Source organism: Felis catus, chromosome B4 (genome assembly GCF_018350175.1).
Source record: "Felis catus isolate Fca126 chromosome B4, F.catus_Fca126_mat1.0, whole genome shotgun sequence".
Taxonomy (NCBI): domain Eukaryota; kingdom Metazoa; phylum Chordata; class Mammalia; order Carnivora; family Felidae; genus Felis; species Felis catus.
The window spans coordinates 79,614,587-79,899,907 of NC_058374.1; the positions used below are offsets into that span (position 1 = coordinate 79,614,587).

Here is a 285,321-nt window from a genome sequence, read left to right on the forward strand (position 1 = left end):
ACTCTCTAGGCAAAAGTAGTTCCCAGCGAAGAAGGGGTCCCACTCGAGAGGACAAGCATCCAGGGGCCAGAGCACCCCCTGCTGGCTGGCCCGAAGCCCCTGCCCCTCCCCCTCCAGCTGTGACCTCCAGCTGTGGTGGTTGGGAAGAGCTGGGCTCTTTGATCTAGGAGCGTGGCCACCCCCTCCAGGCGCCCCATTAACCTCCATTATCCCAATTAGGCAGCCCTCCCAGTCCTGGATCCAAGCTTCAAAGCCCCCTCAGAGGGGAGAAGAGGGGACTGAATCCTATGCCCCCCCCCCCCCCCCCCAGCTACACTACTTTCTGACAAGACCCAGGTGTCCTGATCCCCAGCTTGGATACATGCTAGCAGGGCCAGAAAAGGAACACAAGGGCCACCCAGATCCCAGTCCTCAAACTTCACCGGAAAGAGAACCAGATAAGAAAAGGAACCTTCTTTTGTTGGCTCTCAATTTTCCTGCATTAAATGATTTAGGTAGCAGCCTCCAGGTTCCTGGGTGACCTGAGCTTCCCATCAACTTATCCTGCTTTATCCCATGGAAAGGGGAGCCAAGAGCCACCCCCCTCCCTTAATCCTATCTCGACACTCCCTTCCCCCTCCCGCTGGAACAATTTCCGCTGGGGGAGCCGGAGCAGGGCCCGCACAGTGGCCGCTTCCTGGAACATTTTCCTGCATCCGAAACCGCGACTCTCTCCCCAGGGACCGGCTGATCAAGGCCAGATGGGAGCAGGGGTGGGGGAGGAGGAGAGGGAGGCAGGCTCTCACTATCATCCCCTCCCAACACATGCGCACCACAGGGAGCCCCTGCCCTGACACACAAAGGCACGCACCACATGCGACAGTCACATAGCCATGGGCATTCATGGTGACACTTCATGAACCACAGGGGCCAGGTGTTAGAGGACACACAAAGTCACATAAATACATTCAACAAACACCTAGGTGACCTCTCTCTCTATGTATATACATATAGTCCCTTACCCCTCTAAAGTCTCCTTGGGCACTGGATTTTCCTTGCCAGCTAAGGAGAACTTAGGAATCCCAGAATACCGGAGGAGGTAGGACAGCAGGGAGACTTTAGCTAATAGAGGGTAAGGGGACAGACAGACACACCTAAGGCAGCCCATGCCCTGCCAGACAACACCTACCATTCCATTCGACTTCTGGATGGTTCCTAGGCCTGACCCCTTTCTCCAGGATCCTGGGGACCAGGGTAGAGAAAATTTGTGATGCTCCCCCTTGGTGCTAGCCTCAGAGCACTTTCTAGTTGCTTCCAGATTCCTAGAGAAAAAGCATATGGCGTCCGTGGGCTCATTCATGGCAGTCAAAGGACAAAGAGGAGGCGAGAATATGCAGCTCCACGGAGCTCTGGGAACCTGGGACCTGTGGTCTCACTGGTGACCGCCCACCCTCCACTGCTCCCCCAGATCCCTTATCTCTTAGAAGGGTGATTGAAAAGAAGAGTGTGGGTATTGTGCCTCCTGCTCAACCCATTCTTTTTTTGTTTGTTTGTTTAATGATTATCTATTTTTGAAGGAGAGAGAAACAGAGTGTGAGCAGGGGAGGGGCAGAGAGAGAAGGAGACACAGAATCCAAGACAGGCTCCAGCCTCTGAGCTGTCAGCACAGAGCCCGATGCGGGGTTCGAATTCTCAAACTGTGATATCATGACCTGAGCCAAAGTTGGACAGACTAAGCCACCCAGGCACCCCCCTGCTCAGCCCATTCTTTGGCCTTATCCTCTTCTGCCCACTGCAGAAGAGGTGGCCTAATTCTTTTCTTTTCTTTTTCTTTTCTTTTTTTTTTTTCTTCAGGAATCTAATTCTTACATCTGGCATATTTGTCTTTTGCTGGGAAGGGTACAGATTTCAGCATGGATACAATACGGGACAGAGCACTGGAAAAGCTGAGGGTGGAGTAGTTGGCTCTTTTCTGGAACATCTTACCGGTTTGGGAGAAATATCTGGTTATTTTTATTTTTATTTACTTACTTATTTTTAAGTAGGCTCCATGCCCAACGTGGGGCTCAAACTCATAATGACCCCTATACTTTTTTTTCAATATTTATTTTATGTTTGAGAGAGAGAGACCCAGACAGAGTGTGAAGTGTGAGTGGGGGAGGGGCAGAGAGAAAGAGAGACTCCGAATCTGAAGTAGGCTCCAGGCTCTAAGCTGTCCCCACAGTGTCCAATGAGGGCTCGAACCCATGAACTGTGAGATCATGACCTGAGTCCAAGCCAGATACTTAACTAACTGAGCCACCCAGGTGCCCCATCAAACTCATGACCCCTAGATCAAGAGTCTCATGCTCTACCGACTGAGCCACCCAGGTGGCCCTAGAAATATTTGAAATTGTGGAGTTCTGGAAATTCTAGGATACAAGATCACCATAGAGGGATAAGGAAATATGATAATAATCATAAGAACCACAACTAATCATCCTGACCAAAAGTCATTGTGTTCTTTCCTTGGTCTTGTGGCCTAGTCGGAAGGCATAGCCTCCTCTTTCTCCTACCAAGCTTTCTTCTACCAAGCTTTCACCTGGTAAGGGAATGACTCAAGCCATCTTTACTCACTTACTTGATAATTTCCTTCTATAAATACATGGAAATCCTTTATCTAGTGCAACCATCATCTTCCTCCATCTAGCCTATGACTTCTTGCCATAGTTCCAGTGTAAAAGTCCTTTTTTTCATCTTTGTTTTTAATTTATTTGTCTTTTTAATGTTTATTTATTTTGAGAGAGAGAGAGCGAGTGGGGAGATGGTTAGAGAGAGAGGAGAGAGAGAATCCCAAGCAGGCTCCAAGCTGTCAGAGCACAGCCCAATGTGGGGCTTGATCTCATGATCCAGGAGATCATGACCTGAGCTGAAATCAAGAGCCTGCCACTTAACCGACTGAGCCACCCAGGTGCCCTGAAATCTTTTTTTTTTTTAATTTTTAAATTATTATTTTTTAAATCTTTTTAAAAAATATATTTGTTTAGTTTTGAGAGAGATCATGTGTGAGTGGGGGGGCGGAGCAGAGAGAGAAGGAGATAGAGGATCCCAAGCAGCTCTGCATTGACAGCAGAGAGCCCAATGTGGGGCTCGAACTCATGAACCGTGAGATCATGAAGTTGGATGCTTAGCTGACTGAGCCACCCAGGCATCCCTTAAAGATTTTATTTTAAAGCAATCTCTGTATCCAATGTGGGGCTTGAACTCACACCCCCAAGATCAAGAATCACATGCTCCACTAAGACAGCCAGGTGTCCCTCCAGTATTAAAGCCTATTAATCAATTCAGTGGTCAATTCCATTTATTTTCATTAGTTTTTGTAATTTTTTTTTTTAAGTAAGCTCTATGCTTCATGTGGGGCTTGAACTCACAACTGTGAGATCGAGTCACCTGCTCCTCCAACTGAGACAGCCCGGCACCCCGAAAGGCAAAATCTTATAAAAGACAACAACCCTTGCCCTCAGGTAGCTCACTAGGAAGATTCTGTCACCCAAAACAGGGTCCATGGTGTGCTACCCAGCATTACGTTAGTGCTTAGTGCATAGGACAGCAAAGCAGGGGCACTAAAACAAACAGAAATGTTGAGATAAATACTTTGTATTTTATATTTTAAAAAATAAAGGCATTCCAGTAGTCATCGTAAGAGAAATCAGAATTTTGTGGCACCTTACTTGTACTTATTTTTTACTTTTAGTGTCGCTTCTGTCTTGAAGCCCTTATGGTGGAGGTGTACAACACAATGTTTCCAGAATTTACGATCTTTAGGGGTCTTAACTTCATCCAGCTCAGTTCAGTGCATTAGAATAGCAGGAATGTTGATGTGTGCTGTGAATGGGAAGGGATTCCAGAGAAAGCAAAACTCCTGGACTGAAGAGCAGTGTGCAAAAGCTTCCAGACTTTTTCAGACAAGACCTTCCTTGGATCTGCAAGGAAGATTGAGCAAGGCTCCTCCGTACCACCAGGTGGCAGGAGTGAGCTGCTCAGTGACTCCACCTATCCCTCTCCCACCGGGGTCTGGTTAGGGGAAAGAGGTTGGCACATTTTTGCTGGGGGCAGTGGCAGAGCTATCAGCACTGAGGCAAGGGCTCGGGTGGGAAGAAGTCTCAGAGGCCTATGGTACTGATTCTGCCCCTTCCCCCGATCTTGGCTCAGAGAGGACAAGACACTTGCCAAAGGTCCAAAGGTGTCCTGTCTCCTAAGCCAGAATTCAGCAAGCAAGGGTCTATTTCCTGCCCCACCTACCTGCCTGCCCTCCTTTCACAGATATTTCCTGAGCATCTTTTGTGTTCCAGGTATATGCTAGAAGTGTCCAATACAGCATTTAACAAGGATCTAGTTGTGCAATCTAGTAGAAGAGAACCAGGTAAATAGCTATGTTCCTATGATACCAGGAGGCAGTTTGAGTAGTGGGTAAGTGCAGTATCTTTGAAGTCAGACTAGAGTGTGAATTCAAGCCCCACCACTTGCAATTTGTGCAAACTCCGTGAGCCTCAGTCTCCTTATCTGTCAATGGGAGTAAATGACCCTCACAGAAAACCAACAAGATACTTAATATTTTATTAAGTAAAATAAAGAAAATTCACTGCCTGCTGTGTAGCTGTTATGAGTGCTGAATGCTAGGGGAGCAGCACCCAGTTCAGACTTGAGGAGACTTCCTAGAGGAGGGTTCCACTGTTGTAGAAAATTGAAGGATGGATGGAAGATACATAGGACAGGGGTGTGGGGAGAGAAGCCATTAAGGTGGTGGGGAGGTGGACAGCGAGGAGTAGACAGACAACTCTGGGGAGCATGGAGGCGCACCCCCTGGTTCACCAGCAACAGGGACAAGGACAAGGCTAACTTCCCACATTTGAGCCTGGCATAGTCCGCATTCTCTCCACCAATCAACATACATTTAGTAAGCATCTACAATGAGCCTTTCTCGAAGGTTATAAGACATAACAAAGATAAATGAAAAATATGAAAGGCTGATCTTCATACTCAGATGCCTACAGAAACTGGGAAGGAGAAGGGGCAGGGACCCAAAACCCCTGCCCTAAGCCTCACTAGCCTGATCCCCTTGCCTCCAGCCTTCTCACAGTCCCTCTTCCCTCACTGTATTAACACCAGGCCTGGGTGCTGCCAGAGAATCCAATGAGTGAACCACCCACTCCCTACCACCCACATTTTTACATCACTCAAGTCCGGCTAAAATAAACATGAAGCCTACCTCTAAGGGGAAGAAACATATTAAAAGACAATCTATTAATAAAACCAACATTTCTATAGTTTTTTACAGGCTACAGTGGCACTTCCCCTACATCAACTGATTTGGACTTTACAAGTGCCTTATGGGGGCGCCTGGGTGCCTTGGTCGGTTAAGCATCTGACTTTGGCTCGGCTGTGATCTCAAAGTTCCTGGATTTGAGCCCTGTATTTTGAGCTGACAGTGTGGAGCCTACTGGGGATTCTCTCTCTCCTTCTTTCTCTCTGCCCCTCCCCAACTTGTGCTCTCATGGGTGTGTGCTCTCTCTCTCTCTCAAAAATAAATAAATAAACTTAAAAAAAGATCTGCACTGATAATTTAAAAAACAAAACAAAAACAAGTGTCTTATGGATTAGGCAGTATTGGTAGGTCATTTTAGGAAGGAAAGAAACATACAGAGTGGGGCGCCTGGGTGGCTCAGTCGGTTAAGCGGCCGACTTCAGCTCAGGTCAGGATTTCGCGGTCCGTGAGGGCTGTGAGTTCGAGCCCCGCGTCGGGCTCTGTGCTGACAGCTCAGAGCCTGGAGCCTGTTTCGCATTCTGTGTCTCCCTCTCTCTGACCCTCCCCTGTTCATGCTCTGTCTCTCTCTGTCTCAAAAATAAATAAATGTTAAAATTTTTTTTTTTTTTTTTTTTTTTTAATTAAAAAAAAGAAACATACATGCTTTCCTGGCAGCTGGGTGGCTCAGTCAGTTAAGTATCTGACTTCACCTCAGGTCAAGATCTCACGGTTCAGGAGTTCAAGCCTGGCCTCAGGCTCTGTGCTGACAGCTTGGAGCCTGGAGTCTGCTTTGGATTCTGTGTATCCTTCTCTATCTGCCTCTCCCCTGCTCTTGTGCTCTCTCTCTCTCTCTCTCAAAAATAAATAAACATTTGGGGCACCTGGATGGCTCAGGCGGTTAAGCGTCCGACTTCAGCTCAGGTCATGATCTTGCAGTTTGTGAGTTCAGGCCCCACATCAGGCTCTGACAGCTCAGAGCCTGGAACCTGCTTCAGATCCTGTGTCTCCCTCTCGCTCTCTGCCCCTCCCCCGCTTGCACTCTCTCATGCGCACTCTCTCTGAGATAAATATACATTAAAAAATTTTTAAAACAATAAACATCAAAAAAAAAGTTAGTGCTTTTTCCTAAGGAAATGAGAATTATTGAAGGGTGTGGAACAGGGGGGTGAAATGGCCAGATTTTTATTTTGGAATGATCACTATCATGGGGCACCTGGGTCACTCAGTTGGTTTAGTGTCTGACTCTTGATCTTGGCTCAGGTCATGATCTCATGGTTTGCAGGATCCAGCCCTGCGTCAGGCTCTGTGCTAAGAGCACAGAGCCTGCTTTGGGATTCTCTCTCTCCCTCGTTCTCTCTGCCTCTACCCTGCTCACACACACCCTCTTCTCAAAATAAATAAATAAAAACTTTAAAATTTTTTTTAATAAAAGAAAGAAAATACTGCATAGAACTGTAGGAGAACATGTATGAGGATATTTATGACAGCTTTGTGGTATAAGGAAGTTAATTCTCCATCATCAAGGGACTACTATGCAACAGAAATAACGAACTAGATATATCTATAAGAACATGGATAAGCCTTGTTTTTTTTTTTGTTTTTTTTTTTAATTTTTTTTCAACGTTTTTTATTTATTTTTGGGACAGAGAGAGACAGAGCATGAACGGGGGAGGGACAGAGAGAGAGAGAGGGAGACACAGAATCGGAAACAGGCTCCAGGCTCTGAGCCATCAGCCCAGAGCCTGACGCGGGGCTCGAACTCACGGACCGCGAGATCGTGACCTGGCTGAAGTCGGACGCTTAACCGACTGCGCCACCCAGGCGCCCCTATTTTTTTTTTTTTAAGTTTAATCATTGGGGTGCCTGGGTGGCTCAGTTGGTTAAACGTCTGACTCTTGGTTTTGGCTTAGGTCTTGATCTCATGGCTTCATGGGTTTGAGCCCCACATCGGGCTCAGTGTTGACAGGGTGCAGCCTGCTTGGGATGCTCCCTCTCTCGCTGTAGTAGCCTTCTTTCCTGACGAACTTATAATCTTTGGGGGGAAATAAAAGTTGAAGTAACTACAGGGTTATATGAGACCTAAGGCTCTTTTAGGAGTTGGGGGAGGAAGGGTTCCCCAAGGAGATGATTGTTAAACTGAGTCCAGAAAGATTCATGGAAGTTAGGTGGGGGTGGAAGATCGTGGCACATTGGAAGAACGTGTACAGACAGGGAGGAGGAGACCATAGCCAGACTTGAAGACCAGATGACTCAGAGCCTTGCAGGCCAACTTAAGGTTGGAGCACCTTGTCCCCAGGGTACTGGAAAGCCTTGAAAAGATTTAAGTGGGGGAGTGTAATACACACAGATGAGAGTTTTTAAGAAGGATCAAGTAGGTGCTCTGTGGAGCACAGATTGGATTTGGGTGTTTCCAAATCTCATCAGCCTCTCCTTTGCAGATAATACTTTGGGGTCTTTTACTGATGGTTAAATTTATCACCTGTGACCTGTTTGTGTTAGCCAAATGATCAGAATATGACCCTATTTACAAATTTCTAGGGATAGCAGAATTCCTCACTGTTGTTGAGTCATTCAATAAACACTTATTGGGGCTATTTTGTGCCCAGTACAGGTCCAGGTACTGGAGATACGAAAATAAATGAGACCCACCTCAATATGCAAAGAAGAGAAATGGATTTGATCCATAAAAAATAAGTTTTATTGCATAGATAACAACATCGAGATTAAAAGGCAACTGACAAGGAGACGGGTGCATGGGTGGCTCAGTGGGTTAAACGTCTAACTGAGGCTCAGGTCATGATCTCACAGTTCGTGAGTTTGAGCCCCACATCAGTCTCTGTGTAGACAGATCAGAGTCTGGAGCCTACTTCAGGTTCTGTGTCTCTCTGCCCTCCCCTGCTCATGCTCTGCCTCTCTCTCTCAAAAATAAATTAACATTAAGAAAAACATTTTTTAAAAAGGCAACTGACAAGGAGGAAATATTTCCAGTATTTTTTAAAGGATGAGTATCTAGTATTTATGCATATTTAAATTTTTTAAATGTTTATTTACTTATTTTGAGAGGGGGGAGTGCAGAGGGAGAGAGAAAATCCCAAGCAGGCCCTGCACTGTCAGCTCAGAGCCCCACGCAGGGCTTGAATCCGAACCGCAAGATCATGACCTGAGCCAAAACCAAGAGTTGGACGCTTAACCAACCGAGCCACCCAGGCACCCCAAGTATTTACGTATATTTAAAAATGTAAAATAGTATAGCAACTTTGGAAAACAATTTGACAGTTTCTTATAAAGTTAAACATACATTTACCATGAGACCCAGCCACTCCAATCCTAGGGATTTACCCCAAGAGAAATAAAAACGCAGAGACATATATGGGATTCATAGCAGTTTTTTTCATAAAATCATAATATTGGAAACACCTCAAACATCCATCAAAAGGTGAGTGGATGAGGAATGCCTGCTGGCTTACTCGCTGGCAGGTGTGTCTCTTGATCTCAGGGTTGTGAGTTCAAGTCCTGTGTGTAGAGATTACTTAAATAAAACTTAAAAAAAAATAGAATGAAATCTAATCAGAAGGCACATCAGTGGTTGTGTGTGGGCTGAAGGCTGGCAGGGATTGGAACAATGGGGCACGGGGAACCTTTTAGGGCAATGTTCTATATCCTGGTTGTTGTGATGGTTACACGGGTATATATTTGTCTAAACTGATCAAAATATACATTTAAAATGGGTGCATTTTATTGTGTAAAAATTATACCTCCCTGAAGTTGATTTTATCTCAAAAAAAAAAAAAGACAATTGCTAGGGAGAAAATATTTGACATATTTTAACAAATTTTGCGGGGCTTTTTAAGTTTTTAATTCCAGTTAGTTAATATACAGCGTTATATTAGGTTCAGGTGTGCAATATAGTGCGCGCGCGCGCGCGCGCGCGCGCGCGCGCACACACACACACACACACACACACACACACACACACACATCACCTTCCACACATCACCTGGTGCTTATCAGGACACTGCCCTCCTTAATCCCCATCATTCATTTCACCCATCCCCCCACCTCGCTGCCTTCTGGTAACCATCAGTTTGTTCTCTATAATTAAGAGTCTGTTTCTTGATTTGTCCCTCTCTCTTTTTTCTCCCTTTGACTCATTTATTTTGCTTCTTAAATTCCACATTTGAGTGAAATCATAGAGCATTTGTCTTTCTCTGACTTGTTTCACTTAGCATTATGCTCTCTGGCTCCATCCCTATCCTTGCAAATGGATTTTTTTTTTTTAAGATTTCATTTTTTTTTAAGCCATCTCTACACCCAACGTGTGGCTTGAAGTTACAACCCAGAGATCAAGAGTCACGTGCTTTACTGACTGAGCCAGCCAGGCGCCCCTCATTGCAAGTGGATTTTAACAAAGAATTAATATCTAATACACATAAAGAACTTCTTTAAGTCAAACATTTCAGTAGAAAAATGGACAAAGGAAATGAAAGGACAATTCACAGAGAACAAAATACAAGTGGACAAAAACAGAAAAGACATTTGTCCTTATAAATTTTGGTAAATCAGGAAAACGTCAAGTATGGAATTGCCAGATTGCCAACGATTTTGAATTTAGGGAAATGACCACTTTCACAGTGGGTATGAGTGTAACTGGGAGTGCTTGGGGAAGATAATTTGGCAGTGTATCAAAATTTTAAACGTGCGTAATCTTTACTCAGCCATTCTACTTCTGGGACTCTATACGGATACTATATATTGAGTGTTTACTATGTGCCAGGATTCTGACCATACCTCAACTATTCTATGGAGTAAATACTCTTAGTTCTGCATTTGACAGAGCAGATAAGTGAGGCAGATAGTTAAGTGACTTGCCCAAGGGTCACACAGCTAGTAAGTGACAGAGTCAGGATTCACAACTACGGTCTGTCTCCAGAATCTGTGCCCTTAACCACTCTGTTATACACAGCTCCCCACTCTGTCCTAACGGCCCCCCGTGAGCCCAAATGAAGATATTTGCTGTGGGAGAGTTTGAAATATTAAGAAAGAATGAAGTAAGTTAACATGAAAAGATCTTTAACAGATTTTGTTAAGTAGAAAAAAGCAAGTTATCAAATAATACCTATACCTACCTATTGGCACACACAAAAAACCAACAACAAAGGTATGTGTGAACATAGCAACTACACTCAAAAGAGTGCAGGACTTTTCTATTTTGTTCACTGTCGTGTGTCTTCATTACCATACCAAAACAGTACCTGGCACATAGTAGGCATTGAATAAATGCCTGTTGGATGTATATAAATATGTGTAAATGCATATAATTAACATATGCATAGAAAGGCTACAAACCAACTATTAACTGGTGAAGGTGGGAAAAGAGAAAGTTGTAAGATAGGTTAATTAAAGGGAGGTGTGCCTGTACTTTCCAAAACTACTGGCTGTTTGAATCTTTTTTTTTTTTTTTCTTAGAGAACACGCACAGAGCTGGACAAGAGGGGCAGAGGCAGAGAAAGGAGCTTAAGCAGTTTCCACACTTAGCACAGAGCCCAAAGTAGGGCTCCATCCCACAACCCTGGGATCATGACCTGAGCTGAAATCAAGAGTTGGCCGCTGAACTGTCTGAGCCACCCAGGTGCCCCTGGCTGTTTGAATCTTATACAAAGAGATACTTCTCTTTTGGTGTGTTACCAGAGTAATACAAACAAACACCAAACAGATTACCGTGGGTGGGGGGATGGGGGAAATAGGTGATGGGGATCAAGGAGTGCCCTTGTGATGAGCACCAGGTGTTTCACGGAAATGTTGAATCACTATATTGTACACCAGAAACTAATATTATACTGTATGCTAACTATTTTTAGGGTTTTTTTAAGATTGTATTTTATTTTTTTTATTTTTTTTAATTTTTTTTTAACTTTTTATTTATTTTTGAGACAAAGAGAGACAGAGCATGAATGGGGGAGGGGCAGAGAGAGAGGGAGACACAGAATCGGAAACAGGCTCCAGGCTCTGAGCCATCAGCCCAGAGCCCGACGCGGGGCTCGAACTCACGGACCGCGAGATCGTGACCTGAGCTGAAGTCGGACGCTTAACCGACTGAGCCACCCAGGCGCCCCCCCTAAGATTTTATTTTTAAGAAATCTCTACACCCAGTGTGGGGCTTGAACTCACAACCCTGAGATCAAGAGTCACAGGCTCCACTAAGCCAGCCAGGCACCCCAAGTTTTTAAATTCCAATTAGTTGTGGGGTCCCTGGGTGGCTTAGTCAGTTAAGCATCTGAGTCTTGATTTTGGCTCAGGTCATGATCTCACGGCTCCAGGTCAGGAGTCTGTGCTAACAGCACAGAGCCTGTTTGGGATTCTGTCTTCCTGTCTCCCTGTCTCTCTGTCCCTCCTCTGCCTGAGTTGGGCTCCATGCTGACAATGCAGAATCTCCCTGGGATTCTCTCTTTCCCCGCTCACTCTCTCTGCCCCTCCCCCACTCATGCTGCCCTCTCTTAAAATAAACTTTAAAAATATGAAGGGGCCCCTGGGTGGCTCAGTCTGTTGGGTGTCAGACTTTGGCTCAGGTCATGATCTCACTGTGGGTTCGAGCACCACATCGGGCTTTGTGCCCACAGCTCAGAGTCTGAAGCCTGCTTTGGATTCTGTGTGTGTGTGTGTGTGTCCCTCTCTGCCCCTCTCCAACTCGTGCTCTGTCTCTGAAAAATAAAATAAAAACATTTTGAAAATTAAATTTAAAAGTATGTACATAAGTAAATTTTAATTAGTTGGGACACCTGGTTGGCTCAGCTGGTGGAGCATGTGACTCTTGATTTCGGGGGTGTGAGTTTGAGCCCCACATTGGATGTAGAGATTATTTAAAAAATAAAACCTTTAAGGGGCGCTGGGCTGGCTCAGTCGGTTGAGCATTGGATTCCTGATTTCAGCTCAGGTCATGATCCCGGGATCATAGGATCAAGCCCTGAGTAGGGCTCCACGCTGGGCTTAGAGCCTGCTTAAGATTCTTTCTCTTTCCTCTGCCCCTTCTCTGCTCATGAACGCTTTCTCTCTAAATAAATAAATAAATAAATAAATAAAATAAAATCTTTTTTTGTTTTAATTTTTTTTTAACATTTATTTATTTTTGAGACAGAGAGAGACAGAGCATGAACGGGGGAGGGTCAGAGAGAGGGAGACACAGAATCTGAAACAGGCTCCGGGCTCTGAGCTGTCAGCACAGAGCCCGACGCGGGGCTCGAACTCACGGAGCGCGAGATCATGACCTGAGGTGAAGTAGGCAGCTTAACCGACTGAGCCACCCAGGTGTCCCAAAATAAAATCTTTAAAAATAAATACAAACTTAAAAAAAGATTTTTTTATTCTTTTTTTTTTTTTTTTACATGTATTCATTTTTTTGAGAGACAAAGAGCAAGAGGGGGTGTGGCAGAGAGAGGAATAAACAGAATCCGAAGCAGGCTCCAGGCTCTGAGCTGTCAGCACCGAACCCGATGTGGGGCTTGAACCCACAAACTGTGAGATCATGACCTGAGCTGAAGTTGGATGCTTAACCATCTGAGTCACCCAGGTGCCTCTAAAAAAAAAGATTTCTTTTTCACACACACACAAAATGAAACAGATTAACAGATTAAAAAACAAAACAAAACAAAAACAAACAAACAACACAACCTCACAATGAAAGCAAAAATGACTTGCCACTTTTTCATTTATTTCTCTACAACCCTTCCAGACAAGTAATACTATCCTCACTTTATAGATTAGGCAACTAAAGCTCAAACAGGTTAAGTAACTTGCCTCATGTTGCACAGCTATTAAGCCTGGATGTGAACTTTGACCTGTGGCTCCACAACCGAGGTTCACTTTACTCCACAATGTTTATAAATGTACAGACAATTAAATGCAATAAAGTGTGGAACCTGCAAAGGGGAAGAACAGCAGAGGTCGCCATGGGGGCACGTGGAGAAGTCTGGCCAATTCTAGGGACAGATGGGATATTTCTGGAAAGGATTGCAGAGATGAAGCTTGATCTAAGACTTGAAAGGTGAGTTCTTGAACTACTATGGGGGAAGGGCAGTCCAGGCACATACTTGTGTATGCATCAGAGGGATGTCACAGAGGAAATCACTTGGCCTATTTTGTGAAGGGTAAATAGTTGAATGGGCATGGCTGGAGCTTTATTTACATCTCTAGATGAAAGGTAGGGCCTGGAAAGATGTGATCCCACTTTGCATCAGATGATGAGATCTCTCTTGGGTAAGATAAGACGCCAAGGGGGCAGTGGAGCCTAGTTTGAGGAGGGTCAATCTATTCTTTATGGTAGCATCATCAAGTCGGTAGTGATGGGGATGCCTAAGAAGGCAGTGACTAGGGATATGAAGAGAGAGAGGTGGGGATAAATCTGACAGGTATTTGTGGAGTAGGACTGGTGGGGCTTGTGGCTGATTATTGCTGTGTGGGGAACGGCAGGAGTCTGAAGACAGAAGTTTGAGAGAAGAAAACTGGGCATCAGGCCCTTTAAAAAGGGATCACTCGTGTATGCATTTCCTTCATTGCACTAAGGCAGGATATTATAATTAGCTGTGTGTGAGTCGGGCCTCCGTGAGTTCCTTGAGGGAGGACCCTGTTCATCTCATCTGAAAAGTCTAACCGCTCTATCACATGGAGCATATTCAACACTGAATGAAAGGGGACAAGGGACAGATTGGCTTTGGTCTGGGATGGATGGGAGGAGATGGGAATGGTGGAAGATAAAAAAAAAAAAAAAAAAAAAATCACACACACAGATTTGGAGGCAGGAAGTTCCCCAGCCTACTGTCTCACTCCTGAGCCTTGGTCAGAAGCCTGCCCCAGGGGAGATTGCCCAATTTTCCCTGAGTTCTTTTCGGGCTGGCTGAGAAATGTATGGCTTCAGGTGGGGAGGGGGAAGTGTCTCCCCCCAGTTCTGCTATCACCACCCGGAAACTGATTCTAAAAAGGTGATATAAACGAAGCCTCAGACTTCTACTTCTGTCCTCTAAACCACCAAATCTTGAGCTGTGTGGCAAGAGGTGGCATGTCTTTGGCACTGGGCCCGAAGCTGATGTGGCAAGGGGAAACGAGGAGAGAACGGGGGAGAAGATGTGTACTCCAACAGAAAGAAAAGGAGGCCACGGGCCTGATACTGGGGATGCAAAGGAGAAAGAAGCCAATGGGTATTTTAGTTAGTATGAGTATTTAATTTAAAAGCGTTAACCATTTTATTATTTAAAAAATTATTTATTTATTTATTTATTTATACATACGTTTTACTCATTTTTGAGAGAGAGAGAGACAGACAGACCATGAGTGGGGGAGGGGCAGAGAGGGAGGGAGAGGGAGACACAGAATCTGACGCAGGCTCCAGGCTCTGAGCTGTCAGCACAGAGCCCGATGTGGGGCTCGAGCTTATGGGCAGTGAGATCATGACCTGAGCCAAAGCTGGTACACTCCACCGACTGAGCTACTCAGGTGCCCCTATTTTATGTATATTTTTAATGTTTGCCCTTTTTTTTTTGTTCTTGTTTTGTGTGTGTGTGTGTGTGTGTGTGTTTTATTTTTGAGAGAGAGCAACTGGGGGAGGGGAAGAGAGAGAAGACAGAGGATCCGAAGTGGGCTCTGCGCTAACAGCGATGAGCCAAATGTGGGGCTTAAACTCACAAAGCTCAAGATCATGTTCAACCGACTGTGCTATCCAGGCACCTCTTAAAAAAATCACTTAGAATAGGGGAGAAAATGAATTTGATGTAAGTATCATCTGGACTTAACAATTATCAATATTTGCCATATTTAGACAAATATTCAGTTATTCCTTTATTACTTTTTTCTTTTGCTTTCCTATCCCAAAACTGCTTCCTCCCTTACCCACCACCAGTTATTCTTTTTCTTTTCTTTTCTAAGTTTATTTATTTATTTCAAGAGAGCGAGTGAGCAAGTAAGCGACCAGGGGAGGGGCAGAGAGAGAGGGAGAGAGGGAATCCCAGGGAGGCTCAGTGCTAGTGGGGCTCGATCCCAGGAACCAAGAGATCATGACCTGGGCCAAAATCAAGAGTGGGAAGTTTAAGCAACTGAGCCACCCGGGTGCCCCTCAGTTATTCCTTTTTAAAAGTATTAAGATAATTTACAAACATGAGGGGTACCCCGGTGGCTCAGCTGGTAGAGCATGTGACTCTTAATCTCAGGGTCATTAAATTTGAGCCCCATGGTGGGAATAGAGTTTATTTAAATAAAAAAAAATTTTATTAATTTACTTTGTTTTTAACGTTTATTTATTATTAAGAGACAGAGAAAGACAGAGCATGAGCATGGGAGGGGCAGAGAGAGGGGGAGACACAGAATCGGAAGCAGGCTCCAGGCTCTGTCTGAGCTGTCAGCACAGAGCCTGATGCAGGGCTCGAACTCACAAACTATGAGATCATGACCTGAGCCAAAGTTGGATGCTTAACTGACTGAGCCACCCAGGTGCCCCATAAAAAAAAAATAAATAAATAAAAAAAATTATGTACAGACAGGACATTAAATCTTTAAATATTAAAAAAAACCTTAAATATTTCAATATGCATTGCTAATAAAAATGTCCTTATATAATCCCAATACTATTATCATGTCCACCAAATTAACAATCATTCCTTAATATGTAATACCCAGTCCTTATTCAATTTTTCCCAATTGTCCCCAGGACGTCTTTTTACAAGTCATTTGTTCAAAACAGGATCATGTTGCATGTGACTGTTTTGCCCCTTAACTCTCTTTTTTTAGCAAGAACAGCTCTTCTTCCTCTTTTTTCCAGGCCATTGACTTGTTGAATAAACAGTCAGTGCCCTGTAGAATGTCTTACCTTTGGGATTTTTCTGATTTGTTTCTTTCTGTTTCCACTTACTTTGTTCCCCCAGCCTTCCTATTTTCTGCAAACCACAGATTAGATCTAAACACTTCTTTAGGTTTAGGTTCAATATTGGAAAGAATACTGGTAGGTGATGCGGTGCTCTTCAAATTGCACTACATCAGGGACACATAATGTGCGTGGCTGGCGGCCTGACTCCGTGTTTTTGAAGCTGGGAGGAGGCGAAGCCTAAGGGGTCAACCCCCTATGGACCCAGGAGCTGAGCTCTGTCTGAACCCCAACCTCTGTGGCTGCTGGTATGTACCATCACAGAGTGGGTGGAGGTCAGGGAGGAGGCACAAAAAGGTTAGGAGACTAACCAGGCAAAATTCCCCAGGACTGGGGGTGGAACCAATCTAGGACCTGTTCACTGTGTCCTGCATTCTCCTCTGTGAAGAGCAAGAAGCCTTCCTTTTTAGCATTGAGCCCTTCCGTGGTGAGCCTGGTGATGGTGTGGCTCAGAGAAAGTTCCTGACTCTACTAGCTCAGTTTTTCTTTTTCCCTGGCTTCCAGATCCTGACTTATGATACTCTTTAATTGCTTTTAAACTTTAGAATGTCAGTGCTGGAAGGAGCCTTGTGCATCCTCTAAACTAGCCCCTCACCGAAGAATTTCCATTCTTCCTTAGAAACAGCTGCATACTAGATTGAAACCAGGATGTACAGTCTATTTCCCCAGACTTCAATCACTTATACTCCATCTCCATAATTTTTGACATTATCAGTTTCCCTTGTTCCATAGTATACCATTAATTTTTATTTTTTTCTTAAAAAAATTTTTTTTAATGTTTTTATTTATTTTTGAGACAGAGAGAGACAGAGCATGAGCAGGGGAGGAGCAGAGAGAGAGGGAGACACAGAATGGGAAGTAGGCTCCAGGCTCCGAGCTGTCAGCACAGAGCCCAACTCTGGGCTCGAACTCAGGGACTGTCAGATAATGACCTGAGCCGAAGTCGGACACTTAACCGACTGAGCCACCCAGGCGCCCCAATTTTTTCTTTATCATAACAATAACACTTGTGAAATGATAGGTTTGATACATAATTCAATTTCTTTGTCAAGTTCATTCCAAGAGCACATACAGAAAAGTTCACATTCCATCAGTAGTAGGTGCACCACACTTTGGGAAAATGCCAGAGAAGTAGAATTGGTGTCTGGGAGTTTCACTCCGCCTTGAGACCTTAGTTGGGCCCACTTCTGAAATCCTGAATGTATTTCCTAATCATTAAGAAGGAGATATACTATCTATAGGTGTTAGTCACTAGTCTTGTGAGTGACTGAGTAAGTTCTTCCTGAGAGACTCCCAGGGACCTTTGTCCGGGCAAGTCTGAGCACCTGCAGTGGTGGGGGAGGGGAGAGCAGAAAGAAGGCAGGCGTTGGTAAAGGTTACCTCTAAGCTGGGCATCAGCATCAGGACAGTGGTGGGAAAACCCCTCTTAGAGGCAAAAGTCTGTGAAGCTCCTGCCCTCTCCCACCTTTCCCTCTCCACCATCCTCCAGCCACCTCAGGAAGGAATGAACAGGGTGTTCTAGGGCCTTCCTCTCGCTCCCCCCCCCCCCCTTCCAGGAGCCACCCACTCGCCCTGGGGACAGTGCAAACTTCCGCAAGAAGAGAGAAGTGAGGTGTCAGGCCTCTGCGAACTTCAGCTGGCTTCTGGGCCCAAGGGAGGGAGGGCAAAGCAGGAAGGAGGGGTTTGCGGTTGGGGAGAGCCAGAGGGTCCACCCCTCTCCGGAAACTGGGGGTGGAGAGGCCCAGCCCGGCCCACACCAGACATCCAGCTCCAGGCTGGGCCCGAGAGGCCGGCAAACCCCACCCCATTCCTCTGGGCACCTCGTGGCCCAGGCGAGTTTGTTTATGAATCCGCCTCCCTCCTCCCCCAGCCCGGCCCTCCGCCCGCCCTCAGGGTGGCCCCAGTTCTGTGGGAGGGGGAAACCGGGCCAGCCCCCCTGCCTTCTCCTCCTCTTCCTTCCTCCAGCTTCTGTCCTGGGTGCCCGGGTAGGGCAGGCCTTTTTTTCCAGTCCTCTTGCGCCTGTCGGGGCCATTTTCCTTTCTGGGAATGGAAAGCCGGGGGTGGTATGACTTTCGAATCTGGACTCTGGAGGGGACTCAGGACGATTTGTCCCAGGAGAGGAAACTGCTTCATTTTTGCTGAAAGAGTACTTTTTCCTTTAATTCTCTTTTAGTGCTGAACTAACTGCCAGGCAGGACCCCAGCTACCCTTGGGGTGCAGAGGTCGGGGTGGGGGTGGGGGTGACTGGTGGGTGAATTGGCATTAAGCACTGGCACCCTTCCAGGTCTGGTGAGCTGAGGATCCCTGAGGAGCCTGAAGGGTTTGGACATTTTAGGAGAGGGAAGTGTTTTGATTATGTGTTTGTTTTAAGTCCAAGGAGTCCGTAGGGGTCAGATTTATATGCTCAGAAAAGCTCTCTGTTTGCTCAATTTGGGGTTTAAGCTCCTCTCTGAGCCTTCCTGGTACCTGAGCTTGCCTTCTCTAGCTTTCTAGAATGCAGATGGATTGTAGAATTTAGTCTCAGCCATTCCTCCTCCTCTTCCCCACCACCTCAAACCACCTCTGCTTTTATTTGCCAAACTGTCTTCAAGCTCCAGTGACCATCAGCTGGGTTTAAAGTCAGGCCTGTCATCTTGCAGCCCTCTTCAGAAAAGAGAATACTCAAGAAGTTTGGGCCAGAGCTTAGCTCCAACAATAACTAAATTCTTTTCTTGACCATGCCTCCCAACTCTCATTCCCTCCAAGCCTTTCTTCCTCCTCTAGGGCTTTCAAGACCACCAGAGCCACTGACAGGTTGCCAGACTGAACGGAGGCCTTCCTAGTACAAGCTACAGACTAGGCAGGGATGAACCACAATGCTTCTCAGACAAGGAAATAGACATAGCAAAGGCACAGAATGAATCCTTTTAAATAATGATAATAATAAATTTATGGATTTCTTATCAACAGGTTCTGGGCATCCCAAAGAAATCGCACTTGTTATAGTTCTTTTCTTAGGTGTTTTTTGTTTGTTTGTTTGTTTTTGTTTTTGTTTTTTGCCTTTCCAGGGCCTTGAAAAGACTGAGGGATGTGTGTGATGATCCACCAAGCTTCTCTAGTCACCATTGCACTTCAGATGACCTTAGATAGCATGATGCGAAAACTCTCGGCTTGTTTTCTTGCTCAGAGAGAAGCTTTCTTGCTCAGAAGACTGTTGATACTTTATTATCTTATCAGGGACTCTCTCTTACTTTTTCTTTCCTAAGCTCCTTTATCCTAGAGTAGGCACAACAGGTAAAAAAAAAATTGAGTCTGTTTTGTACTTAATAGCTGTAGTCGTAAGCTGACTTACGACTTGAGAGGGAAGCTTACAATGATGGTGTAAAAGGAAGGTTTTGAAATATCTGCGTATTTTCATTTGTAAAATGTTCCCAGTTTTGCTAAGTAGGAATTCTTTTTAAATTTGTTTAGTTTTTTTAGTAATCTCTACACCCAACGTGGGGCTCGAACTCATGACCTGGAGATTAAGAGTCCTACACTCCACTGACTGAGCCAGCCAGGCACTTGGAGTGGGAAATTGATGAAAACTAGAGTGACTTCAAAATCAGGAAGAATGATTTAGTTTGTAAAAGGCAAACAACTAAATGTGGAAGGTCAGTCCTTGGTATTGTATTATCTGGAGACCTATTCAGGATTTTGGGGACTAGGCTTCTTTCACTTAAGTGTTTTTTTCCTGGGTATCAATTCTATGCTAGGCCCTGAGGATACAAAGTGAAAAGGTATATGGCCTCCATGTTGGGGTGGAGCCTGCTTAAGATTGGCTCCCTCTCCCTTTGCCTCTCTCCCCCCAAATAATTTAAAAACAAACAAATCAATTAATTAAATAAAAGCAAACCTAGAGGGAAAAAATTCAATAGTAAAACAAACAAAATGGGTGCCTGGGTGGCTCAGTCAGTTAAGCATCCAAACTCTTAATTTTGGCTCAGGTTGGTGAGATCGAGCCCTGCATCAGGCTCTGCTCTGACAGCGACAGCGTGGAGCTTGCTTGGTGTTTTCTTTCTCTCTCTCTCTCTTTGCCCCTCCCCGTTCTTGTGCTTGCACGCACGCACACATGCTCTCCCAAAATAAATAAACATTTAAAACAAAACAGAAAAACAGACAAAACAAAGTGAAAAGGCATCATCCAGGCCCTCAGTCAGGATGCTTTATCTAGTTGGATAGATATCTAGTTGGAAGAGATTGGATATTTAGATACCTCTAATGGAGGTATGTAAAAAGATCATAGTGGACAGAGTATCCAATACCTGGGGGAAGTAGGAAAGACTTCATAGAAGTCGTTCTTATTGAAGAGAAGAGAAAAAGTTTGGTAGCCCAGGAGGGCAAGCTGAGTAAATTGTGTTTCTGGACATTGAAAACCCAAGAAAGAATGCTTTGTGGGAAGAGTCCAACAAAGAACAAAATGAAAGGTAAGACTGCAGTGGACAGTAATGGAGGATGAGCCTGAATAAGGGCAGGCGGACCACGAAGAGTCTTGACTGCCACCCTGGAGTGTTACCACTTAGTACATGTACTATTGTGATTGATTTTGAAGTAAAGCATCTCTCAAATGACCCATCCGTGTTGCTTTTCAAACGCGGTCATTAGGAGTTATTGGAATGATTTCACAAATGGTTATGTAGACTGACATTGGCATGCATGGGATTTGAGAAACCTTGAAATAAGTTATTCATTTGAAAAAATGTATTTTAGTTTTGGAAAAAATAGAAATTATTTTAGTTCTGTTTAAATAAATTTTGTTCAGGTTTTCAGAGATGAATTGGATGAGATGGATCATACCCCTTTGTTCTCTTTTTAAAAATTTTTAATTTTAGAGACCGAGCAGGGGAGAGGGGCAGAGGGGGAGAGAGAGAATCTTAAGCAGGCTCCATGCTCAGTGCAGAACCCAACACGGGGCTCAGTCCCAGGACCCTGCGATCATGACCTGAGCTGAAACCAAAAGTCCTATGTTCAACTGACTGAGCCACCCAGGTGCCCCCCATTTTTTCTCTCATCAGTAAACGAGCATATGTGTAAGACATCTCTCACTAGCCAGATTGGGAATTCTGTCTGGTCCTGAAGAAGCAAAAAGAGTGAAAAGGATGAAGGCCCTTGAATGTCTGAGTCTAAATCTAGACCTTTCTCTCAGTACCGCAGAATCAAACTCTAGTTCCCATTTCAGGCATAGACCAGATTTGAATCATGGGGAAAAACACAATCTTTGGAACTAAATAACCATCATAATTTAACTTAAGTACTGGAGCCTCAGTTTTCTCATTTGCAAAAGGGGATGGCAATTTAAATTAATTGAAAGGATTAAGTCAGAGAATACATACAGTATATACATGAAATGTTCTGAAGACTGCTCTCTAATGTTAGTTCCTCCCCCCACCCCTTCAGCAAGTTTAGGTGTGGTCTTTCGATGAATACACTAAACAGCTGTTAGAATCTCCAGAGCTTGGTTTACAAAGATGACTAATGCAGTTTCTAACCTCCAGGAAGTTTCTTCCCTTCTGGAAGTTTCTTCTCTTCCAGTTTTATCCCTTAGTGTTTCTTAAACTCTGGCTTAGGGACTAATCACTTGAAAGAACTAGTTTTTAGTTTAAAAGAATCACTTTTAAAGAACTTTAAAAATACATATTCTCAAGCCCATTCCAAAGAATCTGATTTGATCAGTCTGAGATGGAGACTAGGAATCTCTTAATTAAAAAGTTTGAGAGAACAAAAGAGAGCTCGCGCATGACTGTGTGTGCAAGGGAAGGGCACAGAGAAAGAGAAGGAGAGAGAGAGAGAGAGAGAGAGAAAATCCCAAGTAGGCTTCATGCTCAGCGAGGAGCCTGACACGAAGACCGTGACCTGAGCCAAAATCAAGAGTCCCATGTTCCCCCGACCCCTGACTGAGCCACCCAGGCATCCCCAAATCCACCTTTTTAAACAAAGCAGCCCAAAGGATTTGGATAGAGTCTGTCTGATATTATATTTTGAGAATTTTGATCTAGAGGTATGCTATTAATTGTAATGTAATGTGATGTTTTATATAAAGGTATGCAAGAGGATAATGCCATCTGAGCTGTCATGGAAATTAGGGCAGGAATTTTTTTCAGGAGCTAGAGGAGAATACAAAAGTGTTTTTGAAAAACTGTGTATATCCTCATACATGCATATGTAAGTGGTTAGAGCAGGCATGCTTTATTTGTTTTAAAATCTACAGTAGACTTTTTTGGGGGGGGGGCGCCTGGGTGGCTCAGTGGGTTAAGCATCCAACTTCGGTTCAGGTCATGATCTTGCCATCTGTGGGTTCGAGCCCCGCGTCGGGCTGTGTGCTGGCAGCTCAGAACCTGGAGCCTGCTTCAGATTCTGTCTCCCTCTCTCTCTGCCCCTCCCCTGCTTGCTCCCTGTCTCTTTCTCAAATAACAAACATTTAAAAAAAATAAATAAATAAATAAAAAGTCTTTGTGGGATTGTTCCGGGTTGGAACCTGGCGCTACAACTTACTAGCTTCGTGACCTTGGGCCAGTTATTTCCCAGCCCAACTTTCTTATAAAATACGTTAACATCCTACTACTATCATCTTCCTTGTGAGAAGGACAGGAGGAATGGGAAAGCCTAACTGACCTTAGGCCCCTAACACGGTAGGCATTCAACAACCGCTTCACCTTATTCAGGCCCTATCCAAAGCAGCAGAGGCCTGTTTTAGGGAGATCCAGACCTTAGAACATGACAACGTATCGCGAAGCGCTGGATTGTAGATAACGAAGTGACAACACGTAAGTGCTACAGAGAATGACCTCCGTGGCAATGACAAATCACCCAGGCCGCCTCCACCGAAACCAGGAAAAAGGAGGGGTGGGATGGAAGGCCAGAAACTCAGGTGCCTCGGGAAAAAATCTCCTTTAACTTTGTGGTTGCGAAAGCAGGAGCTCTTTATGCTTGGATGGTATTTGCAATGAAGGGGAGAAAAAGGAAGTGGTTTGCAGGGCATTCGCTCTAGGTGGTTCTCCAATGCGCTTCGCCTCAGACCAGCTCCTGGAGGGTTAACCCCACAGCAATCAAGCAGTTAGCACCTTTGGCTGGGAGAACTTAATAAAATGGCGTTAGTTGGGAGTCTCAAAGCCCTCGCGAATGGTCAGTTCAGTATTAACTGGGAGCGCGTCGCCAGATTTCGTCGCGCCCGCACCCACAGGGCTTACACCCACATTCAGAGGCATCCGCCCACCTCGGGAAGGAGTAGACTTGAGAGGCACTTTTAAGAGCGGTTAAGCTAAGACTCAAACGAGCCCTGGTGGCCAGGCAAAACCGAGCACCGAATGTCGTGGCCCTGACACTTGTGGAGCAGAAGGGCTCCACTGAAGCGTGCCACCTAATCACTACGAAGAAGTCCCCTGAGGAGGGCCAAAATGGCGACGGACTCCTCTTGGCACAGCCCTGCTCCCTCCCCCACGTCGGGAGGTTCCCGTAACGCCCATTGGCCAAGTTGGAGGCGGTGCCTGGTTTCCTTCGCCGCCTCATTGGACTGAGTGACTGAAGGAGACGCCAACGCTTCTCTGCCCACTCCAGAATCCCGCCCTCAGAGTTCATTCGGCGTTTAATTGGCTTTCCGTTCGCGTCAATTTGCGTCCTATCTTGTCTTTTTTTCAGTGTTAATCCAATCAGAACTTTCCTGGCTGCCCGCCTGATTTCTGATTGGTTTTGATCAGCTTCATCCTATCCCATTTCTGCCTACTTCTTACCACCTCCCACCAGGGACTTTGCCCAGGCATGTCCAGAGTTCTGGTTGGTCGTTATTCTGTCATTCCAATCAAAGCTCTTCCTATCCCTACCGCTCAGAGAGCCCGCCTGGCGGCTGACTGGTTTCTTTCCAAGCCTATCATCACCAGCTCCCGCCCACCCTCACTTCCTGCGTCTTTCATTGGCTTTTAAAACTGAGAGGGCGGCCTCCTTGGGCGGACACCCGGCACGCAACTTTGTCTTACACGCCTCAGAGAGCAAGCGAATCTTGCCATTGGACAGCCTGCCCGTCCTTCTTCTTCATGTCCCTCCTTTCTCCCTCCCTCATTGGGCGGGGCAGCAGTGAAGGGGCGGGGCCGAGGCCGGGCTTGTGGCGCGCTGCTCCCTCCTCCTTACCCCCCCCCTCCCTGTCCGGTCCGGGTTCGCTTGCCTCGTCAGCGTCCGCGTTTTTCCTGGCCCCCCCCAACCCCCCCGGACAGGACCCCCTTGAGCTCGTCCCTCAGCTGCCACCATGAGCGGTAAGGATGAGTCCACTCCACGCTTAGGGGTGGGAGGGGAGTGAGGGGGCGCGCGCGAGGGCCGACCGGGCGGTCCCCGCCGTGAGGGGGGGCGGGCGGGAGGCGGCGGCGGCGGCCTTGGTCCCGCCCGGGGCGGAGGGAAGGGAGGGAGAAGGGGCAGTGGCGGGGCCTGCGAGAAAGAGGGGGATGGGCCGCCCGCCCCGGGGGAGGGGGCAGCGTGGCCTCGCCCGCCCCCTGCCCGCCCCGGCCACGGGGGACGGGCCTTACCCCCCACTATTCGGCGGCCCGCCTGAGGCTCCTCCCGCCGGGGGCTGGAGCCGCGGGGGCGGCCCGAACAGTGCAGGCCCCGCCCGGGCCAACCGCCTCCCTGGTCCGCCCTCTGGTCGCCGCCTGCCCCAAGGCCCTCCCCTCCCCCCGTAGATTTCCCCTCCCCCCCCCACCGTCCCGCCCTTTCCACGCCCCTCACCCCGAAACCGCCCTTTCCCTCTAGGTCCCGCCCTCTGTCTTCCCCGAAAGCTCCAGATTCTTAACCCCTGGACCCCTTTAGCCCCTTTAGCAGTATTCACAAATGTTTCCTCACTCACACTTTTTGTTCTTTTTACCTTGCCCCTCTTCTATTGTTGCTTTTTACACTTGAATTTTCTTTCTCCATATCCTTTGACCCTAATTTTAGCAAGATTTCCATCCACCCACATGTTGTTTTTTGCCTTACCTATCTATCCTTCTCCTTTTTTTTCCCCCCGGGATACTTTTTTATATTTTGAAACTCTTTGAGCATGTCCACTGCTCCTCATATTTCCTATACCTAAAGCACATTTTCAATGTTTTAGGAGTTTAATTTTGTGCAAGGGGGAATTGAGGCCCAGTTTTAGCATTACCCAGCCTAGTTTATGTTCTGTATGTCCTACAGCTGTCCCTTTTCCAAGCCACTTTTTTTTTTGTTTTTTACGTTAGTGCTTTAAACCGTACTGATGTTTCTGTTTTATCATATCATTTTACCTTTTTTCTTTCTCCAACTTTAAGTTGTCTGTCTCTAATTTTTAGACCAAGATCACTCCATGGATGAAATGACAGCTGTGGTGAAGATTGAAAAAGGAGTTGGTGGAAATAATGGGGGCAATGGTAATGGTGGTGGTGCCTTTTCTCAGGCTCGAAGCAGCAGCACAGGCAGTAGCAGCAGTGGAGGAGGAGGAGGGCAGGTAAGTGATAATCAGGACAGACTGGGGGACATGTTAAGAGAATGTAAGTTTTCCTGGATGATTGCTGTTTCACAGAAACATTTTTAGGAAGGGGCTGAACCATTTTGTAGCTAGGGACACAGATGATTGGGAGATCCCCTCAGATGAGAATTTCAACAGTGTAGATGGGGCAACTTTTTGTTTCTGTTATTTTTCCCCATTCTTTGCACCTTTTGGCTGTTTATTTGTTTTATACTGCCCCCTGGGCTGGCAGCTGGGTGTCAGTGAACTAACTCCTTTCCTTTCCTATCCTTTCCTTTCCTTTCTTTTCTGGCCAGGAATCCCAGCCATCCCCTTTGGCTCTGCTGGCAGCAACTTGCAGCAGAATTGAGTCACCCAATGAAAACAGCAACAACTCCCAGGGCCCAAGCCAGTCAGGGGGCACAGGTGAGCTTGACCTCACAGCCACACAACTCTCACAGGGTGCCAATGGCTGGCAGATCATCTCTTCCTCCTCTGGGGCTACCCCTACCTCAAAGGAACAGAGTGGCAGCAGTACCAATGGCAGCAATGGCAGTGAGTCTTCCAAGAATCGCACAGTCTCTGGTGGGCAGTATGTTGTGGCTGCCACGTCCAACTTACAGAACCAGCAAGTCCTGACAGGATTACCTGGAGTGATGCCTAATATTCAGTATCAAGTAATCCCACAGTTCCAGACCGTTGATGGGCAACAGCTGCAATTCGCTGCCACTGGGGCCCAAGTGCAGCAGGATGGTTCTGGTCAAATACAGATCATACCAGGTGCAAACCAACAGATCATCACAAATCGAGGAAGTGGAGGCAACATCATTGCTGCTATGCCAAATCTACTCCAGCAGGCTGTCCCCCTTCAAGGCCTGGCTAATAATGTACTCTCAGGACAGACTCAGTATGTGACCAATGTACCAGTGGCCCTAAATGGGAATATCACCTTGCTACCTGTCAACAGCGTTTCTGCAGCTACCTTGACTCCTAGCTCTCAGGCAGTCACTATCAGCAGCTCTGGGTCCCAAGAGAGTGGTTCACAGCCCGCCACCTCAGGGACTGCCATCAGTTCTGCCAGTTTGGTATCATCACAAGCCAGTTCCAGCTCCTTTTTCACCAATGCCAATAGCTACTCAACAACTACTACCACCAGCAACATGGGAATTATGAACTTTACCACCAGCGGATCAGCAGGGACCAACTCTCAAGGGCAGACACCCCAGAGGGTCAGTGGGCTACAGGGGTCTGATGCTCTAAACATCCAACAGAACCAGACATCTGGAGGCTCTCTGCAAGCAAGTCAACAAAAAGAGGGAGAGCAGAACCAGCAGACACAGCAACAGCAGCAAATTCTTATCCAGCCTCAGCTTGTTCAAGGGGGACAGGCTCTCCAGGCCCTCCAAGCAGCACCATTGTCAGGGCAGACCTTTACAACTCAAGCTATCTCCCAGGAAACCCTCCAGAATCTCCAGCTTCAGGCTGTTCCAAACTCTGGCCCCATCATCATCCGGACACCAACAGTGGGGCCCAATGGACAGGTCAGTTGGCAGACTCTTCAGCTGCAGAATCTTCAAGTTCAGAACCCACAGGCCCAGACAATCACCTTGGCCCCAATGCAGGGCGTTTCCTTGGGGCAGACGAGCAGCAGCAATACCACCCTTACACCCATTGCCTCAGCTGCCTCCATCCCTACCGGCACAGTCACTGTGAATGCTGCTCAGCTCTCCTCCATGCCTGGCCTCCAGACCATTAACCTCAGTGCATTGGGTGCTTCAGGAATCCAGGTGCACCAGCTTCCAAGCCTGCCCTTGGCTATAGCAAATGCCCCAGGTAAGCCTCCAATCTTTTATATTAATTTCCAGAGCTAAATAGCATCTTAACTGCAACCGTTGGGTCTAAGGAAGGAAATAGACACTTTCGTGGGTAACAGTTTCTTGAGGGCAAGTTGATTAGAGAAATGGCAATGATTCTGTTTAAGTCATTTGGAACTGACTTAACGGAAACTTTTTTTCAGTTAATCTCATGAGAAAGGAGCACTTCTGGGCAGCGTCCCTGGGGTCACTGTACTTCCAGTGCCTTTGGTGCTACAGAACAAGGGTCGGCAACTTTTTCTGTAAAGGGCCAGATAGTAAATATTTTAGGGCTTGTGACACATGTAGTATTCTTTTTGTTTTGGTTTTTTTTTTTGCAACTTTTTAAAAACGTAAAACCATTCTTACCTCAAGGGCTTTATTTGGCGTACAAGCCCACCCCTTTGTAAGATAAGAATTGATTATAAACTTGACCTCTTTGTATGACAGTTACTAAATAATCAGATATTTCTTATGAGCTGTAAGTCTTAAGTGAGGGAAAAGTGATGTAGTGGATTCCGGAAGAATTTTTAATGAAATAAATTTCATGGTTAATTTTTAGTTAGCTAGAGTATCCTATTTTCTGAGCAAGCCGGTTAATTAAAGTTTAATTTTTTAAACTTCTGGTTACCTTAAAAGTGGAATCCGTCTGCCTCCCCTTACACTAATGTATATTTTCAGTAAGCTTGCTGGGTGGTTCTGGTACTTCCTAGATGAGAAAACCACTTCCTAGACTGCTTTGAAAGTAATGTATGGTTGAGAAGGGAGGGTAGAGAAAGGGAGCATGGCCTGGAATGGAGTGGGGAGGTGGAGTTGAGAGGAGTTAGGAATAAGGAGAGCATTGAAGGGAAAAAGTCCTTCGGGAAGAGGTATGTATTGGAATGTATGTTGAATCAGTTGACCACAATATTCAATTATTCATTTTGAACAGTGTTTCACTGTTGGTTAATTTGAAATTTGAAACGTGTCCCTTTAAAAAAGTGAAAGTCTGTTTAGAATTTTGTCATTTTAGATTCTGTGGCAATAGAGTTAATCTTTAATAAAGTACAAGAAGATGATTCTATAGATTTTTATATTCTGCCATGATATATAAAAATTATGATGGGAAATAGTTTAACGTCACCAAACTTCTAGTTCTGTTGGAATACATGTGGGTTTATGAATTGTTTACTTTTATGAGAGTTCTCAGTTCATTTTTTTTAAAAGTTTTATTTAAGTAATCTCTACACCCCACGTGGGGCTTGAACTCATGACTCTGAGACCAAGAGTTGAATGCTTTTCTGACTGATCAGCCAGGTGCCCCAAGTTCTCATTTCATTTATATTGGTTTTTACATTAAAGAGGATAATAAATAGACAGCCATATTTCCTGTCTCCTGCAGTTTTGGAAAATGGTGATTGGGGGGGGGGGATCTGTTCAAGTTCCCTAACTTTTTTACATTCTTGAGGTCATGTTTAGAATGATGACATTTTGAGCCTTAAGATAACAATTTTCTTAATAAATTGGAGATCTTGGAATAGAAAGTTAGAGCTGGAAGGAGCCTAAGAAATCATCTAGTACAACTGCCTTATTTTCTAGAAGAGGATGTTGAGGTATGAAGAAGCAGTTAAGTGGCCAGACTACAGCCAGAGCTAGGGCTTGTGGTTAGTTCTAGTCTAAGGCATTCCCTGTTAGTTTTAACTTAGGACATGAGAAATCTTTAGATTGTTAAAAATGTTTTAGAAAAGCTGTCTTTGCTTCTTTGAAATTTAATGTTCTAGAGGTGGCCAAGTGTTTTATAGGCTAAAAATTATGATAGTAGAAATGGGAAAAAGTTAATGAAAACGAAATTCAGCAGCCTGGAAAATTAGACACTTTGCTGGATAACCTTTACTAGCATGTTTGTTTTCTCTTTGCTCTTAGGTTGTTGTATCCAGCAGTTTTGCTCTTTGTCAAAGGAAGGCAAAACTGCGAGATTGTTCCAGTTAGTAATAATTTGGATCCTTGCAATTTTTAAAAGGTTTATAACTTAGGCTCTGGAGAACAGTTATGAGGTACTCTCATTGCTAAATCATGCTCTGGGGAAGCCTGCCATTTAATATGTCATAGGATAGGGCTACCTAGCTATTATTGATGGTCTCTGAGCTCAAGAAAATGCATGCCTTTCTGTAAAGTAGCAGCAGCTTGACATTCACTAATGAAAGAATGAGCCTCTGTAAGGCCATTTTGTGAGAGTTGGGATTGGTTGCTTCATTAATAGTGGTTTCTGAAGAGAAAAGTTTCCTTCTTTCTGGTTAGTCTTCTGCAACATTTTTTTCCCCTTCAGTTGATCTAACTTTATCCTTAATGAAAGCTAATAAAATCGTTTCCTAGAAGCCTTAATGCTGTTCAGCAGTTGCCTGGCTGCTAAAAATGGCTCGTTTTACCCCCTTACTGGTATATAGTGATTTTACTGGAAAAGCTCAATCTCTTGCCAGTATAATGTAGTAGAAAGAGCATTGAATGTGAAGTCCTGTTGTGAGGTATAGCTTGGTGGGTAGATACATAGCATTCTACAAAATGAGACTTTATTACATGGTTGTGGAAGCCTGCAGCCTCCTTGGTGTTCACTTTGTTTACTTTTATTATTTTTAAAAATCATCTTTTAGAAATCATTTAAGCTCCCCTGTTGACTTTCACTGTTTATTTTTGTTTGCTGAATACACAGGCAAAAGCACAAACTTAGAACCAAAGTAAGCCAGCCATCTCAATATCCTGTGTTTTTTATGGCTCAGCCCCTGGTGGGTGGTAGTGAGGAAGGGACCACCCAGTAAACTAAGTTTAATTTCTAGACAGTGAAATGATCTATGGGCTCCGAGGGGTTTTTGTTGTTGTTGTTTTGTTTTGTTTTAAGTTATCTGCAGCTTGTTTTGTTGTCTTTTAAATCAACACCCTTTCCTCTCATTTTGTAGTTACTCTCACAGATCTTGTTTTTTTTTCCAGTTTAAAGCTTCAGGTTTTTTCTCAGACACTGCCATGTCCTGAAAACTCTTCTACCAGGTTGGGGGGTGGGGGTGCAGCTTTGAAAGACAGTTTGTATGACTTCGTGGGAGTTCTGCCTAATAAAGAGTTCAGGGCTGGTCTTTGGCAGGAGAATAGAACATATTTCCTTGATGGCTATAATTCACTCAGGCAAATTTCAGGCACTAAAAATAAAAATTTCACATCTGCTTGGTTTTATCGGGGTCAGGAAAATGTCTTCTCTTAGAAGTTAAGTTAAATGTGATACCAGAGTTAGTTTGCCAACAGTGTCGCTAAACTTGCGGTCAGATTGCTGAGACCTAATTTGTTAAAAAGTTGCATTTTAGACTAGGGTACCTGAACAATGTAAATGGGTTTAGCTGATTTGAATGTGTTTAGAATTATTCTAGGGCAAAAGATTAAATGAGATAATTTTCTTTTTTAAAATAATATACTTTATCAAATATCACATGTTTCTGCATCGTTTGCCTTTTTTATCTAATGTTATATTTGTTTCTGAAGGTGATATTAGTGTTTTTAAGGGATTTCAATTTAAGTAGAAAAGGTCTCCTTTAAAATCTAGGTGCCTTCATTGATTTGAAAAGAATGAGAAGACAGTCCTCAGACCTTGTCAGTTGCTCCTATTTATTCATTCCAGTGGCTTTCTGTAAATGACGTCATTGTTAAATCACATTACATTGTGTAATGTGGCCATTTTAGTTCTTAATTAAATAACAAGAGCACAAGGGTGCCTAGTGTTTCAGAAAAGTTTAATATCTATTCTGTTCTCATATCTCCCTTTCCTTTTAACTGTTCCACTTTGTAAAGTAGCATTTAAATGTTGCCACTAATAATTTAGTTTTCCTCATTCCTTGCTTCTAATTGTTTTCTCTCCTTGAAAATGTTTTAAGATGTAAAATGAACATCTGTGGAAAAGCTCTATTACATAATGCTTTGTAAGTTACTTATCAGATGTCTAACCATTAATGGATAATATTAGTTGAACTTTTCTACTTTGATGTTTATTGTTCTTCATATTTCCTACAGAAGGTGTGTCATAATAGTGCTATTCCTTTCTCTAACATTTAGCATTATTATTCGGGCTTGTGTGCCTAACCATTATTTTAAAGTGTATATGCCCTCATTATGATTATATTATTAATACCATGCTAGGTTTTAAGAATTGTTTCCCTTAGAAGACCCTGAAAAAGTTTCTGTAGAAAGATTTATTTTTTTATTTTTTATTTTTTAGAGTTGGTTGCAAATTTGAGCTGGAAGTTGAATTGTACTTTTGCTTCAGTGTTTTTAAAACTCTGAATAGCTTATGGAAACTGGGCAGTATTACTTGTTTGACAACTTTGGATGTGCCTTTCTAATTTACTGTAAATCGCCCTACCTCCGTGTCTATGTACAAAATAAATAATGACTTAACAATTTTGAAGGAGTTAAAATATAAAATCCCTATGTGAAAATAGAGACTTGACCGTTAAATGATGAGAGAACTAAATTAAAAATCTATACATCTCTGAAAATGTAAAAAATATTATTTTTATAGGAAAGCAAATGTTTGCTGCAAATAATCTAAAAAAGGTTAAATGCTATTAAGGTGGATCTTTTCATATTATTCAGTATGTTCTTCGTTGAATTTGACCTTTTTTGATAGATTAAAAATTACAGCTCTTTGCAAACAATACAATTAAGCCAGACTATCAATGGTAGTAGCAACTAAACTGAAAACTGTTAGAGCTGAAAACCCTCACCCCTTCCAGTACCCCCATTTTGACAGAATGTGGAGTAGTTTCAACGACTTGCCAGAGGTCACTGTAACAGATCTTTTGAATTCAGATCAGTATCTTTTTCCACTATACTACACTAGTATTTTTTTGTTTTAAGATTTTTATTTTTTAAATGTTTATTTTTGAGAGGGAGAGAGAAGAGAAAAGAGGGATGGAGGGGCAGAAAGAAGGGGACAGAGGATCCAAAGTGGGCTCAGTGCCGACAGCAGAGAGCTGGATTGGGGGAAGGGTTCAATCTCACCATCTGGTGAGATCATGAGCTAAGCCAAAACCAAGAGTCTGACGCTTAATGGCCTGAGCCACCTAGGCACCCCAACAACAACTTCTTCATAAACTTTTTGTTATGAATCATGATTTGTTGTAATCAGATTAATTTGAATTTAATTAAGCAAAATATAAATAATTAGTGATGTGATCAAAACATTAAGAAAGAAGGAGCAAGATGGCAAAAGAAAAATCAAAGACATCTCGTTACTTTGAAAACATGAAGGTCAGCTATATCATATAGAGATATGTGTGTAGAATGGTATTATCCCCACCCCCTTTTTCCTTTTTACAGTTAGAGATGCGATGTGTTTTCCCTGTTACCTTTCTTATTTTTTTTCCTAATATGCTTGAGACACTTTCATAGCAAACTTTATCTCCTTATTGTTTGTCATCTATTGTTTTCCATGTTATCAGAAAATTCCCTTTCAGTGCCTGCCTTCTCTACCCACCACATTTCTGATTTAAAAAAAAAAAAAAACAAAACTATCCTGACATACTTGTTGGGGATATAGTTTAACAACTCTTCGAGAGACTATATAGGCCCCAATTTTGTCCAGGCCTTACATAGACAATGTATAATATCTCTTATGGTCACTGGTGGTATCTGAAAAGTACTATGCCTAGAATTCTTTGGCAATTTCTTGCACTCATGTTTATTTTGTTTTAAAGAAGGTAAAAAGCTCTTAACTCTGAAAACTGTATTTGGAAATTTTCCATATTATCAAGAAATTTCTTTGGTTTGGCATTCTCTTAACAGATTATCTTGTTGGTATTATCATGTTTTGAATGGCTTCCTTGTTTAGCATTAAAGGCTGTTAAGAAATTCACTAATACTCATGGTTAGGTTAACTTACATAGGCATTTACTGAACACCAGTATACTTAGTAATATAATTGCCCCCAGCAGACTTAAGAGTTAGATACAAAAAGTGTAGCAGTGAAAATGGATTCATGCTTTATTCATAGACAAATTTAGCAAAATTTATTGAATATTTACTGTGTGTCAAGTGTGCTAGGCTCTCAGAATTCACTGAAACAGATGATGGTCCTTGGCTTTCATGGAGCTCCAATTATTGTTGTGCTATAGTTATCTACTCTTAGTGCACTCCAGAGGGGACAAGTTTTCACACAACGAATACTGACAGTTGCAGAAAATATATGAAACCATAGGGCCACACTATTTTGGATTTATAGTTTTCTTTTACTGTGTTATATATTGTCAGGTATGTATGTATGTATGTATATATGTATGTATGTATGTATGTGTGTATTTATTTATTTATTTATAGTATTTATTCATCTTAGAACAGGGGAGGGGCAGAGAGAGAGGGAGACACAGAATCCGAAGCAGGTTCCAGGCTCTGAGGTGTCAGCACCTTCATGTTTTCAAAGTAACGAGATGTCTTTGATTTTCTTTTGCCATCTTGTTCCTCCTTTCTTAAATTTACCATCTTAATCATCTTTAAATGAACAGTTCAATAGTGTTAATTAAGTATATTCACATTGCAGAAGATTTCCAGATCTTTTTTACCATACAAAACTGAAACTGTACCCATTAAACTCATTTCCCCTCCCCCACCATTCCCTTGCAACCATTATTCTACTTTCTATAAATTTGACTACTTTAGACTACTAATTTGTCACATAAGTAGAATCATAGAGTACTTGTCTTTTTGTGGCTGGCTTATTTCACTTAGCACAGTATCATCGAAGTTCATCTATATTGTAGCATATGACAGGATTTCCTTTGTATGGCTGAATAATATTCATTGTATGCATATACCACATTGTCTTTATCTGTTCATCTATCATGGACATTTGGGTTGCTTCTGCCTCTTGGCTTTTGGGAATAGTACTGCTGTGAACTTGGGTGTATAAATAATCTCTTTGAGATCCTGCTTTCAACTCTTTTGCATATATACCCAGATGTAGGATTGATGGATCATATGGTAATTCTATTTTTCATTTTTTGAAAAAATATGCTTACTTTGGTAACTTTGCTTTTACCTTCTATAAAGAAACTTTATTTTCATTTATTTAAAAAAATTGTTTTAATGTTTGTTTATTTTTGAGAGAAAGAGTGTGATCAGGGGAGGAGCTGAGAGAGAGGGAGACACAGAATCTGAAGCAGGTTCCACGCTCTGAGCTATCGGCACAGAGCCTGATGTGGGGCTCGAACTCATGAGCCGTGAGATCATGACCTGAGCTGAAGTCGGGTGCTCAACTGACTGAGCCACCCAGGCGCCCCTCTATAAAGAAACTTTAAAAAAAAAAAGAAGGGGTGCCTGGGTGGCGCAGTCGGTTAAGCGTCTGACTTCAGCCAGGTCATGATCTCGCGGTCCGTGAGTTCGAGCCCCGCGTCAGGCTCTGGGCTGATGGCTCAGAGCCTGGAGCCTGTTTCCGACTCTGTGTCTCCCTCTCTCTCTGCCCCTCCCCCGTTCATGCTCTGTCTCTCTCCCCAAAATAAATAAAAAAGTTGAAAAAAAATTAAAAAAAAAAAAAAACCTCACATTTTTGTGGTATGTTTATAGTCAGAACTACATTTTTAACTTTTCTGAGTACTTTTCTCATAAGATTATTTCCAAATTTCCTAACCTAATGGAGCAAGATCATTAATATATACATAATAGTTATTATCCAGCTGCTTTTAGGTTACTTAAATCTCGGATGTTTGTAAAGTAAGATGCTTAAAATGGAACTCAAGGGCTGAGATTTGAGACAGGAATTATTGCTGGTTTGGATTGTATAAGAAAAATTGTCATGATATACAATGTGAGCATGCTTTTAATGATAAGTCATTCTTAGGTAACTGGTAATTGCTTACCTCCTTATTTTAATTACTTTCGCATAAAATGCCACAAAAAGTAAAGATGGCTTGTTGCTGGCAAACATTTCCCTTTATGGAAATAATTCTGTGATTCCCCCACCCCCCAGCCACAGAAAACTGTTGTCCCAGACAATTGGATATTCTCATCTCTAGCTTATATACTTACTTAGGAAACTGCAGCTTGGCCAGACATCTTGGTGTAATGGTAATTAATCTTTTAGTCAAATGCCTGGTGGGAGCTGTCTTAATAAAAGCTCTAACATATCATCAAATTGTATTACTTTTACCTGCAATATGAAGCAAACTCAGATGCATCCAGACTTAAATTACTCGTGGTTCTTTGATTTACTTCTGAAAACGTTCTGACAACTAATTGGTTTATTTTTTTTTAATGTTTTATTTATTTTTGAGACAGAGACAGAGTGTGAGCAGGGGAGGGGCAGAGAGAGGGGGAGACACAAAATCTGAAGCAGGCTCCAGGCTCTGAGCTGTCAGCACAGAGCCTGACACGGGGCTTGAACTCACAGACTGCAAGATCATGACCTGAGCTGAAGTTGGACCCTCAACCGACTGAGCCACCCAGGTGCTTCCAATTGGTTTGATTCTTTTTTTTTTTTTCCTTAACATTTATTTATTTTTGAGACAGAGAGAGACAGAGCATGAACAGGGGAGGGTCAGAGAGGGAGGGAGACACAGAATCCGAAACAGGCTCCAGGCTCTGAGCTGTCAGCACAGAGCCCGACGCAGGGCTCAAACTCACGGACTGGGAGATCATGACCTGAGCCGAAGTCGGACACTTAACCGACTGAGCCACCCAGGCGCCCCTTTGTTTAATTCTTTTTTTTTTTTTTTTTTTTTTTAATTTTTTTTTTTCAACGTTTATTTATTTTTGGGACAGAGAGAGACAGAGCATGAACGGGGGAGGGGCAGAGAGAGAGGGAGACACAGAGTCGGAAACAGGCTCCAGGCTCTGAGCCATCAGCCCAAAGCCTGACGCGGGGCTCGAACTCACGGACCGCGAGATCGTGACCTGGCTGAAGTCGGACGCTTAACCACCCAGGCGCCCCTTTGTTTAATTCTTAAAATGTTATTTCAGTAACTAAAATGGAGGTATTGAAAAATATTATATATATTATATTACCAAGGTGTGTCTTACCATAAAAATTTAAGAAATAAACATTTCAACTTAAATAGGCGCATGTTGAAAACATGGGTGGCTCAGTCGATCAAGCAGCCGACTCTTTTTTTTTCTCTGTAATGTTTGTTTATTTTTTAACTTGTTTATTTTTGAGAGAGTGCAAGTGGGGGAGGGGCAGAGAGGGGGATGGAAGATCTGAAGCAGGCTCTGTGCTGACTGCAGTGAGCCCAATGTGGAGTTGAACTCACAAATGGAACCATGAGATGACAACCTGAGCTGAAGTCAGACGCTCAACTGAGCTACCCAGCCCCCCCCCCATGGATGTTTATTTTTGAGAGAGAGAGAGAGAGAGAGAGAGAGAAGAGAGGGAAGGAGGGAGGAGGAGGGGCAGAGAGAGAGGGACAGGGAATCTGAAGTGAGCTTCATGTTGATAGAGAGCCGGATGTGGGGCATGGCCAACTCTTGATTCTTGCTCAGATCATGATTTCCAGTTCATGGGATCGAGCTCTGAGTTGGTCTCTGTGCTGACAGCATGGTGCCTGCTTGGGATTCTCCCTCTGTCTCTCTGCCCCTCCCCCGCTCATTTTCTCTCCCTCTCTCTCTCTCTCTCTCTCTCTCTCTCTCTCTCTCAAATATTAAAAAGTAAAAAACATAGGGATGGAAAATTGTGTAAAAAAATTTTATACTCCATGGACTATTCAGTTTTAAAGTTTATATGTTTATTTTGAGAGAGAGAGAACACGTGCACAGGAGGGGCAGAGAGAGAGGGAGAGAGAGAATCCCAAATAGGTCATGTACTGCTTTGCCAGCCCGACTTGGGTTGGAACCCATGAACAGTGAGATCATGACCTGAGCCAAAATCAGGAGTCAGACATTCAACCCATTGAGCCACCCTGGTGTGCCCCTCCTAATTACATTCTTTTCTTTTCTTTTCTTTTCTTTTCTTTTCTTTTCTTTTCTTTTCTTTTCTTTTCTTTTCTTTTCTTTTCTTTTCTTTTCTTTTCTTTTCTTTTCTCTCTTTTCTTTTTTCTTTTCTTTTCTTTTCTTTTCTTTTTTTCTTTTCTTTCTTTTTGAGAGAAAGGGCACTGGTGAGTGGGAAGCAAAGAGAGTGGGAGAGAAAATCCAAGGGACAGAGAGAGTGATAGAGAGAGAGAAGCAGGGCTCACCCGAAGCAGGGCTTGACCATATTTTACCCAAAGTGGGGCTTGTGCTCACAAACTGTGAGATGATGACCTGAGCCAAAGTCAGATGCTTAATGACTGAGCTACCCAGGCATCCCCCCAGGTATATTTGTAAGAGAAAAAGGAACATATGGCCCCACAGAAACTTGTATACACGTGTTTATGGCAGCATTATTCATGGTTATGGAAAGATGGAGACAATCTGAATGTCCAGTGGATAAACAAAATGTGATGGAATATTATTCAGCCATTAAAAGGAATGAGGTATTGATAAATGCAATGTGAGTGAGCCTGGAAAACATTCTGTTGTGGGTGTTTTTTTTAATAATGTTTATTATTTACTTTTGAGAGAGAAAGAGACAGAGCACGTGCCGGGGGAGGGGTAGAGAGAGGGAAACAAAGAATCCCAAGCATGCTCCAGGCTGTCAGCATAGAGCCTGATGTGGAGCTTGACTTCATGAACCGTGAGATAGATCATGACCTGAGCCAAAGTCAGACGCTTAACTGACTGAGCCACCCAGGTGCCCCAAAACATTCTGTTAAAAGAAATAAGCCAGAGAGAAGAGGTCACATATTTTAACATTCTGTTTATATGAACTATCTAGAATAGGAAAATTTGTAGACACTGGTTGCCAAGGTATGGGGTGAGGGGAAAATGGAGAATGATTACTTAATAGGTATGGGTATTTTTCTGGGGTGCTGAAAGTTTTGAAAGTATAGAGAGGTAGTGGTTGCACAGCATTGTAAATGTACTAAATGCCACTGAATCATACACTTTAAAATGGTTAATTGTATGCTAATGGCTAATGGTTAATTGTATGCTAATGGTTAATGGTATGCTATGTGAATTTCACCTCAATTTAAAAAAAAATTCTAAGAGGGGCACTTGGCTGGCTCAGTCGGTAGAGCATGTGGATCTTGCTCCCAGGGCTGTGAGCTCAAACCCCACGTTGGCTGTGGAGCTTACTTAAAAAAAATTCTAAGGATCAGTGGGTCAAAGGTTTTATACATTTAATATTTTGATATTTACAGTTAAACTGATTTTCTAAAGCTAACAATTTATATTCCCATTATTATCAGTCTTTGCCAATAAGAAGGGGAAAAAGATTCTTGCTTTAATTAGCATTATTTGAGTATTAGGGAATTAAATATATTTTCATTTATTATTTGCATTTTTTTCTTTTCTGAGTTGCCTGTTTTTATTTTTTTTCCTAGTACTTTGTTTTAATAAATCTTATAAAAGCTTTAATATTTTCCCTCATTACTACTTAAAAATTTTTCCTGATTGGTCACTTATTCTTCCAGGTGAATTTAACACATTTTGTCAGGTTCCCCAAATAAATCCTTCTGGGATTTTTATTTTACATTTGATTTTAGCCAAAAAGCCGAGAAGTGATGGGAATTTTTATTTTGATTGATTCATTATGTTCTCATTATTTTCTTATTTGTCCTACACATTTCTTGCTGGTTAAGCTTAGCATTTTATAATTTTTGCTGCTCTTATGAATAGGACCTTTTCTTCCTTTTTTTAATTAATTAATTTTTAAGATTTGTTTTCCATTTTTACTTTTTTTAAATGTTTGTTTATTTTGGGTTGGGGGATGGGGCAGAGAGAGAGAGAGAAGAGAGAATACCAAGCAGGCTCTATGCTGTTAGTGCAGAACCCTACTTGGGGCTCGAATTCATGAACTGTGAGATTGTGATCTGAGCTGGAATCAAGAGTTGGATGCTTAACCCACTGAACCACCCAGGCACCCCTTCTGGTTTTTACTTTTATTTGCATTTATTTTATGCAGAATTTACTTCCAGGCCGTAAATTTTTTTTTTTTTTTTTCCAGTTTCTTCTGGGATATTTTTTACTTCTGTGCAACTTCCTCTTCTGGTTTAGGAACAATCTGCTCTTTTTCAGTAAAGATCATCTCCATGTGCCAGGGAGAGCTCATGTATGGATTAATCTGACCCTGAGCCCTGTTAAGTTCTGTGCTGCATCTTGGGGACTTTGTTCACCTGGATGTGCTCAATGACCAGGGAAATCTACATCTAAACCCTTAAGGTCAGCATTACTCTCTGCATTTTTAAGCATGTGCAGTAAAAATTCAGCACTCTTTCTGGGCCACCAACATTGTGTCCAGCCCCACTGTTTGGCCTTGGGCACACCTACCAACTCCACCATTGTAGCGACAGAATGGCACACATTGCTTCCGCAAAGTGACATCTTTCAGATGCTTGGTCCTTTTCAGATATGCATGTCCTTAATGGCCTGAGTAGTTTCACCAGTATTCTTTAAGCGAGCATGAAGATTTGAACCTCTTGATTTGCATGATTTTGTTGGGTTCTCTGGGCTAAGTGAATAGCGGACCATTTTCAGAGATCCCCTCAGGCTGCTTACGGGAAGAGCTTTAAGATTTTATTTTTAAGTAATCTCTACACCCAATACGAGGCTCATATCCACAACCATGAAATCAAGAGTCGCATGCTCTACCGACTGAGGCATCCAGTCACCCCTCTTCCATTTTATTTCTTACGGATTCTTATTTGTAAATAGGAAAGCTATTGACTTATGGGCATTGATTTCATATGGCTTACTGTAATCTTACTGCTTCCAATAGTTTTAGTGATTTTCTTTGGATTTCTAGGTATACTCCTGTGACCCACAAATAATTTTACCTACTCCTTTCTAGTATTTATACTTCATTCTTGTTAAGTAATAGTTGTAATAGTAAGGATCCTTGTTTTATATCTCTTTCTAAAGGGGTGGTTTTTAATTACTGTGTCATATTCTATCAAGTCATTTGCCACAATTTATTTCTCTTTTGTCAAATATTCAGGTAGTTTCAAATTTTTCTGTGTTTTAAATATAGAATATAATAGAGCATACAGCTTTGTCATTTTGAATCATAATGTACTTAGAATAAGTCGTTAGGAGTTTATTGGTGATTCATTCATTACGTAGTATTAAAGGAACAGAAAACCTAAAATATATTAAATATGTCTGAATTATCCATTGCCATATCAAGCGAAAGTTGAAGGAAACCAGTATAAGAGAAGGAGTACACAGATGCATAGATGAGCACCTGTATATTTTCATGGAGTAGCATTTCTATCTCACATTCTTTTGTGATACTGTCATTGGCAGTTTAAAGCAGCAGTGTGTTTTTGCAACACTAGGTATAAATGAGAATATTTGCTTTTAGTACTTATCTAGTAATCTAGGTAAATTAAGACAAGATGAAGTCTGGTTCTCATATTAAAAAGTGACTGTAGAGTTTATGCTTAGGGAGCGGCTGAAATATTAACTATAATACATCAGATTATATAATTGTACTGCAGGCATTACTCATGCATAAACTTTAAGAGCTCTATCATTAAGAGGTACCCAGCACGTAGGTGCGTATTTGGTCACTGCAGGGATCTCAGAATGGTGTGGATCTGAAGAGTTACTTCTTTATTTCAGACTTTTATGTATAATGTAACTATTACCACAAATAGGTAAAGTGTATTGTGCCTGTGAATAGTATTGGGAAAAGATGGAAAAGTGACAATGATTTGATGGGATGGTAGGATTTTGGATGTTTCCATATCCTTTTTTGGTTTCTGTTACTCTTATTAGTACTATATTTAAAAAATCTTATCACAAAACATGATAGATGACTATTACTATTCATTTTTCTTCAGGCCCTACAAGCAAAATTAATCTGGTCTTGTTTAGGGGAGAGTCTCTAGGATACCTGAGTTTAAAGAACTTATCTTCCCTATGTATATTTCTACTTCAACATGCTTTCATGGTTTTATTATCACATAGCATCTCATTACTATATTTTATCCAGAAAGTTTTCTGAAAACGTGAAGTTTAATCTGTACTGTTTCTCCTTTCAAGACAACACTGTGTATTCAGAATGGTTATTTCTGCATTACTAATCAACACCAAACTACTTTTAATGGGAATCAAATATAATTTGAAGACTTTGATATGATTTTCCTTTTTTAATGGTACATCCAGTGGTTAGAAGCAAAATATTAATGTGCATTTTATTTTTTGTTTGTTTTACAATATTCTTTTATTGGTGCTGTTTTAGAGATACTGATGATTGAGTTTTTTTCACGAGAAAAACTTTAATTAATATAAATCTTATTTTGTGGGGAGGAATGTGAGAAGAATACATTAGTCACAGTAGATTCTTCTTTACTGAAAACCTTTAGAGAAGAACCAACCCGTAGCTTTTTTCTCCCCCCAAGGAAAAAAAAAAACACTGATGATTGAATTTGATATTATAACTCTTCTAGTTAAGTTCAAAATAACATACCGTGAGCAGTAGGGGTGCACATATAGATGGGAGGAAAAAAACTTTATTCAACCCTTTTATTTTCTTAATATACAGTGATTTATTGAGTGCCTCCTATGTGTCAGGAACGATGCTAAGTATGCTTTATATTAAATTTTTTTAATGTTTATTTTTGAGACAGAGAGAGAGTGGGAGCAGGGGAGGGGCAGAGAGAGGGAGACACAGAATCTGAAGCAGGCTCCAGTCTCTGAGCCTGCTGAGTCAGCACAGAGCCCGATGTAGGGCTCGAACCCACGAACCATGAGATAATGACTTGAGCCGAAGTTGGACACTTAACCAACAAAGCCATCCAGGTGCACCTGCTTTACATTAATTTTATTAGTCCAGTATAATTATATCTTTTTTGCTGATGAGGAAAGTAAGGCTCAGAGAGGTTACTCTGCTGGTAAGTGGTGAAACCAGGATTCAGACCTAGGTTTGTCCAACTGCACCATTATAGTGCATTAATAGTGTATTTAATGTCCTTGTTAATTTTAATCATCAGAGCCTCCCGGTAATTTAAAAATATCAGTTAATGGATATGAACAGTCCAACTGTCAGTGAAAACAATCTTGATTTAGGGCACCTGGGTGGCTCAGTCGGTTAAGCATCTGACTTTTTTTTTTTTCCAACTTGTTTTTAATGTTTATTCATTTTTGAGAGACAGGCAGCGCATTGAGCAGGGGAAGGGCAGAGAGAGAGGGAGACACAGAATCTGAAACAGGCTCTAGGCTGTCAACACAGAGCTTGACATGGGGCTCGAACCCACAAACTATGAGATCATGACCTGAACTGAAGTTGGACACTTAACCAGCTGAGCCAGCCAGGCGCCCCCATGCATCTGACTCTTGAGTTCAGCTTACTTAGGTCATGATCTCATAGTTTGCAGGATGGAGCCCTATATTGGGCTCTGTGCTGTGTGGAGCCTGCTTGGGATTCTCTCACTCCCTCTCTCTTTCTGCCCCTCGTCTGTGTGTGTGTGTGTGTGTGTGTCTCAAAATAAAAACTTAAAAAAAAAAAAACCTGATTTAAAAACCAACAAGAGAGGAGAAGATATGCTTATCTCTCCTTTATTTTTTTGGTGCAGAAAAAGTGGTTTTATTAAGCATGGGGATAGGACCTGTGGGCAGAAAGAACTGCCTCATCTTTCCTTTAATCAGGAAAGTGGAAGCATGAATTAAGTCCAAAATTAATTTTATTATTCTCCTGTTCATCACTTTCTTGCTCTTAATAAACTGAACCAAATGACTATATTCTCTTAATCTTTATATCCTTCTCCCACAGCTTTCCTCTGTGTGTGTGTTTAAATAAATTACAAATTATTATATCATTAAATTAAATGATTTAAATAAATCATACCAGTTTGAATAATAATAGTAATTACAGCTAGTTTGGGAGGGATGTTAAAGTGAGACCCCTTCTCCAGGAAACTATCACTGTGCTGAGAGTTGGGGGGAAAGATGTGACCATTCTTATTTATTTTCTCTTTCTTGAAAAACAGTTTTCATTGTGGAATGATGTTGATAAAGGTGGGAAGTAGGTGAAAGTCTTGGGATTTAGTAGGAGAATTTCAGTATGTTGCTAATAATCAAATTTTGAGATCTTTATTTTTTGGACACAAAAAATAGGGATATCTGTACTTTTGAATTCATGTTGGGTAACATAAAACTACAGTGTTTAGTAAAGAAGCATTACTGGGGCGCCTGGGTGGCTCAGTGGGTTAAGCTTCCGACCTCGGGTCAGGTCATGATCTTACCGTTCAAGAGTTCGACCCCTGCATCAGGCCCTGCACTGACAGCTCAGGACCTGGAGCCTGCTTCGGATTATGTGTCTCCTTCTCACTCTGCCCCTCCGCACTCACCGCTCTGTCTCAAAAATAAATAAATGTTAAAAATTTAAAAAAAGAAAGAAACATAACCAAAGCTGGAAAAAAGAATCTAGTTTTGATGGAGAGACCTCTGAATTATAATTCCTCAAGTGATCCCAGTTAAAATTTGTGGATTGCTTTTCCCTTTTTTTGCCCCCCTAAGCCTCTTTGCTGGGAGGGTGGACTTTAAAAACTCCTCCATCATTTAGTTATAGTGACACCTACTGGTAAGAACCTTTGACATCATTGTGCAGATTGCTCCATACTTCAAGAAAACTACCCATTTACTGAGATGTGAAGAATCAGTTGTTAAATCTATAAAACACGGTTAATAATAAAAGGGTGAGATGCACAGGCTGATTTTTTTTTAATTTAGTTTTTTGCTGTGTAGGTGTTTTTAATGATAAAAGTTATATAATTATATTACAGAAAATAAGTGAAATTGAAAGGAGAAAAAACTAATAACTACTCCCCATCACAGTCACCAATTTTGGTGTGTTTTCTTCTACTTTATTTAAATTTGAATGTATTTAATTTTTTTTATTTACTTATTTTGAGAGAGAGCATGAGCAGGGGAGGGGCAGAGAGAGAAGGAGAGAGAGAAAATCTCAAGCAGGTTCCGCACTGCCAGCGCAGAGTCCAACATGGTGCTTGAACTCACGAACCTGAGAGATCATGACCGGAGCCGAAATCCACAGTCGGACACTTAACCAACTGAGCCACCTAGGTGACTCTTCTTTAAAGCATCTTAACTGAGCTATAACTCCTATACCATATAATTCACCCATTTAAAATGTACAGTTCAGGGGGCACCTGGGTGGCTCAGTTGGTTACACGTCCAACTTTGGCTCAGGTCATGATCTGACGGTTAGTGAGTTCTAGCCCTGTCAGAGCTTGGAGCCTGCGTCAGATTCTGTGTCTCCCTGTCTTTGCCCCTCTCCCACTCATGCTATGTCTCCCTCTCAAAATTAAACATTTAAATTTTTTTTATTAAAAGATTTTTTTTATTTTTTTTAATTAAAAAAATTTTTTAGTGTACATTTCAGTAGATTTTAGTATATTCACCCAGTTGTGCAACTACCACCAGAATCTGTTTGAGAACATTTTCATCACCCTAAAAAGAAATACCATGTGGTTCATTAGCTGTCCTTCTCTGTTCTCACTTGTCATTCCCAGTCCAAGTCAACCACTACTTGCAGGCTCTATGGATTTGCCAGCTGGACATTTCATATAAATGGAATCATGCAACATGTAATATGTAGTCTTTTGGGACTGACTTCTCTCGTTAGCATAACGTTTGCAAGGTTCATCTATGTTGTAGTATGTATCAGTATTTCATTGTTTTTTATTGCCAAGTAGTATTTCATTGTGTGGATATAACACATTTTGTTTATCTATTTATCAAATTGACACAGTTGGGTTGTTTTTGCTTTTTGACATTATGAATAATGCTGTTAATGAACATTTGTGTACAAGTTTTTGTAGGGACATAATGTTTTTATTTCTTTTTGTTACATACTTAGGAGTGGAGCTACTGGATTAGATTCCAATTTTTTTTTAGTGTGCTTTTATTATTTTTGAGAGAGAGCGTACATGTGCCGTAGTGCGCGCACATGCATGCAAGTGGGGGAGGGGCAGAGAGAGAGCGGGAGACCTGAGGTGGGCTCTCTGCTGTCAGTGGGGCTCGAACTCATGAATTGTGAGATCATGACCTGAGGTGCAGTTAGATGCTTAACCAACTTAGCCATCCAGATGCCCCTCAAATTTTTTTAAATATTTATTTTTAATGTTTGTTTATTTTTGAGTGTGTGTGTGAGTTGGGGAGGGGCACAGAGCGAGAGGGGGACAGAAGATCTGAAGCAGGCTCTGTGTTGATAGCAGAGAGCCCGATGCAGAGCTCAAAGTCATGGACTGTGAGATCATGACCTGAACTGAAGTTGGATACTTAACTGAGAGCCACTCAGGCGCCCCAGTTTTAATGAGTTCCTTTGTGTGTTTGAAAGTTCTTAAAAATACAACAGCCTTACCTTATCTGTTGGGGATACTGTCATCCTCTAGTTGATGTATGAAACTGTGGATAGTACTGAATCTTATATATTCTATGTTTTTTCCTATATGTGCATATCTATGATTTATAAATTTTTTTTATAAATTGTTTATAAATTGTTTATAAATTGTTTTTTCCTATATGTGCATATCTATGATAAAGTTTATAAATTAGGCACTACAAGTGGTTAACAACTAATAATAAAATAGCAGTTACAATAATATATAATAAAAGTTATGTGAATGTGGTTTCTCTCTCAAAATATCTTACTGTAAAGAATATATATTATTGTACTTTACTCACCTTTTCTGTGATGCTGTAAGATGACAAAATGTCTATGTGATAAGATGAAGTGAATGATGTAGGCATTGTGACATAGCATTAGGCTGTAGTTGACCTTCTCACAATAATGTCAGGAGGATCATCGGCCTCCAACTGTGATTGACTGTGGGTAACTGAAACTGCAGAAAGAGAATCTGCAGATAAGGGGACACTACTGTATTTATTGCCTCTCTTTTGTTCATATCCCGTGCAGTCTTGCTGTTTCATTTATCTCCCAGAAACTTTGAAGTTCCCTGTATTGAGTTGTTAAATCCTGACTGTTTTTACTCCTAAATATTTATTTAAAAAAAAATTTTTTATGCTTATTTATTTTTTTCATGTTTATTTTTGAGAGAGAGAGACAGAGCATGAGTTGGGGAGTGGCAGAGAGAGAGGGAGATACAGAATCTGAAACAGGCTCCAGGCTCTGAGCTGTCAGCACAGAGCCTGACATGGGGCTCAAACTCTGAAACAGCGAGATCATGATCTAGGCCAAGGTCGGACGCTCAACCAACTGAGCCATCCAGGCATCCCATCTTAATGTTTATTTATTTATTAAAAAAATTTTTTTTCTTTAATGTTAATTTATTTTTGAGACAGAGACACAGCATGAGCAGGGAAGGGGCAGAGAGAGAGGGAGACACAGAATGTGAAGCAGGCCCCAGGCTCTGAGCTGTCAGCACAGAGCCCGACGCAGGGCTCGAACTCACGAACTGTGAGATCATGACCTGAACCGAAGTCGGATGCTTAACCGACTGAGCCACCCAGGCGCCCCTTAATGTTTATTTTTGAGAGAGGGAGAGACGCAGCATGAGTGGGAGAGGGGCAGAGAGAGAGAGGGAGACACAGAACCCGAAGCAGGCTCCAGGCTCCAAGCTGTCAACACAGAGCTGGACGCGGGGCTCGAACCCACAGACCGGGAGATCGTGACCTGAGCCGAAGTCAGACGCTCAACTGACTGAGCCACCCAAAGCACCCCACTCCTAAATATTATCTGTGCCTTTCTCTTCATTGGAACCACAGCCCTACTTTAGACATTTATTATCTTCCACCATTATCTAATGGGATAGCCCATAATATTTCACTTTTTTTCTTCTAATACTCCCCCTCCCAATTCTTATGATACTTAGAGCATTTTATTAGTACTTTATTTTATAAATTATAGGGCAGATATTATAGTTGATTTTATTTTATATCTTCCCAGTAAGATAGAAGCTTTATAATGGCCAGGATTATATCTGACTATCTCCAGAGCTTAATACAGTATCTGGCATGTGTCCTTATTCCTAGACTTATACTTACTGGGTTAAAAAATAAGTCAGGGGCACGTGCTCTCTTTCTCAAAAATAAATAAACATTAAAAAAAGGTAATGGGGCACCTGGGTAGCTCAGCTGGTTAAGTGTCCGACTTCAGTTCAGGTCATGATCTCACGGTTTGTGGGTTCATGCCCTGCATCAGGCTCTCTCCTGACAGTTCAGAGTCTGGAGCCTGCGTCAGATTCTGTGTCTCCCCTCTCTCTGCCCCTCCCCCGCTCCCACTCTCTCTGTCTCTCTCAGAAATAAATTAACATTAAAAAAAATATAAAGATTAGTTAGATTTTAAAAACTTGATGTACACTGGGCCATAATGCCCTATGTACACACACCATGCTGATTCCCTGCTAAATCCTTTTGTGCACTCATGCTGCTGGGAGTTGTATGAAAGTGCTTACCTCTCCATGCTCTCTCTACCATAACTTCAAAAACTCAGTCATTTGAATATCTGTCTTGGATCTGATGATGTCATCTGTTTTGAAGTTCATCTCTCCATATCCATCTTCTCCCTTTACTCAGCCATCATTCTACACCATATTCCACTCCTCTTCATTCCTTCACTCTACTCGTAGTGTTCCCTCTACTTGGGAACCCCTCCCTTGCCAACATTTTTCACCTGGCTAACTCCTATGCATTCTTTAGAGTTTGGCCCAAATATCAGCTCCTCTGGGAAGTAAGCCTTCTCTGAAGTTCCAGAATGGGGAATTTACCCTTTTCAATACCAGAACATCCTTGGAATGGCTTTTACTATAACATTTATGTTACTATTTTGAAATTACCGGTTTCTCTCTTCTCTAGAGAACTACAAGCTCTTCACAGGGAGAACTATTTGTTTGAATCCCCAGAGCTTAGTATAGTACTTGGAACAATAGACAGTAAATAATTGATAAACATTTCTATAGTCTACTCTTAGGGAGTCCACATGGGATAGGATACTATAGGGATAAGTCCTAAAGGAAGTTTATATATAGTAAAGTCTGTAAATTGTGTGTGTGTGTGTGTGTGTGTGTGTGTGTGTGTGTGTGTGTGAGAGAGAGAGAGAGAGAGAGAGAGAGAGAGAGAGAGTATAATATGCTGTAGTAATTCTATAATCAGGAAAGAATTAATGTGGAAAAAATGAATTTCAAACTTTTTTTTCCTTTTTGAGAGAGGGCATGTGAGCTGGGGCGAGGGGCAGGGGAAAAGAGTGAGAGAATCCCAAACAAGCTCCATGCTCAGTGCAGAGCCCAAGCTTGATCCCTCGATTCTGGGATCATGACTTGAGCCAAAATCAAGAGTTTGATGTTTAACTCACTAAGTCATCCAGGTGCCCATGGAAAAAATGAGTTTAGAAGCAAGGTATATGGATTTGTATCGAGCACAAGTTACTAATGAATTAGCAAGGGCTTATGTTCTGTCTCAGGAGGAAGTAAGTTTCTGGTGTCTGTTCTCTATTCTTGTGTGGTCTAATTTAATATAAATTAATTAGAATTTTTTGTTAGATGTGTACCCACTTATAGTTCTGGGAGCTGGACAAAAAAAAAGGCTCTTACCAATTTGACACAAAAAATAGTGACACAAAATACTTGTAGGACATACTGAGGTGTAGACCATATAGTCAAGAAAAATTAATGGGCCCAGCAGAGTTATGACTTATTTAAAAAAAAGAAAAAAACCCATATATATTATTATATATATTATATACATACATAATTTCTTTTTTTTTTTTTTTTTTTTTATAGTTAGGGAACGTATATTTAGCTGGATATACCAGGAAACCTATTATGACTTAACTAGGTAGGGGCTTATTTTTATGTAACATGAAGTCTGAAGGTAGTGAGTCCAAAGTTCTTGCGGCAACTCAGGGAACCCTGGTCATGTTTACTTTTGCCTGAAGGTGAGACAGTTGCCATGCTTGTAAGGCAGCTGCACTAGCTTTGGGCATTGTCACTTCTTTCCAGACAGGATAAAGGAGGAAAAAGTGAAGCTTGATAAAGGAGGAAACAAGCTTAGTTGTTCCCATTTAAAGAGCTTTCCTGGGATGGCGTGGATGGCTCAGTCATTTAAGTATCCAACTCTTGATTTCAGCTGAGGTCATGATCTCATGGTTCATGGTTGAGATCAAGCCCTATGTCAGACTCTGCTCTGATAACGTGGAGCCTGCTTGGGATTCTCTCTCTCCCTCTTTCTCTGCCCCTCTTGTACGCACACTCTCTCTCTCAAAATACATGGATAAACTTAAAAAAAAAAAAAAAAAAAAGAGCTGGAAGCCTTACCCAGCAATTTTGTTTTACACCTAATTGGCCAAGACCTTGTCACTTGACTACTTCTCATCTGCAGGGGTATCTGAGAAGGGGAATATTTTTAACCTGGCACAGTGTTAACCTGAAAAAAAAATCACGTGGCTTTTGGGCAGGAAGAAGGAGTGAATGAAAACTGGAAACGTGGTAGTATCTACTTTTGAGCCCCATAGCCTAATGCACATGCGTACACATACCACTGAAACAACCACAAATAGAGAATCCACTTAAATAATTATGTATGTATGTATGTATTTAATTTTTTGTAAGTGTGTTTATTTATTTTGAGAGAAAGAGAGCATGCAAGCGGGGGAGTGGCAGAGAGTAGGGGAGAGAGAATCCCAAGCAGGTTCCACGCTGATAATGCAGAGCCCAATGCAAGGCTCAGTCCCACAAACCATAAGATCATGACCTGAGCCGAAATCAAGAGTTGGACACTTAACCAGCCAAGCCACCAAGGCACCCCTGTACTTATTTAAAAAATTTTTAATGTTTATTTTTTGGGAGAGAGAGAGAGAGAGTGTGAGTATAGGCTGGGGAGGTGCAGAGAGAGAGGGAGATATAGAATCCGAAGCAGGCTCCAGGCTTATCATGACCTGAGCTGAAGTCAAATCAGATGCTCAACCAACTGAGCCACCCAGGTGCCCCTATTTATTTTTAAAAATAATCTCTATGGTGAATGTGCAACTGGAACTCATAACTCCTGAGATTGAGTCGCGTGCTCTCCCAACTGAGCCAGCAAGATGCCCCCTAAGTAATTACTTTAAAAGACTGAATCTTTATTTCAAAACTTTTCAAAATATGACATACTGAAAATTGTGGGGAAATAGTGGTAGTTGTCTTTTTCCTTCTTCCTCCCCCCCCCCCTTTTTTTAATTTTCCTGAATCTCCCTTCTAAAAACAGTATGTTGAGCTTGCATATCTCCTAATGTGGTGTGATGAGAATGTATTGCCCTGATATGATATTCTTCTGCAAAACACATAAGTCTAGTCTAATGAGAACCCCCCCCCCAAAAAAAAATTCAAATTATGAGATATTCTACAAAATACCAACCAATATTCTTAAAAACTGTCAAGGTCATGAAAGGCAGAGACACATAGATCTGAGGAGCCTAAGGAGACCTGGCAACTCAATGCAGTGTAGTATCCTGGATGGGATTCTGGAAGAGAGTAAAGACATTAGTGGAAAAACTGATGAAATCCAGATAAAGCCTGTTGTTATTTACTAGTATTGTATCACTTAATTAGTTTTGACAAATGTACCTTGGTTATATAAGATTATTAAGGGAAGCTCATTGAAGAATGTGTAAGAACTTTCTGAATTATCTTTATAGTGTCTCTGTAAGTCCAAAATAGTTCCAAAACAAAAATTATAATAGCTACAGAAACTAAGATAGCAAAACCGAAAACTCTATAGTGAAACCTTATTATCTATAATGAACTGTAGGGTACCTTGGGTGGCTCAGTCAGTTAAGCCTCTGACTTCGGCTCAGGTCATGATCTTGCAGTTTGTGAGTTTGAGCCCCACATGAGAGTCTGTGCTCAGTGAGGAACCTGCTTCAGATCCTCTGTTCCCTTCTCTCTCTGCACATCCCCCTCTCATGCGCGCGTGCTCTCTCAATAAACATTTTAAAACATGAGTTAAAAGAATTTAAGGTAGAAGTTATGAGAGAAAGTATAAATTCACATTAGGGGTGCCTGGCTGGCTCAGTCAGTAGAGCATCTGACTCTTGATCTCAGGATCTTGTGCTCAGAGTTGTAAACTTGATTTATTTTAAAGTTTATTAAGTAATCTCTCCCCCAACGTGAGGTTCAAACTCATGACCCTGAGCTCAAGAGTAACATGCTCTTTTGACTGAGCCAGCCAGGCACCCCAATAAACTTGAATTTTTAAGAAAAGGAAGGGGCGTCTGGGTGGCTCGGTCGGTTAAGTGTCCGACTTCGGCTCAGGTCATGATCTCACGGTCCGTGAGTTCGAGCCCCGCGTCGGGCTCTGTGCTGACAGCTCAGAGCCCGGAGCCTGTTTCAGATTCTGTGTCTCCCTTTCTCTATGCCCCTCCCCTGTTCATGCTCTGTCTCTCTCTGTCTCAAAATAAATAAACGTTAAAAAAAATTAAAAAAAAAAAGGAAAGGAAAAAAGTCATCTTGTCACTTTGCAAGGATTCTAGGAAATCTAATTGTTATGCAAACTAGTAATTGACAGAATCAAGCATTAATTTTGTCTCTTATGTTAAATTGTATCTCAAGCATAACTAAGTAGTCAATGTAGAGATGAATTTGGAGGCCATCTATATGAATTTTTTTGTAAATGTTTTGTAAAAATGTAAAATTTTTACATTTTATCACTCCCAATTGTCAGCTTTTGTGTCATTAAAAAGTACAGTCCTTCTCTTCCTTTTTCTGATTTGCTTGGACTGGGAAACCAGATTAATAAAATTATTATTTTGAAAAATAAAGTACAATGTATTATGAATTACTATTTCTGTTACTAAAGATGCTTTTATTTCTTGATTTAGAGCTATATTCTGGATGTTCCTACCGCTTAGATGATGTGTTACCTATATTGTGCTTGAATGTGGCTGAACACACAAACACTTCCTGGACTGAGATTTGATTCTTTAGATTAAATCTATTGTGTAAAATGAAACGTTCAGAAAACTCATTGTATGCTTAATATAGGTATAGTTTTGAAAATCAGTCATACTGTGTTAATACTTACTGAATTAAAGAAGACCGTGTTCTCCAAATAATTCCAGAGACCAGGTAAATAGAGAAGGGTGTGGGAACTACCCTTTTGAAAATTATTGAGGAGTTTCTTATTTTAGTATTGCCCGGGTCTTTTATCAGAGAAGAATAAGTTATTTGACTTGTCATGGTGGTCTTCTTAAAAGTTCATGACTTCAGCACACTTCTTCCCTTTGAAGAAACTGAAAAAGTGTGTTAACTGCCACAGCTATTACAATAACTGATGCTAGAGGCAGCCCTGGGTTGGACAAGACTGTCATTAAACTGTGCCTTTGGTTTACTTGTTATTTTCATCATGGAAAGGAAAATCTTTAATTTATTTCATTGCTTAACTGATGCCACATTCTAAGATAAAACTGTTCTTTTTCTAAAACTGTTATTAAAAGAGGCTGGAAACAGACTCTGGTCTGATGCTGATGCTTTGTTAGTATTTCATCCCTTTTTAAAGTTAAATGAAACTCATTTAACCCCATTTCCAGTTTCATATTAAAAAAAATCCTTTGCAGTCATAGCAGGGGTCAAGGAGGATATTAGTTTTGACTGTCCATTTTGTTTTTAAATTTTTTTTAAATGTTTATTTATTTTTGAGAGACAGAGCATGAGCGGGGGAGGGGCAGAGAGAGAGGGAGACAGAATCCGAAGCAGGCTCCAGGCTCTGAGCTGTCAGCACAGAGCCTGATGCTGGGCTTGAACTCACCGCGAGATCACGACCTGAGCCTAAGCCGGACGCTTAACCGACTGAGCCACCCAGGCGCTCCTTGACTGTCCATTTTGTAAGAATTTGATAGAGGCTTAGAGATACGGTTTTACAGAGTCCTAGTATCTACGTATTTCTTTGTTTCCCTTTTTACTGAATCATGCCATGTCCTGGATGTTAGGCTTGTGTCTCAGTAAAATGGAGAAAAGTTTGCTTCTTTCTACTTGATTGTGACAGTGGAGAACTTTGGGGTTTAATGAATTGCTTCTCTGATTTTAATGGAGTTAGATTAATTTGGAAAGTAGATCAAAGATGATTTGCTTGTATGGATCATGGTTTTGCTTATTTTGTTTCTAAAGACCCATTGTAGATAGCTGAATCTACAGGTTCATAAATATCTCTTCTGAAGGTAATTTTTGGTAGGTAACTACTGGTGATATTAACTAGCATTCTGTCTTACCTGCTGAGCTTTTTGGGCTTATTTCAAGAGGAGAAATTATCCATCCCCATCACAGGGAGTTTCTCCTCAGTTTCATATATAGTTTTTAAGGGAAATTGATTAAATAAAATAGTGGTATATATCTTATTCCATGATTTCTCACAGTTGTTTTCCCACAGATATTTTCCTAATAATATTAGCTACAGTGTGTTAAATGTTTGTTATGTGACAGATACTGTGCTAAACACCTTACATGTATTATTTTTCACAACTTTATGAGATTGATAATGTTTCATCCCAGTTTTACTGAGGGAGAAACTGATAACTAACGAACGGTCACATATCTACATCTGTCCTACTCCAAAACCTGTTCTTAACCTTGTACTCCAGTCCTTCCTGTTAAGTTCTGCCAAAATCATGAACATCTCAGAACACTACAATTTATTTTAATGCCATAGGTTGATGCTTAGAAGTGGTGCAATGAGAAGGAAAGCACCAGGAGAGCTTATTATTAGGCATTGTAACAAAATTATGTTGATGAGCTGAAAAAAGTGGAGGTTAGGTGCAGAAGTAAAACCAAGCACTGAGATTTGTAATGTTGTTTCTTTTTTTAAATGTTTATTTACTTAGAGACAGAGAGAGAGAGAGAGAGCGAGCGAGAGAGTGCGCGAGCGTGCACATTCGCAGACACACATGCAAGCAGGGGAGCAGAGAGAGAGAGAGACTGAGAATCCCAAGCAAGCTCTACACTGCCAGTGCAGAGCCCCACATGGGACTTGAACCATGAGATCATGACCTCATGTTTCTAGTTTTTTGTTGTTACAAAGCTATAGAAAACATTATCGTCGCTGCGCCTGAGTGGCTCAGTTAGGTGTCTGACTCGATTTCAGTTCAGGTCATCTTTCAGTTGGTGAGTTTGAGCCCCATGTCAGGCTCTGTGCTGACAGCGTGGAGGCTGTTTGGGATTCATTCTCAAGCGCGTGTGCGCGCGCTCTCTCTCTCTGTCTCGCTCTCAAACTTTCTTAAAAAAATCATCACATATTTTTGTATACTCAGGAGTATATCCATAGGACATTGTTGATTCAAAGTGGAATTACTTTGAAGATGTATATTTAAAAATTTTTTTAATGTCATTTTATTTTTTAAAATAAACTCTGTGCCCAACATGGGGCTTGAAATAATCACCTTGAGATCAAGAGTCACATGCTCGAGGGTGCCTGAGTGGCTCAGTCGGTTGAGTCACCCACTCTTGATTTTGGCTTAGAATCCCTGAAAGATTCTTTCTCTCCGTCTGCTCCTGTCCCCCGCTCGCACTCTCTCTCTCAAAATAAATATTAACAAAAATTGCCAAATTGGCCTTCAAAATGTACTGATTTATCATCACCTATGTATAAAAATGCCTGTTTCCCCATATCCTTGCTAATTCTGTGCATTATTAGAGTTTTAACTTTTTGTGATCTGATAGGTGAAAAATTACAAAAGTCCACTATACATAGAATTGCATTTTAAAAATCAAATGAGAATGGGGTACCTGGCTGGCTCAGTTGATGGAGCATGCAACTCTTTTTTCTTTTTTTTTTTTTTCTTTACACTTATTTATTTTTGAGAGACAGAGTGAGACAGAGTGTGAGCAGAGGAGGGGCAAAGAGAGAAGGAGACACAGAATCTGAAGCAGACTCCAGGCTCTGAGCAAGTGTTCAGCACACAGCCTGATGCGGGGATTGAACCCGTGAACTGTGAGATCATGACCTGAGCCAAAGTTGGACATTTAACCAACTGAGCCACCCAGGCACCCCTGGGTGCATGCAGCTCTTTATCTCAGAGTTGTAAGTTCGAGCCCCACATTGGGTATAGAGATTACTTAAAATATTTTTAAAAAATTAAATGACGATCATGTTTTTATATATTTGCTAGCTCTTTGTATTTTCAATGATGGTTTTTGAGATTTCAAGAATGGATGGCAATATTAGTAAATGTGGCTTCAAAGCTTTGAAGAAATGGTGCTGTAAATGTAAAGTGTCACTGAAATAACTGCAACTTGATGACCTCCCTTACTTCACCTTAACCCTTTTGCTCTCTTAATTTCAGGTGATCATGGAGCTCAGCTTGGCCTCCACGGAGCTGGTGGTGATGGAATACATGATGACACAGCAGGTGGAGAAGAAGGAGAAAACAGCCCAGATCCGCAACCCCAGGCTGGTCGGAGGACCCGGCGTGAAGCATGCACCTGCCCCTATTGTAAAGATAGTGAAGGAAGGTAAGTTGACCCAGCCAGTGTCTTAAGGGTATAAAGGAGAAAAATGAATGGATTTGGAGGTAAGCAGAGGAGGGTTAATTTTTTAACATTTAAGACTTGGCAGTGTTGCAGAGGGACCAGAGATAGAGAGTACAATACATTTGATTGGGTTATATTATAGGATTTTAGTTCCAGCTCTGAGCCTTTCATCTACTCTAAGACCTGGGGCCTTAATAGGTGCCTGCTTTCTCCAGAGATAAGGTAATCAGATGCAGCCAACTGGTCTGATGATTGTTACCATATGTCTGTTTTGAGATGGTTTTAACAAAGTTGCTTGTAAAATAGTCTTGCAAAGAAAAAGAAACATACCTACTGTAATGATTTTTTTATAGTGGCTATGTGAGAGTCATAAGGGTTTTCTGAGTCTTCTTTTCCTTCAAAACAGACAAAAAATACTACTCCAGTTAGAAAATTCTTCCACGGGCTCCTGGATGGTTCAGTCGGTTAAGCTTCTGACCTCGGCTCAGGTCATGATCTCACAGCTTGTGAGTTCGAGTCCTGCATCGGGTTCTGTGCTGACAGCTCAGAGCCTGGTGCCTGCTTCAGATTCACTGTCTCCCTCTCTCTGCCCCTCCCCGCTCACACTCTGTCTCTCTCTCTCAAGAATAAATAAAAACATTAAAAAAAAATTTTTTTTTTAAAAGAAAAGAAAATTCTTCCATCATGGAACCTAATATGTCCTGCAGAGCAAAGTTCTGACAAATTTTTCTCATTAGTAGAATATTCTATTTTATTCAGTATTATTTCTGGAGAGTACCAAGTTCTATTCTTTTTCTACAATTCATTGCTTTTGAAAAAAAATAGAAAGTCATATAGATTTTTTAATGCCTTAAAAAATCTTAACACCTTAAAAATCTGTTAAGCTTAGGTCTCAAAAATAAATACAAAAATGGGCACCTTGAGTGGCTCAGTCGGTTAGGTGTCCAACTTTGGCTCAGGTTGTGATCTCATGGTTTGTGGGTTCGAGCCCCTCATGGGGCTGTCTGCTATCAGCACGGAGCCTGCTTCAGATCCTCCATCCCCCGCCCTGCTCCTCCCCTGTGTGGTGCAAGCTCGCGCGCTCTCTCTTTCTCTCTCAAACATTTAAAATAATAAATAAATACAAAAATGAGAAAAGCACCAAAACCAAAAATAATTTGAGTTCTTTGTAGGTTAACCATATGTTACAGGAAAAACCTGCATCAGAAGCACACTGAGGGTGCCTGGCTGGCTCAGTCAGTGCAGTGTGTGACTCTTGATCTTGGGATTCTAAGTTCAAGCCCCACATTGGGTGTAGAGATTTCTTAAAAATAATAAAATCTTTAGAAGAAAAAAATAAGCACTGAGTACAGTAGTTTCCTTCTAACAAAGCTTAAAGTGGATTTAAATTTTTGAAGTAAGTTCTCTGATTTCTACCTACATGTGATTTCATTTCCGTTATGGTTTTTTCCCCTCTGCTAATATGTGCTGTTAAAACCCAAGAAAAGTCCCTCCTGGAAATCTCCCCAATGCCCACTAATGGATCACACATGGAACAAATTGGTTTGGCAAAAACATTTCAGAACTGATTGCTGAGAGAAGCTTAGGAACTGCTTCATATTAGGTGTGTGGGTGTGTGTATATGTATGTATGTGTGTATGTATATACATATATATACATGCATACATATATATATGTGTATGTGTATATATATGTATATATGTTATGCATTTTTTAAAATATACCTTGAATTAGTTAGGATTTTTTTCCCCCTGTTTTAACTTTTATACAGCCCATCTTTCTCTCCCACTGAAGTCCCTGATAGTGCTCTAGCTTTCCAGCTTTTAATATTTACCATTTGGCTCTTGAGCTTTATTTTAGGAGATAAGTTTATAGTTGTAAACTATTGGGGCACCTGGGTGGCGCAGTCGGTTAAGCGTCCGACTTCAGCCAGGTCACGATCTCGCGGTCCGTGAGTTCGAGCCCCGCGTCGGGCTCTGGGCTGATGGCTCAGAGCCTGGAGCCTGTTTCCGATTCTGTGTCTCCCTCTCTCTCTGACCCTCCCCCGTTCATGCTCTGTCTCTCTCTGTCCCAAAAATAAATAAACGTTGAAAAAAAAAATTTAAAATATAGTTGTAAACTACTATATTTTCTTTAAAGTTTTCCACTAGGTGCTTTGCTCCTTAAGTAAGTTCCCAGCCAAAAATATCACCATGTTCACAGTAGTTCCCATGGAAAATGCTTGTATTGAGACTTAAACTTCCTGAAAAATACAGGAAAATGCCTTACAGACTTTCCAAGTCACCCACAAACATCAAACATCAAAACTGATTAAGGAATAAAAAACAGGGAAGAGTAAATATCCAGTAGAAAGGAAACTTAAAACTTGAATTTTGAGTATTAAGACTCAGAATCAACCAAAGGTTTTTCCTTTGATACTAAAGAGAAACCTTTTTTTTTCCTTTTTTCTTTTTAAGTTTTTTTATTTTGAGAGAGCGTGCATAAGTAGGGGAGGGGCAGAGAGAGGGAGAGAATCCCAAGGAGGCTCTGTCCTGACAGTGCACAGGGCTAAATCCCACAAACCATGAAATCATGACTTGGGACTCGAACTCACAAAACCATGAGAGCATGACCTGAGTCGAAACCAAGAATCAGACACTTAACCGACTGGGCACTTAACCCAGGCGCCCCAAGAAGCCTTTTTTTAAAATAAAAATTTGGGTTAGTTTTTGAGGGCGTCAGGTAATAACCTGTTGACACTGGGATTCTTTAATTTTTCTCTCCGGAGTGCATGATGAATAGTTGTGTTCTTATTTTCAGGGGCTCTGGGGATCCTGGCAAAAAGAAACAGCACATTTGCCACATCCAAGGCTGTGGGAAAGTATATGGCAAGACCTCACACCTACGGGCACACTTGCGCTGGCATACAGGCGAGAGGCCATTCATGTGTACTTGGTCATACTGTGGGAAGCGCTTTACACGTTCAGATGAGCTACAGAGACACAAACGCACACACACAGGTGAGTAGTAGCCCAGAGAAATAGTAATAGATCAGAATAGAAAGACACAAAATATATCTATGAAATAACTAAAATTTCTGAACAGCTTAGTTTGAAAGTGAATGTGTGGATCATAAATGGAATTAGAGTTAATCTGGAAAACGTTAAAGAAGGAAGAAGTTAGGTTTTCAGTGGGATTTTCTGCCTTATTTTTTGCTATGTTCCTTCCTTTCTGAGTACTGCTTGACCTTTACCTGTTTTTCTTCCCCTTCCCCAAAAAGATACTTAACAGATTTTTATTGTTTTTATCACCTTCTTAAGATTGCCTAATATTCTAATGTAGTTTGAAAGCCATGAATTGGACAAGGTAATCCTATTTCCTAAGATGTCTGTTTCTTATCTTCTTTTCTTTTACCAAGGTGAGAAGAAATTTGCCTGCCCTGAGTGTCCCAAGCGCTTCATGAGGAGTGACCACCTGTCAAAGCATATCAAGACCCACCAGAATAAGAAAGGAGGCCCAGGTGTATCCCTGAGTGTGGGCACTTTGCCCCTGGACAGTGGGGCAGGTTCAGAAGGCAGTGGCACTGCCACCCCTTCAGCCCTTATTACCACCAATATGGTAGCCATGGAGGCCATCTGTCCAGAGGGTATTGCCCGTCTTGCCAACAGTGGCATCAACGTCATGCAGGTGGCGGATCTGCAGTCCATTAATATCAGTGGCAATGGCTTCTGAGATCAGGCACCCGGGGCCAGAGACATATGGGCCATACCCATCAACCCTGGGATGCAAGGTAGCATGGGTCCAAGAGACATGTGGGAGAGAGAGCCATGAGGCATTAAAATGCATGGTGGTGGGAAGAATTTGGGGGAGGGATACAAGAGAAGAGATGGGGTCCTGGCACCCACCTATATCATCAGTACCTCCTTGAAGTGGGAAACATTAGTGAAAATTCTGTTGGTGCCACCCTTTGATGGGCATTTGTTTGACCCCAAACAGTTTCTTATACTTCTTACCCCAGCCTCCCCTTCCTGCCTTTCCCTTCTCAGCTCCCCCATGATGGATCCCCCCCCTTTCCTAAAGCCATCATGCCTTGATAAATATATATGATCATTGAAATACTTTTTAACAAAAAAAAAAAAAACCAGATTCTATATTATATATATATACATATATATATATATATAAAAGATATATAGAGATGCATTTGCAGGGGTTGGCTGGGAGGAGGAAGGAGACCATTCTGTGACCAAAATACCTTGGTCATTTTTTATATTGCCTTATTTCCCTATGGCTGAGCCTTGTTGTGACACATCAAGCTTTTCTAGAGATGTTGTCTTGGCTTCCCACCAGATTAAGCATTCATATGCTCTGCTTTTAGTTTATATACACATACATAATGTTTTTCCTTTCTTAATTTTGTCTTTTTATTTGGGATCAGCTTCTTGCACTCCTTTCTTGACTCAACCTTTCTGTCTCCCTTTCTCTCACCTGATTGCTTCATATTTTGGTAATGATCCCTGGATGAGGCACTTCTGTCAACCTTTTAAGGTTCTTGGTCCCAGCAGCAGAATGGAGAGCCTTGAAGCCCAGGCTGATGCTTGAGGTAGCTGTGGAGAGAGTGTTCAAAACTACTACTGACGCAGGCACCCTCTTGGTGCTGGAGAGTCAAAGGCACCTCTTCTCATCAGCTGCTGTAAGCATCAAGAGTCAGAAGTCTTTCTGTGGAATTGTACAAGAGACCCTTTAAAGGTTATAATCTGGGATCAATTTGTATAAACTGTCAAAAGTGGTCAAATAATATGTAGGGGCTTTCAATAGGAAAATGATGCGCTCAAAAGTGGAAGTGACTCAGAGTAGTCCAGTTCAGGAATTAGTGGAGTATTTGGACTTTTGTACAGCTGTCTTCCAAAGTAGGTCTAAGCTTTGGTATGGGTTTCTGAGGTCACATTCTGAAAGGAAATGCACTTCCTCTTTTGAACATCCCTGGTAGTTTCTTTTTCATGTTATTAAGGAGCATCAGCCAATAAATCTGTTCCAGGTTTCCATTCTGCAGAGCTCCAGAGTCTGTACCCGTGGCAAGGCAGTGGTTCTTTGATCTTTTCTCTTAATTCTTCCTTGGGTGGTTCCTAAGGGAAAAGGAAGCACACGATCATGGGAACAACAGCCCAGAACAAAAAGAAATCTTGTCTTACCACTGTGGTTTATAGGAGAGATTGGGAGACACCATCCTGCTTTCTCCATGGCCTGATTCTTGAAGAGACTGATCCAAAAATTATAGCGGCAGGGAACTCTTAGTGCATTTGGCACTGAGACTTAAATGCAACCAGAGTTGTCCTCAAGGCCCAGCCATTAAAACATTGTCTCTCTTGACCTTCTGGTATCTGTCAGAGAGCTTTTCACTGTGAGGAAGTGTGGAAATGGCTGTGTGTATGTGTGTAATCTGTTAGATCGGGGATAGGTTTTCTGTTAGCCTATACTAAAAGAGACCTGCAATAAAAAATTGCCCTGATCTGATAGAAAATGAAGTGTTTGTGTATGACTGTGTGTGAGTGTGTTTTGTGCCTGTATATATCTACACACAGATGAGAAATTATATTTGAAATTGTTGGAAAATAAATCAAATTCAGCTCAAAATGCCTTTCAGGCCCATTACCTAGAAATCTGTCTTAAAACCTGGGTATGTTCCTGAGGTCATTTCTTTGCTTATGCTAAATTAGCTACAATTATGAATGGGGGATATTCTACTGCACTTTTTAAAAAGAAACTATTTTTGTGTTTGAAAGGAAACCAACATCCAGATCTATAGCAGAGTCCTAGTTTCTTTCATAAATCTTTTTACCTTGACTACAAATAGATGATGCTATGATTCTATATATTTTATATAAAATCTATCCAAATTAGTGTCTGGGTAAGCTTGTGTTGTTGTTTAACCTGAAATACAATAACTGTTAATATCCTGAACAGTAGTTCACTCCATTTGGTCCTTCCTCTCCAGACTTAATACACTCAGGAACTATTGCGAGAAACTTTCCCCAGATCAAATTCTGTTAATACTGAAGTAAAAGTCATCCATGCCCCGCCACTTATCATACACCCTTTATTCCCACTGAAAGGCAGAACTCAACCTATTATTTTATATCTGTAATCATGTATATAGGCATCTTTTGGAGGAAAAGGGCAGTATAACTCACTGGAGCGTGCAGTATTTTGCTAGAGCATTTCAAAGAATGGAATCTTCCCCAGTATGAAATTATTTGCTATAAACTAGCTTAATGATGCTGAGGACTTATAAGCGTTTAGAAGGTTATTTGGTGATGATTTTCTCTGGGATGGAATGCTGGTTTACCTTCAGTCCCCTTCATTAACCTTGTTGTAAGTGAATTCATAGTTCTTTCCACATACCCTTTTGGAGGCTCCAGATCCAGTATCTTGTTTGGCCCCCAAACTGAAGCAGCTTCTGCTCTTGTCTCCCAGTAGCAGAGAGCTGCTCAGTCTTTTCCACAGGGAGTGAGGAGCCTACATTCCTTAAGACGGGAGCTTACTGCTGAAAATCCTTTCCCTGAACTTTTTGGCCAGCAGAAATCAATGTAACTGACAGGTATATTCTCAAATACCTTTCATGAGTTGCTTTTTTATTTAAAAATGTTAAATGACCAAGCCTGTGAGGCAGGAGATGCCCAGAGGACTGGTAATATTAAAGCACTCATTCCCTTGTCCTTTCAGGTTGCCCATACACATTCATCTGTGTGTCATTTGATTGTCTCACTTTTAACCCATAGCAGTAACAACCCACACCATCTTCCTTCAGGGACCTCCCAGCTAGCACCCTGTTTGTGGGTGCTATGCAGAATGCAATGTAATGGATATTTCTCAGCCTGATTCAGAATAAATAGAACACAGAACCCTTGATCCCAGAAAATATAGACTGAAGTGTGGGGTAAAGATTATGATTGGGGGAGGGTTAGAGACAAAAGCTGTAAATTACTATGGCTGATTGATTTATTTCTACTATATACATATATATATATATATATTTTTTGCTTTTGTATATCCTATATAGGAAACTAAGCATTGTATTTTTTTAACAAATCTGAGAAAGCACTATGAACTGCAGATGTTTGACTTTCAGAATATATTTTGTATTGTTAATATCTTCACACTGTGTGAATACTGGAAGCTGCAGATCTTTGCTAGGACGCAATAAATTTATATACTTTTTGAGGGGTTCTTCTGGGGGTATTAATCAGGCCCCTGTTACACTTCGGGGGAGCCCTGGTGCTACTCGCTTAGAGTTTCATTCAATTGTAAGTACCCTGATGCCTTTTGGACCTTGGGATCAGACCAAACAAGTTTTGGAGATCCCAGTACCAAGGAAATGAGGATGGTCTAGCTGCCTCAAGTGAGGGGCCCTTAGCACAGCTCTCCTTCCCCCTATTCAAAGCTGGGTAGCCTCTTAGGGTTGGGAAGAGAAATGTGAAATCTCAGAGTTTCATCTCCCTTAGAAGAGAGCCAGTAACTTAATATGCAAGGATGAAAGGTGGCAGCAGTAGTTTTGGGGAAAGGGAGGAGGATATGGCATTTCTCCAACCCCGGAAAACATTGCTTTTGAAAACTGCTGATAAAATGTGGGCAGGTTATTACTTTTGTTTGGGAGCATGTGTTCTCTCTGGTGCCTCTCTTGGCTCTCCTCCTGGGGTACAGACCTTTTCTAGGAGGATGAGCAGACCAGCTTTGAGGTTGACCTGTTTCTTTTCTTTGTCTGCCTTCCCTAAACACCAGCCCCCGGGAGGACATTGAACAGCCTTAAGCTTAAATTCCTACTCCCTCTTTCCAGTTTGGCTCACTTGCCTTAGATTGAAGGCTAGGCAAGGGGAAAAAAAGGGGGTCCCTGGCTTCATTCCTCCCTTATGTCTTCTCCAGTTTGACGTCCCCAAACCCAGAAAGATTTCCTCTACCACGTTCATTTGAGAGAAATGAGTACATTGTCCTATTTTCCTCTTTCCTTATTGTCAGACATCCCCAGTCTTCTTTGTCCCTGCTAAGTGAGAAGAGGTGTGGTGACCTGTCCCTCAACTCCCTTCAGTATCAAAAAACGTAACAAATGGGGTTAAGCTGGGGCTGCAGGTGGTGAGGACTCTGTTGATACCTCTCCTGGGGTGTGTGTTTTCCTCTGTCTCACCTTCAGGAATTACACTGTGCCTTCTCCACAGGGGAATGGGCTTTATCTACGCTGCCCTCCACTCTCCCAGCAACTGCTCTTGAACGGTGTGGACTAGGGCAGGCCTTCACCTTTTCCTCCCAATGACGTCCTGTACCCTCACCTGGAGTCTAGGGTACAAAGACTCTGGGGGGAAGATGGGGATAATATGCTGAGATTGACCTGAGGAGACCATCTCTACACACACCAATGGCAGCTGCCCCAGGGCCTGCTTCCTCTTCCCGGGTCTGTCATCCTCTGGGAGGGAGGGGCAGTGCTCCAGTCTCCGGTGCCTACAACAGGTTTCTCTTTCTCAACACTGGCGATAACCAGTCTCCATACCACTGTTGCCTTTTTAAATCTCTTAATATTCTCATGCTGTGTTTGTTGTTGATTCCAATCTGATTATCACCAGGGCTGTGTGGGGAAATACTTCTAAATGCGCTCTCATCTTTCTTGCTCTTTTTTCCCCCCCTGATCTTATGTATGTATGATGCTAATCTCTTGTCTTTCAGTTTCTTCCTGCTCTTTTGTATCTTCCTTTCTTGTCTCTCCCCCTACCTTTTGTCTCTGGGTGTTTTGGGGCTTTTTTTTTTTTTTTTTTTTTTTTTTTTGCCTTTTTTGTACAAAGATTAGTTTCAATGTAGTCTGTAGCTCCTTTGTAAACCAATTAAAAAAAAGTTTTTTTAATAAAAAGCCACGTCTCTGGTGTGTTGACAGGGTGGGAATGGGGAGAAATATGGTTGTAATTTCATATACTGAATCCAACAAAGGTTTCCAGGTACACCATTGTGCCGTCATACATGTTAATACAATTGCCCTACACTTAACTCCCAGGCAAACAATTTCATGACCATATCAATGTACCATGAGTACATAGAAATGTGGAGGACCAAGAGAAACGGGGCAGGCCCAACCTCTTTTTTTTTGGTGTGTATAAGCTTTTTATTTTGGAATACGTTTAAATTTAAAGGAAAGTTGCGAAGATAGTGCAGAGAGATTCCATGTACTCCTTACCCAGTTTTTTTCTATTGTAAATATTCTGTGTTGTCAAATCTCAGAAACTGACACTGGTACATTCTATTAGCTAAGCCCTAGGCTCTGTGGGTTTCACATTTTCTCATTGATGTCCTCCTGTTCCAGAATCCATTCTGGGATGCTACATCGCCTTTAGCTGATACTCTTCCCAAGTCTCCTCTGGTCTGTGACAATTTCTTAGTCTTTTCTTATTTTTCATGATCTTGACAGTCTGGGAGTATTGGCCAAGTGTCTTGTAGAATATCCCCCAATCTGAATTTTTCTGATGTTTTGTCATTATTAGATTGAGCTTATAGGTTTTTGGAAGAAACACCACACAGGTGAAATGAAGTGAAATGTCCTCATCACATCCTATCAAGGGTCATAGCCACATGACCCTACTGATGATAGTCTTCATCACTTGGTTAAGATAATGTTTGTCAGATTTCTCCACTGTTTTTCTTTCCCTATTCTTTGGAAGCAAGTCAGTAAATCTAGCCCACTCTTAATGGAGTTGGTAGGAATTAAGTTTCCCTTCCTAGTGGAAATAGTATCTATGTAGAGTATTTGGGATTCTGTGAGAAAACAGTCTTTTCTCCCCTCACTATTAATTTATATTGGTATGTACTCAATGTATATTTATTTTAGACCTGGTCTGTAATTCGGTACTGTATTATTTTCATTGCTCAAACTGTCCCAGCTTTGACCATTGGGAGCTCTTTTCAGGTTGGCTCCTGTGTCTCTTTGATACATCTACATCCTTTTACTTTTTTGAGCACTTTTTAAAGAACTTTCTGAAGTACAAGATGCTTCATGTTTATCTTGTATTTTCCCTGTCCTAGCCTTAGGATCAGCCATTTCTCCAAGGACCCTTAGTTCTTTATTGGAGAATGGTATTTAGAAACTAAGATTTAGCCCCAACGTATTTTACATCAATTAATACCAGTCTGTGTCTAACATGATCGAATCTAGATTATGGCCCCATCTGAAACTGAAATTGAAGTTATTCTGACAGTCTTTCCACTTCCCAACAGCCTATGGCTTCACTTCCCTTCCTACCTATCCAAGAATCCTTGGTCACTTGTTTATACTGTGGCTACCAGCATTCTCAGTCAATTGTGTTCATTTGACTACCTTTGCTTTGTCAGTCACTCAGCCATGGCTAAACTCAGCCATTGGATTTCCTTATGTAGCCACTAGCGATACAACATTTTAACATTTGACTTTAATGGTGCGGGGGAGGATTTTTTGGTTTTGGGCTCTTGTTTTGGTTTTGTAGCTCTAAATGGGCCTTTAATATTTGTGTCATCTATGCATTCAGTAAACATGTATTGGGCCCTTACTGTGTCCTGGGTACTAACCTAGTTTGAGGATAAAAAATGACAGGTCCTGCCATCAAGTACTTCATAGTCAGGTGAAAGAGAGACACCATTAATTGCAGGTTTCCCAATCCTGACCCCATTTTTTTAGCAGATGATTTACTTCCTATTACACGGAGATGATGAATTTCTTTACTTCCCTTTCCCTACATTTATATAGTCACTGATACTAATTTACCTCCTTATCTTTTCTTGGGAGTGAAACAGTTTGCCTTTGCAAGGCCAGCACTGCCATTTGTGCACTCAACCTCACTTGTTTTGATGATATTTTCCCCTTTTATCTTCAGTCTCTCCTGGGTTCCCTTTTGTCACCCTGTAAGCATGTTATCTGTCCCTCTGTCCTTCTGCTTCCACTTGTGAACTTCAGATCTAGTCTCTTTTGATTGCCACAGTTAGTGCAAGTAGTTTACACTTAGTTCTTCTCTTTTATTCACCCCTCAGGCCACTTTGTTCAGCACCTATCATTTACGAAATTGTTTCTTAGAAACGTCAGTGATCTGGTTGCCAGCTCCAGTGGTCTTTCAGTCCTTTGCCTCTTAGACCTTACTAAGAAGCAACCATGTGCATCTCAGAGCTCTGGTCCCTTGGAGTGTGGGGCTAATAACTCCTCGTTCTCCTTCAGCCTTTCTGACTCTTTGTCTCCTTCATAGCTACTTCTGTCCCTTAAATGTTGGTGTCCCTGTCGTGTGTCCTTTCCCTTACTCTGCCTTTCACCCCCTTAAACAAGTTGTATCCACTCTTCAGCTATCCCAAATTTTAAGCCCAACCTTTTCTCTCAACCTGGCAGACTGCTTACAGGACATTTTCATCTGGATGTCCCACAGATAACTCAAAATGAACATGTAAGACGGGGAAATAATCCTTTATATTCCCCATCCCACTTAACAGTGTTACTACCCCTTGATCATTTATACTTGAAACCTCAGAATCATCTTTCAATTCTCTTTCAAATACCAACATTCATTTGATTACCAATCCTGTCAATATTACCAATACAGTGTATCTCAACTTTATCTCTTTTTATTTCCACTGTTCTAGTACTCACCTTGGCTAGTGCTCAGGTCTCATAACTGATCTCCCTGCTTCTAGTCTCCCGGAGCCAATCATCCATCTTCCGCACTGCCACCGAATCCCTCCCTAAAATTTTTTGCTTTTAGGAGAAGTCTAGTCTCCTTGATAGAAACTTGAAAACCTTTCCAATCTAGGGTGCTTTTCTTCTTCATATCTCATACCCCTTTCTCCTGCTTACTCTCCCTGCCCCCAACACACACCCTCTAGGTACTTTTCTTCCCTTGTCTGCCCTGGACAGAATTAACTTATTTTTGATCTTTCTCCTTATATAGCTCCTTGCCCATACCCCTAGTCTGACACGTAATTTTCTGGTTGCTTGTTGATGTATCTTCTTGCCTTTCTAGACTCTGAGATCCTGGAGGGCAGGAATCACACATCTCTTTGTAGACCCAGCACCTAGTGAAATTCCTTTTTAAGACTGAGACCTAAGGGCGCCTGGCTGGTTCAGTTGGAAGAGCACGAGACTCTTGATGTCAGGGTCGTGAGTTTGAGCCCCACCTTGGATGTAGGGATTACTTCAATTAAAAAAACAAAACAACAGAATAGATATTTCTGAGTTAAGTGAATAAACAACTCACTTTAGCCCTGTAGACATGGGGGTCACAGGTAACTTACTGGGCCACTGCAGACTTGAATCGGGATCCTGATGAAGATCTTTGTGTATGTGGAATCCAGGGAGACTTTATTTCTATACTGAGGTTCTTTCTCAGGACCTTCCTAATCCCTCAGCTCTCAGATTCTTACCCCTTCTATCACCACCTCACCTCATAAACCTGGCTGGAATGTTTCTGTCTTTGAAAAGGAGTAGTTATCCAAGGCTTTGGGTGAGGAGACTGCCTTCCTTCCTGATCCTTGCCTTGTTCCCCTCTGGAGGAGGTAGTCTCCTGAGACACTCCAGACACAAGAAGTTATTTGATCTTCAACTCCTGCCTGCCCACCTCCCCACTCCCACCTCCAGACTTATCTGATCTGGGAGCTGGTGAAGGAAGATCGCTGTAACTAAGTACAACATTCCATCTCACTGGCAGGGCCCTGCAGACTCCCAGAAGGTCGGAGGGAGGGATGGGCAGCTGTCTATCTGCCTCTGGCCCTCGTCATTCCTCCAGTTGCTCTTTCACAACTACTGGAGCTTTTACTCTTTCCTTCCTTCATGCAGTGTCCCCAGGAGAAAGGCTCCAGAATCAAAGAGTTGGGGCACCTGGGTGGCTCAGTCGGGTAAGGTGTCCGACTTCAGCTCAGGTCATGATCTCACGGTTCGTGAGTTTGAGCCCCACATTGGGCTCTCTGCTGTCAGTGCAGGGCCCGCTTTGGATCCTCTGCCTCTCTCTCTGCTACTCCCCTACTTGTTCTCATATTCTCTCTCTCTCTCTCTCTCTCTCTCTCTCTCTCTCTCTCTCTCTCTGTCACTCTCAAAAATAAATAAAACATTAATAAATATATTAAAAAAAAAAAAAAGAGTTACAGCCTCATTCCTGGTCTAAGCCAGACCATTGCCAGAAAGGTTTCTAGGCAGCCACCAGGGGGACAGAGGCTAGGAAAACAGGGAACCGGTCCCCTCTGACTCTAATTCTCATGGGAGCCAACTGCTCACAGATGTGGAAATGATTACCTATTACTGTAATGTCTTACTCTGGGGAAGAGTCTGGTGGAGCTGGACTCCTGTCTCCTATTGCACCACAAACCATAGACTTCTTCCATCTCCATGCTGACGTTCGCACTGTATACCCTGTGCTCTCCCTTCACGTTTTACAGTCTCTGCAGTTTAGTAGATACAGGAGATGTGATACTAGTCCTCAGAGGAGGCTGGCCCTTTTTGCCCCCAGGAAGCATCCTGAGTTTCTCCTATGTCTGCTGACCTCTGGTGGCGATAGTTTGAACTGGACCCTCCTTGTCTAGTTAGTGCCTGCTGGCAGGTAATGAATGGTGTACATTTTCTCAGCCATCCAAATTCAAATATTCAAACACTGTATCAAATGGAAATATTTTTTACTGCTGAATTTTTTTGTTTTCAGGCCTCATGACATGATGTAAAGAACAGAGCCTGGGCTTTGGAATCAGACTTACCTAGGTTCAGGTCCTAGCTCTTTCCTAGCAGAGTGACCTTGGGCAAGTTACCTAAGCTTAGCTTTCTTACCTGTAAAGTGAAAATAATAATAAATAGCTCAATGGGAAAATGAGATGATTGTAAAATGCATAGCCCTAGCTGTGCCATAGCACATAGGTGCTCAATAAAAGTTTGTTACCTTCTCAATAATAGTGATTTTGTTCAGTGTATGACTCCATATGATTTTAAAATTTTTGGTAAGATAAAAATTTACCATTATTCCCATTTTTCAATGTGACTTTTTTAAACTCTGAGAAGTTTTATATAACTGCTTTCTGATTCTTGAGTTTGGAAACTGAGGTCAACTTTAGTATGGTCTGTGAAGCCTGCCTCTGCCCAGAGAGCTACAGATCCGAGCCCTGAAAATAAGGGTTAGAGAGATCTTGGGCACAGCCAAATGGCTCAGTTGACCTCACTCTCGTTTCCAGCCTAAGAAGGACTGACAGGATCCAGCACTTTCTTCCAGGGTCAGCAAAGGGCAGAGGTCTGAAGTCAGGCATCACAGGGTTCTCAGCTGGGCCTCCAAGACCCCCCTCCTCCCACTTTGCAGAGAAAAGAGGCGGCGGCTGCAGAGAAGAGGATATGTGATTGCTTCTCTGCTCCTCCCTCTCCCTGCTTTTCCCTACACCCATCCTCTCCCCCACAGCAGCCATCTCCCCCGCAGCAACTGGAAAGAGGGAGGGGGGCGGAGTTGGGGACTGAGGGATCAGAAGACCCACAGCGTCCTGTATCTGAACGAAGCTCTTGCCGGGGGCAGCTGTGCTGGTTCATGCTCCCCTCTCCATGCTGCTTGCCTCCTCCAGCATGATGCTGGGGACTCTGGGCCTTTGGGTACTCCTCCCCATAGCTGTGCAAGGTAAGTGTCTACAGGGTGGGGCAGGGCCTTTCCACTCACCCATTGAGGGAAAGCGGGACTTGAAGCAGCAGCCATCCCTTTGGAAGAATCAGTGGGGTGGGTGAGTGAGGGCAAAAGGTACAGCCATGCGTCCCCATGGTGGGGTCAGGTTCCAGGCCTCTGCTGACCCTGTTTCCTCCTGTGGCTTTACCATGCTGGCCCTGGGATATGAAACATGTTCTGTCCCTCCTTTTGGCTGCTGCTTTTGCCCCTGCGTTCACTCCCATCTTGAACCCTCCCCTCTCCCCACCCTGGGCCACAGCACCCCCAAGCAGGCGGACCTGTGTGTTCTTTGAGGCCCCTGGAGTGCGGGGAAGCACAAAGACACTGGGGAAGCTGCTAGATGCAGGACCAGGGCCCCCCAGGGTTATCCGCTGCCTCTACAGCCGCTGTTGTTTTGGGATCTGGAACCTGACCCAACACCAGGCACAGGTGGAGATGCAAGGTGAATGGCAAAGTATATAGCAGGTGATAGCTATGGTGGGAGACAGGTACATCCTGGGGTGGGGGGTTATAGCAGTGGGAGAGAAGAAGAAATGGAATGTGTGGAGGGAAAGAAAAGCCCATATGAGATGGAGGGGATGTCTTTGATAGAGGACGGGGTTACCCTCTCTGTTCCTAGACTCCATTATGCTCGCTCGCCCTCTCTCTCTCTCTCTCTCTCTCTCTCTCTCTCTCTCTCTTTCTCCCTTTCTCCCCTCTTGTAATTCCACCCCATCAGGATGCCGAGACAGTGATGAGCCAGACTGTGAGGCCCCCCACTGTGAGCTGAGCCCCCGAGCCCACCCTGGCCCCAGGTCCACTCTCTTCACCTGCTCCTGTGGCACTGACTTCTGCAATGCCAATTACAGCCATCTGCCTCCTCCAGGGAGCCCTGGGACTCCTGGCTCCCAGGGTCCCCAAGCTGTCCCAGGTAGCCCCTCAGGGTGCTGCGGCCTGGTAGGGGCTGGGGCCCAGGTTAGGATGAGAGGTAGAACCAGGGCCAGTTCTCACCCTACCCCCATCCTAAGTTTTCCTCCTCCTGGCCTTGAGAAGTTGGTTGCCCTGGTGACTGGGAGATAAGGGGCTTGTGACCAAGGTGGGGGTGGGTCCAGAAGCAAGTTCTCTGAGGAGGGTGAGAGGAACAGAGCAGATTTGGGACAGGGCTCATCTAGGCTGCATTCTTGCCTTAATGTCCAGGCGAGTCCATCTGGATGGTGCTGGTGCTGCTGGGGCTATTCCTCCTCCTCCTGCTGCTGCTGGGCAGCATCATCTTGGGTACTAATCTACCCCATTCCTCCCTTGTGACCCCAAGTCACTGCCCCAAAGCTCTGACCCCTCTCCACGTTCCCCTGACCCCATGGTTCTGAGATCTCTACACCCTGAGCCCATTACCTCCCACAAAACCCCCTTCCCAGTCTCCATGACTGTGCACCCTGACACAAGGGCTTTTTTCTGCCCCAGCCCTGCTACGGCGAAAGGCCTGCAGAGTCCAAGGTGGCCCAGAGCCAGAGCCAGAGCCAGAGCCAGGCTCAGGCAGGGACTGGAGTGCTGAGCTGCCCGAGCTGCCTGAGCTGCCCGAGCTGTGTTTCTCCCAGGTGCCTAGGGAGGGGTGGGGGAGGGTCCTCCAGTCACCCCCAGAAGGTGGTCTGGGGAGGAAGCCTGGCCCTGACGCTAGCTGAGACCCACCCCCGGCACCGTGTCCCCACCAGGTAATCTGGGAAGGAGGTCACACAGTGGTGTGGGCTGGGCAGCTGCAAGGCAAGCTGGTAGCCATCAAGGCCTTCTCCCTGAGGGCCGTGGCCCAGTTCCAAGCTGAGAGAGCACTATACGAACTGCCAAGCCTACAGCACGACCACATTGTCCGCTTTATCACCGCCAGCAGAGGGGGCCCTGGGCCCTTGCCCTGTGGGCCCCTGCTGGTACTGGAGCTGCACCCAAAGGTGAGGATCGAGGGACATCTCTATGTGTTTGCATGTGTGTGTATGTGGGTGCATGGCTGGATGGCAGCGGGGCCCTGCTCGTGCTTATTCTTCTTCAGACTTCTTCTCCACATTAAAAATGGTTTTTTGTTTTTTTCTTGGTTTTTTATTACACAAGCAATACTTGCTAATGTTTTTAACTCCTAAAATACAAAGAAGAGGAGATTTCAAAACGATCATATTCCCATCCTTAAAGAAAACCATTGTTAAAGAAATATCTCAAGGCATGGCCCTCCAAACTCCTTTATATATTCATTCAACAAATATGTATGAACTATATGTCACACCTCCTGTGCTAAGAAAGACATCTTAGTCCCTGCCTTTGTAGACTTTATTTTATTTTATTATGTTTTAAGCTGTTTAAATGTGTATTTATTTATATTGAGAGAAAGAGAGAGCATGAGCAGGGGAGGAACAGAAAGAGAGGGAGAGAGTGAGAATCCCAAGCAGCCTCTGGTACCATCAGCCCGGAACCAATGTGGGGCTTGAACTCATGAACCATGAGACCATGGCCTGAGCTGAAATCAAGAGTCAGGGGCTTAACTGACTGAGCCACCCAGGTGCCCCTGCCTTTGTAGATTTTAGAGAGTAGTGGGGGAGACAGAGTGGGTCAGGTAAAACACAAAACTGAGTTTTGTCAAGCACGTTACGTGCTGAGAGAGGGGGTACTGTGAGAGAAGAATAAGAGATGTGACTCGAGGGGAGGGTCACAGACGGGAAAGAGGAAGAGGAAGAGGCAGGCAAGGATCAGACCCGGCCTGGCCCTGTGGGCCTGCTAAGGACTTGGGTCTTTATTAGCACCTGCAGTCCTCGATCTCTGACATCTTGAATTCTGGGAAGTCCCCTCTTTGTGCCTTAATGCCCAGCTCAAAAATCTCTGCTTTCTTGGTTTTGTTTGTTTGTTTGACTTCCCTGGCACACTGATGGCACTTGGTAATGTTTGTTGAATAAGGGATGCTGTGACTCCTTTGCCTCCCAATTGCCACCTGCCCCCCACCTGCTGCTCTTCTGCCCAACAGCTGTCCCCATCGGCTGGCTATCCTATACAGGCCTGACACTTCAGGCCAGGAGGTTCACAAAAGGTACCAGTACCTAGTTTGCCTTGCCTCTTCTGTTTCTGTTTTTGTCTCAAGTCCCCAGGCAGTAGAAGGTGGTTACTAGTGAGCGACCCTAGAGTGAGACCGCTTGGGTTCAAGCTCTGGTTGTCTCTCACCAGGTGACTTCCAGCAAGTTTACCTAGCTCTCTTTCAAGCTCCTCATTGGTGAAACGTGAATCACAGGAGCACACACCTCCTAGGGTTGTTGTGAGGATTACGGGAGGGCTGGCACATCGTAAGAGCTCAGACATTTGAAGTAGGGTTACTCTTTTTCCAGTCAATCTGACTGATGCACATTCTCACTCCTCCACCGCCTCTTGTCTCAGCCTGGATGGATCAGTGTGTCAGTCTGCTGGGGGAGGCAGGGGGATGTCTGTCAGTTGATCTCTGCTCCCTGGGGTAGATCAGCCACCTCCAGCTTATCATGTGTCTTCCTCTTCTCTCTGCTTCTCCCTAGGGCTCCCTGTGCCACTACTTGACCCAGCACACCAGTGACTGGGGAAGTTCCATGCGGATGGCGCTGTCCCTGGCGCGGGGCCTGGCATTTCTCCATGAGGAGCGCTGGCAGGATGGTGGGTGAGCTGGGAGTAGGAAGCCATGGGAATCAGGAGCCACACTGCTATGTTTCTGATTCTCCCTTAGCTAGAGATGGGAAGAACTAGGGTCAAGAGAAAGGAAGAAGATCCATACCCCTTCAACCTTGGCTTCTACCACAGGCCAATACAAACCAGGTATCGCCCACCGAGATCTGAGCAGCCAGAATGTGCTCATTCGGGAGGATGGGTCGTGTGCCATTGGAGACCTGGGCCTTGCCTTGGTGCTCCCTGGCCTCACCCAGCCTCCCACCTGGGCCCCAACTCAACCCCGAGGCCCAGCTGCCATCATGGAGGTGAGTACTCTGGATAAGGGTGAGGCCCAGAGATGATGGCAGTGTTCCTGACGAAGATGTGGCCTTTGCTGTGGCAGCAATGCGGCAGTACCTGTAGAGTTTGGGACATTGCTGAGTCTAGTTGGGGGGATGTCGCGCGTACCAGTGTTGCAGCGAGGCTTGCCAGTGAGATGATTCTTGGCCCTCCATGCCTTTCCCTCTAGGCTGGCACCCAGAGGTACATGGCACCAGAGCTCTTGGACAAGACTCTGGACCTACAAGACTGGGGCACGGCCCTCCGGCAAGCCGATGTTTACTCTCTGGCTCTGCTCCTATGGGAGATCTTGAGCCGCTGCCCAGATTTGTGGCCTGGTAAGGATGAGTGTGACAGTGCCCCCTCTCCCCTCCTCTCCGTGTCTCACTTGCCCATTCTAGATCCACTTGCCTCCTGACGCAGGAAGCTCTGCCCTTCTCCCTCTCGGCCTTTCCATAAGGAGACACCCTAGGGCTAGCTGACACCTAGCCCCCTGTGCCTTTCCCCAGACAGCAGACCACCACCCTTCCAACTGGCCTATGAGGCAGAACTGGGCAGCACCCCTACCATCTGTGAGCTGTGGACCTTGGCGGTGGAGGAGAGAAGGCGCCCCTACATCCCATCCACCTGGCACTGCTTCACCACAGTAAGAGGCCACCTGCTGGTGGGCTGGGGACCTGGAGGGTGTGGGTCTGGGCTTCAAGGACTTGACTACCAGGACCAGCCCATCTGCTCCTGTCTCCTCTCAACTGCCACCACTCCTGGCTCATGTTCAGCTGGAGCTGAGCAAACTTGCCCTGTACCTCAGCTCATCCTCTTCTACCATAAGTCTCACACAGCCATTCCTGAGACAGGCACCTTCCTCTTGCTCAGACTTGCTTGGTCTGTCTCTCTTGTCTCCACCATCCGTAAGCCCTGTGTCCCAGTCCCCTCCTCCAGGAAGCCTACCTTGGCCTTGCTTCTGCCCTGAGCTCTGCTCCCAAAATGGCTCCACTCCTGGTACCCAGGAGCCCAACACTCCATCCAAAAATTCCTCGCCCTGTCCTACACATCTGGGTTTCTACCATGACCCAATAAAAGCCAGCCCTGGGTATAAAGGGTTAAAATAGTGGCCAAATGGTGAAATCGCAGGGTCTGTATAAATAGTTTCCTAACAGGAAGCCCCTTTCCCTGCTACCTGGTCTGAAATTTCCACTGCACAAGTATCTGTTGGGTTAAGCAGTGTTTGCCTAAGACCCTGGTTGCCTGAAAGGAAGGAGAGTAATTTCCCATCAGTGTGTTAAGTCATTAACCTGAATTAGCTTCTCAGAGGAAAAGGTGGTCCCTCTGGAAGGCACCCAAAGAACCTGTCTCATAGGAAGCAAGATGCTGAGGGCTGGGTCTCATTTGGGGCCGGGGGAGGGAGGCTCCAGGGAGGGTCAGAAGAGGAGTGTTGAGAACAGGGTAGCGGTGGGCACCTTTCAACTCTGGGGCTGGTCAGGGGGCCACTCAGGATCCCGGGATTAAACTTGCCTCCCGGTCCTTCTTGCCAGGACCCTGGTGGCCTGAGAGAGCTGCTAGAGGACTGTTGGGACGCAGACCCAGAAGCACGGCTGACAGCTGAGTGTGTACAGCAGCGCCTGGCTGCCCTGGCCCGTCCTCAGGAGGCCCGCCCCTTCCCAGAGAGCTGCACCCACGACTGCCCACCTCTCTGCCCAGAAGACTGCCTCTCACCTCCTCCCCACTGCCATTCCCCCTTGTAGGCCTCCACTGAATGCTGCTTCAGCATTCAGCAAGGCCCTGGTGCCAGGAGTCCTCCTGTACTATCTCTCACCTGTAAATATGCAGTTTATGTATAACCTATGTACATGCAAACATAAATATGGTGATCAGATGCCTGTCTGCTCTGCCTCACCACTGCCTTTCCTACTTGCCGAATGCCTGGATCCTTCTGTGGCCATCTAGTACACTGCAGTCCCGACGAGTGACTAGGGGTGGGTGTGCACAGGAAGGAGACGAAGTCAGCATTATCTCCATGTCCTGGGGCCTTCCTTCATGTGATCCTGGGGCTCCTCCTGTCTGTTGTCTTTTCTTTCTCTTCCCCAAGCCTTTATTTGGTGGGATCGCATGGCAGAGCACTGGGGAAAAAAGGGGTGGATGTGATGAAATCAAATCGCTGCTCTGAAGGTGCTCACAGAGGCACAGCTCACTTTGTGGGGCCTGCACAGGGTCCTGGGGGTGTCCTCTCCTGAGGCTTGAGTGGGAAGACCTCACAGGGCACGGGAAGCTTGGGTTTTGAATGAGTGGTTTTCCAGGAGTGGTGAGGGCAGTAGGTGTCGTGTCATGTGGTGCAGTAAGAAACCACAAGGAACCTGGGGAGCAAAAGCGCAGGGTGTGTTGTGGAGAGAGAGAGGGGAGGTTATGTGGAGATTGTAGGCAAGGCCTTGTGAGCTCTGCTGAGAAGTTCTTCCTTCATTTCTTGTGTGCGTGTGTGTGTGTGTGTGTGATTTCTAGTGGCTTTTCTTTCCCACCCCAGACCCCATTCACACAGGGTGCCCTTCAGGGACATGTTACAATAGGTGCCAGGTTTATAGCACTAGTCCATTTTTTTTATTTTTAAAATTTTTTTTAATGTTTATTCATTTCCTAAGAGAGAGAGAGAGAGAGAGCGAGCAGGGGAGGGACAGAGAGAGAGGGAGACACAGAATCCGAAGCAGGCTCCAGGCCCTGAGCTGCCAGCACAGAGCCTGATGCAGGGCTCAAATGCATGAACCATGAGATCATGACCTGATCTTCATGACCTGATCTTCTTTTTTTTTTTTTTTTTTAAACTTTATTTAAGTAAGCTCTATACTCAGTGTGGGGCTGGAACTCAAGACCTCAAGATCAAGAGTTGCATGCTCCTTCAACTAAGCCAGCCAGGAGCCCCCCTAGTTTAGTTTCTAACTACCTGAGTGCACTTGGGCAAGTTATTTTCTCTTTCTAGGCCTCAAGTTTCTCACTTGCCAAATCAGGGGGTTGGAGGCCTTCTGGTCTAACTCCAGTAGATGATTGGGACGGCTCTGACTTCACTACAACAGGATTGACTCCTGCTCAGTGACTGAGCCCTATGTCTTTGAGCAAGTTACTTAACCCTAGAATCTGTTTTATCATGTGTAAAGTATGGATAAAAATGCCCACCCTGATTGCAGAGTTGATTCAGGGTAAAAAAGAAGAGGTGACAGGTCCTGTGCAGCACCTGACCTCAGTGGACACTCTATAAATGGGAACAGTTGTGACTGAACATTGAGATGATCTCTCGTCCCTTTCTAGCTTGGTTGTTCTAGAGTTCCAGGATTTAGCCTGTGCAGAGCCTGTCCACTCTCAAGCCCTGAGACTTCACTTTCCTTCAGAACTCTAATTCTCTGCAAGACATCATCATGTGAACAGGCAGCCACCACCTGAAACCAAACACATCAAAATCCAAGATCCTGCTTCCCCCTCACCAGCTGGGCTGCCCTACCCTCTTCCCTGGCTCTCAAGAGCACCCCGTTTCTCTCTCCATCTCTCTCTCTCTTTTTTTTAGTAATCTCTACACCCAATGTGGGGCTCAAACTTACGATCCTGAGATGAAGAGTCACATACTCTTTAAATTTTTTTTTTTTTTTTTTAGAGAGAACAAACAAGGGAGAGGAGCAGAAGGAGACAGACAGAGAATCTTAAGCAGGCTTGACTGACTTGGTTTTGGCTCAGGTTGTGATCTCGAGATTCATGGAATCAAGCCCCCTGTCAGGCTCTGTGCTGAGAGTACAGAGCCTGCTTTGGATTATCTCCCCCTCTCTCTACACTTCTCGTTCTCTCTCTCTCCCTCTCTCTCAAAATAAATAAATAAACTTTAAAAAATCTTAAATGAAAACTAGAACCAAAAACAAACAAACAAACAAAACAAACAAACAAACAAAAGGAAGCCTAAGAAACTGTCACAACGAAGAGGAGCCTAAGGAGACATGACGACTAAATAAAATGTGATATCCTGGGTAAGATTCCAGAATAGGAAAAGGACACCAGGTGAGAACAAAATACATCTGGATAAAGTATGGAGTTTAGTTAGTAATCATGAATCTGTACTGGATCATTACATTAAGGTAACAAACATACCATAATAATATAAAGTGTTAATAATAGGGGGCTGGGGGTGGGGGATATGAAAACTCTGATTGCCTTCTCAATCGTTCTGTAAATCTAAAACTGCTCCCCGCAAAAGAAAGCTTATTAAACAAAAGTATGACCATCTCCAAAACTCAGAGCGGCCACAAATACAAAGAACAATGGCAGGGTTGTTGTAAGCATGACAATGCACACTTGCGGTATTTTTGAGTAGGTGTGTTGTAATATGTTGTATTGAAGGGATCACTAACATAAAACCCAGAAAACTTAAGATGATAATCTTGGCTCTCCTAACTGTGAACTCTTAGAAATGTTTATTTGTTTAATTTTCTCAGCAAGGGGAGTGCACTATTCTCTAAGTCATTTACAATCCTATGATTCCCTACTTCTGTGATAAAATATTAGAGTCCCACTTGTGAAGATTACTTCGCCAAACCCAGTGTTTACCTCGTACGATACTGCTGATTAGTGACCCCATGCTCACAGAGATGCGTATTATGTCATGGAGATGCAATTTTGGGGGAATAATTGTATTCCTCACACCCAGTTCCCCCTATTATTAACATCTTACATTAGTATGGTATATTTGTTACCTTAATGATCCAATATAGCCTCGTGATTACGTGATTATTAACTAAACTCCATACTTTATAAGTACACTTTTTAGAGAGTTGAAAACATAAATCTCTGAACAGAGATGGGCTCATGGGAAGGAAGCTATGTGGCTGAAGACAGGGGCAGCGGTCGGTGAGAAGAAGACGGATTCGTCACTATCTAACTTTTTTTTTTTTTTTTAACCTCTTGGATTTTGAACTACTTGCATGTTCTATTAAAATTAAGTGTTTACTTAAAAAGTTCATGCCAGAAAAAAAGGAAATATGCCAAAATATTAATAGTAGCGATTCTGGGGGCGCCTGGGTGGCTCAGTCGGTTAAGCGTCCGACTTCAGCTCAGGTCACGATCTCGCTGTCCGTGAGTTCGAGCCCCACGTCGGGCTCTGGGCTGATGGCTCAGAGCCTGGAGCCTGTTTCCGATTCTGTGTCTCCCTCTCTCTCTGCCCCTCCCCCGTTCATGCTCTGTCTCTCTCTGTCTCAAAAATAAATAAACGTTAAAAAAAAATAAAAAAAAAATAGTAGCGATTCTGTTTGGGTAATGGGACCTCAAAAACAATTTTCTTTTTCTTTCTGCTTTTCTGTTTTCCAAATTTTCTTTAATTCTCATGAATTACTTATAGAATTTATTGAAAGCATGTAAACAAATGATCAGGAAACATTCCTTGAAAAGCTACATGTGACTTTACATTGTCTCCCTTTGGTACTTAGGAACACAACTTGTAGCATATTTTGTGCCTATTGTTATGTTGTTTGCTGAAATTATTTCATATGTGAGCATCACATTCTCACCTAGACTGTAACTGAGAGCATAGAGGGTGTGGAGGAACATAGTTTATACTCCTTCCGGTTCCTTTATAGCACTCCGTTCAGGACTCTGCATACGGCCTGGGGGACTGGATAGAGTCCCGAATTCCTGACCTGAATTTGTTACTAACAAGGGTGGAGCCTGCACTAAACCATTTCTGCTTTCCAAGCTTGTTTTTCCTCATCTGTGCAAGGAGGGTGTCGTTCACTTTTGATGTGCTAAATTTCTTTTCAATAAATGCTTTTTGACCAACAGACCTAGTAGGAAAAAGATAAAGAGCCTATAGAGTAACACATATTGGGTTCTGGGATAAAGTTTTATGCCTTCGTCTACCTGCCATAGGCCTACCTGAAGTTCTTAGAAAGCAAGTAAAAGGCGTCTCATGCTGCTTGGCATTTCTATAGTGCCTACCTCGGGTCTAGGGAAATATCTACAAAATCTTCTATATCTTCAACCTCTTCTCTGAATGTCCTTTTCACTTTCTCCCACCCATGAAAATGAACCTTGCTTTTCCCAGAGTGGTAGCTTTTGTCCTTTTGCATAATCTGGAGGACGGTAGATATTTTCCTTTCTGTCTGTGGTTGCCTCCAGATCATTTCTCCATCTTTCTCCTCCAAAAACCCAAGCATCTCTGAAACACATGCCATCAGGGGCAGCTGGGTGGCTCAGCTGGTTAAGCACCCAACTTCAGCTCAGGTCATGATGTCACTGCTCATGAGTTTGAGACCCGTCCCAGGCTCTGTGCTGTCAGCTCACAGCTCAGAGCCTGGAGCCTGCTTCAGATTCTGTCTCTGTCTCTCTGACCCTCCGCTGCTCATGCTCTGTGTCTCTCTCTCTAATATAAAAAATAAACATTAAAAAATTGATTTAAAAAAGTGAAATACATGCCATCAGACCACACCACTTGCTACTTCACCTGTTGTGATCATTTACAGACCTCCTGGTCACTCCTCTGTATTTGTTGAACATTTCAGCAACTGGCTCAAAGTCTCTTTTTATCACTACTTTTATCATCATTCTATATACATTCTATACATCACTACTTTTATCATCATTCTATATACATTCTATACATCACTAGCAGATAAATCTATTTAATCCTTTCTTCTTTGACCTTTTCCTTCCAAGGAGATTTTCCTCCACCAAGAACTGTTTCAAGCATTCCACTTTCTGGATACCACCTTCTACCTATTCAGCTCACTCTAGAGAGCCTCCACTGAGACATACAATCCATTGGCCTGCCACTTTGTCACTGTCCATCACGTCCTTGTGTCTTTCCTTCCTTCTTCAGCTTATTTTCCATCATCTATCATCATAATCACTACCATGCAAGCACACTTAACTGCCTTGCCCTCTTTTCCCTTTCCCCTTACTTGTATTTTCTAGGCAAACCCTAGTCCAAGTTGAATCCAGTTCTATTCCACAGCTGTACCTAAGCACTGGAGTTTTCCGGCAGGAAACCACCACCTGTGCTGAATGGTCTCACTTTATATACTTGGCTCACAGACCTCAAGTGGGCCCTTCAAGCTGCCCAGCAACCCTATTACAGTTCCCTAGTCAATTCATTTGCCCACTTTCCGAGATGACTATTTCTAACCTTTTCCTCCTACCTCCCTGTCAACTGACAAGCTTGCTTTTTACTTCCGTGAAGAAACAAAAAAAAAAAAAAAAAAAAAAAAGAAAAGAAAAAAAAAAGAAAAAAAAGAAAGAAAGAAAGAAAGAAAGAAAAGAAAGAAAAGGACAGCAATCAGCAAAGAATGTTTACATCTTCCCACCATTCCATCTACCAATGCATTTGCATTTGGACCTGTAGACTCTGATTTCCCTCCTATTACAATAATAACAGCCAATACATATATAGGGCTTACTGTATGTCCAGTGGTGTTCTAAATCTTTCATGTGTATTAAGTCATCTAAACTTCTCTATATGCATCGGGCTCTGTGCTGACAGCTCAGAACCTGGAGCCTGCTTTGGATTCTGTGTCTCCCTCTCTCTCTGCCCCTCCCAGCTCTCCAGAAAGAGCTCTGTTTCTTTCTGTCTCTCAAAACTGAATAAATGTTTAAAAAAAAAATTTTTTAAGGGTCGCCTCGGTGGCGCAGTCGGTTAAGCGTCCGACTTCAGCCAGGTCACGATCTCGCGGTCCGTGAGTTCGAGCCCCGTGTCGGGCTCTGGGCTGATGGCTCAGAGCCTGGAGCCTGTTTCCGATTCTGTGTCTCCCTCTCTCTCTGCCCCTCCCCCGTTCATGCTCTGTCTCTCTCTGTCCCAAAAATAAATAAACGTTGAAAAAAAAAAGAAAAAAAAATTTTAAAACTACTAAACCTCACTATACATTAAGTATTATTATGATCCTTTGTCTTATAGACGGGAAAACTGAGGCCTGGAGGTTTCTTTTTTTTTTTTTTTTTTGAGCAGCAGCCAAAGTTTATTAGAATATAAGATTAGAAAGGAAGAATAGTAGGAAACTCTCTTTACAGAGAAGGGACATTCGAAAGTGGATGCCCAATTTTTATTTATTTATTTATTTTCAGAGAGAGAGAGTGGGGAAGGGGCAGAGAGGAGGGAGAGAGAGAGAATTCCAAGCAGGCTCCGCACTGTCAATGCAGAGCCTGACACGGGACTTGATCTCATGAAACTTGAGATCATGACCTGAGTTACATTCAGAATTGGACGGGTGTGGCGGGGGAGGGCACCTGGGTGACTCAGTTGGTTAAGTGTCCGACTCTTGATTTCGGCTCAGATCATGATCTTACAGTTCCCGGGCCTGAGCCCCTGTCTCTTTGCTGACAGTGTGGAGCCTGCTTGGGATTCTGTCTCCCTCTCTCTGCCCCTCCCTCCCTCCCTCCCTCCCTCTCTCTCAAAATAAATAAATAAACTTTAATTAAAAAAAAAAAAAGAGTTGGACGCTTAACCAACTGAACCACCCAGATGCTCCTGGAAGTTTCTTTTTAAGTGCCTTGTCCAGAGTCACAAAGTAAGTAGTCTGGCTCCAGAACTCATTTTCTCAACCACTGAACTGTACCCTGTGAACTGACCTAAGGTCAGTCCCTCCATCCATGGACTAAAACCTTACTCTTTCTGGTCACTTTGTTCTTTCAATGATCCCTTCTTTCTCCAGCAGTGTCATTTTTCCTCCCTACTGGATTATTCCCATCAGTTTACAAACATGCTTTAAGCTCTCCCATCTTAAAAAGCCCTGCCTAGGGGCTCCCGGGTGGCTCAGTCGGTTGAGCATCCAACTTTGGCTCTCGTCATGATCTCACAGTTTGTGGGTTCAAGCTCCACATCAGGGTTACTGCTGTCAGCCTGTCAGCGTGGATCCTGCCTCAGATCCTCTGACCCCCTCTCTCTGCCCCTCTCCCATTTGTGCTTCCCCCTCCCCCCCCCAAAAAAAGCCCTTCCTGGACTTCCCACCCTCTTCTGATTACTGTTACTGCTCCACTTCTCTGCTTCCTTATTTACCAACACTCCTTGGAAGAATTGCTTTTATTTGCTGTCCTACTTCCTCATTTCTCATTTTGTCCTCAATTTGTTTCAGGCAAAATTTCATCTCTACCATGTCATTAAAACTACTCTTAAGAAGTTCATTATCCTTGGGGCGCCTGGGTGGCTCAGTTGGTTGAACGTCTGACTCTTGATTTCGGTTCAGGTCATGATCTCACGGTCATGAGATCAAACCCTGTGTTGGGGTCTGCACTGAGCGTGGAGCTTCCTTGGGCTTCTCTCTCCCTCTCTCTCTCTCTCTAATAAAATAAAATAAAATAACATAAAATAAAGTGTTAAAAAAAAGTTCACCATCCTTTCAAATCCAATGGCCAATTCTCAGATGGTGCCCTACATAATTTATCAGCAACATTTGACACATTTGATAGCTTCCTCCTTAAGTGCTTCATTCATACTCTCTTCTGATTTTTCCCTTCCTCATTCACCACTCATTCTGTATCTTTTGCTTGCCCCTCTTCCCAATTTCTAAACATTGTCATGCTGAAGGCCAAATGCTAGACCCTCTTTTCTGCTCTGGCCACACTTGCCCTCTAGTGACCTCATCTAGCTCCTTGGCTTTACATACCTGGATAACTCTCAATTTTTTTCTCTTCAGACCAAACCTCTCCCTGAGTTCCAGATCGCCAAATCCAACTGGTTTCTCAACATCTCCACTTGGATATCTTGTAGGCATCCTAAACTTAACTTGTCCAACAAAATTGTACTCCTATCTGCTCATCTTCTTCATTTCAGTAAATGGCACCACTATTTTTCAGTTGCTCAGTGTCCTTGGGTTCATCCTTGATTTTTCTATTTTTTTTCACACTTCACATCCAGTCCAAATCTGCTAAGCTCTACCTTAAAAAATACCCAGAGTCTGACCATTCTTCACAATTTCCATCCAAGCCACCACCATTCTTTCTCTACACGACAACAGTAACCTCCTAACTGGGCTCCCTGTTTCCACTTTATTTTATTATTACTTTTTTTTTTTTTAAGAAATATATAGGGGCGCCTGGGTGGCTCAGTCGGTTAAGCGGCCAACTTCGGCTCAGGTCACGATCTCACAGTCCGTGAGTTCGAGCCCTGCGTCAGGCTCTGGGCTGACCGCTCGGAGCCTGGAGCCTGTTTCAGATTCTGTGTCTCCCTCTCTCTCTGACCCTCCCCCGTTCATGCTCTGTCTCTGTCTCAAAAATAAATAAACGTTAAAAAAAATTAAAAAAAAAAAGAAATATATATATTATTTTAATTTTTTTTTTTTTTTTTTTTTTTTTTTTTTTTTTTTTTTTTTTTTTTTTTTTTTTTTTTAGAGAGACAGAGCATGAGTGGGGGAGGGACAGAGAGATAGGGAGACACAGAACCTGAAGCAGGCTCCAGGCTCTGAGCTGTCAGCCCAGAGCCTGACATGGGGCTTGAACACACAGAAGGTGAGATCATGACCTGAGCCAAAGTCAGATGCCCAACCAACTGAATCACCTAGGCGCTTCCCTGATTCCATTTTAACCACCTCTCCCTATCTTGTTCTTTCCTCACAGTATCCAGAATGAGCTTGGTTTTTTTTTTTTTTTTTTTTTTTTTTTTACCCTTTTCACTGTTTTTAAGGGTACAGTTCAGTGACATTAAGTACATTTACTTTGTTGTGCAACTATGACCACTATTCTTCTCTAGCACTTTTTCACCTTTCCAAACTGAACCTCTGTGCCCACTAAATAATAACTTTCCATTCTCCAGTCCCTGACAATTTCTTTCTGTCTATGAATTTGATGACTGTAGGTACCTCATATAAATGGAATCATACAGTATTTCTCCTTTTATGCCTGGCTTACTTCACTTAGCATAATATCTTCAAGTTTATCCATGTTTTAGCATGTGTTAGAATTTCCTTCCTTTTAAGGCTGAATAATATACCATTGTACACACATACTACACTTTATTCATCTGTTGATGGACATTGATTGGATTTGTTTCCATTTTGGGGCTATTATGAATAATACTTCTTTTAAAAATTTTTTAAATTTATTTTTGAGAGAGAAAGAGCAAAAGCAGGAGAGGGGAGGAGAGAGGGGGACAGAGGATCCAAAACAAGCTTTGCACTGACAGCAGAGAGCTCAGGGCGGGGCTTGAAGTCATGAACCATGAGATCATGAGATCATGACCTGAGCTGAAGTCGATGCTTAGCCAACTGAGCCCCCCAGGAACCCCATGAAATATTTAACTTCTAAAAGGCATTATGGCCATATAGAAACAACAATAATTTCTTTCAAACAGAATCTTCCAAGAAATAAATAATACAGATATAAATTGTCCTAGAGCTTAAGGAAAAATAGAAAATATTCCAATTCATCTCAAATATTTAGCACAAAGCTGATTAGGAAGTTATATCAAAATGCGCCATGGTTATGTAAGATATTATCATTGGGGAAGGGTAGGTACATGGGAATTCTAGTTTTTTTGCAACCTCTTGTGAATCTAAAAATTATTTAAAAATAAAAAGTATTGGAGCACCTGGGTGGCTCAGTCAGTTGAGTGTCTGACTGTGGCTCAGGTCATTATGTCATAATTTATGAGTTCGAGCCCCACATCAGGCTCCCTGTTGTCAGCATGGAGCCCACTTTGGATCCTCTGTTCCCCTCTCTGCCCCTCCCCCACTCATGCTCTCTCTCAAAAATAAATTAATTGGGGCGCCTGGGTGGCACAGTCGGTTAAGCGTCCAACTTCAGCTCAGGTCACGATCTCGCGGTCCGTGAGTTCAAGCCCCGCGTTGGGCCCTGGGCTGAGGGCTCAGGGCCTGGAGCCTGATTCCGATTCTGTGTCTCCTTCTCTCTCTGCCCCTCCCCCCTTCATGCTCTGTCTCTCTCTGTCTCAAAAATAAATAAAAACGTTAAAAAAATTTTTTAAATAAAAAAATAAATTAAAAACATTAAGAAATATTTCAGGGGCGCCTGGGTGGCTCAGTCGGTTAAGTGTCCGACTTTAGCTCAGGTCACGATCTCGCTGTCCGTGAGTTCCAGCCCCACTTCGGGCTCTGGGCTGATGGCTCAGAGCCTGGAGCTTGCTTCCGATTCTGTGTCTCCCTCTCTTTCTGCCCCTCCCCTGTTCATGCTCTATCTCTCTCTGTCCCAAAAATAAATAAACGTTAAAAAAAATTAAAAAAAAAATATTTCAAAATCTATCAAAATCCTTAATTCAAGATGATGAATTCAATATAAAATTTATTTTCTTCATATTTCTTGTATCTCACAAATCTGGGATGTAATATTTCCATTATGATTTAGTTCAAAGTATTTAATTTCCATCATGGTTCATTCTTTGACCCAAAGTTATTTGGAAGCCTTTTTGTTTGTTTTCTTAAGTTTCCAGATATATGTTTGTATTTACATTTTACATTGTGATTAGAGAATATGGTATGTATTCTAAAATTCTTTGAAATTTGAATTATATTAGTTGAGACCAATTTTTATGAATAGTCTAAGTACGCTTAGGAAGAATGAGTATTTTTAAAAATTGTTTATTGGGGCGCCTGGGTGGTGCAGTTGGTTGGGTGTCCGACTTTGGCTCAGGTCATGATCTCACGGTTCGTGAGTTCGAGCCCCGTGTTAGGCTCTGTGCTGACAGCTCAGAGCCTGGAGCCTATTTCAGATTCTGTGTCTCCCCCTCTCTCTACCCCTCCATTGCTCACGCTCTGTGTCTATCTCTCAATAATAAATAAATGTTAAAAAAATTGTTTTAATTGTTTATTTATTTATTTGGGGGGAGGAGGGGGCAGAGAGAGGGAGAGAATCCCAGACAGGGTCAGCGCAGTCAGTGCAGAGCTGGATGTAAGGCTAGATCCCACGACCTTAAGATCATGACCTGAGCAGAAATCAAGAGTCCAACGCTTAACCAACTGAACCACCCAGCTGCCCCAAGAATGAGTATTTTTAAGTTTGGAGTGTATGGTTTTCTATGTTTATTTAAAACAAGCTTGTTTGTTGTGATAAAAAAAAAAAAAAAAAAAAAGGAAAAAAAAAAAAGTCCATGGCAGCAATCCAGTCCAGAGATGATGGTAGGTTGGGAGCAGGAACGATGGAGAGAAGTGGAAGGCATTCAGATTTATTTGAGAGACAAAATGAACACTTCGTGGTGTTGGAAGGGGATGAGGGAAAGGTGAAGAGAGCCATCAAGGATGACCTCTTCAGGGGCTCCTAGCTGGCTCAGTACATAGAACATAACCCCCCCCCCCTTTTTTTTAAGTTATCCCTTTATTTATTTGAGTCATCTCTACAGCCCACTTGGGGCTCAAACTCAGGACCCAGAGATCAAGAGTCTTTCCACTGAGCCAGCTAGGCGCCCCCAAGAGCATGCCACTCTTGATCTCAAGGTCGTGAGTTCAAGCCCCACATTTGGCATTGAGCTTACTTACGGGCGAGAGGGGGGGTAGGGTGGGGAAGATGACTTGTTTTATCTGTTTTATCCAATTCGACAGGTAGCAGAGCTATGCATCTAAAATAGGGACTCCAAGGAGGGATTAGGTAATCTCTGTATTTCGCCCAAGCACGTTTCTTTACTTCCCACGGCAGCTAGGAGGAAGGTGGCGAAATTAAGGCTTGGGGCTGAGCCTCAGCAGCTCCCCGCCCTTTATTACATGCTCTATATTCGTGTTACAGTACTTACCATGGTGTATTATTCACCTTACAAGGTGTCGCACCCTTTGGACTGGGAGCTCAGAGGGCATGGGCTGAGTTTCTTCAAAGCCTCTGGAGGGACTTTGCCCAGAAACTCTCTCCTCCGCCTCCCCGGTCTTTCTTGGCCCCGCCCCCAGGGATTTCCGGCCGGCCCGCTCCTCTACACCCGCCTCCGCCGGGGCAGCCCGGTTCCGCCCCTATTGCAACGGTTGTCCTCTAGCCTAGTTCGGGCTAGACTGATTGATGCGTGTGTTCTCCAATCACTAACGCTGAAAGACCACGTAATTACCAATTAGGCGGTAGCAGAGGCGGGTGCTGAAGCCTAGGGTTGGGGGTGACCAGGAAGTGAGAGCCGAGATGAGTCAAGCCCAGGCGGTGGCGTAAAGGTGACCGGGCATCTGGGTTCCTCCTTTCCCGTCTCTGGGTCAGGGGTCCCTCCGCAGCTAGGAGCCAGGACCTCCATTTACTCTTGTTAATGTGGAAGGGGGTGTGTCTATATTTGTAAGCGGCAGAGGATTTTGCTGAGCCTCCTGCCCTTTCGCCGGGAGGCGGGTCCTTCTCTTAGCCTGGGGGTGAGGACTAGTGGGGTGGTCCTGAGTCACTCCCCCTCCGAGCTGGCGCCTGTAAAATTAAGGTCCTTCCGTAGCCTGTGGGTGGTTAAAGTCACCACGGAAAGGGTGGTGAGGGATGACGACGGTGAGATTCGCGGACTCTGCCCTTCTCCTGAGGAGTTAGAGACCTCCAGCTGCAGTCAGAGGTAGTAGAAGGTGGAGGGGTCCTGGAAGCTAAATTCCTGTAGTTAGGAAACTAGGGAAAAGAACGGGTAGGAGAAGGAACGGGTGGAAAAAAAGCATTTATGTAGAGGTCCTGGTAGTTCTGAGTCTACTGTAGGGCTAGACGCGTTGGGTTTGGGCTCAGGCTCAAAATCCCTTTCCCACCTCTGCGCCGTCAGCTTTTTGCCTTCATTTCTTTCTCCTCAGGCTGGAGGAAACACCTGAACATGTGGAATCCCAATGCCGGTAGGTGTTTGGGGATCTCTTCTCTCACCCCCACCCCTTTTCATATGAAACCCACAACAGGAAGTTTTTGTGTCAGTTTTTCCTCCGCCTCTCTCCACCGCAAAAGCAGTCCTTAAACCATAGCTGACCAATGGTCTTTCCTTAGAGTTCACGGTCTCCCTTTCCCCCCAGTCCTGTCAGTCCTTAACCTTTGTCTCCTGCGCAGCTTTGTCTCCCCTACGCCCCGTTCTCCTTCCTCACCTTTGCTTTTCCCTCTAAGTATTGAGTGAGAAACGGTGTTTCTCACCTTCTTTTGTAGGCATTTGTTGCCAGAGGGTCTGAGCAATTCTGATCTTAATTTATTCTTTGCTTCTTCCACCAGGACCACCAGGGCCAAATCCATATCCTCCTAACCTTGGGTACCCTGGAGGTTCCAATCCTGCCCACCCACCGCCTGTAAATCCTGCCTATCCTCCAGGCCCCTTTCCAACTCCTCCAGAAGCTCCCCAGGGGAATCCAGCTTTTCCCCCAGGTGGGCCCCCTCATCCTGTGCCACAACCAGGGTATCCAGGATGCCAACCCCTAGGTCCCTACCCACCTCCCTACCCACCACCTGCTCCTGGCATGCCTCCTGTGAATCCCTTGGCACCTGGCATGGTAGCACCAGGAATGGTGATGGACAAGAAGATGCGGAAGAAAATGAAGAAAGCTCATAAAAAGATGCACAAACACCACAAACATGGCAAGGTCAGTGCCCTCTGGAGTCTGGCTAGGAAGGGGTGCCCCCTCAGAGGGACTAGGCTGGCAGGAATGGGTAAGGGGGATTTGCAGTCTGAGGACGTGAAGCAGCCATTATGTGGCTCTGGTAGATGGTTCTTCTTTGTAAAGGATTCCCACTGGTAAGAATCTGATAATCTCGGAATATTAGGCTAATTGGACCTTCTATCAGGGAGGGCTAGGTTGAGCCTTAGACATAGATATTGGAATCTAAAGCCCTTCCTGTCTGTCTTTCTCTGTCCCAGAACTTTTGCTCCCCCCCACCCCACCCCACCCCAGATGCTTTTAGCAACTTAGATACACCCACCTTCAGTGTTCACAAGGTGTTGTGCTAATTACATGGGCCTTTTTGTCCTACCACCCAGCAGGACTCTCAGTGACTCTCAGCCTCAGATAAAAATTTTGTGCATAGCCCCAAGGTGAAGTATCTTCCTTCTAGAAGAGTGTTAAGCAGCAAATAGCTCTCAGGACAACTCTGGAAGGACAAAACCAACCTGGATCTTGAGGAGGCCTTAGTTTACCTTTTTCTGCCTAGTGTTTATTTATTTGCCTTGGGGCTTTGGGCACTACCTCCTGGATCTAGGTCTTTGGTGGAAGCTTGAGGAGAAGGAAAGATGAGATTGAATTGGGGGGAGAAATTACCCCAGAGAGACTCAAAAGTGTTTTTGATGACAGTTGATGGGAGTACGCATGTAAAGAATCTTGACTAGTACTCTCTCCACCTTCTCTCCCACCTTCCTCACTTTCTCCCATTTGGGGCTTAGGAAAAAGAAAAGATAGTTGGGCACACAGCTGCTGTTTCTACTCACTTGTCTTAGAATCATAGCTACAAGAACTTTCCATGTGACCAATCAGTAAGCATTTGTAAAGTAGCAGCTGTCTCTTAGCACTATGCTATGCTTGTGCCTGTATTTATTCCTTGCCAAGGCATTGAGTCAGGTAAAGAAAGTTGGAAATATGCTCCAAATGCAATATTAAGTTCTGTGCAATGATTTAGGAAGGTTTAATCCATTCTTATATGTTCACTGCTGAAAGAAATGTTTGCTTTTGCTGTTTAAGAGACAGTCTGTTTCAAAACTGCTGACCTTCTTAGGAAGCAAGGGGGTGCTGGGTGGAGGGGTAGAGCACCAAAGAATGTCCCATGGAGTGATCAGTGGTCATTGGATCTGATGCTGTCTCCTTTCCCCTTTGCCATTACAGCATTCCTCCTCCTCCTCCTCCTCTTCCAGCAGTGACTCTGACTGAATACAGGGCCTGGACCCTTCCCTCAAGCCTCTCCAGTTCTGCTCTCCCATCAAGCTTCAGATGCCATCTTGTTACTGGGGAAAATTAGCTCTTGTGCCCTTCCTCGCTCACCTTCCCCTCCCCCCCCCCCCCCAGCCCCTACAATCTGAGCCTTCCTCTTCTGTTCAGCCCTAACTGGCTAGGGAAAATGGGAAAAGAATTCCCATGGGCTAGCAAAGACCTTCTTCTCACTACTGGGATAGAACTTTTAGCTGATGAGTTTAGCAGGACTATTTTTTGAGGATGATGAGACCTTTGAGCTAAGTGCTGAAGACAAGTTTAAGATCTGTAAAATGTGGTTTTGTAATACTTGTAGTTGGGAGGTGTTGTGGAAATTTAATTACAGCGAAAAAGAAACTGTACTGTTTTTGTAAGGTGGCTGGCACACTTTGGTAATTTAGTGGCAAATACATTTCCCATCAGGCCTTTATTGATCGTACTAACTGGAAGGCTGCTGGGAGGTGGAGTCCATTTGGAATCTAATCTCACTCCTTAGCTTGGTAGGCTGGCTCAGGTCCTTCTTATTCTCCAACTCTCAGTGCAAATAAAGCTGTTTTTCCTTGTCTCTGTTCACCCGTGCCATTACCTTGGTTGGGCCCAGCACATTCTACCACTTTTGCTGCCCTTCCTTAGACCCTCCAAAGTGTATCAGTTTTATATCCAGGAACTAGAGCATCAGTGAAGACGCCGCCATACTGTCTCTATGTTTAAGTGAGAAGAACCTTCAGAATTGGTTCAGTCTACTGGTATGAATCTTTACTGTCTTCCCTTCAACGAACAGAAATAGGTCTTTAGCTTAAGTTTTCATATCTGCTACAGAGGTTCTTAACCCTGGCTGCCCATCAGCTATCAGAATGATTTAGAGTTTTGCCCCAAATCTGTTGAGTAAGACCCTCAAGGATGGGGCCCTTTTCCCTGTCAGGAAAAGTGACATTTCAACTGCCTCTTGGGCCTGGAGCATGGAAAGGATGAGTCGAAAAAAAATGAAAGAGTGGATTTTCCAAGTGGAGTGGGGAGAGGGGTTGGGAAAGGCATGTGTGCTTAGGTACAGAGTCACAGAATTCCATAGCATGTTTGGGAATCACAGGTCTCCCAGTGGGACTAGATTGGTTTCCTGGAAAATTGTTTATTGAGGAAATACTGTGTTCTGGGTGCTGAAGCTACAGTTCCTGCCTTTCATGATTCGCAAGATCTAATGGAACAGATGGACACGTAAATAGGTTATTATAATACAGTAAAAAGGACCACAATAGAGACATGGACCAAGCAGTGAGAGAACAAAGAAAGGAGTGACAGTGCCACTGGGAAAATGAACTAGATCCAGGCTGGGCCTCAGAAAAAGTAGGAGTTGCCCAGTTGGTAAAAAGTACCAGCTAACACTGAGCATTTATTGTGTACCTTATGTTTGTAACTCCTAGAATCTTCACAGCAACTCTATGAGGTAGGTACCATTGTTCCCATTTTGTAAGTAAAGAAAACTGACGCAGGAAGTGGTTCTGTCAGGATTCAAACTCAGGCAGTCTGGCTCCTGAGTCTGTGCTCTTAACCCAATGGATTCCAAGCAGAAGAAACAGTTTTACAGAGGCACAGAGTTGTAAAAAGGGGTAGGATGAGGGATGCCTGGGTGGCTCAGTCAGCTGAGTGTCCAACCCTTAATTGGGTTCAGGTCATTATCTCATGGTTGTGGGACTGAGCTCTGAGTTGGGCTCTGTGCTCACAGCACAGAGCCTGCTTGGGATTCTCTTTCTCCCTCTCTCTCTGCCTCTTCTCCATGCTTGCTCTCTGCCTTCTCTCTGTCAAAGTAAATAAACATTAAAAACAAACAAACAAAAAAAAAACGAGGGTAGAATGAAAGTTTAGTTCTTGAGCCTGAGTCACCATGCAGGAAATGAGGGGCAGAGAGCCCCTCATTTAGAGGGAGAGAGCATGTGCATGCACAGGAGGGGGCAGAGAGAGAAGGAGAGAGAGGATCCTAAGCCTCAGCGTGGAGCCTGACTCGGGGCTCAATCCCATGATCCTAGGACCATGACCTGAGCTGAAATCAAGTTTTCAGTATTCATCAGCTCTTCTTTTTTGAGGAGAAGGGAGATATGGACACAGGGGGGGGTTGTGGGGTGAAGAGAAACAGATGTTGACAAACTAGAAATAAGGAGAAACACAGCAGTGGCTAGAAGGGGAAAACACAAAAAGAAATCGTGAAATTAGGAAACTCACTGACTCCTTTTCTCTCCCACTCTTTCTCTCTCTCTTTTTTTTAATGTTTATTTATTTTGAGAAAGAGCATGAACGGAGGAGGGGCAGAGAGACACAGAATCGAAAGCAGGCTCCAAGCTCTGAGCTGTCAGCACAGAGCCCGATGGGACCTGAACCTATGAACCATGAGATCATGACCTGAGCTGAAGTTGCACACTTAACAGACTGAGCCACCAGGCACCCCACTGTTATTGTTTTTTTTTTTTTTTTTACATTTATTTATTTTTGAAAGACAGAGTGAGACAGAGCACAAGTGGAGGAGGGGCAGAGAGAGAAGGAGACACAGAATCTGAAGCAGGTTCCAGGCTCTGAGCAACAGTTCAGCACAGAGCCCAATGCGGGCCCGAACCCACGAACCATGAGACCATGACCTGAGCCGAAGTCGGACACTTAACCAACGGAGCCACACAGGCGCCCCAACACCCCATTATTTTTTAATGTTTATTTATTTTATTAAAAAAATTTTTTTAACGTTTATTTATTTTTGAGAGACAGAGTGCGAGAAGGGGAGGGGCAGAGAGAGAGGGAGACACAGAATCCCAAGCAGGTTCCAGAACCTGAGCTGTCATCACAGAGCCCCACCTAGGGCTCGAACTCACAAATCACGAGATCATGACCTTAGCTGAAATCAGACACTTAACCAGCTGAGCCACCCAGGTGCCCCTAATGTTTATTTTTGAGAGAGAGAGAGAGAGGGAGTGCTAGTGGGGAAGGGACAGAGAGAGAGGGAGACAGAGGATCTGAAGCCCAATGCGGTGCTCAAATCCATGAACCATGAGATCACGACCTGAGCCGAAGTTGGAGGCTTAACCGATGGAACCATTCAGGTGCCCCCTTTCTCCCCACTTTTTTTTTTAATTTTTTTTTTTTTAACATTTATCTATTTTCGAGACAGAGAGAGATAGAGCATGAACAGGGGAGGGGCAGAGAGAGAGGGAGACACAGAATTGGAAGCAGGCTCCAGGCTCTGAGCCATCAGCCCAGAGCCCGACGCGGGGCTGGAACTCACAGACCGCGAGATCGTGACCCGAGCTGAAGTCGGATGCTCAACCGACTGAACCACCCAGGCACCCCCCTTTCTCCCCACTCTTAACCATGGAGAGCACATCTCCCCATCCTGGCATTTCTAAGCCATACGCACAGTGCCTTACTATTGTTTTGTTATTTCTCAAAAATTTATCAACTTTTTAAAAAACTTTTTTAAAAAGTTTGTTTTAAGAGAGAGAGAGAGCATGGGAGGGGCAGAGAGAGAGGGAGAGAGAGAGAGAATCCCAAGCAAGCTCTCTCAGCTCCGAGCCTCATGTGGGGCTCAATCCGAATGAACTGTGATATTATGACCTAAGCCGAAATCAGGAGTTGGATGCTTAACTGACTGAGCCACTGAGGTGCCCCCCAAATTTACTAACTTTTTGAAAGCTGAAAGCAATACATGTACTTGAGAAAAAGATTGTAACTTTTTTGTTTTATCTTTTAAAATTGATTTATTTTTTTAAAGTAAGTTCTATGCCCAGCCTGGGACCGGAACTCATGACCCAGAGATCAAAAGTTGCATGCCCCACCAACTGAGCCAGCCAGGGCCCCCAGATTGTAACATTTTTGAAAAAATGTTTGTTTGTTTTTGAGAGAGAGTGTGAGCAGGGAGGGCAAAGAGAGAGAGGGGCACAGATTATCTAAAGCAGGCTCCACGCTGAGAGCACAGAGAGCACAGAGCCGAATACAGGGCTTAAACTCACAAACCCACCAACAGTGACCTGAGCTGAAGTTGGATACTTAACCAACTGACCCACCCAGGTGCCCCCAGATTGTAACATTTTTACTAGGAAATTGAGTGAAAAGATTCTCTCTCTTCTCAGAGAAAGAGCCAATCACAACTACCAGATACTTTTTTTTTTTAATTTTTTTTAACTTTTTTTTTTTTTTATTTTTGAGACAGAGAGAGACAAAGCATGAACGGGGGAGGGTCAGAGAGAGGGAGACACAGAATCTGAAACAGGCTCCAGGCTCTGAGCTGTCAGCACAGAGCCCGACGTGGGGCTTGAACTCACGGACTGCAAGATCATGACCTGAGCCGAAGTCGCCGCTTAACCGACTGAGCCACCCAGGCGCCCCACTACCAGATACTTTTGTAAACTTCCAGAGCTATTCTGTGTACAGTCAAGTGCCCCCCTTTTATTTCTATCTTACATCATTCCTATTTTCCTCCTCCCCACTTTATATGGGAGCATACTCTATGCCCTCTTTTGGACCTAACTTTTTCTCATTTAACCGTCTGTCTCGGAGTTGATTCCATCTGTGTGTATGTGCATGCATGTGTGGAAGTGTGCTAGTGAATACAACCTTGTTTTTAACACCATTCAATTTATCCAATCTTTTATTGTTGGGATTTTATATTGCTTCCAGTCTTGCTATATACTTAACTGCTACAGTGAACATTTTGGTACATTTATCTTAAACCGAGGTTGAGAGATGCCTGGGTGGCTCAGTCAGTTGAGTGTCCGACTCTTGATTTCAGCGCAGGTCATGATCTCAAGGTTCGTAGAGTTTGAGTCCCACGTCGGGCTCACACTGACTGTGCTGAGCCTGCTTGGAATTCTCTGTCTCTCCCTTTCTCTCTGCTCCTCCTGCACTCTCTCTCTCTCAAAATAAACTAAAATAAAACAAAACAAAAAGCAAAAACAACTGAGGTTAAAAAGTCAGATGCCCATGGCTATATCTGGCTATGAGTCTGTCCATCTGTCTGTCTGTCTGTCTGTCTGTCTCTTTTTCTTTTTCTTTTTGTGGAGAGCCCATTCTGTGCTAAATATCAGACTCTCCCCCACCCCCCAAGTAGGCTCCATGCCCAACGTAGGCTAGGCTTGATCTCACAACTCTGAGATCAAGAGTTGGATATTCTACAGACTGAACCACCCAGGTGTCCCCAGACATTTTCAATAAAGATTTAGATTTCAAGCTAGAAAGTCTAGCAACAGTGGGTCCTCATTCCTGAAGGCAGAAAATCTGGCCTCGAGTAGTGGTCATTCCTTATAGGTGGATCCTGTGCGCTCCAGTCTTCTCATTGCAACTTCCTGTTGCCTTCTTTCTCCCAATTACATAACTTGCCTGTCCCCTGAGAGCATTGGGTTTGCGCCATGTTTTGTGCAATGATATAAAGCACTAAAGATGGTGGTTCTCAAATGTGTTTATCTTATGACTTCACCACCTTGTGTCCACCAGGGGAATCCGGGATTCTGCCATTCTCTTCCTACTATAAACAAAGTATAGCAAGGTTTCCACACAATTGACAATGGGAAAGGATAGGAAACCCATGAGATCTAAAATACAAATTGAGGGCCACCTGGGTGGCTCAGTTGGTTAAGCATTCAACTTTGGCTCAGGTCACAATCTCATGGTTCATGGGTTTGAGCTCCGCATAAGGCTCTCTGCTCTCAGTGCAGAGCCCACTTCGAATCCTCTGTCTCCTTTGCTCTCTGCCCCTTCCCCACTCATGCTCTTTCTCTCAAAGATAAATATTTTTAAAAAATCATTTTAAAAATCTCTTTAAAAAAATAAAATACACATTGACACTTTAGGGGCGCCTGGGCGGCTCATTCGGTTAAGTGTCTGACTCCAGCTCAGGTCATGATCTCACGGTTCATGAGTTCGTGCCCCTTGTTGGGCTCTGTGCTGACAACTAAGAGCCTGGAGCCTGCTTCGGATTCTGTGTCTCCTTCTATCTCTGCCCCTCCCCTGCTCACGCTCTGTCTCTGTCTCTCTGTCTCAAAAAATAAACATTAAAAAAAATATATTAAAAAAATTGTCACTCTAGCTTTGGGGGATTGCCAGTCATGGGATGAGTCTTTAGTTTGCTGTCTTTTTGGAATCATCTACCTATATCAGGTCGTTTTGTAGCTCAAGGCAAACTCACTCTCTTCTTTCCCTTTCTGAGAGAAAATTATTGATTTGTAAAATTATTAGGTATTGCCATTAAATGCATCTCATCTTTCTCTTTCAAAGCTGACTGCAACTGTTGCCCAGTCCTAGGAGAAGCCATACTAAGGATGATGTTATTTTATCAACTTGTATTTGATCTTTGTTTTGCCTTCCACATCAGAGATGACTGCTTGAATAGCCACTCACTTTCACCCCAGCTCACAGGGTCCCTGGAATATAAATGACCCTAATGCAAAATCTTGAGGTTAATCTGACCTTCTGCCTGGGCCTCTCAGTAAGCCTGTTCCTTAGTTTGATTTGAAATGTTACTGTCCTGGGAACCTGGCTGGCTCAGTTGGAATAGCATGTGACCCTTGATCTTGGGATTGTGAGTTTAAGCCCCACACTGGATGTAGAGATTACTTAAATGAATAAAACTTAAAAAAAATTTTTTTTGAAATGTTATGTCCTAACATTTTCTTGTTTTCCTTTCCTCTTAGTATTTGGTCTGCCCCTTGCCTTTGCAAGTACAGACTTCTTTTTATTTCCTTTCTTTAAATGTTTTATTTATTTTTGAGAGAGAGAGCCTGAGCGAGAGCAGGGGAGGGACAGAGACAGAGGGGAATAGAGGATCTGAAGCTGACTCTGTGCCTACAGCAGTGAGCCCGACATGGAGCTCGAACTCACAAACTGTGAGATCATGACCTGACGCTTAACCAGTTGTGCCACCCAGGCTCCCCACTTCTTTTTATTTCTATCTCACATTGTTTCTAATGTCCCTCGCCCCCAAGGCACTGGAATACCCAAGCTGTATTTTCCACTTTGGAAGGCTGCTCTTCTTCAGATGACTCCATTGAATTGGGGTTGCCCAATAAAATAAACTTACTAATATTAAGGCCAGAACTGACATCTAAAGGACTTGAACGAGGTTTGCTCTCTCTTATTTCCTTCTTTTATTTTGTCTTATTCCCTGCCAGAGCTCTTCTCTGTTTTGTTTTGTTTTTCATAGAAAAATTTAACATGGAAATTTACAGACATACACAGAGAAAGCAGTTTAATGAACTCCTATATTCCCATCACCTAGCCTCAGTAATTATCAACATTTTGCCAATCTTGTTCCATTCCATGTCATATTGTTTCCAATTTTTATTATAAAAATTATCTCTTAAAAAGTTTACAAACAGTACAGTGATTATCCATAAACCTACCACTCATACTAAACAATTGGTAACATTTTCCCATATTTGCTTCAATTTGAAAGTCTGTTGCATACATCATGACCCATGCTCAATAAATACTTCATCATGCACCTTCTAAACAGCATTTCTCCTACATGACCACAATTCCATGATCACACTCAAGAAGATTAAAAATACTTCCTAATATTAGCTAATATTCAGTTTGTTTGAATTTCCTCAGTTGTCCCCAAAATGTCTTATGTAGCTATTTAAAAACAAGCAAACAAACAAGATCTGATCCATACCTTACATTTGTTATTTCCTTTTAAATTTCTTTTCTTTCACCTCTTCCTCCTTCTTTTCTATTACATTGCCTTATTAAAGAACCTGAGGTAGTTGTCTTGCAAACTGTCCAACATTCTGAATTTGCTGATTATCTTTTTGCAGTGTGAGGTATATAACTTACTCCTTTATTCCTCATACATTTTCTGTATGTTGCAAATTACTGGTAAAGGTTGATTAGATTAAGTGCTTTTGACAAGAATATTTAATAGATAATGCTATGTATTTATTGTATCTCATCAAGGACCACATAATGTCAACGGGTATCCTGCGATTAGTGATACAAAGTTTGATCACTTGAATAAGGTGGTGATTATCAGATACCTCCATTTTAGATTACTTCCCCCCCCCCCCGTGCGATTTGTCAATTATGTGTGTGGTCATATTTGGCCCCATAATAACCTGCTCCCCTAACAGCTTTTCACTTAAAGTTTTGATGTTTGATGAGACTGGCCTGAATGAATTATTTCATTTTGGGTTGCAGAATGAATGGTGATTTTCTAACTCTTTCATTCTTTCTACATTTATTAAATGGAACTCTTAAAAGAGTTCTCCCTTAACGGATGAATTACATTCTTCCTAAGAGAGAGTAAATGCTTAATTCTTTGCTTTTAGTTACTAATTTTCAGAGTAAGGAACTAGTGTAAAAGTTGCCTTCAATGTGGCAAATTAGTTTTTTGAAATCTTTCTTTTATTTAAGTATCACTATAGACTACTGGGTTTTTCTCGTCTCTTCTCATTCTCTTCACCCATCCCTTTTCCCTCTTGTCTCCCTTTATCCATGGCGACTGCCAACTCTCTCCGTACGCACACCTGGGATTTCCAATCTTTCCGCTAGGGGCCACTAACTTCCTCCCTGTTCTTACGCTGCCGCTCTATCATAGACTTAGCCATCGGCTACAAGGTATTGTCTCGTTGGTGCCGACGCTGTCCACGGAGCCGCTCTAGGCTGTAGGGAGGCCGTCCGCATTGCGTGGGGAAGGTTTGGACGACGCAGTCGCCTCGCCGGCCCCCGGGGCGGTTAGCGCTTCCGGGGTCGGAGGGTGCGCGGGGTTGAAAGCGGGCCGCTCCGCCCCGTCCCCCTCCCAGACCAGCAGAGGCAGCAGCCGGAGCAGCCGCAGCCTGCGCCCTCTCCCGCCCGCCCGCCCTCCGCCCGCCCGCCCGCCCTCCGCCGCCCTCCACCCGCCCCGGGGTCTCTTTCCCCCTTCCTCCTCCTCCTCCTCCACCCCCCCTTCCTCCTCCGCCCGCCCGCGGGGCCCCCCTCGCCTTCCCGCCCGCCCCTATTGTTCCGCCCCCGGCCTCCCGCCCTTCCCCTTCCCGCCCGCTCCCCTTTTCCCCTCAGTCGCCTCGCGCCTGCAGGTAAGCTTCAAAATTCTCCCTCCGCCCCCGGCTATAGCTTTCTTTCCACTCTTGCCATCTTTCTCTGCGGGCTCCGGTCCTCGTCACGAGCCCCGGCCTCGCGTAGTACCGCGTGAGCGCCTACCCCCTCAGTCTGCCTGGCCGGCCATTCACGCGAGGCCCTGGCTCAGACGCGGCCTAGTAGGCCTCGCGCAAGGCCTACCCCCCTCCCCCCGCCTTTTCCCGGTGGCGGCTGCGCAGGAGTCAAGGAGGGCGCGCGCGCGGTAGGGGGGGCGGCGGTGGATTTGTTGGTTGAAGGGGGTTGGGGGAGGCGATGGCCGGCTTGCTGGCCGGGCGGGTGAGCGCGGCTCCCCGCGGGGGTCAGGCGCTGGCGCAGCCACACGAGGAGGCGCTACTAGCCCGGCCCCTCCCCCTGGATCGCAGCGCCCCCCCCCGACCGAACCGTTTATTTTTTTTCCCTTCTCCCTTTTCTAGTGGAGGGATGGGGGGGGCATTTTTTAATTGGAAAATGCTTGGATGACCGAGGGGAGGGGGGCTGCGGAGTTAAAGAAAGGGTAAACGGGCTCCCAGTTACCGAGTTATTCAGGACGTTTTCTCGGGGTAACGAATTTTGAAATTACAAAATGCCTGCCGGTATAGACCCAGGCTGAGCTATTTATAGGAGAAGGGGTAATGGACTGCAGGATTAACAGCTGGATTTCTGGGATTGGGTACATTTATATTAACCTAGGCGGGAGAGAAATGACAGGGATTCTTGGATGTTTGGAGTTAGAAATGCACGTCTGTGCCTTAATCAAGAAATGGCTTTCTAATAGGTTTTTCAGTGTTCCTGCTCTTTTGAACTTGTGTTACTGTGGTATTTGAAAGTGATTCCAGTTACATTTGAGTGGGGATAAAGAGTTAAACTGCCAGTTTGTTTTTTTTTTTAGCCATAGCTTATTAAAAAGTCATTTTAAAGACGTAACGGTCTCCCTCGCCCCCCCCCCCCCCCCCAGCACTGTTGTTTTTCCCTGAGTGAAAAGTGTTGAATTCTGGGATTTTGCCAACAATTCTATTTTGACAATGGGGCAATGAGGTGCCTTGGGGATGCAAAGTCTGTCTTTTTAATAATCATATTTTGGAGGTAACCACAAGGCAGTTCGCCATATACAGAATGATCTGGCAGCAACTTAAACATTTTAAGTGTTTAGGGGATGGGCTTTGTGTTGGAACAAAGTTAAAACAGTGACTGGTTTGTGAAGGGGGAAACTTAGCTGAAGGAGAGATCATTGATGTTGACTTTTTAAGGGATGGTTGCTAAAAATGTCACTGGTGAAATTTATCAACTTTGGACAACCTTTTTAAAGCTAATGCTCTTAGGTCCTAAGGAGGTATCATAGGAAAAGGTATATTCACAAACAAATTCTCTTTCTACGTTTGGTTAGTTATTCCAAGACAGAAATGTTAGGAATACTGTTTCAGATGATGGGTGGGGAAAGAGCTTTCTCTGTAGGAAAGGTTTATTCCTGCTGTTGCTTAAGACAACTATACAATAAATATTTAGCAGTAGTTTTATTTTCATTGTTTTCTTTGGAAGAAAATTTAAGATTTAATAGATTTGAATAAAGGTGGAGTGGTAACAAAGATTAATATGCAGAAGCAAGGCAGATTTTCAAATATGAGTGATTATCAAGTTGGGTCAGGAGAGGGGATGGGAGAAAGGACTCAGGATGTACTTAATGTATTGAGCCTTTTCCCAAAGGGGAATATGGAATCCCAGCCTTCATAGAAGGCTTTTCAGATAGTGCCATTTTCAGTGAGGTTGTTGATTTAAATCTTATTAAAATTATTTGGTGTCATCTATCAACATTTGAAATTGTAATGTGAGCTACCTCTAAATTTTTTTTTTTTTAATCTAGAAATTGCTGCAAGTAAGAAAACTTAATGTGTCCTTTCTTGCTCTCAGCCTGAGCGTGCTACTTAACAGGGAAGCAAAAGGTCATCTGTCTGTCTGTAGTTGATTAGTTTGAGGTCTGGCCTCATGATTTCCAGGTGTTTCTGTATCCTGTCGAATCTTATTCTGTTGAAGGACAACTGGTGCACGTTCAGCAGTTCCTTTGCAACCATTGCGGATTGAAGGAATCTTCCTCCTCCTCAGAGTCAGCAGAAACCTTACCATTAAGGATAGCAGACTGAAGAGTCTCTTTCCATACTCTATCAGAACCTGAGCTGTAAATGGTTGTCATTAGTGCAGTTGTGCTGGGTGTATACAAGCTTCCCAATGGATAGGCTGTCATATAAGGAAAAGAGTCAAAAAACATTTGTACCAGTGAAAGTGACTCTGGGAACTATTTCTCCTATTGTTTTCCCCCTCTGATTTTGGTCATGTTGCATTTCAGTTTTTGGCTTCACCCCCACCAGTGACCAAAGACTTGACCACTCAAAGTCCAGCTCCCCAGAACACTGCTCGACATGGACACCGGTGTGATTGAAGGTGGATTAAATGTCACTCTCACCATCCGGCTACTTATGCATGGAAAGGTATGCACCAGCTTGGGAAATTGGGTCATAGTAACTGCTCGGGGAGAGGCCAGGAAGAGAGGGCATGCATCTTGGAGCTCATCAGATTAGCACTGTGGGGCATCTGGCTTTAGCAGTCTTCTCTATCAGAGTAGATGAGAGTGTAGTGGGAAAATGGACAGACTTTAGTAGGAAGCTCCACTGAGCAGGAAAGGCTTAACTAGAGGATGGAGCCAAAGACTCTCATACCTGGATAATAAGATTTTCCTCATCGAGGTTGGTGTAGCTTGTGATAAATAGATAACCTCTGCCAAGACAATTTTGGGAAACTATACAGATTTGGTACTTCAAAAAATAAGTTATGTTAAACACAGAATAGTATTTGATTATTTCTGAATCATTATTCCTTCAGTATTCTTTGGTACCTTCAGTTATGTTTTGAGCAAAGAAGAGAGTAAGCCTCCCTACTCCTCTTCCTAATAAATCTGAGTTTTTCCATTGTTTTGGACAGTTAAAAATTCCTTTTTAATATGAACACTTGAGTTTCCTCTTATTTGACGCCAGTTTTCTCCATTGCAGGAAGTTGGCAGTATCATCGGAAAGGTAAGACTGTTTCACTTCAACTCTAATTACTATTTAGTTAGTCTTGGTTGAAACAGCAGTTGGAGCTCATTCTTGACTTTTCCTCTTACAGAAAGGAGAATCAGTTAAGAAGATGCGTGAGGAGGTGAGTTTTAGGGGGCTGGGATGGGGGGGCTAGTTTAAGGGTTGTTAAAAGCCCTTAAAGGCAAAATTTTTATTTAATGAGCAATTAGAAGGAATCAATACTCCTATCTGGTGTTTTTCTGGCCTGGTTATTTGTAATCACATAATATGCTGGGAAATGTAGTTCCAGAAAGCCTCAATTCATTCAAGCTTTAAGGCAGCTTCTGTAGTGTTGAGGGCAAACATGAGCAATGTTTGAAATCCGAAATTGGCTTGTGTTAAGATCATGCGTATAGGTAGCTTCTTTGGTCATCTTATTTGGGAGGGGCTGTGTAATCTGTATATGCTCAGACCTTTTTGTCTGTTAACCTCTTGGCTTTGTTTTTTTAATCCAGAGTGGTGCACGTATCAACATCTCAGAAGGGAATTGTCCTGAGAGAATTATCACTTTGGCTGGACCCACTAATGCCATCTTCAAAGCCTTTGCTATGATCATTGACAAACTGGAAGAGGTTCGTTTTCACTCATTCCCCCCCTGAATCTTCATTTTAAAGTGCTTCTAGATAGCTTACTGATTTTTCTAAGAGCTTTCTAAATTGAAGGCCAGACTGGATCATAAATCTGTAAATGGGTCCTTTACAAACCTCCTCTTCAGTGTTCCCAAAATTTAACTGTAAGTCACTTGAATCATTACAAGGACTAGCTTGACTATTACTGAGGACTCAATGTAAAAACAAAAAAAAAGTGTGAAAACCCATTTTTTATTTTTATTTTTTGACCAGTAGTTTTGAAGGTATGATGGTATTGCATTGGTAAATTTCACGTCCTCTAATTTATAGTTGAATGAACTTAAATAAATGTGCTTTTGTTAGGTGCCCTGATGAACACTAATACATGCCATAAATAACATATCTTTCAACCTTGGGTGCAGTTGGGATTTTTAAGAAATTCAGTCTGATAACTTTGTGTCAGAGCTATACTTGGAGGAAGAGAATATGTTTTATAGGTTTTCAGAAGAAAATTATCAATGCCAGAAGTTTTTTGGCAGAAGGAAGTTTTGTTTTTGTTTCTTTTGTTCACCAAGATCCCTCAACCTTCAGATACTCTACAACCATTGCCCTAGGTCTTCAGCCTCCTCCCCCTCTTCAGTAATGCTGCTAATCATGCATTTGACACCACAGGCAGAGGAGAGCTATTGGCTGCTGCTTGGTTGGATACTTAATGGTGCCTGAAATTTTATCCTGGCCAAGATCAGAAATGTTATCTTTTGACCTGCGAGGCCCTGCTAATCCAGAGCTTGAAGCTTCAAAAACATTCAGAAAATTTATTCGTACTTTAACATGTCCTTGACTTCAGGGGCTTATGTTTAAGCACTTTTCAGGTCTAGCTACTACATAGAGATTAGGCTGAGAAGTGATGTTCAAACCACTTAATCTTCAGAGGGCTAAATTTAACTAGGTTAAAACCATGACTTTTTGGAAGTAGCATATTATGGGAAAGACAGTGGGCTTTGGAGCCAATACAGTCTTTTAATTTCAAATCTACAGCTTTTTAGATGTGATTGGGACGAGTACTTGGCCTCAGTTTCATTGTTTGTATAATGGTGATTTTACCAAGAAATTAAAACAAATAGAAACACTTGCTTAATCTTTCTAATTTTTCTAAGAGAACAGAATTGGTTATTTGAATTTGGGGTTGCATTGTTTCATCTGAATGTTTTAATTTTGACTTTGATATTGTTTCCCTTTACAGTCAATTCTGATTTCCAAAACAAACAGTCACTTTTCTTCCCCCATGAAAGAAACTGTATTTAGGGATAATCAGAGGAAGTTTATAGGTGTTTTTATCTTTAAGGAAATAGTTGTTTTGGGGGTGGAGGGGGTAATATTTGAACTTTTGTTGATGGTAGATCATGACTGAAACGTCCCTTAAAAGGTTAAACGGTTCTTTTATAGCAGTTGTGGGTCCCAGGGATCTGCTTAAACTTAGATTCTTGTGTTCTCATTTCTTTTTGAAGGACATCAGCAGCTCTATGACCAATAGCACAGCTGCCAGTAGACCCCCAGTAACCCTGAGGCTGGTGGTCCCTGCTAGTCAGTGTGGCTCTCTCATTGGGAAAGGTGGTTGCAAGATCAAGGAAATACGAGAGGTTGGTGACTTTTGTCGTCTTGAAAATGTTAATTATTCTAAATGTGGCTTTCTCTGTTAATAGCTCTTAGTATGGCTTGGAAAAGTTAACGTTTGCAGTGAAGGTTGTTATCAAAGTAGTAGTCCTAGACGATTATGATTTAATTGTGTATTGGGAAGAAAAGTATTACACAGTTGACACGTGTATATAAATAATGTGTAGGATGGTTTTTGTTTTTGTTTTTTGATTTTGTTTTTACAATTCATATATTTTAACAGTAAGGCAGAAGGTTAACCAGAATTTCTGTTGCATATGATCTGTTTCCATTTTTCATTTGGCAACTTTTCCATGAGACTATATGCTTTTTTTGTGTGTCTGAAGAGATTAGAGTTTGATATGGAATGACAGCAAATATTTTCCTTGGCCAAACACCTAAATAGCAAGGGGAAAACAGGAAAGTATATTAGGATGTAGTTGTAATCCTGCTCCCTTTTAGGCTGGAATTTACATTGAATTACGGAAGCTTCTAATAGTATCTGGGAGTTACTAAATTGGATATTGGAATGAAATTTGAATGGCTTCTAAAGGAGTTTTTGGGATCATATTGTGCATGCCAGAAGAGCAGGGATTTTGGTTTTGTTTGATGTATTCCAAGCAACCTGGAATGGTGCCTGGTGCATAGAAGGGGCGTTATATAAATATTTGTTTAATAAAAGAATGAAAAGTGGGTGATATTTGTGGGGACTTTGATGGCTTACGAAGCTGTCATTAGCTGAAAGAAAACTATCTAGTAGGACCTTTTTCTTGAGAGCAGCTTAAATTTAGGCTGTTACTGACTTCCAGAGGCTAATTTATTTATAACTGTGATTAAACAGTCCTATCTGGAATAAGGGAAGAGTGGGAAGGGAGGATAAAAAGGGTAAAATAGGAAATGGGATAAGTATCGCTGCTGCAGAATTACTGCTTGGGGAATTGGAAGAGCATGAATCGTTTTTCTCTGATTTTTAAAAATTTTCTTTCTACCCCAAAGAGTACAGGGGCTCAGGTCCAGGTGGCAGGGGATATGCTCCCCAACTCAACTGAGCGGGCCATCACTATTGCTGGCATTCCGCAATCCATCATTGAGTGCGTGAAACAGATCTGCGTGGTCATGTTGGAGGTAAGCCCTCAGGCTCATGCTGAGAATGGGGGGAGGGTGATTCTAGGGAGACAGACTGATCTATATTTAGTAAGACTAGAATTAGGTGAAGCTGTTAGAAGCCTCCAGTGGGGGTGGGGAAGAGGTTCCGTGAGTTCATATTTTCCTCCCCCCCCCCCCCCCCCACTTTTCTTATAGTCTGAGCAAAAATAGAAACTGTTAAGCAGCCGTGATCTTTTGGTTTACAGCAATTCTAGCAGGGTTGGTAGGGGAAGATTCACTACTTGGTCTGAGTGGACAAAATATGTAACTGGGTTCCAGAGAAACTGAGTTAAGTTGCCTTTTGGATTACAGTATTTTGGCTGTGTGCAACTTTGACGTATTCTTCAAATTAATTTCCATGTTTTAAGACAGGATTATATTCAAAATATTTCTGTATGAAAAAAAACTTACCTGTGATGGTGTTTATGAATAACTTGTGAGGTCCTGGTAGTATATGCTATCCAGTTAAAACAAGAATAGCAAAATTAAGGGAAAATAAAACATTTAGAACTGCCATTGAGATGTTCCTGTATTCGTGAGAAAAGAATTTTCAAGTAGAATTTAGGAAAATGTTGATTGAGCCTTTGAACTACTTACCGTGTATATTTCTCCAGGCATAATATTTGTGTACTTTATTTCATTTCCTGTTTAGGCCAAAATGTAAAATCCTAAATTACCAACTTCATATATACACATAGAGGTTTGTCATGTTCATTAGTTTTATTTGAAAACATGGAAATAATGCGTAAATTATTACAGGGGAATCTGCCTTGATGAGAATTAGTGTGAGCTGTGTAGTCCACGGACCCATCTTACTGCTTTAAAGGCAAATAACTGCAGATGATTTGAGATTAGATCTAGCCAGAGACAACGTTGGTAGGTGAGGGGATGGAAATTAATACAGTTTTTAATATAACTGACCTGTGTGAGCTTAAGCCACACAGCTGAAGCAGCTTTGAAACCTTATCTCTTTTTGTTTTTTTCCCCTCTGACTCTCTCCCAGTCCCCCCCGAAGGGCGTGACCATCCCGTACCGGCCCAAGCCGTCCAGTTCTCCAGTCATCTTTGCAGGTGGTCAGGTAAGAAAATTCTTATTGGTGGGCTACAATGAACAAGGATTATATTTGAAATGTAAACTTTGCCAGCAGCACACCAGGCCACTCTGCATGCTTGCTGAAACCTATACTCTGGCCATAGTTTGACCTGCTTTTAGTTTTATTTTTTGTACTGGAGAAAGCTCTGAATGCCAAGCTCTTAATTTTTAGCAGGCAATGGGAGTTTTGTAGGCACTCGGAAGAGGTAATTTACTTGGTAATTTAAGGTGGGTTGGGTTAGAAGAAAGGGTTAAATTGCCTTGGTGTCACTATTTCTCTCCCTTCCCCCCCACCCCATCCATGCTTTTTAATGTGTGGGGTGTTCTTTAGAGGTCTGAATAAAAGTAGCAAAGAATTGGACCTCTGAAGGAGATTCTGGATGGTGGTCTCAAAATTGGGGGGTTCCTAAACTTGAGTGTCCTACAAACTTCCCCTCCCCCCCCACCTCACCTCCCCTACTCCTACCCCTTCACTCCCAAACTCCAGTGTGTTGTTCCCCCAGACTCTTAACCTCATAAGCTGGTTTGAACCCACATGGCATAACTGAAACCAGCCCGGGGTAAGGGTTCAGTGTGCAAGAATAGAAGGGGGAGAGCATGTTGGGCTGTGGTGCTATGACCTTTGGTGTTAGAGTAAGAACACCAAAGCACCCCCTTGGCCTCTTTCTACTTCACCCACCTAAACTCTTGATCTTTGGCATATGGTTTATTCTGAAGTTAGATTTTTATGACAAGAGCACGGGTTAGACCCATGGTAGTTTTATGCTTTGTTGTTAGTATTTGAGGAGTAGGTAGGTCAGTTTTTTAAATGTTGGGGTTCAGGTTGAAATAGTGACCTTCAATTTCGTGGCTGCCTAAGCAAGCAAGTACATTGTTCAAAATGCCTTTTCCCAATGAGGGGCTGGCCTGTTACAAGCACACTTAATTAGTTCCATCTTGTGTTTGAATTGGGGGAAGCCTAAACGAAGTCCATCCCATTCACATTCTATTTTGAGTTGGCATAAAACTGAACAAGAATTTGGGGACTTAGTTTGTCATGTGCTTCTGGGAGCTTTCACAAGAAATTAATCATGTCACAGTATTAACCTTGAGACAGTTTAGTACCTTGCTTTATAGAAACTGGATTGGTCAAAGGGTTCCGATAGTCTGGATAGTCAGGCAGGATAAACAAAGGCCCAGAGTCAGTATAGTATAGCAAGGAGGCTTAGCCTTAGGAGTTTTCCCTTCTCCCCAGGAACTCCATGTTCCTGCTCTTCTGGATTCTTCCACTCCCATTTGGGATTGTAAAGAGTCCCATGCTGCATAGCAGCAATTCTCTCTATAATTCTTCATTTCCCTTTCCTTTCCTCTTCTTTCCACCTCCCCCTTCTTACCTCTTTGCTTCCCCCCACCCTCCCCCACCCTTTATTCAGTTGACCACCCTCTAAAGGCTTGCAGCTTCTTTCATGAGTGGCCCTTATTATTCCCACGGGCCTTTTTAAATGGACCCATTTATGCAACGTCCACAGATGGACCTGTATCTTTTGTTCCTTTGTGACAAAAGTGGGCTCTATAGGGGTTCAACTTAATCCCACAGTGACCAGTAGCTGGCATCAGCTCTGTTGCCCCACCCCTTCATTCTTACTGAAAATAGCCCAATTGTGCAGTGTGATACCTGCCACAAGGTAACTTTTTTTTTTAAATTCACTGATTGCAGCTCGTTTCAAATTGTGTCGTGAGCTCCTTTTTAAAGGAAAAGAAAAAATTAAACAACTTTTTTTGTGTGAATTTCATGCTGGTGACAAGGTGCCGGATTGACAGCCCTGGAGACTGAAATCCTCTATTTATCCACAGGACAGGTACAGCACAGGCAGCGACAGTGCGAGCTTTCCCCACACCACCCCGTCCATGTGCCTCAACCCTGACCTGGAGGGACCACCTCTAGAGGTGAGAGGGGATGTTCAGTCTCCAAGGCTCACTCAATCCTTCCGCCTCAGCCGAGACTGCCAACACGCGGGGGGCCAGTGGCGCTGGTGATTTTTGTGCTGTGGACACCACCTGTCCACGGGGACCTGGACTGACCCCCCCCACCTCATTTCACACAGGCCGCGTAGCCCACCAGATGGTAACACCAACTCTTTTTTTTCTTTTTTTTTCCTTTTTTTTCCTTTTTTTTTTTTTTTTCCTTTTTTTGTTGTTCAACCCTTCTTCCCCATCTCCCACTCTTCCTATCCCATTTTCACCTTCCCACCCCCCACCTGGGTGCACTTTTGGGGGTACTGGCCACTGTGATGTGAAAAGCTTCACATCCTGTTAACCAGCCACTCCTTCCCCTCCCTTCCTGTTCCTCCTTGTCCCCACCCCATTGCCCTGAAGACCCAGCTCCCTTTTCGGAGGTTATGGTGTGGGGGGAGGAGGGTGTAGTGGGAGCTGCAAGTGCCTTTTATGGAGTGGGAGGTGGGAGAAGGTTCAGGATTTAGAACACAGTGATTTATTTTATTTATTTGTGTTCCTGTGATCAGCTCCCTAGTGTTAGGGATTAAACTAGCTTCTAGTGCACTTAAGGTCTTTAGGCAGATGTAGAAAAAAATTAGATAGGGAAAGGGAAGTGTTATAGAACATGCTGTATAGGTTTATGCAGATACAAACATTCATGTCACCATGATTGGCATAAGGGTTGGGGTGGTTGAGGGAAGAGACCATTTTCCTCCTAGGCTGTCTTGTACAGAGGGAGAAAGGGGGCTTGGTCAATCGAGGCATTCCTTAATCCACTTCCCACCTTTTCATTAAGAAACAAATGTGTATTTTGCCTTTGATTGCAGGGAACTTGGCTCCCTTCATAGGCCTCCTGGAATAAGTCATCATATTTAGGTTTCAAAGAAAGCCAACTCAGGTCTGACTGTATTTGTGAGATACCATCTACTGCCTCAATCTGTGGCCTCCCCCATCTTTAGTTCAACTCTGGCTTCCTGGCTAGTTGAAATCTGTCTCCCCCTCTCCCTCTGGGTGGCTGTCCCTGATTGGTTTTTTTTAATAGGAACTGTTTTCCTCCTTTTGTAGGCCTATACCATTCAAGGACAGTATGCCATTCCACAGCCAGATGTAAGTTTTGTTTTCACTTCTTGTTTTGAAAAGTTCCCTTTCCCATCCAAAATTGTCTCACTCTTTCTTCCACATAGGCAGAAGTGAGTTGGGTCTTAAGCATATGGAGTATTGTTTTCCTCACAAGGTGAACCCCATCTTTTGGCCCTTAAATAATCTGTAATCAGGGCATAGTAGCACCTTGTTTGCCTTCTGATAATATAATCACTGGAAATTATAATCCAGCAAATTATTAGATTCTATTTTATCCTGTTTTCCAGATTACTGTGTCTAAAAAAGAAATGTTCTGTGGTGTATTATCATTTGTTATTCCAGGGCACAGTCTAAATTGACAGTGGACTGACTGCATCTCTTCATGGAGTCCTTTCTGTGGGGGAGGAGTGGGAGGTTGGGTTTGCCCTTGCGTACTGTACTCCTCAATTTGAGGTGACAATTTAAAAAGCATCTGGAGGGGTGGAAAAGGGGCTTATTTACACAGGGAAGAATAAGAAGCTGAATATTTGGGAATTCAACTCCATAAAACCTTCCTTGCCACTAAAAACTCTTAAAAGTGCTGGTATTCAGATTTCCTTTAAGGGCATTTTCTTTCTGCACTTTTCTCTATCATTACTAACCCTTTCAGGTGCTGAGCATTAGACTTGGGAACTTGGGTTTGGTTCTTGTTAGTGTTTGGCCCAAGAGAGAAAGTAGCCTTGAGGAGGGATTGTTGTAGAACTGCCAGGGTAGTGTATATATAGGTGAAGAAGAAAAGCTGTAGAAATCTTTTGGTGAGGGGGTGCTGAGTCCAGTTTGGTTTCATCTTAATCTTTCTCCTCCTTGCAGTCTCCCTGCCCCCTCATCTCCTTCCCTCCTCCTGATAATGACAGAACCCTGCATGGTGTGTTTCCCTAGCACCACTGCACAGTTTGTTTACCTAGCCTGTCTGTGCTTGTCCCTGGGGCAACTGTTGCAATGGCTGCAAACACCTTCATTAAGTAGCCCACAAGGGGATGGTTGTTGGGCAGGTGCTGCTGCTTTTCTTTCACACACCCAAAATGCATTCATTCTCTTTACTGTGCCCTTTCTATTTCTAACCCTTACCTTCATATTTTGCCCCATCCCCAGGATTGTGGTATAAGCCCCATCCTATGTTGTAGTTTGAGTAGTAGAGTCAACTTTGGGGATCAGGAGCTCTGCATTTTCAAATTTGAATGTGCGTGAGCCCTGGCTCTCTTACTCTTCTAATGCCAACCTCTCCTGTTTCCTCCCTGCAGTTGACCAAGCTGCACCAGTTGGCAATGCAACAGTCTCATTTTCCCATGACGCATGGCAACACCGGATTCAGTGGTATGGATACCTCAGTGTTTATTTCTGTAAGGTGTAGTGCAAGACAGAGGCCAGCCCCAAGGTCTCAGTTTGACATCTGTTTAAAACATACTTCGTTACCCAGCATCCTGCTGGTTTAAACTTGCCTGTCTTCTATCGCTAAACTGAAAGAGGTAATGTGTTTGTTAACTTGGTTTTCATTTGGGGTGAGTTATTCTAATAAAAAATAAAATAAAAAAAGGCCCTGGAAGGTTTGGGGTGAGGTCTGGGGATGCTTGTCAGGCAAAGGGTAGGCTGATATTTCTTCTAACCCATCCTCACTGCTGCCCCTTTGATCTGATTGGCACCCCCTTTCTCTCCACCAGCTATTCACAGATCTGGGTAGAGAATCCATTTGTGCCAAATTGTGTAGTTGTTTTTGTTTTGTTTTGTTTTTGGGGTTTTTTTTTTCTGTATAAGGAATAACTTGTCCGATAGGGTTAGGATGAGACCACCAAACTCATTTTCACTTGTATCTTAACAGGCATTGAATCCAGCTCTCCAGAGGTGAAAGGCTATTGGGGTAATGATTAAAAAAAAAAATCTGTAGTATTCTACTGTTATATTAATAAACTGGTGGGAGTCTTGTTTCACTGCCCATGACATACCAGCAACATGCACATGGCAGAAAGGAGCTGAGAGAGCAAAGGGGTGGGCCTGGTGCCCCTGAGGGTCCCTTGATGGATCTGGCCAACCCCCTTCTAAAAATGTTGAGTTTAGCAGCCACAGCTGAGAGCAAGACTAGCTTTGAGAGTTAGCCAGCTGACCTGGTTGGGTCCAGATGTCAGTATTATTGATGGGTATGAGTGTTTGCTAATGGGATTTTTTTCTTTTTCTTTGGAAAACAAAAACCAGAACAAATTACTGAGCAATTGAGCAAAAGACAGGGAATAAATCTGGAGAAATAAACTTTCCTCACCTGGCTGCCATTTCATTCTCTCTGACCTTCAAGTGTAGGTTAGGATTGGGGGAGGTGTTAATCTGATACAGGTATATTTAAAGCAACTCTGCATGTGTGCCAAAAGTCCATGGTACCCAGTAACAGGCATGATATTGGCACTGGTGCTAGTGAGCATCAGGTGAGATAAAATTGGAACACAACAGCAGCAGGAAATCCTAAGCAGAAAAGGGGAGCAGTGCAGAAGGACTTGGTTAGATTTTGGTCCTTTTTGAGTATACTACATTCCCTTGCCCCTTGCTTCCATCCCCTTATATGCTAATAGGCTGGGCTTTGCAGGAAATGGCATGAAATCAGCTCTTCTGAGTGTACAGAGGAACCTTTCCAGCATTATTTCTGTACCCTTTCCCCCTCTTTCCTCTTTGGAGGCTTCCAAGTTAGTGATGAATCCCAACAGCCAATGCTGGGTTTCCAGTTTGTTTCCTTCTGTTAGGTTAATGTGCAAATCAGTGGGGGGTTTGTATGCTTTGCATTGAACTTCCTTGCTCTCTTCTGTCTTTTAGCAGGTTTGGATGCATCTGCTCAGACTACTTCTCATGAACTCACCATTCCAAACGATGTAAGTATAGTTAATAGGGTTTCATGGGATAAAAAAGTGTTGATGCAGTGTCATGCCACTTACAAGACCTAGGGAAGAAAATGGGTTTTTTTTTTAAAAAGATCCCAAATTAAAAATTTTAAAGTATGTAGAATCTGAATAAAAACTGATGGAGAAAATTGATAACACTATTGTGTTGAGGTTTCATGAGGCAGAAAGAACCTTTTTGTTTCAGATAGAATACCCCATTGGCCTTGGCTTCTTGTATAATCTGAAGCCTTATACTTAAAGCAGCAGTTGAATGTTCTGTGTTGTCCAGCATAATAGTCACTAACCACATGTGGCTATTTAAATTGTGAGAATAATAAAATAATAACCTCAGTTTCTCAGTCTCACTGTCTACATTAAATGTGTTCAGTATCATGTTATTAGTGTACAGTATCAGATAGTATGAATGGAGACCCAAGTTTTTACTTTTTTCTGAAGGAAAAGCATTCGAAATTAGCCAGAATTCTTACCAGTGTATTAAAATGGTAATCATAGCAGGATGAATTTGGCATCTTTGTTGCCAAAAACTAGAGACCTTTATTGTCCCTTGCCATGATAAACTGGTTTGTTACGATGTTGCCTGTTTTATTTTGTCTAGTTAGTACCCTGAGGAAATAAGCTGATGCTACTAGGGAGTCAGTCAGCTGAGAGTTGGCTCTGACCTGTTAGTGGTCAGACAAAACAATAGGGCACAAGTTGAGATGCAGTCTATAACTCAAGTTTTTAAATCAGGAGTGAGTAGAGTGTGTAGAATGCAGATAGTAGTTTCTATTCCCATTATCGTGGACTGGAGCTATAAAAGGCTGGAGGGGTAGGATGGAATTCTTGGACCTAGCCATGCAATTCTTAATTTGGTGTGCCTTGTTTTTTTTCCTTAAGTTGATTGGCTGCATAATCGGGCGCCAAGGCGCCAAAATCAATGAGATCCGTCAGATGTCTGGGGCGCAGATCAAAATTGCGAACCCAGTGGAAGGATCTACTGATAGGCAGGTTACCATCACTGGATCTGCTGCCAGCATTAGCCTGGCTCAATATCTAATCAATGTCAGGTAAGGGTTCCCTCCCTGCCTTTTTTGTCTTGTTGGTGGCAACACAAGTAATGTGTGTTTTGGGGAAAGCTACAATGTATTACTAAATGTGGGAGTGTTTGGGGGATGGGAGTGGGGATGGGTGGAGATGGCAATAAAGTTTAAGTCTAGCCCTACTTTAATCCATTTTTAGTGTAGCAGAGAAAGTAACCAGATTGTAATAAAATTGTATGGGGGAGGGGGACAGAAGGCTTGCATTTGACTTGCTGTTTTTAGGAGTGGAAAGAGTATGACTTCACTAGCAGAATAGTGCTCTGACCAGAGCACCCATAGTGACTTAAAACCAAATGTAGGTCTTTTGCTGTACGTATCATAGACCAATATTTCTTTCATTGATTGGGTTTAGTCTCCAAAACGCCCTAATTGATACAAGAAAAATGTGTGACAGCAAGGTAGTTTCTGGGAAGCAACCATTACCACTTACTCTGAAAACATCCATTTTTCTCAAATTGCAAATGTGTTCCATTGTTCACAGCTTGTGGGAAAGGGGAAGCTTAGGTTTGGGAATATTTCAGAAATGTCTAGTATGTTTTCTTTCTTTCTTTTCTCTCTCTTTTTTTTTTTTCCCCACCATCTCATACCTTAATGACTTCTGAGGTTTCATTTTTCTTTACCAAACCGAGCTGATGTTACCACACAAGATAGTTGGTAGCAGGACCATTCCAGTGGGCATTCTACAAGGCATTTATATTTCTTGCTTTCTCAGCACAAGTGCTTAAGTCATGTTTTTAATTGCTTACTAACATTCTAAGCCAGTTAGCCATTGCCCAAGGGGCTTAGCCATCCTTCTTCTGTAGATTTTTGTCTAGTTGTCATTTACCTCTGTTAAAACTGTTCAGTCTTTGTTGCACATAAAAGGTGTTAAGAGTTCAGGGGGAAGGAATTCATACAAATGAAGTCCATATTACATTTATAGTCACTGACTTTGTATTTATTCCATTGTCTTATCTCCTGGTTAAGAATTTATCAATTCCCCAGTGGTTTTGACTTTTGCCTGAAGCCTTTTAATGTCTTGAGGTACTTACTAGTATTTATGTAGAAAAAGACGTTTTTGTGTCTAGATCTGCTTTCTTCTACCAAGCACATCAAATTCTTAACATTTTAGTGTGAAATGGTGGTAAACTTTCTGCATAGGCTGTTTGGAAAGGTTTGTTGTCTTGTTTCTAATTGGGGTATGGGGAGGAGTTAAGTGGCGAGAATCATGTTCTTGGAAGCTGTGGAGATGGCTTTCTTCTGCTTGGGTAGGCTTGCTCTGAATATTGTCAGGTGGTGCTTAAATGAAAGCGGTTTGTTTGACTCCTGTACCTGGGTCAGTGTCTACATTGGAAGGAACCAGAACTTCACCAGAGTTTCCTGATTCAGTCACTCTCTTCAGAATCATCCTTATTTTATTGAATGGCTGGTTATTTAGAGTCATCCTATTTAATGAAACTGTCCAAACTGAATTTGTGTTACAACTTTTTAAAGCTTCATGTAACACCGAAGCAAAGACTGTACATGCACAAAGCTTACTCTTCACTTCCCCATCTTGGCCCAGTTTGAATACAAAAAGCAAACTAGTTTTACTACCAGGCAAGAAAGATTTCTCTGCTTTCAGTAATGGAGTCTGAGTGTTTCTGCTCTTATTCTGTCAGTCTGAGTCCTTTCTTTATCCCCTGCTTTATGGATTGTAAGGGTCTCTGGACTTCGGTAAACAAAATGGAATCTTAGGAGGGTCCCTGCCCTTAAAGAGTTAAACTTGTGGGGCAGGTTGTCCAGACAGTTCTCAGCAAGTACTGCAGTTCTGCTTTAGAAACATGCAGGCATTTGGGAGCTGCCAGGTCATTACTATTATTTAGAGTTTATTTTAAGAATAGAGGTGTATTTTTATATTTTTAAATGAGGTTTTCAGCAGTGCAGGAGTATGTTCCAGTTCTGTAAGGTCTCTATTAGAAGTATGATCAGTCAGAAACAAAAGGCTTTTTTTCTCACCCCCTCCTCCTACCAGAAATGGAGCTTTCCTAGTTCTTATCTATACTTCTGTTCTCAGCATTTTTCTTTGAAAATGCTACATTCTTTAAAGTTTTGAAATTAGTGACCTACTTTGGTTTCTTGTCCTTTCCCATCGTGATATATTGGTTAGTTTGCTGTGGAGATGGAAGCAAACTTCAGTGCTAGGGGGAAAATTTTCTAATTCTGTATAATATTCCACAGCTTCACAAGTGGTTGGTGGGTGAGAGACATTTGTTCTTTGTTTGGAGATTGATACAAGTATTGTTTCATTTTCTACTTTGAAATCCTTTGACTCCTGAGTTGGATTCATGTGTCAGATACACGGAAGTGTGCTCTGTGTGATTTCTTTTCTCAGTCTGTCAGCTTTTCCTTCACCATAGCAGTTTTAAATAGCATCGTGGAATGGAATTTGGCAAAGTATACATTTTTAGAGGGTGGGACACAGACTTAAAGAAAGGTAGCTTATCACAAGTTGGTATTAGGTCTTCCTAATGTGCAACCAGAGGCACTTAACTGGTAACAAGCAGTTTTTGTCCTGTACTTTTTCCCTTTTGTGGTCTTCCCTTCCACCCACCCTTTTTTTTTTGTTCCTTTTTTTCCTCTGTTACAGTTTAGAAAACGCTAAACCCTCCTCCCAGGCAGCCTCCGTCACGATCCCTGATCACCTCAGCATCAACCTCTCTCAACCCTCCACCCCTTCTTCTTCTTCTTCCTCCTCCACCACCACCCCCTCGCTCGCCACAGCGGGGACCTCCGACGCACCCTCCAGCCTCCCCAACCCTCTTCCGACCGCCCCTTGTGTCTCCAGTCTGCTTGGCATGAAACCCATCCCTCTCCTGGCTCTAAATGTTGTGTCTGCTGCTAAGGGTACCGGGGCTTCAGCTACCACCACCACCACCTCTGCCGTGCCATGTGTAACTAACAAACTGAAAGGCGAGAAACAGAGATTCTCCCCCTACTGATTGAATATCTTGAGGTACCCCTCAAGTATTCCTTGGTTTATTTTGTTTTTCTTTGTTAACATTGGTGAGAACCAAACAATTGTGAGCTTGTGACCGTTTCCTTTTTACTATTTTGGGAATAACAGGGTGGGGGTGGGGGCAATGGTAACCTGGGGTTAGGTTTAGGCCATTTCATCGGAGTGCCTGTTTCAGAGTCTGACTTGTTGAATTCTTTATCTAGAGCCACAGTTCTTGATCTTCTTTTTCATTCTGTTACTTTTTTGTAGCTTTATTCTGCATTGCAATATAACAATGTGTTAGGCTCTGTGTTAATGAATAAAAGCTTCTCCGTTAACTTTTTTTTTTTAATTATTTAATGGTTATCAGCAGGCCTTCTTGGCCAGATTTGTGTTTCTAGCTGTAATAAAGTTGCCACAGTAAGAACTTTAGTTGATTGTGTGCTGTGAAGGGTAAAGGGGTGGGGAGCTTGTGACCTGTGGCTACTCAATTTAGGGATTGTATAAAACTGACTCGGGCTTGTTTGTATCCCTGGTTAATTTAGTTGTCGTCCTTTGTCATTCCCCACAAAAGGAGATGAGCCTGCAGCAGATTAAATCCTGAAGGTCTTCCATAATTGCCATTAAGATTCTTTAGTGAGAACAGTTTCTCTGACTTCTAAAATCCCTTACCTTGCCAATAGCAGGTAACAAGGGTGTCCATCCCAGGCTTGTTTCCTCTGGTTAGTGGTTACTTTGAGGATCTTTTACAGAACATACATATAAAGAAGTTACTTCTTTACCTAGAATGAGGAGGCAAGTTGGGAAAAGTCCAATAAAGTTTGCTGGATTTTGTCTGCGTTCCTCTGAATGAGAATTAACCCCTCTTCCTCTGACACTGGGTAGATCTTGAACAAGCAACTGTAACATCATCCAGAATTTGACAGGATTCTCCAGTCCTCCTAAACCAACCCTGATTAAGTCCCTTTATGCTTCCTTCTATTCCCTGCCCACCCTTCTGTCTCCCACCAGCCCTGTCATGAATTGAGAATTCTAAACTTGGAACCTTTAAGGTCAGCTATAACTCACCAATCCACTCCCTTATCAGATTTAAAAAAAAAAAAGCCTTGGAGAATTTAAGTTCACAGATCACATGAGTGACTAGTTGGCAGTAACAACTTTACTTTCCCTCAAGTGTACTTTTAATCTCCCTGAAGCCTTATTTTCCTTATCCCAAGGACCACAGTTCTGTCTCCACAAAAGACCAGAAATGCTGTAGGTGTGATGGCAGAAGGCCTCTGATAGTCTTCAATTCAACCTGAATGTATATGGTTCTTCGCAAGGCATTAGAGAACTAGTGTAGAAATTCCTGCCATCCGCCGCCCCCCCCCCCCAGCACGCACACACACATCCCATTTGGTTTACAGTGTTAAAAAAAAAAAAAAAACTAATTGCTTGTAAGTGTTGCAATGTATTATCTCATGCCATTGTGGTGCCTCAATCCTAGGTTGGCCGTATGAATTAGTAACTTGTCCCAAAGTCTGCATGAACGACTAGAGGAGCAACCTGTCCAGGTAGTTTTTCTTGTTAGTTGCTGGCTGCTCCTTTATCATATGGTCCAGCTTTCCCTTCATAAGCTCTTTCTGTAGTTACGACTTAATTTTGCTGGTACCATCCCCCCCCTCCCCCCCCAAGAGACCTGGTTTTTATTTTATCTAGTTCTTGATTAGAAGGCCTCTTTACCTAATGAGTATTCCCTAAAGGAGGATTGTGGGGAAGGAAGCAGAGGTTTAAGGTGTCGACTGCCACCACCAAAGGTACTTGATGTTCAATTTTTAAAAACTTTTCGGCTCCCCCATGTGGTCCTTCTATCATAGTGTCCTTAGTGTGATTATGGTTGGGTTTTTCCCTTCTTGCCCCTTCTATACCTCCTCCCTCAATCAATGCTTAGGGTGTGTATAAATTCTGGATAGTTCTTTGAGTTCTTTTTGGTGCTAGAGTGTCATCACCTTCTTGCATGAACTTGATTTCTTTGGGTCCTAGATCTAAACTGTTTCCAGCAGCTCCTTTCCTAAAACTTCACTCCTCACTAAACTCTTGTTCAGGGCTTACAGTTTATGTTGCCCTAGGTTCTATTTTGATGTTGGCAAGAATCAGCCCCCTTAAAGAACTATTCCCCTTTATGCTGAGGTAGAAATACAATTTCAGATATAAAATTAAATACAGTTTGTAGTTGACCTATTTCCTGGATCTTGGGTGTCCTCGTCCCCCCCCCCCCCCCGTCCCCCCTTCGGACCAGCCTTTGGCTTTACATTGTTGTGGAAGGGATGGAGATGACAAAATACCATTCATTTTCTTTTGACTAGATACCACAAATAGGTTATGACAGTTAAAGATTTTTATGAACTAAATTTAGGAATTGAAACTGTTACACATATAGTTCTGTTCAAAGTGGGAGCTAAGACTTGCTGACTGTGCAGTAATCAGTGAAGCAGACTAAATGCTTACTTTTCCATCAGAGCCCAAAATTGGGTTCCAGGACCTCAAATGATATTTTTGAGACAGAAGGCATCGTAGCTGGGTATGTTTGGATGGAGAGTTTAGCTTAAGGAAACAACAGGTTTTCGGAGCTTCTAGAATGAACTAGGGAGTTGTTGAAACATGTTGGCTTCTGCTTTAAGTCCTGAAAACTATGGGTTGGGTGTAATTCTTGACCCATACTTAAACTATACTTGCTGTTCTTTTAACATCTCCTAGCGTTTAGCATTTTCTTAATAGGAATAACCTTCACAGTGCTAAAAAAAAAAAAAAAAAAAAAACCCCAGGACTGAAGCCTTTTTTGATGTTTCAACGTTAGCCTCATGAAGCTACTTTCAGATCAATGTTTCCTAAGCTGCTTTCTATCAGTAGCTTGGGAGGAGCTAAAATAAGCTCAGTAAAGAAAGAAAAGTTGCTTCTGTGTATTGTGACCCTGTAAGAGGAGGTTTTAGTGTGTGGCATATTTTTGGAAAGCATTTAACATCTCCCACAAATATTCCAAAGAGCATCATTAGAAGAACACCCACAATTGGTAACAGAGTCTGTTTCCTTCTGTTCTGAGGTAATTTGGCTCAGGAAGCTTGGATTGCAGGGGTTACAGGATCCTGGTACCAAGTACCAATCCAACAAATCTTTAAACGTCTCCCTTGATACTGAAACACTATGTACTCCTTCACATCTCACCAACTAGGCTAACAGTTCTTGGAGGTGAGGTGCAGCTGGGCATTCAGAAAACTAATTTGAGTTGTTTATTTTTTGTGTTACAGGCTTTCCTCGGAGACGGGTGGCATGGGGAGCAGCTAGAACAATGCAGATTCATCCATAATCCCTTTCTGCTGTTCACCACCACCCATGATCCATCTGTGTAGTTTCTGAACAGTCAGCGATTCCAGGTTTTAAATAGTTTGTAAATTTTCAGTTTCTACACACTTTATCATCCACTCGTGATTTTTTAATTAAAGCGTTTTAATTCCTTTCTCTGTTCAGCTGTTAATGCTGAGATCCATATTTAGTTTTATAAGCTTCTCCCCTCCCCCCTTTTTTTGGCTCATGAATTTTTTTTTCTGTTTGTCATGGAAATGTAAGAGTGGAATATTAATACATTTCAGTTTAGTTCTGTAATGTCAGGAATTTTTCAAAAAAATTAAAAGATGGACTGGAGCTTTTTCTTTGTGAATAGAAACTGGATGCCACAGTGATTCATGTGGGTTTTATTCCTGTTGTCTTGCCGTTCTCTTTGCACCTCTTATGCCTCAAAGGACAAGGACCCTGCTTGGGTTTTGAATAGAAGGCTTTATTCCAGTTAAGATGTTTTCTTCTGTTTTACCACTCCATCTTTTTTTTTGTAGCCCTTGATCCAGTGTTCCCTTGAGCCTTCATTGCAAAGTGACCTAATAGCTGTTGCAAGCTGGTTGTGTGCCCTTTGTCCGAAAGTTTGGGGGTTAAATTTTCCTAGGACTTGTCTGCAGAGAGTAGGCAAGCACTTCCACTGGATGGGCGGTGGGGTGGGGAAGGAAGGATGCACATGCATACTTCGGAAGCAGTTGGATGCATGTCTGACTGGGATTCAGGTTGCTGGGCATGTCTGTCCTGTCGGCCAAGCTAAAAGACCAGTTTTCCTGTTTTGAATAACTATTCATTCACAGTTCTCTTCATAAAAATGGGTGTTGTAACATTTTCTGTCCTTTTACTAAAGTCCTTTAGAAAGATGTACCTGTTCCCATTTTTGCAGATAATTTTAGAAGGTTGGAACTTTAAGTGATGTTCATTTAGTAAAAAAAAAAAAAAAAAAACACACACACATAAAAGGAGGGAATAATTTGTAACTTGTCCAGAGTCTCAGATAATGTATGGAGCCTAAGGCTCCTACTTGCCCATATGTACTACCCCATACGTTCATCAAAAAAACCCTCAACAGCTGGGCCTGCATGGAGTGGTTATATTTTAAGATTTTTCACAGGGGTTACAATATGACAGTCCCCACCCCAATCAGGCACCAGGATAAAAGCAGGGACTTAAAACAACATCCCATTTCTTCAGCCTGAGCCATCACATGCTTTCACAATCTCCTAAACTCCCCCTAGGCCCTAAGCCAGGGCTTGGGCAGAGAAATGGAGGGACAAAGAAATTAGTTACATTGCCACCTGAGAAACCTCCGAGGGGAGGACCCAGCCTTAGCCTCCCTCCTCCCAAGTGCAAAATGTGTAAACAGAGTAAACAGAGGGGGGAAAAAAAAGTGCAGTCTAAGTGGCTCCCTTTCCTCCTCCCCAGGGTCAGGGGGAAAGAGTATAGAGGAACATAAGAGGCAAGTCTGGCTTTTCTATTGCCTTACCGCTTGCTGAACATAATGGGGTGAAGCAGGAAGGGGCCAGTTTGCCCGCACCCACAGCTCTAGGGTAGTGCTTGTCCTTCACTTCCACAGCTGCCAGTATCCCTAGAGTTTCAGGTGAATTGGTCAGGGGTCAGACTCCCTTGAGCCTGACTTAAGGCTGGGACAGCCCCATCTTTCTCTGTTGATTATGTGGCGCTTATATATTATTTATATAAATATTTCTCTATGTACAGGAATAAGAGTGGCTTTCATGGAGGGAGGGAGGCTGGAGGCTGCAAGGTTTCACCACTGTTGGAGTTGTCCAGTTCAGTGCTGTCACAGTCTGAGTCCTCAGAATTGGGAGGGCCCTGTGAAGAGTAGAAATGCAGTGAAGTGAGGCTCAGCATCTCTTGGCATTACAAAGAAAACAGATTCCTTCAAGATCCTTCACTGAGGTTTCTGTAACAGCCAGCAGTTCAGACCTCACTGCTTCAGATCTTTGCTCAGGCCATTACCAAGGCACCAGACTCCTGGTTTCAGGATTGCTCTTGGCTGCAATTTATACATACAAGCAACGCTGCTAACCTACTAACCATACTATGTGCTCTATCCTAGGGCCTCTCAAATTCTACCATGTGGATGTTTGCTCTTTGATAGGGAGGGAACTGGGCTCAGCTGCTGAGTGACTTGGAGGCTAAATACCTAGCTTTCTGGCCTCTGCTCCTGTTTACCCAGTAGATCCCAAATGACTAAGCATCTGCCCCTTAATACCTAGCTGTTTCTGTGACTTACCTGCTCCCCTCTGGGTAGGTCCTGGTGTGGGATGGATGAGGAGCTGGGTTCGGGGCCAGGAACCACCTCTGAAGCAGGTGGGTCCAGTGGGATTTCTGAGCCCTGGGAACACATGTCATCAGACCGCTCATCCGGCCGCTCATCCGTGTTGGTACTGCCGACTTCAGGTGTGCCACTGGGGGAAGGCTCACTGGCTGTGCCCTCCTCCCCATCAGATGGATTCTCTGAGCTGAAGGTGGATAGTGACTGGCGCATGTTCAGACCCTGAGGCCACCTGAATGTTGGGGAGGCAGGGGCTACAGTCAGCATGCCTTGCAGCCCAAGAAGAAAGACCGTGTCACTGCCTCCTGTACTGTGTCACTCACCTCTGGCTCGATGTCAGCTCTACCTCACTGTCCACTTCTCCTTCCTCTTCCTCTGATGAGATGCCACGTTTCTACAGGAGAGATGAGGGGACTGTGGTCAAAAGAGGTCAGCGAGGACTCAAGGAGGGGACGTAGTCATAAGGGTTAAGTAGGGAATGGTTTAAGATGAAAACCTAATATGGGAAATGAGTTACGGACTGGGGGTCCCAGGGAGAACAAGGAAAGGAAAAGAGCTTAGGAACCACCCCATACTTTACCTGGCTTCGGGTGACAGCAGCCCTGTACAGCAGTGCAGCTGGGGTCAAGTGTTGGGACCCAGCCCGGCTTCCTCCCCGTCCCGCTGTCCCTTCCCTTCCAGTTCCCAGCAGCCCTACGTCACCAGGCCCTACTGGTGGAGGTGGCTCCCCTTTGGCTCCCCCAGGTGAATCTGGGCTGGTGGAGCCAGGTGCTGAGCCCTCACTCGGCGGGGTGTCTCCCCGGGCTGGAGGTGGTGAGCCAGGATCCCCTGCTCCCCCCGTGGCCCCTCGGCCCCGGGCTCCCAGTGCTGCTGACAGCAGATCCGGGGACGATGACGACATCTTTCGTAGCAGGAGGTCATGGTGGAGCCCACGGAGGGCTGGAGGGCAGGCCTCCCAGGCTGAGGGTCCCCCTCCTAGCCCCCCTGGGCTTCCTGGTCCCCCAGGTTCATGGGGCGGCAAAGCTGCACGAAGCCCAGGCAGGTCTCCGCAGCTGCCCTTGGCGCTGGCCTTGCGGTGACGAGTCTTCCCACGGCGAGTCCGTCCTGGCGAGGGAGGGCCCTTAGGACACCCAGGAAGCCCCACCCCACTCAGGGCAGCATCAAGTTTAGGTAGCAAAGATTCAGTCTTGAGGATATCTGGCCTGGGGGAAGAGGGAAAAAGTACAAGTCTGAGATTCACAAATTGACCCACTGAAAGCCCTCCGTAACCTTGGGTAGTATGAAGCACATCTCCCCACCTATAGATCAATCTTCCTGGCCTCCTTGACCTCTACCCATGCCTCCGGCATTCCCCTTACCATTCTTAAACCTTGGCACTTGTGAACTCTGGTCCCACCTTTTACTGTGGGGTGACAGTTTCTGTGGGACGTTCCTCTTCTTGATGAGCTTCTCCATCGTGTTCCCATGCAGGAGGCCTCGGGAAGGGTGTGACTTCAGCAGACCTGGGCATCTCCTCTCTAAAGCTTGTTCCCTCCTAAAGACCAGACACCTCAGTTGGGCAGGTGGTCAGAAAGGGGGACCCAGGCTCAAGAGGTTCACTGCGTCACACACTGCTCCACGAAGACTGGAGATCGGATGCACGGGGAGCACGTGGTTACCTGAGCAGCTCCCGCTCCTTGAGCTCCAGCTGCAGCATGAGTGCGTTAAGTTCCATGTACAGGTTGTTGGCTCTCTCCAACTTCCTTTCATAGTGCTCCCTGATGTCCAAGGCGTGTCTGAAACAGGCAGAAGGGTCTCCTGGGTGACCTAGCGTCACCTGGTGCCGTAATCTGTCCCAGTCTCTGGGAACTGGTCCACGGTCCCTGCTGTCCAGACAGAAGGTGTCCCCTTCCCAGACACAGGCACACACCTGAGCTCCTCCCGCCTCCGCATCACCAGCTCCTCTTCTAGGCGGTGCAGACAGGTCCCTTCTGACTTAATTTTTTCAAAGTGCAGCTTTACCTCTTCGCGCCACTCTGCCTAGGGGGTGGACAGACAATGAGGGGTGAGGGACCGACCTCACACCCGTAGGAAGCCTATACAGGTGCTGCCCTGCTACAGACCAGGAGCAAGAGGGGAGTAGGTGTAGGACTGGTCAAGATGGGGTCTCGGCCCTCTTAAAGAGCTAACCTGCCATCCAGTCGGCCCTTCCCCGCCTCCCCACAGGGCAGGAGTTGAGGTATTCCTTTTCCACCCATAGCACACCTGGGACTTAAAGTAAGTCTCCTGGGGTGTGGAGAGGACGTCGGCTGAGGCTATGTCCAGATGCAGCAGGATCTGACGGAATGATGGACGATTTCGTGGCTTGCTGTTCCTGGAGGGAATGGAGTTTGGAGGAGACAAAGGGATTATTTCAGAGAAGACCAGAAAGGAACTAGGGCATCCTCCAAAGCACGTCCTGGAGAATCCTAGAATGTACTCTGTGACAAAAGTCCCGCAGTAAGGAAGCCTATCTAATCCTGTTCCAAGTTGTTTGCCAAAACACCTTTTTCTGAGTTCATTCCATTAAAAGAAACCTACTGTGGGAAATGGTTAACCAAAGATTAGAAATCTTCAACCCTCCCTTCAGAGTCTAGGTCCCAAACGGGAGTCCAAGGCCCTCCTCCTTCCTGAGTTCTAGGGCGGCCAACTTGAGGCTCAAACCCCCATGCTGGGCAGCCGTGCCTGCCCTTCGCAGGCGCACCAGAGCAGCTCTGGATGGCAGACACTGGTGTCCCTGTTTTACAGACGAGGATGCCACTAGCTCAGTGTTGCACTGCGCGATCTACTGTACCCTCACAGGTTCTGGATCAGTCCAGCAACACTCTGCTGGAAACTGCAGTCCCCTTGACCCGTGCCCTGAATCCAGGGGCCTTGGAAAGCCATGTGAGGGAGGTCTGTCCCTTTTTCTGTGTTCAGGATTCTGGGTCGGGATGCCTGGGTCCTAGGTGCTGGCTAATCATCAGCAACAACCCTGTGTTCCCAGCTTTGCCAGGCCACCCTTACCAGCACTGGCGAAGCAGGATTTTGAAGCCGTCCGGGCAGCTGGAGGGCACAGGCAGATGGAGACTGTTGCTTCCTACGCCCCAGATGATGGCTGAGGAATCCACGTCTTTGTAGGGGATCTCTCCAGTCAGCAGTTCCCACAGCACCACACCAAAGGACCTGGGGATAGATAAGAGGGGACATCCCTTGGGAGGGGCTCCCTTGAGAGGCCCTGGCTGTCAGGCTCCTCTCCTTGCCTCAGGCCCCCGAAGCTCCCTCCTTCCCCGGGGCTGGCCACCTGCCAGTCGCAGTCCTCAACCTGGCCCTCACCAGATGTCGACCTTCTCAGACACAGGCTCATTGCGGATCACTTCAGGGGCCATCCAGGCTACTGTCCCTGCAAAGGACATCTTGGTGCTCTTGTCACTCAGCTCCTTGGAAGTGCCAAAATCGGAGATCTTCACCACATCGTCGTACGTGATTAGCATGCTGGTAAAGATCGTAGTCAGCTGGGGTCCAGGCCCCTCCGCACCTCATCTAGCTGCAGCAGCTAACTTCCTGTGTGAAGTCCCTTGGGACACCCAGAGGTAGGGGACTTGCCACGGCCCTCCCGAGACAGGACTGTCATTTGAGAGGGGTTTTTGAGACGGCCACATGAGCTTAGGACAGGGTCTGGAAGCTGGGACACGGCTACGCTAAGAGGTGGGGTCACCTGCAGGAGACCACGCGCACCAGCTGCTCTGTGCGTGCTTGCTTACTCACTTGGGGGACTTGAGGTCTCTATGGATAATCTTGTGCAGGTGCAGGTAGTTCATGCCACCGGCGATGCCCATGGACCAGTCAACCAGCAATGAGGGGGTGACAGGGCGGCCGGCCCGCAGTACCTCGTACAGCTGGCCCTGGGCGCAGAACTCCATGAGGATGCAGTAGCAGGGAGCCTGGGTGCACACGCCCCTGGGGGCCAAACGGCGGTGTGAGGGCCTCAGCCAGCCCAGCACTCCCCTGATTCACACTTGGAGCCCCCGTTCCCACCCAGCCTGTTCGGGCATCGTCTCTAGGAAAAGGCGGAGTTGATCCCTGCTGCCCAGGCAGGTCCCTGCCCACAGCAGAGTGGCCCCTGCCCTGGCCCTTACTTGAAGGTGATGATGTTGGGGTGCTTCAGCTTTCGGAGGTGCTTGATGTCAGTCTCCTTCAGGTCCCGTACCTTCTTCACAGCCACCTCCTCCCCGTGGAAGCGCCCCAGGAAGACAGCGCCCTGGGCCCCTGAGCCCACCCACTGCAGATCCAGGATTTCCTCAAAGGGGACCTCCCAAAGGTCTGTGAACAGGAGGCACAGTGCCACAAGGCTCAGAGAAAGCCACACTCGGCCTTGTGATGGGCAGGCGGGGGGAAAGCGCTGGGCCGGCCGAAGTGACTCAGGGCGGCCGAGGCTGAAAAGCAGCCAAAGCAGACCAAGAAGACTAGGTTTGGGGGACCCGCTGTGGGAACAGACGGGCATCCTACGAGGCAGGGAAGTCGGCGGCTGGTGGACGGATAAGGGGCCGTGGCTGGGCTCGGGGAAGCAAAGGGTCATCAGGTGATGAGGCGGCGAGGGCCCACAGATCTCGGTGAGACGGGCCCCCGCGAAGACGCGGCCTACCTTCCTGCTGCTGCTTGTGCTCGGTGGAGTAGGCTTTGCCAATCATGGTCCAGACGGGGCGCAGGCAGCCGAAGAGCCCTTCCAGGAAGCCACTGCCACTCTGGCACTGCAGCCGCACCTCATCTGCTCGAACTCTGGACGCCCGACTCTCAGGGGACCCAGTGGCTCCCCCTGGGCCCCCTGCATCCTGCTCGTGAAGCTGCAGGACACTATTGGCAAAAGGCTCGGGGGGTGGCTCTCCGCCTGGGGAGGGGCTGGGTCCGCCCCCACCCTGCCCGCTGAGCGGCACCACATCTCGAAGTACACACTGGGTGGGCGTCAGGTCCTTCTCGGGGGTGCAGTCGGAAGTGTCTGGGTCGAGCTTGCGCATGGACGCCTCACTTAGGGTGGACACGAAACCCCCAAAGGAAGGGGAGGGTGTGCGGGTCTCGTGGAGGCAGGCCATGGCCTCTGGGGCCCGGTGTGGTGGCCGGCGGTGGGCCCTATGGAAACAAAGGAAGGAGGGACGGTGGGCCCGAGGTGCGCCAGCTTGGAACGCTCACCCCAGAGGCAGGGAGGCCTGGGTGGGGGATCTGGGCTCACCACAGCCCTCCTGGAAACCACACTCAGCCTCCCTCGCCCTCGGGTACCCTCCACGTTTCACCTGGGACCCCTCTGAGGAACCCGATCCACAAGCTGGCTCTCAAGCATCTATTAGTAACATACCTGAGTATCATTTTCAAGCAGACACAGGTAACAGCCCCACTCAGGTACGTACATACTGGTAAGATAGGTCTGAAACTCAAGTACTCTGGTCACAGACTAATTCCCTTAGCCTTGTAAGATTACTGAAAGTCCCCTCCGGAGCTCAGTTTTCTTCCACTTGAAGCTCCCATGCACACACACAGGTCACATAAAGGTCTCTCAGGCATGCATGTTTTGAGTCTCAACCTTAGACACACAGTAGGCACACACTTAGATCTCCCTCGCACTGAGGCACAGGCGAGTGACGCTCAGGCACTCTTCGATGACGTTCCTGGGCCTCCCACATACCGGTGCTGCACCGGGGCTCCCGCTCGTGTACTTACACGTGAAACAGCCGAGGCCTCTCAGGGACACTAAACTCGGGTGAGAGTCATCCCAAGGCACACTCAGGGCTCCCATCTGGGTCTCCCCCTCTCCAGGGCTCACGGGTACACACCCGGGCCTCGCCAGTAAGTGAAGCCTGCAACCAATCAGCTCTCCTGTCCCCGACGGGGGGGGGGGGGGGGGGGGACACACACACAGCTGGGGGCAAAGGCGGACCCAAAGCAGGTACAGAAGTGGTGTCAGAACGAGGTTGCCTACTGCTTCACCCCCCTTAGCACTGCCACCTGATCTGCTGCTCCCCCAGCGGGGTGGTTACAGAAGGCCCCGTCTCCTTTCCTCTTTCTCCATTCCCATCCCCAGCTGCCCAAACCAAGGACCAGCTTTCCAGACAGGGGAGATGTGTCCCAATTTGTAACCAGGTGCTATTTAAAAAGTAACCATTAAACCAAAAAAAAAAAAAAAAAAAAAATCTGAATTCTAGCCTTTGCCACTTCCTGGCTGTGTGACCTCGGGCAAACTGGATCCGGGCCTCAATTTCTCCAACGGTACAAAGGGGTAAGCAAGCTCTCAGGCACAGCGAATTCTTCAACCTATCCCAAACCTGCCCAGAGCTTGACAGCTGGAGCCCTGGTCTTGTCTCCCTCCACCTCCAGTGAGCTAACAAATCATGGGATGTGAGGATTCCTGAGGGCAGGGATCCTCTAACTGTTCCTCAGAATAGGGTCCTCCCCGAACCCTTGCACCAGAGCCTCGGAATCACAACGGGCGAGGAGGGACAGGAATCCACACATAAAAAGGGGTCACTGGATGATGACACGTATAGACCTAGAGGTTTGGCACCTCGGATGGTCTCAGCTCTTGTAACAGGTTTCCAGGCCTCTCAAGGACTTTTTCATTGGGTGTGGGGTGGGCCTAGAACCCGCATATGTAACAAGCACCTCAGGTGGTTCCTACTTGAATCTGGCCATCTGTAAAGCTGACCCAGTGCCATTCTATTCTCTTGAGTCCTACATTACTGTCTTAGTTCAGGCCTCGTTAGCTGCGTCACTTAGCCCAGAACAACTGACTCGTAGTCTCCTATACTTTCTTGGCTCCCCCTGCTTCATTTTCCACCAGCCCTTTCAAGGATCTTTCTAAAACACAGATTGGCCAGGACCCCCTCTTCAGTTTCAAACCCTTTAGTGACCCTCACTGCCCTTGGTCCAGCAGCCTAGCCTCATCTCCACGCTCTGGTCCCTCCCCAGCCTCCTCTCCCACTGCTGTTGGTACCCGGGCCATACAGAACTGTGCCTGATACCAGGATACCGTCGGGCTTTTGTGCCAGGACATCTAATAATAACGGCTAACTCTTATGGAAGGCTTCCTATGTATGTTAGCCTCTGTCAGTAGGCGCATTAACTCATTTAATCCTCAAAATGAAACTCACCCCTAGTGACAGAGGTATTGGATAATCTGCCCAGGGTGCCTTAGCCAGGAAGAGGCTCAAGCTCCACCCCCAGGCCTTCTCTTCTCAAGCCCCATCTCTCCAAATCTCCATCCTCGAAGTCTTCTTCCTCCCTCTCCCCGCCACTCTGAGTTCATGTCCCTTCTGGGGCTGGCACAGCCCCCCCCCCCCCCCGTGCTTTCCCCGTCATGGCTCCTATTATCCTGGATGCACGGTGTGTTCAGGCGTGTCTGACTCCTCTGAGAGCCTGGACTCCTGGAGAGCCCCTAGCTTTCGCGCACGGGATACCAGGGCTTCGCCAGGCATCAGGTGCGCTGGCAGGACGGTGGGCTTCAAGACCGTCCCTACACCACGTACTCAGTAGCTCCCTGGCTCTTCGCCACCATCCAGGGAAGGAGCCGTTACCATTGGTCCCTTTATATTCTGCAGGAAACTAAGGCTCAGAAAGCTGAAGTCACAGACCCAGCCTCTCAATCCTCAACATATGTTACAAGCTATCGGCGCCTCGGAGGGGTTAGATGCACACTGCAATGCCAAAGACAAACACAAGCCAGGGATTTACTCTGCAGGACCCGAGGGCTTTCGCCTGTGCCCCCCAAGCGCTCCCGCCGGGCAGGTGCCCAGCGAGGAGGGCAGGAGGGATTGGGCCGCTGGCAGGTCCCGCGGGAAGCCCCAACGAGGGCCCTTCGAGGCGGGGACGAAGGGGTTACGGCCCCGGCGCCCCCTCCCCCTTCCCGACCTCCTTCCCGGCCATCACGTGGCGCGGGGCGCGTGGCTGGGACCAGGCGGGGGCCCGGCGGTGGCGGAAGGAGGGGGTCCGGGCGGGGAAGGGGAGGGGACACAGCGGGTTGGGGGAAGCGCTGGGCGCTGCGGCGTAACCATGACGACTGGGCCCGAGGCGGCGTGTGAAGTCACCAGGACAAGATTAGCCCGGAGTCACGTGAGCAGTGAGCGGCGACGGCGGCGGGGGCGGGGCTGCGCCTGGGCCCCGCCCCTGACCCGGGCAGGCCCATGTGCCGATTACCGGGAGGGCTGCGGGGATGGACCCCGGTGCCCTCCGCCGGCCGCTTGCGTGCTCCCCTCCTTCGCATACCTCCCTTGACCCGTCATGCAGACAAATCTTCAGCCGGGGCACCGAGAGGAGGGAGAGCCGACTTGGGTTGGCATCGGGGGTGCAGTGCCACAGAGAAAGCAGGAGATGGGGAGATAGGGAGACGGACACAGAAAGGGCCACAGGCACACCCAGGGAGGGAGGGACGAGCTGAGAGATTCACAGAGACTGAAACAGAGCGAAGCGCAGGCAGAATCAAATCTGGGAAGGATGGACTGAACAACTGGATGTGAAAAGCAGAGAGGACGCTGAGGAAAAGTAGCTGAGAAAGAACTGGAAAACGCGGAGACCATCTGCGCCGTTCCCAGTTCTTTCCTATTTAGAAGCTGAGCCTTGACTAGGCACAACACCTAGGTTTTAAAAGGAAGTTTTCAGCCCTCGCAGGGTGTTCGGCCACTAGGATGACAATGCTCAGACACTTGCCGCCAAGCCTCCCTCCAGGTCACCAGGCTTCCCCAGAGGCCCCTCCGGTATCCAGGACTAGCAACTGGGGAGACCGAGAGAGAAGCCATTTCACCTGCTTGTCTTTAGGGCGGTGGGAGTACCCGAAGTACGAGATGGGACCCAGGGAGAAGGAGGGAGTCTAGCCAGGCTCCTGAGGCCAGCCCCCATCCTGTTCTTTGACTAATGTGGCCCATCCAGACTGACCTGAGGGAGTAAGGGGAAGCGCAGCCCCCAGGGAGCTGCAGTCAACTGGAGATTCCTCTCCCAACACACCCCCTCACGGTTTCCTTTATCTCCAACCTGCCAGCTGTGTCCCACTGTCCCCCTCCCCCCCAGCTGGGCCTTGGCGCCAGGGCTTTGGGGGCAGATCGCGGGCTTGGAGCCCCTGGCCTAGACATTCAGTCACCCTGGGGGAGGGGAGCTGTCTCCCTAGCCATCAATTATGCAGAGCATGGGGGGAGGGCAGGGATGTGACAGGAGGGGGTGGATATCTCTGTCATTTTGTCAACCGTATTTACCAAGTGCTTACTGTGCAGAACTCCAGATTGGGTGAGGGGACAGAGTGGTCCCTAAACTATACATCCGCCAGGGGAAGAGGCTCTCCGGACACCCTGGGAGGTCCTAATTCAGTTTCAGCTACCAGATCCTCTGCTTTGCTGGTGATTCCCAGAGTGCCCCCTCAGGAGCCTGTGGTGGGGATGGGGGCAGGGAGGTCCCCCCGTTTATTCTTCCTCCTGGAGTCTCCCGTCTGAGGTGCTGGAGGCTTGTGGCCAGGGAACCCTTTGAGTTCTTTCCTGTGATGTCCTGTTCTAACAGCAGAATCTCAAGGCCAAGCTGCATGTCTGGCAGTCTTGGGGGCTCGGTGGAGAGGCAAGGCCATCTGTCTAAATTGCGGGCTTTCACACTGAGCACTCACCCCTGTCCTGAACCTGGTTGTGCACTCAAGAATAAAAGGAAGACTCCCCGGCTCTCTCCAGTGGGGGTGGGAAGGCAGGTCTTCGCAGGGAAAGGAGACCCAAGATGTTGGGACGCTAGTTCCACCTCTGCCGGCTTTGGAGCTCCTGACAGGGTAAGGGACTGCGACCTCTCCTGACCTTGCCTCCTGGCCACTGGCAGCAGCTGTTTTTCTAAATTTTGAATACAAAGTTCTTCACACAGGGAAAGAACTACAGCTTTCTCAATACCTGCATGAGGGGGAAATGTCTCCCCCTGAGAACCTGGGGTACACTGGGGATCACCTCTAAATCCAGCCGTTCCCCCCCCCCCCCGGGGCCATATACAGGTCAAGCCCGGAGACCCCCTAGCTGCCACCACCTCTTCTTCCAGCAGGCTGGGCAGCGACAGGGCTGGGGGAGGTGGCAGGGCCGTTTAGGAAAAAGGAGCCAACTTTGGACTTGGAGAGATCAGAGCCAGAACCTCAGTTTTGCCACCAGTTAAAGACCATAATCCCTCCAAGACTCCCAACCCTATCTTATGGGGTGGGGGGATGGGTTAAGATGATGTGGGGAATGCCTTGAACACAGTGCCTGGCTCCTGGCTTTGTCTTCCTGGTTGGCTGGCCACCAGGTCTCTCTTTGTGGATTCTGGAGAGGCCATCTCTTCTGTCTGACCAGAAAAAGGGAGACTTGGTCTCTGACCTTCTACTTCCCCAGGACAAATCTTGACCTCAGGCTCCAGAGAAAGCAGGTCACAATGGCAGTGGTGTGCTAGAGTCCCCAGCCACTGCCCCTCCAGATCCTCAGTCCTTCCTCTGCAAAGCCTACCTTTCCATCCCCTCTCGGCTAAGGGAGAAGGCCTGCACTCCATACTCAACCCCTGGCCAGTGTGGCCCAGGATCACCCCTCAGCCCTACCCTTTGAGGTCAGAAGCGAAGGGGAGGGAGGGGTAGGAGCAAGGTATGAAGGGCCACAGGGTCCCTCCTACTCAGGCCCTCAGGTGGACCTGGAAGAAGTTCAGCACATTCAAACAAATAGCTCCTGAGTGGGGGTGCACATTTAAAAAGATGTGGAAGACAAAAAATAATAAAGAAATAAAGATTGATCGATTGATCGATCTGGAAGGACAGATACCAAAGTGTAACAGTTTCTAAGTAGGGGGGATGTGGGTGTTTTTATTTTTCTCTTATGACTTACTGATTTTTTCTAATATTTCAGTAATAACTTTGAATTATTTCTAAAATAATAACAAACTGGGGTACCTGGGTGGCTCAGTCGGTTAAGCGTTCGACTCTTGATCTCGGCTTGGGTGGTGATCTCACGGTTGGGGAGTTTGAGCCCCATATTGGGCTCTGGGCTGATAGCATGGAGCCTGCTTGGGAGTCTCTCTCTCTCTCCCCTTCTCTGCCCCTCCCCTGCTCATTTGTTCTCTCTCAAAACAAATAAATAGACTTAAAAAAATAAAATAATAAAAAATCGATTTTGAATTGAAAATGAGGAAATAAAAATTCAGAGTGCTCATCCATTCCTGTCATCTAACTTGGGACAGTGTGCTCTCCGGGGAGGGTGGGTGGCCTGAGAATCAGAGAGGCTTGGTTGAGGTCCTGTCTCTGCTCCGGGCCAGGTGGGCAACCTGGAGTAAGAGGCTTCTGAACAAACCCGTTTCTTCTCTCTGAAAGGGCACAGTGGCACCACAGTATATAACGTGGTGGCTAAGAAGACAGGCCTGGGGCAGCAGGCCCGGGTTCAAGACCTAAGCTCTTGCCACTAACTGCTTTTCAGACTTTGAACAGATGACTTTTTTTGCTTTTAATAAATGTTTTTTTTTTTCATTTTTGAGAGAGAAAGTGCGAGCAGGGGAAGGGCAGGGAGAGGAGGGGACAGACAGAATCCCAAGCAGGCTTCGTGCTGCCAGTGCAGATCCTGACGTGGGGCTCGAACCCACGAGCCCTGAGATCATGACCTGAGCTGAAGTCGGACGTTCAACCACTGAGCCACCCAGGGGCCCCCAGTTTCCTCATCCCTAAAATAGAGATGATGATAACACTACCCAACTCTTAGTCTTGTTTTTGACGCTAGGAAGAGAATACAAATAAAGTTCCTAGCCCAGTACCTCGCACACAGGAAGCTCCCGTAAACATTAGCCATGCGGAAAGTGCCTAACAAGCAGTAGCAGATTTTTTATAAATGTGATTCCCTTCTTCCCCTTTTCCTCGTCTGCAGCAGAGAGGGTACAGGTGGAAAGAGAGGTAGGCAAACACGAGGGAAAAAAGGAGAGCAAAGAAAGACGGAACCAAAGACCAATGGCTTTTTATCCTGGATGATCCTGAGTGGCCTCTACGATAGTGTCCCTGCCTCCTCACGTCACCTTTCCCCCAACACACAGATGACCCTGGTACTTATGGGAGCACATGAAGCAGACGGACCAGTCTCTGGGACCAGCCCCTCCTGAAGCCCTCGTGGGGCCTGCTGGCCCATCTCCACAGTATCCTCCTTCTGCCCGGGGAGGGGCTCCTGGAGGGGTTGACTCCCTAGTCCCTTCCTCTTTCTGGGCCCAGGCAAGAGAGAGGTAGGGCCACACGTGAGAAGCCACTGGGTGAGTCTGGAGCGGTGGGTACTAGGACTTAGGGTCCTCTTCCTGGCAAAGCCAGATGACATTATTACTTCCAGGGGAAGGACTGCGAAACAGCACCTGGTTTTGAGAGGGTTTCTGTCACCCTCAGCTGTAAGGACACGCAGGACGTCCAAGCCAGTCCTCACTTAAACTTCTTGCCTCCTCTGCCCATAACGGGGTTTGATCCGGGGATGGGTATTTAGTTGTGTTTTCATGGGTGCTGGAGTTGGGGTATCACGCTGTTGGTCTCCCCAGCGTCACTTCAGTGCCCACTGTGAGAACGGATGAGTGGCAGGCTCGAGAGGGCAAGTGATTTCGGCCAGCCTGAAGCGTGAGATGGGAGAGAGCAGGGCCTGAATGAAGCTCTGGGGAACTTTGCTGTCTGGACAGGAAGGCCAGGGAGCACTTGAGCCCTTTCCTTCCTGAATCCCTTGTGCTCGCCTTCCCTTGGTATGACCCTCAAGTTGAAAATCAGAGCTCCCAGAGCCATGGAGTCGAACCCACGAGTTGGAAGGGAATGTTATTTGGAGGGAGGCACTGCTGTGGCCAAGAGGACTCTGGGTGAGGCATAGACCTCAAGCACACTGCCTCTTGGTTGAGGGCCACCCACCCACTCTCCTCCCAAGAGGGAGCAGGTGCAGAGTTAAAGTCGCTAAAGGCGGGACTCCTCCCTCTATGCTCAGGGGCACCCCACCGATTTCCGTCCATTAGCTATAGACCCTCTGACCCCTTCTCTTCCCGCTCCTCAGCCAACACCATGGTTATCAGGAGTCACAACTGTGTGGAACAGATTCTTGCTTATTTTTAAGCCCAGGAGTTTGAGAAATGTTTGGGGGGAAAGGGAGGAGGTTCCTGAAAGGCCTGGGCTGGGGAAGTGGGTTAGGGGAGACACAGGAGGTGAGAAAGAGGGAGAAAGCCACAAATGAATGGGGGAGGGGAGGAAGCAACAGCTGGATGGAGAAGGTGAATGCCACAGCTGGAGGCGATTAGGGGCATCAGAGGGAAGGGGAGGAGGACCATCACCTGGGCATCCAGGCACAGGTGCTCTCAGCCTATAACCCTCAGGTGCAGTGGGCCGAGTGTGGGAGTGGGGGTGGTGGGGAGGTGGACGGTGGGCGCATCAGGCCCCCGTCCTTCCTTTCCTTCCTTGAGGGGACCCAAAGTCTTCCTCCTCCTTCCCTCTTCCCCTTCTGGAGGATGAGTGGGAGGAGAGGAGGACGTTCTCTTGTCCGCTGTCCTTTAAGTCTGTCCCCCAATCATCTCCCCCACCCCCACCCCATACGGTCCTTTCCAGCTCTAGAGGCCCTTCGTCTCCAAGCTGGGCCGCGGCGTCCCTCCGCTCCGTTCCCCTCCTTCCCATCACCACAGACGTCGGGTCCAGGTCCCCAGTTCCTCCGCCCCACAGCCTCAGCATCCCCGCGCCACCCTCCCCCACCCCGCCACATCTGCATCCCGACCCTCCCTCTGCACCCGGATCCCAGGACAGGGACCCATCCCTGCCCTCTACCCCCCCCCCCCCCCCCAACTCGGCCAGGCTCTCACCTCGGGGGCTCCGCGGCCGCAGCACAAAAGGCGGCGCTGCTGCAGCTCGGCTCCGGATGCTGCTCCCGCCTCCTCCTCCTTCTCCTCCTCCTTCTCTCCTCCCCCCGCTGCCCTCGACCGGACCCGGGGCGCTGCCACAGGCGATGCTTGTGCGGTGTCCGGGTGCACGGGTGTCAGCCCCAGCTTTCTCCCCCCACCCCCCGACCCCTAGCCCCGTCCCCACTCGGCTCGAACTCCCGCTCCTTCCAAGGCCCCCGCCCCTGGCCCCCCGGGACGGACACGCCCTGAGCGGGGGATGCTGCGCTGGAGCCGCCGGCCTCTTAAAGGAGCCTGCTGCTGCCATCCGGCGCACTCCAGGCTCTTCCCTGGCCCTTCTGGGCCCCTCACCTCCCTGCAGGCGGTGTCTGGTGGCAGTCGCACCTCGGGCCTTACGCTGATTCCGTAGGAGCCCTCTATGACCAGCCTTATAAACTCCCTCCTACACGCTTAGACAGCAGCCCCTCAACATGGGACCCCCCACCCACACCCGCTCAGAGCTCTAGCATTGCTTCCCTTGTCATACCGCTATTGCCAGCTTTCCTTCCCCTAATTGTCACCACTCCAGTTCTACCCAATTGGAATCCACTCAGCTCAGTGCCCCGTCCCCCTTCGGTGTTGCTCATTATCATTCCGACATTCCTCTGGACCTCCACTACCTGACCCGTTCTCAGAACACTCATTAGACTCAGACATTTTCGTGATCTCTCTCCAAGGTCACAAGATTTCCTCTACATCTTTTGACTCCGTGGTCGTGAGACTTTGGGGAGGAGAGACTGGAGCTCTGGAACTCAAAAATACGTGTTCTGCTCTGCACCTAGATTAGTGGATTCGTTTTAAAAGACCAGAATCCTCTCTTGCTGTCTCTTCAGCTGAGAGACCCAAGACCCACAGCACAAGGAATGCTGTGTCCTTCTAATCCTGTTGTCCCAACCATAGCCTGATTCTCAGCACCCAGAGGGGGTCTCCTGGCCAGCTACAAAAAGGTTGACTAGGGACACTCTAAACAGGCTTTAGAAAAGAACTGAAACCAGACAGGCTGCGGGCCAGAATTAAGGGAAAGGGGGGTGAAGGAAAAGGAAGCAGATGCTGTGAGACGAAGGCTCGAGGGCCAGGAGCTTAGGCCGCGCGCTGAGGGGGAACTGCCTGAGATGGACTTGGCCTGCTCCACCGCTTGAGGGGCAAAGAACAGTTTCCTCCCCGCGTCCAGGTAAGGAAGGCCCATCCTCCGAGCCTGCAAAGAGCTAGGATCCGACAGCCGCCTCGCCACTGGACCAATCATAACCTCTCTTCAGAAAAGAGGCGGGGCCAGGGGGAACTGACTCTTTCCTTGTCCCCGCCCTTCTAGGTAACGTAACCAATCGCAATCTGCTGGAGCAAGTCAGCGCAATCGGAAATAACCAATTATACCGCGAAGCTTTCCGTGCACGCCTGACCCTGCCCCTCCAGCTGCGACAAATATGGCGTGCGAGCTTCTGGGTTTTGTAGTTTCCTCGGGATTCAAAGGACCGGGTGCTCGAGTTACCCCTCACCACCCCGCCTCTAGCCTCTTCCACTCTACTAGTACGCATGCCCGCCCCGGGGAGGGGAGACGCGGAAAAAAGGCGGAACGCTACTAAAATACACACACGCACACACACATAACCACCCTCAGTTCGGGAAGCGATAGTGGAGGGCTCTGCTCCTCCCAGAAGGCGGTGCTGCCTGGCAGGACAAACCACGCGGAGAGTTGTGGGTCGGATAGCTCCCCTCCCGTTGGAGACTCATGGAGTCAGGTGGGCGGGGGACTCCATGTCCCAGCATGCCCCGCGGCGGGCCCGACCGGCCGCGACTCGGGGCTTGGCCCCGGCCCTAGCTCGTCGGCTGTGTATTGGGGCGCGTGGAGGCTGCAGTCACGGTGGCGCCCGCGGGGACGGAGGTGGGAATGAGTGAAGAGGAGCAGGGCTCCGGCACTACCACGGGCTGCGGGCTGCCCAGGTGAGCCGCCTCGTACCGATCCCTGCCGGGCGAAAAGCGTGGCGCGGTGCGGAGGAGTTAGCGGCGCGGCCCCAGCATGCACCTGGCCTGAGGGTTGTTCCCGGCAAGCACTGGGGTAGTGGGCCGTGGTTCCCGGCATGCATCCCGGCAGTGGCCACTGCCTCCTGCTCTAAATAGTTTGGGTTGGCCCGGTTCCCAGACTGCACTTGGGGCACTGGGCTTTAATGCCCCCGACCTTCAGTGCATTTGGTGGGTACCGGGTCCCTGGCCTGCACTGTGTCAGGGGACATGCACTTGCGACCTGCACTGGGGTACAGGATCCTCTTCCCTAACCGAGACAGGAACAGTGCATTCCCCGCTTGCTCTGGGGGCAGTGGACCCTGCTTTCCCAGCCTGCATCTCTACTCCACATTGAATCCAGCTAGTGTTTGCTGTACTGTCCGGGGTCCCCTGGACCCTATGTCCCCCATGGTGTGCCTGGGTTTGATAGTGCTTGGCCAGGTGGGTGCAGAGTTGGAGGTGTGATGAGGGTCTGTGCCTCCCGCCTCCCTCAGTATAGAGCAAATGCTGGCAGCCAACCCGGGCAAGACCCCGATCAGCCTTCTGCAGGAGTATGGGACCAGAATAGGGAAGACGCCCGTGTACGACCTTCTCAAAGCCGAGGGCCAAGCCCACCAGCCTAATTTCACCTTCCGGGTCACCGTTGGCGACACCAGCTGCACTGGTGAGGAAGGCTTGGGCAGCCTGGCTGGGGTGTGCATTCACAGGGCCCTACTGGCTTTGTTTCTTGGAGTCTCTTCCCAGTCGTCTTCTCTGAGGCCAGTGAGGGAAGGAGAGATTTCAGGGGAAAAGCCACTGACTGGATTGGGAAAACGGGTCTGTGAGGAGGTGGGTAGGACTTGGGAGAGTTGGAGGAGCAAGCAGGACGGCCACAGTGCTCTGGCAGATTGCCATCATCCTAGAGGAGAAGGGGGAGATAAACCCAAGTCTCAGTGAAGTATTCGGGGGAGTGTGTGTCGGCTGCACTGGTCTCTGTTCCAGGTGCTTGACCAAATTCCCAGTTACTCTTAAACCAGTCTAATCGAGTGACGTAGATGGTAGTATCCTCATGTTGAATATGAGGAAAGTGAGACCCGGAGAGATGGCAACGACTCGTGCAAGGTCCCATGCCTCGTAAGTGGCAGAGCCAGGCCTTGACTCTAGAGCCTACCCTCTTTCTACCTTTGCAGTCGTCTATCTGTATTGAGAGAAAAGAAAGTGCTTCCCAGGGGAAAGTAAGGCAGGGAAAGAATCCGCACCCCAAGGTGTGTGAACTCAGGAGCAGTTTATGTCCGGCATGACTTGATTTGGGGAGCTCCTGGGAAGATAAAAGCCCTTCCTTCCAGCAGCTAGTGTAACGCTTCCAGTCTTGGGCAGGGGCACCTGGTGAGTGGGGCTTGGTTGACTCCCTCCAGTTGTGAGGAGAGAGGCTGTGGGATGCTGGTTTTTCTTCTGTCCTCCCGGTGACGTCCAGTATTGCCCACGCCCCTCTCCCAGGTCAGGGCCCCAGCAAGAAGGCAGCCAAGCACAAGGCAGCTGAGGTGGCCCTCAAACACCTCAAAGGGGGGAGCATGCTGGAGCCGGCCCTGGAGGACAGCAGGTGAGGGAGGAACAGCCAAGGCTTCCTAGAGGCCCTGCCAGGAACGCAGGCCCCTGTGCGGCCACCTCCTCTGCCCAGTAGGGCTGGCCTGGTGACACTTAGCCGCCTCAACCTGGGCCTCTCCCTGAGAGTGTCCTCTGGACGAGCTGGATGCTTCCAGGGCTCCTGCTGCTGTGAAGGATCCTTGGGGGGGGAATGTCAAAGGGCTGTGGCTGTGGTTTGGGCCCAGGCTCGGGAGGGTGCGGGGCGGAGGCCGAGGCTAGAGGGGCCACCCCCCAGCACGCCTCCTCTGTGTAGCACGTTGTCCCTCCTTCCTCCACACGTTCATTGGAGTTTGTAGCCTCCGTGTTTCTTGAGTAGGAAGAGACCCTCCTTCCCCTTCTCTCAGTCTTTTTGATCCAGTGTTTGGCAGCAAAGGATCGCTGGTGGTTAAGCTTCCCTGAGTCTTTGGCTGAAGTGGAAGAAGTTTTCTTAGGGGATGGGCAGGTCAGGAGGACCTGGGTCCCCACCCTCTACCCTCCCCCCCCGTCCCCCCGCCCAACACATGGGTGTGAATCAAAGGCCCCCTTCCCCTCGGGAAGTTCTTTTTCTCCCCTAGACTCTTCACTGCCTGAGGACATTCCAGTTTTTACTGCTGCGGTGGCTGCGACTCCTGTTCCATCTGCTGTTCCAACCAGGTATCTTGTGTTTCCTGACTGCCTGAAGGGGGCGGGGGGGGGGGGTGGGTGGGTGGGAAGGAAGGGGTCCTGGCTTTTGGTCCCCCAGCCTTTGGACTCAGGCTGGTCAGGCAGGAGCAAGTCTGAGAGTAAACAGGATGGAATAGTTGGGGACCAGCATTTGAAGAATTCGTACCAGCTGGTAAGCTCTTGGGACAGGAGGGAATTTATGATTTTTAAATAGCCACGTGGATGATATTTGGCCATGTCTGAGGGTCTCGCAGGCCCCATTTGCTTCTGAGTTGGTCACATGATGGTCCTGTGTGTGCGTCCCATCAGGTGCTTCCAGGGACTGGGATATACAGCCCCTGTCCCACTGTCCCGGCAAGGTGATGATCTTTTGTTCCAGAAAAATCTCAGTGGGCCTGGGCTCTGGAAGAGACCTCACTTGGGTGGGAGGGGGAGGAAGCAGGCTGGATGTTTGGACAGACAGCTGCCTGCCGGGTGGGGTGTAGGGAAATGGTCATGGGGACGCCGAAGCAGGGCTTAGGACTCATGGGGAGCCGCAAAAGGGACAGCCCCAGCAGCTTTGGCCTGGACCCTTTTTCCTTCAGGAGCCCCCCCATGGAGGTGCAGCCCCCCGTCTCCCCTCAGCAGTCCGAGTGCAATCCTGTTGGCGCTCTGCAGGTGTGCCCCCATCCTCATTTCCCACGCATGCCTGTCTTCCCTTGAACCTGGGGCCATGAGGGACGGTCATGTGGGGCTCTTCCCCTGTTCTGAGGGCTTTTCCCACATCCTTTATTCCTCCTCTAACCTGGAACCTGAGGCTCCCAGGGGAGGAAGGAGAGGACGAGTCTTTTCTCACTCAGCCTTGCACACCCTTGTCTCTCCCTTCCAAGGAGCTGGTGGTGCAGAAAGGCTGGCGGTTGCCTGAGTACACGGTGACCCAAGAGTCTGGGCCGGCCCACCGCAAAGAGTTTACCATGACCTGCCGAGTGGAGCGTTTCGTTGAGATTGGTAACCGGGCGGAGGGGAGTTCTTACAGCTACTCCAGCCCCGGCCGCAGGCAGCTCCTAGCCTCTCTCTGCCAAAGCCCCGCTGTCCTGGCTGAGCCCCTGGCTCGGCTCCCTTCCTCCTGGCTTCTCCCTTGCACTCTGCCCTTTGCCCCCCTTCTGGCTGACCAGGTTCTCAGGTGCATGGCAGGTCCAGAGCTCCTCTTTCCAACTGACATCCCGTGAGGGGACCCTCAACCCTCAAGTTTGAGCTGGGTGGAAAGCACTGGGTCTGTTGGGGATCATAATCCAGCAACCCTCTCCCCACACGCAGGCAGTGGCACTTCCAAAAAGCTGGCAAAGCGTAACGCGGCGGCCAAAATGCTGCTTCGAGTGCACACGGTGCCTCTGGATGCCCGGGATGGGAATGAGGCAGAGCCTGATGACGATCACTTCTCCATTGTGAGTGGTTTGTGCGGGCCAGGCGCTGTGGTCCATCCTCCATGCCAGGCAGGGCCCTGGCCCTGGGGACATGGGCCTGTTGCTCGGGAGTGAGCCTCTTCAGGTCCCAGGCCTGCTTCTCCCCATTTTCCTACCAGACCCAGAGTTCCTTGGGCCCCCTCTCAGCCTCAGCTACAGGCCTGCCTGGTGAGTGCTGTGGGGAGCTGACCCGGGGCAGGGGCCCTGCAGCCTGCTGTTACTGGCATGAGGAAGGCTGCCTGGACCCCTGGTCCAGAGTCTAGTAGTTAGAGGGGCCAACTCGGGGAAGGCAAGCTGGATGAAGCATTCATTCTGTGGGCTTTTCCCTCCTTGGCATTGAACGTTCGGTGCCTGGGTCTCAGCTCGTGGTTGCATCTTTCTCACTGTCCCCATCTTGTCAGGGTGTGGGCTCCCGCCTGGATGGACTTCGGAACCGGGGCCCCGGCTGCACCTGGGATTCTCTGCGAAATTCAGTGGGAGAGAAGATCCTGTCCCTCCGCAGCTGCTCCCTGGGTGCCTTAGGTGCTCTGGGCCCTGCCTGCTGCAGTGTCCTCAGTGAGCTCTCTGAGGAGCAGGCCTTCCATGTCAGCTATCTGGATATTGGTATGGCTAGTGGGGAGGCCGGGGATGGTGGGGACTGAAGCAGAGCAAGTACAGATGGGCCGACGGGGGTGGGGGAGGGCATGATGGTGATGTGGATGTACCCCTCCCGGCTCTGCCTTCCCACCCAACCACGCCTCCCTCCTCTCTTTTGCTCTCCAGAGGAACTGAGCCTGAGTGGGCTCTGCCAGTGCCTGGTGGAGCTGTCCACACAGCCGGCTACCGTGTGTCACGGCTCTGCAGCGACCAGGGAGGCAGCCCGCGGCGAGGCTGCCTGCCGTGCCCTGCAGTACCTCAAGATCATGGCGGGCAGCAAATAAAGCCCCAGCCGGACTCACGGACGTGCACCCCTGCTCCCTGCCCTTCTTGCCCCCAGCCTATGTGTCTGCTCAGCTCTGGTACCCCTGGAGGTGCCGTCTCTACCTCTGACACAGACTGCCTGCCTGCAGGCTCAGGACACAGGGCCAGGAGCCAGGGACCCCAGGGCCTTGGCTGGCTCAAGATCTGGCCTCCTGTCACTGGTGGTGACGAGTGGGAATGAAATCAGGGGGCTCTCCTCTAGAGCCCAGAATAAACGCGCTGCCTCTTGGATTCTTACGTCTGCTCTGGTTTCTCTGACTGGTACTGACGACAAAGGAGGTTAGCACCAGATTGCCTCCCCTGTTGTGCCTCCCCACCTGGTTCCCCACACATCCCCACACTTGCCTTTCTAGTGGCAGGAGGCTAGGTACAGTGACCTCCGGGGGCCCCACCGCCTGTGCTCCTGCGGCGCTTGGGTTTTGTGGAGATGGAGGGGGCCGTGGTTCCGGTCCCAGGGCTCTCCCCCAGCCCTTTGAAGTCTCATACAGGCAGACACATGGATTCAGAAGCTGGACAGCTTTATTTGCGGGGTGGGGGGAGAGTGGGGGGGGGGTAAAGGAGATGCGGCACTTTCAGTTGTGAGCCTTGCACGCAAACATATCAAGGGATGATGTGTCACTTCTTCCCAAAGCGCTGAGGGGCAGCCAGGCTCCAGAATGGGGCGTTGAGCTCCTCCCCGGCTCGGGGACCCAACTGGTCGCTGCTCCAGGAGCCCCGGGTGTTTCTGCCAAACCTTAGAAGAGATCGATCCTCAGCTGTAGGTCCTTTCAGCCCCTCCCAGATCGCCCCCTGCCCCTTTCCTGTCCCTCTGGCCCCTGCCTTGCCCAGTGTCCCTCTCAGACTCACCTCTGGGGCTGAAACCGAAAGGCTGAGCTTCGGCCGGGTCTCTGCATGGCCTGGAGCAGGGAGTGCAGGAATGACCCAGGGGTCTGGGCCTCCTGCAGCGGGCGGGGCCTGCTGTCTTCCTCCTGTGGTACAGGGCCATCGGGGAAGGAAGATGGGCAAAGGCCTTGGACATTTAGGTCACCAGGCAAAGGGAAGCTGAGGAGCCATTTCCTCAGATATGAGGACCCAGTGAAGACACTGGCAGCCCGAGTATCTGAACTTGGAGCTCAAGCCTCCCGCTGAGACAGAAAAATGGTGACATGGAGAGGGGGTGATAACTTACCACGAAGATCTGCCGTCCTTCGTCTTGGCCCCCTGGTCCTTCAGCACAGCCCCAGTCTGTTAGCAGCAGCACCAGCAGCAGCAGCGCTGCCCGCCTGGAATCCATCCTGCCATCTGCCCTCCTGCGGCTATACCCGCCTCTTATACCTGCTGTGCTCCGGCCCCCACCCCACAGCAGCCTGAGGGGGGATCTAGAGCAGGCAATGGAAACGCACGGCTCCATTAGGAGCCGCCTGGGACCCCCTCCCATGGCACCCCCGGGACTTCCTGCTCCCAGCCTCCGGCCCCCAACCCCTAAGCCTGGAGTTAGAGACTTTATTAGATGCATAAATCCTGTCTCCAGAGCTCAAGAAGCATCATTAATTGCAGATGTGTTGTCAGAGCCAGGCCCTGGGGGGCCTTCAAGAACCCCCGATTTCTCAATAGGTTGGAGAGCGCCAATTGATCACCTCCTCTTTCCTTCCTTAGAGAATAAAAGCATAGAGGAAGTCTTCTAAAGAAGGTCTAGGCATTATGTCCCGGGACAGAGGGAGGAACTAAGAGCCAGGGTAAGAATTAGCCAGAATGACGGAGCCTGATCCTTGCCGTGACTGTGGCTGCAGCTGGGGTCATCCAGACCATTCACACCCTTGCCTACATGGTCTTGGGAGGGTTGAAAATGGGATCACTATTCTGAGATTTGCTTGTGGACACAAAAGTGGGATACAGAAGGAGACTACAAGGTTTCAGAGCCCACACAGTGGGGATTGCTTCAAATCTCTGCAGACTGATCCTGTCTTCACACTAGAGAGCGCTGCTTAGGACCCACCTCACCTGGGCTTCTGGAGCCATCCTCTGCAGTGAGGCACTGCTGCCACCCTGTGGCCACAGCTCCGCACTGTCAAGTCTGATCATTTCCTTTTTCTGCTCTTTGAAGGGTGGTGGTGGGGGGGGGGGGGAAATGGAGGTTCCTAAGCCTGATTCTAAGGAGTCACAGAAAGGCAGGGGCAGGAAACTGGGGTTGGAATATGGCTCTGTTCACCTCCTACTAGTCACCCCAGCCTCTGCCTGGCTCTGACCTGTTGGAGCAGGTGACAGGAATTCTGCCTTAGGAAAAAATCAGTCGCTCTCAGGAAGGGGGTCCTTCAAAGTCATCTGATAGAGTTTCCCTTCTGATCCTAGAATCCCTTCCTCAACTTCCCCTGTCCCCGCCCCGTGTGGCTCTCTAGCCTGTGCTGGAGAGGTGCCATGAAGTAAAGAGTCTGTGGATCAGTCTTGGGCAAGCCATCTCTCAAAAGCCACAGTCTCCTCACCGAAAAACATGGCGACGTTAAAAGGAACTACTTTCGAAGGGGGCCTGGGTGGTTGAGGTGGTTAAGCGTCTGACTTTGGCTCAGGTTATGATCTCGTGGTCCATGAGTTCAAGTCCCAGGTCGGGCTTTGTGCTGACAGCTCGGAGCCTGGGGCCTGCTTCGGAGTCTGTGTCTCCTTCTCTCTCTCTGCCCCTCCCCCACTCACACTCTTTCTCTCAAAAATAAATAAACATTAAAAAAATGGGGCACCTGGGTGGCTCAGTCGGTCGAACATTGACTTTGGCTCAGGTCATGATCTCAGTTTGTGAGTTCAAGCCCCACATCGGGCTCTGTGCTGACAGCTCAGAGCCTGGAGCCTGTTTTGGATTCTCTGTCTCCCTCTCTCTCTGCCCCTCCCCAGCTCGTGCTTTCTCTCTCTTTCTCTCTCTCAAAATAAATATTGAAAAAAAAATTAAAAATTTTTAAGAAATAAAAGAAACTACTTTCCAGGGTGAGCATTATTTGAGATACTTTTTGTAATCCATTTGGCACAGGATCTGGCACAGAGCAAGTGTCCTCGAAACGTTAGCAGTGGTGATCCTTGCACAGAGTCCCAGTAAATTTTCCATCTCCTGAGACAGTGGTGGGGCAGACTTACCCATGTGCCATGCTGGCTTCCGTCTCCTGTGGCCTCCACCAGGGGTCTCAGTGTGCCCCACTAAGTCACATACTGTTGCACATCTTTCATGTGTGCGAGCCTTTCACGTATTTGATTCTTCCACTCTATTTTTTGTTAAGGGGACCTCCCTCTTTTAGCAAGCCATCTAGCAACCAATCTATAACTTTGGATAGGTAGAATAGAGCAGGTTTTGATCTGCATGTTCGAGATACTAGGTTTCTATTAATGCGGCCTCCCTCTGTAAGCTTGGTCTCACAGTTGGTCCCAAGCACAGAACCTGACACTCATCATCATCACATCTTGGAATGTCACCGCTTCTTAGAAGGGAGGAGTATCCAGTCCACGAGCAGGTGGTTTTTCTGTGGGAAATGGATCCTATACCTCATCAAGGCCTCTGTCTGTTCTTACCTGACAGAAGTCCAGAGGGGCAGCGTTGTGAGGGTGTGTGAGCCACTGCAGAGTGGCTCTGGGGTCAGACAGAGCCATTGTAATGCCAGCACGTGCACGTCACCGTGGGCCTTGAGCAAATGTCAACCTAAACCTCAGTTCATCTTAAATGAGGCATTACCAAGGGGTTGTTGTGAACAGAAAATGACTTAATGAATGCAACGCATCTAGTGTTACACCCAGCACAGAGCAGCCAATAAGTGTTTGCTACCCTGGTTCTCCTAGTGTCTCTGATCATCAATTACAAGTGGATCTGAGCTGAGGCTCAATTCAGAAAAGGTCAGGTCTAGCTAACTTCCTATGTCCAGGATGGAGATAGCTATCTTCTTTGGTACGAACAGACATATTGCTGGTTCAGATCCAGACCACTGCAATAAAGTATCGCAATGAGGCAAATCAAATGAATTTTTGTTTCCCAGTGCCCGTAAAAGTTATGTTTACACTATGCTATCGTCTATTAAGTGTGCAAATGTCTAAAAAAATCATGTCCATACCTTAAATTTAAAATATTCCTGGGGCACCAGTGTGGCTCAGTTGGTCAAGCATCTGACTCTTGATTTCGGCTCAGGTCATGATCTCAGAGTTCATGAGCTCTAGCTCTGTCTCCGGCTCTGTGCTGACAGCGTGGAGCCTACTTGGGATTCCCTCTTAAAATAAATAAGTAAAACTGAAAACAAAGTTAAGATATTGCTAAAAAATGCTAACAATCATCTGAGCTTTTTAGCGAATGGTAATTTTTTTTTTCCTTAAGTAAGCTCTACACCCAACGTGGGGCTTGAACTCAGGACCCTGAGTCCTGAGACGCAGGGACCCTGAGATCAAGAGCCAATGCTGCACCTACTGAGCCAGCTAGGCCCCCTGCAAGCTGTAATCTTTTTGCTGGTAGAGGACCTGGCCTTGATGGTGATCACTGCTGACTGATCAGGTTGGTGACTGCTAAAGGGTGGGGGTGGCTGTGGCATGGCAATTTCTTAAAATAAGACAATGAAGTTTGCCGCATCGATTAGCTCTTCCTTCCATGAATGATTTCTCAGTAGTGTGTGATGCTCTTTGATAGCACTTTACCCACAGAATTTTAAAAATTAGAGTCAAACCTCTCAAATTCAACCACTGCTTTATCAACTATGTTTCCGTAATATTCTCATAATCTTTTTTTTGAAGATTTTAATTTTAAGTAATCTTTACACCCAACATGGGGCTCGAACTCATAATCCCGAGATCAAGAGTCACCTGCTCCACCAACCGGTACTCCAGCCAGACACCCCTGTAACATCCTACCACAAATATCACATCCTTGGGTAGGCTCAAACCGTCAACCTTTGGGTTAACAGCCGGACCAGCTAACCGGCCGTGCTACAGAGATCCGCCCTGTAATATTCTAAATCCTTTGTCATTCCTAGTCTTGACAGCGCCTTCACCAGGAGAATCTGTCTCAAGAAACCACTTTCTGTGCTCCTCTGTAAGCAGCAGCTCCTCTGTTCAGCTTGGATCATGGGGTTGCACCAATGCAGTCCCATCTTCAGGCTCCACTTCTAAGTCTAGTTCTCTGCTACTATCTCCCCCACATCTGCACGTACTTCCTCCACTGGGATCCTGTACCTTCAATTTGTAAAAAACAAAACAAAAAATCCCCACCCTCTGCAAAGTGCAACAGAACAAGATACGCCTGCAGCTGGGATGGGTTAATTCTCCCAACTTGGGAAAGTGCCCTCCCTTCAGTCCCAGGTCTTCCAAAGCCTCACGATCTTGGCAGCTTTGGTATTTGGATTTCAGCAACTTATTTTCTCACCTTCTCTGGAAACCCATGCGCTCCCGAGCACAACACAGTGAAGACCACCACTGCCTTTCCCATTCTCCTGCAGAGACTCAGGCTTCCTACTTGCATCAGTTATACCAAACATCAACCACAAACAGCTTCTAGGTCACTTCTCTTCTACCTGGAAGCCCTCAGAGGCACCTGCTATCTCCTGGTCAAGTTCTGTAGTCTGGCTCCCTCTTCCTCATTTGTGCTAATTATCTAAGGATACATAAACATGAGCAATTACTAGTGACTGCCCTGCCCCTTGCCAGTTCCTGGCCATTATCTGTTTTTCTTGTGAACTCTTACTTGCTTTTAATTTTTTTTTTTTCAACGTTTATTTATTTTTGGGACAGAGAGAGACAGAGCATGAATGGGGGAGGGGCAGAGAGAGAGGGAGACACAGAATCGGAAACAAGCTCCAGGCTCCGAGCCATCAGCCCAGAGCCCGACGCGGGGCTCGAACTCACGGACCGCGAGATCGTGACCTGGCTGAAGTCCGACGCTTAACCGACTGCGCCACCCAGGCGCCCCTCTTACCTGCTTTTAAATAAGCTCCACCCCTCACTTCCAGATCGACCTCTTCTCCACATCTTTAACTCCTGTGTGTGTGTTTGTGTGTGCACTCCCCTAGTCATGCTGGAAACTTTCTGAGAATAGGGCTTGCTTTTGTTTTTTATTGTTGGGAGGAAGGTGGGGAAAAACACTGAAAGATAAGAGGCCACTTGCCTTCAGACACCCGACCATTCCCCATCCACGTAAAGCACACAAGTTCTACAGCGAAGGCTCCCATAATGTGGAGGCCCTTGTGCCCGTGGCAGTGCACAGATGTGAGCCTCTGTCTCTATGCCTTCTTTTGTCTTTATGTAATTGATATAAACCACCTACCTTCTCTAGGCTGTGTCTTCCCTGCATCAAAAGGAGGGATAAGAATCCCTGCTCCTTCTGTCCTAAAAAACGGGAGAGTGAGGAAAAGCACAGACATGAAAGCCCAAGGAGTTCCCAGAGAATAGTGGCCAATGAGACTTGTAGATCAGAGTACCGAAGCATTAGACATAACAGTGGTTCTCTTTGATAGTTTAATGTTATATTTGCAGCATAAATAAGGCACAATATATGTCAGGGCAAGGGGGAGCAGGAGAAGGCATGGCTGGGGGGAGAACTGCTGGGTGGTAAGGGGCGGGGGATGGAAGAAGGCACGGTTAGGGAGAACAGAGTGAAGCCTCTGTCTCAGCCCCGTCCTGGGAGATCGTGAGAGCCTGCTCACAGGGATCATGCCGAGTCGGGTGGCAGGGAAAGGGAGAAGACGGTTTTGTAACAGAACAGCCCGTAGCACTGCATCCTCCCACCTGTCAAAGTCCGCCACTGGGGACTGGGGAGACCCAGACCCAGAGTCGAGCTCCTTGACGGGACGGAGAGGGGCTGCTACATGTCAAAGGTACACAGATGAACAGAGATATAACCATAGATACACACCACTTTCTTTCAACAGACACTATGTCAGGAGGCTGCAGCCTCCACTGTTGGGGCTGGAGGCTCATCTCCCTGCTGGAAAGGGGTGTGTGTGTGTGTGTGTGTGTGTGTGTGTGTGTGTGTGTGTGTGTGTTACAGGACAGCTAGAGCTCCAGCCCATCCTTCCCGTAACAAAGACTGGAGTGACCAGTTTGCAAGGGAATATGCGACAATTCCTGTCCAGACCAAGGCAGGACAGGTTTTAGGAAGAAGTAGAAGGAACTCAAACCTAGATTTTGAGATGAATGACGTGGTTGTTGTTTTAATGGGGGTGGAGGGAGGTACTGGAGGAAGTGGAAAAATGTGTTAGTGCTAAGGCAGAGGATGGTACTTAAAATATCCCTGACACCCTACAAGGATTTTCCAGCTTGCCCCTAAGGCAATGGTTCTCACACTTTAGTGTGCGTTAGAATCACGTGGAGTGCTTGTTAGAGCCCAGCCCAGTTCAGTTTCCCATTCAATAGGTCTGTGGTGGGGCCCAACGTGCATTTCTAACAAGCTCCCAGATACTGGTGCTGCTGCTGCTACTGAGCCTGGACCACATCCTGAGAACCACCGCCCTAAGGGAAGGTCAATGAAACTAGTGCTCATAGCCATTTCTTACAGCTAAAACATCACCCACCAGTAGCTAATGTTGATGATAGCTCTGTGCTACCAGCCCCCCATTAAAAAAATAAAATAAACCCTAGTAGCTACAATACAAACCTGCATCTACAAAGGACACAGCTGCCTTAGCCTGCCTTATTCTCCCCAGCCTTTTCTCATTCTGGGGGTAGGACTTTACCCCAAGGAGAGACAGATGAACTGGTAATGGGGTGGGAATAGTGGCCAGTAGCCACTTAATGCTCATTCCTGCTGGGTCACCACTCTGAGGTGAGTGGGTGGGGATTTATGTCTGTGTGTACATGCATGTATGCGAACACAGAGAGAAATCAGGCTTATACAGTGAGGGGGATGATTAAAGTTGTGGGGGGCTGAAGCAGGATGGGGGAATCCTCTAATCTGCCTTGGGGTCCTCACCTGTCCCATTCCCCCCTCCACCCCTGTCAAACAAAAGTCTAAAGAAAGCGGAAAGAGCATTATCAACAAAGGCATATGTGATATAACTAGGAGGACTGGATTCTAAACGGACTGGTTATGAAATTAAAAAAAAAAAAGAATACATTTCCTTCCTGTGTATACAATGTACAATATTAATGAAAAATAATGATTTGGGGATGGCAAGGAAGTCATGAAAGAAAGGGGGGACTCTCAGGGGAAGGGGGCTGTCGCAGGGCTAGCACCTTTAAAGGAGCCTCTCAGTGTGGAGCAGGGGAGCCTTAGAAACCAGAGGAGGAGTATTTTGGTGTCTGCTTGGTGGTTCAGGCTGTAGACAGGGCATGGTTATGGTTAAGTACCCCGTCAACCAGGATGGGTAGTGCTGGAGGGCAGTGAATCAGGAAAAGAGTTAAGAATGGCAGAACAGGCGTAGGGAAGGCAGCAAGGTGAGTGAGGTTAGGTCGTCTCCTATTTAGCACTACCAAGAGTAGAGGGTCTAGTGCTTAGGACCATGGAGAGGAGTGGAGGCTGAAGGAAGCCAGATTTGGGGTGTACAACCAACAGGGGAAGAGCAAGTAAAGGAGGGACTACTTTTTCCCTCTCTAGCAGTGAGGGAAGTTTTCTCAGGCTTTGCAACTCTGAGCAAGCCTTCTTTTAAAGGAATAGGGCAAAAGTCTGCAGACCTGAAGACCTGGTCTGGTACCTTTCTCTATGGCCTTGGTTATCTATCAGCTGTGTCTCCGGAATGAGGTGGGAGGCCTGAATCTTGTGTTTGCTTAGAGTCCCAAGGCATCCACACTCTCAGCTCCTCTCACAAAGTATCCTCCCTTGGGCCCCTAGAAAGGCCACGGTCATTAAGAAGGGAGAAGTGACGCCCTCCATGACGCTTGGTTCTGGTCCAGATGAGTCTGGAAAGCAAAGGCCAAGGGAGAGTGGCCACACGGCTGGCAGCAATAACAAGTGAGTATCAGTGACATTCCCCTTAACTATGAGAGAGTCTCAGGATAACCAACTGCCCTGCTTTCTCAGTGAGGCCAAGGACCAGCTAAAGAGCTATCTGGAGGGTTCTGTCCTGTCCCTTCCTACTGCTTCACCAGTAAGGTTCTGGCAATCCCCTCATTTAGGCCCCAATAAGAACTTCCCACCGATGACAATGAGGTAAGGGCTCGAGGGAAGGAGACGTGGGGACTAAGAGACCCTCTAAATAAACTAGCTGTCCTACATGGGGACAGACGGGTACGACTCAAACTTCCTCCACAGCCAAACAGTGAGGCAGGGCACGTATGCAGTGACAAACGGATTCTTAACTTGAAAAACACTAGAATGAAGGGGGAAGAAAAATAGTCCAGGGTCTTGTGAAGGCTCCTTAGGAGCCATAAACTCCGTCAAGCTTTAGGGCAAGGCTGCTGGTGGGAAATCAAGATGATAAAAAATGAAACACAACTAAAGCAGAAGAAAGTCCCAGGGAGCAGCCATCAAAGGGAAAAGTCCTGAGTACAAGTTACGGCTGTGAACTGTGGAAGGCAAGTGCAGTCCCTGGAGGTGGGGACTTGTATCCCGACCATCTGCCAGGCCATTTGCTAGTCTGAGTCACCTCGGGGGCTGTTCCTGTTGGGTCCCGGGTGGTAGAGGATGAGAAAACTCTGTTTTCTCTTCCTTCTCTTTACCAGGTGTGTCGTGTTCAGCACTGGTTCTGAAAAGCAGGAGGGGAAAGGAAAAACAAACGCAGCAGAACAAGTCACCTGACTGGCTCACCAGTACAGCACTCTGGGAAGACGGGAATCTCGTAGCTTAGATTTCCTCATTCCCCCATGACAGCCAATTCTGGGAAACAAACTAAGGAAGGAAGCTGGCAGTTATTTTGCACGTATGTTTAAGATGGAGGTAGGAGAGAGGGAGAAAAGGGCATTCTTGGCTTGGGCAGATGGCAGAAGGTGGCTCTGGGACAATTGGAAGGGATTCATACTGACAGGCTATTAAAGCTGACCTATCTATCCACAGGCCTCTGGCTTTGGATCACTTCCTGTGGCCCTGGTAGAAATTGCATAGTTCAGAGCCAAAGGAAGATCAGAAGTCTTAATGGGGAAGAAAGAGGGACAAGAGGGATGAATTTCTCCCCCTGCAACCTAACGCCTCAAAGTAAGAATGGCTGAGAGCAATAGTCACCAATTTCCCCGGGCAGGCCAGACCTTCCCCAAGCAGGGCTGTTCTGCTGAGATCAGTACTGCACCTTCTCTCTCTTGCCTCTCCCCATGTTACCTGACCCTCGAGAAAACCCACTCAGGACCCTGGCTCTGATGTCTCAGAGTCCTGGGGCTGGGCCTTTGGGGATGCATTGCATCTAGGGGGCATCTAGTTCCAGGAGGCTGCATCGGAAGAAGCGAGACAGAGGCAGGACACAGACGGGGACAAAGAGGGAGATACAGGAGCGGACAGACGACCAAATGGAATATGTGTGCTTTGGCCAGTAAACTCTTGTAAATCATAAAGACTCAATTTAGTAACCTGATAGAATGAGCTTTAAACTATACTGTTCCTGCCTGCCCTAATGATAACTGCAGGCGGGTGGACTGGGGAGGCAGGGAATCAGCTAGTCACACTCAGGGCACTTTCCCTTTTCACTAACAAGCAAGAGCTAATAAGGCCACACAAGATGATCTTGCCAAGGCTTAGTGGGAGGTGGAAAAGGCCCCACCTGGAGACCGGGAAAACTCAAGACACAAAAAATGAGGTCCCAAATAGCTCTAGAAATAGTTGAAAAAGGATTAGAATTCTTGGGGTTTGTTTCTTTTTGCTTTGTTTTTGTTTTTGAGTGTTTTTTTTGTTTTTGTTTTTGTTTTTTTTGGTGACAGGTAGGGAGAAGGACTAAAGTTTATGGAAGAGCTGGAAAATACTGCTAATTCATGTATCAAAGGTAACTTTACATTCGCCATAAGTGAATGTTTTAACTAGACTTCAGGAAGGGGAAAAGGGGATAAAATAAGCAGCTAATGGGAGACAAAGTCCTGAGCCTATGGGGTAGCTGAGGCAGGCCAGCGGGTGACCTGCCATCAACACTAGCCTCCCTCTACCTAGCAGGAGGTGGCATGCTGCTAAGGAACAGGAAGCCATGGCTTCATGGGAAGAGAGGCAACTGAGAAACCCAAAACCTAGAAGTGCCAAGGGTTAGTGTTAAGAGACAGGTACACATGCACAGGCTGGGGTGATTGTTCGGACCATCTGGAAAGGCCTTTGGCTGTAGGTACATCAGAAACTGCCCCCTTAGGGGATGATCTATGTGGCTCTGGGGCTGGGAGGCTCCTAGTACAGGTGTCAATGTACACGACCATGTGGCTGAAGAGAAAAGCCCCACATCTGTCCGTTACTCACAACACACAATCTTTCCCTCATACCGCCACGTCCAAGGCAGATGGAGGGGATAAGATGACATCTCTCTTGGCTCTCGGGTGGGCGAGCTCTGGCTAGGGACCTCTCCACCAGGGGAGGCATCATCTGCCCGCAGACTGGGACTGTGGGGTCATGATCACATGCGACTGTATCGGCATGCTCAGTTCTGTCCTTTGGCTGGCCATCTGAGTGAGAACCGAGGTGGCCACAGCTTCAGCTGCAGAGCGAACACTGAGGCCATTGCTGGGGGCTGTTGCTGAGCTGTGTTGAATCACAGGGGCTGGAGAACCCGTGGGCTCTGAGCTTTCCTTGGGGCTTTCTGCCAGGGAGGAAGGCAAAGAGCAGAGAGCAAGTGGTTAGAAAACAACATGGACAAACAAGCAGGACTACCTTGTGCCACAGTTCTAAAGGAGCCCAAAAGAAAAGGAAGCCCATCATTTCGGGAGGAAGCTTCCCAGAATCTTGGCTTCTAAGCCATGGAGGGGCTAGGAAATGGGAAGTTGTGAGATGGGCAGCAAGAACTAGGCCCACATTAATCTACCTATCCTAGTAAAGCAGACACCTCAACATGTTAATTACACCATCTGGCTTCTAGGTTACCCCTATTGGAACACTCTTCCTTTATCCATGTCTTTAAAGGTGCTTTAAAATAGATCGCTTGTTTTAGCTATCCTGATTAATTCCCACAAGAATTTAATTGTTCCATTATTTTTTATGTTCCTTTAGTAACCAGTTGCACCACAGGTGAGCCTGATAAATATCAAGATGCACTCAGATGACGTTATGACCAGTCCTGGGCCAAGGTTCAGTTAATACAACAAACTACAAAGAGGCCTGTTGGACCCTCCTGACTATCAATTAGCTAGGCATTAATGACTTCAAACACGTATTATGAGCTATGCCACGTCACCTAAAGTGACGATAAACACAGAGCTGAGCTGCACACAGAGGTGACTCCATGTTGTTCTTCAGTCGAGTTTTACTAAATGTCACATAACCTCTACGGCTGCTTAAACAGAGATGTATGCAATAAATATGGGCAAACTAGTAAGAGTTGGTTGTATTTTTCATTGTCTGAGTCTTCTTTCAGGATTCAACTATAACCTCCTCTGTGGAGCCTTCTTTGTTGCACTCATGAAATTAACTATTTCATCGCTTGGGCTTTCAGAGCGCACATTCATCTATTCCATCGATTCATCATTTTTACCAAGCATCCTGTGTGCCAGCACTGGGGTATATAATGAATAAACCAGGAGGCCTGTCCTCAGGAAGCTCCCACTCTAGGGGCCGTGTGACTCGGTTAGCTGCACTTACCTTATTCACATGTTGACATGTTTATCTCCTCATAACTCTGAGTTTCTCAGAGGCGGAGACAGTGTGTCATTTATCCTTTGTTAAATACCTACCACGGTGTCTACACCACACAGCAGGAACTAAATACAGCTTTGGAAATAAGTAGTTTAATGGCTCAACTACCTCTTAAAAGTTCTTGCAAGGATTGAGTAGAAAACTTACTGTATATATATTTTTCATACTGATGAATACTCAGTCCTTGCCTTCCTTACCCCATCAAAGAGGATCTGAAATAGTTGATCAATGAACTTGTTGAACCATTTTCTTATTATGGTTTCCAGAACACCACACCCACTACTCAGCTCATTTTCCTCCCGCCTTCTTGGTGGCTCATTCTGCTTCATCTGTGGGTTTCTTCTCCTTTCTCTGACCTCTAAATGTTGGAAGTACCCCAGGGCTCGGTCCTGCAACTACTTTTCTCTCTCTGTCTGTGCTCTTTTGGTAACAGGAACATTTCATCCGGTTTTGTGGCTTTAAAAGCTAACTACATGCTGCTGACTCCCCAAGTTATATCTTCAGCCTTTCCTCTGAACTGCAGGACCACATAACCAGCTTCCACTTGACACCTCCATCCGCAAGCCTAGTCAGCTTCTTAAGCTCAGCTTGTCCAAATCTGAGCTCCAGATACGCTCCTAATCCGTTTCTTTCTATACTTCCCTCTACTTCCAATTCATGGCAGCTCCATTCTGGCAGCTGCCCAGGCCAAAACTTTTGGTGCAATTTTTGATTCTTTTCACAAATACACCACTCCATCTGGCCCATTATCAAACTCTGTTGCTCTAACTCCAGAACACACCCTGAGTTCACCCTCTTCTCCCCACTTTCGCTACCACCGTCCTGGTCCAAGGCTCGGTCATCTCTTGCTCATAGGACTGCAACAGCCTCCTAAATGGACTGCCCGCTCCTGCCTGTGCGCTCCTGCACACTCCAACAGAGTGATCCTGTTCAAACAGATCGGATCAGTCATGTCACGCCTCTTCTAAAAACCCTCGGATGGTCCCCAACAGAGAGTAAAGGCTGAGGTCCTCACTACGACCAAGGAGGCTCTATGCAGAGCTGTTCCCATTAGCTCCCCTACTTCATCTCCAACTACTCTCCACCCCCCACTCTCTCCAATCTAGCCACACTGGCCTTCCTGATGCTACTTTGGGTCTTTGCAACTGCGATCCCTCCTATTGGCAGTACTTTTTGCCCTTATACAAATGCATAGCCAGCTCCCTCACTTCCTTTTTTTTTATATAAATTTTTTAAATGTTTATTTATTTTTGAGAGAGAGAGAGAGAGAGAGAGAGAGAGAGAGAGAGGGGCAGAGAGACAGGAAGACAGAATCTAAAGCAGGCTCCAGCCTCTGAGCTGTCAGGAGAGTCCGATGCGGGGCTCAAACTCGTCAACTGCGAGATCATGACCTCAGCCGAAGTCGGATGCTCAACCGACTGAGCCACCCAGGCACCCCTCCCTCACTTCCTTAAGTGTCTTTATTCAAAAGCCACCTCATCTAAAATTGCAACCCTGCTGCCAACATTTCATATTCCTCTTCCTGTTTTATTTTTTCTTCCAAGCATTTACTCTTACCTAACATACCATATATTGTACCTATTTATCTCGCTTGTTGTCTGTCTCGCCTACTAAAATATAAGCCCCTCAAGGGTAGGGATTTTAATCTAATATTTGGTTTCCTATTATATCCTCAGCATATAAAACAGTGCCTGGCACAGAAGAGGCTCAATCAGTATCTGCTTAATGAATGAGTGTATCCTGAAGTACATATTAAAATTAAAATTTAAATAGAGACGCTTAAAATGAGTGATGTGGTTACTCTTTTTCTATGGGAACACATCTCTGAAATAATAAAGACAGTTAGTGGAAAAATAATTCAATATATCAAAAGTTGACAGCCAAAATTTCTATGAATTTGTTAAATTTGCAAAGGAGATTTATTTGCTTTCCCTGTCCATGAGCAAAGTATTCACAGTAATTTTAATCTCAGGACTGCGCTTGTCCTGAGCACGACGCTATGACCGTCTCTTTATAGCACTGTTTTATGTGTGCACATAGGTTACAAACTCAAACCACCATCAGCCCATCATTAGGAAGATAAAATATACCCCCATATCACAATGCTTAACAAATGCCAATGCATCATCTGCTGTTTATATCCTCTTGAGGCCCAGATAGTGTCTTTGACATAAGAAAGAGCTAGATGTGAATCTTGCCTCTGCCACTTCCCCAACTGTGTAACCTCAGGTACATGACTATTCTGAGTTCAGTCTTCTAATGTATTAATGGGGGCAAGATCCATTTCATGAGAGAACTGGGCAGATGGTAGAGTGCCTAACACAAAGGAGGCACCCAATCAATAGTGCTACCCTTTATCTCCAACTATGATAACTCTATATGGTTCAGAAAAAAGTTATTTTGTAGGACTGGTTGTTCCAGAAAGGCTGTTTGTTCACTTATTAGTCTGGATCCCCCAGAACATTCAGAATGGGTTTACAAAATTATAAACAGTTCAGATACACAGCACATGCAGTTTACTGACTGACCAACCTTGCTTTGGTTGTGAGTCACTCACCTAAATAGCCTTGGGTCTTTTTCTGTAGTGCAGTGACTGGGCAGTCTTTATGAGCTAACAGTAGCTGTTTCAACTGAGCCACCTCATTGCGTAGTAACGTGACTTCATTCTAAAGAGGGAGGGAAGATAAAGGTATCAAGAAAATTCATCCTCTACCCTTGAGTCCCCAGCAGCTGTCTCCACAGTAAGGACAGAATGCTGCCTGGATTTTCTCCCCTGAGTCTGGGAGACTCCTGATCCAGCAAGGCTTCAGACAGCTCAGGGCCAGTACAGTCATGAATTCGACGGCAGGAGCTGCTTACAGTGAAAAGTAGGGATTTATAATAGAAACATTACTCCTATTTAGGATAGATATAATCAAACCAAAATTAATAATGCATATGTCCTTTGACTAAGAAAGCCTATTTCCAGGAATCTATTTAACAGAACTACCTACTCAAGAGCATGCAATGTTTACTCCAGCATTGCTGTTCTGGCAAAAAAAAATTAGAGATACTATAAATATCCATACTTTATAATATAACCACACTATAGAATACACTACTATACGGCTATTTAAAAAAATGAAGTAGATCCTCTGTAGACATGGCCAGTTCTCCAGGAGATACCATTATCCCATTTAAGTTAAGACAAACACACAGTCCCTCCCTGACCACCCCACAAAAAATATAAATGAAAAAATACTTAGAAATACATAAATGTCTGGTATGGGCACACCAAACTTATCCACAGGAAAAAATAATACTGAAGAGGAACTTTGGTTTTGTTCTGTATCTTTGTGCGTGCATGTGTGTATACATGTTATTTATATATATATATATATATATATATATATATATATATATATATATATATAAATATATATATATATATAAATATATATATATATATATATAAATACATTCGTACACTACCTTTGTATTGAAATCTTTTAATTAGTAAGTAATCAAAAGAAAGAATAGTAATATTCAAGAAAATATCTGGATTATAATTTTTCTATTTGTGCTTGTGTGGCTTTTTCTTTCTTTTATTAAGCTGCATTATCTGGGGCAAATACATTTCCCTTTGGGTGTTCCACAACCCCAGTCAGTTTCTACTGATGACCTAAAAGAGTACCCTGGGGCAATTAATCCAATTCTCTTTATCCAAATGGGTCTATGGTTGATTCAGACTCTAGCAGCAGGTCTGGGAGTAGATGGTTAAATGTCTTTTCTAGTCCCTGGGGAAGGTATTTTAATTTTGACGGTTAAGAGCTTCTTTCTGCACTTCCTGGCACATCTTCTGGATCTGTCCTAATCTGAAGAATCATCATCTTTTATGATACTGTTTCACTTTTTTCTGATTCAATCCCACTTTCCCAGATTCATCAATCCCAATAATCATTCAGGACCCACTCACACTCAGCTGAATGTTCTGAGAAGTGAGTTCCTCTGCCTTCTTCTCTAGGGAGGACACCCAGAGCTTCCGTTTTTGACGGCAGCGGGAGGCTGCAGCCCGGTTGCGTTCCAGAAAACGCTGCCGCCGCTCATCAGGATCTTCATCCACGGTGCGTCGCCGACGCCCTCCGGTGCTAGGAGTGGGCTGGGCTGGTGAGACCTGGTGCCCAGGAAGGAAGAGGAGTTACTTGAAGGGAACGTCAACTCTTTTCAAAGTAGACCTGATGTCAGGAAGTTAGTAAGCTCTGGTAAAGATCTGGTAAAGGGATGCACCAGTCTCTGCAATCAGCGTTGAGTCTCACTGCCATGCCCCTGAGCTTCTCTTCTGCAGCAGTTCCGCACTCTGCCTCCCATTTCCTTCCAGTCTTCTCAGCCCCATACCTGGACAAACCACAGCTCAGGTGGAAACTAATTATTTCTGAGACAGCCAAGATGAAACAAGCATCATTTTTTGTTTCTTAACAATAGGGAATCTTATAGGCGGGGAAATCACAATGGGGACTGGGTGTCAGGGGAACTTTTAGGGAGACCGTACAATAAAAATGTTTGAGAATCACTGATTTGGACAAGCAATATATACAAACGACTGAATGCGATACCTTGCAGAAAAGGAGAAAAGATTTTACTACCAGCGAGATACTGGTTATCATGCAGAGAAATGGATTAGTGTATTCTTACTTATAATCAGTTATTAATCATCCTTAGCAATCACCCTCCCCACCTTGTTTGTTCTGTTTGCTTTTAAACAAAAAACTGTTCTTTAATCCCTTTACAGATTGGTCATAAAGGACTGCCTCTTGTCTTTAAACTTTACGCTGATGTCCTCTGTCACTAAAGTACTTTTGGATCATCTTCCTTTTCTATTAGCTGATATGTGTTCAGAGAAGATAGACCAACTTTATAATGGCAGCCAAAATTAAAATGTAGAAAGGTCAGCCATCTGCATAAAAGAAACTATATAATGTAAAACAATGCCAAAAATAAATTCTTCCTGGATCTGTTGCTATTAGAGAATATCTATATTAGTAGTTCCCAAATGCCAGAACTCACATCAGTTGCATGAGAATAAGCATGAGCTTATAAAAAAAAAAAACAACACCCAAAAATGTTATACTCCACTTCAGGCCTTACTAAATCATGGTCCCCATTAATATAGATAATCAAGAGATAATTTTATTTACTCACACTAATATTATATCTCCCAAAAGAAAAAAATGGAGGAGAAATTTACAACTCAATTTAATGAGCTACAGGCCTTGGGTCATCACTTCTCACTGTACTAAGATAAGTTTACACTAATTCTCTTGAGATTTTCAATTTCTTCTTTGTCCTGAGCTCAGTGGAGCACACGTGAAGACCGACACTCTAGGAGGATGGGGAAAAGGAAATGACAGACTCCTATTCTCTCACAGTAACTCAGCAGCTCATGCAAGGAATGAAGGGGAAAGAGTGACAGGAGAAAGAAGGGAAGGAGGAGAAGGAAAGGAATCAGTGGTGACTAAAAAGAAGTTCATCACATTTTTTTTTAAATAAAATTTGTTTTAATGTTTATTTTTGAGAGCGAGAGAACGCGAGTGGGGGAGGCACAGAGAGAGAGAGGGAGACAGAATCCGAAGCAGACTCCAGGCTCTGAGCTGTCCGCACAGAGCCCGACATGGGGCTCAAACCCATGGACCGTGAGATTATGACCTAAGCCAAAGTCAGACGCTTAACCGACTGAGCCACCCAGGTGTCCCTATGGCATTTTCTTAAGAGGGAAAGCAGCACAACTCGGGCAAGGTGGCTGCTGCTTTACCATCTCCAAAGACTGGCATCGGAAGGGGTTACGGGATGGTGGGCAAGCTTAGCTTCCAACAAGAAAACTCAAGTGAAGGCTTTTGTTGTTGGCCAAGCTTTAAGGCGGCATATGGCCGTTAAATGTTAGGACATGTGGTGGTAACTGACGAAGCAGGTGGGGACATTGGAGAAAGGGGCTGGGCAAAGATGTAATTCTAGAAACCGATCTCAGGTTGTTGTCACCTGTCCAGCACAGACAATATGAAAACTAAGGCCTGTTCAGTTTTCGAAGAAACTTACTAAAACTGAGGCTTCCTTGAGAAAAGAACTGGGCATATAAATGGGACTGTTCTAGCCTTATTAAGACTTTAATTTCTCTGTGATAAAAAGGGATTACATTGATAAGGAAAAGGTGTTTTACTGTTCGTTTACTGAGCCATCTTTGTACTGTGACATCACATTTTATGTTTTTATTATTTTTTAAAGTATGCTCTATGCCCAACTTGGGGCTCAAGTTCACAAGCTTGAGAATCAAGAGTCGCACACTCTACCAACTGAGCCAGCCAGACACCTCTGACATCACATTTTACTCATAAATTGTTATTACTCAATTTTTGCTATAAAACCTAATCAGGTAAGTTTTTTTGTTTTGTTTTTGGTTGTTGTGGGGTTTGTTTGTTTGTTTGGTTTTTTGGTTTGTTTGGTTTTTGTAGGACTTAATAAATGGGAAAGAGACTAGGGGAGCCTCCTTTGGTGCACAAAGTGGTTTGAGTGAGGTTCTGTCACATTTTAGAGGGCTCTGCAGATACACCATTCACATGTTTATAGAAAAAAAAAAAACAACAAAAACCAAAAACCAAAAACTGAGACCTCCTCTGTGACAGTGTTGTATTATCCAGTGTGCCTGACAGAAGTATAACCCAAGAGGAGGTAATGCACTTTGCTGTCCAACTTAACAAGAACCAAAGTACAGGAAGATGCCCAGAAAACTAAAACTCACTCTTCTGTAATTTTTCCGCTACTTGAAATTCAAACAGATATGACATAAAGAGTAATGGTGGTGCAGCGGGCTCCCCCATCCAAATACCCACTGACCTGTGGCTGGGCAGGGGACGGGGCATCAGGGTGTTGGATGAGGATCTGGCTTTGCTCAGGACGGGCCGTCACCATGGTGCTGGCAGTACCTACCACCATTCCACATCCACCATTGATTGAGGACACTTGGTGGGTTAGGGTGGCTTTTAGTCTCTGTGAGGGACAGTAATAAAAAATAGTTCGTCAAAGGTAAGATTCTGTCACGGGTAAGACAGTGGGCTTAAATTTTAATACTGACCTTACAAATAGCTAAAATTTCTGTGCCAATTTACCCTTAACAGAGGAATTAAAAGAAAATGACAGGGAGAATGTGCACCTGGATCCCTAAAATGCCTACTCTGTTCCTTGGCTATCATCCTGGGCACAGTTGGAGGGTGGGGGTTGTTGAAGTAATAGAGTCCAGATGAAAGCTCTCTCCTGGAACCCGGCCAGGTGCTGGTTACGCAGCTATTCACCTCTTGGCCAGCTCTCCTGCCCACTCACCCACCCTCCATCTGTCACCCTGGAACTGAAACAGCAAGCATTCCACGCCAAACAATCTGTGCTGCCTCTTTTCACTGCCATGGTGTATGTACCAGGCTGTAAAGGTGGAAGAGAGGAGATAGGAGTCATGAATCAGGGTCTTTTCTTCTCCAGACCCCACAACAGGGTATCTTTAGCTCTGCAAGCCCCATAAGGTTTCTTTTCTTGGCTCACTTGAAAAACCTACACTGATAACACTTCTTTCGAAAGGGCCAACACTGCCCCAAGCTGGGATGTACTCACCATTTTGGCTTCTGATGGCATAGGGTGGCCAGAGGGAGAAATGGAACCACTGCTGTTAACTGGTGGGCCAGGGATACCAGGAATGTTGGGCACCATAGACACAGGTCTGGCCAGCTGGATTAAGAGGAGGAAGAAAAACCAGAAGGGAACATAATACTAGTGGTAGGGCAACAGCTTCCCAAAATCAAGTGCTTCTGAGATTGGCATGTCAGGGCCTGTTCTGTGCAACCTGCCCACAGGGCATACAGGGACAGCCTGGGAAATACCTTCCCCCATAGAGCACCACAGGGTAGGAAATCTAATCCTTCAGTGCTATGACAATTTCTATAGGAAAAACTGGGGCTGTATCTTGAGGAAAGTGGTGGGCAATTTGGGAGGCACCAAGTGCCAAGTAAAATCAACCAATCAGCGGGCTGGCAAGACCAATTCCTAGACCAGGAGCCAATTGTCCAGATGAGGCTTTGTCTAGTGTTCCACAGTGCTGGATTGGCAGAGGTTAGTGAAGAGTTTGGGCAGGCTGCCATGCTCAGCTAATACAGACCAGAGCCCACGTTTCCCTGGGGCTCACGTGTGTTTATGAGCATTCAGGTGGAAGGGAGGGATTAGTGTGTGCGTAGGGTTGGCTGCCCCAACTATAGAGCTCACCGATATGACAGAAGGCATCTGTACCGGAGGCCCTGGCAGCACAGGCATGGTCTGTCCATTAGCAAGATGCATGACGAGAGGGAGGGAGCCAGTGGGAGATCTAGAAGAGACATGAAGTAAAATGCTCACAATACAGACCCTTTTGCCTAGGGATCTTCCTCCTAGAATTACAGCAGATTTCCCAGTCTTCTCTAGTTAGGGAAGCTATAGGGCAACGTTATAAAATCCTGACACCCTCAGAAAAGTGGAAAAAGTAGGGAGTACTTACCTTATAGATGGAGAGAAATGGTAAGATCTTTACACTTTGCAAATTAAGCAAGCACCACTGAATTCAAATGGGTGGGAAGCTAATCCTATAAAGATTTTAGAACAATTACACAAACATCCCCACCACCGGCATGTATAAATTCTGTCTTGCCTTAGGCAGGACTTGGACCAAAGCTGTCATTTTGCAAAGCTGAATTCTGTCATATGATAGCCAAACATGACTTAATTTCTCTTGTTTTTTTTTGTACGTATTGCTCTACCCTGCCTCCAAAAGATGTCACTTTGTATTTTTCCTAGTAGGTCCAAGGAATAAGCTTTAAGAGGCTAAATCCTGACAGCAACCTCTTAACCCCTGGGTACCTAGGGACAGGAGCTCAAGTCATTTCATTAGGAAATCTATATAGACCATGCCAGGATTGAAGACAAACAGACAAACAAAATTAGGGGTAGCAAAGACCAAGAACCCTAACTGGGACTGAGGGGGACACCAGACTCAAAAAAAGATGACTAAATGGGTTTCAGTCCGTCATTCAGTAATGCTCCCCCAAACTTGTGCAGATTGAGGCCAAGAATTAAAATATACTTCCCTGTGTGGCCTCCACCATTTTGATGAACTTCCTAAACTCTTAAAGATTCTTCTTTTAGATCAAAGAAGTCTTAAACCTCCAAATTAAGGAAGCATTATTTCCAAATAAATACTTGCTTGTGTACTAACAAGGTAAAGATTTCTGTTTATGGTGGGAAATTTTATTCTGAGAGACAATCTCACTGACTTGTTTTCCTTGAGTATTCAAAAACAGTCCTGTTTTTCATCAAGTACAAAAAGATTCAGGCTTCACTGTTTCTCCCTGCTCTCTTTACTTACCCCAGTTGCCTGTTGGATGGTGGAGCCTGTGTGATGACAGAAGTTGGGGAGGGAAGGGTTGGGTGAAGTGGATCATAGCCCAAATGGAGAGGCAGGGAGCCAGGGCGCACGATGGTAGGTGTGGGGGTAGAGATCACAACAGGCTTTGGGGCCACCTCCTGGGGAGAAGAGACCAACAGATCACAAAATGCTATAAAGGGCTGCTTATAGGCAAACAGGTAGCTGGTAAAATGTGGAACAAGTCTACTGGAAAGAGCACTGTGGCAGCTCATGTAAATCATGCCCTGACTCTATCATGATCATGGACCTATACCTCACTCACCCATGCAATAGGAATGCTGAGTTAAGACCTTTTGGCTATCTCCCTTTCAGAGATGATAGCTATGCGAATGAGAGGACAGCTGGAAAATCACCTGGAATCTTTGCAGAAGCACTGGAGTGCCATATAAGTTCCAGGGACTGTAAAAATTTCTCACAGTCTCTATATTCCCATTTCAAAAAAAAATTTTTTTTTTTTTTACTGTTTATGTATTTTTGAGAGAAACAGCACAATCAGGGGAGGGGCAGAGAGAGAGGGGACAGAGGATCCGAAGCGGGCTGCATGCTGACAGCAGAGAGCCCAATGCCAGGGCTCAAACTCACAAACTGTGAGATCATGACCTGAGCTGAAGTCCCAATGCATTAAGTGACTGAGCCCCCCAGGTGCTCCACTCTCATTCCAAATTTGATGCCTGAGAGTCCTCTGATCTCTAATGAGAACAGACAGGGTGTAAGACTGGCGATAAGGCAACCAATATTTCCTAGAGAGCCCTTTAAAAAAGGGCTATGGTGGCGGAATGGGGGTGGAGTGCCTGGATGGCTCAGTCGGAAAAGCATGAGACTCTTAATCTCAGGGTGTGAGTTTGAGCTCCACGTTTGGTGTAGAGATTGCTTAAAACTAAATAAATAAAACTAAAAAAAAAAGGGGGGGGGCACAGGAGTTTGCATAATGGTCTTGTTGTAATAAAACAAACTACTTCCCACTGTTAACCTGGTTAGGGTCTTAGTTGCTAGTGGCCACACTGGCCCTCAAGTGTCTCCAGACAACTTCTAGGACCTGGTTGCTAATGAAAAGGGGAGGGAGGAGGGAGAGTTGTAATGTTTAGGGAGGGAGTAGTTTGGAGAAGTTATCAAACCAAATTTGGAGGGAGGTAAAATGAGATACAGATGCTCTAACCACATTGGACATTAAAATTAAAACCACTAGCAGAATAGTGGAGACTGGAAAGAGGCATGGGGGGGGCGGGTTCTGAGGTTTTGAGAGTATCTAGGTGCTGGTTACACGGGCTATAAACTTCGTGAAAATTCAGTGAGCTGTATACTTACAATTTACGCACTTCTGTATGTGTGTTATTTCAGTAAATTTATAAAAAATATTACCTCATAAAAAGTTCCCTTTAAAAAAATAATACTCAGAATCCTAGTAGATTTTCTCCTTGTGCCACTAGAAGACTTCCTTCTAAGAAGACTTTTTCCTAAATCATTTAATGTCCAATTTATGAATTACACTTTTTCTTTTCTACTTAACTGAAGTACAACATATATAAAGTGTATTAATCTAAAGGACACAACTAAGTGACTTTATATATGTAAAATCAAGACGGAGTCCATTTCCAGCACCCCAGATGGTTCTCCCGTGTCCCTTCCCGATCCAAACCTTTCCTCACAAGAGCTAAACATTATTTTGAGTTCTATCATCATCAAATAGTTTTTGCCTCTTCTTGAACCTGATGTAAATGGAGTCATGTGTATACTTCTGTGTCTGAATTTTGGTGCTGTTGTTCAGTATAACATTTGTGGGATTCACCCGCATGGCTGTTTATATCATTAGTTCATGAGTTTGTTCTTTTTTAGTGCCGTGTGGTATTTAGAAATATACCACAATTTGTTTATTTATTCATTCTCTTGTTGATGGACATTTGAACCACTTCCGTTTTTTAATTATTATAGTACAACTGTTGTGAACATTCTTTTTTAATGTTTGTTTATTTATTTATTTTTGAGACAGAGACAGAGCATGAGCAGGGGAGGGACAGAGAGAGAGGGAGACATAGAATCCAAAGCAGGCTCCAGGCTCTGAGCTGTCAGCACAGAGCCCGACGCGGGGCTCGAACTCATGAACAATGAGATCATTAGCTGAGCTGAAGTCAGCCGCTTAACCAGCTGAGCCACCCAGGAGCCCCTGAACATTCTGAAATACTGCTATACAGTGGACATACACACTAATTTCACTTCCATAAAGACTCAGAAGTGGAACTGCTTGGTCCGAGAATAGGTGTCATTTATATAAATCTTCTAAACAATGAAGATTTATGTAAATATAATCAATCCTGTATCACCCATTATTTATACAACTAATGAATAAAATCTACCCACCAACTAACATTTGGGATAATTCTTGGTAGCAAATTTACCTTTTCCTTGAGTGGCGGGGAACAGGGACTGGAAGCAGGGCTATCAGCTGGGGACGAGTCTACCTCCACTGGCTCTTCTTCTTTGATTTTGATGTCTGGTGTGGAAGGCAAAGACATGTCAAGGGGCCCAGCAGCAGCCTGTTAAAAGAGAGAAATGAGCAGAGTTCAACCCAATGATTCCCTTCAGGCTGACTCTAAATCTTTCCAGTTAAAAAATGAAGAAATATACTTTATTATTATTATTAATATTGTTTGTTTATTTTTGAGAGAGATAGAGACTGAGTGCAAGCGAAGGAGGGGCAGAGAGAGAGGGGCAGAGAGAGGCCAGGTGCCCCTATTATTTTTTTTAAGTAGACTCCACACCCAACACAGGACTTGAACTCATGACCCTGAGATCAAGAGTTGCATGTCCCACGGACTGAGCTGGCCAGGTGCTCTGAGGAAATATACTTCTAAGTTTAGCTTTTGGTCAAAGAACTGAACTGCAAGTCAAAGAAAATATGGAATCTAGGTTTTATGTACAACTCTGGGCAGATCATTTTAACTTCTCAGAACCTGTTTTTCGAACTGTAAAATGGAAATAATACCTGTTTCACAATGGGTGAATACTTATAGTTTCTGAAAGGTAAAAACAAACAAACAAACTTATAACGCTTATAAAGACCCTGAAAGGCAGGGGGAAAGCTGACACTTAAATCCATGCAAATACCATAGTTATATTATTTTTCAGGAAAAGTAAAATGATTTCCTGAATCGAGTGCTTGCCTATTTCCAAGCAGCTCTGTTGGCCACTGGACAACTGTGAGCACTTTTTATGCCAACCACAAGGACTAGATTATCCAAGTATCAAAAGCAAACAAATTAGCTATTAAAGTACTGCAAACATGAGGGGCGCCTGGGTGGCCCAGTCGGTGAAACATCGAACTCCAGCTCAGGTCATGATCTCACTGCTCACGAGTTCGAGCCCCACATTGGGCTCTGTGCTGACAGTTCAGAGTGTGGAGCCTGCTTTGGATTCTGTGTCTCCCTCTCTCTCTGCCCCTCCCCTGCTTGCACTCTGTCTCTCTCAAAAATAAATAAGCATTAAAAAAAAATTTTTTTTTAAGTACTGCAAACATGATAGGGAAGATCTTTTCTGGGGAATTTCCCATGAGTGATGGTGATGTGATCTCATCCCAAAATCTGGTAGTAGAGGCTAGAAGTTAGAAAGATAAGCATTTTGGGGTAATAAAAGAAAGGAAAGACTGGTCACTTGCTCAGTGAAAGAAATTAGAACTTGGTCCTAGAAGCAGGACTAGAGAAAACCAAAAAGGAAAGAGAGTACTTTTCTGGCCATGGTGAATCACTTCACAGAACTGTGAAGCTGTAAATGGCTTTGCAGGACCCATAAACCATCTGAGATGACAGCCCAACACTGCACCACGACAGGAGGGCTGGCACTGCAGTTCAGTTTCATGACAAAGTAGATCCTTTGTTCTATTCTTTCCATAACTTAGGCTTCTCGGTGAAAGAGGAGCTTGTTTCTGACTCTTCCCCTGCTACCTTAATCCCTAGAAATTTTCTTGGTAGTTGAGCACACTGAAGATAATCTGGTGTCTACTACGTTAGAGAAAGTGGTGATGGTTCTTTCTCTCCAATCTGATGGGGGTGAGCAATAGCAAAGATGCTTTCATTTTTGCCCTCATTTTTTTCTACATTGCAAAGATGTCAGGCCCAATTCAACTAATTCTGGGATCGCTGAAAAGTCAGAGGGTGGAGGGAAGGAGAGGCCTCTGAGTAAACACAGCCACAGGTTTAAAATCCCTTAGAGGCATCTCCTAGAAAAGCTGTGGTTCAGTAAAGTTTTAGACTCATTCAACATTCCCAGACACAGTCTTTTACTGAGTCCATTCTTCTCATCAAGGGGGCGGTAAGGACCACCCCCATATGGGCAGAAAGAAATATGGAGATGCCCAACAAGTAAAGGCCTGACCAGGTACGAATGGTCTTTCAGAAGTGTCAACTGAGTTAAAATGGAAGTGGAAAAAACTTCAAGCTTTTAAAGAGAGGTTAATTTTCTTGAATTTGCCTATAATGAGTTTGATCTTAAATCCCTCATATCCTGGAAAAAACAATTTGATTTCTTTGTCTTGGGGGAAGGAAAAATGATGGAGGGGTGGATGAAGTAGGGAAGCCATAAAATAAAATTATACCACATAGGTCGAAGCAACTGAGAGATGACAGACTGGAGTTTCGGAAGAAAAATCATGATGAGAAGACTACGGCTAGTCTAGCCATTTGAAAGCAGAACTACAAATATATGCTATTGGATCTCCCTCCTTTCTTTCCGTTTGAGAGAGAGAGCAGGAAAAGGTGCTCATGGGAAGCTATGGAACTTGGAAAAACCTCCAGTGATGATTCTTATAAACAATTTAAGCTGGGTGAAAAAAAGCACAGCTCTCTTGGTTTACCTGCTCTCTTCTTCTTAAAAGGAAAGAGCTCAGAATACGAAGGGATTCCAACATTCTAATCCTCTCTACAGTATCTATACTAAGCAGCCTCCATATAGTTGAACATACTTTGTGATAGCTTCCACCTGCTGGTCCTATTCCTATCTCTGGGCCACAGAGAAGTTAAACCCCTCTTTTGCATGAAAGCTCTTCACATATTCGAAGACTACAATTTGGTTCACATTAGATCTTCTCTTTTCTAAGCACAACTTCCTTAGTTTCTTTGTAGGTTCCTAACGTGACATAACATCCTTAAGTTCATGGTCTTGAATATTACTAGAAAGCTACCTGAAGGTAAGAGCTACATACATTGAAACAAAGAAGTGTCCAAATTCAATAAATGCTTGTTGATTGGCTGACTGAAACAGTTCAGGTAAGAAGAGCAAGAGATTTGACCCCAAAAAATGTCATCTCATAGGATCTGAGTAATTTATAATCTTTTAACATCTTCAACATATTCAAAAGAGAAATAATTCTTTAAAAATAGATTACTGGACTGATGCTGCACTGAACAGGAAAGAAGACTAATTTCTGGTAAAGACAGACTTGTGAGGACCCATCATCTGGGCCCCCTAAAGTCATGGAAGGCTGACTAGGATCAGTGGGTACTATCTGGTTCTAAAGAAGGAAGCCCATTATTTTGTGCTTTAACCGGTTAAGCAAATTATCCCAGGACACAATGAAAACAGCCTCCATCTGAACACTGCCAGTTTTTCAGCAAATGTCCCGCCTCTTGCCTTTTTTTCATCCTCATCTGCAGCTTTCTTGAATTCATGTTCAAAGGAGCTAGCTAATTCATTGAAGAGCCCCACCTCCTCACAATTCTTCAGGAATCTAGTCGGAGTAGGAGTTTGATCTGTAGACATGAAAAACAAAACAAAACAGGAGACTTCATTTTAGTTTTGACCTGAAATTAAAACTTGAGAGTATATAGGGAACACATTTTTATTCTCCTGTTTGGAGAGAGTCTCTGTGTTGTTTTATGGAGCTTGAGCAGGTGAAGGCCAGTGCTAGGCCACCAGAGGGGGTGTCTGTGCTGTGCCGCCTCAAGGCCAGCAGAGGGAAGACAGAACAATGTTTTGTTGTGTGACTGTCCACTTAACCCCCTTACTCCCAGAGGCTAGTTTCACCTCCCTCACCCCCAAAACAAAACCAAACCACCCACCCAGGTGGAGTTTGTGGTACCTCCAGATCTGAAAATCAAGGACAGTTAAGCGACATTTTCTCTTTAAAGTTACTCCCTGCTATGTCCGAAGTGAGGAGGTACAAGCAGATGAGCGTTAAAATCTGATGAGAAGGAGAAGAAACTGAGGGTCAGATGGTGGAGTTTGCTTGCTAAAGCCACCAAGAAAGATACGGTGTCTTGTCTTTCAGTGGTCACTGAGCTAAGGGTCTGCTACCTTCTGAAGGTATTGCGGGCAAATCTAGGGGCTGCTGAACAAAGACAGCAAGATCATGAGCTAGGAGAGGAAACTGCAAACAATAGAGCTCATTTCAAAGAGACCTGAGCCCAGAGCAAATTCCGGAAACCAGGATATTTGGATTTAGATTTGCCAGCCAAAATATCCTCTCAGGGGCTGCACAAATCTTTCAACAGTGCCTCTGCCCTTGGGAAGAGGAAGGCGAGATCCGTAACCCATGGGAACTTTTCAAGCAACCTGAATTTTAGATTTGTGCTTCTCTCTCCCCATTCTGCTTTTCTGATTTTTCTCTCTCAGGTCACCTGAATCTTGTTCCCTAATCTAAAGTTCTATTATGATGGTTTTCTTTGACATGCTAGTCACCTCGGGGATTCATTTTATACCCCAAACCACTAAACTGAATGATAGATATAGAACAATGATTAAATGACGTTTTAAGGAGTGAGACCAGGGATTAAAATCACTCCTAGCATGATCGATTGGAAATAGTCCACTGGGATTTTCCATGGAAAGAGCGTAATTTTTTTTTTTTTTTCAATTTAAACAAAACCTCTTCTGAATCAGAGTGTTTGGAAAAGTTACCACTACCTCCCAAAATAGTTTTAAAAGGTTCTCTGGCAGCTTTGGTTGGCCAATGATGAAGCCACTTTCCCTCCATCCCCGGGTGAGTGGAGGTAATATCATCTTTTATGCTCAAGAGTACTTCAGTAAGGGCACACACAAAAAAATCACAACTCAAGTGAAACAGGATGAGGCAGCTAAGGGCACAGTGATGGCAGAAGAGGGCCTTTTGGTTCTCTGACCTGAGACTCATACAAACTTCTCCCATTCCTGAACAAACAAGCAAATAGCCTGAAAACGTATAAGAAAACACTTTGCCTGCTCTGACGACTCTAAAGAAATCAACAAGTGTTTACTGAATACTTTCTATGTGTCTTGATGGTACATGCATACACTTTTGGGTAAATTTGGGGGAGGAGAGGGAAAGGAGTATAGGAGTTCTGCCCAAATATAAGACATGGCTCTTGCCCTAGAGAACAAAGAGGATGTTTTCTAGTTGAGGAAATAAATATACATAGATAGCATCATAGTATATAAAAAACTAGGTGCCACGTGCAGTAGAGAATAAAATTATTGTAGTAATTAAAGAATGACAAATAAATGACAGAATAGTTAAGAGGTTTCAAGAAGCAGGATTTGAGCTGGCCCTTAAAGAATGGCTTTCACCAAGAGAAAGAAGATGTGGAGGGTAAGAGGAGTCAGCCAGGTGAAGGCATAGAGAGGAAGGGTATGGGCACCATGTATAGATGAGGAGGAAAAGGTACGTCCAGGGTAAAGATAATCAAGTCAGGGGGAGCCTGGATGGCTCAGTTGGTAGAGCACATGACTCTTAATCTCAGGGTTGTGATTTCAAGCCCTATGCTGGGTGTGGAGCCTACTTAAAATAAAATGATAATTAAAAAAAGATAATCAAGTTAGGTATATAAGTTATATACAAGGTTGAGTAGGTATGGGTGCCTGGTTGGCTCAGTTGGTGGAGTGTGCAACTGTTGATTTTGAGATTGTGAGTTTGAGCTCCACACTGGGTGTAGAGATTACTTAAAAATAAAATCTTTAAGTGGCGCCTGGGTGGCTCAGTCAGTTGAGTGTCTGACTTGATTTCAGCTCAGGTCATGATGTCACCGTTTGTGGGTTTAAGCCCTGTGTCGGGCTCAGTGCTAACAGTATGGAGTGTGCTTGGGATTGTCTCTCTCCTCCTCTCTCTGCCTCTCCCCCATTTGCTCTCACTCTCTCAAAATAAATAAATAAACATAAAAAAAAAAAAGAAATGGCAGATGGCCATTAGCATTAGTTTAAAAAAATCAAAGCAAAGCAAAGCAAATCACATCTTTTAAAAACAAACAAAAACCAAAGGTGGGTAGGTAGGTACCATCAGGCTAGGTTACAGAAAGCCTGAAAATCCAAATATAAACAGCCTTAAAGTAAAATAGGAGGGGTGGGCGCCTGGGTGGCTCAGGGGGTTAAGCGTCTGACTTCGGCTCAGGTGATGATCTCCTAGGTCTTGGATTCGAGCCCCACCCATCCTCAGGCTCTGTGCTGACAGCTCAGAGCCTGGAGCTTGCTTTGGATTCTGTGTCTCCCTCCCTCTCTGCCCCTCCCCTACTCTCGCTCTCTCTATCAAAAATAAACATTGGGGCACCTGGGTGGCTCAGTTGGTAAAGCACCTGACTTCAGTTCAGGTCATGATCTCACAGTTTGTGGGTTTGAGCCCCACATCAGGCTCTGTGCTAACAGCTCAGACCCTGTAGTTTGCTTCAGATTCTGTGTCTCCCTCTTTCTCTGCCCTCTATGGTTCACCTTCTGTCTCTGTAGCACTCAAAAATAAACACTTAAAAAAATAAATAAATAAGCATTAAAAAAATAGGAAGATTAGGGCACATTTTTTTATTTATTAATTTTTTTAAAGTTTATTTTGAGAGACTGTGTGCCTGCATGTATGTGGGAGGGGCAGACAGAGAGGGAGAGAAAGAATCTCAAGCAGGCCCCACACTGTCAGCACAGAGCCCGAGGAGCGGCTCGATCCCATGAACTGTGAGATCATGACCTGGGCCAAAATCAAGAGTCGGATGATCAACCATCTGAGCCACCCAGGCACCCCTTCCTCCAGGCTTTCTTAAGGATCATCAATGACAATGTCCCCACTCATGTCCTTTTCCAGGAATTACAATCTATAAGCTCCTAGCAAAGTAGCTGGTGGACAAAGTAGCTATTCAATAAATATTTGCTGAATTAATAAGGAATAGGAGATATGTAATGGCAAGTTCCTTTGTTCACACATAGAAGTATAGAGAAGGAGGTTCTCTCTTTCTTTCACTGTATTTTAGGTTGCATTTTGGCTAGTAATAGAGAAATTGTGCCTTATCTGAGTTATTAACTTATGTAATAACCACCAACAAAATCCCTTATTGGTTAAATACTGAGATAAACTTGCTTAACCCAGGTTAAACCAGAACCCCTCATAGTATCAAAAGAAAAGGCCCATTTTGGTTTGTATGTCTGTCTAGGTGAAAATGGCACAACAGAACTGCCCATGATTTGAGAGTAGTTGCTAGGGATACTCCCTTGAGAATGGCATATGTAAGCAAGCCAGTATCTAAAACAATCAGTGAGAGGTTCCAGGTCACCCAAATTGGCTTAGAAGAGTCCCATTGACTAAATGTCTTGTCTGAGCTTTGGAAACGTGCCCTCAACACCGTCTGGGTTCATGAGGCAAGTTGAATTTACGAACTGACAATCAGCCTGCTTGGGGGAAACTGACACCCAGTGGAAGAGAAGCAGCCAGGCTAGGTCGGCTTTCTTGCTTTCTTTTGTTCACCCCTTCGCTGTGGGTATGGAGAAATGTCAAAGGCGTCTTTTGTCTGTAAATCTTCCAAAGTCTTAATAAAAAGAAGGCAAGGAGGGAATAGACTGAAAAAAGCCAAGACTAAACCTCAACACACCTACCCTCAAAAACCGCAGAACGCAATCTTGTATTAAAAACAGAATGGAGGGCACAATAGAAACTTGGGAGCTTTTAGTGTTCCTTTTTCCTGATTAAATGCAGATCACATCAGGGCTCTTAATGGGAAAAGGGGAGTATAGCTCCCAGTACATCTGGTCCCTGGTATTAATCTTAACTGTCTGGTGATACCAAGGCACGTGGCTTCTGGGGCAGCAAATACCTGCAATGATGACTGAGTCAGTTCGGGCTGGGCCAAATTTCAATGTCATCTCATGCTTGTGTTTATGAACTGCCAGGTGGTCCTCGTTTGTAAATCTCTGAAACGAAACAGAAACAGAGATGTGAAAAAAAATAAGCGCTTCGGTGCCCTTTTACAATGTCCTACTAAACATCCTGCACAAGGATGGTCCCTGGACAGGGGGACTGGAGAGGGAATGGAAAGGAGAAAGAACTGGAAGTGATGGAAAAGGAGAGGAGCTGGACGAAAGGAGAATACGGGGAAGGAGAAAAAGGGGCACTAGAAAGCTGGGAGGAGAGGAGAAGAGGAAGACCGCGGCACCAACTGCTCTGTAATATCAGGTCCAAAACGCGAGAAGTGGACAGATTGCTGGTGAAGTGGGGTCCAGGCAGGAGGCTCCAAATGAAAAAAACATTTAGGCAAGGCTCTTAGCGAACAAGGGGAAAATAATTTTAAATAATAATAATAAAGAGAGAAGAAGGGCAAAGCTGGACACTCGTTGGTCATCACAAAAATAGGAAATTCAGAGTGAAGCTCTCCATGGTGGGGCTGAATTGGACTATTTATGAGGGGGCTAACAGGGAGATAAATTATGCAGGATTAGGAGAACCATTTAACTTCCTGGCCCCCACAGTGCTGCAGCAGGCGCCTGCCCAGCTATTTGGCTCAGGGTTTTAATGAGCCAGGATGGGGCTGTAGAGGACAGGGGCCCAATGGCCAGCAGTAATGGCACACACCAGCCCCATCGGCCAAATGCTGTCTCCCCTCGTCGGGCAGCCCGCCTGGGCTCCGTCAGCCATAAAGGGGCCAGTGCAATGCTGCTGGCTATATAATGACAGAATAAAGATGCAAGCAAAAAAATTTTTGTTGGGGTGGGGAGAAGCCTGTCGGCAGGACGAGGGAAGGGGAAAGAAAGGAGATGGTATAGCGACTTTCTTTATTTAGGGGTTTGGGTGAAAGGACAATGAAAAGGTGAGGCTAGGTCTGCCTCATTTTATGACATGTAAGACAGGGTTACTGGACAATAATTTATGCTTCCACCCCTTCTTTAGAGCGGGGGAGGTGAAGAGAACAGATGAACAGCAGTAATTCAAAAGAATGATACCCTCAAAATTCCCTTTGAGGCTGGCTGGCCGGGTTCCTTCATTAAAACATGCCTGCAACACAGTAACAGCTTGGATGCTGTGGTTTCCCACAGCTCCCTCACCAGCCAGGCTCTGAAACACGGTTCTATTTGTCTTTTTGTTTCTAAAAATAATGACTGGTTAGTCCCCTCTTTTTACTTTCCTTGTTAGATACATACACACTTCCCACCGAACACTTTTAGCTCTTTTTCCACAGCGCTTCTTGACTGCGAACCAGATAGGAGTTAGCTTCATCCATCCCAGGTCCTATCCAGTTAATAAAGTGACCCTGAACTTCGATTTAAGTTCCTTTATTTTACCTGAAAGTATCTTCCCCCAAATTTTCTCTGAGCCCTATCACAACTAAAGCTAGCTTCTGGCGTAAAATCCTTCCAGGCTGGGCCTACAGGCCTGAAGGGAAAAGTGAATTTTCACTTAAAAGTATAAAGAACCAAAATGTAAACCTTCAAAAGACTGCCTGAGTGGTTTCAGAAGGATCCAGGAGAAAAGTGAATAAAGCGTGGGAGAATTTAGCCAACAACTTAGTTTTCTCTGTTGTTGGTTAACCCTAGGCATCAATTGTGTCCTTAACAGATTTCTCCCTAAGGAAAAAAACGGTGAGGTTGGGGTGAAGAAAGGAGAGAATAGTCTTTAACCAGGTGTATGATATTTGTAGGTTAAATAAGTCACTGTTGAGGTTCTGGGTTTCCCAGCTATTGGGTAAAAGGAAGTGAGCAGGACCTGGTCTACAATGAACAAAACCCATCATTTTACTTATTTATTTTTAAATGTTTATTTATTTATTTTGAGAGACTGAGGGGGCAGAGAGAGAGGGGGAAAGACAGAGCATGAGTAGGGGAGGGGCAGAAAGAAAGAGAGAGAGAGAGAGACAGAGAATCCCAAGAAGGCTTCATTCACACTGTTAGCGCAGAGCTGCATGCAGGGCTCGAACTCATTAACTATAAGATCGTGATTTGAGCCAAAGCCAAGAGGCAGACACTTAACCGACTGAGCCACTCAGGCACTCCAAAAACCATCATTTTAGGGAAGAGTAGTGGATTAGGCAAAGGTATAGAATTTCATAACATTGTAATGTTCTAACAATCTTTCAAAAAGATGTTTATAATAAGTTCTTCATGGAAATTTCATAGACGTAGCCTGAAAATTTTTGCACAATGTTCTAGAATCTAGAATGATTTTCAAGCAAAGTCCTTTTTTTTAAAAAAAATTTAATGTTTATTTATTTTTGACAGAGAGAGAGAGACAGAGACAGAGCGTGAGCAGACAGGCAGAGAGAGAGAGGGAGACACAGAATCCAAAGCAGACTCCAGGCTCTGAGCTGTCAGCACAGAGCCAGATGTGGGGCTCGAACTCACGGACCGCGAGATCGTGACCTGGGCTGAAGTCAGACGCTCAACCAACTGAGCCACCCAGGCGCCCCAAGCAAAGTCCTTTTCTACTATCAGAAGTCAAGCCTGCTCAAAACTGAGCTGAGAGAAAGATTTTATTTTTTTTATTTAAAAAAAAAAATTTTTTTTTAACGTTTTATTTATTTTTGAGACAGAGAGAGACAAAGCATGAATGGGGGAGGGGCAGAGACAGAGGGAGACACAGAATCGGAAGCAGGCTCCAGGCTCTGAGCCATCAGCCCAGAGCCGGACGCGGGGCTCGAACTCACGGACCGCGAGATCGTGACCTGGGCTGAAGTCAGACGCTTAACCGACTGAGCCACCCAGGTGCCCCAAAAGATTTTAAAACTCAATCAGGTTTTGTGCTGGTCAGGATCACTTAGTATTTTAAAAGGCAACTCCCCTTCTGTTAGAATTGTGCTCCACAGTCCTGACTTGTCTTATTGTCCTCTAGCCCTTGCTCCTCTCTGTTGCACGCCCCCTTCCCCTTCCATGCTATGCTACCATGTTCCCCCTTGAGCTACTGAGCTATTTATTTTTTCCAAATCAAAAGCTGGGATCTGAAAAGAACTGAAGATGGCTGAAGGGATTTCCCACCCATCAGCAGCTCAGAAGGTTTGATAACTATGAACCCTGATAGGAAAAAAGCTGTATCTTTATTCTCACTAAACCCTGAAATTTAACATTCCTAACTCATAATAGAAATCACACATATTTTCTTACCACATATATCAAAATATCCTTTATACTCATCACTATTTGAAACTATGGTAGTCACGAGACCCACACTGGAACTTGTTATCTAATAATGTATTCCATTATTAAATATTTTAAGAATAATTTTGAGAACTATTATTTCAAAATAACTGGTTTCCTTTATAATCCTATATATTTTACTTTACTAATTTAAAAACAATATTCTGAGAAGGGGTTCACAGCCTTCACCAAATTGTCAATGGGGATCATGACACCCCCCAAATTTAGAATCTCTAAAAAAAAAAAAAAGTCCCTGACTAAATCAGGTAATGCACTTCAGAGGAGGAGGCAAATGGGCTGAATTTTAGGAAGCAGGGCACTGGCCTGGGCTCTCCCTGTAATTTGTAATACAATTTATTTTTAAAGTAGGCTTCATGCCCCAGTGTGGAGCCCAACATGGGGCTTGAACTCACGACCCTGAGATCAAGATCTGAGCCGAGATCAAGAGTCAGAAGCTTAACCGACTGAGTTACGCAGGCGCCCCTTTAATACAATTTTTATATGGCTAGAGTAGGAATGGGAGGATAAAAGTATGCTAAAGCTTTTTATCAAAGTGAATGTCAATTTGGCTATTATGTTCATTGTTCCTTTTATTCTCTTACATTTATAAAAGTTAACCCTTAAGGGGGCGCTTGGCTGGCTTAGTTAGTTGGTGGATAGTGCAACTCTTGATCTCAGGGTTATAGGTTTGAGCCCCACACTGGGTGTAGAGATTACATAAAAATAAAATCTTAAAAAAAAAAAATTTAAAGTTAATCCTTAAGAATTACCTAGATCAGTCTTGAAATGCAAGCTTAGCAAACCCATCCCTCTGAAAGCAATTTCTCAAAATATCTAAAATCATTAAGTGATAAAAATTTTGACCTTATTATTCTATTGAATTAAAATGAGCAGAGGAGCTCCCAAAAGGATTTCCTTTTTGAATTATTGCCCATTTAAAAATCTAACTCTCCCATTTGTTAATACCCTTAATGGGTCTTCCTTTGTTCTTTGGTCTTACCTATGACTAAGGATTTGGCAAAGAACCACTGAGGGAACAGTCACTCTGGTTGTAGGGTAAATAATGATAATGTTCAAGGAATATGTAGATATCAACCATCTTCAAGACAGCAGAGGGCTGATTATCATTCAAAATGGAGACTGAAGAATGCAAGTCATACTGGATCAAAAAGGCAGTTTACATGCCTTGGGAGAGGATTTGTATAGTAACTTACGGTTTACCATCTAATTTGCTCAAGTAAATGAATCAGGGCAGTTTCTTGGCATAAATAGGTGAGGAGAAGTATTACGTGGTAATGTGCACCCTATCTAGAGAACAAGATGATTTAGCTCTGCCCTATTCAATATGGTAGCCATTAGCCGCAGGAGGCTATTGAGCACTTTAAATGTGGCTAGATGTACTGTAAGTCAAAACACACACTGAATTTCAATGACTTAGTACAAAAAAAGAATGTAAAATATCTCATTAATTTCATGTTGATTACATGTTGAAATGATAAGATTTTGGATATACTGGGTTAAATGTATTATTAAAACTAATTTTACTTATTTACTTTTACTTTTTAATGTGGCTACTAGAAAATTTTAAATTACATATGTGGTTTGCATTATATTTCATTTGGTCAGCTCTGACCTAGATAACATCCTCAAAGATCCAATGGGAATTTTACTCATGTGCCAGTCTTGAGTCTTTCCCCCTGAACCCATTTTCTCTAAATATAGTTTATACTATATGGCAGTGGTTCTCAAGCAGGGATAACTCTGACTCCCAAGGGACATTTTAGCAATGTGTGGAGACATTTCTGCTGATCACAACCAGAGGGATGCCACTGGCCTCTACAGGGTAGAGCCATGGGATGCTGATAAATACGCTGAAATGCACAAGCCAAGGCTCTAAAACAAAGAATTATCTGACCCAAAATATCAACTATGTCTTTGTTAAGAAATTCTGCTACACGGTAACAGGGAAGGAGAGAAAGAAACAAGGGGGAAAAAAAAAGGCTGTTTTTTAGTTTCCCTTGCCAGACTGCCAACACATGTTTTTGGATCTAAAACTTGGAAGGGAAAAAACACAGGCAGAAAACTCCCAACCTCATTTTATAAAATGGCTGATGTACTACAGATCTGCAAATACTTAGGATAGGGAAATTAGGAAGACAGAGACAGAAGGCACTATAATTGGGAGAAGAACAAATTAAATGGAATTCTCTCTCACGCATTGTTTTGTTAGTTACAAAGAGGTAATACAGAAGAAGAAAATCAAAACAATTTTGGCTACTTTTGGTTTTTACTCCCCAATGGAGATTTTCTTAGTTTAAGAAATGTTAAGAAACATAAAATAGAATGTAAGGGGTATGAGGAAATTGATCTGAAAACTGGTTATCAGTTGTGAAATGGGCAGAGACAGTATAGTTTCTTATTAACAATTTTCTATAGGCGATCTTTGGTAAAAAATGCTTTCTGTTTCTAGAAGTTTGAGCTTCTCCTATCCTTCTGTGATAGTAGAATCTGGTATCCTACCTACCAGCAAACTGAGCAAATGAACAGAGTAAAGAGTAAAGAGTGCGGAATGGCCTGAAGAACAAACATGGATGGTGGGTACTGTAAATCAGAAATACATCTCAATGGGGGCACCTGGGTGGCTCAGTTGGTTAAGTGTCTGACTTTGGTCTAAGTCATGATCTTGCCGTTCCAGAGTTCAAGCTCCACACTGGGCTCTGTGCTGACAGCTTGGAGCCTGGAGCCTGTTTCAGATTTTGTGTCTCCCTCTCTCTCTGCCCCTCGCCCGCTCACACTCTCTCTCAAAAATAAATAAACATTTAAAAATTAAAAAAAGAAATACATTTCAATGAATGAAGTCTTAAGATTTTAAGTTTTTTAGGGACGGCTGGGTGGCTCAGTCGGTTATAAGTGTCCGACTTCAGTTCAGGTCAAGATCTCACAGTTTGTTGAGTTCGAGTCCCCTGCTGGGCTCTGTGCTGACAACTCAGAGCCTGGAGCCTCTTTCGGATTCTGTGTGTCCCTCTCTCTCTGCCCCTCCCCCACTCGTGCTCTGTCCCTCTCTCTCTCAAAAATAAACATTAAAAAAAAAGGTTTTAAATTTTTTAAATTGGTATAGATCATGTACAAAAAACCACAAATATTAAGTGTACATATAGCTCAATGAATTTTTATACGAATAAATGCCCACTGTGATTACAACCTACATGAAGACATGAAACATTTCAGGCACCCCGAAGGTCTTCTTCATATCCCTCTTTTCTTAAGCTTTTAAATGAAATGATCACATAAAACCGTATATAGTACCTGGCATACAGCATGTACTCAAGCTAGTTCTCTACATTTTACTCTCCAGGTAGACAGGTATTGTAGTATAAATTAGTTTTTCTTTGCAGAATAACTCTAAACAAGTCAGTGTTTAGAGAGAGTGCTTTTCTTAATCTAGTTAAAACTAGTCTCTCAAAAACTTTCCGAAATAACAGCACTAAACAGAACTGAAGAGAAGGCTCAGGGTGAAGGAGAGCTCAAGCCAAACTAGAGCAAAATTTTTGCCTATTGACTCTGAGCCAGGCACAAGCATACAGGCATTAGAAATGTAATAGTTTCAACCTAATCCTGGGTAAAGTATTGTGACCAATGAAATTTCTGTGCAATATGCACTCAAACCCTAGCCAAATTCATTCCTGAAATGTTGTTTTTGGCCACCACAGCTCCAGTTTCCATGTAGATTTGTCTCACATTTAAAAATGCTCTTATGCCCTGACCTATGATTAATACAAGTCCCTTTCCTTGTTTTAGAAGAGTAGACTGGGGGAAGGAGACAAATGAGAACTCTTTAGTTATTAGGAAATGAGCCCTGAATGCTAAACTATCAGGAAACAATGCAAGGAACTGAGTTTATATTTGTGATAGTCTGGAAATTCATTTATGCTGAAACCAAATCTATCTCCTTCTCCAAAGTTTCTGGGTTTGGCAGCGCTGCATGGACAGAATAACTTTCTTTTTTTACAGTATCTACACATGGACATATTTTGATGAAAGAAAATAGCATGAAAAAGCCATAGAAAGCTTAATAACTATGGGGGGCAAGCTCTAAAATACAGTGATATCAGTGCTACACAGAGTAGAAAGAATAACCAACCTTTTTATGAGCATTATTTAATCTCTTCAATTGATCACATATTCTGAAAGGAGAAACTAGGAGATCCGCAAGTCTTTATTTACATTTTTTTTTTTAACGTTTATTTATTTTTGAGACAGGGAGAGACAGAGCATGAACGGGGGAGGGTCAGAGAAAGAGGGAGACACAGAATCTGAAACAGGCTCCAGGCTCTGAGCTGTCAGCACAGAGCCCGATGCGGGGCTCGAACTCACAGACTGTGAGATCATGACCTGAGCCGAAGTAGGACTCTCAACCGACTGAGCCACCCAGGCGCCCCAACAGTCTTTATTTAAAAAAAAATTTTTTTAAACGTTTATTCATTTTTGAGACAGAGAGAGACAGAACATGAGCAGGGAAGGGGCAGAGAGAGAGGGAGACACAGAATCCGAAGCAGGCTCCAGGCTCCGAGCTGTCAGCACAGAGCCTGACATGGGGCTCGAACTCATGAACTGCGAGATCATGACCTGAGCTGAAGTCGGACGCTCAACCAACTGAGCCACCCAGGCGCCCCTGCAACAGTCTTAATAATGCTTCTCACCGTCACTGCAGCGCTTCTATTCCCAACGCAAGAGATGGTTTGTGTTTGGGAAAGCAGGGAATGGGAGAAGAAGGGAAAGGACTAAATATACACACCTCAAAGCCAACATAACTTTCATTTGTACCTTAGTCAATCTTAGGCTCCTGTTCTCTACTTCAGGATGCTATTTACTAAGTGAGTCACACATCCTGCTTTGAATGCTTCATGGCTCTTAAATGAATCATTTCAAAGAACAGAATTGTTTAACAAATAAATACAACCACAGCAGTGGCAGCTCATAGGCAGTATGTGTGAGCAAGGTAATTTATAGAGGAACAGTAAGAACAGGAAACTTTTTCCCAAAATACTCCAAGAGAAAATGTTGTCAGGGGAATGCAGGAGGACAAACTAAAGGTGGTGGTGGGGGGGGAAAACACACCAAATTGTACCCAGGGTAAATTCCTTTGCCCATAGATTGAGGAATTTTCTGTTTGGAGAAGGCTATTTGAGTATCTTAAAGAGAAGATTCTGTCCACTGACTAAATTAGTCCACCATATAAAGAGTTTTTAAGAGCAGAGACATTATTTGATAGTTAGTTTCACAATGAAGCCATCTAGTGCTCAAGAGCAAGGACCCTATTCATTTGTTTGTATGTGGAAACATCCCAAGCACCTACAACAGTATCTGCACACAGTAGGTACTTAATATTTGCTGAATAAGTGCCAATTAGCATATATCACTAAAGTGCTACAAAGCATCCCCAACTTACAAACTCTGGTCCATGTGTACAATGGTGGCAAAATTTTCATCACCTATATCCAAAAGGAGTTGGTATCTTAAATACCCAACCTTTCCAATGGAACTAGAGGCTGGGTCCATTCAGGACCAAGAATATATATTTTTTTTTAATGCTTATTTTTATTTGAGAGAGAGAGAGAGAGAGAGAACAAGCCAGCAAGGGGCAGAGAGAGACGGAGACAGAATCTGAAGCAGGCTCCAGGCTCCGAGTTGTTAGCACAGAGCTGGAAGCAGGGCTTGAACCTGTGAACCACAAGATCATGACCTGGGCTGAAGTTGGACACCTAACCATCTGAGCCACCCAGGCGCCCCAGGACCAAAATTTTCTAATGGGAGGAGCTTAGGATATGAAACAAATACAACTGCAAAAATTAAGACAAAAAGAAAAAGTCAAAATGGCAACAAAGGGGATTAAATCACTGAAAAGAAGTTCTTGATTCTGAGAAGGGGGTCGAAATCATTCTCAAAGGAGATTTTACAGGAACATAAAAAGCATTAGTTTTCTGGTCCTGTTGAATTTTTACGACTTGATTTTTTCCCTCTTCCACGGATGCTTTCTATCCAGGTCACTCTCTCTACTGATCTGCAAAGTCTACTTGTTTTTAGTTTTATGTCCCCATACAATTTGCCTATTCTCAGCCATGTCTTCCTCTCTTCCCTCTGTTTATTCAAATCCTACCATTTTTTCCTAGGCCCGGCTGAAAATTTTTTGAAATTTTTTGAAAACTTCTCTAATGATTCTTTAGTAATCTATCTTTCCTAAATGTGTATGGTACTTCAACAGTTTGTACCACATAATTTAGAATTTTGGTCTATATGGTCTCATAGTTTTATCCTTTTAATGTACACTGTAAACCACTGAAGAGTTAAAAATGTATCCTACACTTATTCTTTACCCTCCCAGCTGCCCCATCTAGGGGCTTGGCCCAGTGGTGAGCATACAGTAGGGGCTCAGTAAATTTATGTTTGAGTGGTTGGGTCAAGTTTTATTTTTTTGTTTAAAAAAAAATTTTTTTTTTTAATCTTGGTTTATTTTTGAGAGAGAGACAGAGTGTGAGCAGGAGAGGAGCAGAGAGAGAAGGAGACACAGAATCCGAAGCAGGCTCCAGGCCCTGAGCTGTCAGCACAGAGACTGATACGGGGCTCAAACTCATGAACCGTGAGGTCATGACCTGAGTGGTAGGAGAATAATTGTTCAAAAACTTTATTACCTTTGGGTCCTAAGACTTTAACAGGGAAACACTTTCAGAATGTTCTGATGCCTTTCCATCTCCATTTCCAAAGTATACGTCACTGCTCAAATAAGTAAAAATTCATGTATCCTCTCCACTATTTTGTTAGACACCAAATTCCCTTTATTACAGAAAGGCATCTATGGTAATTTCAGCATGCTTGAATTATACTGCTGTTGTATGAAAGGACCCTGGTACCATGCCTTATGGGTCAATTCAGTTTCTTTAAGTAACACAGTCCATTGCTGAACTTCATTTTACTACCAACTAAAATGCTCTATGCAAAAAACGTCAATTCAGAAACAGCATCCTTTTCTTTCTTCACTCCCCAAACCACTAGTAGTAATTTTAACCACAACCTTTTAGGCAGTTTTGTTTGTTTGTTTGTTTTAGGATCCCAATTACTTGAATTTTATAGGGAACAATATCAGTATCCCCCAGGAGTCAAGCACTGTTGAAATCTGGATTTCTCCTTTTATAAAGTGTGGAGTATCTGACAAGAAGAAAAGGAATATTACAGTCTAGTCAACAAATCACTTGGGAGGGGGAAGAATATTAAAACTACAATTGACATTGAATTTCTGGATCTTCATTGTTAAGATCTGGGATTAATATCAATGCTTATTCTACATTATTTGGATTAATGATAATACAACTATTCCTCTAAGTAGCAGAAGTCTTTTTTTTTAATTCTTTTTTTTTTTAAGTTATTTATTTATTTTGAGAGAGTGTGTGTGTGTGCAAGGAGGGGAAGGACAGAGAGAGAGAGGGAGAAAGAGAATCCCAAGCAGGCTCCGTGCTGTCAGCATGGAGCCTGATGAGGGGCTGAAATCCACGAACTGTGAGATTACCACTTGAGATGAAACCAAGAGTCAGACACTTAACTGACTAACCCACCCAGGCATCCATAAGTAGTAGATTTTTTAAACACTCAGCCTGATCACTCACTTTAATTTTGGTTCCTTGTTCCTTCCTTTCGTTTATGACAATGTGAAATACCATGACCCCATAGGTGATGTCTTGTGTCAAGTAAGTTGCAGGTACCCAATATATCACAACAAAATAGAAACTGAGCTCTCAAGGTCATATAGGCCATCTCCAACAGGGACTGAACAGTATAGGACAGAGGGTAGTAAATATAATTTACCAGTTTAAGTTGGGAAAGGTTAGGTATTTTGTTTTTAAATTCTGCCTGTTGCTCAATGTGGTTGAGAAATATAATCTTCAGGTTTCAATAGATTTAGCCAATGTTCTAATCCTCTCAACTTCTTTTTCCATGGGATTCCCTAGTATCACAGTAAACTAGTAAGCACAAATCTCTTTCTTCTTTTAATTTTTTAAATTTAAAATTTAAAATTTTTATTTATAAAATACACATGAAAGTTACCATCATAACCATTTATAAGTGTATAGTCAGTGATATTACATTTACACTGTTGTGTGACCATCACTACCATCCATCCCTATAACTCTTTTCATCTTGTAAAACCAAACTCTAAACTTACTCAACAATAACTTCCCATTGCCTCTTCCCCCCACCCCTGTTAACCACCATGATACTTTCTGTCTTTATGATTCTGACTGTATAAGTGGAGTATTTGTCTTTTGTGACTTATTTCACTTAGCATGTCTTCCAGGTTCATCCATGTTGTAGCATACTGCAGAATTTCCTTCCTGTCTAAGGTTGAATAATATCCCATTTATGTATATACCACATTTTGTTTATCTATTCATCAATCAAGGATGGGTACTTGGGTTGCTTCCACATTTTAGCTGTTGTGAACAATGCTGCTACAAATACGGGTGTACAAATATCTCTTCAAGACCCTGCGTTCAATTCTTTTGGGGACATACCCAGAAGCAGAATTCCTGGATCATACGGTAATTCTATTTTTAATTTTCTGAGTAGTCACCATACTGTTTTCTACATTGGCTACACCATTTTAAAAAAAAATTTTTTTTTTTTTTACATTTGTTTATTTTTGAGAGACAGAGAGAGACAGAGCATAAGCAGGGGAGGGGCAGAGAGAGAGGGAGACACAGAATGCAAAGCAGGCTCCAGGCTCTGAGCTGTCAGCACAGAGCCTGACGTGGCGTTCGAACCCATGAGCCATGAGATCATGACCTGAGCCAAAGTCGGACGCTTAACTGACTGAGCCACCCGGGCATCCCTGGCTATACCATTTTATATTCTCATCAGTAGTGAGAGAATAAGGGTTCCAATTTTTCCACATCCTCATCAACACTTATTTTTTTGTTTTTGTTTTTGTTTTAAGTAGACATCCTAATGGGTGTGAAGTAGTATTTCACTGTACTTTTGGTTTGCATTTTCCTAATGATTAGTAATGTTTAGCATCTTTTCATGTGCTCATTAGCCATCTGTATATCTTTTTAGGAAAAATGTCTATTCAAGTCCTTTGCCCATTATTCAATCAAGTCATTGTTTTGTTTTAGAAATTCTCTATGTATTCTGGATATTAACCTCTTATCAGATACATGATTTGCAAATATTTTCTCCTATTGTGTGGGTTGTATTTTTACACTGTGGACAGTGTCTTTTTTGAAGATACATTTTATTTATTTTTTATTTGTATGTAATTTATGCATTTTTTAAAGTTCTTACTGAAATTCAAGTTAGTTAACATACAACGTAATATTAGTTTCAGGTGTACAATAGTGATTCAACACTTCCCTACAATACCATGTGCTCATCACAAGTGCCCTCCTTAATCCCCATCACCTGTTTAACCCATTTCCCCAACCTACCTTCAACAGTGTCTTTTTCTTTTTTTTCTTTTTTTTTTTTAAATTTTTTTTTCAACGTTTATTTATTTTTGGGACAGAGAGAGACAGAGCATGAACGGGGGAGGGGCAGAGAGAGAGGGAGACACAGAATCGGAAACAGGCTCCAGGCTCTGAGCCATCAGCCCAGAGCCCGACGCGGGGCTCGAACTCACGGACCGCGAGATCGTGACCTGGCTGAAGTCGGACGCTTAACCGACTACGCCACCCAGGCGCCCCAGTGTCTTTTTCTTTTAATTTTTATTTTCTAAAATTCTTTTTAAGTATGCTCCATGCCCAACATGGGGCTCAAACTCATGACTCCATGATTAAGAGTCGCATGCTCTACCAACTGAGCCAGCCAGGCACCCCTGATAATGTCTTTTATTTTTTTATTATTATTATTGCTTTTTACGTTGATTTATTTTTGAGAGAGAGAGAGAGAGAGAGAGAGAGAGAGAGAATGAGAATGAATGAATATGAGTGGGGAAGGGGCAGAGAAAGAGGGAATCCCAAGCAGATTCTGTGCCATTAGTGTGGAGCCCGATGTGGGGTTTGAACTCACAAACCATGAGATCATGACCCAAGCCAAAATTAGGAGTAGGACACTTAACCGACTGAGCCACCCAGGTGCCCCTCAACAGTGTCTTTTAATGCACAATTTTTTTAAAAAAAATTTTAAGTGTTTTTATTTATTACTGAGAGAGGAGAGAGAGGAGAGAGAGGGCTATTCAGGGTCCCTTGTGATTACATATGAATTTTAGGATGGGTTTTCTATTAATAAAAGATGTCATTGGATTTTCATAGGTATTGCATTGAATCTTACTGCTTTGGGTAATACTGACATTTTAACAATATTAAGGCTTCCAATCCATGGGATGTGTTTCCATTTATTTATGTCTTCTTTAAATTCCTTCAGCACTGTTTTGCAGTTTTCATTGTACAAGTCTTTCACCTCCTTGGTTAAGTTAATTCCTAAGTATTTTATTCTTTTTGATGCTCCTGTAAATGATTTTTTTTGTAATTTGGATTACTGACTAGAATCCTTTCATTTCATCTTGCAGGACTCCCTTAAGAATTTCTTGTACAGTAGGTCTAGTGGTCATGAAATGAACTCACTCAGCTTTCGTTTATCTGGGAAGGTCATAATTTCTCCCCCACTTTTGTTTTTTGTTTTTAAAGATTTTATCTTTAAGTAATGTCCATACCCAATGTGGGGCTCAAACTCACAACCCTGAGATCAAGAGTCATGCACTCCACTGGCAGAGCCTGCCAGGCACACCCCTCCTCACTTCTGAAGGGCAGACTGGTTGGATACAGGATTTTTGATGGGTAGCTGGTTTTCTTTTAGCACTGCATGTATCAGCCTGTTGTCTTCTGACCGCCAAGGTTTCTGATCAGAAATCTGATAATTGAGGATCCTTGGTATGTGATGATTCACTTCCTTTTTGCTGCTTTCAAGATTCTGTCTTTGTATTTTCACAGTTTGCTTAAAATGTGTCTTGGTCTGGATCTCTTTAAGTTCATCTTACCTGCAGTTTGTTGAGCTTTTTGGATGTTTACAAGTCACGTCTTTCATCAAATTTGGAAAGTGTCAGCCATGATTTCCTCAAAGATTCTTCCTGCTCCTGTCTCTCTCTCTCCCCTTCCAGGACTACCACAATGTGTATGCTGGTCCACTTGTTTATCACACAGGTCCTCTAGGCTCTGTTTGCTTTTCTTCAATCTTCTTACTTTCTGTTCCTCACACTTGATAATTTCCATTCTCCTATATTCAAATTTGTAGATTCTTTCTTCTGCCTGCTCATATCTACCTTCAAATCCCTCTAGTAAATTTTTCATTTCAGTTACTGTACTTTTCAGTTTCAGAATTTCTTTTTGGTTTCTTTTGAAGTTTTCTCTACCTTTATTGGTATTTCCATACGGTTCACACACTCTTAACTTTTGTCACATCTTCCTTTAGTTCTCTGTACATCTTTAAAACAGTTGTTTTAAAGTCTTTGTCTAGTGGATCTGCCATCAGGTCTTTCTCAGGGAGTTTCTGTTCTTTTTTTTCCTTTGAATACACCACATTTTGCTGTTTCTTTGTATGCCTTGTGATTTTTTGTTGTTGTTGTTGAACACTGGGCATTTTTTTAAGATTTTATTTTTAAGTAATCTCTACACCCAACGTGGGGCTCACACTTACAACCCAGAGATCAAAAGCTGCATGCTGCACTGACTGAGCCAGCCAGGTGTCCCGAACACTGGGCATTTGAATCTATTTAATAAAGTAGTAACTCTGGAAATCAGATTCTTCCCCTTCCTCAAGTCTTGTTGATTTTTGTTATTATTTTTGTGATTTTGGTTGTTGTAGGGTATTTCTGTGCTGAGGATCAGTCTGAGGTATAAGCTTGGTATCTTCTTACAACTTATCTGAGCCTTTCCCTGCATACACACAGTCACTTTCTAATTTTCTTATATATGCAGTTGTTTTCTAAGGGTGCTAGTCTTTATTTATTTATTTATTTATTTATTTATTTATTTATTTATAGCGTTTATTTATTTTTGAGACAGAGAGAGACAGAGCATGAATGGGGGAGGGTCAGAGAGAGGGAGACACAGAATCCAAAACAGGCTCCAGGCTCTGAGCTGTCAGCACAGAGCCCGACGCGGGGCTCGAACTCACGGACCGTGAGATCATGACCTGAGCTGAAGTCGGCCGCTTAACCGACTGAGCCACCCAGGCACCCCAGGGTGCTAGTCTTTAATGTCTGGCTCCCAAACAGGGGAAAAGTGAAGAATAAAGTGGGGGAGGTGCCAACCTTTTAAAACGCCCTGAAATCACTTCAGCCAGATGGGGAGGGGCTTGCAACAATGAGGTGAGGTACAACAAAAATGGCTACCTACCTCTCTGTCCACACCTCTGTGATCAGATCTGTGATCTGATCAGAGCACAGATCTGATATTTGGAGGACAGGGTCCTTTCTGGCCATCTTAGCTCCCATATGCTGTGGCAAAGCTGCTCCAAAAACACATACACAGCTGCCTCACTCCTGGCTGGGGGTGGGGGAGAGTAGCTACTACTGTGCTGAGCTGAAACTGACTAAAATTAATCATAATTTACCTTCCAATCCTTTCCCCCTGTAAATTGCAAGCCTTTAATAGACTCTAGAATTCTCAAATAGTTACATCAGACAGATTCTGCCAGTACAACTGTTGTCTAGGAGGGGAGACAGATTCCTGGTGCTTCCTACTCTGCCACCTTCTCAGAATCTCTCTTTTTTAGTGCAATATTCCCTTGTGACTTTTTTCCAGTAAGGCCATAAAGTAAATTCTGGGTCCAATGACTTTAAAACTGGAAATGTGTATGGCTTATCAGGCCTCTCTGGTCCTGAAGAGGCTGTTGTCAATTATTGCCTTGCACACTGGATTGCCGTCGTAGTGGAGGAGAGACAGGGAAGAGGTAATAGGTTTGAGGAAGACACAATTGGTTTTTTAACCCAGTCTCCATTCCACACCCTTCTCCCTTGCTTGCCTCCCACTATAAAGGCTGAAAAGCCAGATACTCCCTTCCTCAGCCTCCCATACAGCTAAGATTAAAGCGGTCACACAGCTTAGGCCACAGAAATCCACAGGGGATTGAGATAGAAGACTGCACTTCTGGGAAAGCTGTTGTTTCCTTATAAAAAGGAAACTAAAAGAGGAAAGTTCCTGGGGCTGCTTCTTTTCTTTTTTTGCTCATCCTGTGACTGTGAGGCAACAAACTTGAGACTAAAAGGTATATGCTAAAAATGGTGGGGCAGGGAGGCTTAGCTGCTCAAATAGTCCTAATTCTAGACTTCTTGCGTTACAAGTGTTCACAAAGTTTTAAGCTATGGGAAATAGTTGCAGCTTAAACCATTGCTAACCAACACATAATGATTTTCAGGATAGATTCTTCCTCATTTTCTATTTAAGGAACTTGGAAATGGAATATGGAAGACAGTATCTCATTCTACATCTTCATGAATATTTATCAGTTGTACCTTAATGTAGAATTCCATTTCACTTTCACATAGCATACCAAATAGATTACTTCATCTCATCATCACCTATTTCCACAAGGTTCCTTACAAATACTGGCAATATACTGTTTGGGCTTTAGGGAAGGACAAAATGGTAAGAGAGAAGCACCTTGTCATGAGGCTCTTAAACCTGAGGTAGTTAAAGATCCTCTTCAATAACATATGGAGTTTTAGGTTGACCCACATCTTCTCTTATTCCTGGCTGCTCTTTCCCCTCAAGTACTTAATGGCTGGCTCTGTATTAAACGCCAGGGCACTCTTGGGAATTCTACTTAAGACTGAACAAGATGCTGGGTGGCACAATTGGTTGAGTCTGACTCTTGATTTCAGCCCAGGTCATGATCCCAGGGTCGTGGGACTGAGCCCTGCGTTAGGCTCTGTGTTGGGCTCCGTGCTGGGGCGTGGAGCCTGCTTAAGATTCTCTCCCCCTCTACCACTCTCCCCCAATCACCTCTACCACTCTCCCCCAATCACGTGCTCTCTCTTCCTAAAAAAAAAAAAAAAAAAAAAAAAAAAAAAGAACAACAATAGATCCATTATCTTTCTTTAGATAGTGGCTACTTACATAGATGGATTAAATGCTCACAAACTTTAAGGAACCAGTGCCTAGGAGCAGAGAAATCCCAGCAGTAATTCAGCAGGGCTTGGTCCTGTGTCCGTTACATGGCTGACTGGCTGACTGCTTTCTCCACAGCTCTTGCCTAATGGTACACCTTTCAGTATTCTACCTTCCAGATGTAGCTCCTTAGTTGGAGTACTATTAAAGTTTAGTTCTTAACAAAACAGGGGAAGCTTTTTGGGTCAAAACGATTATCACACACTATTAGGTTCTTTTGGACATTACACATTTATGTTTTTCAATCTCCACTCTCTTCCCAAATTCTTATTAGGATATTATGAGGTATAGAGCCCTTGAATAAGACATCAAACACTTTTATCTTCTATTTTGCCACACAGTAAGTGTTGTCATGCCTGGATCTTACATATGGGTGGGAAAGACAAGATACAGTGTGAACAGTGTGGGTCCTAACCATCAAAATTAGTCTGATCTACGACACTGTGTTTTTCTCTTGGGCTGCTGAAAATTTCATTATGGAAAAAGAATAAACACTTCTTGATAATACAGGACATTCTGAATGCTTACAATGAGCTGAGTAGAGCATGTACGAATGACACTACAGAGCCACAATAGCTAAAATTCTGCCGCTTTAAGGACTTATACAATTCGTTACTATAACAGTTCAGCAAAAAAAAAAAAAAAAAAAAAAAAAAATTGAACCTGGAGGAGAGAGACAGAGACAGAGAGAAAGAGAGGGAGAAGGTAAGGGAGGGAGGAAAGGACGAGGGTGGAAGAGGAAGAGAGGAAAAAAGATAGAAAGATACAGATATCTCAGTCTCCAAAACTCCAAAACTGAGTGTTTCAATGATTGGGACAAGCTTACAAGACTTCACTCACTCACTCACTCACTCACTCACTCACTCACTCTAAAATAACTCCCAAATGCAGCATTATATTTTGGTTTTAAACAAACTATCAAAACTTAACTGTCCACAGCCTCAGCAACTACAGTAGAGGTTACAGGCTAGTAAAGAAATAGGCAAAGGTTCAAATGGTTTGGCAGGTCCCCTGAATAAACCAGAAGCTTGTAAGATGTACTGATTCTGCCTTGCCACCTTAATTTGATGCAGAAATTCTTACCCTCTTACTGATACATTTAGCAGACTGATTATCTTTGTGTCTGACTTGGAAAGCCCTGAGATAAAACCAAGCAAACGGGAAACTCCTTGTATTTTGGATGTGTTTTTTAGCCATAAGAGGTATTTTTTGGAATGTTGGCCACTGAACAGAGGTCTGCATTAGAAGAACACAGGCAGGCAGGGGAAAAGAATGGAACCTATGCTGCCTAACAGTAACACTTAGCCACACGCTTCTCGACTATCCGTAGTGATCCAATACGGCAGCAACATCAGTGCTGGGGAAACTGCCCCTGCCAACCTTTCCAGCCGCATCTCTCGCTGCTATCACAATCCATGCTGCATCATCACCAAGCTACCTGCAGTTTCTCTGAATGTACCATGCTGTCTCCTTCTTTTGTGTCTGCTCTTCTCTTATGTGTGGAATACTCTTCTCTAATATTCTTCTTTACCTTCTCTGTCTGGCAAAAATATATGTATATGTATATGTATATATATATATATATATATATATATATACATATACATATATATATTTTTTTTTTTTGGCAAATTTTTGCCCATCTTTCAAAACTGTTAAAACATCATCTCCTCCAGGAAACCTTCCCTGATGTCTACCAGCCCTCTCTGAACTTGCAAATATTTGTTTTATTACATTTATCATATTACAATGTAACTACATTTTTACGTGTCTGACTTCCCTATGAGACAGTGAATACTTTGTCTTTTACATCTTTCTGTCACTAGTATCTAGCATGGTGTCTAACAGTATTTAAGTATTCAAGTATTTAATTTTTATTTTTTTAAAATATAATTTATTGTCAAATTGGCTAACATACAGGGTTGTACAGGGTGCTCTTGGTTTTAGGGGTAGATTCCCGTGGTTCATCGCTTACATACAACACCCAGTGCTCATCCCAACAAGCGCCCTCCTCAATGCTCATCACCCATTTCCCCCTCTCCTACACCCCCCCTCAAATATATATATTTTTCATTAAACTAAAGCCACAAAAGCTAATTAGAGTCTGACTGAACTGAGAAAATTATTCATGGGCTAGTTTCTGGAAACCTGTCCCCAGTCTTAACTCAAGGTTGGAAATACCTGGCAAAATACACAAAGGGAAATGCCTTAATTTTATTCTTACAACAGATCCTCTGTGTGCACCAAGTCTCTCACCAGAGACATTTGTGAAAATCCATATTCAGTTTTTGACTGTGGGCTAAAATGATAACAAATTGTTCTAATTATATAGAACCTCCCATCCTATTATATCAGAATGTAGACAAAACCAGGAGGTGCTAATAGGATCCTATTAACCTTCACATTAACCTATCACATTACAACAGTCCCATCTGTTAAGGGAAGAGAGGAAAGAAAGGATAAATAAAGGCCATTAAGCATACTGATGGGTGTCAAGGAGGAATGAAGACTGGTACTCCTAGTCCTCACTTCTTGGTAACAAGTCACTATAGCAAAAGATTTCAAAGCACTGTGTGGTAGGCTTATAATGGCTCATATATTAGTTTGCTAAAGCTAACCCGAAACAACAGAAAATTAATTGTCTCACAATTCCATAGGTCAGAAGTCTGAAATCAAGGTGTCAGCAGGGCTGGTTCCTTCTGAAGATGTGAGGGAGAATCTGTTCCATGCTTACCTCCTAGTTTCTGGTGGTTTGCTAGCAATCTCTGGTGTCCCTTGGTTTGCGGTGGCATAACTCTAATCTTTACATGGTGTCTTCCCCGGGTGCATATCTGTGTTCGGTTTCCTCTTTTTATAAGGACATCAGTTATATTGAATTAGGGGCCCAACCTACTCTAGTATGATCTCATATTACTAATCATATCTACAACAATCCTATTTCCAAATAAGGTCACATTCTGAGATACATTCTGAGATAAGGACACATTCTGAGTCCTAACTTGGGGTTAGGACTTCAACATGTAAATTTTTGGGGACACAATTCAACCCATAACAGCTCCCAAAGATATGCCCGTGTCCTAATTGCTAGTCCCCACAAATGTTAACCTAGATGATGACTGAACTGAAGATTTTGATACGAAGAGCTTATCCTGGATGATGCAGCTGGGCCCTCAATGCTATCACAAGTATCCCTGTAAGAGCAAGGCAAAGGGAGACACAAAGAGGAGAGGGTAATTTGAAGACAGAAGCAGAGATTGATGCGGCCATAAGCCAAAAAATGTCAGCAGCCACCAAAAGCTGGAAGAGGCAAGGAAAGGATTCTTCTGAGTGCCTCCAGAGGGAATATGACTCTGTTCATAGCTTGATTTCAGACTTCTGGCCTCTTGAACTATGACCATAACAAATATGGTAGTTTTTGGTAGAGTGCCAAAGTGAATCAAAAGACAAGACTCAACTACATGTTGTTTATAAGAAATTCACTTTAAACATAAAGACATAAATAAATAAATAAATAAATAAATAAATAAATAAATAAAATAAAGACACATAAAGAGCAAAGGGATGGAGGAAGATATACCATTGTAACATTAATTACAAAGAGAGAAAACTTCAGAGCAAGGAACATTATCAGGAATAAAGAGGGGCCTTACACAATAATAAAGGTGTCAATACTTCAAGACAGAGCAATCCTTAATACCTATGAGCCCAACAAGAGAGTGTCAAAATATGTGAGGCCAAAACTGATGAGAAAGAGAAATAGGTGAATCTACTATTATAGTTGGAGACTTTAACACTGCTCTATCAGAAATGGACAAATCCAGCAGGCAGAAAATCAGTAAAGACACAGATGAATTCAACAGAGCCATCAATGAACTAAAATGACATCTATAGAAAACTTCATCCAAGAATAGCAGATTACACATTCTTCTCAAATTCACATGGAAGGCACATTCACCAAGACAGACCACGTTCTGGGTCATACAACACACCTTAAAAAATGTAAAAGAACTGGGGCACCTGGGTGGCTCAGCTGGTTCAGCGTCCAACTCTTGATTTGGGCTCAGGTCCTGATCTCATGGTTTGTGAGATTGAGCCCCACATTGGGCTCTGCACTGACAGTGTGGAGCCTGCTTGGGATTCTCTCTCTCTGCCCCTCCCCAACTCGTGCTCCCACGCTCTCTCAAAATAAATAAATAAACACGAAAAAAAAAAAAAACAACCCAGCAACTGTACTTTTTCTGCTCTTAGACCACAATGGAATTAAACTAGAAATCAAGGGGCGCCTGGGTGGCGCAGTCGGTTAAGCGTCCGACTTCAGCCAGGTCACGATCTCGCGGTCTGTGAGTTCGAGCCCCGCGTCGGGCTCTGGGCTGATGGCTCGGAGCCTGGAGCCTGTTTCCGATTCTGTGTCTCCCTCTCTCTCTGCCCCTCCCCCGTTCATGCTCTGTCTCTCTCTGTCCCAAAAATAAATAAACGTTGAAAAAAAAAATTAAAAAAAAAAAAAAAACTAGAAATCAAAAGGAAAGCAAAAAAGACAGATGAAAAGTCCTCAAATATTTGGAATTAAATAACATTTCTTTTTTTTTCTTTTTTGTTTTTAGTTTTATTTATGTAAGTAATCTCTATACCCAATGCGGGGATCAAACTCACAACCCGGAGATCAAGAGTCGCATGCTCCTCCAACTGAACCAGTGAGGCGTCCCTAAATAACACACAGGTTAGAGAAGAGAAATCTCTAGAGAAATTCTAAAATATTCTGAACTAAATGGAATTAAAACTACACCTTATTGAAATTTGTGGAATACATGAAAGCAGGACTTAGAGGGAAATTTAGAACATGAATGGATATATTAGAAAACAAGAGCAATCCAAAATCAATAATCTAAGCTTCTACTTAGAAAACTAAAGAATGAAGAGCAAATTAAATCCAAAGCAGAGAAAATAAATATTAAAAATTAGAGCAGAAATCAATGAAAATAAAAACAAGAAATCAATAAATGAAACCAATAAAACCAACACTCATTCTTTGCAAGATCAGTAAAATCAATAAATCTCTAGCTATGCTAATTCAGAAAAAAAAAAAAAAAAGAGAAAACAAATTACTAACATTATCCATGGGCAGTAAAAGACTAGCAAAGGAATATTATGTACAACCCTATGCCCCAAAACCTGATAACCTAGATGAAATGAACCAGTTTTTTAGAAGGCACAATCTGTCGAAACTTACATTAAGAAGAAACAGACACACTGGATAGGTCTGTATCTATTAAATAAACTTAACTAATAATTAAAACTTTGCAAAACAGAAAGCACCAGGCCCAAATGGGTTAAATGGTGATGCAAATATCTTCAACAAGAAAGTAAGTAAAATCCAACAATGTATAAAAAGAATTATACATCACAATCAAGTGAGATTTATCCCAGGTATGCAAGGATGGTTCAACATTCAAAAAATAATTAATGTAATACATCATATTGGCAGGCTAAAGAAAAATCACATGATCATATCAATAGGTGCAAAAAAAGCATTTGACAAAATCCTACACCTATGATAAAAACTCTCAGCAAACTAAGAATATAGAAGAACTTCCTCAACTTGATAAAGAACATCTACAAAAAACCTACAGCGAACATCATACTTAATGTTGAGAAACTTGAAGCTTTCCCACTAAGATTAGGTACAAGACAAGGATGTTTCCTCCCACTACTCCTTTTCAATACTGTCCTAGAAGTCCTAGCTAATGCAATAAGAGAAGAAAAGGAAATAAAAGGTATACAGATTGGGAAGGAAGAAATAAAACTGTCTTTGTTGGTAGATGGCATAATCATTATGTAGAAAATCCAAAAGAATCAACAACAACAACAAAAAATTCCTGAAATTAATAAGTAGTTACAATAAAGTTGCAGGATACAAAGTTAATATACAACAGTCAACTGTTTTTTCAATATTGTCAAGATGTCAATTCTTCCCAATGTGATCCATAGATTCAATGCAATCCCAATCAAAATGTCAGCAAATTATTTTGTGGATGTCAACAAACTAATTCTAAAGTTTAAGTGGAGAGGCAAAAGACCCACACTAGCCAACACAATATTGAAGGAGGACAATGTTGACAGATTGACACTACCCAACTTCAAAACATACTCTAAAGCTACAGTAATCAAGACAATGTAGTATTGGTGAAAGAACAGACAAAAAGACCAACGAAACAGGATAGAGAGCCCAGAAGTAGACCCACAGAAATATACAGTCAACTGATCTTTAACAAAGGAACAAAGGCAATACAATGGAGCAAAGATACTCTTTTCAACAAATGGTGCTGAGACAAATGGACGTTCATATACCAAAAAAAAAAAAAAAAAAAATCTAAACACAGACCTTACAGTCTTCATCACAGACATAAATGTAAAAGGCAAAACTATAAAACTCCTGGTGCATCTAAGTGGCTCAGTTGCTTGAGTGTCCAACTTCAGCTCAAGTCATGATCTCATAGATCTTGAGTTCGAGCCACGTATCAGGCTCTCTGCTGTTAGTGCAGAGCCTGTTTCAGATCCTCTGTCTCCCCTTCTCTCTGTCCTTCCCCTGTTCTCTATCTCTCAAAAATAAATAAACATAAGTAAGTAAACAAACAAATAGACATTAAAAAAATTATAAAACTCCTACAAGATAACATACAAAATTTAGGTAATCTTGGATTTGGTAATAAACTTTTTAGATATACCAAAGGCATACAATTCGTGAAAGAAATAATTGATAAGCTGGACTTGTTAAAATTAAAAACTTCTGCTCTGTGAAAGCCAATATCAAGAGAATGAGAATTCAAGCCACAGAATGGGAGAAAATATTTGCAAAAGACACATCTGATAAAGAAAAATATATATCCAAAACATACAAAAAAAAACCTCTGAAAACTCAATATGAAAAAAACAACCCAATTAAAAAATGGGCCAAAGACAGACAGTCCACCAAAGAAGATATACAGATGGCAAATAAGCACATGAAAAGATGTCTCACATCACTTGTCATCAGGAAAACACGAATTAAAACAACAATGACATACTTCTACCTACCTATTCAAATGGCCAAAATCCAGATCACTAACAACACTGAATGCTGATTACGGTGTGAAACAGTAGGAACTCTCTCATTCATTGCTGGTAGGAATGCAAAATGGTATAGCCACTTTGGATGACAGTTTGGCTGTTTCTTACAAAAGTAAACATACTCTTAACCATATGATCTATTAATCATGCTCTTTGGTATTTATCCAAAGCAGGTGAAAACTCATGACCACACAGAAACCTACACATGAATGTTTACAGCAGCTTTACTCATAGTTGCCAAAACCTGCAAGCAACCACGATATCTTTCAGTAGGTGAATGGATAAATAAACTGTGGTATGTCCAGACAACAGAATATTATTCAGCACCAAAAATGAATGGGGTATCAAGCCAAGAAAAGACATGGAGGAACCTTAAGTGCATATCACTAATGCACATTAGGTGAAAGATGCCAATCTGAAAAGGGTACCTACTGCATGATTCCAACCAATGTCTTGCTGAAAAAGGCAAACTGGTAAAGATAGTAAAAACATCAGTGGTTGCTGGGGGACAGGGGAAGAATAGCACAGAGGATTTTTAGGGCAGTGAAAATATTTTATGATAACCGAATAATGGATACATGTCATTATACCTTTGTCCAAACCTATCAAAGGTACAATACCAAGAGTGAATCCTGAAGTAAACCATGGACTCTGTATGATAATGATATGTCAGGGTGGGTTCATCAGTCGTAGCAAATGTACCACTCAGCTGGAGGATGCTGTGGGGGCAGGGAATATATGGGGAATCTCTATACCTTCCCCTCAATTTTGCTATGAACCTACAACAGCTCTAAAAAAATAAAGCCTTAGGGGTACGTGAGAGGCTCAGTCAGTTAAGTGTCTGACTCTTGATTTTAGCTTAGGTCATGATCTCATGGTTCATGAGATTGAGCCCCACAATGGGCTCTAAGCTGACAGGGTGGAGCCAGCTTGGGATTCTCTCTCTCCCTCTCTCTCTCTGCCCCTCCTATGTGCACACACACTCTCTCTCTCAAAAACAAACAAAAAACAAACAAACAAAAAAAACAGACAAAAAAACCCAAAAAAAACCCCATTTTTTAATTAAATAAAAATAAAGCCTGAAAAAAAGTTGAAAACGATGAAGGAAAAATAAATAGTTTGAAGCATGCTTCTTCTCAGAGGGCTCAGAAAAGAGCCTGAAAAATTAAGCCTGAAGTACTCATTGCTGATTATTCTAATGTTAAAACAGAAAAGCACAGCATAGCAGAAAGTCCAGCTTCCAAGCAAGAATTGTTGTCTCTTTGACAGAGCTCCAGTCCAATTATGCCCTAGCCGCTGATTTTTCTATCACCACTTCCCCTTTGTTTCAGAGACAGCATCCACGACCTTCTGTTCATGCGGTGGAGGAAGAAATTGCTTCCCAGAAAGGCTTAGCCCACTGCATTTTACTAGATAAAGAAAAAACAAAAAGTCATTCGACTCTGACAAGCTGATTACTGTCTATGGAGGAGCAAAATGCCTCCCTTAGGACTAAGAAAATAGCCAACAAGGAATACGTTCAAACCTTTAACCACTGCTCTGCCAAGAGCTGCTGCATTATGTGCACACTATGCTTTCTCCTCTGAGTGGTCACATGTGCAGAACTGAAAGTACAAGCCTCCATAAGGAGGCTGTCTGGCTGTGGTTTCAAATGCATATAAAGTGAAAGAATGCTCAAATAAAGTCTCCACTTCTGCATTATCTAGGTAAAAATTAGAAGGAAAGAAAAGGAAAGGCTGAAGAGGGAATAGCTAAATAGCTAAACTGAATCTAATATAGTACCTTATAAAACAAATTTAGACACCTAGACCCCTGAAACTTTTATTTACTTATTTTTAAAATTTTTAATGATTTTTATTTATTTTTGAGAGAGGGACACACACACACACACACACACACACACACACACACACACACAGACACACAGACACACAGACACACACAGCATGAGTGGGGAAGGGCAGAGAGAGCAGGAGACACAGAATCCAAAGCAGGCTCCAGGCTCTGAGCTGTCAGCACACAGCCCCCGACAGGGGGCTTGAACCCATGAACTGTGAGATCATGACCTGAGGCAAAGTCAGATGCTTAACTGACTGAGCCACCCAGGTGCCCCACAGACCCCTAAGAAGTTTAGAGTAACTACTTTTACTGTCCCCTCCCAATACAGCCGAAGTGGACTACAGTCTCTTTCTTAGTCCTAAGAAACACCTCAAACTGAAACAAAATGGCAAATGTCTGAAGTCATGAACATAATACGGTGTAAAAAATTAATACACACAGATTGTCACTGTGTACAGAGAAATGATGTTCGCTGAACTGACAAATGTCTCTAATACTATCTGCTCACTCTGGTATTAGAGAGCAAACTCCACCTTCTACACCACAACCGAGATCTTTACAACTACATCAACAACTTTTTTTACTTGATTCAAGTAACTCATGCCGGTAAACGAATTTGTCTTTTTCCCAGTCAGTGATCTTGAGAACAGACACAAAAACAAAGTAACTGAGGCTCAGTTAAAGGCTCGGGCCTTTAAAAAAAAAAATTCATCCATCCATCCTATTAAGCTGCCACTGTCTGTCTGATAACCTGTTCAAGCTTAGAGTCAAGCTTAGAGTCTCTGATAGGTTGCTGCTTTGAATCACCTTTTCTCTGCAATTATGGTTTTATAGGAACTCCAGGCGGGACACAGACAAGACAGACACACACACACACAAACACACACAGAAGTGCATGCATACAACTAACTGGCCTGTCAGAGGCATCCAGCAAAATAAACAAATGAGATCTCTGACCCCTAGAGTGATCACTTTAGTAGTCTGTAACCTTGCCCAATAAGGCATTCTCAGCTCTGAAGCCAAGAATTTGACTTCTTAGGCAGAGGTAGAAAAGACAAGACTTCAGTCAGATATTTTCTACAGTTGAACACAGAGTTTCACACAGTCCACAGTTATACAATGAATCATTATCAGAATCAAGAAGGAAAATGTATATTTTAAGCAACTTTCCAGTAAAATAAAAAGACATTCAGACAAAATATACAATGAATTCTTTTACTATAAATATCAACCATGAGACTCTCCAACCTCTTTCAATCCTTTATGTGTACTTCCACACATTTTTATCACAAATCATTTCATGTAAATATTTCCATACATCTACTTAGCCACAGATTTTCACTTCCATTGAAAAATGAGATATCCCCTGCGTTAATACACCACAATGGAAATGGAAAGACTAGACGTCTGGAAGTGCTATGAAATCAAAGAGGAGGATGTAAGATCTGAGTAGAGAAGAATTTTATTATTTTTCAACAGGTAAGACCCTCCATGCAGCTATATGCCAAAAACTTCAGAGAATAAACAAGCTGGCAATCACCAAGCAGAATACACATCTCACCGCACCGTTAACAAACTTCTAACCATATCCTAGTTCCACCTTAGTCACATTTCCTCTTGTCACCAATCAGTATGGCAGCCACTATAACCGAAGCCCCACCACTGCATGACACTACACAAAGCAAGACACCCAGACAGCATCATGTGTACTGGGGAGCTTTACAGACATAAAACTAAGATTGAGAAGAAGGGAATATGAATCAGGAAGTGAGCCAACAGAGAATTCACAAAGACGACACCACAATGCTTCTTTAGGGCCTATCAGTGGAGGATGCCGAAACTATGATTTTGAGGTCCCAGTTTTCTAGTTCTACCTTTCTGGTTGGTCAAGAATCTGTTTTCTTTCTCATCTTAAAATCATGTCCCTGCTACACAACAGTGGTTGTTTACCTCACAGAGAGTTCATCACATCTCAGCAGCATTCCCAGGCAAATAAAAAACCATTACAGATTAAGGCTCATGCGGCTGCAGAGAGGTCTCTTCATCTGAGTAAGAATTCTTATCTTTTTGTACAGTTGTAGATCCAGCTCTCTCTGGCATAGCAGCCAAATGCCTAGATCAGTAATAACCTGTTGTCAGGACTTACTTAACTGATTGCACTGGGACCATTTGCCAAAAAATTACTGCTTATTCACTCTCTCTCTCTCTCTTTTTTTCTCCTATGCTAGATGGGTATATTTACATGTACAAGGAGAATAATAAGAAGCCACTTTAGCCTAGTAGTTAAAGAGTGTCAGTCTGGAATCTATCTGGTCACACAAAATATCGTGTGACCTCATCTGAGTTATTCAGTCTCTCTGAGCCTTAGTTTTCTCATCTGTACAATAGGGATATTATATCCTCCTTCAGGGGATCTCTAGGGTTAAATAATATCTATAAAAGCACTTTTTGCACAGTACATAAGAGCTCAGTTAGCTATTGTATACTGCTATTGCTGTTATTATTATTACATTGATAAAGTTAAATAATTTTCTTTGTATTTTGTCCTCTCCCATTCCCCCCATATGATCCTTGGGTGGAATATAATTTTCCGTATCATACAGACACAACACGTCCTCTAAATTGTGTATGTATGTACATGTATACATGTGTCTGTTGCTCTGCACTCTGATATTAATCCCCAACATCACGTTATAGAGCCTTCCCTAGGCTAATGTTCACTTTACCACAGAGTCAGTTCAGTTCAACAAGCAGGATAACTAAATTAGCACTGAGGCCAAAGCTGGAAGATTCTCATGTGGAGCCAAATGTAGAAGGTGTAGAGTCACTATTTTTATGAAAAGAGATCTTACCCAATACCAGGAAGTTGGAATTCTAAGTAGATAGGAAACCTGAATCTTAGAACTAGAGAAATCGGGTCACTCTCCTTCCCCCATATTTTATCAATATAAATTTTCCAGAACAGGAAAAGGAGGAAATGTCTCTCTTTCTAGCCAAAGAGATTTAATTAAGTTGCTTCTAGTGTTCATTAGTGTCCTTCTTAAGATTTATACTTCTCAACTATCTTCCAGTAGAAGGAAGCTGAAATAGCCCAAAACAAAACTAAGAAATAAATCTGTTTATCTTTGACATCCTCAAAAGTTGCCATGTCTCCTTTGCTCAAGAACCATTCCACCTAAGCCAGTCCTCATCCACTATCCCTTAACCCAAATAAAATCTTCTCCTCGTTTGTGTAGCCAGTACTACATCTATGATTAAACTGATTTATACTAAAGTGCCAATGACAGCTCCCTATCTACTTTTCTAAAAAATTTATTTGTTATGAATCTTTAACTAATGTAGAAGTATAGAGGATTACTTTTAGACAGGGAGTCTTTCTTATTTACCTTTAAATTGCACTGATTTTCTTTAGTTGCATATAAGGCTGCCCATGGGAGCAACGGAAAGGAGACTTTATTGTCCTCAACCTCAAAGGAAAAGGGATCATGGGCTCTACTTCCTCCTGCTTTGCTCAGACCTAACACCGGGACTCTCCAGATACATACAGCCCATTCAATGTTCACCCTATCCTTTTTTGCTCCCAACACATAGAACCAGTAGAACAGTCACTAGGCAAGCCAAATCTTTTAACATCAGAGAGACTCCCAGTAGAGAAGAAAGGCTGCCACTTGCATCTTCCTGGAGAGATTCTCGGGACTTTTAGAGGGACCTTGGAGCTGTGACCTCAAATGTTTAATTTTCTCTCCTCCTTTCCCCAGCTATTCCTAGCTGTAGGGTTATTTACCCACAACTATTTTTTTTAAGATTTTTTTAAAAGTAATCTCTACACCCAATGTGGGTCTCGAACTTATAACCCCAAGATCAAGAGTCACACACTCCACCGACTGAGCCAGCCAGGCACCCCTATCTGTTCACAACTTTAAAGAATTAGAGGACTGCATGATTCTAATTATAGGGCATTCTGGAAAAGGCAAAACTACAGAGACAGTAAAAAGATCAGTGGTTACCAAGGGTTGGAGGTAGGAGTGGGGAGGGATGAATAGATAGAACACAGGGGATTTTTTAGGCCAATGAAACTATCCTGTATGATACTGTAATGGTGAGTACATATTATTATACATTTGTCAAAACCCACAGAATGTACAACACAAAGATTAAACTCTAATGTAGATTATGGACTTTAGTTAATAGTAATGTATCAACATTGGCTCATCAGTTGTAACACATGTACCACACTAATACAAGATATGGTAGCGGAGAACTCCAATACTTTCCACCCAATTTTTTGTAAATGTAAATGTAAAACTGATCGAAAGAATAAAGTCTATTTTTTTTTTTTTTTTTTTTTTTAATTAGAGGAAGCACTGCTTAATAATCCCCGCCAGGTACAATGACTAGTAACAGCCAAGATAAGCTATACAAGAAGAAGGCAAAAAGTAAAAAATGAGACTATGGAGCTTGATGAAACTACAGAGCTTGATCTCAAAATAAACAGGATGATAACTGAAGACAAGGAAAGAGGCTTGAGGAAGTGAGTGAAGGAGAGAGAGAGAGACAACTCTCACATCACTTTTAGTGACTGGTATGCAAAAACTAAAACAAATGTTTTCTCCCTCAGAGAAAGAGAAGAGAAACCAAGTTTATAAGGGGTACTGAGATACTCGGCAGAAAAATCACCAGCATTAAGCTTCTGGCATACTTACAAGTGTCACCCTGATGCCTCTCCCTGTGGCTAAGAAATCAGAGCTGTCATTGTAACCAAGTCTGCAACCTGTGCTCGCGCCAATCTTTATGGTAAATTGAGGTCTTTTTTCAGGAAAATCAAGGGATAATTGCCCAGTATCAAAAGAAGATATGACCCCTGGGAGGAGAAAGGAGGCGTTCCTTTTGCCACAGGATGATTCTCTCCGGAATAACATAAATGGCTCTTCGAGAGACTATGTCTTTGATAAGCTGAGCTGCAACTCTGACAGCCAATCTGCTGAATGCCGAGCAGAGCACTCAGCTTTCTACAATGACTCAAAGGACACGGCCAGGCTGCAGATTTATTCTGCTGACTTTCCCTGCAGAGCTACTCAAGTTTTTCAAAGGCAAAAAGGAAGAACTCTTTCCTTACACCCAGGGAATTGCAGATTCCTCCTGGGATCTAAAGACAGAACTATGTTTGCTCAAAATCTGACATCATCGATGTGAACAAGATTTAAGAGCTGGAATGATGGCTGGCAATTTTAGTCTTTAGAGCAGAAGTTGGTTCAGCTCTTCAATCTGCCGGCAGGATCAGCAGCCACACAGGGCACATGGCGTGCCAGACTGGGAATGGGCTAATTTCAAAATTCATTCTCATTCTCTCTGTACTTTCACATGACAATTGCAAATAGGCCAGATTCTTACCAAAGCACAATCTTAGGTGGTATATTTCCCTGCACAAAGAGATTTCAAAGTAAAAACACAAAGGTGCTGTTACAAAGAGATAAACCGCAAAGCTTCCATCTTTTCTCCACAATGTTTACCTCCGTGAAATCTTATCCTTAGCCTGATAATTTTCTGAGGGATTTAAGAAACAAAATATATCCACAATAAACTATTAATAGCAGCATTCCTCCCTCACAATTTGTATGTCACTTCTTCAAGATGAGATTTTAAAAGAGAAAAGCTTTCTATGTATCCTAAGTTGAAAGTAACGGCCATGTGCTATGATTTATAGGGCAGTCCCTCTATAGTTAAATAGATTCGACCCTCAACAGACAAAAGAAAACTAGGCTTGAGAGTTAAGATAAGCATTTTCTGTGTGAAACCTTTTTTATCTTATGACAAACAAAGATTTTAAAACATTAAAATTTAGAGACAATCAGTTCTATTTTTATTTAAAATATGCATTGCTGTTCTGAGCAAGTACCCTGAAATAGGTACTGGAGCAAGGGTAATAGCAATTGCGAAATATAGCACAGAAATTTATAAGCAGAAAATCAGAATAAGACTTTTTTCCCCAAGAGCAAAATATATAACCCTTTTGACAAAAACAAATGAAAAAAAGGACAAAAACAAAGGCATTCCGCTTTATAAATAATACTGGCAAACAATAAGTATCTTACATTCTTAGATATAAATTTAGCTAAGTGTTTACTAATACTTGCAACTGTAACCCTTTCAAAGGGGCTTATCATTTGGCTATAAAGACTCAATTAAGATCAAGACTTGGCTCTTCCCTAACTCCAGATGAAGGGGTTTTTCTTGTACTGCAAGTCCCATTGAAAAAGGACATTGTGTTTTAATAGAAGTCGCTGGCATATGGTTAAAAAGCTTAAGTTTGTCCGGTTCCATCCTTTGAGCAGAACACTGAGGTTCTCTTTCCTCTCCTATGAAAGAGCTTCCAGACAGCATCTCTTGCACCGTGTTCATAATGCACAATTTATCGGCATTTCGTTTCCTTTTTCTAAATGGCCGGGAGGGAAGAAGAGCTCCACAGCCACCGTGTGTGGTTAGTAATGGCGCTTTTACTTGTCATTGTACAAAGCCTGTTAAATATTTACAACACAGACAGCAATATCTAGTCCTAAACACCCAGTTGTGAGTTTGAATTTTTTTAGAAATAAATCTATGACAAGTTTTCCCCAGCAAAACGCCAGAAGACTTTACTAACAGCTTCAAGAGACCCAGCGGGTCCAGAGGAGCAGTTATAGGCCATCTGGTGATTACTTATTATTATTTATACAGCACTGTAGATGTACACACAGATGTGTTATGAATCCACATACAGAGTAGGCCCTAACAAGGGCTTCAGACAAAATGCGACTGCTGAGCAAGTCAATCTGCATTAAAGAAACACACTAACCAGAAAGAGGGAACACTCTGGCTGTTCTTCAATCTGCCGCATTAGCTGGAAGAGTATTTGATAAAAGAATGATGAATTCTACACGACGATGACAATATCTTGCAAGTTAACAACCTAGCTATATGTGGTTTTGCAGGGGTGGCAAAAGAGGGACTAACGAAGGACAGGCTCCCAGAGACAGAAGGCAGTTTGTGAAAGAAGGGACTAACAAACAGCCTCTCTCCTGATTTAGGAAGAACGGGGATATAAAGATACTGGATTTTATTTTTTTTCCACCAGGAATGCTCTGAGAACAGCTTCTGGGCTCCCATTCCAAATATTAAGTCATACCCAAAGAAAACAAGAGTGAATAACTGAAAAATTTCATCTTAATTTCCTGGGTATAGCTCTAATTAGGTTCATACAGCCTCTCCCCCCCGCACCCCCCCCACCCCCTCGGCAAACTGGAGCAGGGATGCTTTTAATCTACCATGTTCTTAGTAACGTAACAATAACTGTAATACGAAAACCTAAAATAATCAACCACACGTTTCTAAGGGCAAGCGTCAAGAGTGCCAGATCTGACGTTAAAAACAGGTTGAATTCCTTGCTCTTAATACATTTATAGTTTTAAAAACCTCAGTCCCAATTTTGTCTACACAATGCAAAATGGTGGTCTACTTCCATCACAAGGCTACATAAAGCCGCAGCATAGTCAGAGTGGACTGAAAGTTATTGCAAAATCAACATATTATTACAAAAAACAAGGTTAGCATTTGGCCTAATTGTGTATAATGCAGTGTATTTTCAGCTGCCTGACAGCATGCAGGCACTCTTACCAGATGGGAACTGGATGAATTATTGAATGAAATATGAATTATTAAATAAAAATTTGAATTTTTTTAAACTCTTGGCAGGGGGTGAGGAAGAAAGGCTTATCTGTCTGCCTGAAATTGCCCTCACCTGTCGAAGCATGTAAATATGGTACGTACCACCATAAATGGGGTTTACCTAACCAGCCATTTCTTTCCTTGTTATTCTCTAATTCAAGATGCTCTCCTAACATAAAGAGTTAGTAACCAGCACCAACCCATTTTCCTTCTTTTCTTTTGTGTCAATGCCAGGTAATAGGGAAACATGCCAAAAGGATAGAATTAAAAATCCAGAGTCCCATAGTACCAGTATGGTCCATTTAAAGGGAGGGCTGGGATAACAGAAAAAGTCTCTATAGATTTGTGTTACATAGGCAATAAAACATATACCTTTGTAGTATGCCGGCATTTAACCAATCATAGAAGCTATTTGTTGCCTCATATATTACAAAGCAATAGAGATTTAAGGGATAATGTTCATGGAGGCAGAGGATACGAAGCAATAAACAGCACTGGAGGTTGGTTAAATGCCAAGTGAAGCCAGGACTACAGCACCATAAACATTATTCCTATTATATGACAAGATAAGGAGGTACAAGAAGCTGCCCTCAATCCCACCACAACTAGGGCTCTATTGCTATTCTTGGCCTTAGAAAGGGAAAGCAGGCCCTGGAGGTCTATGAGCTAGTTATGTGTTTCAGGTCTCAGATATGAACAGAACCTCAACCTGTACCTAAATGTCCTCTGGGAGAAGAAAAGATCTGGTAGGACACATCCGTAGGGGAAAAAAAATAACAAGAGCTGATCAGGTCACACTGGACAGAGAAACAATCAAAAGATTTGTCCTTAAAAGGACAGAGTTGATACAGAGTTGGTTATGACAGAAATCTTTCTCAGTGGCTAATAATGGGATGATACTGTGCATTAGAAGTATCTCCTCCGAGGAAATGTGTTCCTGTTCTTAAGGAAATAGACATTCTGAGTAATAAGCTTATATGATCAGCTTCTGCTCAAAGGCTTTGTTATGATAACCAGAAGGACTACTGAAATCTGAGTAATTTGTACTGCAAAACAGTGTCATGTTCCAGAGAGGGAGGTATGGGAATATGGAATTTGTTGACTTCTAGTAATAAAAACTGGACAAAAAACGTCTAAAAGATAAGTTATCTAACTGCATTTACAAATCCAAGATTACTGTCAAAAACATAGTACAGCTGACCTTCGAACGACACGGGTGTGAACTGGGCAGGTCCATTTGATAAACATAGTACAATACTGTAAATTTTTTCTTCCTTACAATTTCCCTAATAACATTTTCTTTTCTCTGCTTACTCGATTGTGAGAATACAGTATACAGTACATATAACATACAAGATATGAGTTAATCAACCATTTATGTTATCGGTAAGGCTTTAGGTCAACAGTAAGCTATTAGTAGTTAAGTTTTTGGGGGGGTCAAAAGTTGTATGCAGATTTTCATCTCCCCACGGGTGTTCCTAACCCCTGCACTGTTCAAGGGTCAACTATAATTGTTTCTGCTTGCACATAAAATAAAACAACTTTACAATCCATCTTTAAATAAAAACGTCTCTCAAAGCATCAAAAACTTAAAAGACTGGGGCGCCTGAGTAGCTCAGGTCATGATCTCTCGGTTTGTGGGTTCCAGCGCCACGCAGAGCCCCACGTCGGGCTCTGTCTGTGCTGACAGCTCAGAGCCTGGAGCCTGCTTTGAGTTCTGTGTCTCCCTCTCTCTCTGCCCCTCCCCCACTCACACTGTTTCTCTCTCTATCTCTCTCAAAAATGAATAAACATTAAAAAAAAATTAAAAGAAAAAAAAACTTAAAAGACTACCTAAATTCAGCACCAAACCAAACTTTTATTATTTTAATAACAGAAGCAAAGCCATTTTATGGTCAGAATGGTTTTAATTAGATGCTATCTTATAAACATTTCAAAAACCCAAACCACTCAAATTCAACCAACCCTTTGCCACAGGGTATCTGGGGTACTGTTGCCTTAACAACACTAACCCATTCTCTGGAGGCAGCTCTATTAACTACTCCTGCTACCACATTCCATAGAGAGGTATTAGAAAGAATATTGGTTTCCCTAAGTTCCTCTTCATGAGAGTGATTAGGCCTCAAGAGAAACACGGTCTCAACAGGAGAACAGAAATGAAAGGGCTCAAAACACCCTCTCATCTGTCTTTTCAGACAAGAATGCAGAGAACACAACCTTCAGCAGCCATCTTTTTTAAAAAAAGTACATGCAGCATATTTAGAATTCAGCTGTGTCACATCAGACTTACTGTTGGGAAGTGGATCATGAACAGAATCCAAAAATAACAGCCATTAAAGACCTAGCAACCAAAACATGTTTACGTATCCATTGAAAGCCCGGTGGTTTTGATTATATGGTGGAGAGCATAATCCACTAGTCTATTTTAGGTAAATTTTCCTTTCACCTTCCCTTAATATTAAGGCGTAAGATGATTTCTGAGTTTAGGGCCCATTGGGTAAAGTCCGGGCACAGAACAGATACTGAAATAATGCAAGATTCATATAGTTTTCGTCTGTTGGTTGGTTTTTTAAGGATCAGTCTCTTGAATTGTAATTTGCTTTCATTCCTTCTTCCGCTAAGTGGTATACCGGAGCCACCGATTTTTGAGGCTTCTATGGCAGTAAGTTCCAAACCGTGTCTTGTAAAAATTATCATGGTCCTTATCGCCAGTCCTGGAATTTACATAGCCTTTTTAAAAAATTATTATTCTACCATTTCTGGAATAAAAAATTTCAATCAATGACAGAGGATTATACATAGCTTGAAGGCCTCAAAGGGGCTCCAGGATGAAACCATTTTCAAGGGATATAAGGAAGCTGGATGACAGGCCAAGGGTAGTTCGCTTTCCCAAATTTACCTTCTCTGCCAGATTTCCACTATTTCATATAATAGAAAGCAATCACAGTAAAGTGAGTCTTGCAGAGATCCTAGAGTTAAATTTTACTTAGATATTGGGAGACACTTGGAATAAGACTAAATATAACTAAAGAACTACAATTTTACCTAACCATAAAGTTCTGACATGCAAAGGAGTTACCTTCATAGACTTAAGCCGTAGTTTTCTATGCTTTTCTATGAAACAAGTACCTTGAATCCAAAAGAAGATACTCATCTCCCTGAGTACCATATCCACTAAAGGGAAAAAAAGCCTTTGGGACTTATACTAGAGGTTATAATGAGTCCTAACAACCAAAATACCAGCAGACAGTTCAGAAATGGGAGGAAAAATAGGGGAAGGAAAAGGCTTATGATAAACAGTACCCAACAATACAAAAGGAACCAAAGTAAAAAGTCCTACTGTTTTTACCGCCTCTAGTCCAAAAAATGCAAAACAAAAAGAAACAAACAAACACAAAACCATCTGGGATCTCACAAATTTCAGTGAAAACTACTCTTTTCTGATAGACAGTCTGAAGAAACCTATTTAAACCTTTCTTCTTCCGAGAGCTTAAGAGATGATTTTCCATTTTAATTTCTTTAAGTCCTTGTCTAGGTGGTTTTCAGCATACAACATATAAGAGGGGCACTGAGTAGCTTAAGCCATGAACAAAGAAAAATAAATGTAAGGATGAGAAAAATAACTTTTTTCACCAAAAATGCAGATTTTTAAAGGGAGATAAGTGAAAAGGGTCCCAGGTATCAATTATGGAAATCACAGTGACTACTGCTATCAACACATCCACACACAAAAATCTGGAGGGATCAAGTTCAGATATATATTCTAATACAGCTGTTTGAAAATGGAAACAAATTTATCCTAATTTCTCAGGTGGCTTCTATTGTAAAAGAATAAAACATAAATCACATGGGGAAAACATCCAATCAACAATAAAGTTGAAAACTCTGACAAGGAAGGAAATATACCCTATGATGCTGAATACTTCAGAATATAATGGCTTTTCTGGTCTTCTCTGAAATTTTCAGCATTTACTGGAATGTGGAATCATCCTTCTGCCCATTCCTTGTCACCACCCCCATCTCATTCACCTCTCAAATTCCAATTCCTAGGAATCTCTGGAACTTAACTCTCTCTTTTTGTCTAAGTATTTACAATGTTTAATAGAACTAGTCTGCAATCTCACATACCACCAGTAAGTGTCACTGGGCAGTCACATGGCATATTCCTAACTGAACAGAAATTCAACCTTCAGCTTCCATAAAATCAATTCATGAAGGCAGATAAAACTTTCTTTGTATTCCTTTCTTCATCCTTTGTGGAACATGGCAGTAGGGAAGGGTCTAGGAAGAAGAGTTAAGAAGGTGCAAAATGGGGAAGAAGAAAAAAAAAGGCAACTTCAACAAAATTACTTTATTAAAAAAGCATATAATGAAAAATATCTGACACAAAATGTACACATATGCAAATAATAACATGGCAGCTGACGAACAGCACAAGGCATTTCATGGCATAAGAGAGGGAAAATGGCTAAGAAATCTCGTAGTTTATATGTTTGCTGCGACATCTCAGGTTCTACACTGGATTTGCCTTCCCTACATAGACAGATATCTGCCTTAGCTACCAGCAATGATTTTCTGGATCAACAGTCCAAAGAAACTTTTTTTTTTCTTATTTAAAAAATCCAACAGATTCCAGCAAATTGTGGTTCACAGTGAACGGGTACATTCTCGGCTGCCTATTCTAAATGTTAAGCAGACTTTTATATCCATTGAAGGTTGAGGAAAACATATTTCTAAACTTGTTTTGTATTTAGATGGATAGCTTTATAAAAGAGGAGAGAGCAACATGTATTCCCCAACACTGTGTGTCGGGAAACAAACACCAGTAGAATAACAATATGAAAGAGAGCAAGGCAGATTTCATTACGGTAGAGTGCCTACACTTCCTCATAACATGGATTTACACACTGCAAATCCTCTGATCTGATTACCTCCAGTGATCACGTAAAATACCGGCTTTAAACTCTTTGCCTTAGTGATAAAACAGCCACTTTGATTCACAACGAGACATTCACAATAAAGTATATTGTAAACGTACCTGTCCACAGCCCGGGGCATTGCACACAAACGGTCTGTCGTCTCCCATATTTCATATAGCAGAGCGGAGCTGAGGAGGGGGAGGCAGGGGGAAAAGTTATGTTAAATACGCTGGAGTTAAAAAAAAAAAAAGTGCTTCAAAAATATCAAGCCTAGAAACAGGTGCTCCAAGAATGCTGTCTATCAAAGCTATAAACACAGGCTACTTTGGGGAGACCCATTAGACAGGTGGCATATGATCTACCGCGCCTCAACTGAAACTTTTAATTAGAAAAATTTAGACCTCAATAGTCAAGGAATTTCAGACCTTTTGCTAGATTTTCCCTCTTTCTGCTACAGTATATAACACACTCCTCTAGTCTACTGAATTACAACCAGTGCAGTTCCCTATGTCAATAAATCCACAGAACATTCGATGCGGAAGCCATATTTCTGAACTAGAGAAGACCAAAATTTGTCATTTAATTAATTAAGGGATTATAGGAGGGGTGCTCCATTTTACAGGGCTATAATCTGGCTCCCTGGTGTATAAACTACGAGACTGTTGGCAAGGGCCGTTTATCCCAGATTATTGCCAAAGAAAACAAAGCACCCATCCTATTGGGCTACACGGGAAATGATTTTCATTAATAAAAAAATAAAAATAAAAACCTTCTCTCCCCACTGGGAGCCTCCTTCTCCCCCCACCAATCGTCTGTGGCAAATGGAGAAATATCGGTGCCCTTCCCCCTCTAATTCTATTTATGGCTAGGTTTTTAAAAGCAGCAATAAAACAAATGTCGACTCTTTGGGGGTTTACTGGGTGAATATGTTCCGGCTGTTTGTGCTGCTCTCGGCCAGAGTTCTTGGGCTGCTCTGTTGCAGCCAACAGATGTGTGCTGCTGCAGGGGATAAAAGAAATGGCACTAAAAGGCATCACCATCCATCCTCTCTATTTCTCTGAAGAATTTAACAGGGCTTACACTGTTGTTGTTTTTTAATTATTGAGGCTAAACTCTTGAAATGTTGATAGACATTCCTTGTCAAAGAACAATAATTCCAATATGAATGCGTTGGGAAAATTTCTCATTTCCCAACCAGGAATAAAAATAGAGGTGGAGGTAGATAAGGATGAGAAATGCAAATCCTAGGGAAAATATTCCTAAAAGATAAACAGTGTTTTGAAGGGGTGGGGGGAAGGGCATAAAAACAGTCTTCATAGAATAAACTCCTAAAGGACATTTTTGAACATCCTTCTACAAGAAAGAAAGGGGTATAAAAGAATATTAACAAGGGAAGATGAAAGAGGAAGAAAAAGAATTTGAATATGCCTAGAAACAACTTCAGAACTGTAACCAAAATCAAAAGGTCAGAGTTAACCTCACTCAGGTCTGCATTAAAATAAAATGTTAAAATGCTGGACTGAATTTGGTAATCAGAAAAGCATGTTTAAAACTCAGAGGGTAGCTAAGTAACATCTCTTCTACTCTCTTAAGACTCACTCTGGGGTTGGAAACCAGTATTTCTGGTAGTCTGATCAGTAATTCCACAACTAATCAGTGTTCAAAATTGTGGGGTGCCCCATAAAATAGAAAGGGCTTCTTAGTCATCTTTCAGGGTGATAGGAACAGGGTCTAACTATGAAGGAAACTGATGCTGCAGCATTGCTGTAATGGAAGGGAGCCTGTATGTACATAGGTGTACACAGATTTATATCACATTTAGCCAGGATAAATTGCTTCAATAAATTCTGTTCCTAGGAGAAGCCAGCTCGAGCTGATGATTGGGTACTGGGAAAATGAGAGCTTTCTTCTTCTTCACACAGCCCCAGGACAAGGGGGTTTTCTGGTTTGTTTGTTTTAAATACGTGATGAGTTTTTTTAGCACTTTCTGGAACTATGACATAGTGCAAAAAATAAATACAAGTAAATAAAAGTAAATAAATACAAAGACCAAGGCCACTAGGACTGAAAATTCAGAGCATTTCTGGAAAGCAATTCGTCTCTGGAAAAATTCCTAACTGCTGTGCTGGATGGAGATAATTCCACTTCCTAGTCCCCAAACCTGCTTTCCTGATATAATCACAAAATGAGAGTTTTATTTCAACAAGGTCCTCTAACAGATTTTTCAACCAGGACTAAAACTACAAGGACTAGAGCAGACATAACATAAGGAACCAGGCAGGATTCCTTCCTTTTACCTTGGTTCTGTTATTTGAGGCTAAATGTTCTGTCTTCTACCTAGAAGAGGAAAAGGGTGCTTGCTGGCTAAGGATTAGGGCAGCACTGGCACAGAGAGGGATTAAATACACTCTGGAACAATTTCCCTCAAACCACAAAATTCAAAATTTAACTTGGTTTTGTACAATCACATCACAATATATGGCTTCCAAATTTTATTTAACTGCATCCTTACTAGGAATAGAAATGCAATATCATGACTTTCTAAAAGAAAACAAAAGGCAAAACCAAGTTGGGGGAAAAGTATTAAATGTAACAGAAGCAAGCATTTTCATGGCTCTTTAAATACTGAAATCTGACAGTCACTAACTGGGATTTCCTGCTTCCTTCCCACTTTACTAGCTTTTGTTTTGCCATTTTCACCAAAAGGAAGATCACAATGGGAGGAAGAAGGCCCTCTTTCCTAAGTACCCACAATTATTCTTAAATCATTCCTCAGTCTCTTGCTCTTTTTCATTTCCATCATTCTTGCTTTTTCACTTCAAAGTGATTTGTCTTTTTAAAGAATATTTAGCAACAACAATAATGATCTGTTCTCCCACTTAAAATTCTAGGGGCACCTGGGTGGCTCAGTCAGTTGAGCGTCCAACTTTGGCTCAGGTCATGATCTTGCGGTTCATGGGTTTGAGCCCCATGTAAGGCTCTGTGCTGACAGCTCAGAGGCTGGAGCCTGTTTCGGATTCTGTGTCTCCCCTCTCTCTCTGCTCCTACCCCACTTGTGCTCTCCCTCTCAAAAATAATAAACATTAAAAATAAATCCCGGGGCGCCTGGGTGGCTCAGTCGGTTGAGCGTCCGACTTCGGCTCAGGTCATGATCTCACAGCTTGTGAGTTCGAGCTCCGCGTCAAGCTCTGTGCTGACAGCTCGGAGCCTGGAGGCTGCTTCAGATTCTGTGCCTCCCTCTCTCTCCGCCCCAACCCACTCGCATTCTCTGTCTCTCTCAAAAATAAACATTAAAAAAAAAGTAAAAAAAAAAAATCCCATTTACATCTTTTTAATTCCCAATCTGCTGCATCAATTGCTACATATAGAGAATGTGTTGCTTATTTCTATTTGATACTTAAAGCAAATCTCATACATGAGAGAGGTCAAACTGATGCCTTCTCAAAAACAAAACCAACACATTTCTATAGCATAAACAGACTGAGACAAAGGTGAAATCTTGAATAATAATGCTGCCATTCACTAGAATGTAACTCACGGCCCATTTGTAACTGTACAACTTGACAAGTAGATCACTTGTCTGGGCACGACACTCAAGTCTGCTGTCTTCTCCATGATCTATTCCTCAGGATGAAACTCAAGCATTGTATAGAACTAGCCAACAAATGAAAGGCAAAGGATACATATATTGAGAGACACTTCCAAGGGGAAGTGAGATGCTTTCAGAGGAGATCGTAGAACAGGAAAACAAAGATGCTGAAAAAGGCTATCCAAGAGGCCAAGTCTGCAGAGAAAAAGGCTCATGTACTAGACTCACCAGAATGCATAAATGATAAAAATTACTATTTATTCAAAAGACAGAAAGTTATCTGAATGCTAGGAGAGAAGTGAAGAAAATCCAAGGTTCAGACACTGATTTTTATTAACTGGGATAATTTCATAAAATCTGTTACATAGTTTTGACAGAACCAGAAGTATATCCTAAAATGGTCAATGTGCAAATAAGAAAACTGATTCTCTATGTGTACACACACACACACACACACACACACACACACACACACAGGTATATCTATCCTTTTTTCTTCTTTTTTAATAGAATGAGGATGGAATCTGTCAGCGAGGACTACAAAGTCAGTTCTCTGGACCCAGGTGTAATATGATTATTTCTTTAGTAACCAATTGCTGTTCATAAAATGGCCCAATTTTTGTAAGGAATAAAAGCCATATACGAATACACCCAAGGCCCTGTTCTTAGGTTCCTAATAACAAAAAGCAGATACTACTAAGTATATAAAATGAGAAGAACATATTAATATCAAAGAACATTAATATTAAAGATTCATGAAAATCTAGAAAGGGTTCAGACTAGCTATCATTCATTCATTCAAAATGTATTACTTAGGAACTACTAAGTGCCAGGCAAAGTGGACATAAAAAGGCAGAGGATGGGGCGCCTGGGTGGCTCAGTCGGTTGAGCAGCCGACTTCGGCTCAGGTCATGATCTTGCGGTCCGTGAGTTCGAGCCCCGTGTCGGGCTCTGTGCTGACAGCTCAGAGCCTGGAGCCTGTTTCAGATTCTGTGTCTCCCTCTCTCTGACCCTCCCCCATTCATGCTCTGTCTCTCTCTGTCTCAAAAATAAATAAACATTAAAAAAAAAAAAAAAAGACAGAGGCACCTGGGTGGGTCAGTCAGTTGAGCACCCAACTTTGGCCCTGGTCCTGATCTCGCAGATGGTGTGTTCACACCCCACGCTGGGCTGACTGCTGTCAGCACAGAGCCCACTTCGGATCCTCTATGCCCCTCTCTCTGCCCCTCCTCTGTTTGCACTCTCTCTCTCTCTCTCTGTCTCTCAAAAATAAATACACATTTTTTTTTGAAAAAGACAATAATCCTTTGCAAAAAAAAAAAAAAGAAGAAGAAGAAAGAAAAGAATCTTTCACTCATCTGTGTCAAAGAAAAACTAGAGCCGAACAGTAGTTAAAGCAGTAAAAAACAGATTTTATTCAGAACTATTGTAATAGGGGGAAAGAGACCTCAGTGCAGAACTGGGCTCTGTTCTAAATACATCATGGACAAGTGGAAATTTACAGCCAACGACCACAGTAGGGGTTAATGGATAGAAAATTACTAAAAGGAAATATCAGGACAAAGGGGGATTCTGGCTAAACCGACCTAATAAGATTTTTTTTTAACGTTAATTTATTTTTGAGAGAGTGGGGGAGGGGCAGAAAGAGAGGGGGCCAGGGGATATGAAGTGGGCTTTGTGATGACAGCAAAGAGCCCGATGTGGGGCTCAAACTCATGAACCAGTGAGATCATGACCTGAGCCGAAGTCGGATGCTTAACCAACTGAATCACCTAGGCACCCCCAAGTTCTTGCTAAAGATGGGCCAGAATGATCACATATAACCTGGGGGATTGAGAAAGATGGAGAACCTGATCAGATGTGAGGGTAATCAGATATCGAAGGCGGGGGGGGGGGGGGGGCGGTTCTTGCTAAAACTGGATCTTACAAGAAAGTACACAGGTAGGCCTACAAGAAGGTTCTCGAACCTGACTAAAGTTTGGTCAAAGAATCTTTGTCAACTGGCATGAGAGATGCCACATAAGTGGTAAGAATGATGGCTTAATTTACAAGTTCAATTAGTCAGACTGATCAGTATATATATTAAATCCCTTGCTATTTCTCTTATTCTTTGTGGTCATTTGTCAAGTTCCTTTGCTAGCCAATTCCAGAGTATAGACAAGAGCACACAAAAGAGGGATTAAAACTCTTGGTAAAAGGGGCACCTGGGTGGCCCAGTCGGTTAACCGTCCAACTCTTGATTTCAGCTCAGGTCGGCTCAAGTCATGATCTCATGGTCTGTGAGACTGAGCCCCGTGTTGGGCTCTGTGCTGACAGCTCGGAGCCTTCGTGGGATTCTGTTTCTTCCTCTCTCTCTGCCCTTCTCCCACTTGCATGTGCACTCTCTCTCTAAATAAACATTAAAAAAAATATAAAGACTAAAGTCTAACGACATATTTTAAGTATATACTTTACAGCTACTTTGTGCCTAAGGTACTTGATGTGACTTAGTACAACCAACTAACTCTATGCTTTCCTTATCATCCAAATAACATAGAGGAGGCTCCATAGTTTTTGGTTAGAGCTTTAAGAAATTGGGAGAAGGAAGCTATTTGTCAAATTAACCCTTCACTGGCCCTTGAAAACAAAACCTAGGCCAGAGCTGTTAAGATACATTTTCAAGTATAAAAGAATGCAGTAGAAAGGGCATCTTCATATAAGACTTTTGGGAGTACATACTTGAACAATCATTCTGGAAAGCCATCTGGCAATATTTATATTAAGTGTCTTAAAATGTTTTATATTCTTTGAACAAATCATTCTTTCAGGACTTTATTCTGAGGTTAAAGCCCAAAACATGGATCACTTATGTATTAAAATGTTCATCAGGGGCGCCTGGATGGCTCAGTCGGTTAAGCGTCCGACTTCAGCTCAGGTCACGATCTCACGGTCCGTGAGTTCGAGCCCCGCGTCGGGCTCTGGGCTGATGGCTCAGAGCCTGGAGCCTGCTTCCGATTCTGTGTCTCCCTCTCTCTCTGCCCCTTCCCCGTTCATCCTCTGTCTCTCTCTGTCTCAAAAATAAATAAACGTTAAAAAAAATTTTTTTAAATAAAATAAAAATAAAAATAAAAAAAATAAAATGTTCATCATAGTTCTATTTATAACAACAAAAAAGGAACGGAAATTAAACATTTAAGAAGAATGGATAAATATAAATTAAGATATTGCCTTACAATAGACTATATTTAAGTTGTTAAGAATAACGTTTCTGAAAGCTATCTAATGACATGAGAAAATGCTATACATTCTGTGGGGGGGGGGGGAAGCAGGCTATCAAATTGCATATGTGGGGCACCTGGGTGGCTCAGTCAGTTGGGGGCCCGACTCATGCTCAGGGCATGCTGCATCGGGCTCTCTGCTGTCAGCAAGGAGCCTTCTTCTGCTCCTCTGTACCCCTGCCCCGCTTATGCTCGCTCCCTCTCTCTCTCTCAAAAATAAAATAAACATTTTAATTTAATTTTTTAAAAAAATTTTTAACAAAAATAAATAAAATTGCATATGCACCATAATTCCAAATCTACAAAAAAAGAAAACAAAATAGGGACGATGCCTGGCTGGCTCAGTCAATAGAACAAGTGACTCTGAGACCCTTGATCTTGGGGTCATGAGTTCAAGCCCTACATTGGGTGTAGAGCCTACTGGAAAAAAAAAAAAGCAAAAAAAAAAAACATAAAAAAGATAAGGGAATTAGCATCAAATGTTAATAATGATTATCTCTGGGTAATGGTATTCCAGGTGATTTTGTTTTCTTTTTTGTACCTTCAGAATTTTCCAAAGTCTACAATGATCACAGATTGCTTTTAATAAAAATACAGAATATGATGTAATCTAATAAAAAAAAATGCTGATCTGCATGACTGAAAAAAAACAAAACATGTCTAATGAGTTTCAAAAAGGCCCACATCTGCTAGACTATTCCAAAGCACTAAACAGTATACTTACAAATCATACAAGGTTGCTCGTTCTCTACTACAAAGCAACAGAACCAACTGACAAATTAACAAGTTCAAAATGGACTACCAAAAAATCTTTCTAAAATTATAAACTAACAGCTCATATAGAAATAGACACAGTGGAAATTTTTTTTTTTTTTTTTTTTTTTTTTTTTTTTTTTTTATTTTTTTTTTAAATTTTTTTTTTTTCAAAGTTTATTTATTTTTGGGACAGAGAGAGACAGAGCATGAATGGGGGAGGGGCAGAGAGAGAGGGAGACACAGAATTAGAAACAGGCTCCAGGCTCTGAGCCATCAGCCCAGAGCCTGACGCGGGGCTCGAACTCACGGACCGCGAGATCGTGACCTGGCTGAAGACGGACGCTTAACCGACTGCGCCACCCAGGCGCCCCAGACACAGTGGAAATTTAAACATAACGATACACAGGGTAATCAAGCAGTTCAAGATAGTTCCTCCTTTGTTACCTTCAAGGACTCATTTTCAGAATCCTATGAATGCTCCCTAACAACTAGTATTACTTACATTAAACATTCAGAAATGGCCCCATCCATTCATCATAAAGAGAATAAAGAGCTGAAACCAAGCTTAGCAGGTACTGAATGCCTTTCAGCTCAGCTATAAACAAGCTAAAAAGTTTAGACAGGCACCCAAACAGAGCTCTATGGGCTCCATTTCCTTATAATATTAAAAAGAAAGAAATTATATACAAACAGTTCTCCTCCAAGAACATAACTTTGGATACTAAGTTTCTGACTCTAAGATAATTTAACTGCCGCCAAGCAAAGAGTACAAACACCAAAGATCTCTACCACAGCAGTCTCAACATTTGATTCTCCATAGGATACTCGGTGCTACTGTGATTTGCATTACATCTAGAAAAATGATTTAAGGAAAAAATGCCAATAAACATACGAACTGTGAGACTATAATACATGTTATGTGAACCTCAGAAAACAAAGACTCAAGTTTTACTAGGCAGTAGATTATTTAGGAATTGAAATTTCTGTTCATAAATTCTGAGTTTGTTTTCCACTGTGTTATTTAGCATAAAAACAGTTTAGCATATATTATTCCACTAGTACATAAACTAACTGCCCCAAAAGGACAATATAGAAAGCACATACATCATTACAATCTTAAACTAACTTGCCTTACTGTTTTATATCTGGGTAAAAACACAAAGCGTAAAGCACTTTGCTAACTAACTAACAGACTGGAAAACAGAGGTACAGAGTTATAAAAAAATGGGCAAAAGATGAGTCAAGAGGTTGAGCTGAGGTTGGCCTGAATCCTAGTTACCTATTCTCACACACCTGAAAGAAGATATAAAAATTGACAGCACATCTTTTTGGGACTCCTGAAAGTTATATGACAACTTGTATATTATATAACTACTTCCAACTGAATTGTGTCTTTCCAAAAGTTTACACACAGTAGGTGTTTCTTACATGTTTATTATATACATGAATGCCCAGAAATATGAATTTGAGGGATTATAAGTTCTTGGAGCATTGTTTTTGTCTAGGGAAATTAAATAATGTTATAGTTTTAACATTAAGTATATTTTATTGTAAATTTTTTCAATTTACAATCCAGTTCTAGTATATGTCAAGGATTGGCAAACTTCAGTCTGTGGGCCAAAGCCAGCCTGCCACCTGCTTTTGTATGGCCCACAAGCTAAGAATGGTTTTTACATTTTTAAATGGTTGAAAAAAACCATAAAAAAAGTATTTCAGAACACATAAAAATTATATAAAGTTTGGGGTACCAGGGTGGCTCAGTTGGTTAAGCGTCCGACCTCGGCTCAGGTCATGATCTCATGGTTTGTGGGTTCGAGCCCCACATTGGGCGCTGTGCTGACAGCTCAGAGCCTGGGAGCCTGCTTCAGGTTGTGTGTCTCCCTCTCTCTGCCCCTCCCCTGCTTGTGCTCTGTCTCTCTTTCTCTCTTAAAAATAAACATTAAAATAATCATCATAATTAAATGATACATGATGTTCAAATTTTAGTGTCCATAAAAAAAAGTTTGAAGGGCAAACAACCAAGCTTATCCTTTGCATGTTGTCTATGGCTACTTTCGTGCTACAATGGCAGAGTTGAGTACTTACAACACAGAGCTCACGCCTGCAGAGCCTAACATATTTACTCTCTGGTCTTGGTTTGCAAACTCTTGATATTCATAAATAACTATTATTAATTAAAGTACATGCTTAATTAGGAGATCCCAATTATAAGAAATGTCAGAGTATACGTGTTAATTAATAAGAACTTTTATAATGTGACTATTCAACCAATTCCTTTTTATTTGACTACAAATTTTAGAAATTAGGTTTTCTTTTTTTTTTTTTTTTTTAAGTAATCTCTACACCCAACATGGGGCTCAGATTCACAACTCCAAGATCAAGAGTCCTATGCTCTTCTGCTTGAGCCAGCCAGGCACCCCAGAAATTAGGTTTTCTTAAAATAAGATTAATTAATCTAGCTCTATAGTTCTCAATCTTTAGCATATTCACCTGGGCACCTTGAAAAATGCTGATTCCTATGCCTCCTGGATTCTCTTGGCTTTGGGACCCAAGAATCTACACTTAAAAAAATACCCTGGGTAATTCCAATGCAAATGGTCAGTAACCCAGCATTTGAGAGGCACTAAAGTGGTTGGAAAGTTTAGTTCTTCCACATAGTAAACGCGTGTATTTTTCCAGTTTGGTACTATCAGACAGCAGTTCTCAAAGTGGGGTGCAGGGATGCCCATAGATCCCTGAGACCCTTTCAGAGGGCCGTTCAAGTCATAGATGGGTAAACCATCTGTTTAAAGGGCAAGATAGGCTAATTCATTTTAACGTAATAAAGTATTAAAAGTTCACAGATGTGGTTTTAGATACTACACAACAGCTAACCTTTAAGAAACTACCACATTTTGGATTCTGGTATAGTATCAAGGAAAGACTATCTACAACTATCTGAAAAGAATCTTTCCTTTTCCTATCAAGTATCAGTGTGAGCCCAGGTTACCCTCATATACTTCAACCAAAACAACATAGTGTAACAGACTGGATGCAGAAGCAGATATAAGAATCCAGCTGTTTTTGTTTTTTTTTTTTAATGTTTATTTATTTTTGAGACAGAGAGACAGAGCATGAACGGGGGAGGGGTAGAGAGAGAGGGAGACACAGAATCTGAAACAGGCTCCAGGCTCTGAGCTGTCAGCACAGAGCCCGACGCAGGGCTCGAACTCACAGACCGTGAGATCATGACCTGAGCCGAAGTCGGACGCTTAACTGACCGAGCCACCCAGGCGCCCCAGAATCCAGCTGTTTTCTATTAAGCCAGATGTTAAAGAGATATGAAGCCCTTCCCCTAAATTTTTTTGACACTATAATACAGTTATTTATGCTATCATTTTAAAGTAATATTTTTTCACAGTGCCTGGATGACTCAGTTGGTTGAATGCCCAACTCCTGATTTCGGATCAGGTCATGGTCCCAGGGTAATGGGATGGAGCTTCGCACAGGACTCCGTGCTGAGCATGGGGCCTGCTTGGGATTCTCCCTCCTCTCTGCCCCTCCCGCCCTCCACTCTCTCATGCACTCTCTCTCTAAAAATAAATAAATAAAACACATTTAAAAATAAAATAAAATATTTTTTCAACTGCTCCATTTTAATTTCTAGTATGTTCAATATCAATAGATATAACCAAGACAAACCAAAGCCCTTTGGAGTCCCCAACAATTGTAAAGTATAAAGGGATAGGTACTGAGACCAAAAGCAGTTTGAAACCCATTGCTTTAAGAAATACACAAACAGTAGAATACCCTGGACTGATCAAAGAGAAGGTTAAAATTAATTTCTGGATTTCGAGCTCTGACATGCAGGGACAGGTTTCAAAAAAAGGAGCCAGCTTAAATAGACCAAATAGTTTTGTAGCAAATGACTGAAAACAGATGGGAGTGAGAATTAGGCTGAATCATAAGTTAGGCAACACATGGCCAAAGCTTAGAACCTATCTGGAAGCAGCTTCATATAGGCAACTACTTGACTAGAATTTTTTTAAGTCTCTCTAGGCTTTTGGAGGATTCAAGGAACTATTCTGAGCTATCCTCAGAAAAGTTAATAAAGCAAAGACAAAGAAGCAACAACTTGCTAAACAGGAAGCAGAGTTAGAAATAACTAGAGAACATTATACCTATTTATGTTTGGCTTCAATATGCATTTTAGGAGTCGAAAAATTCCTGGAAAATGGTAAGCTGTCAAAAACCTAATGTTGGGGGCGCCTGGGTGGCTCAGTTGGTTAAGCATCTGACTTCGGCTCAGGTCATGATCTCACAGCTTGTGAGTTCGAGCCCCGTGTCAGGCTCTGTGCTGACAGTTTGGAGCCTGGAGCCTGCTTCAGATCCTGTGTCTCCCTCTCTCTCTCTCTCTCTCTCTCTCTGCCCCTCCCCCACTCACACTCTGTCTCTCTCTCAAAAAATAAATAAACATTAAAAAAATTTTTTTAAATCTAATGTTGTGTTTTGTGTTTTTTCCTACTCATTTTCAGATAAAGTATCATCACTAAAACAATAAACCAACACCAGTCAACCCCAAAACACTAATCTTTTAACTTTTTTTAATGTTTATTTATTTTTGGGAGAGAGAGAGAGAGAGAGTTCAAGTGGGGTAGGGACAGAGAGAGAAGGAGACACAGAATCTGAAGCAGGCTCCAGGCTCTGAGCTGTCAGTGCAGAGCCTGATGCAGGGCTGGAACCCACGAACCACAACTTCATGACCTGAGCCAAAGTCAAACACTTAACTGAGTCACCCAGGCGCCCCAAAATACTAATCTTTAAGGATAAATTTAACATCTTCATGAACTTACTATTTTTTTTATGGACTTAATTTAAACAGACTGCAAACAACAACAAACCTGATAGACTTTAACATTAAACTCCAGTATGAGGTTGGTCCTAGATAAGAAATTGCTACAGTTATCTGTATGACAATCATGGCAATGGTTAGAAACTGTCCGGGAGGGGGGGGGGGGGGTATCTATTTTCTAAGACTGTCCACAGACTGGCAACACAGTGATCTGTTTGGGGTATTCTAATGCTCACTGATTGGCTTTCAACAGTCCCAAACACAGATGTATAAAATACCAGCAATCTACTGCTTGCCCAAAACTTAAAACAATAAAGAAAATGGTGCTACAGGAGACAAGTTAGTATCAGAAATACCAGAAAAACCATGTTAAATAAAACCAACGTGGTGTCACTCAAGTTTGATAAAGCTTAAATAAACATTACTGGCAAGAAACTTGGTGCCAACACAAATCATTTATAGCAGTCATATGTTCTATCCAATAAGTCATCCTGTTTTTATAATATAGTCAGGCATATTCCTATTCAAAAAGAATGATTACACTCTATTTTTTAATGTGAAAAAAATGTAATTTTTCTACCACATTGTAAATTTTAAGCCCCAAATACAGTATGACCAATTTAGCATATAAGTCTCCTTTGTCCATTATGTCAGCAAAAAGCACTCTACCAGATAAGAAGATATTAATAGGTAATTCTACTCAAAACAAGTTGGATTTTGTGAGAAGGTGGGGCTATGTCAAAACAATGTCCCACAGAGGCCCAAGCCACAAGCTCACAAAAAGTGACTTGTTAAGCTAAATCATGGCTCTTGTTAGACCTTCATAAATTGACATTTATTAAGGATAAATGCAGTACTGAATAGAAAAGGGAAACCTTTTTTTATTAACTAAACTCTACCTCCAACGTGGAGCTCGAACTCATAACCCCAAGACCAAGAGTCTCATGCTCTACAACTGAGCCAGCCAGGTACCCCCAGAAGAGAAATTCTATACATGCTCGGGTTTCAAATATATGAGAACATTTAGAATTAAAATCACCAAAAAATGAGAAAAAGCTAACAAAGTGAAGTTGTGAGTCTCTAATGAGTTTTGTTCTCCTACTAAGTGTTCTTATACCCTTCACAATACTAATGTAGTAACTCACAGTTGCCTTAGTTGGGAATCTTTCCTAGGTGTCTGCTTACAAAGTTTTAAAAACTACATAACAAACTGGTCTTTTCATAAAATTTTTCCTGAAATATAACACTCATCCTTCCTCTCTAAGGAAGCCAAGCAGTATACATTTACTTTCAAAACTAAACTGAATCTTCTTCATTGTATACAGGCAGTGGGTATATTATTCAAATCCTTCCCCCACCAAAAAAAGTTTCTAAGCAAAAGGATAAACAAGAGAAGGAAAGGAAACAAAATACTATGACTTAAGGAAAGAAAAAAAAAACATTCTTTCAATACAAAGTGTCCACCAGGGAAATTTTGGAAAGAAAGTATCATGATGAAATATTTAAAGACATGAAATGACCCCAATGCAAAATATTTGTTGTTGTTGTTGTTGACTTTTGCTTTTTGGGGTTTTGTTTTGTTTTGTTTTGTTTTCTGGTGTTTTTGCTCAAAGGAGTTATTTCTTCTCATTTATGTTCCTTACTTTTTGTTTAGCCATTCCCACTGGGTCAGTAGAACCATTTCAATTTCATTTTCTTTACACTCTATTTTTCTTCCTGATTCTTCAACAGTAAGTTCTTTGATCTGAGTTTCTATTTATGAATGTGTGGACTGGAAAGGACCTTGAGGGGTCGTCAAGTCCATCGTTCTGCTTTCCAGGAGAATTCGTAACTAAACAATCTCAGATGGATGAGAAGCTATCAAAAGAAGATGCATCCTGTCCCTAATGGCATGCTACTTTATTCTGCACAGACATTTCCATTCACAATTTGCAATTTTCTAAAAGTGAAAGTAAAAATTAAAACCCCAAAAGAGGAAGGTGCTTTAAAAAATGCATTTATCAGCTAAAACTGCTCAAACATAAATTCAACTATCAGGTCTAAAATTAACACACAGGAAAGTTGTTGGCTGCCAACATCGTCTTTAGTCCCTAGAGAGATGTCTTCTGATTTCTGGCTTATTGCTAGCACAATTTTACCTACAGCACAGAACATGGCAAACTTAGCCCACCACATCAATAAACTGTAATTATAAATGTCAATTGTGTGTGTGTGTGTGTGTGTGTGTGTGTGTGTGTGTTTTCTTACAGGTGGTATAGGTTTTTATTCCAAACAGAAAATGAAAACTTAGGTCTAATTTGGAGGTATCAATATTATGGGGCAGCTACAATATAACTGTTACATGGGCAAAAGTTTAATTTTTTAATACGTAACTTAAAATGTGGAGGGAATGGGGTGCCTGGGTGGCTCAGTTGGTTAAGCGTCCAACTAACTCTTGATTTCGGTTCAGGTCATGATCTCACAGTCCTGGGACCAAGCCCTACGTTGGACTCAGTGTGGAGTGTGAAGCCTGCTTGGGATTTTCTCTCTCTTTCTTTTTCTCTCTCAAAAATAAATACTTAAAAATAAATAAATGAATAAATGAATAAAATGTTGAGGGAATGACATTTCTTCTTAAAAGTTTCTTTTTTTTCCTTCCTAAAAGTTTCTAAAACAGAATTTCACCTGATGACAAAAAACATCCACCTATGAAGAAACACTGTTAATCATTCTAGAATTGTTTAAAAAATAAAGAAAAAGTAAAAAAAAAAAAAATAAAGCAGGACCAGCAATGTTGGAAATGGGAGGAAAATTACAGCTAAAAAATAGGGGAATTATTATTTTTTTAATGTTTATTTATTTTTGAGAGAGAGAGACAGAGCATGAGCAGGGGAGGGGAAGAGAGAGAGGGAGACACAGAATTCGAAGAAGGCTCCAGGCTCTGAGTTGCCAGCACAGAGCCTGATGTGGGGCTCAAACCCACGAATGGTGAGATCATGACCCAAGCCGAAGTCAGACGTTCAACCGACTCAGCCACCCAGGCGCCCCCAAAATAGGGGAATTATTAAATAGATGGCTTATGAACAACCGGCAAGTAATGTAGTGATCTATAAACACTAGCGTAACATAGCTAGGTAGCAACTAATGTCTAACTTCATTTCTTTTTTTTTTTTTTTTATGTTTATTTTTGAGAGATGAGAGAGGGAGAGAACGTGAGCAGGGAGGGGGCAGAGAGAGGGAGACATAGAATCCAAAGCAGGCTCCCGGCTCTGAGCTGTCAGCACAGAGCCCAATGTGGGGCTCGAAATCAAGAACTAAACCCTGAGATCATGACCTGAGCTGAAGTCGGACGCTTAATTGAGCCCAGGAGCCCCTAACTTCATTTCATTTTTTAACAGGTCACTAGCCTAGGAGCTCAGGGATAGGTCAGAGACAATATATTTAGATTTCAACAAGATACCTCTTCATATTTCACAGGAAATGTAGGTTAAGAACATAAAACAGTAGGTGGATTCACAATTGAGTTTTACCCGAAAGGTTGATTAATGGAGTGCTGATTTACAGAGCATCACTCCACTCTTAACTTATTTTTGCCAGTGACCTAAAACAAACACATAGGGGTCATGTTTATGTCTTGTTTATCAAATTTATCTATCAATGATACAAATATGAGAATATGACATGAGGAATGGCCAAGAGGCTAAATAACATTATTAAGCTAAAACAATAAACACAAACTAACAAGATGACAATAACAAGGATAAATGTAAGGTCATCAATTACATGTAAAAAATTACACAAATTAATGCGATCTTAGACTTTAAGAACAGAGGTACCAAGTGCAGCAGAAAAGAGGCCATACTCTCCCTTGTACTATGTATTGATCAGATTATACCTGAGATGTCATTATCTCAGTTCTAGATAAGAAACCCTAAAGATTCAGGCAACCGAGCTGATGAGGAACGTGAACTTTATTAAAAATGGTCATTTGAGGAATGGCTGAAATAACTTGGGATATCTACCCCAGTAAGAGAAGCCTCTCTTCATGGAACATAACCGTCCTCAAATATTTGAAGGGCTACCATGTTGACAAATAATTAGGTTTATTTATTGTAGCTGCAAATGGCAGAACTACAGAGCTTCAGCACAATGTAAAGAATGTTCTAGAAGTAGACCTCCAATAATGGGATAGGGTATCTGTGAAGTGGGGACCTCTTCCTTATAACATTAGGAAGTGAAAAGACCCAAGTACCAGGGATTCCAAATATAATGTATTTTCACATTTCATGAATATATTGATCCCCAAAGAAGCCTGCTGCAGGAAGACAACATTCAAAAACCAGATGCTTAAAAATTGTTTTCCTTGACATGTTTCTAAATAGGTGGAAGACCTTTTCTCTTTTTTAAAGTTTATTTATTTATTTTTTAGTATTCTCTCTCTACACCCAACAGGGGGCTCGAACTCATGACCCCAAGATCAAAACTTGCAAGCTACACCGACTGAGCCAGCCAGGTACCCCGATGGAAGACTTTTTCACGAACTCTAAGATCATAATACCATTTTCAGAGAAACCAACAACAAAAGAAATTAATGCTTCTTCTTTCTTAATGAATGCTGCATTTGTTTTTCTCAAAGAAACAACATCTGCATCTTAACTTTAGTACCTTTATCAAGGGATAAGGGACAATTATATGCCAGCCTGCCAACTAGTCTCAAGAAGAGAGCTGCCTTTGTTATGCATGTACAAGGCAACGCTATTTGCTCCACCTAAAACTTCCTTGCAAGGAGAAGACTCCTCCTTATCAGGCGTGGATGAGGCTGCTTGAACACTGACTCCCTCCTACTGAAGCCTAGGAAAAACTCCGTCTTGACATGTACAAAACAGTAACTTGTGAGAACTTCAGAGCAGCTGTGTTCAGGCAGAGCCAGGGACTTTACTTGAGGCAAAGCAGTATAGCTCAAGAGTTGGTTGAAAAAAACAATTTTCATTTTGGAAGTGGGAGAGGAAAGAGAAAGGAGGGACAAGAGCAGTATCCGTGAACATTTAAACGCAATGGTAAACCAAAATGCTTAAAAATTACAACCCTGAAACTCTCACAGGATGTAACCTTCGATCCACAAGCTTAAAGATGAGGAATATTAGCACTCTCTAGCTTTCTGCTAGGTGTTCACACTAATGAAGGAAAAAAGAATCTTGCATTTAATAGTGCCCAAGTTAAAGCCATCACAAATTCTAGGATGGGAGAATAAAACAAGGGACTTTGCTTCTTCACTGTGTATTTTTTTGTGCTGCTGTCAGGCAAACCGCAAAAATGTCTGCATGCCCAATAGAACTGCTGTAAATGTGAAATACTGGAACCCAATTCAGTAATTAATGCCAAAGTGTCAGTAATTAATTAGTCTTAATGTGTTGTAGGGGCAACTTTCTGGCCAGGAGAAAAAGCTTCAAATGGTCCCTGAAAACCGAAGGTTAATACAAAGCAACACACTCCAGCTTCTCTTTATGTAACAGCTTTACCGGCATTTCAGACATTATTTTGCTTCTCAAAAGTAAAAGGAGAAGAGAAGGATGGAAAAGACAAATCTATGCAATAGAAAAGAAGTTATTAATTCATTGGCTGCATTGGTTCAATCCATTATTAAATACACAACTATCAAACAAAGGGCAAAGGCTTGTCCCTTTGCTGTACAGAATTAAGAACTGGTAAGACTACTTAGTATAGCTGCCAAACTTTTCTTTAGCTTCTTTTCTTACAGACATGTTACATTTCGCAATAGTCTCCACTTACCTTACATCCTCCATGTTTAAGTACAAATTGTGTTTGATTTCCTCAACACTTGCCCTAAGATATTATGACATAGCTTTAGCTTCTGAGTCTAGACACAAAGGAAGAAACTGAATTTTTTTCACTTTCCTGAAATACATGTCCATCTTATTTACACCATTTAAAATATATAAGCTAATGAAAACTAACTACAGCCATCCATTTAACAACTCTTCAAGAATATAAGTGGATACGACATTTAACAAAACAAACTTCAATTTAGTATATTTTTCTGTGCTTACAAGAACTGTAAAGACCGATGTCTTTATAAGAATTACTTTACTTATACTACTGCAAAGTATTTAAACATAAGAATCAAGCGAGCTTGCCCAGAAAGCTCTGCAGACCCCCACGACCCTACACTTACTAGGACACAACCTTCGGAGATACTAAAATACTCCTCTATTAAGTAGAAAACAAACTTTTAAAGTTAGGAAAGTAGCAACGCGGCAATCTGGGTAGGAGGTGCCCTGGGTAGTAAACACCCCAGTCAGAGAACATAACAAGCAATTCAGAGCAACATATGACTCCCAATGGGGCTCCAACTTGGGCTGCTTAAGTCCCAAGCCCCCATCCCTGAGTTTAGGAAGATAGGAGTGTAGGAAAAGGAAGAGAGAGAGAGAAAGGAAATCACAATAGAAGTGATGAAATTGTTCTATTTTTCTCCTCCTGTACCCCTATCCCACTATTCTTGCAAGCTGGTCACCAGACTAGGTGCCCTATACACCAAAAGCCCCGAATCAATATCCTAGGCTGCTTCTGATACCTAGGCGAAAAACGTATCTATCAGCTGTCTCGTTTCCAAACACCACCTCCGTTACCCCCTCTGAATTCCTACACCCTTCTCAAAACCGATGCTTTTTGACTACTAAGTCCACCCCTATTAACTTCCTAAACTCATTCACTGAATCTTCTCCAAATTCAGACTTTCTCTCTGAAATCCTGTCCCTATGCTTTTTCATAATGCTGTCGAAATGCCAGGACTCCCATTTCCAATGATTTACTCCTACCTATCTTTCCAACCAAACCCAGTGCCATGTTTTCACCTACTCTCCCTACCTCCTGCCTATTACCCCTGGCTCTTCCAATGCCAAGCTCCTAACACCACTCTTTGATACGCCTGGGTCTTCAACCAATTTAGGACCCTTCCCCTTCCTCCCGTTCCACTCCATCCCCTGATCCTCCCATTAGGCTCTACCAGACTTCCATTCCCTCAGGATTCAACTCCCCTCTCCTTGCCACGCCCTGTGCCCCCCGGGGCTACTTACCCCAAGTTCTCCCCACACTTCAGGCCTCTGGCCCCGCCTTCCCCCCCAAAGGAAGGAGGCGGTAGGAGGGAGAGAAGAGGGGCGGCACTCCGCAAGGTAAGGACGATCTCTCATTAGTGTTCATCGCCGCCAATCGTAGCTTCCTTCTCTTTTATTGGCCGGCGTTAGCCCATGCCCCACCCACTTCCTCAGACTGGGCCCGGCCACCGCCTCAGCGCCCCCGTCCAACACAGACTGGGAGGGGAGACCCCGGCCTGGGACACTGGGACTGGCCAGAGTTGAAAGGGAGACTCTGCCAGATCATGGACTAGTTAATGTTAAAAGAACTCACCCGCTGGTAGCTCCGTCGCCTCCCGCCCGCCCGCGTTCGGTCCCACAATCTGTCTCCAGCTCCTTCTTTCCCCCCTCAGCGGAGCAGATACTTTCTTCTCGTCCGGCCAGGGGCTCTCACCTCTCGCGAGATGTGGGGGGTGCTGGGGGAGGAAGGGCGAGATCCGTAGGACCTAAGTTGGAAAGGGGCCGAAAGGCGGGGCTCCGGAAAAAAGAAGGGGCCGGGCTTTCGGTGGGTCGGGCTCGACTGGGGAGAGAGGCTGAGCGAATTCGGTACACACAGGTTACACGTGTTTGGCTGTGGAATATAGGGGTAAAACGAAAGGGAAAGGGAATCCTTCCAGATGCTTGTAGTGGTGGAGATCCAAAAGGTAGCGTGAAGGGGCGCCTGGTAGAAGAGGATGCGATTCTTGATCTTAAGGTCATGAGTTCAAGCCCCACCTGGGGTATAGCGATCCCTTAAATACATAAACTCAAAAGTGTATATTCAAGTAAACATTCTAGGGAATGCGATTATTTAAAAGGAGCGCACTTTGGTTTCCCCTCCCTTGGCCGCTAAAGGAGCACACTTGAATAACAAGAGTTTTGGGGTACCTGGGTGGCTCAGTTGATTCAGCATCAGACTCTTGATTTGGGCTATGAGCTCCAGCCGAGAGACGGAGCCTGATTGGGATTCTCTCTCTCTCTCTCTCTCTCTCTCTCTCTCTCTCTCTCTCTCTCTCAAAATAAATAAACGTGAAAAAAAAAAAAAAAGAAAAATGAAAGATTATACCTAAATGAAGCTGTTTTAAAAGAAAAAGGGGGCGGGGAGGGACTTGAGGCGGATACACAAGGGGATTCAGGTTGCCAAACAGTCGAGTAATTGCATTTTCTTCTTTGCACTTAGAATAATATCAGTGTGGCCATAACTCTGCTATGTGTGTGACTGCATAAGGGGTGGGGATGGTAAGGGAACTGGCGACTTACAAATAAATGTGCAGGTTGTTTCTACTCTCCTCCAGAGTTATCACTTCCTTAATTGGAAAGTAGTGTGAAATGCCCTTAGTCCTAGAACTGGAGTGAATGTATTGGAAAAAACAAGCCACCTACCTAAGCAGTCCCAACCCTGTTATTTAGTTAGCCTGTGACTTCCAGCGAGATGATTCTCTGAATCTCTTTACTCTGGGGCTAGTAATCCCATTTTACTCAAAGAGTTGTAATGATCAAATGAGATAAAATACATAGCACTGGGAATTAAAGAACACTATTTATTATTCAGTAAGTATCTCAACAAATACTTAACAGGACATAGTATGTGCAAGGCACTGTTCTAGGCATGGGGAGACGAGCAGACAGACCAAGTCCCGGCTCTGGTAGAAGCTATATCTTTGTGGGGAAGGGGAGACAGTTAATAACCCAATAAACACAAATATTTCAGTAGTGAAGAGTGCTTTCAGGGTAATGAGACAGAAAGTGGGGAGGTGGGGAAGCAACTTTAACTCCCGGTGTCGAGAAGGCCTCTTTGAAGAAGGAACATGTTTGCACCAGCAGTTGAATTACAAGAAGACAGCCTTGGGACGATTTTAGGTAAAGCATCAAATGGAAAGACTATATTAAAATTTGTTCTCATGTGGTAACCAAGATGGTACTTTAAAAAAAAAATTAGGGGTGGTTGGGTGGCTCAGTGGGTTAAGTGTCCCAACTCTTGATTTCAGCTCAGGTCATGATTTCACTGTTCCTGAGATCGAGTCCTGCATCAGGCTGTGCACTGACATTGCAGAGCCTGCTTAGGATTCTCTCTCCCCTTCTCTCTGTCCCTCCCGTGTACGCTCTCTCTCTCAAAATAAATAAATAAGATTTCAATTATTATTATTTTTTAAGATTTTTATTATATATATATATATATTTTTTTTTTTTTAGAAAGAGAGAGAGAGCACACATGAGTAGGGAGGAGTGGAGGGAGGAACAAAGAGAGAGAGGGGGAAAGAATCTCAAGCAGGCACTGTGCTCAGAACAGAGCCTGAGGTTGGGATCATGACCTGAGCCGAATTCAAGAGTCTGACACTCAACCAAATGAGCCACCCAGTTGTCCCAAAGATTTTATTTTTAAGTAATCTCTACACTCAGCTTGGGGCTGGAACTCACAACCCTGAGATCAAGAGGCACATGCTCTTCCAACTGAGCCAGCCAGGGACCCCCAAGATGGCACATTTTATGTTACATGGGGTTTTGCCACAATGAAAAGACCAACCAAACAAAAACCAACTTTAAAAAGTTACCATAATTTTAAGTAGAATTGACCCAAAGTACTACCAATGGAATCTATTTTCTCTCAGGTAACTTCCCTCTACAGCGTTATATTAGTTGGCTTTCTGAACTTCCTTCCTGGGATATCGTCCATCCTCATAGCACCCTCTAAAAAGTAGAAAGAATCCAGGTGATTTCTCCCTAGGTAACAAAGGTGAAACAGAAGCATAGAACCACTTATGTTCTTGTGAAGTGAATTGAGAAAAGTTGAGAGAAGTCTTGGCTTCCAATCTACTCTCCCCTGAAACAATTCCTAGTTAAAAGAATGCAACAATAGAAACAAATCCTCAGTGAAATGGGAGATTTGTATATAACAGAAGTGGCATTAAAAATCAGGGAGTAAAGGGGCACCTGGGTGGCCCAGTGGTTTAAGCGTCTGACTCTTGGTTTCAGTTAGGTCATAATCTCATGGTTTCTGAGATGGAGCCCTGCATCAGGCTCTGTGCTGAGTGTGGAGCCTACTTGGGATTCTCTTTCTCCCTCTCTCTCTGCCCCTCCCCAGTTCTCTCTCTTTCTCTCTCTCTCTCTCTCAAAAAAAAAAAAAAAAAAAATGTAGAGGGTAGGGGTGCCTGGCTGGCTCAGTCAGTGGAGCCTGCGATTCTTGATCTCAGGATTGTGAGTTTGAGCCCCATACCAGGTGTAGAGATTACCTAAAAATAAAATCTTAAAAAAAAAAAAAAGTCAGGGAGTAAAGTGTTCTACAAATTGTGTTTGGACAATTGACTATTACTCTATACATACAAAATAATAAATATAGTAGCTAACATTTATAGATCTTGCTGTGTTCCAGGAACCATTTTATTTTATTTTTTAAAAAAATTTTTGGGGCGCCTGGGTGGCTCAGTCAGTTAAGCGTCCGACTTCGGCTCAGGTCATGATCTCATAGTTCGTGAGTTCGAGCCCCCATCAGGCTCTGTGCTGACAGCTTAGAGCCTGGAGCCTGCTTCACATTCTGTGTCTCCCTCTCTCTCTGCCCCTTCCCTGCTCATTCTGTGTCTCTCTCTGTCTCAAAAATAAACATTAAAAAAAAAATTAAAAATTTTTAATGTTTATTTATTTATTTATTTAAACAATTTTTTTTCAACGTTTTTATTTATCTTTGTGACAGAGAGAGACAGAGCATGAACGGGGGAGGGGCAGAGAAAGAGGGAGACACAGAATCGGAAACAGGCTCCAGGCTCTGAGCCATCAGCCCAGAGCCCGATGTGGGGCTCGAACCCCCGGACCGCGAGATCGTGACCTGGCTGAAGTCAGACGCTTAACCGACTGCGCCACCCAGGCGCCCCTGTTTATTTATTTTTGAGAGAGAGAGAGACAGAGTGTGAGCAGGAGAGCAGCAGAGAGAGGGAGACACAGATTCTGAAGCAGGCTTCAGGCTCTGAGCTGTCAGCACAGAACCAGATGCGGGGCTCGAACTCACAAACCATGAGATTATGACCTGAGCCAAAGTCAGACATTTAACGGACTAAGCCTCCAGGAACCATTTGAAGTGTTTTACATGTATTAATTCATTTTCCTCCAAGTTTATATCTCCAACTCCTATCTCTCCCCTGAACTGAAGACTAATATTTCCAATTACATACTTCAGAAATCCACTTGGATATCTAATGGGTATTTCTTTTTTGTTTTGGGTGTGTGTGTGTGTGTGTGTGTGTGTGCGCGCGCTAGTTTATTTATTTGGTTTGGGTGGGAGGGGAGGAGGGGCAGAGAAAGAGGGAGAGAGAGAATCCCAAGCAAGCTCCCTGCTGTCAGTGTGGAGCCAGACATGGGTCAACCCCACAAACTGTAAGATCATGACCTGAGCTGAAACCAAGAGTCGGATGCTCCTGAGCCACCCAGGGGCCCCTCTGATGGGTATTTCTTTTTTGTTTGTTTTTATTTGTTTGTTTAATTGATTTAAATATTAATTAGTTAACAGAGAGCGCGATCTAATGGCTATTTCAAACTTCGCCATGTCCAAAACAAATTCTGCTTTTCTCTCCCACGTGTCCCTAGTTTTCTCTATCTTGGTAAAATTCCGCGATTGTCCCAGTCGTATTTTTTTATTGAGATGTAATGCATATACCACAAAATTCACCTTTTAAAGTGTACAACTTAGTGATTTTTAGTATACTTACAAAGTTATGCAACCATCACCAGTTTCTAATTCTGGAAAATTTTCATCACCTCAAAAAAGAAAGTCCAGGGGCGCCTGGGTGGCGCAGTCGGTTACGCGTCCGACTTCAGCCAGGTCAGGATCTCGCGGTCCGAGAGTTCGAGCCCCGCGTCGGGCTCTGGGCTGATGGCTCAGAGCCTGGAGCCTGTTTCCGATTCTGTGTCTCCCTCTCTCGCTGCCCCTCCCCCGTTCATGCTCTGTCTCTCTCTGTCCCCCCAAAAAATAAATAAACGTTGAAAAAAAAATTAAAAAAAAAAAAAAAGAAAGTCCATACTCACTAATAGTCACTCCCCATTTGCCCCCTCACCAGCCCCTGGCAACCATCAGCCTACTTTCTGTCTGTGGATTTGCCTGTTATGGACATTTTAAGTATATGGAATAATATAATATCTGATCTTTATAATATCTGAAAACATGTCTGGCTTCTTTCATTTAATATAATGTTTTTGAGGTTCATTCATGTCAGTGTGCATCAACACTTCATTCCTTTCGTGGCAGAATAACATCCCATTGAATGGATATACCAAGTCTTGTTTATTCATCAGTTGATGGACTTTGGGGTTGTACCCATTGTTTTGGTATTGTAAAATAATTTTGTTTTGAGCATCATCTACAAGCTTTTAGGCGAGTATTGTTTTCAATTCTCATGATAAATACTGAGGAATGGAATTGTTGAGTCATGTGGTAAGTATTTAACTTTTTGAGAAATGCCAGATTTTTCAAAAGCAGCTGCATCATTTTACATTCCCACCGACAACGTATGAAGGTTCTGATCCCTCCGCATCTACACACCAACAATTATATTGTCCATCTTCTTGATTCTCACCATCCCAGTGAGTGTGAAATAGTATCTCACTGTAGTTTTTATTTACGTTTCCCTAATGACTTACAATGTTGAATGTCACTTCATGTGCCTATTGGCCACTTATATATCTTCTTTGGAGAAATGTCTATTCAGATCCTTTGCCCCTTTTGTAATTGCGTCGTCTTTCTATTATTAAGTTATAAAAGCATTTTATATATTCTAGATACTAGACTCTTATCAGGTATATGATTTGCAAATACTTCCTCCCATTCTATGAGTTGTCTCCTCACTTTCTGATGGTGATGGTGTTTATTTTGAAGCAGAAATTTTTTTTTAAGTTTTATTTATTTTTATTTTGAGTGCGAGTTGGGGAGGGGTGGAGGGAGAGGGAAAGAGAGAATCCCAAGCAGGCTCCATGCTGTCAATGCAGAGGCTCCAACTCACAAATGGTGAGATCATGACCTGAGTTGAAATCAAGAATTGGATGCTTAACCACTGAGCCACTCAGGCACCCCACAAGTTTTTTAAAAAACAGTTTTAGGGGTGCCTGGGTGGCTCAGTCGGTTAAGCAGCCGACTTCAGCTCAGGTCATGATCTCGTGGTCCGTGCATTCGAGCCCCGCATCGGGCTCTGTGCAGACAGCTCAGAGCCTGGAGCCTCTTTCAGATTCTGTGTCTCCCTCTCTCTGACCCTCCCCTGTTCATGCTCTGTCTCTCTCTGTCTCAAAAATAAATGAACGTTAAAAAAAAAATTTAAAAAAAATAAAAAAGTTTTAGTCTTTAATTTTTTAATATTTTTTTTTTAAGTAATCTCTCCACCCAATGGGGACTTGAACTCATGACTCCAAGATCAAGAATCCAACGTTCTACTGACTGAGGCAGCCAGCTGCTCTGAAACACAAAAGTTTTTAATTTTGGTAAGGTCCAATTTATTTTTGCTTGTTTGTACCGTTGGTATACAACAGTAATCTAAGAACACAGAGATTTACGCTTGTATTTTATTCTAAGATTTTTATAGTTTTAGCTTCTGTATTTAGATCTTTGAGCCATTTTAAGATAACTCTTTCTATATGGTATAAGGTAAGGATCCAATTTCATTCTTTTGCAAATAGATACTCAGTTGTCCCAATACCATTTGTTGAAAAGATTATTCTGTCCTTATTGAATTACCTTGGCACTCATCAAAATCAGTTGACCTTAAATATTTGGGCTTATTTTTGGAGTCTCAATTCTGTTCTATTGTTCCTTAGGTCTATTTTTATGCCATATAAAAATAGCTCAATAACTCTAGTTTTATAGTAAGTTTGGAAATTGGGAAGTGTGAGTCCTCCAACTTGGTTCTTCTTTTTCAAGATTGATTTGGATATTCTGGGTCCCTTGCATTTCCATATGAATTTTAGAATCAGTTTGTCAGTTTCTGCAAAAGAGCCAGTTAAGATTTTGATGGAAAAAAAACAAATAACCTAATGAAGAAATGGGCAAGAGACATGAATAGACACTTTTCCAAAGAAGACATCCAGATGGCAAACAGACACATGAAAAGATGTTCAACATCACTCATCATCAGGGAAATGCAAATCAAAACCACAATGAGATATCACCTCATGCTGGTCAGAATGGCTAAAATGAATAACTCAGGAAACAACAGATGTTGGTGAGGATGTGGAGAAAGGGGAACTCTTTTGCACTGTTGGTGGGAATGCAAACTGATGCAGCCACTCTGGAAAACAGTATGGAGGTTCCTCAAAAAATTAAAAATAGAACTATCCTATGACCCAGCAATTGTACTACTGGGAATTTATCCAAAGGATACAAAAATGCTGATTCGAAGGGGCACATGCACCCTAATGTTTATAGTAGTGTTATCAACAATAGCCAAATTATGGAAAGAGCCCAAACGGTATATATTTACAAGATGTGGTACATATTTACAATGGAATACTACTCAGTGATGAAAAAGAATGAAATCTTGCCAATTGCAACAGCATGGATGGAACTGGAGGGTATATATTATGCTAAGTGAAATAAGTCAGACAAAGACAGATATCACATGCTTTCACTCATATGTGGAATTTGAGAAACTCAACAGATGAACATAGGGGAGGGGGGGAAATAAGATAAAAACAGACAGGGAGGCAAACCACAAGAGACTTAAATACACAGAACAAACTGAGGGTTTCTGGAGGGGAGTATGTGTGTGTGTGTGTGGGGGGGGGTTAAATGGGTGACAGGCATTAAGGAGGTCACTTTTCGGGATGAGTACTAGGTGTCATATGTAAGAAATGAATCACTGGGTTCTCCTGAAGCTAAGACTACACCGTATATTAACTAACCTGAAATTCTTTTTAAAAATTAAATTAAAAAAATTTTTTTGATGGAGATTGTATTGAATCTGTATCCATTTGGGGAGTATTACCATCTTAATAATGTTAAGTCTTCCAATTCACGAACATAGGATGTCTTTCCATTTATTTTGGCCTTCTTTTTTTTTTTTTTTAATACTTATTTTTATTTTTGAGAGAGAGAGACAGAGAGACAGAGTGCAAGCAAGGGAGGGGCAGAGAGAGAGGGAGACACAGAATCCAAAGCAGGCTCCAGGCTCCAAGCTGTCAGCACAGGGCCCGACATGGGGCTCAAACTCATGAACTGTGAGATTATGACCTGAGCCGAAGTCGGACACCCAACCGACTGAGCCACCCAGGCGCCCCTATTTTGGTCTTCTTAATTTCTTTGAAATATGTTTTGTAGTTTTCAGTGTACAAATATTTCTCTTATTTTGTTAAATTTATCCATAAGTATTTTTCCTTTTGATGCTATTGTAAATGAAATTGTTTCCTTAATTTCATTTTCAGATTGTTTATTGCTACTATATAAAAATACAATTAATTTTTTAAAGTAATCTCTACACCCAACATATGGTTCAAACTCACAACCCCAAGATCAGGAGTCACATGCTTTGTGGACTGAGCCAGGCACCCCACAATTAATTTTTATACACTGAACTTGTACCTTGCAATCTCGCTGCATTATTTATGAGCTTTAATAGATTTCTTGTGGATTCCTGAGGATCGCTTGCAAATAGAGATAGTTTTTTTACTTCTTCATTTTCAATCTAGATGCTTTTTATTTCTTGTTTTTTGCTTAATTCCTGTAGGTAAAACCTTCAATAAAATTTGAATGGAAGTGGTGAGTGTGATATCCTTGTCTTGTTCCTGATTTTAGGGGGAAAGATTTTAGTCTGTCACCATTAAGTATGCTGATAACTGTAAGCTTGTTGTAGATGCCGTTTATCTCATTAAAGATTAACAGTAGTGGGTACCTGGTTGGCTGAGTTGGTGAAGCATCTGATGCTTGATTTCGGCTCAGATCATGATCTCAGGATTGTGGGATCAAGCCTTGCATCAGCCTCTGTGCTGAGCATAGAGCCTGCTTAAGATTCTCTCTTTCTCTCTCCCTCTGCCCCTCTCCCCTGCTCGCACACTCTCTCTCTAAAATAAAATAGAATTTAAATTAAATTAAAAAGAAAATATTAACAGTAGGTTTGTTGTAGATGCCCTTTATCACATTAAAGATGTTTGTTTCTATTCTTAGATTGCTGTGTTTTTATCACGAAAGGGTATTAAATGCATTTAGAAAATATACCCATTGAGATACTAGTGTAATTTTTCTCCTTATCCTATTAGCATGGTGTATTACATTGATTGATTTTCATATATTAAACCAAGCTTGCATTTGGGGAATAAATCCCACCTGGTCATGGTGTATAATCCTTTTTGCATGCTGCTGTATTTTGTTTACAAGCATTTTGTTAAATATTTTTGTGTATTTAAGAGATACTAATCTGTAGTTTTGTTTTCTTGTGGTGTCTTTATCTAGTTTTGATATCAGGATAATACTAGCCTCATAAAATGAATTGAGAAATGTCGCTTCCTCTTCTATGATCCTAGGATTTTCTTTGTGGGAAGTTTTGTGGGTTTTGTTTTGTTTTGTTTTGTTCTTACTGGTTCAATCTCTTTACTGGTTATAGGTCTATTTGTATTTCTTGAGTTGGCTTCTGTAGTTTGTATCTTTTCAGGAATTTTTCCATTTCTTTTAGGCTAAGTTTTTTGGCAATATGCTTCATAATATTCCTTTATACTCCTTTTTATTTCTGTGAGGCTGAAGTAATGTACTTTCTTTTATTCCTGTTTTTAGTGAGTTGAAACTTTTCTTTTCTTTTTTTGAATCCTCTCTCTTTTTTTTATTTTTGTCAGTCTTGTTAAAGTTTTGTCAATTTTGTTGATCATTTCAAAAGAAACCAACTTTTGGCCTCACTGATCCTCCCTATTATTTCTATATTCTCTATTTCATTCTCTAATCTCTATTATTTCCTTCCTTCTCCTTCTTGGTCCTCTTTTTCTTTTCTTTTTGAGATTATTTATTTATTTGTTTTTTTAAAGCTTACTTATTTCTTTTGAGACAGAGATAGTGCGACAGAAACACACTCCTGGTGTGGAGCTGGATGTGGGGCTCGAACTCACAAAACCACAAGATCATGACCTGTGCCGAAACCAAGAGTCAGACACTTAACCGACTGAGCCACCCAGGTGCCCCTTTTAAGATTTTTTAAAAAAGTAATTTCTACACCCACAGGCACCTGGGTGGCTCAGTTGATTAAGGGTTCTATTCTTGATTTTGGTTATGATCTCATGGTTTGTGGGACTGGGCCCCACTTCAGGCTCTGTGCTGATAGCACCCAGCCTGCTTGGGATCCTCTCGCCCTCCCTCTGCCCCTCCCCGACTCATGTTCTGTCTCTCTCTCTCTTTCTTTCTTTCTTTTTTTATTTATTTTATTTTTATTTATTTATTTTTAATTTTATTTTTAATTTTTTTAAATTTACATCCAAATTAGTTAGCATATAGTGCAACAATGACTTCAGGAGTAGATTCCTTAGTGCCCCTTACTCGTTTATCCCATCCCCCCTCCCACAACCCCTCCAGTGACCCTCAGTTTGTTCCCCATATTTAGGAGTCTCTTCTGTTTTGTCCCCTTCCCTGTTTTTATATTATTTTTGTTTCCCTTTCCTTAAGTTCATCTGTTTTGTCTTTTAAAGTCCTCATATGAGTGAAGTCATAGGATTTTCGTCTTTCTCTGACGAACTAATTTCACTTAGCCTAATACCCTCCAGTTCCATCAACATAGTTGCAAATGGCAAGATTTCATTCTTTTTGATTGCCGAGTAATACTCCATCGTATATCTATACCACATGTTCTTTATCCACTCATCCATCGATGGACATTCGGGCTCTTTCCATACTTTGGCTATTGTTGATAGTGCTGCTATAAACATGGGTGTGCACGTGTCCCTTCGAAACAGCACACCTGTATCCCGTGGATAAATGCCTAGTAGTGCAATTGCTGGGTCATAGGGTAGTTCTATTTTTAGTTTTTTGAGGAACCCCCATACTGTTTTCCAGAGTGGCTGCACCAGTTTGCATTCCCATTTCTTTCTGTCTCTCAAAATAAATTTTAAAAACATTTAAAATAAATAAATTTAAAAAAATCTCTATACCCAGCAAGGGACTCAAACTCACAACCCTGGGATCAAGAGTTGTACACTCCACCGACTAAGCTAGCCAGATGCCCCTTTGCTCTTCTTTTTCTTTAGCTTGGGTAATTGATTTGAGATTTTTTTTCTATTTACTACACTCACTTGTAGCTATAAAATTTCCTGTATTACTTTCACTACATTCCATAAGTTTTGATAGGTTGTGTTTTCATTTTCATTCATCTCGAAGTATTTTTTTTCAGATTTTATTTTTAAGTATGCCCTACACCCAACATGGGGCTTGAACTTACAACCTCAAGATCAAGTCACGTGCTCTACTGACCGAACCAACTAGGTGCCCCTCAAAGTATTTCCTAATTTAACTTGCAATTTTTTCTTTGACCTATTGATTATACAGGATTGAGTTGTTTAATTTCCACATATTTGTGAGTTCCCCGTTTCCTTCTGTTATTCATTTCTAATTTCATTTCACTGTGAACAGAGAACTTTTTTTTTTAATTTTGTTTTAGAGAGAGAGAGTGGAGTAGAGGGGCAGAGGGAGAGAGAGAGAGAGTGGAGGAGAGGGGCAGAGGGAAAGAGAGAGAGACAGTGAGAGAGAGAGAGAATCTTAAGCAGGCTCTACACTCAGCAGAGAGCCTGACATGGGGTTTGATCCCACAATCTGGGATCATGACCCGAGCCAAAATTCAAGAGTTGGACACTCAACTGACTGAGTCACCCAGTCTTCTTGAGAACTTTATTTAATTTATTTTATTTTGTTATGTTATTCTATTTTGTTTATTTTTTAATGTTTATTTATTTTTGAGAGAGAGAGAGAGAGACAGAGTGCAAGGGGGGAGGGGCAGAGAAAGAGGAAGACATAAAATCCGAAGCAGCCTCCAGGCTGTCTGCACAGATCCCAAGGTGGGGCTTGAACTCACAAATGGTTAGATCATGACCTGCACAGAAGTCGTTTGCTTAACTGACTGAGCCACCCAGGTGCCCTGAGAACCTCTTTTTTTTTTTTTTTTTTAAAGTAGGCTCCATACTCAATGTGACATTTGAACTCACAACCCCAAGATCAAGAGTTTCATGCTCTACTGACTGAGCCAGCCAGGCACCCCCAAAGAACTATTTTACTGTGATACTTTGCACAATTACAATGTTTTAAAAATTATAAAGACTTCTTTTATGGCCTAATGTATGGTCTACTCCGGAAAAGGGTTCAGGTGCACTTTAGAAGAATGTGTATTCTGTGATTGTTGGATGAGATGTTCTATAGATACTTGTTGAGTGTAGTTCGTTTATAGTTTTGTTCAAATCTTCTATCTTTGTTGATCTTCTGTTGTTCTATCAATTACTGAAAGTAGGGTATTTCCTGTCAACAACATGGTTCAAATTTCAGTTACCATGGTATATGAACTGTGAGTACTTGCATGAAGTACAAACTTCACTGTTAGCTCATCAGTACACAAAGTACTTTGTGCATCACGATGGGTAGCAGTCATGTCACTTCTTTCAAAGTCTGTCAGTGATTGGTCACTGTGCATCTGTTATTCAGTTTACACACAGACAGCACAGGGTGTAGTTGCACTGCCTTCTTGTCTTCCAGGGATAGCCCATGTGACATCTACAAAAATGGATAATTAACGGAGGTTACTGGCCAACAAATGTGATAGAGAAGGAAGACATGAAAAGGGTAATGCAGGAAGTGAAATTCAAATTGAATACAACTGGAATTTCAAAAACATAGCTGATCAAGGGAATATTGACACTGGTGGGTGCCATTCTAGAGACTTGGGATAAGCAAGTAAAGGAACTCAGTGAAGGTGAACTTATTGCCATAAATGAGGAAAGTGACAAAAAGGATGAGATGTCCCACAGCAAGTGATGCTGGCAAAAAAATTCTCATTGAAGGAACTCTCAGATTGTTCATGGCATAGAAAGTGCAAAGGATAAAATGTTGGAAGATAATACAAATTTAGAAAGGAGGCTAACAATTTACCAAGGCATAGAAAAGATTCTCACTTGTATAGAAATATGACAATAAGCATTTTCTGTACTCTTGATACAAAGAAATAAGACACCTTAATTCTAGAAAAAAGAAAAGAAAGTGTAGTACTGAAGTCTTCAAATATTATCATTGAACTGTCTATTTATCTCTTCAGTTCCATCAATTGTTGCTTCATGTATTTGGGGGCTCTGTTGTTAGATACATTTATGTTTGTGCTCGCTTTGGCAGCACATATACTAGATACATTTATGTTTGTAATTGCTATATCTTCTTGATAAATTAATCCTTTTATCATTTTTAAAGTTTTATTTATTTAAGTAATCTCTACATGACTCAAACTCATGACTGTGAGATCAAGAGTTACATGCTCTACCAACTGAGTCAGCCAGGCACCCTCCTTGATTTTTGAAGAATAGACTTGCTGAATATAGAAGTTTTGGTTGACAGTCTTTTTCTTCCAGTACTTGGAATATGTCACCCTACTGTCTCTGGCCTTCATCGTTTCTGTTGTGAAATCACATTGAGGATCCCCTGTACGTGGTGAATCACTTCTCTCCTGCTGCTTTCAAGATTCACTTTTTAGGGGTGCCTGGGTGGTTCAGTTGGTTGAGCGACTGACTCTTAATTTCAGCTCAGGTTGATTCCAGGGTCATAGGATTGAGCCCCACATTAGGCTCCATGCTGAGAGGGGAGCCTGCTAAAGATTCTCTCCTTCTGCCTCTCTCCCCTACTTGATCTTTCTCTTTCTCTCTCTCTCTCTCTAAAATAAAAAAAAAAAATTGGCGTGCCTCAGTGGCTCAGTTGGTTAAACCTCCAACTTTGGCTCAGGCCATGATCTCATGGTTCATGAGTTCAAGCCCCACATTGGGCTATCTGCTGTCAGCATGGAGCCCACTTCAGATCCTCTGTTCCCCTCTCTCTCTGGCCCCCGCGTGCTTGTGCTCTCTCTCTCTCTCAAAAATAAACACTTAAATTTGATGGTAGCAGAGACATAGGAGTGTATGCATTTGTCAAAACTCATCCAGTTGGATATGCTGATATGTAAATTATAACTGAATGAAAAATTAAATTAAATTAAAATGTTTTAAAAATTAAAAAAACAAGATTCACTCTTTGTATTTGTTGTTTGATTGTGTGGTTACGATGTGTGTAGGTATGAATCTGCTTGAATTTTTCCTACGTGGAGTTTGTTGAACTTGGATGTGTAGCTGATGTTTTTCATGAAATTTGGGAAGCTTTTGGCTGTTATTTTGTCAAATATTCTTTCTGTGTTTTTTTCCTCTGCTCTCCTGCTCTGTATACTTGATGGAGTATTACAGGTCTCTGAGGCTCTGTCCATTTTTCTGCATTCTTCTTTCTTGTTCCTCGGACTGGATAATTGCAATTGGCCTGCCTTTAAATTCCCTATTTCTCTCTTTTGTCTGTTCAAATCTACTGTTGAGCCCTTCTAGTGAATTTTTCATTTTAGTTATTATATTTTTCAACGTCAGAATTTCTATTTGATTCTTTGAAAAATAGTTTCTATATTTTTATTGATATTCTGTTTGATTAGTCATTCTCTTTCATTTAGTTCTTCATACATGATTTCTTTTAGTTCTTTTAATGTATATATATATATATATATATATATATATTTTTTTTTTTTTACTTTTTTTAATGTTTATTTATTTTTGAGAGAGACAGAGACAGAATGTGAGTGGGTTAGGGGCAGAGAAAGAGGGAGACACAGAATCCCAAGCAGGCTCCAGGCTCTGAGCTGTCAGCACAGAGCCCAACATGGGGCTCGAAACCACAAGCCATGAGATCATGACCTGAGCCAAAGTCGGACGCTCAACCGACTGAGCCACCCAGGCGCCCCTATATATATAATTTTTTTAATTTATTTTTTTTGAAAGAGAGAGAGAGCACAAGTGAGCGAGGTGCAGAGAAAGAGAGAGAGGGAAGCAGGGCTCACCCTGGGCTCATGAAGCAGGGCTCAAGCTCATGAACTATGAGATCATGACCTGAGCCAAAGTCAGATGCTTGACGACTGACCCATCCAGGCACCCCTTAAATTTCTATTTTTTAAAGTAATCTCTACACCCAAGGTGGGGCTTGAAATCATGATCCCAAGATCAAGAGTGGCATGTTCTACTGACTGAGTGGGCCAGGTGCTCCTGAGTATATTTTAAATGTGATTAATCAAAAGTTTTCATCTAGTAAGTCTATGGCCTTTCTCAGGGACAGTTTCTTTCTTCCTTCCTTCCTTCCTTCCTTCCTTCCTTCCTTCCTTCCTTCCTTCCTTCCTTCCTTCCTTCCTTCCTTCCTTCCTTCCTTCCTTTCTTTCTTTCTTTCTTTCTTTCTTTCTTTCTTTCTTTCTTTCTTTCTTTCTTTCAACATTTATTGATTTTTGAGAGACCGAGAGAGACAGAGCATGAATAGGGGAGGGGGCAGAGAGAGAGGGAGGCACAGAATCTGAAGCAGGCTCCAGGCTCTGAGCTGTCAGCACAGAACCTGACGTGGGGTTCAAACTCACAGACCACGAGATCATGACCCAAGCTGAAGTCGGACACTTAACTGACTGAGCCACCCAGGCGCCCCTCAGGGACAGTTTCTACTGACTACTTTTTTTCTTGTGTATAATCCATATTTTCTTATTCCCTTGAATATCACATAATTTTTTATTGAAACTGGACATTAAAACATATTAATGTGGGGGGCACCTGGGTGGCTCAGTTGGTTAAACATCCGACTTTGGCTCAGGTCATGATCTTGCAGTTCATGAGTTCAAGCCCTGCATCCGGCTATGTGCTGACAGCTCAGAGCCTGGAGCCTGTTTCGGATTCTGTGTCTCCCTCTCTCTCTGCCCTTCCCCTGCTCACGCTCTGTCTCTTTCTCAAAAATAAATAAACATTCAAAAAATAAATAAATATATTAATGTGACAACAATGAAAATCAGATTCTCCCCCCTCTCCAAGGTCTGTTTTGATGCTGTTTGTTGTTAGTTGTCATTGTGTGTGTGTGTGTGTGTGTGTGTGTGTGTGTGTGTGTGTATGTGTGTGTGGCTTTTCTTTTTTTTTTGTTTAGTGGTTTTTCTGAAATAATTCTGTAGATTCTGGGGGTGCCTGGGTGGCTCAGTTGGTTAGGCATCCAACTCTTGATTTCAGCTCAGGTCATAATCTTGTGGTTTGTGGGTTCGAGCCTTGCATCAGGCACTGCACCAACAATGTGGAGCCTGCTTGGGATTCTCTCTATCTCCCTGTCTCTCTGCCTCTCCACCCTGCCCCCCCAAATAAGTAAATAAATAAACTTTAAAAAATTCTGTAGATTCTGTTTTCTTTGTTTTTGTGTGTGTGTGTGTCCACTGAAGTATCTGCTCAATTAGCCTAGTAGTCAGCTAATTAGTCAGAAATTTCTTTAAATGCCTGGATCCAATATATCTTTGCCAAGGGACTCTTAATGCATATTGGGGCATGCCTTCAACACTCAGGCAGGCAGTTCTTTGCCTGAAGCTTCACTTCTTGATTGTGCAGAGCCTCAATGTTAGTCAATGGTGAGAGTTTAAGAGCTTCTCAGGTCTTTTCTGACCATGTACACAGCTTTATGAATGGGTGCATGGTCCCAGGAATCTCCCCAGGAATATATCAGAACATACTCCAAAGCCCCTTATGGACATTACAAGTCCCAGATTTTCCTTTAAATTTTTTTGGTTAGCCTATTTTTATTTTTCTTTATTTTTTTATGTTTATTTATTTATTTTAAGACAGACATGGAGAGGCAGGAGAGGGGCAGAGAGAGAGGGAGAGAGAGAATCCCAAGCAGGCTCCACACTGTCAGTGTGGAGCCTAATGCAGGGCTGGAACTCATGAACCATGAGACCATGACCTGAGCTGAAACCAAGAGTCGGACACTTCACTGACTGAACTGCCCAGCCACCCCTGCTTAGCCTATTTTTAAAAAATATATTTATTATTATTTAAAAAAATTTTTTTAATGTTTATTTACTTTTGAGACAGAGAGAGACAGAGGATGAACGGGGGAAGGTCAGAGAAAGGGAGACACAGAATCTGAAACAGGCTCCAGGCTCTGAGCTGTCAGCACAGAGCCCGACGTGGGGCTCGAACTCACGAGCTGGGAGATCATGACCTGAGCCGACGTCGGACGCTTAACCGACTGAGCCACCCAGGCGCCCCAAAAATATATTTTATTTAAGTAATCTCTATGCCCAACGTGAGGCTTGAACTTACAACCCCGAGATCAAGAGTTGCATGCTGTACTGACTGAGCCAGCCAAGCACCTCCAACCAAATCCTATAGAGCCATCCTTGGTATCTTTCTCAAACATCCCCACATCAACAAATACTGTAGAGATAACAGATCCTCTACCTTCAAAATATATTCAGGATCACACCTCTTATTTCTACTTTCATTGTTACCACCCTGATCTAAGTAAGCCACCTCTCTCCTCTCATTATTTTCCAACACCACCACCTCTTGACCTTTCCTCAGACTGCCAAGCATGGTCCTGTTTCAAAACCTTTGCATTTTCCGACAAGATATACACATAGCTCCTTCCCTTACTTTCTTCAAATCATGGTCCAAATGATACTTCTTCAGAGATGCTCCCCTGACCGCTCTACACCTCATACCACATCAGTCTATCCTCATCTCACCCCATCTTTTCCTAAAACTTATCACTACATGACGTAGTGTGTTCACTTATATTTATCATCTGTCTCCTCCCATTAGTCAGGGACTTTGTCCACTGTGTTCATTGTTGTACCTTCAGTGCCTAGGACTGTACCTGGATCATCTGGGGATTCAATAAATTCCAGTTGAATGTACTACCAAATATCTTCCATTTGCTCCTCCAGATTCACTCTTTCCCCTCTTTCCAGTGTCCATATCGACATCATCAGTGGACTTCTTTGCCCTCTGGCCTCGGCCAATGCAGAACCCCAGTAGGAGTTTGGAAAAGAAAACAGTGAACTCAAGAGTACTTATTCCCCAGGCTACTCCCTGCCCAATTGCTTCAGGTTTATCCTGTCCCTGGATCTAAGATCATTATCTCTCCTAAGGTGACCCTTTGTACATGGAGTCTGCCTTCAATAACCATTGCCTACCTTCCTCCTCCCTTTTGGCCTCAGTGTTATGATAGTTTCTTTGTTGTTACTACCCTCAGGATATTGTACTATTCCTTGTGGTTTCCCTGCACCCAACCATACTTTTGTAAATAAACCCATCTCTTATCATTCTTTTTTTTTTTTAATTTTTTTTAATGTTTATTTATTTTTGAGACAGAGAGAGACACAGCATGAACGGGGGAGGGGCAGAGAGACAGACACACACACACAGAATCGGAAGCAGGCTCCAGGCTCTGAGCCATGAGCCCAGAGCCCGACGCGGGGCTCGAACTCACGGACTGCAAGATCGTGACCTGAGCTTAAGTCGGACGCTTAACCGACTGAGCCACCCAGGTGCCCCGCATCTCTTATCACTCTAATTTAAGAGTAACATTTATTTCCTTTGGGGCCCTGCCCGATACAGATGAGTAATGCTAAGAACAACTCCATGAGGTAGACATTACCATTCCCATTTTACAGATGTGAACTTTGAGGCCCAGAAAGATTAAGAAACTTGCCCAAGATTACATAGCTAGTTAGTAACAAAGCCAGAATTTAGAAATAATTGTGGGAGAATGTTCTTATGACAACATGATAGGGAAGTATTCCTGAGCAACCCTAAAAAAGCATACCCATGAAAGGAAAGACTGAGAAGACTGAAATTCTCTATATCAAAAGATATCATAAACAAAGTGAAAAGACAAGTCACAGACTAGAAGATGTCTGCAATCCACATAAAGGATAAGTATATGGAATATATAAAGAACTCCCAGAAACCAATAAGAAAAACACAAACAATGTAATAGAAAATGGGCTAGACAAAGGATAATAAGGAGAATTCATAGAGGAAGAAGCCCAAATGAATAATAAGCATATGAAAAGATGCTCAATCTCTTTAGTAATTAGGGAAATGGAAATTAAAATAATAAGATTCCATTTCACACCATTTGGCAAATGAAAACTAATACGTGCAGAAACTGCTGGCGAGGCTATAGTTATTGCAAATGCTTGGAACAACTACTTTGGAGCAATCTGACACCACCTCATAAAACTGAAGATACATATGCTGTATTCCCTAGTAATTTCCCGTGGAGGAGTCTTCCCTGGAGATATATTTACACTTGTATACAAGGAGACATGTGTACAATGTTCATTGCCACACAGTTGGAAACGGCTCCTCCTTGCAAAAATGGGCTACCATACAACAGTTAAAATGAATGAATTACCTTTACGTTTACATTTATCAACATGGGTAAGTCTCAAAAACAAAATAGAAAGCAAGCTGGAAAAGAATACATACAATACGGTGCCATTTGTAACTATAAAATATGTTAAGAAATATTATGTATAATTTATAGTATATATAATTTATGGATGTTTATACATATTAGACGAGTATAAAGACACACAGAATGATACACAGCAACTTTTCAGGAATGTAGGTTATGTCTGTGTAAGAAGGAGGGGAGGGACCGGTAGGTAAAGCTGTGTCTGTATCTGAAATATTTTATTATTAATATTTTTACTTTATATCAATTCACATTTCTAAAAAATGTTTAAACATTTATTAATTTTTATTTATTTATTTTATTTATTTTAATGTTTATTTTTAAGAGAGACAGAGAGACAGAGTGAGCAGGGGAGGGGCAGAAAGAGAGGGAGACACAGAATCTGCAACAGGCTCCAGACTCTGAGCTGTCAGCACAGAGTCTGACGCAGGGCTTGAACTCAGAGACTGTGAGACCATGAACCTAAGCCCAACTGACTGAGCCACCCAGGCACCCCTGACATTTATTAATTTTTGAGAGAGAGAGAGAGAGAGAGAGAGAGAGAGAGCAGGGAAGGGGCAGAGAGGACGGAGACACAGAATCCGAAGCAGGCTCCAGGCTCTGAGCCATCAGCACAGAGCCCGACGCGGGGCTTGAACTCACTGACCGCGAGATCATGACCTGAGCGAAGTCGGAGATTTAACCGACTGAGCCACCCAGGAGCCCCTCAGTTCACATTCTTATTGAAGTTTTTTTACAGTCCTATTGAAGTATAATTGACATAAGATAAACTACACATGTTTAACATGTACAATTTGATAGTTTGTTTTTGTTTTGTTTTGTTTTGTTTTGTTTTATTTAACTAAGGTCTGTGCCCAAAATGAGGCTTGAACTCAGAACCCTGAGACCAAGAGTCACATGCTCTATCGACTATGCCAGTCAGGTGCCCCATGCAATTTGATAGGTTTAAAATAAATATGTATACATCCACGAAGCCATCATCACAATCAAGATAATAAACATACACACATCACCCCCAAAGGTTTCTTCCCATCCCTTTGTTATCTGTCCCTCCGACCCATCCCCTTCTCCTAGCTGTCCCCAAGACACTATTGACATTTCTTTTACTATGGATTATCCTTCATTTCCTAAAATTGTATATAAGTGAAATGATGTAGTATATACTTTTAACAATTTGTCGGGGAGCCTGGGTGGCGCAGTCGGTTGAGCGTCCGACTTCAGCCAGGTCACGATCTCGCGGTCCGTGAGTTCGAGCCCCGCGTCGGGCTCTGGGCTGATGGCTCAGAGCCTGGAGCCTGTTTCCGATTCTGTGTCTCCCTCTCTCTCTGCCCCTCCCCCGTTCGTGCTCTGTCTCTCTCTCTCCCAAAAATAAATAAACGTTGCAAAAAAAAATTAAAAAAAAATTTGTCTTCTTTTACTCAGCGTACTTATTTTGAGATTCATCCATACTGGTGCATGTACCAAGAGTTTATTCCTTTTTTTTATTTTTATTTTTTTTTCAACGTTTTTTATTTATTTTGGGACAGAGAGAGACAGAGCATGAACGGGGGAGGGGCAGCGAGAGAGGGAGACACAGAATCGGAAGCAGGCTCCAGGCTCTGAGCCATCAGCCCAGAGCCCGATGAGGGGCTCGAACTCACGGACCGCGAGATCGTGACCTGGCTGAAGTCGGACGCTGGCTGAAGTCGGACGCTTAACCGACTGCGCCACCCAGGCGCCCCTCCTTTTTTTTTTTTTAAATGTAAGTAAGCTCCACACTCAACGTAGGGCTGGGACACACGACCCCAAAATCGAGAGTCGCACACTTCACTAAGTCAGCCACGCACTCTGGAAGTTCATTCCTTTTCATTGTTGGGTGGTATTCCTTTGTTTGGATATTCCACAGTCTGTGCATAAGTCTTTTACGAACATATGCTTTCATTTTCTTTGGAAAAACCTAGGAGTAAAATTGCTCAATCATAGCTAAATGTGTGTATGTATGTATGTGTGCATGTATTTTTTTAAGTAATCTCTATGCCAAACGTGGGGCTTGAACTCACAACCCCAGGATCAAGTCACATGCTCCACCAACTGAGCCAGCCAGGCACCCCTAAATGTGTAATTTTTTCAAGAAACTGCCAAACTGTTTTCCAGTGAATATATCATTTTGCATTCCCACAATGCAGCTATGAGAGTTCAACTGCCTCTAATACATGTGTGATGGCTTCTTATTGTGGTTTGTTTGTTTGTTTTTGGTTAAATATTATTCCCGATGTGTCTCTCAGTGTTTCTGGATAAGATTAACATTTGAATCAGATCAGTGGGGGTACCTGGGTGGCTCAGATGGTTAAGCTTCAGACTCTTATTTTTTTTTTTTTTTTTTTTTTTTAAGTGTCAGACTCTTGATCTCAGCTCGGGTCTTGATCTCAGGGTCATGAGAAAAAGCCCTCCAAAAACACATTTGAATCAGTGGACTGAACAAAATGGATTGCCCTCCCCAATGTGGGTAGGTCTCATCCAAACCATTGTAGGCCTGACTAGAACAAAGCTGGGGGTGAGGGAGAATTTGCTCTCTGTCCAAATACTTTCCAGGTGGGACATAGAATCGTCTCTTCCAGTTACATTGGAACTCACACCATCAGTCCCGGTTCTCAAGCCTTCAGATCTGGATTGGATTGGAACTCACACCACTGGTTCTCTTTGTTCTCAGGCTCTTTTTTTTTTTTTTTATAATTTTTTTTTTCAACATTTTATTTATTTTTGGGACAGAGACAGAGCATGAACGGGGGAGGGGCAGAGAGAGAGGGAGACACAGAATCGGAAACAGGCTCCAGGCTCTGAGCGGTCAGCCCAGAGCCTGACGCGGGGCTCGAACTCACGGACCGCGAGATCGTGACCTGGCTGAAGTCGGACGCTTAACCGACTGTGCCACCGAGGCGCCCCACAGGCTCTTGAACTCAGACACAAACAAAACCACTGGCTATCCTGGGTCTCTAGTTGTGGTACTTCTCAGCCTCCATAACTGCATAAGCCAATTAATGGTAAACGTATTTATTTGTTATAAAGTAATTCGTTATTTTTTAAAGCTTATTTATTTATTTTTGAGAGAGATAGAGACCATGTGAGCAGGGTAGGGGCAGAGAAAGAGCGAGAGAGAGAGAATCCCAAGCAGGCTCTGCTCTGTCAGTGCACAGCTTGACATGGGGCTTGAACCCACGAACTGTGAGATCATGACCTGAGCCAAAACCAAGAGTCAGACACTTAACTGACTGAGCCACCCAGGCACCCCAATAAACTAATTTGCTATAATAAATCTTATAATAAAACTCTCAAAAATTTTTTTTATTTAGGGGCACCTAGGTGGCTCAGTCGGTTAAGCAGCCAACTATTGATTTCAGCTCAGGTCATAATCTCATGGTTTTGAGTTTGAGCCCTGCATCGGGCTCCACACTGACAGCATGGAGACTGGTTGGGATCCTCTCTCTCTCTCCCTTTCTCTCTCCCCCTCCTGTGTTTTCTCTCTCTCTCTCTCTCTCTCTCAAAACATACAAATCAACTTAAAAAAAAAAAATTCATGAGGGGAACCCAAGAATCCTTGGAGAACTCTGTGATCATTTTTCTCTATAGACCAGACCTTACAGTGAGCCATGCAGTCACTGAATTGCGACACCTAAATGCAGTGAGAGTAATTGGATCCTGAGGGGCAAGGGCCAAATGGCAGCAGTCAGCCACCAAAGGCAAGGTAGGCATGATTACCATAATAGATAGTAGAGGCAATCAGAATAATCTGATGCTCACAGAACTGTGGCATTGACTAGTTGGTCATGGTGTTTCTAGAAGTGTAATAGATAAGAAGCCTACTAAGTTTCTTACTTGATTGGTATAAGGAAAAAAGTTCTAGGTCAGATGGACAAGAGTTTAACCTGAATCACAGAGTCATGGCCCCTCAATCCATTCTCACACTTTAGCCAGTTTACAGACTCAGAACTGCTTTAATGAAGGGGAGGCTGGGTCCCCTTGATGAAGGGGAGTCTGGGTCCCCTTGATGAAGGACCCTGGTACTGAAATTTATACTGCTAATCTTTCTCCAAGCCTTCCACAAAGGAACCTATACTCTTTCGCCAGTGTAACTGCACTAGGGTTAAAGAAAGAATCCGAATTTCCAGGGGCTACTGGGCACTGATTCTGAACTGACACTAATTCTAGGAGACCCAAAATGTCACTGAGGCCCACCAGTCAGAGTAGGGGCTTGGGGAGTTTTAGCTCAGGTCCTCACAGTGGGTCCACTGGTCCCTGAACCCATCCTATGGTTATTTTCCCAGTTCCAGAACACATAATCCATCCAACTTGCCTATTTGGTCTGTGCAGGAGATACGTGGTCCTTGGAGAATGACAGGGACTATTGTAAGCTTAATCAATCAGATGGTGACTCCAGTTGTAGCTGCTGTAGATGTGGTTTCATTGCCTGAGGAAATTAACACATGCCCTGGTTACCTGGTGTGCAGCTATCAATCTGGCAAATGCCCTTTTCTCCATCCCTGTCAATAAGGCCCACCGGAAGCTGTTTGCTTTAAACTGGCAAGGTCAGGGGTGCTTGGGTGGCTCAGTCGGTTGAGTGTCTGACTTCAGCTCAGGTCATGATCTCACAGCATGTGAGTTCAAGCCCTGCATGGGGCCCTCTGCTGTCAGTGCACAGCCGGCTTGGGATCCTGTCTCCGTTTCTCTCTCCCCTCCCCTGCTTGTGTGTGTGTGTGAATGTGCGTCCTCAAAAATAAATATTTTTTAAAAAAGTAAATGAGTAAATAAAATTATATTGGCAAGGTCAGCAATACACTCTCTTACCTCAAGGGTATATCAACTCTTGAGCCCTATAATCACAATTTAATTCACAGTAGTTTTTTTTTTTAATTTTTTATTTATTTTTGAGAGAGACAGAGAGACAGAGTGCAAGCAGGGAGGGACAGAGAGAGAGGGAGACACAGAATCCAAAGCAGCTCCAGGCTCTGAGCTGTCAGCCCAGAGCCCAACGTGGGGCTCGAACTCACGAACAGTGGGATCATGACCTGAGCCAAAGTCAGATGCTTAAGCAACTGAGCCCCACCCAGGCGCCCCAGTTCACGATAGTTTTAATTGTCATTCCTTTCCACAAGACATTGCACTGGTCCATTACATCAAGAACATGATGCGGATTAGACCTCATGAACAAGAAGTGGTAACTGCTCCAGACTGATTTGTAAGATAGTTGCATGCTGGAGGGTGGAACATAAATCCAATAATTCAGGGGTCTTCTAGCTCAGTGAAAGTTCTAGGGGCCCAGTAGTGTGGGGCATGTGGAGCTATCCCCTTCCAAGATGAAGTTATCAATAAGTTGTTGCATCTGGCCCCTCCCACAAACGATAAAGTCACAATGCCCAGTGGGCTGCTTTGCTTATTTACTTATTTATTATTTAAAAAATGTGTATTATTTATTTTTGAGAGAGAGAGCGCAAGCGGGGGAAGGCCAGAGGGACACGCTGTCAGCACAGAGCCTGACTTGAGGCTTGAGCTCACAGACCCCGCTGACGCTGACCCCACTGAGCCACGCTGGCGCCCCCCAGTGGGCTGCTTTGAACTTCCGAAGCAACATATTCCTCCTTTGGGTGTTACTACAGCTTACTTACCAAGTGACCCAAAAAGCTGCTAGTTTTGAGTGTGCCAGAACAGCAGGCCTCACGACAGGGCTCGTGCGAGTTGCTCTGCTACTTGAGCCACGTGATCCACCAGATCCAATGGTGCTTGAAGCGATAGTGGCAGACAGGGATGCTGTTTGGAGCTTCTAGCAGGTAGGTTCCTGTCAGTGAATCGCAACATAGGACTTTTGGATTCTAGAGCAAAGCCCTGCCATCCTCTGTAGATACTACTCTCCTTTCGAGAAACTGTTCTTGGCCTACTAGTTGGCCATAGTCGAGACTGAATTCCTAATCATGAGCCACCAAGTTACCAGGCAACCTCAGCTACCCATCATGAACTGGGTGTTATTTCACCCACTAAGCCGTAAGGTTGGGTATGCACAGCAGCACTCCATCATCACATGGAAGTGGTACCGAGGTGATCAGGCCTGAGCAAGTCCTGAAGGCATAAGTAAGTTACATGAAGAGGGGGCCCAGATGCCCGTGGTCCCCACTCCTGTCACACTGGCATCCTCTCCTGGCCTGCACTGATGGCCTCACACAGTTCTCTATGATTAGGAGATAAAGAGGAGACATAGGCCTGGTTTACAGATAGTTCTGCATGATGTGCAGGTACCATGCTGAAGTAGACAGTTGCTGTACTGCAGCCTTTTTCTGGGACATTCCTGATGGGAAATCATCCCAGGGAGCAGAACTGGTTGTTCTGCACCTGATTGTTTACTTTGCTTGGAAGGAGAAACAGCCAGACATGTGATGATGTGCCAATTCATGGGCTGTGGTTAATGGTTTGGCTGGATGGTCAGGGACTTGGAAGGGATATGAGTGGAAAATTGATGACAAGGAAATGTAGGGAAGAAGTATGTATATAGACTCTCTGAATGGGCAAAAAACGTGAAAATATTTGTGTACTTTGTGCTCTCAGCAGAGAAAGATTTTAATAATCAAGTGGATAGGATGATCCGTTCTATGGATACCAGTCGGCCTCTTTCCCCAGCCACTCCTGTCATCACCCAATGGGCTCATGAACAAACTGGACATGGTGGCAGAGATGGAAGTTATGCATGGGCTCAGCAATATGGACTTCCATTCACCAAAGCCAATCTGGGTACAACCATTGCTGAGTGTCCGATATGGCACCATTCCCTGGGGCGATCTGCTTGCTGATGGCAGGTTGGTTACAATGGACCACTTCTATCATGGAAGGGGCAGCATTTTGTTCTTACCAGAATAGATACTTACTCTGGATATAGATTTTCCTTACCTGAGATATTTTAGCCAAAATTACCATCCATGGACTTACAGAATGCCTTATCTACCGTCATGGTAGTCCATACACCATTGATTTGATCAAGGAACTCATTTCTCATCCAAAGAAGTGCAGCAATGAGTCTATTTATGGTCTTTGAATTCACCGGTCTTACCATATTTCCCACAGTCCTGAAGCAGCTGGTTTGAAAGAACAGTGGAATGGCCTTTTGCAGACTCAGAGTCCAGTGGCTGACAATACCTGCTTGTGTGTGTGTGTGTGTGTGTGTGTGTGTGTGTATGGCTTTTACATATTGATATTCTATCCAGTAACCTTGTCAAACTTCCTTATTAGTTCTAGTGGTTTTCTTGTAGATTCCATAGGATTTTCTGTATAAACATTCATGATACCTATGAAAAAAGACAGTTTTGATTCTTCCTTTTTAAAATGTATGCTTTTTATTTCTTTAGTATGATTCCTACCAAGTAGGAATTCTCCTAGATAACCATAATAAAGCCATCAGAATCAGGAAATTAATATTTGATACATTACTACCATATAATCCATAGACTTTGTTCAAGTTTTGCCAATTTTCCCCAAAATATCCTCTAAAGCCAAAGGATCCGGCTCAGTCACGTGTTGTATTTAGTTGTCATGTTGCTTTACTCTCCTTCAATATGGAACAGTTTCTTGGTCTTCCCTTAGCTTTCATGACCTTGACGCTTTTATTTTTTGTAAATATTTAAATTTTTTTTTTTTTTTTTTTTTTTTTGAGAGAGACAGAGCGAGAGCGCACAGGAGCGGCAGAGAGGAGACACAGAATCCGAAGCAGGCTCCAGCCTCTGAGCTGTCAGCACAGAGCCCAACGCGGGGCTCGAACCCAAGAACAGTGAGATTGTGACCTGAGCCAAAGTCAGAGGCTTAACTGACTGAGTCACTCAGGCGCCCCATGACCTTGATGCTTTTAAAGACTACCGGCTGGCTATTTTTTTTTTTTTAATTTTTTTCTTTTAACGTTTATTTATTTTTGAGACAGAGAGAGACAGAGCATGAACAGGGGAGGGGCAGAGAGAGAGGAAGACACAGAATCTGAAACAGGCTCCAGGTTCTGAGCTGTCAGCACAGAGCCCGACGCGGGGCTCGAACTCACAGACCATGAGATCATGACCTGAGCCGAAGTCGGACGCTTAACCGACCGACCCACCCAGGCGCCCCCCGGCCGGCTATTTTATAGAATATTCCTCAGTTTGGTATGTCTGATATTTTCTTATGATTAGATTCAGGTTATGCATTTTTGTCAGGGATTACAACAGAAGTGATGTTCTAATTGCATCCCATCAGCCTATACATTATTTTGATTTGTCCCATTAATGGTAACATTAATCTCTTAGTTGTGGTGATGTCTGCCAGGTTTCTCCACTGTAAAATTATTTTTATACTTTTATAAGCATTTTGTGGGAAAGTACTTTGAGACTGTAGAAGTATCGTATTCCTTGTCCAGTTTTCACCCACTGGGTTTAGTAGTCATTGATGTTTTGTGGTTATTATGATGGTTACTAAGTGACACGTTCTAATTCCATCATTCTTTCTATGTTTATTAGTCATTTTACTGGGAAAAGCTTTTTCTTCTTCCTATTTCTTAATTAATTACTATCAGAATGGCTCATAGATTCCTGTTTTATTCAGTGGATTCTAATCTTTTACCGTTATTATTTAGTTGATATTCAAATTGCCCCAGATTTGACAAGTGGGAACCCCTTCAAGCTTGCTCTTGCATCCTTCTAAAACGTCCCTGTGATTATTAGGTCATTCCACACTTTTTTGGCACAATCAGATGTCTCAGGTTTGTCTTGAACTTTCCCTCCCCAGGCCTTGGGTCAGTCCTTTCTCCAAGAAGCAATGGTCCTTTTTAGTGGAGAATGGTACTAGAAACCAGTACCAGATGCGATCAGTGCTAGGGGGAGTCATTATTCTGAGGTCCTTTCAGAACAGAATTCGGGGGGAAATATGTGTATGTATGTGTAGGTATATATATTTCACTCTGATACCTCCAATTCTAACCCAACGTTACAGGATTCTTTCTGCTTTTGTCCTTTTCCACAGTTGAGACCCTGTCTGGCAGAAAAAATCTGGTTTCCTTTACCCTTAATATATTTATTTATTTGATCAGTCCCCCTTCTATATAATCAATCTTCTGTTGCTATTGCTGCCCAATCGCTTCCCTGCACCATGAATGCCCTCTTGACCCCCAATACCCCGTGCCAGACTCCCACAGTGGTCTCTCCACATAGAATCAGAAACCTCTTCACCCTCCTCAGGCTCCAGCACCCCACAACGGGCCACTGTGGTTGCTCGACTAACTGGACTCCTACAATCCCCACCGAATGGCTCTTAGACTAAATTATTCAGGAAGGAAGGAGGAAGACAGGAAGGAAGGTTAGAAGACAAGTAGGCTCATAATTATTTTTTAGTTAAGAAGAAAAAAAGCCTCCAAACATTTTGATTTCTCATTGTCATTCACAGTATTATTGGCTACTCTTACTTGTAGCAGAAAGGAAATGACGTTTCATTATTAGACTAGGTGCAGCTAATCTGTCTATAATATTCTTTCTTTTTTTTTTTTTTAAGTAATTTCTACAGCCAACACGAGGCTCAGACTCACAACCCCAAGATCAAGAGTTGCGTGCTCTTCCAACTGAACCAGCCAGGTAAGTACCTCTACGTCCATAATGGTTTACATAGCTATACCCCAAATGACCGTGTTTGAGGTTATTAGGTATACAGATTCAGGAGAAAAAAGAGAATAGCTGGACCCAAGAGAGCTACCAGAGACTCAATGTTACTCTTTCATCTTTATCTAAGTTCTGAAGATATTCAAGCTTCTGGCTAGAGAAATGCCCCAGGTACTTAAAGAAAGCCATGCCCTGCAGCTTTGGTTGTACCAAACCCTGAGCCAGGTTTCAGATTTACAAGTTACCTTAGATGGGGAATGCCAGATCTAGACCTACAATGAATGGTAAATACTTCACACTGATTCAGGGAGGCAGACTCTGAAGCCAGACATCCTGGGCTCCAAACCTCCCTGCCATACTTACTAGTAGTGGGATCCTGTAAAAAGTTGCTGTCTCTTTGGATCTCAACGTCTTCGTCTCTAAAATGGAAGCTCTGCTTCATAGGGTTGTTTAAGCAGATTAGGTAATACCTTTAGAATAGTGCCTGGCATTAGAGGTAGATTTGCCTTGAAGCTAAAGACACTTAAGTTTCGAGGGGTTCTTCCTGACACAGGCTACCTCCAAAGCTCTGAATTTAAGCTTGCATTTATTCAAGTGCCTTGCTGGCTCAGTCAGTAGAGATGTGACTCTTGATCCCAAGGTTGTCACTTTAAGCCCCACATAAGGTGTAGAGATTACTTAAAGAAAAAAATATCAATTTATTATTTTTTTTAAGTAGACTCCACTCAGGCGCCACCCCCCCCCCCCCCCCCCCCCATCTAATGTGAAGAGTGGTCCTCTAAAGGGGCGCCTGGCTGGCTCAGTCTTAGAGCATGTGACTCTTGATCTTGGGATTGTGGGCTCGATCCCCACTTTCAGTGTAGAGATTACTTTAAAAACTCTTAAAAAAAAAAAAGAGTTGTCCTTTAAGGTGTATTTATTTCTTATTTTGTGTGTATTTTTGTTTGTTTGTTTTGCTTTTAAATTGCTCCATCTTACAGAAAGATAAACTATAAGATAAGCCATAATGTTAGACATTTCTTTCATTCATTCATCCATTTAAAAACTAGTTACTGAGTGGCTACTATGTCACAGATATTCACAATCTTGTGGCCAAGACAGATATGTACATAAATAATTACAATATAACATAGTTAAGTGTTAAAACAAATGTATGTATAGCCACACAGAACAAAGAACAACAAACTCTAGAGCGAGTTGACAAGTTTAGTTTTTTATTGAGCTGTTTTAATGGGTACATATGAGATTTAAAGGGTGGAAGACTATTCCATTTTTTTAAAGATTTTATTTTTAAGTAATCTCTATACCCAACCTGGGGCTCAAACCCACAACCCCGACATCAAGAGTCACATGCTCAGGGCGCCTGGGTGGTTCATTCAATTAAGTGTCCAACTCTTGATTTCAGCTCAGGTCATGATCTCACGGTTTGCTGAGTTTGAGCCCTGGGTAGGGCTCTGCACTGTGAGGAATCTGCTTGGGATTCTCTCTCTCCCTCTCTCTCTCTGCCCCTCCCCACTGACACTCCAGCTTGTGTGTGTGCGCTCTCTTTCTCTTTCAAAATAAATAAACTTACAAAAAAAAAAAAAAGAGTCACATGCTCTACCGACTCAGCCAGCCACGTATCCAGATTATTCAGTTTAAAGAAACAACATATTAAAAAAAAAAAAAAAAAAGAAACAACATATTCAAAGGCCTTCATTCCTTCATTGATATATCCCCTTTGGAGAACAATTTGGCAATTCTTCCTTCCTCCCCCGCTCCCTTCCTTATTGATTGATGAATAGTTGACATAGGTTATATTAGTTTCAGGTGTACAACTTGGCAGTTTCTCACATAGTTACACATACATTTACCACATAACCCAGAAATCCAACTCCTGGGTATTTCCCCAAGAGAAATCTACCCACACAAAGACCCATACATGAATGCTTAGGACAGCTTTCTTATAAATAGCTCCAAACTGGGAACTACTTAAATGTCTATCAACTGGTGAACTGATATAGAAATTATAGCACATCTATACAATGAAATACTACTCAGCAATAAAAAGGAATAATACAGGCAACAGAAGAATCTCAAAAGCATCACATGAAGTGAAAGGAGCCAGACACAAACCCTACATTCTGTATTATGCCATTTCATGACAATCTGGAAAAGTCAAAAGTACAGAGACAGGAATCAAATGAGTGGTTGCGAGAGGCTGTGGTAAAGGTGGTGGTGGTGGGGGGCGGGGGAGACAGACTATAAAGACACACAAGAACTTGCTGGGGTGATAGAAATGTCCTATATCCCAATTGTGATGGTTACATTATGCTATACATCTGCCCAAAGTCAACACATTATACATTTTAAAATGGTGAATTTTATTGTACATAAATTATTCCTCAATAAACCTGAATTATAGGCCATAAAAGGCATTGTAGCTTTCTCCTACTTCTCTCTTGGATCACTCACTAGAAGGGAAGCCAGGTATTGTGAGGACACCCACCACCCTTATGGAGAGGCCCACATGATAAGGAACTGAAACCTCTTGCCAACATGTGAATGAGACACCTTGGAATCTGACCCTCGAGTCCCAATCCTTGAATTAACTGGGGCTGCTGCTCTGGCCGACATCTTGTCTGCAACCTCAACAGAAGTCCTGAGGCGAAACCAACTAGCTAAGCCAGTCCCAAATCCCTGACCCAAAGAAACTGTGGGATAATAAATATTTGTTGTTTCAAGCCACTAAGCCTGGGGTATAACTGTTACACAATTATAGATAGCTAACATACTGTGAGATGGGGGAGTAATCTCAGGTGAAGTTGGTGAAGTGGGTAGAGAGCAGAGTCTTGTAGACTTAGAGGCATTGTGAGTACTTCAGATTCAAGTCCAAGTTCAATGGTAAGGCATTGGTAGTTCTTTTCAGAATAACAATCACAATTTCACTTTAAGTGTCACTCTACTATGGAGTGGTCAAGAACTGAGGCAGACAGACCAGTTAGGAGGCTATTGCAGTAGTATATGTGAGATGATGGTGGTTTAGACTAGGGTGGTGACAGTGGATTAGATGCATAGAGTCAAGGAAGTAGAGAGGAATCAAAGATGAGTCTAGGGTCTTTTGGTTTGAACAGCTGAAATGAGAATAACTATAAGAGGAATAAACTGGGAGAAGTGATGGATGAAAGCCAGTCCCGAAGGAGTGTATAAGCATAATGTTTGCTGCAAATTGCAAATAGGTCAGTATGGTTGGAGTTTATGGTGACTGAATGGGAGGAGAGAGTGATGAGAAAGGAAGCTGAAAACACAGGCATGGAAGACCCTGTTTACCATCATAAAGTATCTGGACTTTATGCAGCTAGCCACTGGAAGCCACTCGAAAAAAAAATTTTTTTTTAAATGTTCATTTATTTTTGAGACAGAGACAGAGTGTGAGCAGGGGAGGGGCAGAGAGAGAGTGAGAGAGGGAGACACAGAATCCGAAGTAGGCTCCAGGCTCTGAGCTGTCAGCACAGAGCCCGACATGGGGCTCGAACTCACAAACCATGAGATCATGACCTGAGCCAAAGTTGGATGCTTAGCTGACTGAGCCACCCAGGCACCCCACCACTCAAAGATTTTAAGTAGAAGAGTGACTAATCAAATTCACATTTTAGAAGGGTAACTAGCAGCTGCAACAAAGAGTTTGGCTTGAAGATGAGAGACATTGGAAACTAGGAGACATTTTTAATAACTTTCTTATTTTAAGGAGGCAGCAAAGTATAGTAGGAAGAACAAATGGCTTTGGAGTCAGACCCAAATTGAAATCTTTTTAATATTCAAGTTTATTTATTTTGTGACAGAGAGATAGAGAGAGAGAAAGGGTGAGTGACAGGAGGAGGAGCAGAGAGAGAGAGAGAAAGAATCACAAGCAGGCTGTGTGATGTCAGCACAGAGCCCAATGTAGGGTTTGATCTCACAAACCATGAAATCATGACCTGAGCTGAAACCAAGAGTCAGACACTTAACCAACTGAGCCACATAGGCACCCCCCCCATTAAAATCTTGACATAGCAAATTTCCATCTATTACAAGTTGAATCCTGTCTCCCCTCCATCTCCAATTCATATGTTGAAGTCCTAACCCTCATACCTCAGATGTGACCTCATTTGGAAACAGTCATTGCAGTTGTAATCAGTTAAGATAAGGTCATACAGGGGCACCTGGGTGGCTCAGTCGGTTAAGCGTCCGACTTCGGCTCAGGTCATGATCTTGCGGTCTGTGAGTTCGAGCCCCGCGTCGGGCTCTGTGCTGACAGCTCAGAGCCTGGAGCCTGTTTCAGATTCTGTGTCTCCCTCTCTCTGACCCTCCCCCATTCATGCTTTGTCTCTCTCTGTCTCAAAAATAAACGTTAAAAGAAATTTTTTTTTAAAGATAAGGTCATACTGGAGGAGGATAAGTCCCAATCCAACAATTGGTATCCTTATAAAAAGGGAAAATTTGGTCATAGACATGCACGCAGAGATAATGCCATTTGAACACGAAGGCACAGATCTAGGGGTCAAGGAATGCTACAGATTACCAACAAACCACTGGAAGCTAACGGAGAGGCATGGAACAGATTCTGTTTCACAGTCTTCAGAAGAAACCAACTCCATTGACACATTGATCTTGGACTTTCAGCCTTCAGAACTGTGAGATAATAAATTTCTGTTAAGCTACTCAGTTTGTGGTACTTTGTTCTGGTAGCCCTAGCAAACTAATGCACCATGGACAAATTATTCTATTTCTCTAATCCCTAGGGTCCCAATCTGTAAAATGGGGTAATTGTATCTACGAAATAGGTGGTCATGAAGATTAAAAGAAATGGCATTTGTAAAACACTTGGCATAAGCAGGCAATACATAAATGGTATTTCACATTTGTGAGACATTAATGCTACCCAAAGAAAATGGGACATTTCTGGAGATTTTTGGATTGCCCACAACTATCAGCATCATGTGCAATACAATCAAAAAGTAACAGGATAAAGCGGCACCTGGATAGCTCAGTCGGTTAAGCGTCTGACTCTAGATTTTCGGCCCAGGTCATTATCTCATGATTCCTGAGTTCGAGCCCCACTTCGGGCTCCGAACTGATAGTGTGGAACCTGCTTGGGATCCTCTCTTCCTCTCTCTCTGCCCCTCCCTCCCACTCTCTCTCAAAATAAATAAAAAATAAACTTAAAAAAAAGAGTAACAGAACGAATAAGATAATCTTGGAATCCCTTTTTCCTGTTTGATTCGTTAGAAAGGAGCGCTGGGATTGTCTTGCTGTCTGTGGGACAGAACACTAGTACAAGAACCACAAGCATCCTCAAAGGCAGGAAGATTGAGGCTAACTAACATCCTGTGGTGGGGTCAAGTTGGAAAGGGAAGGAGGTGAACAAAGCTAAAGAATGGGCGAGATACCTTAGGCCTCCAGGCTTCCCAGCTCACTTCCTTAGGTAAAAAATTTAGGCCAGGGATTGTCCTCTCCTCAGCTCCATAAGGGAAACCCAACAGAGGCCTCACCAGTCTCTGGAACGCCTAGTCCTTTCAAGCAGGGAGTCCCTTGCCAAAGCAAACAATCCCAGCTCTACGATTGTGCTCTGGCTGGGGTAGGGGAGAACAAAGATCCCTTTCTTTGCTTCCCCAACTCTATGGCTCCAGCCAAAGGCACTGTTTACACAATCTTCCCTGGTGAAGAATTTGTTCCTTTTCTCTCTCTAGGTTGCAGCTGGAAAAGATTGACTCCCTTCTCGCCTGTTTCTTTTCCCCAGATCTCTGGTCAGGAAAAGTGCCCGATACCTGAACCTCCCACCCTCAGACAGGATGTCAGCACACTTAGCAGTAACTCTAGGCCCTTTTGTGATGTGACAGAGAACCTCGAAGTTTTCATGGCAGAAAGCTTATCTGGCTGGGAAAGGAAAGCTGGCTGGAGAGACCGGGAGACTAAGTTGTCTCCATTCCAATTCTGTTTATTCCTCTCTTATTCCCAAAGGATTCCTAGGCTTTCCCGAGTCCATCTGTACAACTGAATCAAATAATCAAAATCCAGGGCAGAGCTGGCTTCCTTCTTTAAAAGGACGATAAGGTAGGTAGGATGAAAATAGTGTTTTCTAAGGGGAAAAGTTTTTCTTTAGTCTTTAGTTTAATTCCAACGGTACATGTTTCCCTCAAGCCCTAAAACAAAGCAAGGAGGAGGAAAGGAAGCCCCAGAGTGGTGGAGTCTAATTTTAGCACTGGCGGAGAATCCTAGTGTTAAGTTACTCCTGGTAAATTAGTAATCAAGAAAGAGCAGAGATAGAGACAATTTATAAGATCTTGTGTGCCAAAAAGAAGTTTTAAAATCTAATTTTGGGGCACCTGGGTGGCTCAGTGGGTTAAGCATCCGACTTCAGCTCAGGTCATGATCTCACAGTTGGTGGGTTTGAGCCCTGCATCTGTCTCTCCGCTGTCAGCACAGAGCCCACTTCAGATCCTGTCTCCCTCTCTCTCTGCTCCTTTCCTGCGCACGTGCGTTCTTTCCCTTAAAAATAAACATTAACACATTTTTTAAATCTAATTCCACTTATTTCAGTGACATCTCCAGGAGGCGCATCTCAAGGAAACCTGCTCATTTCACACTAGGGAGGGAACTTGAAGCATAAGAAGACTGTACCAAAAGTGACTTGAACCCAGGATTCTGGGACTTTCAATCTGCTCATTCCTATAGGGCCAAGCTGCTTTCGGAAAATTTTATAGGTCTTTTGCACTGCACAAATTTTCCTGAGCTAAATCCCTACTGACTATTCCCCTGTTGCTATGGGAGTTATAGGCTAGCTGTTTGTTATCCTTTGCAGCTATGTTTTGGAAACTTAAAGTCCTCGCTCCAAATGCTGGGAGATGAGAATGGAAAGTCCTTAAAGGTACAAAAGGGATGCAAGTCTGTCTGGTCTCAGATACCACCCATACACACACATAACTCCCCTTGCCCCGCAAGATCTGCCGAGTTGGTTTCTGTAAAAGCAGCTACATGATTCCTGGAAGGCTCTAATCTACAATGGTTAAAAATATCCATCTTGAGGGCAGAGCTGAGCCAACTAAACTGAGCCTGTCCAGATACCCAGGAAATGAGCAGTGGGGTAAAATGAACCCAGGGGGAGGCAAAATGCTACTTATCTGCAAGTTAACAACAAGGATGGTAATCGTAAGAAAAACAGACTAATCACCTTCACTGAGAAATCTGAAAAGCTGTCTGTCTTTCTCTCTCCACCAATGGTATTGTGGCTCCTCTACCTTGTGGTGTGATATAATATAGGCAGCTTTGGTCATCGGTTTCTATCTGGTTTTATTACTTTCTGCCTAGATAATCTCAAGGACCGAGTCATCACTGTTGAATCTGAGTCTCCGTTTTCTCATCTTTTAAAACAAGAAAAAACATCTATTTCATACAAATGAAATGACTATGGTAGAAGACCATGGTATACAATTTGTGTTTAAAGGTCTTTCCTTGGGGCGCCTGGGTGGCGCAGTCGGTTAGGCATCCGACTTCAGCCAGGTCACGATCTCGCGGTCCGTGGGTTCGAGCCCCGCATCGGACTCTGGGCTGATGGCTCGGAGCCTGGAGCCTGTTTCCGATTCTGTGTCTCCCTCTCTCTCTGCCCCTCCCCCGTTCATGCTCTGTCTCTCTCTGTCCCAAAAATAAATAAACATTGAAAAAAAAAAAGGTCTTTCCTTCTTTAGCCTTTCTGAGCTAGATTAGATTCAATGAAGTCAAGAGGCAGAGGGTCAGAGAGGTCAATTTTTGGGTTTTTTCTCAGCGCAAGATTCAGATGAAACGTTACTCCTTTTCCAGATTGAAAGGTTGCATTTGTGTAAGCTATCTATTGCTACATAACAAATTATCATAAACTTAGTGGTTTAAAACAACATCCATTTATCACCTTACTATTCCATCATAAATCCAGGAAGCCTTGATCATCTTCTCTGCTTAGGGTCTCACAGAGCCAAAGTCGAGGAAGGTGTTGACTGGGCTGAAATCTTAAGAGGTTTTGAGGAAACAAACATTTCCAAGTTCATTTAGGCTGTTGGCAGAAGTCAGTTCCTTGTAGTTGTAGGACTGAGGTCCCCATTTCCTTGCTGGCTCCTGTTTAGGGGGTCAATTTCAGCTCGCAGAGGCCACCTTTCAGTCCTTGCCTGTGGTCCCCTAGGTCTTCAAAGCCAGCAATGGCACCTTGAATCCTCAAATCTCCCGTTTCTCTTTCTGCCACCAGACTAAGAAAACTCTTTGTTTTTAAGGGTTCATGTGATTAGATCACACCCACACAGATAATCTATCTCAGTCAACTGTGCCATGTTAATGTAACAAAACCACACACATCATATCCCATCAAATTCACAGGTTCTGGGGATTCAAGCAGGACATATTAAGGGGAGTCATTAAAAAAATCCTGCCTACCTCAGCACTTATTCAAAAGATGAAAGGAAAGAATCTCTTACGGGGTAAGGGGACAAAGAAAGTGGGAACAAACTATCTAACCATTCACGCTAATAAGAGAAGCTAAGCATTTGAGAGGAGAGAGGTCTGACCTCATCCTCATCTACCCATCATGCCTTCTGCCATTTCTTTTTTTTTTTTTTAACGTTTATTTATTTTTTTGGGACAGAGAGAGACAGAGCATGAACGGGGGAGGGGCAGAGAGAGAGGGAGACACAGAATCGGAAACAGGCTCCAGGCTCTGAGCCATCAGCCCAGAGCCTGACGCGGGGCTCGAACCCACGGACCGCGAGATCGTGACCTGGCTGAAGTCGGACGCCTAACCGACTGCGCCACCCAGGCGCCCCAACCTTCTGCCATTTCTAAGGTTGCTAGTTTGATCACAATATACTTCCTAACATTCACAGTACCTGGAGCTAAATCCTCAAAAATAAAAACATTTTAAAGAATGCCTGGGGACTAAAAAAATCACCTTGTATTTTAATTTTTCCTCATCAAACAGTGAGAACACCAAGCCGTCCAAGAGTGTGTCCTAAGAATTCATGTTGGAAAATGCATGATAATTTTAGATATGACTCAATAAAGACAATTTCTTTGCTCAAAAAGAGGATGAGGACAATATAATCTCCTCACCAGTGTGATGCTACTCCTCTCCCTTTTTCTATTTCAGAATTCAACCTGAATATTCTTTCACCTCATTTCTCTTCAAAGGATGTAAGACACAGAGCAGTCTCTAGGTTCCTGGACACCAACTTATGCTAAATTATCAGTGTTGTTCCTGAATACGTATCTCATCCTGATGACCTGACAAAGCCTTAAATTAATAAATCCATCTGGAAAGGGAGGCTGAAACAGGGTTACTCATTATTGCTGTTTAGCATTTAGAGGATCTCCAAAGGACATCATCTTCCTCCCTAAATGGCATTCTTCCCCTGGTTCTGAAGAAATGCAAAGGACTCTTGAAAAAACTAAGGCAGAAGAGGGAAGCAAGCCTCGCTATCTTCAGCATCCCTGGGTTCTCTCTCAGATGCATTATGGCTAGACTTTATAAATTTTGGATAGTCAGTTCCCTTTTCTATGCCAACCATAGAAAAGGGAGAAGCTATCTCCAAAATGCCTGTGATATGCCCTGAGGTCCATGGGGAATGAGAAAGCAAATAATAATTATATATTAAATTTTGAAGGTACCATCCTTTCCTTTTCTTGGACCTGTGTCTATGCACATAATTCCTGAGATGAACATTATTATCCCTATTCAATAGATGAGGAGAAACTGAGGTCCTAGAAAGTTACTGGGTAGTGATCTAACATCACAGTGGCCATGGTAGAAGAGAGATTAGAACATTTCCCAATATACCTGAAACTAATGTAACACTGTGGTCCACTATACTTTAATTTTTTTATGTTTATTTATTTTTGAAGGAGAGAGAGAAAGAGCGTGAACAGGGGAGGGGCAGAGAGAGAGGGAGACACAGAATCTGAAGCAGGCTCCAGGCTCTGAGCTGCCAGTACAGAGCCTGATGCGGGGCTTGAACTCACAGCCATGAGTTCATGACCTGAGCCGAAGTCATGCTTAACTGAGCCACCAAGGTGCCCCCAATATAGTTTAAAAAAATATCTGATTTCAAATCATGGGCTCTTTCTAATCTACAAGGGCAAGAAGAAAACTTTCATTACAGGGGCACCTGGGTGGCTCAGTCGGTTAAGTGTCTGACTTCGGCTCAGGTCATGATCTCATGGCTCATGAGCCCCAGGTTGGGATCTGTGCTGACAGCTCAGAGCCTGGAGCCTGCTTCGGATTCTGTGTCCCTCTCTCTCTCTCTCTCTCTCTCTCTCTCTGCCCCTCCCCCACTCACACTCTGTCTCTCCCTCTCTCTCAAGAATAAACATTAACAATTTTTTTGAGAGAGAGAAAAAAAAAAGCTTTCATTACATAATGTGATCAAAGTTGGAAAGATCTCTAGGAAATTTGCTCTTGGACCCTCTACTGAAACATAGCACTCCTCTTCTCCAGGTTATTTGTAGCTTTGGCTGCCAGCAAATTATCTCCTGGGGCTTGAAAAAGAGAGGTTGCCTTGACTCCTCCCGAAGAAATTTGCTTCCAAGCTTCTTGCAACACCATCTCATCATTCACCTCAGCGAGAACAAAAACACAAGGCCACTAAACCTTGAGTTCTCCAAGCACCTAAGCTGATAAGGGATTAGCTAGAATCCATCCCAAAGAAAGGGCCAAGGAGAGAAAAAAAACAGGATACTGGATGACTCAGAAAGGGGATGAGCAGCAGACTGACCAGACATACAAATTCAAGACCAAAAGAGAGGTCTATTCCTCATCTCAAAATATATAGATACCTTCCACCTACTCTTGGCTCAAGCTGTTCTGGTGAAAGCCCCACTTAGAGCCCCACAGCCCACAATACACTTAGCTGGGAACAGTGTAGCAATCTGGAAGCAAACCGTGGATAGGATCCCTCTCAACCCTTGATCACAACAGCAAAAGGACAAGGGTGAAAGATTTTGGATGACCTGCTTTCTGAGAATGTTTACTCTGGAGTTAAGTCTCTACCCTGGGCTTTAATTTTATAGTCCTCAATTAAACCAAAAGAAAAACTGTTGTGGTCGTTCACATTATCACGAAAGGACTTTAACCCAGTTACTTGAAGCGTGCGCTGTGTATCTAAAAGTGTATCCAGCCTTTAGAAAATACAATTCTTGGGGCACCTGGGTGGCTCAGTTGGTTGAGCGTCCGACTTCAGCTCAGGTCAGCTCAGGTCTGTGAGTTTGAGCCCTGCGTCAGGCTCTGTGCTGACAGCTCGGAGCCTGAAGCCTGCTTCAGATTCTGTGTGTGTGTGTGTCTCTCTCTCTCTGCTCCTCCCCTGCTCATGCTGTCTTTCAAAAATAAGTAAGTTTAAAAAAAAATTTAAAAAAAAAAAATACAACTCTTTACTTTTTACTAACCTCACTGTCCAAAGTCCCTCTTGAGGGGATTTTAAGGGAAAAGGTTTACTTTGCTTATTCTGCCCTTTCCTTCATGCTTGGGAAAATAAGTCACTGGCAACACTGGGCTTGGGGAGTCCCACAAGATCGAGTATGGTAGTCTGACACCCTGATTAGATGTGATCCTTGCTCTAGCTCCAGCTCAGCTACTGAATGTTCCTGAGAATCCTTTGACTTTTCAAAGTCTGTTTCCTCATTTTTGAAGTGAGGTGGATGGGTGAGATGACCAAGCAAAAAATTTGACGAAGATATCACTGAGAGGGGTGCCTGGGTGACTCAGTTCGCTATGCGTTTGACTTTGGCGCAGGTCATGATCTCACATGAGTTCAATCCCTGCATTGGGCTCTACGCTGACAGCTCAAGAGCTTGGAGCCTGCTTCAGATTCTATCTCCCTCTTCCTCTGCCTCTCCCTCGCTCGTGCTCTCTCTCAAACATAAAAATTTAAAAAAAATAATATTGCTGAGATACATCATGCTAAATACTACTAGGGATACAAAATGAACATGACATAGTCCCTTCAAAAAACCGACAGTCTAACTTGGAAGATAAAGGACACACATGTACATAGCAAATCCACAATTTACACAGACCCTAAGCATTATAAAGGATACAACATGATCTACAGTCCTTTATTTGAGTTAATGCTCATTTGACTGATGGTAGATGGAAACCAGATGAAAGTTTCATGGAGTAAGAGGTAGCATTTAAACTCAGTCTTTAAAGACAACAGGGAGTTTGAAAAAGAGGAAAGTGAGCAAAGATTCAGGAAAAAGAAAGCAGAGATGGCCAAAGGGCAAGGCATGAAGATAAGGACAGGAAAGAGGGAAAGTATTTAAAAAATGACAATACCACTTTGGGTAGAGTATGGGAATAATAAAAGATAAAGCCAAGAAAGCTGAGGGCAGACTGTTATTGAATTGGTAAATGACAAAAACTAGTCTTATACTTAAGAATTAACCTGGCAGTGGTGGGCAGAAGTAAATGCTAGAGGGAAGAGACTGGAGGCAGAAGGCCAGTTAAAAGGTTACTGCAATAGACCAAGTGGGTGGCGAGGAGGCCCTGAGCCAGGATAGTAGCAGTGGCAACAGAGAGCCCATCAGTCAAAATGTTAAGCCACTGCTGTTTGTTTCTACTGACCCGGTCCTCCAAGATAACAGGCCATCTCCGGTGAAAATTATTAAAAAAGGAGTGCTAATTTGAATAAAGCTTTCCTGACACAGAGAATAAAGAACAAGTGAGCCCAGACTCCTGGTGAACTTAGAACTGTCACCACCCTCCAGGCCTTACACTCTCACCAAGGCACTCAGCCAACTAAGGAGAACAAATATACACAGGAGACACAAGAAAAGATCTTATTAATACAGTATTTATTTGTCTTCCCTCTGTCAAACCCTGAGCCAACCACTTTCCCCAGGCTGCCTGGGGAGGTATAGGAAAAGGAACATACAGGGCAGACGTGACACGGGAAAAAGACCTATGGGAGGTGGAGACGGCTCCTTCACATGGCGAAGAGGATGAGAAAGGCCACCATCAGGCAAAATAGCCCCATGGCCTCCGAGAGGGCAAAGCCCAGAATGGCGTAGGAGAAGAGCTGCTGCTTCAGAGAGGGGTTCCTGGGAGAAGGGGAGGAGAAAAGACTGAATTTCTAGTCCACACAAAGAAAAAGATAAACATCAAAGGTGGGCTCGGGGAAAATTCATCTCCTCAAGCTCATCTTATGTAATGAGTCTCTCATGGTGGCACCATCAGGCCCCAATTCCTGCCGGATCCATCAAGGGCTCTACAGAGACTGAGTGATGGGAGTGGACAATCCAAAATTCTTTAACATGGCCCAGGTACAAACATAACCTCCTCTAGTGGATCACCCATAGCCTAACTTAAGGCCTCTGGGCCTGGACCTTTAACTATCCAGGGCTCAACCAGGATGGAACAGGTATCCAGAGTGGCAGAATCTATCAGAGCAGTGTTCTGAAACCTGAAGGAGCAGAACCCCAAATAAAAAAATGTATAAAAGCCGAACTACAATGTTAAAAAAGTGGGGGATTTTAAAGGTTTGGTCTCCTCTTTATTCTTTAGATGGTCTTTGGGCATACTTCAGAACTCTATGGCCTGATGAAACACAACCAGAAAAACCCTCTACAATGGGGTTTTTCTAGTGGTGTTCCATAAAGCCAGGGGACACACTACCTTCTTTCACTTCAAACTAGTTAAAGATTTTGGGCTTTAAGAAATGCGGGGGGAAGGGGGGGTGCCTGTGTGGCTCAATCGGTTGGGTGTCTTGACTCTTGATTTCAGTCATGATCTCACGGCTGGTGGGACTGAACCCTGAGTCCAGCTCTGTGCTGCTGGTGTGGAGCCCACATGGGATTCTCTCCCTCTCTGTCCCTCCCCTGCTTGTGTGTGCACATACTCTGTCTCTCAAAATAAACTTTAAAAAAAAAAAAAAGCCTACAAATGGTCTGTGGGGTTTAGATTATGAGTCAAAATGGGATAAAGGTAAGTCTTCCAACTTTGAAAGTCAATATATAATTTCTATTTCCCTTACTCTGTCACCTCTGGAAGCCTTGACGGATAAGGTAAAGCAACGCCAGCTTTTAACAGAACTGCGGATGCAGAAGCAGTCAGGCTTCGTTTCATATACATCCTAAAAAATAAACCTATTTCCTCAAAGGCATTAAGAGAACTTGCAGGTCTCTAGAGGATTAATTTAGTTCTAACAGTGAGTTGCCAGGGGTTGGTGGGGACTAAACAGTCCCAAGTGTCAGGAAGCTGTGGGGCTGGCTGCAAAGGCAGTTTTCCCAAGAGTGATGGCGGGGAGGGGGGGGGGGGAGGGTCGGGAATTCCCAGGGATGGGGAAAACAGTAAAGAAACCACTATGCTGACTTGAGGCTCTAGATCAGTGGTAGCCAACTTTCTCCGTAAAGAGCTACATAGTAAGTGTTTTAGATGCTGTGGGTCACATACGGTCTCTTTCTCATGACCTTTTAAAAATGTTAAACCCATTCTTAGCTCAGCTATACAAAAAACAGGCGGTGGTTCGATATGGCCCTCCACCTCGGTTTGCTGACTCCTACTCTAAACCAAAGCTTTTCAATGGAATTTTCCAATATGGTAGCCACTAGTCACACGTGGCCACCCAGCCACATTATAAGTACACAAAATTTAAACTTTGTGTACTTTTAGTTAATTAAATTTTTATTTATTTTTATGTAACGTCTGTGCCCAATATGGGGCTCGAACTCATGACCTGAGATGAAGAGTCACATGTCCTACTGACTGAGCCAGCCAGGTGCCCCTAGTTTACTAAAATTTGAACTCAAATAAGTTCATGTGGCTACTGTATAGGACATATAGCTCAAGATCCCCAGATATCTCTGCCCAGACCTCTGGAAACAGAGAGCCAATTGAGGGCCCAGCTTACCTGGCATAACCAATGATGAGGCTCCCAAACACAGTCCCAATTCCAGCCCCAGAACCAGCCACCCCAACTGTGGCAGCCCCAGCCCCAATGAACTTGGCTGCTGTGTCGATGTCCCTTGAAGCAGCGCTGGTTTGGAAACCGCGGCTAGGAATAAGTGAGGTCAGGGGACGTGGGGCTGCCCAGCTGCTGAGGCTCTGTGAAGAAGATGCAGGTAGAGGATAAAGATTTTAAGAAATCCCTTTTTTGTTTCAGAAAGTTTTGTACCATTTAAACCCTTTATGCTACCACATTCCATGGCTTCTCCCCCAAACGGAAAAACTTTTAACTCCCTGGAAAATCCCCTAACATGCTGCCAAGCAGAACTCTTTGATGCAAGAGGTAGACATCAAATACCTTCAAAATTCAGGTGTGCTCTAGAAGTGTAAGACTGAAGACCTAGCCTGTTCTTGGTGCCCTGAAATCATCGTCTTCCTGGGACCAACTGCCACCAAATGAAGTCAGGAAACCAGGTCACATAATGGTAGTTATCAGCAGCACACATGGGCATGCACTGCCAGTGGCAAAAACTGGAACACTAGATCATATGTGGTATCAACTGTCCTCCACCCTCACCTAAAGCCAATGGCCTTGATCCTTCACTAACTTTAGTCTGTGATGATCGTCCTCAGCACTCCCCCTACTGGTGCTGCCAGGTAACCCTCTTCCCCCCTCACCCCCAACCACAGGCCCAATTTCCACCTTATAAGGTACCTCATCTGTCAGTGTCTCTGGTGGTTTTAGTGCCACTGCAGACAGTGATCGGCTCAACAGCTGAGAGGTGCTCCTGACCTAGGGGGAATGACACAAGGGCAAGAGGGTCAAGGATGGCTGTGGAGGAATTTCAGAACCACCCCAAGTTGTTTCGTGGATGCCCCATTCATTCTCTTGATCTTCGATCATTCTTTTACTTCCAGTAAATTTTAGACTCAAGAACCAAACCAGTTCTCTTGCTTCCTAGGCTTCTCCTTTGTTTTAAGGGAAGAAATGTACTTCCTTTCGGGTTATGAGGTATTACCCACTCTCACCATACCCTTTTACAGGCCTCTAGAACAGGAAGAAATCTAAGCCTCAGAAGCATTTGCTTCACTCAGTGAGAGAGATATATTTTGGTAATGGCCAACCCATAACAGGGAAGCCAATGATTAGAGGAGCATTCTTCCCTAGACACATCCTTCAGGAAAATAGGCACAAAGATCCACGTTCAAAATTCACCCCTTCTCGTAGCCTTTTCTGACGAACCCTAAACCAAAGCAGACAACATGGTAGTTAACAGCCAGGGTTTTAATCAGACAGATCTAGATTCTAATCTTAGCTTTACTTCAGCTGTGTGATCTTATGACAAGTCACTTAAATCTTTCTAAGCCTGCTTTCTCTTCTACCAAATTGGAATGCTGTACCTCAGGGTTGATTTGAGGAATAAATGAGATTATGTATACAAACTGGTAAACTCAGGTGCTCAATCAATGGTACCCCCCCCCCAATAATATTATCACTCCTTTTCACTTACAGATGTATAAACCAATTGCCTCCACCATCTAATAATCTATAAATTCTTCCATGCTGTTGCTTGTTAAAGTCAAAATATTTTTCCAACGTGTATTTCCGTGTGTTTCGACTTGCTACCCAAATTGAAGCTTCCGGAGGGAACTCCCAGGTATGACTCTGACACTCAGCGCAAGATCCTGAACACAGCGTGTACTCGGTCCAAGTTAGGCTACCTACTTCATGCTTACCATTCCTGGCAGGGTTCCAGTTTACAGGCACACAGAGTTTCAAGATAGGAATAACCTGACCTTACTCGAGATTCTCATTTACACTCTTCTAACATAGTTGGATGAAAAGAATTAACTGGCCTCCAAGGGATCTGAGACAGGGGTGCCTGGTAAGCGTTCACTCTCTGCTGTCAGGCTAATGCGGCAAAGGACCTTCCCTCAACCCAGCTGTGAAGAGCAACGTGTGGCAAGGAAGAAACCCGATGCCCCTCTTCAAAAACTTTCCCAGAAAAGGCAAGCACTCACCAAGAAGGGGGAGGAGACGAACTTTGCACACGTATACATTTTCAGGGGATGAGGGGCTGTGGCAGGAGAGCTGGAATTACAAAAGTAGCGCTGTAAATATTGTCCTTGTTCATCAAAGGGTATCTTTTTTTTTTTTTTTTTTTAAACATTTGTTTTTGAGAGACAGAGAGACAGAGCATGAGTGGGGGAGGAACAGAGAGAAAGGGAGACACAGAATCCGGAACAGGCTCCAGGCTCCGAGCTGTCAGCACAGAGCCTGACGCGGGGCTCGAACCCATGAACTGTGAGATCGTGACCTGAGCCAAAGTCAGACGCTTAACTGACTGTGCCACCCAGGCGCTCCAAAGGATATCTTTAATAGCAGAAAAGGTGCTGTTAAATTTACATGGCCCAAACAGCACAGTAAATGACCTCAAGTCATCAGCAGAGACGGAATTAAAACCCTGAAGTCAAGGGACACCTGGCTGGCTCAGTCAGTTAAGTGTCTAACTCTTAGGTCATAATCTCACGGTTCATGGGTTTGAGCCCTTGCATCAGGCTCTGCACTGACAGTGCAGAGCCTGCTTGAGAGTTTCTCTCTCTGCCCCAATATCCCCGTGTGCACATGTGCACACACACTCTCAGAATAAATAAACTTAAAAAATAAAACCTTAAAGTCAAGATTTCCTCCACACAGCTTCCAAGATTTCCTTATAATCAAGTGACTCCCCCTGGTCTGAACAAGCAGCCACCTGGTCTCAGCTTTGTTATTCATCTCTATAGCTTCACGAGTTGTGGTGAGAGGAAGTTCCCGTGTCTTCTACCTAAATTTTCCTTACTCTCTCTAAAAGGAACTCTTCTCAAGACTTCATTGTCTGGGACTAAAACTGCTGCCCTTTAAGGACTCTTGGGAGATAGTTGTTGGTGGCCAAGACCCTGGAAGGATCTCCAAAAATCTTTTTACTGAAATCCCTGGAAGTTATTGGACTCCCCAAAAGACTTCCATTTCCTACATTAATTAACAGGGCGAGGCAGACCAAGGAAGAATCCTGCCTTTACTCTAATTAGCCACAACTGTTAACATATTCATTTGCACCATCACACTAAGAGGCATTCTATTTTGTATGCCGAAGACCTAAAACAGAGCTGACACCCTGTAGGTGCCTAAGTTAGTAGAAATTATCTGAGAGAGGAGTGGGTGGGTTAAAGACCTACAAAAAAGAATTTCTTCAACGTTCATGTGAACTAGTTACCTGAAGGTAGGGATGGTATATGTATTAAAAAATGCATATTCAAAAAAAAAAATACATATTCGGGTGCCACTTTAGACCTTCCTGGACAAGCTCTCTGGTGATAAGGCCCAAGTATCCTATATTTCAAACCAGCTTCTCAAGTGGTACACTGGGAGCACAGTCTTTTTTGTTTTTGTTTTGTAACTTTTATTTATTTTTGAAAGAGAGCACAAACAGGGGAGGGGCAGAGAGGGAGACACAGAATCCGAAGCAGGCTCCAGGCTCTGAGCTGTCAGCACAGAGCCCGACGTAGGACTCGAACCCATGAACCACGAGATCATGACCTGAGTCAAAGTCTGATGCTTAACTGACTGAACCACTCAGGCACCCCAAGAGCACATTCTTAAAATCAGTCCTGAAATGATGGTGGTGGTAGATCCAGGACTTGAAATCTCCCACTTAATACTTCTTAATATGCTACAAGTTGAAATACTCAGGATTACTTAAACCTGTTAAAGGACACTTCCTTAAAGGAGTTGTACTCAATATTTTCCCAGGTTACACCTTTGAATCCAGAATCTTAGTCACTTTTGGATTAATCCATGCCTTCAACTCTTGTCCCCTGTCTCAAACTGCCCATAAGTTAACTCTATCCTAATTCTGCTGCAGACTATAAAGGTTTTCTTGGGCCAAAATCCAAAATTTCCCTAATATTTTAAAAAAGAAGGGCTCCTGGGTGGCTCAGCCGTTTAAGTGTCTGACTCTTGATTTCGGCGCAGGTCATGAGCTCGTGGTTGGTGAGATCCAGGCCCACATCAGGCTCTGAGCTGATGGCATGGAGCCTGCTTGAGATTCTCTCTCCCTCTCTCTCTCAAAAAAATAAACATGAAAAGAAAAGAAAAGAAAAGAAAAGAAAAGAAAAGAAAAGAAAAGAAAAGAAAAGGAAAGGAAAGGAAAGAAAAGAAAAGAAAAGAAAAGAAAAGAAAAGAAAAGAAAAGAAAAAGGAAAAAAAAAGGAGGAGTAAAGCACCTGGCTGGTTCAGTCAATAGGGCATGTGATTCCTGAGTCCTGAGTTCAAGCCCCAAGTGGGGCATAGAGCTTACTTAAAAAATAATAAACAAGTAAATAGTTTTTTCCCCCAAGGCAATTAAACCTCAATATTATCATTTATAAAATATAGCTGGGGGGGGGGGTTAAATAACGTGTAAACAGCTGAAAGTAGTGCTGACGTGTTACAAGTCCACAACAAAAGGTGGCAATTAAGGGAGCCCTGCGCAAAGTACAGATGCCTCCACTGGCCACCTAACCAGGCAAGTCTGGACCTGTTAGCTTAGGACCCCTCGGACCACAGCCTCATCCAGAATCAGCGGGCCTACATCATCATGAGTTTATTCCTTCGTGTAGATCAGCCGAATTAGGGGGCTGCTGACTTACCCATTCCCTTCCTTAAACCTTCTTTTCCTCTTGAGAGCAGGGCCAGGGGACTCTTGGTAGACCCTTGACAGGAAAGCTGGCCGGTGAAGACTATCCCAGGCTGCCCCACACGACTCTCTTGGGCCTGCTGCCTCTAACAGAAAACCTCGCTATTAGCCCACCACTTCTGTTTCCTCCAACTTCACTGGAGTGGAAGGAGGAGAAACTGGGAGACAGCCAATGGTTTCAAAGAAACCGGCCTCTTTCCTGCCATAGGTCTCCCCCAGGGCACAGCCTGAACGGAGAAGGTGTTTGGGCTGTTTTGTTCTACCCCGTTCATGTTTACTTTTAAAACAGACTATCTGCTCTCTCCATTGCTCGTGGCATCTGAAGTCCTGGGGCCAAGTCTTGCAGTTGCTGGGTAAGAATGGAACGAGTCAGAAAGCGAAGGGAAAGCAATAAAAAGGAGGAGAGAGCCGGAGGTTTGTGACAACTCTGAACAGTCTAGAGGGTGAGACGAGAGCGTCTGCAAGGGTCGAGAGGAAAAGGTGAAAACGAGCCCTCTGGGATTGGACTTTCGCCGGCTCCAAGGCGGTCTTCCCTCCCCCCTCCCACGAGACATCCAAGATGGCGCCAGGCGCGCGCGGTTGGAGGTCACGGCACGCGGAAGGGGCAGCCCTAAGGCGCGGGAGTACCAGGGCCAAGGGAGGGCGTCAGGGCCAGGGTGGGAGCATGCAAGGTAAGGACCTCAAAGGACTCGTGCGCGGTGGGGTGTCCCGCGCGCGTGCGCGGCGCATCGCGGGCGCGAGGGCCCAAGGCCTTACCTGCTCCCAGTGCACAGAAGACAGAGAGGGGCGGGGGGAGGGCGGGAAGAGCGAAAGGAAGGCTCGGCGCAGGCGCGGCCTGAACCAACGAGTCGTTCTTCTAAGGATAGAAAAATCGCAGCGTTGAGGGTCGGCCCAGGCGCCACAGCGCCGCCTGCCAGCTTTGTGGCCGCATTCGGCCAGTCGCTCCACCTGGTGTTTGAGAGGAGAAACTGCAGGCGGAGCCGACCCTCTACAGAAATGAGGACAACTGCAGTGGAAACGGATCTGTAACGTGGCCGGCGGTTTGGTCGGCTCGGCGTTTGGGATCTTGGGACTCACGTCCCCGTACCCAGCATGTGCAGTCACATTGTCAGCCCCGCCCACACCAGAAATTCAGTGTTAAATCACAAACACCGGGTTTGGGGTTCGGTGCCCAAATGTGGCAGAAGGAAAATGAAGTCATGGGACTCCTGTCTTCTGTCGCCCAGGGACCCTGACTTTATGGATGGGAAACCCGTTCCGTGGGCGAATAGTCAGCAAAGTGCCCCAGCTGCCTGTGGCCGCCCCGCCTTTATTTTCCTGTCTTTCTTATTCTAGCGATCAGCCGTGAGGAAACCAGCGTCATCGAACCAGAAGATAGGAGCTAATGATGATTGTGACTCAGGCGTCCTGACACTAAGCCTTCTCTCCGGAGTCCTGAGACAGTCAAGGAATAGTAGGCACCAGGGACCTGTAGTGAGGCTGTGAGGTCACTGCAGGCATGCCCGGGCCTCTGCCCAGGCTCCATCCGTGGGAGTTAAGCAGTTCCCCATGAGGTGCTCTCGTGGAAGCCTCTCCGCTTCTCCCTCGTGCCCTTTTGCTCTTCCTTTCCAAAATAAATGGGGGGTGGGGGGTGGGGGGAAGCTCCGGCCCTCATCCCTTCTTCTAGGCCTCTTGGTCTCGGGAGACAGGTTCTGAGCAGC

The 285,321-nt window shown here is 43.5% G+C and overlaps 8 protein-coding genes, 2 long non-coding RNA genes and 1 pseudogene across 53 annotated transcripts in view; 5 read left to right on the forward strand and 6 right to left on the reverse strand.

Moving 5' to 3' along the window:
- The first annotated feature begins 24,272 nt into the window (after nucleotides 1-24,272).
- SP1 (Sp1 transcription factor) lies at nucleotides 24,273-61,005 on the forward strand. Its single transcript, XM_023257111.2, has 6 exons — nucleotides 24,273-24,427; nucleotides 25,472-25,626; nucleotides 25,944-27,459; nucleotides 55,786-55,954; nucleotides 58,772-58,971; nucleotides 59,370-61,005. The coding sequence occupies exons 1-6, from the start codon at nucleotides 24,421-24,423 to the stop codon at nucleotides 59,681-59,683; spliced, it is 2,361 nt and encodes a 786-aa protein (XP_023112879.1). The 5' UTR covers nucleotides 24,273-24,420; the 3' UTR covers nucleotides 59,684-61,005.
- Nucleotides 39,466-41,158, reverse strand: LOC111561365 (annotated as a pseudogene).
- On the reverse strand, nucleotides 60,071-88,472 carry LOC123386604. Its single transcript, XR_006600731.1, has 3 exons — nucleotides 88,253-88,472; nucleotides 76,484-76,691; nucleotides 60,071-61,077 (listed from the first exon to the last, which is right to left on the reverse strand). It is a non-coding gene; the product is annotated as an uncharacterized LOC123386604 (long non-coding RNA).
- Nucleotides 69,010-76,447, forward strand: AMHR2 (anti-Mullerian hormone receptor type 2). Of its 5 annotated transcripts, XM_023257112.2 has the most exons (11): nucleotides 69,010-70,575; nucleotides 70,877-71,059; nucleotides 71,336-71,527; nucleotides 71,794-71,871; nucleotides 72,058-72,191; nucleotides 72,306-72,536; nucleotides 74,130-74,244; nucleotides 74,389-74,561; nucleotides 74,765-74,912; nucleotides 75,084-75,220; nucleotides 76,107-76,447. In XM_023257112.2, the coding sequence occupies exons 1-11, from the start codon at nucleotides 70,503-70,505 to the stop codon at nucleotides 76,314-76,316; spliced, it is 1,674 nt and encodes a 557-aa protein (XP_023112880.1). In that variant the 5' UTR covers nucleotides 69,010-70,502; the 3' UTR covers nucleotides 76,317-76,447. The 5 variants fall into 5 exon arrangements, with proteins under 5 accessions (XP_023112880.1, XP_044917792.1, XP_044917794.1 ...); XM_045061857.1 differs by lacking the exon at nucleotides 71,794-71,871; XM_045061859.1 differs by lacking the exon at nucleotides 71,336-71,527.
- A 50-nt stretch (nucleotides 88,473-88,522) lies between the features above and the next one.
- PRR13 (proline rich 13) lies at nucleotides 88,523-91,885 on the forward strand. 5 transcript variants are annotated; one of them, XM_045061873.1, is made up of 4 exons: nucleotides 88,523-88,544; nucleotides 89,244-89,282; nucleotides 89,644-90,008; nucleotides 91,239-91,885. In XM_045061873.1, the coding sequence occupies exons 2-4, from the start codon at nucleotides 89,264-89,266 to the stop codon at nucleotides 91,281-91,283; spliced, it is 429 nt and encodes a 142-aa protein (XP_044917808.1). In that variant the 5' UTR covers nucleotides 88,523-88,544; nucleotides 89,244-89,263; the 3' UTR covers nucleotides 91,284-91,885. The 5 variants fall into 5 exon arrangements, with proteins under 5 accessions (XP_044917808.1, XP_023113528.2, XP_044917807.1 ...); XM_023257760.2 differs by having other exon boundaries at nucleotides 88,530-88,649; XM_045061872.1 differs by lacking the exon at nucleotides 88,523-88,544 and adding an exon at nucleotides 88,727-88,750.
- Nucleotides 91,886-100,208: 8,323 nt separating this feature from the next.
- PCBP2 (poly(rC) binding protein 2) lies at nucleotides 100,209-121,690 on the forward strand. 26 transcript variants are annotated; one of them, XR_006600730.1, is made up of 16 exons: nucleotides 100,210-100,363; nucleotides 102,742-102,883; nucleotides 103,442-103,465; nucleotides 103,557-103,589; nucleotides 103,963-104,079; nucleotides 105,585-105,716; nucleotides 106,726-106,854; nucleotides 107,867-107,953; nucleotides 109,801-109,893; nucleotides 111,007-111,048; nucleotides 112,302-112,374; nucleotides 112,877-112,915; nucleotides 113,854-113,909; nucleotides 114,816-114,985; nucleotides 119,461-119,527; nucleotides 121,259-121,690. XR_006600730.1 is itself a non-coding variant. In XM_019835002.2 (15 exons), the coding sequence occupies exons 2-15, from the start codon at nucleotides 102,815-102,817 to the stop codon at nucleotides 117,976-117,978; spliced, it is 1,413 nt and encodes a 470-aa protein (XP_019690561.1). In that variant the 5' UTR covers nucleotides 100,209-100,363; nucleotides 102,742-102,814; the 3' UTR covers nucleotides 117,979-118,312. The 26 variants fall into 26 exon arrangements, 25 of the variants coding, with proteins under 25 accessions (XP_019690561.1, XP_019690564.1, XP_019690565.1 ...); XM_019835002.2 differs by lacking the exons at nucleotides 119,461-119,527; nucleotides 121,259-121,690 and adding an exon at nucleotides 117,627-118,312 and having other exon boundaries at nucleotides 100,209-100,363; nucleotides 113,857-113,909; XM_006933744.4 differs by lacking the exon at nucleotides 119,461-119,527.
- LOC109501593 lies at nucleotides 118,089-119,043 on the reverse strand. The gene is made up of 2 exons (XR_002159771.3): nucleotides 118,647-119,043; nucleotides 118,089-118,251 (listed from the first exon to the last, which is right to left on the reverse strand). It is a non-coding gene; the product is annotated as an uncharacterized LOC109501593 (long non-coding RNA).
- A 720-nt stretch (nucleotides 121,691-122,410) lies between the features above and the next one.
- On the reverse strand, nucleotides 122,411-137,611 carry MAP3K12 (mitogen-activated protein kinase kinase kinase 12). The gene is made up of 14 exons (XM_003988770.6): nucleotides 137,437-137,611; nucleotides 128,279-128,760; nucleotides 127,773-127,956; nucleotides 127,402-127,593; nucleotides 126,970-127,128; nucleotides 126,661-126,819; nucleotides 125,881-125,989; nucleotides 125,546-125,655; nucleotides 125,295-125,411; nucleotides 125,033-125,170; nucleotides 124,217-124,838; nucleotides 123,960-124,030; nucleotides 123,595-123,868; nucleotides 122,411-123,170 (listed from the first exon to the last, which is right to left on the reverse strand). The coding sequence occupies exons 2-14, from the start codon at nucleotides 128,721-128,723 to the stop codon at nucleotides 123,072-123,074; spliced, it is 2,679 nt and encodes an 892-aa protein (XP_003988819.1). The 5' UTR covers nucleotides 128,724-128,760; nucleotides 137,437-137,611; the 3' UTR covers nucleotides 122,411-123,071.
- A 1,454-nt stretch (nucleotides 137,612-139,065) lies between these two features.
- On the forward strand, nucleotides 139,066-144,413 carry TARBP2 (TARBP2 subunit of RISC loading complex). 3 transcript variants are annotated; one of them, XM_003988771.6, is made up of 9 exons: nucleotides 139,111-139,449; nucleotides 140,004-140,173; nucleotides 140,986-141,088; nucleotides 141,670-141,765; nucleotides 142,359-142,431; nucleotides 142,644-142,761; nucleotides 143,071-143,198; nucleotides 143,618-143,819; nucleotides 143,979-144,413. In XM_003988771.6, the coding sequence occupies exons 1-9, from the start codon at nucleotides 139,397-139,399 to the stop codon at nucleotides 144,134-144,136; spliced, it is 1,101 nt and encodes a 366-aa protein (XP_003988820.1). In that variant the 5' UTR covers nucleotides 139,111-139,396; the 3' UTR covers nucleotides 144,137-144,413. The 3 variants fall into 3 exon arrangements, with proteins under 3 accessions (XP_019690573.1, XP_003988820.1, XP_003988822.1); XM_003988773.6 differs by lacking the exon at nucleotides 139,111-139,449 and adding an exon at nucleotides 139,539-139,698; XM_019835014.3 differs by lacking the exon at nucleotides 140,986-141,088 and having other exon boundaries at nucleotides 139,066-139,449; nucleotides 141,687-141,765.
- A 264-nt stretch (nucleotides 144,414-144,677) lies between these two features.
- LOC101088254 (cyclic AMP-dependent transcription factor ATF-7) lies at nucleotides 144,678-235,340 on the reverse strand. Of its 8 annotated transcripts, XM_045061860.1 has the most exons (15): nucleotides 234,794-234,830; nucleotides 233,560-233,647; nucleotides 215,477-215,545; nucleotides 176,335-176,431; nucleotides 171,929-172,047; nucleotides 168,703-168,840; nucleotides 166,250-166,407; nucleotides 165,118-165,217; nucleotides 164,473-164,586; nucleotides 163,708-163,860; nucleotides 160,799-160,996; nucleotides 159,401-159,509; nucleotides 150,427-150,488; nucleotides 145,023-145,144; nucleotides 144,678-144,909 (listed from the first exon to the last, which is right to left on the reverse strand). In XM_045061860.1, the coding sequence occupies exons 3-15, from the start codon at nucleotides 215,522-215,524 to the stop codon at nucleotides 144,792-144,794; spliced, it is 1,536 nt and encodes a 511-aa protein (XP_044917795.1). In that variant the 5' UTR covers nucleotides 215,525-215,545; nucleotides 233,560-233,647; nucleotides 234,794-234,830; the 3' UTR covers nucleotides 144,678-144,791. The 8 variants fall into 8 exon arrangements, with proteins under 8 accessions (XP_044917795.1, XP_006933816.2, XP_044917796.1 ...); XM_006933754.4 differs by lacking the exons at nucleotides 233,560-233,647; nucleotides 234,794-234,830 and adding an exon at nucleotides 235,195-235,340; XM_045061861.1 differs by lacking the exons at nucleotides 233,560-233,647; nucleotides 234,794-234,830 and adding an exon at nucleotides 234,864-235,102.
- Nucleotides 235,341-276,801: 41,461 nt separating this feature from the next.
- Nucleotides 276,802-285,321, reverse strand: part of ATP5MC2 (ATP synthase membrane subunit c locus 2) — a 9,475-nt gene continuing 955 nt past the window's right edge. Inside the window, exons 2-7 of one of the 2 annotated variants that reach the window (XM_045061874.1) lie at nucleotides 284,378-284,477; nucleotides 283,575-283,707; nucleotides 280,930-280,999; nucleotides 279,623-279,700; nucleotides 278,873-279,066; nucleotides 276,802-277,064 (exon numbers count right to left, since the gene is read on the reverse strand). In XM_045061874.1, coding sequence (XP_044917809.1) covers nucleotides 276,950-277,064; nucleotides 278,873-279,066; nucleotides 279,623-279,700; nucleotides 280,930-280,999; nucleotides 283,575-283,707; nucleotides 284,378-284,477 — 690 coding nt within the window. In that variant the 3' untranslated portion in view covers nucleotides 276,802-276,949. Of the gene's footprint in view, nucleotides 277,065-278,872; nucleotides 279,067-279,622; nucleotides 279,701-280,929; nucleotides 281,000-283,574; nucleotides 283,708-284,377; nucleotides 284,478-285,321 lie in introns of those variants that run through there. The other variant, XM_006933755.4, reaches the window with a different exon arrangement.

Bases quoted from the DNA above. Each gene is read 5' to 3' on its own strand.
- SP1 (XM_023257111.2), top strand. The intron at 25,627-25,943 runs GTAAGTGATAAT...TTTTCTGGCCAG, and splicing joins GTGGAGGAGGAGGAGGGCAG to GAATCCCAGCCATCCCCTTT. The intron at 58,972-59,369 runs GTGAGTAGTAGC...TCTTTTACCAAG, and splicing joins ACACAAACGCACACACACAG to GTGAGAAGAAATTTGCCTGC.
- MAP3K12 (XM_003988770.6), bottom strand. From the start codon at position 128,723: ATGGCCTGCCTCCACGAGACCCGCACACCCTCCCCTTCCTTTGGGGGT. The intron at 126,820-126,969 runs GTGAGGGCCAGG...ATCTATCCCCAG, and splicing joins TCTGAGAAGGTCGACATCTG to GTCCTTTGGTGTGGTGCTGT. The intron at 125,171-125,294 runs GTAACCACGTGC...TCTGGTCTTTAG, and splicing joins AAGGAGCGGGAGCTGCTCAG to GAGGGAACAAGCTTTAGAGA.
- LOC101088254 (XM_006933754.4), bottom strand. From the start codon at position 215,524: ATGGGAGACGACAGACCGTTTGTGTGCAATGCCCCGGGCTGTGGACAG. The intron at 160,997-163,707 runs GTCAGTGGGTAT...CCTGGGCACCAG, and splicing joins CGTCCCCTGCCCAGCCACAG to GTCTCACCAGCCCAGCCCAC. The intron at 159,510-160,798 runs GTGAGTGGGTCC...CTCCCTCTTTAG, and splicing joins CTCAGAACATTCAGCTGAGT to AATGAAGTCACGTTACTACG.
- PRR13 (XM_045061873.1), top strand. The intron at 90,009-91,238 runs GTCAGTGCCCTC...TTGCCATTACAG, and splicing joins AACACCACAAACATGGCAAG to CATTCCTCCTCCTCCTCCTC.
- AMHR2 (XM_023257112.2), top strand. From the start codon at position 70,503: ATGCTGCTTGCCTCCTCCAGCATGATGCTGGGGACTCTGGGCCTTTGG. The intron at 71,872-72,057 runs GTACTAATCTAC...TTTCTGCCCCAG, and splicing joins GCTGGGCAGCATCATCTTGG to CCCTGCTACGGCGAAAGGCC. The intron at 74,562-74,764 runs GTGAGTACTCTG...CTTTCCCTCTAG, and splicing joins GCCCAGCTGCCATCATGGAG to GCTGGCACCCAGAGGTACAT.
- TARBP2 (XM_003988771.6), top strand. From the start codon at position 139,397: ATGAGTGAAGAGGAGCAGGGCTCCGGCACTACCACGGGCTGCGGGCTG. The intron at 139,450-140,003 runs GTGAGCCGCCTC...CGCCTCCCTCAG, and splicing joins ACGGGCTGCGGGCTGCCCAG to TATAGAGCAAATGCTGGCAG. The intron at 143,820-143,978 runs GTATGGCTAGTG...TTTGCTCTCCAG, and splicing joins TGTCAGCTATCTGGATATTG to AGGAACTGAGCCTGAGTGGG.
- PCBP2 (XM_019835000.2), top strand. From the start codon at position 102,815: ATGGACACCGGTGTGATTGAAGGTGGATTAAATGTCACTCTCACCATC. The intron at 102,884-103,441 runs GTATGCACCAGC...TCTCCATTGCAG, and splicing joins GGCTACTTATGCATGGAAAG to GAAGTTGGCAGTATCATCGG. The intron at 105,717-106,725 runs GTTGGTGACTTT...TCTACCCCAAAG, and splicing joins AGATCAAGGAAATACGAGAG to AGTACAGGGGCTCAGGTCCA.